We start from the raw sequence: 243,532 nt of genomic DNA on the forward strand, positions 1-243,532 counted from the left end.
TGCTGTGGCCTGATATGTAGGTTTCTTTCTAATTTCAGTCTCCAGGGGGAATGAAGTCGATATGGTTGTTCACCTGCTGAGTTAGGAGTTTGCCCTTATACACACACCATAATATTTTATTCTAGTTACACGGAGCATACAACATTTATACTTCCTTGGACTCCCACATGAAAACAGAAGAAGCTGCTGTGTGTCCTTCAGAATCCCTCATGCATTGCCTTTGCTGCCTGTGGGTGGGCAGGGATATACAGCCAAGCACACTAAAGAAAGAAGGTGCCGATGACTCTATCTTTTGAAGTTGACCTTCTCCCAAAAACCAAGACCTACGGAGAGGCAAACATTTATTCACTTGAAAAAAGGTGCATTTCACTTTCTTAAACATCTAAAAAGACATAACTGCATTTAGTATGCGGCAATGCTCCCTTCACCTCCCTATCAAAAAAAATAGTTGTGGGCATATATTAGTCACTCTTCTGATATTATGGAGGAATTTAATACAGGAAAATAGTGACAAAGGTTTTGAAAACACAGGTTAAGTGGAAGAAGACATTACCTAGAAATCGGCAACTGTATGATGCTGCTACTATTGTCCCATAGCTGTAGAAGCAAAGAGGTGAATGTGGAGTGATCCAGAGCCGGCAAGCACACGCTTGCTACCGCTGTTGGAACAGAGCTCTGCCATCATATTTGTTGTCTATTGCTATTGTGTAACAAATCATCTCAAAACTGGCTTAAAATAACACATGCTATCTCACAGTTTCTATGCATCAGAAATCTAGGTGTGAGCTAGCTGGGTCCTTCCTCTGCTTCAGGGCCTCTCATAGGCTTCAATTAAGGTGTCACTCAGTCTACACTCATCTGAAGGCTCAAATAGGGAAGGATACACTTTCAAGTTCACGTAGTTATTGGTAGGATTCAGTGCTTCGTAGGCTGTTGGACCTCGGTTTCTCACTGACTGTTGGGCAATCTGCCCTCAATTCGTTGCCATGTGGGTCTCACGAACATGGCAGTTTGCTTCCTCAGAGCACACAAACCAAAAGGCAAATAGAGAGAGTCTGCCAGCAAGACAGAAGTCACAATCATTTGCAACCTAGTCAGAGAGGTGGCATCTCTCAACATTGCCATATTCTATTGGTTGGCAGCAAGTTACTCAAGCAAAGGGGATTACACAAGGCCATGAATACCAAGAGGTGAGGAACAGAGGAGGCCCTCTCAGAAGCTACTGACCATAGCTGCTGAGCAGGAACCCAGGAGCCCAAGCTCCTACTGATGATGCTGGAGCCACCACCAATGCTGTTGGAGCCCCAGTCACCCACGGTACTGCCCATTGCTGCCACTGTCACAGCCAGATGAATGGCCTTCCCTTTCTACCACTTTCCAATCTCCCATGAGTGCTCACCCTCATTGGCAAATGCTAACTGAAGCCCAGTAACCAAGGGAGCTAGGAATGCACTTCTCATGTTTCCAGCAACTTGCAATTCAGAGGAGAGGAAATAAGGATGGGAAAAGGACTAATCATAGACAATAGCTGGCCCAACAGGAAAGGGATGTTTCTACTCATTTCCACATCTCTCTTTTAGACCCTTTCCATTCTGCTCATTTAAATCAACTGATGCACCAATGTTATCTGCTCCATGTGTAAGGCCCCACTCATCACCCCTTCACTGGAACACCCCCTCCACCCTGAGTTTGCTTTCTCAGACTGTCCTCCACGGTCCCATCTTTGTTGCCTCTTTTTCTTTTCACTTCCTTCAAAGCTTAGCTAGCCTATGTTTCCTGCCTTTGATTCCTCAGGGCTCTGATCTTTGCCAAGTGATGCTAGGTCTCAAACATAATGCTGGATGCTAGAGTGCAAAACTGGAAAAGAAGCAATTCCTGCCCTTGAAGAGGATGCAGTTATGCCAGGGACACAGATGTCTATAATACCAGTGATAAATGCTACAATTCAGGGTCATTCTGACAGATTGATTGACAAACCATACAGATTTGTCCTTAATTGGCTGCATGTTATCTGCACTTTTGGTTCTTGCTGGGGAAAAAAAATGCAACCTTGAACTCTCAGCTGTACAATCCTTATCAAACATACTTACAATAAATAATTTATGGAGGTTCTAAAAGATAAGCAGCCCATCCATTTCTTTAGATATTCTACAATTTATTCTTCATGTACACAGATGCAAAATTCAGTTTAAAAAATCTATAAAGAACTAAAACAACATGATCCACAGCCTTGTTTTTTACAGCCTTTAGTTTTCAAAGGAGCCGCTTTCACTCAGCTGTACTTTGGCACCTTATCATCTGTCTACAAGGAGTAACATTTAAAAACTACTGAGTGAAATTAGATCTAAACCCAATATAGGAATGTCAAGGGATTTCTCCCCTATATCACAGCCTGCTCAAATTCTAAGGATTCCATAGAGAAGTTCCTTTTAGAGCTCAGATTCAGAAAGAGTTTTCTCAAAACAGTTCATTTGTTTTTATTTTATGGATACACCAAAATTTTATATTAGTGGTGTTTCTATTTTTGCTTTATCTTCCAGAAACTTAGAACCAAATGTGCAGTCCTCTTCTAGCAACTGTATGAGAGTAGGTGGTAAGGATCTATTTTTTTGCCCTTGTTTTCCCTTGACTCCAAATCCTCTTTCATCCTTTTGTAGGTATATTGGTAGGATACTCAAATTCTCTGTAAAATGAGAAATTTTACATTAATTACAAATGGATTATACTAATATATATATGGTGTTATTTCTTTTTAGAAGAAAGGATCAAGAAAATCAGAGAAAGATGTGATATTTGATCTGAGCCTTGGAAAATGATATTTATCCAGTTTTAGAAGGTTTTTCCATAATATCAGCACTTAAAGGCATAAAACATTCACATTAGGTTATGTGACTAGATATAAGAGAAGCAGGATATAAGAACTTGTGTGTTAATTTTTCTGTCAATGCACTCTGCATCCCAGTTAGAAGAGTACTTAACCTGTTAAAATGCATCCCGATATTGATGGGCACTTAAAGAGTTGCTCTAATAATTGCAGTTTCCACCAGGAAAAAAAATCTTTTTTGATCAAGTAAACTTTTTTCTGTTTATTCACATTATGAAGACTTCCCAATCTGCCATAGGTTGGCCAACCTAGAAACTTAGCCACCAATTATGGCAATACCTGTCACTGTCCTCTTTCAGAGTGTGGACAGCCAGAATACAACCAGAGATCCTATCTCCCAAAGCCCAGTTTATAGTCTTCTGCTGCTACAAAACCATCTCCTGGCCGGACAAAGCCTGCAAAAAGAGGAATGAATGTGTGTAAGCAACAGTGCAAAATCTTGAGTATGGCAGGGGCAGATACTGACTATTATTTGGTACCCACAAGACATTAAGCAATTCACTTCCCCCTTCTTCGTCATCATTTTCCTCTTACAATTTGGATGTCTGCGAGCTGATGTCTTTAGTTGATCTCACTATTTTATAAACACACCAGCTACTTTGACAGTCTGTGATATTCATAGTCATTTATTTTTTTTTTTTTTTTTTTTGGAGTCTACAAAACATCTATATACATCACCATAAACTCTCAGTGGCTAGAGATGACTTTAAAAATGAATAATTTACCATACTTCAGGCAGGAAATTAAGTCTTATAATGTTGAGATATGAATAATTACTTTGATTTTTTTCTGGCCAATATTACAATTATTCAGGCAGCTCAAAACATCATGTGAAAATGTCAGTAAATACACTAACAAATCTAGCTCTTAAGTGAGTCCCCACCAAGGTGTTATGCAAACAGCAATTTGCTGGAATCACATGTGAAACATATTAGGCAATTTGAGGATTGGGGTGATTTCCAGTCTGCAAAGTGGCCTATTTGAGAAGAATGAACCATCTCCAGGAAAGAACCAATCAATGGTTTTTTTATTGTTAGTTAATTTCAAGGTTTTTCAGTGTTGCTTTTTATAAATACCAAAGGAGAAAATTTGGGTTAACTCCAATGGCCATTAGCTTTCATGGGGAGCTTTAGGCCGGGATGGAACCCAAAATGAAAGAAAATGCCGTGGGGGGCCCAAACAGAGCACTGGAAAGAAAATTTGCTTCTCATCCCTAAGATAGTCTGGTAGGGCCCAAGCAAGCATCCTCTGAGCACAAGAAAAGCACTGGCCTGGAAAGGCACCGGCATCACAGGGGATTCGCAAGACACCAAGTGCTCTATGTGCACGAGCAAGAAGCAGCAAGGCAGCATGGCTTTCCTTGAAAGAGAATGAAAATAAACCCTGTCATGGGCGTTCCAGCCCTCAGATGCCTAAATACACATCACTCTTACTGATCTCACCTAGGACTCAGCCCTGACTTCCTCACCCACCACACACATCACCCCTCCAACTCCAATCAACATTACCTGTACCCTGGCATTGCATTAAACATGCAATTATTTAGCTGCATATAAGGCTAAGACTTCGTCTTTCTTAATCGATTTGCATGTGCAGGTTAGGTCTTTCTAGACTATCCTCTGTGCCTGAGATTCATGGAACTTTCACTGAGTAAAGAGCCTTTGGCTAGGCCTTCCGCAATTGTGTTTGGCTGAGACTACGAGTAGTTAGAACATGATCCAGTCATTTATTTTTTTTTTAAATAAAAAACTTTCAAAAGTTGATCTAAAAAGTCTAAATTGGGCCGGGCATGGCGGCTCACACCTGTAATCCCAGCACTTTGGGAAGCCATGGTGGGTAGATCACCTGAGGTCATGAGTTCAAGACCAGCCTGGACAACATGGTGACACTCCATCTCTACAAAAATACAAAAATTAGCCAGGCACGATGATGGGTGCCTGCAATCCCAACTACTCAGGAGGCTGAGGCAGGAGAATTGCTTGAACCCGGGAGACAGGTTGCAGGGAGCCCAGATCGTACCAATGCATTCCAGCCTGGGCAACAGAGGGAGACTCTGTCTCAAAAACAAAAACAAAAACAAAAAGTCTAAATTGCTTAATATATAATGAGCTCTTCAGTCAATCAAAAAAAATGCCAACAATATTTAGAAATTGAAATCTATAAAGAAACATTTACTGAAAAAAAAAAAGTTTTGTTTTGTATCGTTTTGTTTTGAGACAGGGTCTCTCTCTGTTGTCCAGGCTGGAGTGAAGTGGTGCCATCATAGCTCGCTGCAGCCTCGACTTCCCAGGCTCAAGCAGTCCTCCCATCTTCAGCCTCCTGAGCAGCTAGCACCACAGGCACACACCACCACACCCAGTTAATGTTTTTATTTTTTCATAGAGACAAGGTCTCCCTTGTCTAGGTTGGTGGCCTAGGTTGGTCTCGAACTCCTGGGCTCAAGCAATCCTCTCACTTCCCAAAGTGCTGGAATTACAGGAGTGAGCCACCACACCTGGCCTACAAGTGTCTTTGAAACACATGGAGGGGTGTTCAAAGTCTCTCTTTTAATGAAAAAAAAATTAGAATAATAAAACATGTTCCTCCATATCAGATTGGGAAAGATTAGAAATATTATACAGTAAGGCAGAGTTCATGAATTACTGGTGGAAGTATAAATTGTTGTAATTCCATTGTAGGGCAATTGACTACTGAAATTTTAATTCATTTACATTTTGACCCTTCATTTTCACATGAAGGAATGTATTCTTCAAAAATACTCTACATGTAAGCAAAAATAGGTTGCTAGGATATTTATTGCAACATTATCATAATAACAAAAACAAGAATCACCATAAATGACAACCAATATTTGGAGACCCCTAAATGTCCAAGATTCTGCAGTTATTAAAAGGGATGAGATATATCTCTATGAAAACATGTCCAAGATAAGTGGCTAATTGAAGAAGAGGCTTGACCATGTCATGGGCAACACCTTGTTATTTGCTCCCATCACAAAGTAAGCACCTCTAGTGCCCAAAACTCTTCAAACAATCGAAGAAACCCACCTTCAGACAGCAGATCAAGGCCATATAGGTAATATCTGGATATTGGTAAGGATTAAAGGGAAAATAAAACTCCTCAGGCAAGCATCTGTCTCTCACTGTTCTCAAATTTTCATCTTATGGTGGTGAAAACATACCAAAGTATAATCTTGCTCAGAAAAAAAGGGGCTGCCTATGTTTGCCAGGCCCTAGAATAATGCCTTATATTTATAATAAAAAATAAAGTTCAGCTACAATTAATGAAATAAAAATAAAAGCCTTTCTTATTAATTGGTTGGTATAAACTCACAAAAACAAAACACTAATTACCAATAGCTCTACAATAAATTTAAGATACAATTTAAAACAACCAGTTCTCTTTCTACAAAACTCCAACTGTCTTCTCTCACTGCTTAATACAATCTTCCCCACACAACCCCACTCCCGCCCTGCTTTAAGAAAAAATTTAACTTTCCTTCACTAAAATTCAGGTATCAAATAGTTTGTCCACAGTTCCCTGGATGCTAGCTTAGGGCAGCAGCTATCAGAGTTCATTGATTTGCTGCTAGCAAACTGGAAGATTTAATGGTGTGACTTCCGCATGTTGCTAGTTGATCAGGTCTCACTGGGGTCTCTCCAAATGGGAAAAGAATTGCTTCCTGCTAATCTCAGGCAGCAGCACTGCGTCCACATCCATTTCCACACCGATCTTAAACAGAAAGAAGACAGAGAAAGATTATGTTTCATTCTCCCACTGCGTCTACATAAAACCCAATTGTCACCCCTTTCTGATCAGCAAGATGTTACCTTGGCAACTACTTTGTACAGCTCTTATTTGTCTCTCTTTTGAAGCTCATCATTTGTGTAAAAGTTATTTTGCCTCCTAATGAGTGAGAGGAGACATTAGCCAGCCTGACTGCTTCCCTGGTACTTCCAGACAAAGGTTGTAAAACTGGCAGCCCAGGGGCCAAATTAAACACTCAGGCATGTTTGACCCACACAAAATTTTTGGTTTGTTTATTGGATTTTTTTTAATGCGAGTTAACATTTACAACCCAGAAGATGTAAAATGAAAATGCAAATCTGCAGTTCTCTTTAATAATGTTTAGACCTGAAGTCACTGGGCCCACATTCTTAACAACAAGCTGTTGCTTCACATGGGTAGCTGCCCTCCACTCAGCCCACTCCCCTGGATTAGATTACCTGGGGGGCATCTGGGTTGTGACCCCTGTTCTAGGTAGGATATATGCCCTTTTATAAAAAGTGCTAATGTTTAGAACTGAACAAAAGTTGTTTTTAAGGTCTCTTAAGCTTTTAGGATGTTTCTTTTTCTCAAACTTCAGCAGAACTTCAAACTCACCAAATGTCTTCCCACACGCACAAGATTTTTCAACATTATCCTTAACTTTCAGCATCATTGCTAATGAAGCTCAGAAACTTAAGGCACTTTGAGATTTTAATCAAGAAAAGGCAAAGCTGAGGAGAGAAACAACGCATGTCTACTGATCAGTTAGAGCGGCGATGAAGTTGGTAGGGACGGCACAAGGCAGTGCTCCTCAAACTTGAGTGTGCATTAGGACCATCTGGAGGGCTTGTCAGATACACAGATCTCTGGATCTGAGATTCTGATTCAAGAGGTCAAGAGTGGGGCCTGAGAATCTGCATATCTAACAAGTCTCCAGTGAGGCTGATGTTCCTGGTCTGGAAACCACACTTTGAGAATCACTGAGATCTTTTTGTATCAAATATATCTGTAAATGCACACTGGCTGGTATTGTTTGGATATTTGTCCCTGCCCAAATCTCATGTTGAAATGTAATCCCCAGTGCTAGCGATGGGGCCTGGTGGGAGGTGTTTGGATCACGGGGGTGGATCCCTTGTGGCTTAGTGCTCTCTGCGCGATAGTGAGTTCTCAAGAGACCTGGTTGTTTAAAAGTGTGTGGCATCTTCCCCTGCCTCTCCCTCTTTCTGGCTTGCTCCTGCTTTCTCTATGTGAAGTGCCTACTCCTGCTTTGCCTTTTGCCACAAGTAAAAGCTTCCTGAGGCCTCCCCAGAAGCAGATGCCAGTGTTATGCTTCCTGTACAGCCTGCAGAACCTTGAGCCAATTAAATCTCTTTTCTTATAAATTACCCAGTCTCGGGTATTCCTTTATGGCAATGGAAGAATAGCCTAATACAGTGGCCAAACACAATAGAACTTTATTTCCCTTTCATGAAATAGTCCAGTCTGGGTGTGATGGCTCATGCCTGTAATCCTAGCACCTTTAGGAGGCCGAGGCAGAAGGATTACTTGAGCCCAGGAGTACGAGGCTGCAGTAAGCTATGGTCACCCCACTGCATTCCAACCTCGGTGACAGACAAAGACTCTGTCTCTTGAAAAAAAAAAAAATCAAAACAAGTTTTCTCTCATTTAGTGATTCAGGAAGCCAAGTTTCTTCGAGTTTATGCCCCTACTAACCGCTAGAAGGACGATGTAGGGATGAAAGGAGGAAATGTACCAGAAAAGTAGGCTACTTTTTAAAAGCCTTGGCATAGAAGTAACATACATCACTTCTACTCACATTTCACTGGTGAGAACAAGTCACATGACCACATCTAGATGCAAAGAGTGTTGAAAAATATAGTTCCTGGATGAACAGCCACTTCCCAACAGCAATTCTATAAAAAATGAAAGGGAGAATTCACTTTTATTTATTTATTTATTTATTTACTTATTGGACAACTAGCCATCTCCACCTCAGCAGTTATGAATGTGCCTTACTCTTGACTCCACTGATTTTCTTCCCCATTCCCAGAAGGCCCTTCTCTCTTCTCATTGCCCATCCACACCTCAACACCCTCCTGGTTATATTCCACCGCCACCAGAATTCCCAGTAAAAAATTTCCAGTCCTTCAACCACTGTGGAAGACTGTGTGGCGATTCCTCAAGGATCTAGAACATGTTCTCACTCATAGGTGGGAATTGAACAATGAGATCACTTGGACACAGGAAGGGGAAAGTCACACACCGGGGCCTGTTGTGGGGTGGGGAGAGGGGGGAGGAATAGCATTAGGAGATATATTTAATGTAAATGACGAGTTAATGGGTGCAGCACACCAATATGGCACATGTATACATATGTAACAAACCTACACGTTGTTCATATGTACCCTAGAACATAAAGTATAATAAAAAAAAAAAAAATTCCAGTCTTTTATGTTGGGATGTAACTAAAATAACTTTCCTCAAGAGTTTGTTGTTTCCTTGAGGATATTTATAATGATCGCTATGACTTTAAAGAACAAGAGTTGCTCTTCTCCAGTTAACCTAAAGGAAAAAATAAAGTGATTGCATTGTTAAAGCTTGATTAAAGACTTACTGTAGTCAAGTACCCCATCAGAATTGTTTAGCCAAAAATAACAAATAAATAGGCAAAATAAATAGGTAATGAAAGGTGCCTAAAATAATAACATTTCAACATTAAAACCTAAGTATCTTCCTGCTATTAATTAACACTTTCTAAAATCATCTCTAGCACTTGGGATCTAACGTGAATAATTGAGGTGATCTGTGGTGATCTAAAATCAATTAAAACTGACAATGTGAAAATAATATAAAGACTGATCTATTTACCATTGCAAGCAGTAGGAAACTGACCCAAACTAGCTTAAGCACAAAGGGAACTTACTGTTTCACTTAAGATGAAAAATCCAGGGGTAGAATAAGTTTAAGATGTGACTGAATCCTGAACTCAACCAATGGCATCAGGAGCATTTTTCTACGTCTCTTGGCTTCATATTGCAATGGGATGGCAGCAATGCCTCTAATCCCTACACCCTCCTTTAGGTCCAGCAGATAAAATTAAGAGTTCCTCAATGAGATAAACATCACTGTGATTCATTAGATCTGACTGGGCCCTATGTTCATCCTTAAACAAATCTTGTAGCCAAGGGGAACTAATTGTGGGTCTCGTGTGTGGAGACAGTTTCACTTAATTCAAACTTACTATGAGTTGGAGAAGGTGGTTCTCTAGAGGGAATTGAGATATGGGTACTGTTGGGGTTTGAGGAAGCTCAATGCCCGACCCTAGTTTGGAGCCAGTTGAGAGAAAGACCCAGGAGCCAAGTAGAAAAGTCTTAAAATGTCAGCCTTACTACATGGCTTTAGGTCTGTTAACCAAATGAGCTTGCTAATTCCTAAATTAAATGGGCCTGCCCCCATCACAGACATGCAGTCTCCCATGGGGGCCCGCTCCTGTCATGTATGGCATGGAGGAGCGTAGAAAGCTGTTTGCACATTTGTAGGTGACAAAGAGAAAATAGAAATGGGCTAAGAGTCACATGCTCAGCCACTGCACCCAAACTCACCCATCAGGTAGCTCACTCTTCCTCCCTTGAGGGGAAGGGAAGAGGGGGATAAGGGAACCAAGGAGCGAGCAGTGTTTTCTGAAAAAGTCCCTACACACAAAAATGGAAGACTAGGGAATGTATCCTCCCAGCACATAACAGAAGAGTAAATGATAACAACAGATGTCAACTACAAGTAGAAAATGAGACTTAACTTTTAAATACAGAGAGTAAAAAATATGCATCCAAATGGTTAGAATGCTCAACATTTTTAGTATAAAAAGATATTTCTCTTATCTGCCATGGAGACCCTATAATACCCTTGAGATGCTATAGTTCACAGTGGTTGCCATTATCTGATTTAGCATTTTCCTACAGATAAAAGATAAGTGTCTTAGTTCCAACTGCTATAACAAAGTAGTATAGACTGGGTGACTTATAAATAACAGATTTCCCATAATTCTAGAGGCTGAAAGTCAGAGATCAGGGTGCCAGCATGGTCAGGTGCTGGCGAGGACTCTCTTCCAAGTTGCAAACCACCAACTTCGTGTTGTATCCTCCCAAGGTGGCAAGCACATGAGCTAGCTCTCCTGCCTCTTTCTATAAGGCACTAATCCCATTCATGAGGGTTCTTTCCTCATGACCTAATTACCTCCCAAAGGCCTCACCTCCAAATACCATCACATTAGGGATTTGATTTCAACATATGAATTTGAGAGGGACAAAAACATTCAGTGCATAATACCAAGTATAAAAGTGGATTCATTTATGTTTCTGCCCTAGGATGAAGTGGGAATGAGTGACCAGAAGAATACAGTTGAAAGTTTAAGAAAGAGACTAAAACAAAATAAAGAGGAAATTCCTACTGATCTGGATCCGATTCTAGAATGTAAGCTCCATGAGAACAGGCTCCTTGTCTGCACCATTGTATTTTTCCCCAGTGCCTAGAATGGGGCCTCTGGCATGTAGTAGAGGTTCAGTAAAATTTGCAGGATGATTTAAGAGAAGTTTTGAAATCAGAAGACAAATAGCTTTTGGGGGGGTTAGTGGTCACAAAAGAAAAGTGTCACTTGGGATTTAAGGTTATAATTTGACCCTAACTAAAATGATCCTACTTCATGTTGGTGAAAGAGAATCTAGTGGACCTAGAAGAGCTCAAGAACTAGGGGAAGCTAGGCACAGTGACTCGGGCCTGTAATCCCAACACTTTGGGAGGCTGAGGTGGGAGGATCGCCTAAGCCCAGGAGTTTGAGACTAGCCTGGGCCACATAGGGAGGCCTCACCTCTACTAAAAATGAAAATTAAAAAATTAAAAATTTTAGAAAAACAATTAGGAAACTAAAAAATATCTGAAATGAGAAGAGTCTTCGAGGTAATTTAATGTAGTAATTCCCAACAAAAAACAGCTGTTCATTAGAAACACCTGGGAAGTTACTTTTTTAAAGAAAAAACTGGAGTGAATTTTAAAAGAAAAAACTGGAGTTAGGCCCAGGTCTAATCCACTTTGTCCCCTAGGGCGCCTAACACAGGCCAAGTTTTCTGACTAGAAGCAAGCAAAGAACAGAGAACAATGTTCCCTGTTCACAGGAGAAGCCACATCCTGGTCACTTGGGTGTCCCTCGAATCCCTCTTGGGAAAGGGAGTGGAGTGACACCTTCCCGTTAGACCCAACCTATTTTATCACCATGTTCTCGAAAAAGAATGTACCAGATAAGTGAGTCTGTCCGCCTCAAACTAGACTCCCTCAAAAATATTCTACAAACCATCACCCAACGAGGATGGTGAAAAATTTTGATTCTGAAATGTCTATCGGACCCAACAGGCCCCCATAGCGTGGTCTTCACGGCGATGCACTCAACTGCACCTTCCCTTGGCAGAGACCGAAACCTCTCCCACTCCGCGCCACGGCATGGTGGACAGATCCCGCCCAAGGAGCTTCTAACGGGACCTCCCAACGTCGCTGCAAGCAGAGTTGGGGCGGGGAGGCGGACGTCCAAGCAATCGGCCGCCCGGCCGACTCTCCTAGAACCGCTTGGCCCCACAAGGAGCCATCCAATTCTCAGCAGCTCACTCGCCCGGGTGTTACGGGGCCCCGTGAAAAGCCTCCGGAATGGGTCTTTCGCAACTCCCCTTAGGAGCGGACGGCGTGGACTAACACACCGCTGTCAGGAAGGCGTTGATGCGGCTGCGCGGCTTACATTTTCTTTTCCGCAGTGTCAGCTCGCGGTCCCCAATTACCTCCCCTTAGGCCGCCGGGCGTGCAGGATCACAGTCCAGCCTGCCTCAGCACCTCTCCGCCAGAGGTTCTTCTTCCAAACGGCCGCTTAAAAGACAGCCCCACGCCACCCGGCCTTCGTGGAACTGGAGCCACACAAGCGGGCCAGCTCCAACCCAGTGACGAGTCCCGGGAGCGGCCCGCTTCCCCACGACCCTCTCTCCGCCTAGCTTGGGCCTCCTACTGGCTGCGCCGAGGAGCTCCCGCAAGTCAAAGCACGCCACCAGTTCCTTCCCCCTTCTCTGCCTGCCTGGGCTTTGAAATACCGTACGTGTCCCTGCTGCGTTTGGGGCACTGCTGATGACAGCAGGGCTCTAGCTACCACGCCAAGGAGTGACGGCATTAATTATTCTCTCTTCCATGAGGAAAGGTGTGAGGGCTGAGCCCTGCAAAGCACATGGAATTGGAGTAGAGGCAGCTCTAACTCTCCAGGCTGAAAACCAGGGTGGGTAGGAAGGTTCTCATTCAATTCCCTCACTCCTCCTGTGCCTTTTAACTAACTTTGAAATTCCTCTGGTTGCTGCTGGTGCTGTTTCCAAGGGCTGGAGCCCCACACTGATTTATTTGGTAACCATCGCAGGAATTTCAGAAAATGAGAACTGGAGGAGGAAGCGAAGCCTGAAGTAATTAAGATGATTTGTTACACACGATTCAGGTAGGCACAAAGGGGTACCTGAACACAGAGAGAATATAAGATCAAAGAAACGGCAGTCCCGAAAGTGGGAGCTCTTCGCAAAAGGAAAACAGGCCAGCGGAAGGCGCCTAGATCACTGCCAAATTAAAACACCTCGTATTTTTATCTTCTCCCAGAGATAAAACAGAGGGAGATAAATTTTTTTCACATTTGCTTTCAGCAGTTAGCTTTAAGAATAAAAAAAAAAAATTCAAATGTGTCTGCCATTAGTACAAGTTCACGAGATCTCCCTACCCAAAATCATTTGTCAGTGGGAAACAGTGTGATATTTAAGCTTCAGGAATGCAGCTGCAAGAGTGAATATTCCTTAGAAAGTACCTGTTCTTTACAAGCTTGTTAGTGTCTCTTCAAATTCCTCTCTGTGGTGGGATCTCATCCCCACTGGCATCCCACCAGGTCATGGGATGTGGAGGGTGAGGTTGAAGAGGAGAGGGGCAGAGTGAATGTGCATCCCCGGTCAAGGTCCAAAAACACAACGTGGTCTTTTGCTATGCATTTCTCCTTCCCTGCAATGTTGATCCTCAAGAACCAACTGTCTTATTATTTTCCAACACTATTTATGCCTCAGACCTTCTGATATGTTGCCACAATACACTCATTCATCTGTCTTCCCCATTAACTAACTTTATGGCCCAAGTGACCTACAGCTGTCACGGTCCTACTCGTGGCTGATATTTCATCCAGAATTCCTCCTGGGCTCTGGAAGTTACGCTTGTTTAAGACTATGGTGATGCAAAACAGACCTGGAACTGCAATCCACGACTCTGGCAAAATGAAAACAAGCCTTTTTCATCTTCTTTCTCATCCCCTTTCCATAAGGTGACATCAAGATTCCTTACACTCCTGAAATATCATTCTTACCTCCTATAGAGAAGACTTTACGTATGGGTAAGACCATTACAGGGTGCTTTTTTTTTTTAAACAGAGTCTTGCTGTGTCACCCAGGCTGAAGTGTAATGGTGGCATGGCACAATCATGGCTTACTGCAGCCTTGAGCTCCTGGGCTCAAGTGATTCTCCCACTTTACCCTCCTGAGTAGCTGGGACTACAAGCATGCACCACCACACTCAGCTAACCTTTTTCTATTTTTTGCTGGGAGGGGGTCTCACTATGTTGCCTAGACTGGTCTCAAACTCCTGGGCTCAAGCAGTCCCCTTGCCTGGGCCTCCCAAAGTGTTGGCATTACAGGCATGAGCCATCATGCCCGGCCTAGAGTGGATATGAGGCTTAGCATTTACAACACACCCAGAGGATCAATACCTTCTGATAACCCATTTTAAAATGGAGAAGCTACTGGTTGGGGAAGGTAAGTAACTTGCCTTGGGTCACACAGCTAGCAAGTCAGGGACAGAGGAGTACTACTGCCTCACTGAATAAATATGAGATTTCCTCCCATGCCTGAGACTATTTATCTGTGACTTCAGAGTTGCTGTGGAGACTAAACTGACTAAGCAGTCAAGTACCCACTTGGTACTATTTTCATTGAAAGAACTTTTGACAGAATTGATTGACCTGAATGAATGTTGCATTGTCTGGGAGTCCCCTGCACTTTGATAGGGTTTTTTCTTCTAAGAGGCCTCCACCTGGGTGCTGATCTTGCTCCAGGCCTTCTAGAGGCCTACACTGCTGTAGGAAGATGGCAGATGGCAGAGGTACTGACCACAATTATAGAAATAAGCAAAGTAACTTGTGCAGTGCTCTCCAACCCATGATGCGGTATCATCGCTTTGCTCTGAGCAGAAGGTTCATTACATTCCTTCTCCCTTCAAAGATTCTCAGAAGTTCAAGCATCCCCAACAATTCTGCCATCCTCCAGAAAAACCCCACAGAGCCCATGTTAATTCCTCAGCTCCAAAGGACAGGGACATCACAGGGCTTTTCCTTGAACCAAGCTTTAATGCAGTTGTTTCTTGTGGTGGAGAGAGACAGTGCATACAAAAGGCTTTCTCTCTGCTCTATCACTATCTCCCAAGCTGCAGCATGCACACAAACTATCTTGGCAGCTTGTTAAAATGCAGATTCTGTTTCAGCAGGGCTGGGAGCCTGAGATTCTGCATTTCTATCAGGCCCCCAGGTGATACTTGTGCGGCTGGTCCTGACACCGTGAGCAGCCCGGGATTATGTACATGGGTCTCTTTTCCTTGTGAACCCTTTGATGTTGCATTTTGACAAAGAAGTCCTGTAGAGACTAGAGGCTGTGGCCTCACCCCGCTGCTATGGGTAGAAGTAGGGCTTTCCTGTGAGGGGGATAACTTCCCAAAGTCAATCACCAAGGAAAGAGACCTTGAGACCACCCAGGAAGAAAGTGCTTCACCCTCTGCTGAACCAGCACTTCCACAGATGAGGCTTAAGCGGTGTCTTGGCATCAGGAACTCTCCACCTGGCAACATTCCATGAGTCAGACAGGCCGACATATGGGGCCATAAATTGAAGAAAAGTAAACTTTGCCTTGTAACCCTACCTGTGTGCAGTTCCTTTTGTGGCCAACCCGGCTCAGCTGTGAATCCAAAGAATTCAAAGAAGGTTCAAGGGTCCCCCACCCTGCTCGCCTGCTTAGAACTGGAGAATTAATAATGAATCAGTGCCCTCTGAAGCCAGCTTTGTAGGACCTGCAGAAATTAGCTAGAGACCTCCAAGGGGAAGATAAATATTAAGGAATAAGAGTTGGATCTTTAAGGTCCAGCTGCTCTTCTTACATGGAGACTTCCCTTCCATTGACACAAATGAAGGATCTAAGTTGGATTATTAAGGAAGAGAGAAGTTTCTTGTTCATGATGAGAGCATGAAGCTTTAAAAAAGAGAGAGATTTAAGTTTCAGAAACTTGGTTCCTCAATGCTGCAAGTGGACCTGAAGTTGTCAATGTCATAGCTAAAGACTGGGAAAACACAACTCAAGAAAGGATGACTGTGGGCAAAGCCAAGCAGCCTGGTTTAGCACCCTCTAGCGGAAGATGGGGGCAACTTTATGGTCCCTGCTTCTGGTTAGCTAAGGAACTTAACCACTGGAGTTCCATGAAAGGTCATTTCTCTAAGCAGGAATTAACTCAAGCTCTGATCCTCCCTAATAGCATAACTATTTGGCACGCATCTTGCCAACAGTTAGTTAATGCTGCTTCCACAGAGAAAGAGGCCATGGTCAGACCAGCCTTTAATGAGCATTCCAGGGCCTGGCCAGACTTGGAGGGAAGGAGCATATTGAGATATTAGTCGAAGCTCAAAAACAATAGGTGCCTGTGCCCTCTAAGTAGCTCATGTGTTACAGATCTGACAAGTCTCATTGATTTAAATAGCTGGAGCACTGCTTGGATTTTAATCTCCTTCACCCTTATACCAAGGAGGTCGCTGTTTAAATGCTTTTACTTAATAATGTAAACACCTGTCACATGCCAGGGGCAAAGCTATTAGGGAGAAGGATTATTTAAAGCAACGCTCCTGAATACAACATTGCTCTTATTGTCTTATCCTCAATTGCCAGGGTCTGGGCAGCACTTGCTTTTTTAAGACCAGAGACAGCAGCCAAGTCACCTAGTGCTGTCCCCTAACACCCAGACAGAATAGGCATCTGCTCACGCGCTGTCATCTGAATGCCCTCAAATAACTGATCTGCCAAGAGTATTGCACTCAGCGCATGTGTTTATCAAAGTCCCTTGTTAAAACGGAAAGCTGTTTCCATAGGGGGTTGTCTATTAGGTCTAATATCCTGGTAGCTACAAGGCACAGGAACTAAACTCTTTACAATTATTATCTCTTTTATATCGGCAACAACTCTATGATTTAGTGCTATTGTTAACCCCATAATATGAAGAACAGAATAGGTAAGCAACTTTCTCAGGGACACACAGTATTTAGCAGAAAAAAGATTCCAACGTAGGATTGGCTTCAGAGTATATGCTTTTAGGCACTATGTCATATTGTGTCTCACTACACACACACACACACACACACACACCAAGGAGATATATATGGATATATAAATTTTTTTTCGAGACAGGGTCTCACTTTGTCACCCAGGTCACGAACATGGCTCACTACAGCCTGGACCTCCTGGACTCAAGCAATCCTCCTGCCTCAGACTCCCAAGTAGCTGGGACTACATGTGAGCACTGCCATGCCTGGCTAATTTTTGTACTTTTTTGTAGAGACAGGGTTCCACCATGTTGCCCAGGCTGGTCTCAAACTCCTGAGCTCAAATAATCCACCCGCCTCGGCCTCACAAAGTGCTGGGATTACAGGTGCGAGCCATCGCACGCAGCCGTATATAAAGGCGTGTGTGTGTGTGTGCATGCGTGCGTGTGTGTGCGTGTGTGCGTGTGTGTATGTGTGTGTGCATGTGTGTGGGGGGGGCAGTCATTGGGACTCATTAGTTTCCCACATAAGCCTGTCACATGGCAAGGTAAAAGCCTAGAGGAATGGCACAGAAGAGAGTAGAAGGGGGAAAACAAACAGAACCTGGAGGGTTAGTGGGTAAGAGAGCCTGAGGGTATGCCCTAAAGCCTGGACTAGGGTCTTTGGAACAGAATATGGGCATGAGGAGGCCTGGAGTTATTACCTGCCAATACCAGGGATGTGAGAGCACTGCCTATAACCTAGCTTGGAGGAAGGATTCTCCCTGCTTGCTCTCTCTCCCTTCCTTTACCCAAGCTGCTTCATCCAAGAGGCACACTTCAAGCCAAAGCACAAGCCTTTCCCCCACGCCACCTGCCATATATGTCTTCTGAATGCTCATCATAGCTACCAGTCTTGGCAAAACTCATGTCTGCTTGGGGCCTGCCAATAGCACCTAAAGCCCTGATGTCATCTAACCAACTGTTGGTTAATGACATTGACCCTAAGTAGGAAGGTGTGCTCATGGAAAGTGCAGGCCACAGCAGGCACTTGTCTTGATTCAAGTTACTGGTCAGATATTGGTGTGGTTTATTAAATTAAGACAACTCCTCTTCCACAAACATATCTTAGTGATGAAAGCCAATCTCTATAACTTGGTTCCAGCACCTGAGTTCAACAGTAACTTGTTAAGCAAACCCTTTGTTACAATACAGAACAAAAAAGTAGAAAATGGTTCATTCATTCATTCATCAAATAATCATTAAACTTCTTTTATATAAGGCATTGTTCTTAGTACTGTAGATGAATCAGAGAATAGGAGCATCACTATCTCTGCTCGTGTGGAACTTTCAGCTATAATGGGAGACAGAAAGCAAATCAGCAAAAGGGGGAAACAGAATGTTAGGTGTTGAAAGAAAACAGCAGTGTTTCTCCAAGAGTGATGCCCATCCTGGCAGCATCAGCATCACCTGAGAACTTGTTAAAACACAGACCCTCATGCTGCTTCTGAACTTACTGAATCAAAAACTCTGGCCATGGGCCCCAGCAACCTGTGTTTTAACAAGCCTGCCAGGTGATTCTGATCTGTGCTAAGGCTGAGGAATCACTAGAATAGAAAGTGAGAGTGGAGAAGGGAGCATCTTTAGATAAGATGATCAGGAGAGGCTTTTCTGACATTCAAACTGGGACCTGACGGATGAAAAGAAACATGCCTCGCAAGAGCCAAGAGGAAAAAATATTTGAGGCACGGGGAACAACAGGTGCAAAGTTCTTAAGGCAGGGAGAAACTTGTTATGGTTGAGGAACAGAAGGGAGAGAAGTATGACCAGAGCACAGTTATTGAAAGGGAAGCTGATGGGTGCAGGGGTCAGATCATGCAAGGACTTAGAAACCTCAGTAAGGAGCATGAATTATAAACTCACATAAATGCCCTAATGAAGGAAACATGGTCCTGTAAGAGCTTGTAGCACATGAACCCAACCTAGTTTGTGGGTCAGGGAGAGCTTTCCAGAGCTAATGATGTTTGAAGATATTTTTTTTTTTCTTAACTCTTGTAAGTTCTTAGAACAGGCCCCTGTAACAAACAAACAAAAGAAAAAAGGTTAACGAGAGAAAAACAAACAGATGTTTGTTTGATGTATGTATATTTCATACATAAATGGGAGAAACCCAGAGAATAAAAAACGTTCAAAGAGGTGGCTTTGAATACCAATTTATATAGTATCTTCAACAAGGAACAGTACGTTTTTAGATTTGTGACACAAAGGAAAAGAACTTTGAGTCTTTAGGGGCAGCAACTTGTGGAAAGGCAAATAATCGGCAGATAAAGGCTAGTTGGTGAAGCTTGTTAATGTAGGTTCCTCTGGTGCTTTCTCCAGGCACGTAAGGATCCAAAGTTGTCTTAAGTGGTTAACCTATGTTTGCCTGGGGAGCAAGAGGAGGTGGGATGTCTTTTGTCTTCATAAATGTATGTCCTGATGTTAGGCAAATAGGGAAAGAGCAGGGAGCTTTCCTGCATGTGTTTCTTCTCATTTGCCATCAGCTCAACAATCCTCATGCCAAAGAGGCATATTTTGGGGTGGCATATTCTGATCTCCCACAGTGAAGGGTAAGTACAAGACAACTAAAAAAGTGGGGGAACCATCAAGTGCAAAGGCCCAAGATAGGAGGGAGCATAATATTGTCAAACGTTTCCATTGTGAAAGGCTTTGAAATAGGCAAAAATGATTCCTGGATGTTCTAACACACCCTTCCTGGTTATTCTGTAGTGGTCATTGTCTTTGGCCTATTTTACAACTACTGCAAGTTGTAGAAACCTGAGAGTAATGCAAATGATTCTTGTCCATGGAAACACAAATTAATTTTGCCCGGTGGAATGCAATTGATTATTGCCCTGGGAATTTGGCTACTTTTGCAACTATTAACAAATTCAGTTCAGCCTTTCCTGATTGTGTGTGTGTGTGTGTGTGTGTGTGTGTTCTGAATTCTTCTAACCAGTTGTGACATCTTACTGATTCACTCATTAATCGGTGAACTAAAAAAATCTTTGACACATGTTCATTTTATATTCATACAAGAGTTATAATTTTACCCTTTCAAAAAAATTATTCTTTAACGATGTATACAAGGAATTACAAAGGGGCAGTATGGTACCAGATTGCCAGACAAAAATATAGGACACTCAGTTTGAATTCAAATAAATAATAATTTTTTCTATAAATATGTTCCAAAAATCACACATACTAAAAAAGTCTTCAGTGTTCATCAGAAATTCAAGCTTCCCTGGGCACCCTGTATTTCTTCTTGCTAAATCTGACAATGCTGCAGCATGGTCACCGTGGTGCTGTGCTCCTTCTGTGGACCCTATTGGCTTCTGGGTTTGGGAACAGAAAGAACCACCTTTTATTGGTCTTTGACTCCTTCTCAGAGGCTACATCAGTGTATCTCCTCCTCAAATTTCAAACCAAATTTCATTTTGTGTTTTAAAAATAAATTAACTTCAATAGTCTCCTTTATAAAGGGGCAGGTGCAGCCAGGTTTTTCCCAACAGTACTCCTTCTACCCTGTGCTACTCCATCACACAGAGCTTGAAAAGTTTCCACCAAGCCCACCGACATGGAAACTGGTAACTTAGTGCTGTAAATCAGGGGTCCACAGACCAGTATGGGTTAGGAACGGGGCCCCACAGCAGGAAGTAAGCAGCATTACCACCTGAGCTCCGCCTCCTCTTGGATCAGCAGCTGCATTAGATGCTCATAGGGGTGCAAACCCTATTGTGAACTGCGCATGCGAGGGATTTACATTGTGTGCTCCTTATGAGAATCTAATGTGCTAATAGCTGATGATCTGAGGTGGAACAGTTTCATCCCAAAACCATCCCCTGCCCCTCCTGTGGAAAAAAAAATGTCTTCCATGAAACCAGTCCCTGGTGCCAAAAAGTTCAGGGATGGCTGCTGTGAATCAACAGTTTTACTGTACTGCAGTACTCCATTGCTTCTACTGAACTGATCAGCTGAACTCGATGAACAAGAACAACCAAACTGACCATTTTTTAACTCAACAGACCAGTAGACTTGTTGCATTTCAGTACTCTTGGAAAAACTGCTGTCTTATTTCCTATCTGCCTATGCAAGACTTTCTTTCTGGCCCACAGGAGTGTGTGAGGTGCCATTTACTCTGAGGTCTGGGTACAAAGGAAAAAGAGAGAGAGAAAAGAAAGGCAAGTTCCATGGACGACTCACAGTAAGATGTGAGAATGTGTCTGACCTCACATACATTCCCCCTTGTCAGCCCCTCATCCCACACTCTAACCAAAATTGCCTGTTTTTCCCCAGTGAGGCTTTGCAAGTTTAGGATGAAGCTTTTCTATATTCAAGCCACCTATTAAAATGCAAATATCTTCCCATGAGAATACCCTGACATCAGCTAACATTTTAGTAGGAATTGACTGACAGGACATAATATACAAACCATGCATGTGAGGAGAGACAGAATAGGAGCACGGTAAGGGGTGTTGAGGGCAGGCAGGAATGAAACCCCAAGAGAGAAGGAGGACATTATAAGTATGTAAGAGACCTGAAGACGTGCTTTAGGCCTCAGACCAATCTTGTAAAACAAAGTCTGTAAAAATCTACGGAAAGATCATTTTAAATTTGGGGCCAAATGCTTTTGATATTTCCTCTGCCTTTCCCTATAATGTGATATAAGATACCCCAAAAGGAGATTTTCATGGTAACATATTGCTGACTGGGTAGGCTTCCCCGCAGACTGGCAGTAGACACATACCTGCAAAATGGAGACTTCCCTCCCCAAAGGCAGTCTGATTGCCAGCAGAAGTTTGATCACACTCTCCCAAGCCCAGTTGGCTCTCAGAGGAATTATCATCACTTTCCAAATACACAAGACGATGAATGTGCCCAGCTCTTCCTGGGATGTAGGAGTGGGAGCCTGGCAGACAAATTCTCTCCAGATTGAATAAATGCTAGGGGGCCCAGGGGAAGATCATTGTCCCCAGGAAGCATCCATCCCTCTTTAAGCAATGGCTGTGCACACCAACTTTGGCTCCCAACTTCTGTAATATTTCTCTGTTATAAATTGGCAGGCACAGCATGTGTTCAAGGAGCCATTACAAGCCCTCTCAAACAATATTTTTTTCCCAGAGACTTAATTTCTTAAAATGTGAGAGTGATTTTTCTGCGGAAAGTAGGACAGCGTCTTTTTGAGCCTGCCAGACAAAAACAAAACTAAACAAAACAAAAGGCAAAGTCTCTGAGAGGATAACAGGCGAGCAGGCTTCCTTGTGTGCACCTGGAGGCCCCTCCTTCGGCGCTGTGGCTGCCTTAATGAGAACAGATGGCACCGTCGGGAGACGGGCTCGATATTATACGCCTCCCGTGTCCTCCTTCTGAAACCAGCTTTGAGCATATATTTTTTCACTGTGAATTGGCGCCGGTTGTTTAAGAGGTGGCCTAGCCATGTGCCAGAAAGCAGGATGTTCATACAGAAAGCAGGATGCGAATACATTCATGGCTGCCTCTTGCAGAACTCAAAGCCCTTTATAAGGGAGCAAGTGAAGTCTTTGGAAGGTCTGCTTCAAGGATAGAGGAAGAGGCTGCCATGAGCAGCCCGCAGAAGGTGACTCACCTACCCACTGTCAGAGAAGAAACCCACCCCCCAATCCCTACCCTGTGATTCTAGCTGCCCAATGCCGCCTCGTGGCCACAGCCCGAGACCCTCCCCGTGCAGGGTCCAGAAGGTGGGAAGGAAAAGATTCCATCTGGAGGTTAGGAAGGTCTGAAGGGGGCTGAACCTGAACGTGGTAATCCTAGCCGACCACCCCCCATACCCCAAGAGGTAGAAATCACCACCTCTGTGCAGAAGCGGTTTCGCATGGCCTCATGCTTGGCCTCCTGTTCTGGGGCAGACTCAGACAAGCTCCCACAGCGGTATCCACAGAAGGGAAGCAGAGAGATCTCAACAGTAGGAAACTCTGGCATTTTAAACTCTGCATTTCAACAAAAGTTGTTTTGTTGTCATCATAATTACCAAATTTAAATTACCTCTATTTTCAGGTCTCAGGAAGCCATAAAGAGAGAAAGGAGAGATTTTCACGGTGAGAAATGAGAAATGATGAGTGGAAGGAGGCAACCTGTGGAGCCGAGACTTAACGAGGGAAAATGTTTCTGGAGTCAGCTGCAGCCGAGGTGTCTAAAAACAAAAGAGAAAGTGGCACTCGGTGAGTGAACAACGCAAATGGAAAAGGAGTGGAGTTTGGAAAACAATCTTCCAGTTCTAGCCAAGGGAAGGCCCACATGAAGTTATCCAGAGGAATTTTTATGTGGTGGTCAGGTGCAGGATTCTAAAATGAGCATAGAAACTGGAATCATGTTGTGGGGTTTTTTGTGTGGGTTTGTTTGTATTTTGAGATGGAGTCTTGCTCTTGTCGCGCAGGCCGGAGTGCAGTGGCATGATCTCAGCTCACTGCAACCTCTGCTTCCCAGGTTCAAGCGATTCTCTTGCCTCAGACTCTCAAGTAGCTGGGACTACAGGTGCCCACCACCATGCCCAGCCTATGTTGTTTTTTGTGCCTGAGAGCAGTGTTCACAAAGGATGGGGATAAACACTCAGAACTCAAGATTTCTTCTGCGTCTTTACAAAATAATAAAAGCCAAAACCAGGAGGCATAGGGGAAAAGATAACAATAACCAGTGTGCCCTTGCAAATCATTAATTGACTAACTCGATTATAATATATAACAGAACACCATAATCCATTGCATATCATGTAATACAGGAATATTCAAAGATTTGTGGAATGCTCCTAATGCAGTGTGAGTGACAAAGCAAGTCACGAAGCAGAATATGAAGTATGATTCCTAATTTTGCTTTTAAAATGTACCTACATATAAACATGATAAAGAAATAAATACACGTACATTCCACAATGGTTGCATCGGGATGAGAGAGTTATAGGTGATCTTTAATTTTCCTTTACATTTTTCTAAATTATATATCCTGCACCTTTTCTAAGCACAGAAAAAGAAATTAACATGTAATTTTACATTTCTAATATTTGTACAGGAAAGCCTCTCCAATGAGCATTTCTGTGTGAAGGGACCCCAATAATCCCATGTGTACCCATCCCCCAAGTCTCATTCAGGGTAGAGCTCAGGCCCCACCGGCAGTATTATATCTTCACACCCATTGTTCTTGAAAAATTAAGTCTCCTCAAGAGTTCTTAAAGCTTCTGTGGAGTTTTCAAAGGTTGAAACTACGCCTTAGTCCATAGTTTCATACCCCCAGCATCAATAACCGTGTCTGACACAAAATAACTGCTCAATAAATGTTCAAGGATTGAATAAACAACCAACCCCAAATTTCCCAAGTGAGATTATCACATTTATTGCTTAGCCCCTCCTGTGTTAATAAGATCAAGCGAAATGTCATAGTAGCAATTCACAGTGCTGCTTTATTTCACTTCCTGTTTTGGGGGAGGTGCACTCGATCCCTGCGTCGTGTGAATCATCACATCCACACCTACCCCATATCACTCAGCAAAGACATGATCGTCAAGTTAAAAAGTGCCATGTCATGGAGCCCCTAGTGAACCTGCACTGATTCAAGGGTGAAACCATGTTGATTCTCTTGACCACTTGTACCATCTCATCCTCAGCCTTACGCTGGGCATGTGGGTCTGATCAAGGTTCTTGGCCCCGGGCATCGCTCCACTGGGCACCATGCTTTATACAAAGTAGCAACTCAGAATCTCAATCAGGATCACCAGGAAGCCAAGCCATCCAGTCTAATGAACGCTGACGAAGGGCCAGGCCCTGGGAAGACAAAGAGGAATGCTTACTGCCACATAGCTCTGCCAACCACTGGCCATGTGATGGATAGGACCCTGGCAGGATGCCCAACAGCTGCTACTGGGTGAGCTGATATGAGTGAACCAAGAAAAGCATGGTCAAGCAGAGCCCACCAACTGATGTTACCACTGAAAATCCCCACACCCTCAGGCCCACTAATGCTATTCCAAGAAATTTATTCTACACAAACACTTCCACATGTGCACAAAGGGATATGTAAATGTATATTGATCACAACAGTGTTTGTTTTAGCCAAAAAAAAAAAGGAATCACAAACAACTTAGATGTCAAGTAATAGACTAGATATATTAGGAAATAGTATCCAGGTGTGAAAAGAATACCTAAACCTCATCTAGCACTCACATAGCATATGTTACAGGCTCTGTTCTAAACATGTTACATGCGTTAACTCATTTAGTCCTCCTAGCATCCTATGAGGTAGATTACCGATATTAACCCCACTTTACAGGTGAAGAAACTGAGGCACGGAGCCATTAAGTCAGTTTCCCAGTATCATGCAGCTAGTAAGTGATGGATCCAGGAATCAGGATGGAGGTTGAATGGGTCCAAAGTCATAAGATACCAAATTGAGCAGGATCTGAAGTCAGATTCGTGTCTAGTGCAACACATGTCCACCAGCAATAATGAGATCAGTTTTAATATACTGGTATAGAAAGATAAACACAAGGTATTGTGAAGTGGAAAAAGTGAATTGCAAAACAGCACACACATTCCCATTTTTATTTTTTTAAAATCTCGACAAAAATAAATGCATAGACAAGAAACATCTGAAGGTGCTCCCCAGACTGCTGAAAGTGGTCTCCTCTAGAAAGGGACAGGAAAGGAGTTGGAGAGGCTAGGGAAGCATCCTAACTGATCTCTGACTGTTCTATGTTATTTAAATTTTATGAGCATACATTCCTTCAGTAATTTTGAAAAGAGAAGAAAATTAACAAAGAAAAAAGCATAGCCCAGAGATGGTAGATCAAGCAGAATGTGTGGGTAAGGCCAACTTAGGGGATCCAACCTCTGATATAGGGGTTTCCTTCACACACAAAAAGAGACACAAAGTACACAACCTAAGTACCTGGGCCCCAGGTAGACGTGTTACGGGTCATCCGTGTGACTGGAGACATATCCCATTTTAGTTCCGGCTCACCCAGCAGTTACTTGGCATATAGAACAGTATGATTTTGTAGAAGGGCTTGCTTGGGGTTCACGGTCAGAAGGTGTAGGTTAGAATTCCAGCCCTACCTCTCACAAGCTATATAACTTTGGGGCACTCAGCTCTTTGGGCCTCAGTTTTGCCTTCTGTAAAATATACATAGTAACATCTACTTCACAATGTTGTTCTGAGATTAAATGAGAAGACATGTCAGTGTCAAGCTCAGCAGCTGTCACTTCACAGGCATGCAATTGATGTGAGCTAAACATGACTCCATTGGTCATGGAACAAGACCAGAACCCCAATCCAATGTTCTTGGGGTCTCCTTACCCCAATCCAATGTTCTTTCCATTAATCCACATTGTCCTGCTCTCTGCTCATTGTCTGTGCTTGGACTGGAAGAGGCAAAGATGGGTTAACCAGATCACATCCATGTTCAAAATGTCCTTGAATTTGTGCTCTTCAGACCTCTAACTCATGACTACCGGGAAGCTTTTTCTTGAAAGAAGCTACAAGCACTGGGAACTTCTGCTCCCAGGCTGAGAAATACGTTTTAGAAAACTCAGTGGTGGCCGGGCGTGGTGGCTCAAGCCTGTAATCCCAGCACTTTGGGAGGCCGAGGCGGGTGGATCACGAGGTCAGGAGATCGAGACCATCCTGGCTAACACAGTGAAACCCCGTCTCTACTAAAAAAATACAAAAAAAACTAGCCGGGCGAGGTGGTGGACGCCTGTAGTCCCAGCTACTCGGGAGGCTGAGGCAGGAGAATGGCGTAAACCCGGGAGGCGGAGTTTGCAGTGAGCTGAGATCTGGCCACTGCACTCCAGCCTGGGCGACAGAGCGAGACTCCTTCTCAAAAAAAAAAAAAGAAAACTCAGTGGTTAATACTGTGCCCGACCAGGGCACCTCCTGACCAAGTTTTTGCAGTTGTCCCACTATGCCATGTGGCTTCATTTTATGATATTGACAGAGTCCCTTCATCTTTCCACCTCAATTTTCTCATCTGCAAAAGCGAGGATGGTAAATAATCTGTGTCTGCTTTCTCACAAGGTTGTTGAGAGGATCAAACGATAGAGATAAACATCTATGACAGTTGACTAATTGTTCACCACTATCCATTCTCCCCTTCTTTCCGTTGGCAATAACACCCCAAACTCTAGCTAAAAACACCCTGCTCAAGTAGAGACTGCAGTTCACAGCCTTTACTGCAGCTACATGTGGCCAACCAACCAATTACCTGCCAGTGTGATGCAAAGAGAAGTGATAATCTTCCATTTTCAGGCCATGCCTTCATAAAGGTACTTTTGGTTCAACTTTCCCCTTCCACTTTCCTTCGAACTGGAAGTTGGACATGGTGGCAGAGAGTCATCTTTAACCCTAGATGGTAGTTGAACAAGATAGAAGGTATCCGGGTCCTGTACAAACTCACAAAGCAGAGCTCCCTACCACCTACCACCCTGGGACCACCTACCAGCTCAGACTTCTATGAGAGAAGAAATAATCCTCTTATTTTATTAAATTCACTATTACTTTGTTTTTTATTGTAATATCTAACCAATATCTCAACTATTGCAACATTCTATGACTATGTAAACTGCCATGCCAAGACTTTATACTGTGCTTATTGTTAATTACATCTGCCACCTTAATTTAACGAGCCGTGTTGTCACATAGCAGTCACCATCTTATTCAAAGGACCACAATTTCTGCTTCTGTAGGTCCCATAGGTTACAAAACTATTCATTCAGAGGTCTTACATTCATATGAGGCAAACTGTGAGGGTTTCTCCTAGCATCCCTCTGGCACAGTCCCTTCTGTTTCTATACTGAGAGTCCCTGGTAGCTTGCTTTCTTAGAAACTAAAACTTCTTCCGAACATTCGGAAGCTTGGCAAGGACCAGGTCACAGCCCCTGTGATAACTAGCCTCACATGTGATGTTTTCCCCAACCTGACCTGCAGCAAGCACTTTACCTTCTAATTAGTTTTCAGCCAAGCAAACTAAATATTTGAATTGAAACATTTGCTGAAGTTGTTTTTTAATGCAAACACACACACACACATATGTATACACAGATGTACCAGCCATAACTGCTTTGGGGAAGGAGTGCAGGGAAAAATAAGTAAGGGGCAATGTAATCAAGGAAGTTTACCTCTTCTATCTCATTTCTCACCATATCATCTTGCACTCTCTGAGCAGCCAATCTTGAAATATGTGTAGTTTCAGATCTACATGCTGTCCCACACCTTGGGACTTATACAGTTTGCCATCCTCACATTCACCTGTTAATTCTTATACGTTCTCTGGGTCTCAGTTTGAACATCCACCTTCCAACAAGGCTTTTCTAACCCTCCGATATTGGGTCAAGAAGAAAAGGACTGCGTTTCCCTTGTCATCACTCACTGCTCTGTGTCTTGATTTGTCTATGTCTCCACCTGGATTACAAGCACCTAAAAAGTAGGGACTGGTCCTTATCTCTCTCTGTATCTCTGATATCTAGTGTGGTGTCTGGCACAAAGTAGATACTCAATAATATTTGCTGGATGATTGAAGACATCATGCCCCTATAAAAGCCCTAGTAGTTCTTGCTCCAGAGAGCAGAGAGCAAGCAGGCCCTGATAAATAAGCTGACCCACTGATAGCCCCACCCTATGTCTTCTAGGATGGCCAAACACAGTGTGTTTCAGGTACCAGTGGAGGTCTGGCTCCAGATCTTGAAGTTTTGGGAACAAAAACTTGCCCTGCTAAATGTGATGCTCAGAATCAGAAAAAATCTGCCCAACTGGATTGCGTGATCCTGGATCCCCGTCTGTCTGTGAGCATATTGAGAAAGGAAGGTATCCCTTTAAAGCAAAGTGCATCCCACCTACTCCTCCAGGTGGTAGTGGCCCTGTTAGAGATTTACGCTGACATATTTAAGCACCATGGAATAGTTCTTCCTGATTGCACTGCAATTGGATGCCAGATGATCAGACTTTTCCAACAAGAATGGTCCCAGTGGGTAGTGGGTTTGCCAATGTGCTACTTTAATGACTATTCATATTAGCTGTACGCTCAGAGGTCCGAGATTATGTCTCTATCTACTCCAGTGTTTATTTAGGGCTCAGTGTTAACATGAGTAATAAGCCCCTTAGCTTTGTGACAGATTGTTCTTTAAACACGAGACCCATCAGTACTGTGCTCCTGAGCTCCTGCTAAGCAGAGAAGATTCCCAGGGAGTAACTCCTCAGCCCCATGGGAGTTTCTGAAATGTGAAATTGGAGGTCGGTGGCAGTGTAAACAAATCTAAAAATAGCTCTTGTGAAAAATCAGCTCTACAGTGTAGGACCCATTTCTGCTAGAGCTGATTGAGACCTTCCATGGGTCCTAGATCCCTCCTACTGAAGTTAGTGGGAGGTAGAAAGAGATGTGAATTTAGCACTTGCCTCTGACTCAAAAACACCAAATTTGGAAACAAGTAATTCTTCGATTTGGTTTTGTTTGGTTTTTAAATCCTAAGGTACTGCTTTCTCATGGCAGCATTAAAAATGTTTTTAATTAAAATAAATAACTAAATAAATCCTAGGGTATGTTTTCCTACCCCTCCAAAAGACAAAAAATAGATATACTCTTACCCTTGTATTAGTGGTGGAGAAAGTGAAGCATAGAGAAGTCGACAGCCTGAACTCTGTGGTAGGGGCTACCTGGTAAGTCAGGAACAGCAGTGAGGATTCTGGAGCCCAGAACAGGTCCTGACCACTTGCTGATGCACCTGACAAAGTGCCTGGCACCTAATAAATAGGCATACCATAAATGTTTATTGATGAATGAATGAATTTGTTAATGACAGAATGAAATTGACTAAACCAATGTCTCTCATATTTGAGTAATATAAGAACCTCTTTTGGAGAAACAATAGTCTTTCGGTACCAGAAATTGTCTGTAAAACCCCTGAATAATATGGTTATAAAAAAAGTAAATTCACCACCCTAGGCAACATGGAAGAACCCCGTCTCTACAAAAATTACAAAAACTAGCTGAGCATGGTGGTGTGCGCCTGTATTCCCAGCTACTGGGGAGGTTGAGGTGGGAGAATCGCTTGAGCCTGGGAAGTTGAGGTTGCAGTGAGCAGAGATCACGCCACTGCACTCCAGTCTGGGTGACAGAGCAAAACCCTGTCTCAAAAAAATTAAAATTAAAGTTATATAAATAAATAAATGCCTCTCCATAGCAAATTATTATTATAAAAAATAATTTCTGTATTTATAACTGATAAAATGTTTTATTATTATTGACAGATAAACACAATTTTTAAAGTTCTCACAGAATTCATAGACCTCAAGTAACACCAGCAAACCCGTTTGAGAAAGACCAGCCCAGATTGTAAGCCCTCAGCTGAAGGCAGGATGTAGTACTGGTCTTCATCCTCAGCACCTTGATTTGGCCGCCCTTTTCCGACTATTTGAGGTTGATGATAGTGATATGACCGTGGCCAGCCTCCCATCCTACACAGGAAAGGACAACCTGCAATGCCAGCCGGGGACTGGTAAGCACCACAGGAGTGCTCAGGCACTCAGGGTGATAGCACTGCTCGAGTCCAGCTGCGGGATGAGAAAAGCTTCCATAGTGGACGTGGAAGATAAGCTGGGTCCAGGAACATAAAAACAACTTTGTGGCACAAAGAGCAAAGAGGAGGGCTTTACCATTAAAAAAGGAAAGTATTTTCCTTTCCTGTTAATTTGCTGCCTCCTCTCAAATTGGATTTACCAACAAAGACAGGCCCTAAGGACATGCATCAGAAGTCCGTTCAAGCCTCAGAGGACTGGATGGGTTTTGAGTAATGCCCAACCAGGCAGGACACACTAGAAAGATAATTGAAAATCTAAAGAAACTCTCATCCACAACAAAAAAGCATCCCAGGGAGCTGAAAGAAAATTACTCTTTTCTACCACCTTCTGTCTCCTTTCTCTCCACTTCTGAGTATGAAAACTACTTTAGGCCACCCAGATCCTGCTCTCAAAATCTGAAGTTTGTCATTAATGATCTGAAACTCTCCTTTCTATGTTTTCTCAGGTCTTAACCCAAGCCCCTACACTCCTGCATAGAAGGTCCTTGAGGTCCACTACTGTGTCTTTTTCATGTTTTTTTCAATATTATACTGCCGATCACATCTATGCATTCAATAAATATTTGCTTTAAAATATATTGTTTGGTCAGGCACAGTGGCTCATGCCTGTAATCCCAGCACTGTGGGAGGCCAAGGTGGGCGGAACACTTGAGCCCAGGAGTTCAAGATCAGCCTAGGCAACTTAATGTAACTCGGTCTCTACAAAAAATTTTAAAATTAGCCTAGCACGGTGACATGCACCTGTAGTACCAGCCACTCAGGAGGCTGAGGCAGGGAGGATCGCTTGAGCCCAGGAGGTCAAGGCTGCAGTGAACCATGATCACACCACTGCACTCCAGCTTGGGTGACCCTGTCTCAAATATGTATATATATATAGTTTTATAGTTAAAGTTACAGTTATAGTTTAGCAAAAAAAAAAAAAAAAATTCAGAGTTATGTTGCCCAATCTCTTCTCAGTTGTCAAAAGTTACTTCTAAGAAGCTGACAAACTCAGCCACATTAAGACTTAACTAATACCACTTAGTATGTTGCCCTACTCAGTGGCATTTTAAATCCCATGTAAGTAGGATTTTAGGTATATTAGGAAACAGAATTGAGACACAGGTCAAGGCTAAGGAGGAGGTGTTCTTTGTTTCTAAGCAAATAGGTATAACTCACTAAGCTGATGTTGAGGATGGTTCTTATCAAAAAGATGAAGTGAGATTCTGGCATACTCAGAGAAGGGCCATAATGTTGGTCCTGTGATCACAGATAGGAGTGACAAAGGACAGCCTTTAAAAAAAATAAAAGGAAAAACTACAATCTATAGCCCAGGAACACTTATTAAGATGAGATTTAACCAAAGACTATAAAATCTTAAATGGTAGATAATAAGGTCAAGGCAAGTCACTATTTTCAGCTTGGAACAGATGACGAGACAGGAGGACATAAATGGAAATTAAAAGAAAAGGGATTCAGAACAGATCAGAAGGTTACCAAAAATAATCAATGGCTGAAATGACTTTCTGGACTCATTCACTTGTGCTGAAAATATTGGGTCATTGAAAAAGTAATGAGATGATATTCTTGGGAAATGGAATAGTTAAAATGAATGAGTCCAGATGGATCTGAAGACTTTAATCATTCTAAAGAGAAACGCTGGCTGGGACTCTCTTTCTTCCTAACCAAGTTAAAATTTCATTCTAGGGAGAAAGCTAGGTATAGGATAAGAGACCTTCGTTTTTTACATTCTGTGGGTGTTTGCAGCTCCTTGGAAGTTATAATGGTATTTAATATCAAGGGGTTTTTATGAGTGGTGTCTCCTACAGGATCTTAACAAGAAAAATGAGCAAGACGGCCACTACAGACAAAGGAGCCTTGGAGTTCATTCTCAGCCAGGCTCCCATCCAAAGCCAAAATCTTCCCACTAGTCTCACATCTTCTGATGCATAATTCCAGGAACAGGACAATTCAGAAGCAGCCTAATCTACTACTGGACAGCTCTAATTGTTAGATGGCTAGAATTGTTTCTGGCAGAATCTGGCCTCCTACTTTCCCCATTGAGTCTAATTATGTCCTTTGAAGCTATAACCCATGTGTCTATTTCCACTTCTACAGGGTGACCCAACAAATACTTAAAGGCAGTTCAATCTCAGCTTTCTCTTTTCCGAGCTAAACATTCCCATTTCCCTCATATGATATGTTTTTCAGATTCTCTGTCTTTCTGACCACCATCCTTGGAAGGATCTAAATTTTTAATCATGCATGCACACACACACACACACACACACACACACACACAGAGTGGACGGCCCCAAATTGAATGTTTCCCCAGATGAAGCTAAGAAGTGTATCATCTACCTTACTTGATCTAAAAACAGCTACTCTGTTGATACAGCCAAATAATATTAGCAATAACCATTATTTATTACAACCGACTACATGCTAGACACTGGACTAGCCACTTTGCATACATTATTTCCAATCCTAACCATGGCCCATTTTAATATTCCCATGATGCAGATGAAAATATTGAAACTTACAGAGAAAATAACTTGCTCAAGGTCACAGAGCTAGGAAATAGCTAAGCAGGGATTCAAATTCAGCTGCTTTTTTCAATATTATACTGCCAATCACATCTATGGATTCAATAAATATTTGCTTTAAAAGATACTGGACACCAAAGCTGTCACTCTTCCAGTAGATCATACTAATAGTTTCTTAATGACTACTTCCCTGTGTTTTTCATTTGTACTCATGGTCAACCAAAATCCCCAGACTTCTTTCACCTTTACAGGTATTAAGGATTTGTACCCAGCAGGGGAGAAAGGTACTTTGCAAGGTAGTGGCATTCATCCCAAGGTGTGCCAGTGTGTCCGGAATTGGTTCCTTCCAGTGGGTTTTTGGTCTCGCTGACTTGGAGAATGAAGCCGCGGACCCTCGCGGTGAGTGTTACAGCTCTTAAAGATGGTGTGTCCAGAGTTTGTTCCTTCAGATGTTCAGATGTGTCCGGAGTTTCTTCCTTCTGGTGGGTTTGTGGTCTCGCTGACTTCAGGAGTGAAGCTGCAGACCCTCCTGGTGAGTGTTACAGCTCATAAAGCTAATGAGGACTCAAAGAGTGAGCAGCAGCAAGATTTATTGTGAAGAGCAAACCAACAAAGCTTCCACAGCATGGAAGGGGACCTGAGCAGGTTGCCACTGGGGGCTCAGGTTGCCAATTTTTAGTCCCTTATTTGGCCCTGCCCACATCCTACTGATGGGTCCATTTTATAGCATGCTGATTGGTCCATTTTACAGAGTGCTGATTGGTCCGTTTTTACAGACTGCTGATTGGTGCGTTTACAATCCTTTAGCTAGACAGAAAAGTTCTCCAAGTCCCCACTCCACCCAGAAGCCCAGCTGGCTTCACCTCTCACCAGGAGAAAGGGGCTGGACCCAGGCCAGGTGGGGTACAGGTCTGTGACCCCAGGATAGGCCACCCATGCTCCAAACCCTAATCTGAGCAGCCATACAGCCAATGCTGCCCATCATCAAGGGGTCTCAGGAAGACCTCCTAGGGAGAGTGGAGCAGGAACACAGCCTCAGAAGTAGAAAATATTGACTATAAAAATGCCAAGCTAATCCAAGTTTCTACATAGATGTGTTAGTCCATTCTCATGGGTAATTCATCCAGAAAATAGGTTTAATTAACTCACAGTTCTGCATGGCTGGGGAGGTCTTGGGAAACTTACAATCATGGTGGAAGGAGAAGCAGGCACATCTTCCATGGGAGCGGGCGAAAGAGCAGTGTGCCTAGGAGGACCTGTCAAACACTTATGAAACCATCGAATCGCCTGAGAACTCACTCACTATCACGAGAACAGCATAGGGAAAACCACCCCCATGATCCAATCAGCTCCCACCAGGTCCCGCCCTTGACACGTGGGGATTATGGGGATTACAACCGGAGATGAGATTTGGATGAGGACAAACAGCCTAATGATATTAATGGAGTTCTGGCCTCCCGGCTCTACAAGTGTGTAAAGCCACGAGGAGAATAAAACCAGTCTTTGCTTACCTGGCTCAGACCCTATGATGTAGAAAAGGATGCAAAAGAGGAAAACTGTAAGTATGCAAAAGATATGGACAGGCCGGGCATGGTGCCTCACCACCTGTAATCCTAGCACATTAGGCGGCAGAAGCAGGCAGATCACTGAGGTCAGGAGTTCAAAACCAGCCTGGCCAACATGATGAAACCACATCTCTACTAAAAGTACAAAAATTAACTGGGTGTGGTGCCACGAGCCTGTCATCCCAGCTACTTGGGAGGCTGAGACACAAGAATCGCTTGAACCTGGGAAGGGGAGGTTGCAGTGAGCTGAGTTCACACGACTACACTCCAGCCTGAGTGACACAGCAAGACTATATCTCAAAAAAAAAAAAAAAGAAAGAAAGAAAAAGGAAAAGAAAAAAAAAAAGATACAGGCAGAAGGGAACAAGGCCTATGCTTGTAAGGCCTGACCTCTAGTGTGGAAAAGGATTAACTCAGGAGGCTTGGAGCACCCAAACCCTGCACATTCCAAAAAAATGAACTGGCCCTTGACTAGCTCCTGGGAGATAACCTTTCAGACTTTGGAATATCCTGCCTGGAAAAAAAAGAGTGTCTTTGTATATCTGGATTCCCTAAGCCACAACAGATAGTTTATGCTAACAAGGTGATGTGTGGCAAATCCCTGGTTTGAGTCACCTGACCATGCTCAATGAGTTTGACCTCTGGGAAAGCTGGAGCCTTAGCAGCTAAGGTCAGTCACATGAGTGTTTTTTATCTATGTGACTTACCCCTCATAGAAACCCTGAACATCAAGGCTCAAATTGGCAATACTTTATGCATGTTGCCACACATCAGTGCTGAGGGGATTAAGTGGTATCCATGTGGCCCCACTGGGTGACAACATCTGGAAGCTCCTGCCTAATTTCTCCTTGACTCTACTCTGTATACCTTTTTTCTTTGTTGAATTTAATCTGTATCTTTTGCTCTATCAACCATAACTGTGAGTATAACAGCTTTTCTGAGTTCTCTGAATTCTTCTAGTGAATCATCAAACCTGAGGGTGGACTTGGGGACCCTACACACACTTCCCAATGGCAGCCTTCAGGAAGGGGTGGCTGTGAATGGCAGCCTTGTTGAAGGACTTAGAACTCAGAGAGAGTTACAGCCCAAAATGGAGGTTAACTCCAAACCTCCTTCTGTGTGGCTATACAAAACTCTTGTATTACAGACCCACTGGCCCCTCACTGGTACCATGGGAGAGCCAGATCTGCCTGCGAGGGATGGGGTTGTCATTTGAAACAACTAGGATGGATCTAAGTAAACTTATTGGCAGGATCTATAGTTCTAATTGTGAAAGTAATTCATGTTTGTTGTCAGAAATCTGAACAACAAAACAAAATAAAAAAGAAAACAGTCCATTGGAATCCCACCACTCAAAGGTAAGCATGGCTAATATTGTGGTATAGTTCTTACTAGTCATTTTTTTTAATGAATATGTAGCAGTATCCCCAGTGAGACAGAATTTTAAAATTTTTTGTTAGCAAGAAAATCTGCAAGTTAAAAGTTGCCAGCCACTTCCACGTCTAACAAGTCATCCTGGGACACATTCTTTTTTGTTCTGGAAACAATCACCCAGGCAGTTTCTTTTAGCTTTGCAAATTTAAGGCAGAGGCGATCATCGACCAAAAGCAGGAATGTTAGGTAATGTTTCTTCTCAGCTCCCCATTTGTTCCCCAGGACACCGAGGCCAAATGTCACTGGAAAGTATTAAACAGTTGAGCCCACTTGAGAGGGGGCCTAGAAGCCTCCTAGGAGAAAACAAATCAAGACTCCCAACTACTTCTCCTTAGGTTCACTCATTTTCAAACATCTCTGATGAGCTCAGTGTGTCTCCTGCAGGAGCCTGGATTACTAAATTGCTGGTGTTAGTGGGGAGGTGTTTTAGGTATGTAGCACATTGCCAAGGCTGGAACCTTCTACCACAGCAGCCACTGCAGCCCCATGGGCAGAGTTTGAGAATCGTGTGTATGAGGACAAACTAAGAAGCTGAAACACTGAGAACGCAGAGCATTGCTGGCATGGGAGAGTGAGAACAGGTCTCTTCCCGGCACCATAGGAACTATCGCGGACCAGCTGTGACAGCACAGACAGTGATAGCTCAAGGCTGTGTGGACAGCTGCCTTCACCAGACGCTGGTGTTAGGGAACAGCAAATGCAGCCCGCGGTGGACCCGTCCTATTTTCCAGTGCTGTCTCTACAAGGGATTTGGGAGTATCACTGATCCTTTAGCCTGAATAAACTGGGACTATGGAACCTTAAATGTATCACAGAAAGGAGCCCACTGGGAAAGAGAGATGAGCACATTAATGCTGATAAATCTATGCATGCTACCATGGTGCAAACTGGTGAAAGCTGTTGGCTACTCAACCTTGGGCCATTCCTGTCTGCGCTGTCACAGCTGGTCAGGGGATGGTTCTCATGGTGCTGGGAAGAGGAGATCAATGACTCAGTTCAATGGAGACAGGTGAACATTTCTTTTTTTTCTTTTTTCTTTTTTTTTTTTTTTTTTTGAGACAGAGTCTCACTCTGTCAACAGGCTGGAGTGCAGTGGCGCAATCTCGGCTCACTGCAACCTCCACCTCCCGGGTTCAAGTGATTCTCCTGCCTCAGCCTCCTGAGTAGCTGGGACTACAGGCGCGTGCCACCATGCCCAGCTAATTTTTTGTGTTTTTAGTAAAGACAGAGTTTCACCATGTTGGCCAGAATGGCCTCGATCTCTTGACCTCATGATCCGCCTGCCTCAGCCTCCCAAAGTGCTGGGGTTACAGGCATGAGCCGCTGCACCCGGCCACATGTGACCGTTTCTTACACCCCAAGTTGAAGCAAAAGACATAAGCAACACAAAAATACAAATACACACAATTTGCAACAAAATGGGATTAAACTGCATAATGCTATATGGTTTTTCCCCACTTAATATTATCTACCAAGCATTTTCTAATGACATTAAACATATTTGCAAACATAATACTACTAGGTAATGACAATAGCTAAAACTGATGTAGTGGTTATTTAGTATCTACCATGTGAGGCAGTATTACTAACCCCATATGCTAGATAAGAAAACTGAGGCGCAAAGAGGTTATGTAACTTGTCCAATGACCCACGGCTGGTAAAAGAAGCTAGCATTTGAACCCAAGTAACCTTCAGTGCTAATGCTCTCATTTTTTTTAACACATAGCATATTTAATCATTTTCCTACAGTTGCATATTTCTTCTTTCCCATGTTTTCACTGCTATAAATATGCAGTGATAAACATCCTTATACACAAAGCTTTGCAAGTCAATTAAAACTTTTAACATAAATGTAGAACTTTACATTTGTTTAATTCCATCACTTTTAATTTAGACCTGCAAGATTGCCTTGAATCTTGATTCTGCAATTCAAATTTTCCTCTTTTCTTCTCAGCTTTGCATCATTCAGATTTAACTGACCTATTCTGCTCAACAAATAGTTTATCTAAAGCTTGACCTGGAAAGGAAAAGATCCAATGGCTTGGCTCCTGTCTCTCTCACTAGCTCATCTCAGTCTTTCTTTCGATGCCCCGTCACACAGTCTTCCAGTTCCTCAACCACACCATGCTCTTTCAGGCCACAGGGCCCTTTGCACATTCTGCTCCTTCTCCTGCAACCCCCTCCTCTCACCTGGTAAATTCCCAGTAGTACTCTGCATCTTAGCCAAAGCTGAGGCCGGGGGGAGTTCTTTGTTATACACTTTCACAGAACTATATTATTTTCCTTCCAAACGGGAAATTTATGCACTAGGTCATGAAATCGTCTGATTAATAGCTGTCTCTCTCTCCCTCAACAACAGACTCTATGACAGTAGGGGCCATGTCTACTTCCTGCCCATGTTACCCTCAGCACCAGAGCTGTACAGTTGTACAGTTGTACGGTTGCATCCATGGATTCAACCGGCTGCTGATAAAGACTCAGTGACACCAAGGGCCAGCTGTACGTACATATTTTTCATTCTTGGTTGGTGAATCTGCCAAATGGCCAACTGTACTATGCCATTTTATGTAAGGCACTTGAGCATTTGTGGATTTTGTACCCTGGGTATGGTGGAACGAATCCCTGAGGCTGAAGAGGGTGGAATGTACTGGGCCCTTAGAGACACTGAATGAATGTTTACTGAATGAATGAACGAAGGAAGGAAGCAACAAATGAATGCAGCACCCTGTGGCTCGGCAGTAGAACCATGACCCTCCATGCTGATGGTGAGCATGCACGGATTCATCAGCTCTCCTTGAGGACAGTGCTTCAATCAGTTAAAATGTACAGCCTGCCTGTTCTTCTCTTAGCCCCAGGATATTGCTAGAGAGTTTATCAGCTGCAGCTGAGTTCAGACGCTGTGACTGATCTCCTCTGCTCTCTCCTCTTTCCAGGCATCCTCTATTCAGTCTCCAGTTGTCCTTCCAAGGCAGCTAATATAAGACTCCCTGATTAAAAGCTTCTGTGACTTCACAATGTCCTCAGGATCAAGTCCAAGCTCCTAATCTTGACATTCAAGGTCCTTCACATTCTGGCCCTTGCCTCCTTTTTCCCTGTCATCTGCTGTCACTGACACCCCCAACCCCAACCCCATATGCATACAACAAAGATACTCCGCAGTACTAAAAGTCTTCCCATACACCATGCACTTGTATTCTTTTGACCCTTTGCTCTCTCTCCCTAGAACACAAATCTCTTTTCTCTGTCTGACAAACTCCTACTCATCCTTCAAGGTCCAGCTCAAAAGTCACCTCCCCTTTTGAAGATCTCCCTGCTCATTCCCACCTTCATCAAAGGCAGAATTAATTGTCCCTTCTCCTGTGTGCAGCATTTTGAACTTAATTCTATGTTAGTGCCTGTGCTATGTTCAAGTGCCTGCGTTCCCTGAGGACGGCGGGCTCCTTGAAGGTAGGCATCTTATCTTACTCATTTTTATTTCTCACCTCAGCCTTTCCCATAAAATAAGCATTTCATAAATACTTGACGGGGCTTGTGTTTTGGTATTATCCCATGCGATAAGTCTAGTGACACTTGCAAAAAGCATTTGACTTTTGGAGTCATGGCTGACCAACCTGCTAAGATCCAGCAATAGGTGGGATGTGGGGATTTTCAGGAAGGGGAGTGGTAAGTTCCACACGGGAATGTGGAATGTAACCTCTCTGCTTCCCCGACCACCACAACAGTCACTATCCTCCCAACTCTGTCAGCCCAGCAGAGCTGCCTGCTGAACTCTGCTGACCCCGTCAGCAGCCCATCTTCCCTTTCCTTCCTTTTCATGTCCTCCACTTCTTCATGAATTAGCTACAGTTCTGCACTGGCTCAAAATGAAGGGGCTATCGACAGAATATAGAACAACCTTCATAGGCCAAGCACAGTGGCTCACACCTGCAATCCCAGCGCTTTGGGAGGCCGAGGTGGGAGGATCACTTGAGGTCAGGAGTTCAAGATCAGCCTGGACAACACAGCAAGGCTGTCTCTACAAAATAATAATAATAATAATAATAATAATAATAATAATAATTTAAAACGTTTAAAAAGAAAAACCTTCCAAAACTAAGAACAGTGAGGACTGTTGAGTTTCTTGAGGAACGAAACAGAGCTTTCTGGGGTGCTCTGGCCCTCTCCACTACCTCTGTCTGCTCTGTCCTCCTCCCACCTCAGCCTGCTCCCTCAGGCAACTCACCTTTTACACACCCCTTTGTCTACAGATTCTTCGGTGGAGCTCTCCATATTTTCTTTTCAACGTTCCAGTCCCAAAGTCTCAAAAGACTCTGATTGGCCCATTGCCCACGCATTTTTGTCGCCTTAAGGTAGGTCTCCTGCCCAGGTCCAACCAGAGGGAGTTAGCAAAAGAGGTTTTGGTCCCGTGGCCTGGCGTGGTTTCCTCAGCAGAGGAGGAGAATGAGGGGAATGGTTAAGTTTGGTGACTGCATCTCCAGGTAAGCACTAAAGACTTTTTTTTTAAAAAACCACCTTGAAGAAGGCTTCAGAGAGAAACACCAGCTGGCTGGAAGCAAAGCACTTGTTATTCAAAGTATTTCTAGACAGAAGACAACCTTGCCTACCATCCTCAATGGAATAGCAGCTCTTAGACTGGCTACTTTCTAAGCATTATTTCCAAGCAGTCCCTATTGGCCTGGCAAAATGAAGAAATGGGTCTGTAGCTCAAAAGATAAACTTAGACTGGAGATTAAAATGTGGTTGTCGTCGAGACAAGGCAGTGAAGAGGGTGGCGGTGGGTTTGCAGTGTGTGCAGAGTGAGTCTTAGAAGAATAAACAATCCTGGGACCAGGGACGTTTAAAGGATTGGCAAAGGAAGAAAATTCCTGAAAAACAGAAAGGAACAGAAAGGAACAGACAGAAGTCTCAGAACCAGAACCTAGCCAAGGTGGTACAGAGTTTGAAGGGAGAGAGCGCCAGTTCTAGAAAGATCAAATAAGAAAAGGGTGAGCTTCAGGAAGTGAGGAACCAGGCGTGGAAGAGGCCATCGGGGGCACCGTGCAGTATCCTCCATAGTCGAGAAGAGGCAATGCCCCCGGCGCAGGCAGTTGCGGGTCCCAAGGTCACGCGTAGGACGTGGACCTGGAAGGACGGCCCGCCGCCTTCCCGCGCCGGCTCCTGCGCAGCGCGTGACGACGGTGCCCTCTGCCGGTGACAGTGGGCATCACACTGCACGCGAAGCCCCTCTGCTCTGGGAACCCGAGCATGAGTCGCGGGCAGGCGCGGGAGTCTCTAAAAATAAAGCTCACTGCACGAAAGGAGTCGGGAGAGAACACCACGGGTATGAGGACGTTTATCCTCCTCTGCACTTCTCCTTGGTCAAGGGAACTGGACCAATTTTATCCAAAGCAACGGTTATGCCTGGAGCCTTAAAAACTCCTGAGTCGGCCCCATGCTGTGGATTCAGACTTGAAGTGACCCTCCAGGTGCGGACCATCTGGAGATGGTACGGCATAGTAGGCATCAAGGCTGCGCCGGTACCTGAGCCTCACCGCTGAGCCCAGGAAAGGGGGAGACGGGAAAATGAGACGCAATCTGGGAGAGGACGCATCGGCTGCACAATGCTGCCATCTACCGGACGTGTCTGGGAATGCTCTGCCTGCCGCGCGCTTGCCGGGCTAGCCCCAGCCCTGGAATGCAGGGGCGCCGCGTGCAACTCAACAGCCCAAGGTGCTGTCATTAGCGGTGGGTTTTCAGGCACAGCCACACTGGGAATCACCGACTCACGCAGCAGCTCAGGAAAATAAGCAGTTGTTTTGTGTTTTGAGGTTCTGGAAATTGGTCATGAATTTTTTCATCTCAAAACAATGAAGAAGCTTCTAGAAAGAGAAACACTGCCATGGGCAAATGAAAGAAAGTCTCCAATAAGTGTGAAAATAAAAAGCAGACCAGTCTTTGGGGTCTGGAATGGTATGGGTGGCAGGCTTTGGGTCAAGGTCACTTTGGGTCTTAAATCTGTTGGCTCCTCTGGATTGTTTCCTCATCTGTAACATCACAGTAAAGTGGGCCTCACGGAATGCTTTGAGGATCATATATGATGATCCTTGAAAAGAGCTTGGAAAAGGATAAAAGTATATGTCATCACTGGATGTGATCAAATGCAAACTCTTGTTCCAAACTAGGCTTGATTAAGCAAGATCTCCCACATCTAGGAGTTTTTGGTGTTGAGAGGAGTATTAGTGTATCTCAATTCTATTTTCCCAGGTAGTGTTTTCAATAAAACCTGACTTTTTTTTAAGGCTTATCCCATACCACCCCCAGCGATGCTGTGAAGAAGAATTAAATCAGTTTCATTAAAAGCTCACCTCTGTGCTTGGAGAACAGCTACTAGAAAATGATCAGGGTATTTGTGTTTTGGAGTTGTATTTGTTGATAAGTTGAAATAAAATGTCAATCTTATTTTTAGAAGCTAAACAAAATATATGCTAGACATTTTTGCAGTGAATACAATTCTTCCAATATTGCTGTTAGCAAAAAAATTTTAGACAAATTAAATTGGGCAGCACTCAGAACCAGAAGAAGTTCAGAGGGCCCTGCCCAGCAGTGTGGGCAGAGAGATTTTAAAGGCTGAACAGGCAAGCAAAGCAGAGAAATCACCTGATTGGCTACAGGTAGGCATCTGCCTTATTTGGACATGGTGTGATGAGTTGGCTGCTGAGATTAGCTGAATCCTATTAATAGTTGCTTGTGATTGGCTGAAACGCAGCTGTTTGTTACACTAGGTATTTATTCCTGGGTGAGGCGATGACAATGTTCTAAAATTGCTTGCAATGAAGGTTGCACATCTCTGTGAATATATTAAAACCACTGAAATGTACACTTTAAATGAAAAAAATTACATGGTATACAAATTGTATCTCAATAAAGCTGTTATTTTTAATACACTATAATTTTGAATATAGCCAATATCTGAAACTTCTGGGTCTAATTCACTATTAACTTACAGTGTGACCTCAGGCAAATCCAACAATGTTGCTGAAACTTGTTATCTGAAGATACGTTGACATAAACAATGTGGTTGTTCCCTTTGAGAAGGGAACTGCACAGTGCACTGTTCCTTTTTTATATATATAATTGAGATGGGGGTCTCACTATGCTGCCCAGGCTGTTCTCAAACTCCTGGGCTCCACTGTTTCCTTTTGAGAAGCCCAACAAATAAGTCTAAAGGAGTCTAATGTAGGTTGTTCTTTGTAGCTGATACCATTTTTCAAAGATGGCCTTAATAATATCTTTCATCCTACATGCTCTTCTGCAACGTGGCCTTGCTGCTAGAATCTAGTTGCTCTCAGCTTGAATCTATGCTAACCTTAGTAACTCACCTGTCACAAGAGAAGCGGAATATGTGACACTGTGTGACTTCCAAGGCAAGATCAAAAAAACCTTGCAACCTCTGCCTTGTTTCTTTAGAATGTTCACTTTCAGACACCCCCTTTCAAGATTCCGCTTCTCACAGCTCAGTTGCATTGTTGTAAGATTCCCAAGCCATGTACAGGTACAGGTGCTTTGTTCAATGGTGCCAACTGATCCCAGCCTTTGAGTCATCCCAGCTAGATGTATGTGAAGAAGCCTCTAGATGATTCCAGGCCCCAACCATTCAAGCCTTCCTATTGAGGACCCAGACATGGTGGAGCACAGACAGTCACCCCTGCATGCACTGCCCAAATTTCTTACCCATAGGATATAAGTACATAATAATATGTTACACTCATAAGTTTGGAACTGTATGTTATGCAGTCATAAATAACCGAAACATTGTTCTAATTAAGTGGTCAAATTCCATTCCTCTGACAGTCTGACGAGCCTAGGGCCAAGGAATGAGGAAAAATACCAGTAGAGACCACTTACTGGGCATCTATTATATGCCAGAGTGGTGCTAGGTGCTTTCTGTGCTTTATCTCTAATTCTCCCAGAAACCCACTAGGTATGTGGTATGAGCCCCACTGGCTAAACAAGGAAGCTGTGGTGAGGTAACTTTGAATGACTTATCCACGGTTACATAGACAGTGGATGGACAGCTGGACTTGCACACTAATCTCATTATACTCTCACCACATCCAAACCATGTGCTTTCCCTTACAATGTAACACCCATCTCCAACCCCCAGAGTCCCCAACAGTAATGCAAGACTAGAACTGCAAGAATAGTATTGAAGTATGTGAAGAGTTATGACATTTTTAGTTTTACTGTCAAAACTACAGGAAATGTGTAGAATACCGAGGGATAAAGGTGTTAAAGGTGTTTGTTTTCATCAATTCACCTTATAAAAATAAATTTAAATAATAAGAAGGAAATGAAGGAAACTTTCAAAGTAGAGCAGATTTCATTTTTCTGACCTCCCTTACCTGAAGTCATGACTGATAAAGGCATAACGAGAGACTTTTCCATCCTAAGTCAGACTTAGGGTAGAGATCTGGCTGAGTCATTTATTGTCCTGAGGACCCAAGAAAATGGCCAAATTGTGGGAGATGACTGAGTGGACCAGGACTCTTTGAGGAAAGGCCAGAATCTAGGGTAATCCGGAAGGTGTTAGGCTAGATCAACCCCCAGACATTTCTACACTCCCTCACCACACACCACAACCACACCTCCAAGCAGTAGTTATATAATTATTCAGTATATAAATTGTTTACTTAATGTCTATGTTAGTCAGAGTTCTCAAAAGAAACAACTTATAGGAGATAGATGACAGATACATACGTACATAGATGAGAGGCAGGGAGAGGGAGAGAGATTTATTGTAAGGAGCTGGCTTACACAACTGTATTAGTCCATTCTCACACCACTATAAGGAAATACCTGAGACTGGGTAATTTATAAAGGAAACAGGTTTAATTGACTCACAATTCCACATGGCTGGGAGGCCTTAGGAAACTTACAATCACGATGGAAGGGGAAGCAAGGACCTTCTTTGCATGGCAGCAGGAGAGAGAAGTTCCAGCAGGGGAAATGCCAGACACTTGTAGAACCATCAGATCTCCTGAGAATTCACTCACTATCATAAGAACAGCATGGGGGAACTGCCCCCCTGTCTAATCACATCCCTCCCTTGACATGTAGGGATTACGATTTGAGATGAGATTTGGGTGGGGACACAGAGCCAAATCATATCAATAACTATAGAGGCTGAGAAATCTCAAGATTTGCAGTTGCCATGTTAAGACCTAGGAGAGCTGCTGGAGTGATTCCAGTCTGAACCCAGTCCAAGGGTAGAAGACTGATGTTGCAACTCAAGCAATCAGGCCAGTGAAATTCCCTCTTAGTCAGTGTTTTTGTTATCTTCAGGCCTTCAACCAACTTGTCAAGCACCACACACATTTAGGGAGGGGAATCTGCTTTGCTTAATCTATCAATTCAAATTTTAATCTCAACCAAAATCACCCTCACAGACACACCCAGAAAAATGTTTGACCAAATGCATGGGCACCCTGTAGCCAGTCAAGTGGACACACAAAATTAACCATCACAATGTCTACTGCCCCTGCCAGATTATAAGCTCCCCAATGCCTATGACTATTTCTTGTTCCCAGGCATAGTCCCAGAACCTGGCATAATCATCCATCATAAAGAAACTGTTACATAAATATTTGTTGAATGAATGAGGCATCACCCCTAGGAGGCTTCTTCATTGACACTAAACTGCCAAGTGCCCTATGAGCACCCAATTATGACCATGCTCACCTGAGTGTGAAATAGCAGTCATTCTGTGAACTGCCTCTTAAATTTCAAGGTCTAAAGCAGATGACCTACCCAGTCGCTACCAGTAACAGTGATGTAGAGTGAAGAAGCAGAAGCTAAAAATAGGGTAAAGACATTTAGGGATGCAGATAAAACTAGAGTAATCCAATAGAAATGTAATGCAAACCACATGGGTATTTTATATTTTCTAGGAGGCACGATTGTTAAAAGTAAGAAGGTAGGTAAAATAAATTTTTTCATATTTTTCATTTTTATAAATATGTTATAGTTTTTAAATATAAGTATTTCACCCAACATATCAAAAATATTATTTCAACATATAGTCAATACAAAATTATTAATGAGGTATCTACCTCCTTTTTTCTTTTCTTTTTTTTTTTTTAATGTAGAGACAGGGTCCTGCTATGTTGCCTACCTAGCCTGGTCTTAAATGTCTGGGCTCAAGCAATCCTCCCACCTTGGCTTCCTAAAGTGTTGGGATTACAGGCATGATCCACCGCACCCAGCCCTACCTTCTTTTTTGAAGCCTTTGAAGTTCACACACATGTCTCAGTTTAGACTGGCCACATTTCAAGGCCTCAGTAGCCAAGTGTGGCTAGTGGCCAATACAGTCTAGCGGGTAGCAGCATAATGCCTGACTACTTGCAAGCAAGGGCTAGTGGCATCCTCTGAAGCCCTGGTTACTTAGTGAGACTGACAAGAGTTTCCATGGGATTAAATGTCCTTGTCCCCTTGTCTTCTCTGATATGAGAAAAAACAGAACCAGGATAACCATGTACCAGAACCCTGTGGAGCCAGAAGAGGCCAGAACTCAGGACCTACCCTGCTCCTTACAATTAGCGAGACCTGGGGAAGTCACTCAATCTCTCCAAGTGCCATTGTCCTCACAAATGAAACAGCATTGTTGAGAGAATGGAATAAGACAGTAAAGCTCTGTGCAACTTTAGGATTTTAGGCTGAACTCCTCAGACATGGAACTAAATTGGGGTCTTGCTATTGGCCTCTTCTGCACAATGGCTGAGTCTTGAAGTGGAATATGGACTTCCTGGGCCCCCTGAAGGAAGTTAGTCCACAGTCCACAGGAAGCCACTGGATGGTGGATTTCATGGTTGCCACTCAAAGAGGGAGCTGGTAGTGTTTCCCAGTTCCTTGATGCAGGCTTCTAGGCCAGATATAAGAGATTTCACGTACAGCAAACAAACTGCCAGTACAGTGAATCAGTGGTGCCCTCTATGATGTGGTCAAATGATGCACATGCCCTCACTCTCTGCCGTTTTGAAATTATCCCAGGAGTTGAGAGAGCTGTGGATGGGGACACCTACCTGGCGTCTGTGTGGAATGATGCCAGGATTCATCATATGAGGAAGACATTTCCAAACTCATGTGAGGCCCTTACAGCTGCTTCGGACCCTCTGTCCACCGCCTGCTTGCCTTCAAATTTTCTTTAAGAGCAGCTTCTAAATGGTACTGGCATTTAGAAATCTGCCATGTTCTCCTATTCTGTAGATTGTACATTGGTTTCCATTAACCTCTTTCCAAATGCTATCAAATTCATGTCTCCATTCATGATCCATCAGCCTCTTCATCTCTCAGAAAGGCAACAGAGGAAAAAGAAACAAGCCCAAATGGCTTTTTTGGCTGCCCATAGCGTTCTTGGAACTCTGTTAGTGATGCAGCCAATGCCTCCTCTCCTATTGTTGGTCCCAGCTGGCAGGCATGGGCTGACAGTGCATTCACCAGCATCTGTGTTGTTTTATTCTGCAGAATAAAGCCTGGTTCTTTTCTTCCCTCTACCAGAGTAAAAGAGGAGTCATGGGTAACTTGTACATTATCTGCATAAGACAAAAATGTGTCAGATGCTTCCTCCTGCAGTGGGACTGGCAGAGAGAGTAGCAAAGGCACGCACCACTTCTAGGGCCCCTGCAGAGGAGCCACAAGCTCCCTGGACTGTGGAGAGGATGGATGGATGGAAGAAGCAGGTGCAAGAGAAGAGGACAGATGGAGAACAGAAAGAAGGTGGAGAAACGTTAAAAAAAAAAAAAAAGGATAGTTCTGGCGACTGGGAAGAGACATGTCTGTTGGATGCCTATGTGGTAGGCATGAAAATGAGCCACCCAGACCATCCTTCAGGAAGCACTTGCTGCGCAACTGCAGGAGGTGGCCAGAGCAGACAGCCTCTGATAGCAGCTCAGGGGCTGCCTCTGCAGCAGGAGCTGCCTCACCCAAGAACACCTCCTTCCCAGGGCAGCCAGGTCTGGTGATTGAGTGAGGCAAGGGTCTAGAGGCGGGCCATCTCAGCCCCTCATGGGACAATGCAGACGGACAATACTCACTGCAGGGCTCCTCGGGTTGCCCAAGGCTCTCCAGGGCCCACATTGCAGCTCAACCTGTCCCTCTGCCCAGATCTTGCTTCCTCCCCTTTCTAAGCACAAGAGCTGATCCCTAATAAATGTCTTGCACCCCAAACTCCATCTCAGCATCAGCTTCCAAAAACCCACACTGCGATGGCCTAGATTTTATTGTACCAGATACTTTACATGTTACCCCTCTTAATCTGTACTAATATATTTTATATGTATATGCATATATATGTGTGCATATGTGTGTGTACGTATATATAAATTAGTCTCCTTTTGCACCTAAGGAAACCAAAACTCTAAGAGGGTTCATAACTGGCCCTTGGGTCACACGGTGGCAGAACTGAGGTTGAACTGAGCCGATGCAACACCAGCGTGTGATACGCCCTTTCTACCACATCCTACCACCCGCTTGCACATCAGAAGACCATCCAAATAACTGCTGATGAACCTGGAGGCCACCAGAAAATCAGGGAAAGAGTGAGCCCCATTAAGAGAACAGCAAAGATGGGAGGACACTGCAGTCACCTTTTGATCAGATTTCAGGGTTTCTTGGACGGTCCCTTACACCAAAAATACTCCCCCCACCTGGCCAATTGCTGACTACAATTCCTTGCCTTCCAAAATTGAGGAGAAAAGCTAACATATAAATCCTGAGAAGTGTCTCACATGCACTTGCTGTACTCCTGTGGGTGGGTCACAAGCCCCGGGCATCCCTGTCTGTGCTTCTGTCATCCTCCACCTCACCTTCCTGCTCTCAGCCTGCTCTAGACCCCTCCTATCACCAAGGGAAGAAATCTGATGAACTAACTCCTTCAGAGTGACAGTGTGTGTTTACATTTTGCAAGATAATTCAGGGAGCAGCCAGGCTCCGGGTTGGGAGGGCATCTTGAGGCAGGAGCATTATGACACTAGCTGTCACTTCATAAATTTGAGTTTGCAAGTCCAGCATGCCCGAAGCCATTTATTTCTTCCTAGTTATGTTGCCTGTAATTGGGATAAGGTAGATAATAGTCCCTTACTAATTTTCTAGTGGTAAATATAACTATCCTTTACACAGGTATGGATAACACAGATATTTTCTAAAAGCCAAAATAGAGTTATTCATTAAGCAACATCACTAAATACTAAACTCTAAAATAAAATACACAATTAAGGTACTTTTTTTAATAAAAATCTTTTGAAATTTAATTTTACTAGTCTCTTAAATAAGTCCCTTTAATCTAAGCATAGGCTCCCCTGGGCTGGATGAGCATGGCCCTGACTCCCTCACCCTGTGACACTGGGATGCTGCTCTAGCATGCATCTACATTTCACCAGCCCTGATGTTGGCAAGTCTGTGAATCCTCCATCCAGTGAAGGGATCCAGAATATGCTGCTTCAAAACATGCCACTTTGGCATAAGGATTATTTTGAGCTGGAGACAATTGAGATTCAACAGATGCAGGAAGAGTTCTCTACCCTCCTCTTGTCTGCCTAAAAGCAGGGTATAAATTTCCCTTTGTGAAGGTGTCCCAGCCTTCACCCCAATACCAGGGAGCAAAAGCACACATCACCAGAGACAGAGGTGACACCAAGAGGAGTTTGCAAAAACAGACCCCACTAAAATAAGCTTTTATCTTCCATTAGTTCTTCCATGTATTTTCCAGTCACTTCCCTACCATGTGTCATCCCTTGAAGCTTAAACCCCCTTTCGTTTGTTAAAATAGGATATTAGCCCTGGAGCCTAACTAACCACTTTTTTGAGTTTCACTTCTTTTCTGTGAACTCCCATGCACATAAAATGTGAATAAAACTGTATGCTTTTCTTTTCCTCCTGTTAATCTGTCTTTCGTTAGTTTCATTTGTAGGCCCCCAGGTACTAAATATAAGAAAGCAGAAGAAATGCTTTTCCTCTCCCACAACAACTACAGGCATCTTTTTTTCCTCAAACCAGAGAGCCTCTTTATTACTGCTGACAGCCTCCCTCTGTCATGTGGCTCAGGGACATCCTCCCTAATAATGCGGGCTCTGTTTGTTCTCACCTTCAAAGAAAAACACTTTCAGAATGATCCAGCTACTGAGAGCGAAACTCCATAATCTCCTGGTGTCTTGCTTCTCCAGAAGCAGGAAACTTGAGACATGTGGGGTAAGCACCACCCTGGAAGTCACGAAGTTTGGGTTCTTTCCTGACTGCACTCTATAACCTTGACATTAACTAGACCAGGGCTCAGTTCCCTTATAGAAGGAAGGAAAGGGAAAGAGAGACAGGAGGGGAGGAAAATGGGGGAAAGAGGAGGAGGCAAGGGAAGGGGTGGGCAGGGAGAGGAAAGAGAAGAGGGGAGAAGGGGAGGGCAGGGAAGCAGCCAGGAAGGTGATTCTAGCCCCAGCACCTCTGCTTTCTCCCAGAATCACTGTGAGTGAGCCCCTCACCTCTTCGAGTTTCCATTTTCCCATCTATAGACTGAGAGGAGTGGAAGGTGCCTAGATGAGTGCTTCTCAATGTGTAGTTCCTCCACCAGTAGCATCAGCCACTGTTACCCAAACGCCAAGAGTCAGTCTAGGTCCTGCTGTTCACCACACAGAATGCCAATCACTGAGACAATGACTATTACCAAAGAAGAAGGCTTTCACCTGGCTCAGCAGCCAAGGAGAACAGGAGACAAAGCCTCAAATCTGGCTCCCTGACCAACTAAAATTGGGGGGTTTCTGTACTGGCAGAAGGAATGTAGCTACGGGCAGGAAGGAATTAGGGCAGGATAAGCAAGCAATCATGACAAATGAAGGGTCTGGCTGTCATTACCTGGTTGCAGTGATCTGGTGAGTTTTAATCTCTTGTTTAGTCTCTTCCCTGAGGGTCCATTTTCTGAGGAAGGAACTAAGATTAGGCAAAGTAAATTTCAAGTTTTAAGACCCCAGAGGGTCAACTTCCACGTTTGTTAAACACACACACACACATTCACACACACACACACACACATACCTGTAAATATCAGTTCTATGGGAAAATGTGGCCAGTTTCACTGCCACAATATTGGCATGAGGATGATTAGGGAATTTATCAGAAATGTAAATATTTGATCCTTTCCCAGACCAACTAAAGAAGAATCTCTAGGATGCACCCCAAAAATCTGTGTTTTAAGAAAATTTCCAGGTGATTCTCACTCAAATTTGAGAACCATAGGCCTAAACAATCTCACAGGTCTCTTCCAGATTAAAAAACCTCAAACTCTTTTTGCCCTAAAAACCTCAAACTCCTTTTGCCCCTAACCTTAAGAGTTTTGCCCCAACTTTAAGTCTTCTTCCTCTCCCTCCTCCTCCTCCTCTCTCTCTCAAAAAAAAAAAAAAAAAAAAAAAAAAATTCCTGTTGCAAACTTCTTCTCTCCTCTCAATAGATTGCTAACTTCAAGGGATTTAAAGTGAAATTTGCATTCAGTCATTTCCATAGCAACCTTAACAAAACCATTAAGATGCTTTTGTTCTTTAATACATCTGTTCCTTCTTTTAAAGGGACTGTGTTTCTTTTCCAGCTATAAATCCAATCTTATCTAAGGATAACCCTTAAACACACTTCAGCAGTACATAATTATTGTCCCAATTAGCAATGTAAGGAACGTCATCAAGTCATATCACCAAATTGATCCTCAGTGACAGCTTTCCCAAAGATCAACTCTCAAGATAAAACTGAATCTACACTCCTAAGTCACAGGAAAGAATCTGTCTCTACAGTACTCCATCCACCTTTATTGACTTCATACTCTACACGCTGACCCTGCTTCCAGAATAGCTAACAACTTTTATTGGTGAGCCATCCTGCCCCACTCTCAGCCCATGTAGTTCTGGTGCAGCTGACTCTACACCCAGCTCCAGGCTGAGTCAACAAAAGCCTTCATGGCCCTGAACACTCTAAGTGGTTCAGAGATGGACACTTGACCAATCAAAGCCAATGAGACACTGACTGGAGCTTCTGGGAAATAAACCTGTATTCACTGAGCTAAAACCTGAAATGATGAAGCCTAGAGTTCCACAGCTGTTTTATTGTTGCTTTCGGTTTGGTATGGGTTTTGGAGGTTTTGGGGGTTTTTGTTTTTTGTTTGTTTGTTTGTTTTTTGAGACAAGGTTCACTCTGTCTCCTGGGCTGGAATGCAGTGGCATAATCACGGCTCACTGCAGCCTTGAACTCCCAGGCTCAAGTGATCCTCTTGCCTCAACCTCCTGAGAAGCTGGGACTACAGGTAAACACCACCATGCCTGGCTAAATTTTTTTTAATTTTTTATAAAGATGGGGTCTGGCTATGTTGCCCAGGCTAGTCTCAAACTCCTAGGTACAGGCAATCCTCCTGCTTCAGCCTCCCAAAGTTCTGGGGTTAGAGACATGAGCCACAGTACCCAGCCAGAGATGTTTTAAGACTATGAGGGAAACTTGTCTGAGATGAAGCCACCAAAGAGGAAGAAGAGCTGAGAGGCCAGGAGAGAGAACCTGGAGCCAGGTGACATCATTTCTGAGCCTGTATCTAATCAAGCCTGATACCAGCTACACTCTGAACCTTTCAGTACAAGGTCCATTAAATTTCCTTTCTCCACAGTTGACTTTCTTGTCACTAATACCAAAAACATTTTAAAGTAGAAATTCACTCAGCATTTAATAGGCAACTTATCAGTGTCTATAAAAAGAGTTTCTTGTGCATAATTCTTACCCTAACAATTTTACTTCCAGAAATATATTCTTAAGAAATGCTCTCACAATTATCAAAAAATATATATATACAACCAAGAAATTCATTAAAGCATTTTGACAAACAATCCTTTGGGGAAAGATTGGAAACAACTAGTGTCACTCAATAGAAAAACTGATTCACAAATTATGTTGCATTATGCCATGAAACATTGTGAAACGAATCAGGTAGATCAATATAACTGAGATGAAAAAAGTCAGATTTTTGTTGATAAGTAAAAATAACCAGTTTCAAGCTCTGTTTTAAATACTATTTTTGAAGTGAGAGGAATGAATGCATGTGTTGAAAAGGTCTAAAAGGATCAAACGGTTTACAGTGGTAATTTCTGTGCAGTGGGATGAGGGACCATTCACTTTTAAATCATTTTTATATGGTTAATTTTTTTACCTCAAACATAAATTACTTTGGTGTAAGAATGACACAATGGACTGTGGGAACTCAGGGGAAAGGGTAGGAGGGGGTGAGGGATAAAAGACCACACATTGGGTACAGTGTACATTGCTTGGGTGATGGGTGCATCAGAATCTCAGAAATCACCACTAAAGAACTTATTCATGTAGCCAGACACCACCTATGCCCCCAAAATCTATTGAAATTTTAAAAAATTAAATATAAATTACTTTGGTAATTAACAACAAAAAAATGGACAAAAGAAAAAACAGTAAAAAGCAATATATTCGAGTAGTGTTTTGGATGAGCAAGCATGTAATCAGCGCCTACTGTATGCTAGACTGTATGCCAGGCACTGGGAATTGCAGATGAACCTCAATGTAAAGACAACACTGGGCAGCCTATCCACACACACCCTAGGATCACTGTGCCTCGCCTCCTATTGTGAAGACTTAGCCATAATAAACCACAAGATGAATTCACCTCTTAAGAGTGAACCCAGCCGAGTGCGGTGACTCATACCTGTAATCCAAGCACTTTGGGAGGCCGAGGTGGGCAGATCACCTGAGGTCAGGATTTCAAGACTATCCTGGCCAACATGATAAAACCCTGTCTCTACTAAAAATACAAAAATAAACCGGTGTGGTGTGGTAGCACGCGCCTGTAATCCAAGCTACTCAGGTGGCTGAGGCAGGAGAATCGCTTGAACCCTGGAGGCAGAGGTTGCAGTGAGCCGAGATCGTGCCATGGCACTCCAGCCTGGGCGACACATAGTGAACCCATGGATTTTAGCACAATGTGGGGTAAAGCTAGTGCCACCAAGTTACCATCCAGTGCTGTGAGGAAAAATTCTTGGATGCATTTTATACAACAAACTAGTCTTGCATGGGCTCCTGAAAAATCCAGAGCTGCATGGTTATGAAAGTGCTAAGAAAGCCAATTGCTTGGCACAGACTTGAAGCCCAACGGCACCATAAAGAGTATTTGCTTTCACTCTGTGAAACAGGAAAATGGGCTTTCACTCTGTGAAGCAGGAAAATGGGCTTTTGATTGGACGGGCATCTCAAACCAAAATCAGTGGGGCCTCGTGTGCTGGGCTGATGCAACCCCCGGAAATTGACTTGAGATGGCCAACTTACATCCCCAAACACCATTTGCAGAGGAGGAGTGGGCACTGTGTTCCTTCCAGCCATGGGAAGGTTCCAGTACCCCTGTTCTATCACCACTCCTGGACAACCCAGTTTCCATGAAGTCACGAAATTCTCACCACTCTCTAATTTATCCAATCATATGTTTAATTATGTTCTTGTTACTGCACTGTGAACTCCACAAGAGTAGGACATGTCTCCTGATCTCCTCATCTATAGCACAGGTCTTGACGCTTCATAGAGGCTCAATGAACACTGCTGGATTAATAAACCCATTCTTTGGACAAAACAAAACTTTTTTTACAAAAAAATGTAAACTAATGTAAAAAATGTAAACAATGTTTTCATCTCCCTTCTCGGCTGCACTACAAGACTGAGAATTACAGATTAAGGAAGAAGCAAATGAGACGGTGCATTTGGAATCTTCTGCACACTTTAAAGAACTGTACAAATGTTGGTGAATATCATTACCACGATCTGAAAAGTGCATGGGAAACTAGTTAACTTCCAAGTAATGGCTTCATCATATTCCCAACTTAATAGATGATTTTGAAAATAAAAATCAGCCAGCAGTTGGCACTTCAATAAGTGGATTAAGGCATATTTGTGTTTATATTATTTAGCAACCTCCCTCATTTTATGAACGTATGATGCTAATGAAGAGTAAAACACAACCCCAATCATAGGGTCAAAGCCTCTCAGAGCTGGAAGGGAACATAAGTCAAGTATTCTACATCTATCTTCTTACAGATGCAAAAACTGATGCCCAAAGAGGTAAAGCGACTTGGCTAGCTTCACACAACTAATTCTTCAAAGAACCAGGACAAGATCCTTTGTCTTCTGGCAGGCTTTCCTCCTCTACATCATGCTAGGTCTGAATTTCTGATTGTGTTGGTCATTGTCAGACAATGACTGGTGTCTGGCTTTTCAACGTAAAGTCAATAGCCCCAATGCAAAAGTTAAATCAACATTGCACTCAGTGTCAGTGATAACAAATTATGCTGCTTCAACCTAACAAAACTGGCCTTTACCTGCAGATGGCTTTTTCTTTCCTTCTTCTCCCTCTCTTTCCCTTCCCTTCAAAACCCACACTTGTCCTGGATACCCCAATGCAAATGCCAGTCCAGAAAACTTCAGCAGCTAAATGCCAGTCAGAGCAAAGCCCTATTCTCAGCCACAGTAATAAAGCAGTTGAAAATGCTGTGCGTTCAAGTCACAAAAGATAGGATCTCTGCCTGAGATTGTCCGATAACAGAAATGAATAATGGTTCTTTGCCTGAAAATACATATTGATTGTTGGCTGTGAATTTCACCGTGGATAATGCTGAAGTCACCATCCTTCAAAGGTGTGTGAATTGAAGTTGCTGTTACCTAATCCTTGCAGAATGATTTGTAGCAAGAGACAAGACAAGGTAGGAGAAATGTCTACATGTAGGTCAGGCTGGATCTTCTCCAACCAATTTTCCATCTTGGATTATTTGATCTTCACTTCTAAGGTCCCAGTTTATTACATGCAAAGGACAGATTGATTGCCTGCATTTGACTAAGATGAAGGCAGCTTCATACTCTTGAATCTTTTGCAGAACTTAATTCTTCAAAATCACCCCATATTCGCAGGTCCAGACACTATTGAACAACTTAAATATCTGCTGGCCTGACCTACCCCAGGCTGTATGTACTTTCCATTTGCCTGTGAATGGGAACCAAATGGAAACCAGCACATACTCCTGGCTGTCATTAATTCTCCTCAAGCCAAACCAAACTTCATTCTAGCTCCTCAAAGGCAGCAATAGTTCTTTGATACTTTTCACTTTCTGGTGCTTAAAAGCATTAAGGATTACTAGCTAATTTGGCTACTAGAATACTTTTAAATCCTGCAGAATGTGGTTGGTTGGTCATAGAAATTAACAGAGGAAGAGAACAGTGTCCGACTGTCAGCTTCATGTTACTCCAAACTCCGAGCAACTGGGACATCAGGGTCTGGTAAGCTCAGAAATTCTAAGTGTGTGAAGCTTCTCACAGGGTAGAATTCAAAGGGCTCCTAAAGTTTCCTTAATCCAGAACCCTCCTCCAGCAATCTATTATGATACCTAAAATTTTACCATTAAAGATTTTTTTCAGGCCAGGTACAGTGGATTGTGCCTATAATCCCAGCACTTGGGGAGGCTGAGGCAGGAGGAACACTTGAAGCCAGGAGTTTGAGACCAGGGTCAACATAGCAAGAACCTGTCTCTATAAAAATAAAAATGAAAGAATTAGCTGGACATGGTGATGCATACCTGTAGTTCCAGCCACTCAGGAGGATAAGGCAGGAGGATCATTAGAGCCCAGGAGTTTGAGATCATAGTGAGGTATGTTTGCGCCACTGTATTCCAGCCTAGCTGACAAAGTGAGACCCTGTCTCCAAAAAAAAAAAAAAGCATTGTTTCATTCGAGTTCAATCAAAGTGAGGTCTGAATGGCCCTTGTAAGAATCCCAGAAGCTCTGAGAGAGCTAGCTATTATCTCCACCTTAGCAGAGGTAACTTCTAAGTTGACGGGCACTCAGCACAAGCATTTATGAGAATATGAAACATCCAGATTGGAGAGAGACATGAAGAGTAGGAAATGAGTCACAGAAAAGAAGTGAAGAAGGCACTCAGGTACCACTTCCCAATTTAGTCCAGACTCTGCTCAAGGAAAACACCCATCCAATTTATAAGAGAAATCAGTCCCAGTGAAATGTCCAGAGAATAGAAGTGATAAAATTCCACATGACATTCTTGGAACCTTTTTTTCTAGAGACAGAGTCTCACTCTGTTGCCCAGGCTGGAGTGCAGTGGCTGAATCATAGCTCACTGCAGCTTTGAACTCCTGGGCTCAAGTTATCCTCCCAAATAGCTGGGACTACACGAGTGCACCACCACACAGGCTAATTTTTTTATTTCTTTTTTTTTTTTTTTTTTTTTTTTTTTTTTGAGACGGAGTCTTGCTCTGTTGCCCGTGCTGGAGTGCAGTGGCCGGATCTCAGCTCACTGCAAGCTCTGCCTTCCGGGTTTACGCCATTCTCCTGCCTCAGCCTCCAGAGTAGCTGGGACTACAGGCGCCCGCCACCTCGCCCGGCTAGTTTTTTGTATTTTTAGTAGAGACGGGGTTTCACAGTGTTAGCCAGGATGGTCTCGATCTCCTGACCTCGTGATCCACCCATCTCAGCCTCCCAAAGTGCTGGGATTACAGGCTTGAGCCACCGCGCCCGGCCAATTTTTTTATTTCTTATAGAGACAGAGTCTCACTATGTTGCCCAGGCTGGTTTCAAACTCCTGAGCTCAAGCAATCCTCCCACCTTGGCCTCCTAGAGTGCTGGGATTACAGGTGGGAGCCTCTATGCCTAGCCTCCTGGAACTTCAGTAAATCCTAAAGTAGGTTTTTATGCCTTTTCATTCCTGTAACTCACATCATTAGTTGTCACCAGGTGCCTAATCAGGGAAACTGGGACAAGTAGGTAGATACACTTAAGGCAAAGAGAAGTTAAAGAGGAGAAACGTACTGTTCAACATAATCGGGTGTCATTAAAAGATTTTTAAATGCTTTCTATAGTCAGCCAGACAAATCAGTTGACTTCACCTTCTTTTTTTAAAGTATAAAAAATTGCCGCTAGAGTGGGGAAAAAAATCTCCTTGGATGCATTAGTGCTTTATCATTGTCATCAGCTCTTGCTTTGTCTAACTAATGACTTAATCATCTCTCTCCCTCTGATCCAATCATCTTTCTTCTACCCCAGAGTTGGAGGAGAGTCGATTTCCTCAAACTCAGCCAGTATTTAGACCCTGGGCATAATCCTGGCCTCTTTATCATCTCTTTTCAGGGAGGCTACTAACTGAAATTCTTCTACTCTAAATGAAATCTGTAATGGCCCAGAGCCCATATGCACTAACTCTCCTTCCTAGCTTGTTTTACATAACTATTATAAAGGTAATACTGAACTGCTGGCATCCCACCTATTTAGTGTGTGTCTGTTTTACTCCTTCCCATTTCTACTACTAATAGAAACAGTTTGTCTCTTGTGTTTTATGGCACCAAAACCTTGAAATGATCTAATGTAACTTTCATCATTTGATCCACTGGCTTTAATTAAAAAAAAAAAAAAAAAAAAAAAAAAAAACCTGCTGGGGATAAATTCTCCAAATGCTCTTCTCTCCATCTTTGAAGGTACCTCATTACCCATTGCCCCTTCTTCAATCCTATCTCAGGGAAAATACTATACCCCTTTCTCTCTGAGACATAGTATTTTCACTTCCACTCTTCCTTGGCCTTGTCCGTTTTGCCTCCTGCTGTATCTTGAAATACAAACTTTCTAACCCTAAACCGCCACCCTATAAATGCTTCCTGTCCTCTGCGCTCTCACTCACAGCCTCTAAATATGCATCTGAGTCACCTAATTAAAACATCTCAACCCTCCCTCCATGTAAAAAGTGCAGACACTAATTCAATGACTACTTTGTATCCTTTAAACAATATATCCAGAGTGACAGGCACATAGCAGATGCTCACAATGTGGTCGTTCCTTTTCCCTAACTGTGGTGGATTTGCTTCTCAGCCTTCCAGCCATAGCTGAGGGAGTGCAGCACTGTGGAAGGGGGATAGGCAGATCTTTAGAGTCATGCAGACCAAGTTGTCCTCCCCATCTCCCCCACCTGCCGTCATGTCTGTATAATGGTGTGGGTTGTTGATATCTCAGTCGGATTCTGTATAGTGAATTAATGTGGGGTTTTCCTCTCTCCGACCTTCAAGGGCGGGGACCATGATCTCACTTATCTTTGTATTAATCTTCAGTTCCAAGAGACATGCCTGACAAAAAGGAGATATTCAGCACATGTTCGTGGAACCAACATGCAACAGTGATAACCGAAGATGATATTAAAGGTAATGTCAGACACCATGGGGATAAGAAGGGGATGAGGGAAACTAGGTTTTCAGAAGTGCCAAGAAATTCCTGGAAGTCAAGAGCAACTGTCCAGAAATGGACAAAAGAGAAAGGGTAAGGAAGGAGGTACAGTGATCACCAAAGCAAAAAGAGTAAGAAACTAAGGATTGCAAGACCAAGGGACTCTGATATTTGGTGGATTCTCTAGGCCTTTTTTAACAGGGATACTTCCATTAAAAATTGAAATGATTCTACAACATTTATATGAGCATTTTTAGTCATTAGATGCTTTTTATGTCCATTCTCTCTTATCAAAAAGCTGTAAGAATTTTCAACTTATTTCTGTTGGGTGCAGGGAGAAGAGGAGGAATAAATTGGAGGAAGGATTAATTACCTGAAGGAACATCTAGGAAACATATGCAGGCATGGGATTCCAGAAATGACAAGAATCTCACCTGAGGTCCAAACAAAAGAAAAGACACACACATATATCTTGGCCTGGCACAGTGGCTCATGCTTGTAATCCCAGCACTTTACAAGGGAGGCAGATGGATCACTTGAGCCCACCAGTTCGAGCCCAGCCTGGGCAACATGGTGAAACCTCATCTCTACAAAAAATACAAAAATTAGCCAGGTGCAGTGGCATGTGCTTGTAGTCCCAGCTACTCAGGAAGCTGAGGTGGGAGAATCACCTGAGTCCGGAGGTGGAGCTTGCGGTCAGCCGAGATTGCACCACTGCACTCCAGCCTGGGTAACAGAGCAAGACCCTATCTCAAAAAAATAAATAAACATATACATACATACTATCTTTACCATGTTTTAAACCCTAATACATTCTAAAGATGGAATTACGAATTTTTAATGTTTTCTTTTTTGTAACTCAAATAAAACTGGATATTTCACGATTGGTCACAATACAGTTTTGCATTCAAAAGAATCCAAAATCCAAAATAAAACATTAAAAAGCAACATACACTTTTATGGAATTCTTTTGAAGAGAGTGGGAAGAGTTATTAAATGGCATGACACTTGTGAAAACATCTTTACATTCATATATACATACATATATATATATTTCTTCTCAGTTTCACAGACCACAGCGAGGCAGACACATACAAAATTTTGTCCTTCTTTCCCTCCCTCCACACCCAGCTCTCTGCTTTGGTTGTCTGTTCTGTTCTTCCAATTGCTCTGGGCTCTTTTGACTAAAAATTATTTCAGTCTTTCTGTCCTTACAGTTCCACAACCTCACATTTTCTCAATTAACACAGCAAAACACTAGATCTTGTCTTCCTTCAAAAGCGAAGGGAATGGGAAAAGGTGTGATTACTTATACATTCTTACTTAATCAGACTCTGTGTTACAGACTCTATCATATCTGTACTTTCTAAATCTTTTTAATGAATATGTATAACATTATAATTAAAAACGCATATTTCCTTTTTTTTTCAATAAAACACAGAAGGTCTTTAAAATGTACCTTAAAAGACTGTACTTCCAAGGATCATTTCTGTAGTGAATTATTAGAGAATGTTCTCTGAAAGGGTAGAGCATCGAAGAAGGACAAAAACAATATGATCATGTCAATCGATGCAGAAAAAGCATTTGATAACATTTAAAATTTCTTCATGATAAAAACTCTCAACAAACTAGGCATGGAAAGAACATACCACAACATAATAAAGGCCAAAAATGACAAATCCACCACTAACATCATGCTGAATGGAGAAAAGCTGAAAGCCTTTCCTCTAGGAACTGCAACAAGACAAGGATGCCCACTGTATTAGTCTGTTCTCATGAAGACTAATATGGGGCTATATTAAATTACCCAAACTTGGGTAATTTACAAAGAAAAAGAGGTTTAATAGACTCACACTTCCTCATCGCTGGGGAGGCCTCACCACCATGATGGAGGTGAAGGAGAAGCAAAGGTGTGTTTTACATGGCAGCAGGCAAAAGAGTGTGTGCAGGGGAACTGTCCCTTATAAAACCATCAAATCTGAACTATAAAAACATCAACCATCACGAAACTTACTCACTATCACAAGAACAGAATGGGAAAACTCAATCCCATGGTTCAATTACCTCCCACCAGGTCCCGCCCACAACACATGTGAGGATTATGGGAGCTACAATTCAAGATGAGATTTAGGTGGGGGCACAGCCAAACCATATCACCCACTTTCACCATTCCTATTCACCACAGTACTGGAAGTCCTAGCCAGTGCAGTCCATCAAGAGAAATAAATTAAGGGCATTCAAATTTGAAAAGAGGAACTCAAATTATCCCTCTTTGCAGATGACATGATCAGATATCTAGAAAAACCTAGAGACTCCAACAAAAAAACTCTTAGATTTGATAAATAAATTCAGTAAAGTTTCGGGATGCAATATCAATATATAAAAGTTAGTAGCCTTTCTATACACCAATAATGATCTTGCTGAGAAGGAAATCAAAAATCTCATTTACATAGCTACCAAAAGAATACCTAGGAATAAATTTAACCAAGGAGGTGAAAGACCTTTACAAAGAAAACCACAAAACACTGGTGAGATAAATTGAAGAGGATACAAATAGAAAGACATCTGGTGCTCATGAATTTTAAAAGTTAATATTGTTAAAATAAGCATGCTCCCCAAAGCAATCTACAGATTCAATGCAATCTCTGTGAAAATACCAAAGTCATTTTTCACAGAAATAGAAAAAATAATCCTAAAATTTATGTGGAACTGAAAGAAATTTATATGGAGCCCAAATAACCAAAGCAATCCTGAGCAAAAAGAACATAGCTAGAGGCATTACACTACCTGACTTCAAAATATATCACAAGGATATAGAAACCAAAACAGCAAGATATTGGTATAAAAACAGACACATAGAACAATGGACCAAAATAGAGAACCTAGATATAAATCCATGTATTTACAACCAACTGATTCTTAACAAAGGCACCAAGAACATACGTTGGGAGAAGGACAGTATCTTCAATAAATGGTTCTGGGAAAATTGAATATCCATATGCAGAAAAATGGAACTAGACCTCTATCTCTCATCTTATCCAAAAATCATCTCAAGGCCAGGCACAGTGACTCACGCCTACAATCCCAGCACCTTGGGAGCCTGAGGCAGGAGGATTGCTTGAACCCAGGAGCTTGGGTCTAGCCTGGGCAGCATAGGAAGACCCTGTCTCTACCAAAATTTAAATTAAAAAAAATTTCAAATCAACTCAAGAGAGATTAAAGACTTAAATGTAAGACTCAAAACTACAAAACTACTTGAAGAAAACCAGAGGAAACGCTTCAGGACTTTGGTCAAGGCAAAGATTTTATGGCTAAAACATCAAAAGCACAGCAACAGAAACAAAATAGACAAATGGGGTTATATTAAACTAAAAAGCTTCTGTGCAGCAAAAGAAACAATCAACAGAGTAAAGGGACAACCTGTTGAATGGGAGAAAATATTTGCAAACTATTCATCTGACAGGAGATTAATATCCAGGATACACAGGAGCTCAAGAAACTCAACAGTAAAATAATAATAATAATCCCATTAAACAGTGGGCAAAGAACATGAATACACATTTTGCAAAAGAAGATATACAACTGGCCAATAGGTATATAGAAAATGCTCAACATCACTAATAATCAGAGAAATGTAAGTTGAAATCACAATGAGATGCCATCTCACATCAGTCAGAATGGTTGTTACTAAAAAGACATAGAATAACAGATGCTGGTGAGGCTGCAGAGAAAAGGGAACATTTGTAGATCGTTAGTGGGAATGTAAATTAGTCCCACCACTATGGAAAATAATATGAAGATTTCTCAAAAAACTGAAAATAGAACTACCATATGATCTAGCAATCCCACTATTGGGTATTTATCCAAAGGAAAAGAAATCATCTTATCAAGTGTATACCTGTGCCCGTATGTTTATTTCAGCACTGTTCTCAATAGCAAAGATATGGAATCAATCTAAGAGGATGAATGGATAAAGAAAATGTGGTATAGGCTGCTCTGCCTATGCGGTAGCCATTCTTTTATTAATTTACTTTCTTAATAAACTTGCTTTCATTTTACTCTGTGAACTCACCCAGAATTCTTTCTTGCATGATGTCCAAGAACCCTCTCTTGCAGTCTGGATTGGAACCCCTTTTCCGTAACGTCTTCCTGGAAAACCGTGAAGGGACTATAGTGAGAAGACCCCCAACTCAAAGGAAATGGACTGCAGCAACAATTGGCTGACTTTGGGTAAGAGGGCAGGTACATTTCACCAGGGTAAATGATGGGATTGGGTTAGAGACCCAATTTAGGAGGGTTAGAATCCCTCCTAAGACAAAGAGGGCTAAAGGCCCCTTTTAATAAACAGCAAGGACACTTGACCAAACTTGGTTTCAAGTCCCAGCTTAGGAAGGTTAGAGTCCTTCCTAAGATTTAGGGGGTTAAAGGCCCCGCTCAGTAAAATCTCTCAGTTAAAAATAGATTTGACATTATGGGATGTTAACCACTATTCTCTTTGGATTAATCTGCCTTACACTCTTTGCTGATGGCTATGGGTGACAGAATTAGGATCACAGGACATGTAGAGCTTTTCTCTCCCCTAGGGAAGAAACTTGAGAGCTTATGGGACTGCTGGAAAAGATACCTTTGTGACTGACAAGCAGCTGCCTGAACTTTTGATTCACTGTCACTGCAGTGGGCAACAGTGGGTCTTTCTCTGGCCTCCCTGAGCTCCTCACCTTCCTCACCACAGTGCAGGCAATGCTTTTCTCTATCTTTCTCTCCTTTCCTTTTCCTATCTTGTCTGTTACTCAAGGAGACCATCTGCTCTTCCATCTTGCCCAGAGGCTACATTTTGAAACTCCTGGTTAGAGGTCATTCCACCCCACTTTGAATGGATTAAAGATAGCAGGGCCCAACCAGGGGCAAGTTTGAGCCTCACCAGTTCAATATTGGGCACTAAACAGGGTGGCTAGTGTCTGTGTTTTGTCAAACGTATTTTGCTCTGCCCAGAACGGAAAATGTGAATTTGGTTAACCCATGCAACCCCTCGGATAGCATCTTGTAAACTTGATAGGCTTTTGCCTATGGTTCTATGAAACAGAAAAAGATGACTTTCCTTTGTGTTGTGGCTTGGCACCCAGGGTTATAATGTGGCAAAAAGAGTCACTACAGGTGCTGAGGAAAAGGGAACCCAGAAATCTAGCATGCCAGCAAAAGAGTAAGAATTTCTTTTTTTTTTTTTTTTTTTTTTTTTTTTTTTTTTTTTTTTTTTTGAGACGGAGTCTCGCTCTGTTGCCCAGGCTGGAGTGCAGTGGCTGGATCTAGCTCACTGCAAGCTCTGCCTCCCGGATTTATGCCATTCTCCTGCCTCAGCCTCCCGAGTAGCTGGGACTACAGGCGCCCGCCACCTCGCCTGGCTAGTTTTTTTTGTATTTTTTAGTAGAGACGGGGTTTCACTGTGTTAGCCAGGATGGTCTCGATCTCCTGACCTCGTGATCCGCCCGTCTCGGCCTCCCAAAGTGCTGGGATTACAGGCTTGAGCCACCGTGCCCGGCCAAGAGTAAGAATTTCTTACCAGTCAGGCTTCTGGCCTCTCTCTCAGTGCAAACTGGTTGGGTGAATGGTAAATAAATCACTGTTCATCTCCTCTGCAAGGTTTTGAATGATGGGAAAAAAATAATCTGTGAGGCTAGTGTTAGGCTGTAACAAATCCGATGGACTTTACGCTATGAATTTGTCTTTCTGTATCATTGTGTCATAAGGAGGGGTACCTTAGGATAGAACACAGGCCTAGGACCCCGTAAGTCCCCTGTCCAAGCCAGCCCAGCAAACTAGTCAGTTACCAACTTTTGCTTCCCTGAAACAAACAAACAAAAACTAGATATTTCCCTCTCATCTTGTTTTATGTCCTTGGGAACTTGTCCTTGTAACCATGTGGCAGTATTTGCTCTTGGTCTCTGCCAAAATTCAGAGACAGGAATTTTGGAACTCATGTCGTAGCTCTAAAAATTCTCTTGAGCAGTTAAAAGCCTTTGCAGGGTCAAAACTGGCTGCCTCTAGAGTCCTTCTGGGAAGGGCAGTGGCAACTGCCCAGTGCTGTAGCTTAAGAGCTAAGGCTTTGTCTTTCCACAATGGCAGCCCAGGTTCCATTTTCAGACTAGGGAATGAGTACTTTCTGGTTGATATTTGTGTGACCTTTGCCATTTGCTGATTCTCTTCCCCTCCATGTACAACTTCTGACTTCCCATCTTGGGTTTTCCTTTCTCTGAGCACCTGGGAGGTTACCTTTGGTAAAGTTCAAAAACCAGAAATACTTGCTGTTTATTCTGGATAGACTTTGGTAATAAGACATTTGGTTAAAAGTCAGCTAAATTAAAAGCAATATCCATGCTATACATATATTTTAAAGGCCCTTATGTTTTTTTCTCTTACTGGATCTTATTTTTCTGTATAAAAAAAATTTTCTCTTCTCAGCTGACTTGTTTTTCTCCATTTTGTCTTCTTGCCACTGTTGATGCACAAGTGAGAGAAATTATCCTAAGATAATTTCTAACAGCCTGGAACTCCTTGGGAAAAACAGAAAAGGCACCACAGACTCTGCCTGAGGGAAAAAAACACCATTTTCCTCATGAAACCCCAGGAATTGAAAGTGGATAGATCCCTCTCAAAATCTAAGGCTCTGTTCTGCTTTGCATTGCATTATCTGATGTTTTCAGCTTTGGAGCATATCAGAAATTACTTCATATTATGAGAGAGCTTTGGTGTGTAGGTAGGAAATATACTTTTGAGGATGGCTGATATTAGTAGCAGTTATGGGGGGATACTCAGCTCTTTGCACTTTTGGATCAGAGATACATGCTCTTGGCCACCTGGAAGGTATGGAAACATCACCCTTTCTCTCTTGAACAAAATTTTCATGTAATATTAAAAATAATAAAAAATTTGTTTGCCTTTTAAATAAACTGTAGGAAAAAGAAAGGAAAGAAAAGAGACAGATTGTTTGGAAATCTAAGTCTTTTCTCTAATAATAAGTCAAGGTTATTGCCTTTTTTAAATTGTTGAGTTATCATTTTGGCTAAATGAATGACTTATGGTGACCTGAAATTCTATTTTATAGTACCAAGTCTTCTAAACCTTTGATATTTGACAAACTTTCCAAAATCATATTGTAAATTATGTCTTTTTCTGACCAAATACATAATCTCCAAAATTATGGGAAACGCCTATAATTCTGATTTAGTGTACATTATTTACAATTATAATTCTTATGTAAAGTTGTTGTATGCCAAAGAAGTTATCAAAATTTCTAGTCAATTGTGGCTTTAATAGTGGCTGCCCTAAGACTTTGTCATCCACAGACAATTGTTGTCTTGTTTTGATCCTCTTTAAAGGGCAGTTTTATAATCAGCTATAGGACTCTGACAGGTGCTCTTGAATGCAGGTTTCTGATAACCTGGTAGATTGTGACATTAGAATACAGAAAAATATTTCAGGACTCTCATGGAAAGCTGAAATGTTCATGAATACCAAGCAGAACAGAGGTTAACTGCATGAACTTAACTAATAGAAGACCGAAATAATCCCTTTATGTTTTTTTGCTTAAAATGTTACTGATCCTTTGTTTTGTTTTTCAGAGTCAAGAAAACTTTTCTTTTGAGCTATTTATAGTTTTTAACAATTGAGTAAAGTATACTTCTACAAACAAAATTTGAAGTGTATTTGTTTCTCTCTACCTGATTTCTCCATAATCTGGAAACTATTTGTAAAGTATTCTTTTATTTATTTATTTTTTTTTTTTCTTGAGACAGAGTCTTGCTCTGTCGCCCAGGCTGGAGTGCAGTGGCATGATCTTGGCTCACTCAATCTCCACCTCCCAGGTGCAAGCCATTCTCCTGACTCAGCCTCCTGAGTAGCTGGAATTACAGGTGCCTGCCACCACATCAGGCTAATTTTTGCATTTTTAGAAGAGACAGGGTTTCACTATGTTAGCCAGGCTGGTCTTGAACTCCTGATCTCAAGTGATCTGCCTGCCTCAGCCTCCCAAAGTGCTGGGATTACAGGCATGAGCCACCATGCCTGGCTTATTTGTAAGTATTCTTAATTTATAACAATATCATTATTTGCATAGGTGTAAAACAGGACATGATTGGAAACCCTGGTTATTTTATTAAGGCTTTTATTGGAATGGCATGCTTTCAGGTACAGACAGACTTCTTTAAAGAATTAAAGTTTACTTATAGAGTCAATAAAAGCCCCTTGGGAAAACTGGTCTCATTCTTTGTCTATACAGTCCCTGTACAGATTTCCTGACCTGTGGTAAGTAAAGAATGTCACTTCCTGACAGGCCTAGAAGCCCCAAGTTGTCTTGAGACCTCAAGAGAGAGGAATGTATCCAACTCATATAGGTATTTAATGGCACAAAGCCATGGCTGGGCTCAAGGCTTTAAAAAAAAAAAAAAAAGTCTTATCTGAGATTCCTTATGGAATAGAGTTCCATCAAGGTCAACTTAAAAAGTCTATGTGAATTATTCTTCCTATACTTTATACAAATAATCAGGCCAAGTATAAACTAAAGCTTATTTTGCAAACAGTTCAGTCCTATCATGATTTGTTTTTAATCAAAATGAGAACTGGGGAGAGAAAGATTATGTTTCAAAAACCATGGTACACTTGTTATTAGATTCTAGCCTCATCCGTTATTTTTCAATTTTTTCCTGGAATTTAGACTAACCCTGATTATTCCTGTGAATCAACCAGTGATCTCTGGCTGCAGCTCAGAAGAAACAAAAGCGATGGGTAATATAAATATCTAGTTCGATATTCTAATTCTGGCACTTATTGGAAACAACTAGCAACTCCATATCAGCTTGGTTCCAACAATTGCCCAGTTCATGGAAAGCTATTTAGTTTACTTGAGATAATTTTACTTACTTTGCTTTGCTGTTGTGACATATATTGCTGTTGTACCCTTTGTAGGAATGTAGGATAAGCTTACTCAACATTTTCTTAAATTGTGCACTTATTAATCTTCCAGATATCACCTTTTGTTGGAACTCAGAGTCATGAATGACCCTCAGCATATTGACACTTTCTGACTGAACTCTTCTCTGTCCTACATACAAATACCCTAATAGTTAGGCAGGAATAGCATTGCCCCTATTTAGCCTGAAGAAGTTACAGAAGATGAATCTTCATCCCTCTACAACCCTTAGGATTGAGGGTTCCCTTGTAAAAGGTGGAGGTGGAAATATGTTGGAGGCAGTTGAACAAGAGTGACTCCATCTTGAATAGGGGCTGGGTAAAAAAAGGCTAAGATCTGCTCAGCTGCATTCCTACAAGGTTAGGCATTCTTAGTCACAGATGAGATAAGAGGTGGACAGGACTGGTATCACAGGATACAGCTTACAAAGCCCCTACTGATAAAATAGGATGTGGTAAAGAAGCCAGCTAAAACCCACCAAAACCAAGATGGCAATGAAAGTGACCTTTTAGCCATTTTCACTGCTCATTGTATGCTTTTTTTTTTTTTTTCAGACAGAGTCTCACTGTGTTGCCCAGGCTGGAGTGCAGTGGCATGATCTCAACTCACTGCAGCCTCCACCTCCTGGGTTCAAGCAATTCTCGTCCTCAGTCAAGTAGTTGGGAATTCAGGTGCACACCACATGCTTGGCTAATTCTTTGTATTTTTAATAGAGACAGGGTTTCTCCATGTTGGCCAGGCTGGTATCGAACTCCTGGCCTCAAGCAATCTACCTGCCTGGGGTTCCCAATGTGCTGGAATTACAGGTGTGAGCCACCACACCCAGCCATTATATGCTTATTATGAATGCATTAGCATGGTAAAAGACACTCCCTCCAGCATCATGACAGTTTACAAATGCAATAGCAACATCCAGAAGTTACCCTATATAGTCTTAAAAAAAAAAAAAAAAAAAGAAAGAAAAGGAGGAACCCTCTGTTCCAGGAAATCTCCACCCCTTTCCTTAAAAACTCTTGAATAATCCACCGCTTGTTTAGCATGTAATCAAGAGATAACTACAAGTATACTCAGTCGAGCAGCCCATGCTACAGCTCTGCGTATGGGGTAGCCATTCTTTTATTTCTTTACTTTCTTAACAAATTTGCTTTCATTTTTAAAATAAAGAAAGAAAATGTGGTATATACACAATGGAGTTCCATTCAGCCGTAAAAAGAATGAAATCATGTCATTTGCAGCAACATGATGGAACTGGAGGTCATTATGTTAAATGAAATAAGCCAGGCACAGAAAGACAAATATAATACATTCTCACTCATACCTAGGAACTAAAAAAGTTGATCTCATGGAAGTAGAGAGTAGAATAATACACACCAGAGACTGAGATGGTTATGTGGGGGTGGGGAAGGATAAAGAGAGTTTAGTTAATTGGTACAAACTTATAGTTCTATAGAAGTTACAAGTTCTAATATTTGATAGCAAAGTGGGGTGACTATAGTTAGCAACAAGGTGTATTTTTCAAAATAGCTGGAAGAGAGAACTTGAAATATTACCAACACATAGAAATGATAAATACCAGTCAGGAGCAATGGTTCATACGTATAGTCCCAGCACTTTGGGAGGCCAAGCTGGTCAGATCACTAGAAGCGAGGAGTTTAAGACCAGCCTGGCCAACAGGCGAAACCCCATCTCTACTAAAAATACAAAAATTAGCTGAGTATGGTGGCACACGCCTGTAATCCCAGCTACTTGGGAGGCTGAGGCACAAGAATCACTTGAACCCAGGAGGTGGAGGTTGCAGTGAGCTGAGATGGTACCACTGCACTCCAGCCTCCATCTCAAAAAAGAAAGAAAGAAAGAAAAGAAAGAGAGAAAGAAAGAAAGAAAGAAAGAAAGAAAGAAAGAAAGAAAGAAAGAAAGAAAGAAAGAAAGAAAGAAAGAAAGGAGAAATACTCAATGTGATGGATACACCAAATACCCAGACTTATCATTGCACATTCTATGCATGTAACAAAATATCACCCCATAAATATGTAAAATATTATGTATCCATTAAAATTTTTAAATGTACCTTAAAATAGTGGTGTCTAGATTTTAGAATTTAACCCAAAAAGTATGATTTCAATAAAAAAAAAAAATCTGGGGACTAACATAGGACTAGTAATTTTCTATTTTGCCCAAAAAAATGAATTTTTAAAAATCTGCTATTCTCATCATTTCATTAAAAAAGAACATTTTAACAACCAAAAAATAGAGCAGACATTATCTCATAACGAAAAACGTCTTAAATAGAACAATTTGGCTTTGCAAAAACTCACTAAATCGTGCCTTTCTTCTACCACTTTTCAGATAGTAGGATAGTAGTGTGAACTTCATCAGGCACCAGCGCTGCTCTGAGCACAGGCTTCGGGAAACACCAGCTTAGGGGTGGTGGAAAAGACAAAAATGGAGTGAGGTTAGACTGGTGAAGACAGAGAACGAAGTAAAGATTAGGAGTCATCAGACAATGATCCAGTGGAGCCATGGTTTGCAAGTTGCTTCACAGAAGATACTCAAAGGCAGCCGGCAAGGGGCGAAGCTGTGGGTTTCCAGCCTTCCACTTCAGCCAGAGAGGCCTTACTCTTATTTGACGTATATTGGGATGCCACCTAATCAGGCTCACTGAGGCACATGGGTTCTCTGGGCTGGCTAATGATTTGTGCCAATTCTTCAAATATTGATTCAACACATTTTCAGTGAGAGTAGGGAGAAACCAACGAACTTCACTTGAAAAAAACTATATACCTCCTTCTTTATGTTCAGAATAAGAGACAATTACATACACTTATCATTAACATAATATTTTGACTTATTTGCAATTGTCTTTCATTTCACTGATTTTCCATTATTCCTAGCTACAAAGCACTGTTGCGTTATACCAAGTCCCTCAGAGTCACTGGGAATAGAAGCAGCTTACATGGCTTTTTCAGGATGATTTTACTGTGTTTTGTTTTGCCTTTCTTGTTAACAAAACATTCTCTTTTCTGAAATATGTGTTATTATTTAGGATGTGTGAGATTTTCCAAACCAGATATATTTTGGGAGGCATTAAGGGATTACAGTGCATATGAGAGAGTAAATCATTTTTTCTCAGTAAGCGGGACTAAGTGATATGTTGCTGGGTTTCAGAATTTCAGCTGACTGCAACTGCCAACTTCAGGCCTCTGTCAGCTGTCTTGCCAGGACTTGTTGGGGCCAAATGAACTGCAGGCATGCTGGAGTCATCAAAACATTCAGACCAAATTGGCCACCACCATCAAAGAGTGTTTTGCTTTTGTTTTTATTTTCACATGAGGGGCTCTACTTCATTAGGACCGAAAACGATATACATTTTGATGCTTTTGAAAATAATAGCAGGTAGAAACCTGAGTTTTAAAAGTGCCATATTTCTGATTTATTCCAGCATCCTTTAGCTTCTTCCTAAGAAGAAGCTCAGTTGATCTGCTTCTTAATCCAGATCTGTAAAATTCACTTGAATAAAGTGTTCGACTTTTCAGTGAAGTTTTAAAACCACAGAAGAACAGGTATGCACATCAGGGTACACTAGAGGGTTACAATAGGCAGTTGTAAAATGAAAGTATTTTGAAAGTCTCATAGAGTTGTTAATTACCAACTTGATTTCTTGATGAGAATATTAACCAGACCAAACTGTTATCATCCAGTGCTTGGTATCAATGGTTTTCTGGAGGCGGTTCCAAGATGGCCAAATAGGAACAGCTCCAGGCTATAGCTCCCAGCGTGAGCAACACAGAAGATGGGTGATTTCTGCATTTCCAACTGAGGTACTGGGTTCATCATACTGGGGCATGTTGGGCAGTGGGTGCAGGACAGTGGGTGCAGCCCACTGAGCGAGAGCCGAAGCAGGGCAAGGCATCGCCTCACCAGGGAAGCACAAGGGGTAAGGGAATTCCCTTTCCTAGCCAAGGGACCCCACAGCACCTGGAAAATCAGATCACTCCCACCCCAATGCTGTGCCTTTCCAAGAGTCTTAGTGAACAGCACACCAGGATATTATATCCCACTCGAGGGTCCCAGGCCCACAGAGCCTCCCTCATAGCTAGCACACCTGTCTGAGATCTAACTGCAAGGCGGCAGCGAGGCTGAGGGAGGGGCGCCTGCCATTGCTGAGGCTTGAGTAGGTAAACAAAGAGCCGGGAAGCTCGAACTGGGTGGAGCCCACCATAGTTCAAGGAGGCCTGCCTGCCTCTGTAGACTCCACCTCTGGGGACAGGGCATAGCCAAACAAAAGGCAGCAGAAACCTCTGCAGATTTAAATGTCCCTGTCTGACAGCTTTGTAGAGAGTAGTGGTTCTCCCAGCATGGAGTTTGAGATCTGAGAACAGACAGACTGCCTGCTCAAGTGGGTCCCTGACCCCCGAGTAGCCATGGCAGGAGAACTATGTGACAAATGCACAAGCTTCAGTAACCTATTTGATCAACTGGAAGAAAGGGTATCAGTGATTGAAGATCAAATGAATGAAATGAAGCGAGAAGAGAAGTGTAGAGAAAAAAGAGTAAAAAGAAATGAACAAAGCCTCCAAGAAATATGGGACTATGTGAAAAGACCAAATCTACATCTGATTGGTGTACCTTAAAGTGACGGGGAGAATGGAACCAAGTTAGAAAACACTCTGCAGGATATTATCCAGGAGAACTTCCCCAATCTAGCAAGGCAGGCCAACATTCAAATTCAGGAAATACAGAGAATGCCACAAAGATACTCCTCAAGAAGAGCAACTCCAAGACACACAATTGTCAGATTCACCAAAGTTGAAATGAAGGAAAAATGTTAAGGGCAGCCAGAGAGAAAGGTCGGGTTACCCACAAAGGGAAGCCCATCAGACTAACAGCAGACCTCTCGGCAGAAACTCTACAAGCCAGAAGAGAGTAGGGGCCAATATTCAACATTCTTCAAGAAAAGAATTTTCAACCCAGAATTTCATATCCAGCCAAACTAAGTTTCATAAGTGAAGGAGACATAAAATCCTTTACAGACAGGCAAATGCTGAGAGATTTTGTCACCATCAGGCCTGCCCTACAAGAACTCCTGAAGGAAGCACTAAACATGGAAAGAAACAACTGGTACCAGCCACTGCAAAAACATGCCAAAATGTAAAGACCACTGATGCTAGGAAGAAACTGCATCAAACTAGCAAGCAAAATAACCAGCTAACATCATAATGACAGGATCAAATTCACACATAACAATACTAACCTTAAATGTAAATGGGCTAAATGCTCCAATTAAAAGACACAGACTGGTAAATTGGATAAAGAGTCAGAGTCAGGACTCATCAGTGTGCTGTATTCAGGAGACCCATCTCACATGCAGAGACACACATAGGCTCAAAATAAAGGGATGGAGGAAGATCTACCAAGTAAATGGAAAACAAAAAAAGGCAGGGGTTGCAATCCTAGTCTCTGATAAAACAGACTTTAAACCATCAAAGATCAAAAGAGACAAAGAAGGCCATTACATAATGGTAAAGAGATCAATTCAACAGGAAGAGCTAACTATTCTAAATAGGTATGCACCAAATACAGGAGCACCCAGATTTATAAAGCAAGTCCTTAGAGACTTAAAAAGAGACTTAGACTCCCATACAATAATAATGGGAGACTTTAACATCCCACTGTCAACATTAGACAGATCAATGAGACAGAAAGTTAACAAGGATATTCAGGAATTGAACTCAGCTCTGCACCAAGCGGAGCTAATAGACATCTACAGAACTCTCCACCCCAAATCAACAGAATATACATTCTTCTCAGCACCACATCACACCTATTCCAAAACTGACCACATAGTTGGAAGTAAAGCACCCCTCAGCAAATGTAAAAGAAAAGAAATTATAACATCAATGGTTTGCTTTGGACTCCTGCCAATATGGGGGGAAAAGGGGGGCAAATGAAGGGAAGGAAGACACTGACTGATGGCTACCAGTACATCCTTTCTCTATCCCAAGGCAAATGAGATAGATGAGGCTCGCTCACCCACCTTCACATTTTTCCCCTTTTAATGGTCCAAAATGCTCCCTATAGAAAATATGTGCAACAGCAGCAGTCTTCCTCTTCCCTGCACAAGTCTGCACCCATTTTTTGTGCTGATGCTGACAGTTCATTTGGTATACAGAAAGGACTCCACACAGGCAGAGAGAATCAAGCCCAACTTCCTCTCCAATAACCTGAGAAGCCCAGCCGCATTGGCCCACCAATGGCACATTCATACGGATGGGAGATCTGGTCCGGGAGGACTTGGCACTCCCTGGAGCTGCCCTCTGAAGCTCATCCAATAATCCATCCCATTGAATGCAGGAGGTGTGGAGATAATGACTATTTCCTGAATGTTGTGCTGTTTAAACAGCCCTGCTGTGGTGTTTGGAGAAATTCAGGATGTTTTTGCATCCCAGGTGCTGTTGGAGTGGCCTAGCTAAGCTAAACACCCCACACAGGCACTGGGAACAGGTGGTGTCTGGCCAGACTGCTGGCAGTCAGGATGATGGTTGTTTTTCCTGTTCCAGCAGTTGGCAGAGGAATGCAAGCTTCAGTACAATCAGTAGCTTTCCATCCTCAAAAAAGGAATGTGTTTTCCCTGACACCAGTGCATAAAGACACTCCCTAGTGCTCAAAAGCCCTTTCTGAGACAGAACTAAGTCCAAAACCACAGACTACCATTCGGAATCTTCCTCAATTTATCCCTGTTTTTAAGCACTCTGGCATGCAAGATGCAAGATCCACTTAAACTAGCTCAAGAGAGGGTGTGTGTGCGTGTGTGTGTGTGTGTAGAGATGTTATTAAAAGAATGCAAGAGAGGAAATGGCTCAAAGGAACCAAAAATTAACCAGGAATCACCTGTGGCTCCCTAAATCTCTGAGGGACCACATAGCTACCCCCATCTCTAGTTTTTCCATGGGACACACATGCTCTAGTCAACTCTTTTCCTAATTTTTGCCTTGGCCTCCATAACTATTAACCCCTGTCACCTTCTTTCAAGGGTCTTCTCTGATCTCCCCCCAAGCTCACCATTTGATGACATCTGTTTCTCCCGATTATACTCTGTCAGAAGACCCCGTTTCATCCATTGCATTTGTTATGACCTGACATTTTCTTATTTATTTACTTGTTCATTTTCCCATTTAAACCTAATGTCTGTGAAAGAAGGACTTTGCCTTGTACATCCCTATATCGATAGGCCCTAGAAAAGCATGAGGCAGATAATCAGCACTTATTAAATGCATGATGGTTCACATTCAGGACTCTCTACTATGAAATTTGTATATTTGTTGGTTCAAATGCTCATGTGAGATCATCTGATTGGTTCTCTTGCCAGCTAGATGATCTCCCCTGGGCATCTGAATCAACAAATATAGAAATTGAACCAAGGCTGAATGCTAAAACTAAAATCACTCTAGATACTTTTAGTTTTTCTAAATATAGAAATTGGGCCAAAGGTGGATGCTAGAACTAAAAGCACAGCTAGAACTAGTGTTTTTAGTTCTAGTATTCAGCCTCAGTCCAATCTGCCATGTTAAGGAAGAAGAGTCAGAAGCTACCCTTTCCAAAGGTTATGAGAGGTGGTGAGTCTCCAGGGATCTACAGGTGAAGAAGACACTAAGACATGCCTAAGAGAAGACTCACCAGCCTTTGCAGAGTTATCTCCCACAAGGGCATGTGCAACACATCACTACCCCATTCCTGTGGGCTACTCAAACCCCTAGCTCTGATAGGCACTCACATTTTTGTTAAGTCACTCTGTCTTCCCTGCTTCAGACCTTGTCTCAAACTGTTCCCTCCTTTCCGGAAAGTCTCATCCAAAACGGCCGAACCCCACTGTCATGCTACAGATATTATAGCCTTATTTCAGAATTCAACTCAGATTTCATCTCATTCCCAGAATCTGTCATTCTAAATTAACCATTCCTTTTCCCAAAGTCAGAAACACCTTGGTTCAACCTCTGCTAAGTACTTGCTCCAGGCTTCTTTGCAAGAGAATGGTAAGAATCAGATAATAAAATGCCACCCAAAGATCCTTAGCAGGGATAACCCAGAGATTTATTTACAATATGATGGGGCCAGAATCTGACACCCATTCCAGGTACAAGAGGTCACAATGAGCTGTGTGCCTAGCGAGGGCATATGACTTCCTGACGAAGGCCACTGGGCAGCACAGCAACATGAGGAAACACAGCAAGGGTGATGAAGATCAACTTTGCCCTCTCAGCAGCAAGGAGAAGCCCAGTCTTTACCTAAATGCTGGCTGTTTCTAAATTTTACCCCTGAGACCAGGGGTTCTCAAAATAGGCTGCATGTTAACATTCCCTGGGGTGCTTTTTAAAACTCTCCACATCCTGGGAGAAACCTTAAATGCATACTGCTAACTGAAAGAAGCCAACCTGTAAAGGTACATATGCTATGATTCCAACTCTGTAATATTCAGGAAAAGGAAAAACTATGGAGACAGCAAAACAGATTAGCAGTTGCCAAGGGTTAGTGGGGAAGGAAAGATAAATAAGCAGGCACAGGGCATTTTTAGAGCAGTGGAAAGAGTTTGTATGATACTATAATGGTGGATACATGTCATTATATATTTTCCTAAGCCCATAGAATGTAAAACACCAAGAGTGGACCCTAATGTAAACTATGGACTCTGAGTGATAATGATGTGTCGATGGAGGTTCATCAATTCTAACAAATGTACCACTTTGCCAGGGGATGAAAAATGTAATATATGCCTGGCCCACACTCATGTCATATTCCCATAGTCATAGTGCCTTTGCCACTCATAGCTTTCTACAGATGCGGGGGAGGCTAATGCCTGTGTGGGGAAGAGGGTATATAAGAACTCTCTGTACTTTCTGCTCAATCTTGCTGAGAACTTAAAACTGCTCTAAAAAATAAAATCTATAAATATATCTCCACATCCAGATCCTGCCCTAGACATTGTACATAAATTACTCCAGGATGGGGCCTGGGCTTTGAGAACAACTGGCCTTGAGCTGTATCAGAACATATAGCTGTCTGGGCTTGATGGCTCACACCTGTAATCCCAGCATTTTGGGAGTCAGAAGCAGGAAGATCACTTGAGGCTCAGAGTTTGAGACCAGCCTAGGCAACATAGCAAGATCCCATCAGGTGGGTGGCACATATCTGCAGTCCTAGCTACACAAGAGGCTGAAACAGAAGGATTGCTTGAGCCCAGGAATTCAAGGATACTGTGAGCTATGATTGCGCCACTGCACTCCAGCCTGGACAACAGAGCAAGACCCTATCTCCTGAAAAATAAAAAGTATCATAAGAGAAAGATAGATAAGAGCTTTGGTTCCAAAGAGGCCTAAGCAGGAATCCCAACTCCATCATTTACCACCTTTGCCATCATTTACCACCTAAGCCTTCCTTTCTGTGCAAGTAAAGTGCCAATAATTCCTACTGCATGTGATTATTGTAAAGATTAGAGAAAACATGTTCAAAATTCCAGGTACATAATAAACCCTCAATAAAATTATGTATACATATTATTAATTCCTCCCTACAACCTGTTTAAAACAATATGTTTTAAGCATGTAAGGCAATGTTACCTACACAACAAAATATTAGTGCTTTAAGACAAAGAGGTCTTTTTTTTTGTTTTTGTGTAAGCCACCTCAGCCTATTCATATGATGAAAGTTGTTTGGAGGCCAGGTGTACACTCCTCTGAAAATCAACATCTCCAGATTCCAACTTTTTATTGAGGCAATAGCCCCTTAAAAAGTGAATTCATGGCCGGGCGTCGTGGCTCAAGCCTGTAATCCCAGCACTTTGGGAGGCCGAGACAGGTAGATCACGAGGTCAGGAGATCGACACCATCCTGGCTAACACGGTGAAACCCCATCTCTACTAAAACATACGAAAAAACTAGCCGGGTGAGGTGGCGGGCGCCTGTAGTCCCAGCTACTCGGGAGGCTGAGGCAGGAGAATGGCGTAAACCCGGGAGGCGGAGCTTGCAGTGAGCTGAGATCTGGCCACTGCACTCCAGCCTGGGTGACAGAGCGAGACTCCGTCTCAAAAAAAAAAAAAAAAAAAAAAAGTGAATTCATGTCAGCCACTATAGACAAGGAGGCAGCTATTCTGCTACAAAGCAATTGATGTGGAAGTCAGTAACTGTTCCTGAATACAAATACTGCACCTATAGAAAACTATGGGTGGCAAAGTCACTATGGGAATATGACATGAATGTGGGACAGGCATATATTACATTTTGTATATGGAAAACCACCATCATGCACAAAAAAAAAAAAAAAAAAAAAAAACAGAGAAAAACGTCTTTCCTGCTTATTAGCAAAATCATAGTATCCAGTTTTCAAAGTCCATTAAAGAAATGCTTCTTGACTTTCTCACTGTATTTATTAGTCTGTTCTCATGCTGCTAATAAAGACATACCCAAGACTTGGTAATTTATAAAGGAAAGAGGTTTATTGGACTCACAGTTCAGCATGGCTGGGAAGGCCTCACGATCATGGCAGAAGACAAAGGAGAAGCAAAGGCACATTTTACGTGGTAGCAGGCAAGAGAGCTTGTGCAAGGGAACTCTCATTTATAAAACCATCAGATCTCATGAAACTTATTCACTACCATGAGAACAGTATAAGAGAAACTACCCCCATGATTCAATTATCTCCACCTGGACCGCCTCTTGACAATTCAAGGTAAGATTTTGGGGGGGACACAGAGGGACACAGAGCCAAACCATATCATTCTGCCCCTGGCCCCTCCAAAATCTCATGGCCTCACATTTCAAAACCAATCATGCCTTCCCAACAGTCCCCCAGAGTCTTAACTCATTTCAGCATTAACTCAGAAGTCCACAGTCCGAAGTCCCATCTGAGATAAGGCAAGTGCCTTCCACCTAGGAGCCTGTAAAATCAAAAGTAAGTAAGGTACTTCCTAGAAACAATTTGGGTACAGGCATTGGATAAATGCACCCATTCCAAATGGGAGAAATTTGCCAAAATTAAGGGGCTACAGGCCCCATGCAAGTCAGAAATCCAGCAGGACAGTTAAATATTAAAGCTCCAAAATGATCTCCTTTGACTCCATCTCTCACATCCAGGTCACACCAATGCAAAAGGTGGGTTCTCATGGTCTTGAGCAGCTTTTCCCCTGTGGCTTTGTGGGGTACAGCGCTGCTCCTGGCTGCTTTCACGGGCTGGCATTGAGTGTCTGTGGCTTTTTTAGGCACACAGTGCAAACTGTCAATGTATCTACCATTCTGGCATCTGGAGAATGGTGGCACTCTTCTTATAGCTCCACTAGGCAGTGCCCCAGTGGGGACTCTGTGTGGGAGCTTGCACCCCATATTTCCTTTCTGCACTGCCCTAGCAGGGGTTCTATATGAGGGCTCCGCCCTTGCAGCACACCTCTGCCTGGACATTCAGGTATTTCCATACATCCTCTGAAATTCAGGCAGAGGTTCTCAAACCTCAATTCTTGACTTCTGTGCACCCACAGGCCCAATACCACATGTAAGCCACCAAAGCTTGGGACTTGCACCTGCTAAAGCAGCAGACTGACCTTTACAGTGGTCCCTTTTAGCCATGGCTGGGACATAGGGCACCAAGTCCCAAGACTGCACAAAGCAGCAAGGCACTGGGCCCAGCCCAAGAAACCATTTTTACCTCCTTAGCCTCTGGGCTTGTGATGGGAGGGGCTGCCATGAATACCTCTGATGTCACCTGGAGACATTTTCCCCATTGTCTTAGTAATTAACATTTGGCTCTGCATTACTTATGCATACTTCTAGAGCCAGCTTGAATTTCTCCTCAGAAAATGAGTTTTTCTTTTCTACCACATCATTAGGCTGCAAATTTTCTGCTCTTCTTCCCTTTTAAACGTAAGTTCCAATTCCAAACCATATCTTTGTGAATACATAAAGCTGAATGCTTTTAACAGCACCCAAGTCACCTCTTGAACACTTTGCTGCTTAGAAATTTCATCTGCCAGATCCCCTAAATCGTCTCTTTCAAATTCAAAGTTCCACAAATCTCTAGGGTAGGGGCAAAATGTCACCAGTCTCTTGTTAAAACATGGCAAGAGTCACCTTTGTTCCAGTTCCCAACAAGTTTGTCATCTCCATCTGAGACCACCTCAACCTGGACTTCATTGTCCATATCACTATCAGCATTTTAGTCAAAACCATTCAATAGTCTCTAGGAAGTTTAAAACTTTCCCACATATTCCTATCCTCTTCTGAGCCCTCCAAATTGTTCCAACCTCTGCCTGTTACCCAGTTCCAAAGTCACTTCCACATTTTCAGGTATCTTTACAGCAGCACCCCACTCTACCAGTACCAATTACTGTATTAGTTTGTTCTCATGCTGCTAATAAAGACATACCTGAGACTGGGTAATTTATAAAGAAAAGAGATTTAGTGAAATCACAGTTCAGCGTGGCTGAGAAGTCCTCACAATCATGGCAGAAGATAAAGGAGAAGCAAAGGCGCATCTTAGATGGTGGCAGGCAAGAGGGCTTGTGCAGGGGAACTCCCATTTATAAAACCATCAGATCTCATGAGACTTATTCACTAACATGAGAACAATATAAGAGAAACCACACCCATGATTCCGTGATCTTCACCTGGCTCCACCCTTGACACGTGGGGATTATTACAATTCAAGGTGACATTTGGGTGGAGACACAGCCAAATCATATCACTGTACTTGACTCTCTTGCCTCCCAAAACCAAAATGATATCTAAAATATAATGGGGCCTGGCACTGTAGTTCATACCTGTAATCTTCACACTTTGGGAGGCCAAGGTCACTAGAGGCTAGGAGTTCAAGACCAGCCTGGGCAACATAGAGAGACCCCCATCTCTACAAAAAATTTTAAAATTAGCCAGGTATCATGGTGCATACCTGCAGTCACAGCTACTTGGAAGGCTGATGTGGGAGAATCACCTCAGCCCAGGAGTTCAAGGCTGCAGTGAGTGATGATGGCACCACTGCACTCCAGCCTGGGCAACAGAGTGAGACCCTGTCTCTCTCTATTAAAACAAAAATTTAGTGGTTTGTTATTCCATTTTCACACTGCTATAAAGAACTACCTGAGACTGGGTAATTTATAAAGAAAAGAGGTTTAATTGACTCACAATTCCTCGGGCTACACAGGAAGCATGACTGGGAGCCTCAGGAAACTTACAATCAAAGTGGAAGAGGAAGCAAACACCTTCACATGGTGGTAGGAGACAGCAAAAGGGTAAGTGCCACATACTTTTATACCATCAGCTCGTGAGAACTCATTATCACAAGAACAGCATGAGGGGAATCTGCTCCCATGATCCAATCACTTCCCACAAGACCCCTCCTCCAACACCAAGGATCACAACTTGAGATGAAATTTGGGTGGGGACACAGAGAAAAATCATATCAAATGGTATGAAGCCAAGAGCTTGTGAAGTCTGGCCTGACTTAAGCCAAGTTTGTGTAAGATAAACATGTTACAGTTGTTGCCTGAACCACTGCAGAAGAGAAGATAGCTAATTTTAATCATGGTAATTATTTGATGACTTAATTTAGACTTGTGGAAATGTTGATGAGTGTAGGTCCCTATTTTAAAATACAAGATTGCGGAGGAAATTCCCACATGGGAATCAACAGATTAAATTAAGACAAACTATTGCAAGACAAACAAAAACAAAATACCTATGATAACAAAAGTATATGCAGGACCCTAATTCATGAATTGACCTATTGATTTTTCTCAGCAGTGAACATTAGCTAGCACTTGGTCATTATCGTCGATAATAAGGGTCAACCTATTAAACCATAGCCCACAGGTCAAACCTGGCCCACCACCGGTTTTTGTAAATAAAGTTTTATGGAACACAGCTATACTCATTTGTTCACATATTGTCCATGGCTGCATTCATATTATAACAGCTGGGTTATGTAATTGTGAGATAATATGGCCCACACAAAGTTGAAAATATCTACTATCTGGCCCTTTACAAAAGTTCATCAATCCCTATTCTGTAGAAACATTGCATACTATCACTTCCCTACTATAAATACTTAGGCTAAACCTGATAGCCTGAGTAAAAACATATTAAAATCTGTGCTTGAAGATTTATGCTTGATATGGAGTACATGGAATAGTAATTACGTGTTTATCATTTGTTACATACCACTTGGGGAAAATTACTAAGTAAAATTAGCTTATACCACTAAATATCTATTTTTATATAGATAAGAGTTACACTAACAGTAAAGATTTCATTTCAGTCTTTATTAGTAATTATTAGATGGTTAGTTATTTTCACCTATCATGGCAACTTGGAAAAGAAATATAGTTCATATTATTTCTGCCTTAGTTTTGCCAGAGCTTAAATGTAAAGAGAAACGGAACTGGTGTGTTTAATTCAACTCAGCACTTTCTATCAGGGATGAAATAGTGTCAATTATATGCACTGCAGTTGTTTTAAAGCAAACTGAAATATAAAATATACTCAATTTAATTAAAGCATAAAAACAAAATGAGGTATCAATAGTAAAAGAGTGAGAACAGCAGTATTGGTATGGTAATCTTATTTATGTGTCTCGATTTACTGCATCCAAAATTGTGTGGGTTTTAAACAGTCATTAATGGGAATCCAGTTAAAATAGAGCAACAAAGGAGAGAAAGAAAACAATTTAAATGAATGACATTTTTCTTTTTTGCGTTTTGCCATCTTCTAAAGGAGGGACTATTAAAATTTTAAATCAGTTTTTAATCAAAGTTCAGTGGTGTAATATTTAATTGAAAACAACACCAGATGTTCTTTATCAAAACATCTTTCATAATGGCTAAATCAAGGCTTGGGAAGTTATTTAATGAGATAATTGTTGGTCTGTGAATACAGTGGCAATTCCATATGTACTTGTAACACTAAAAGACACAGGTTTCGAGGCTAGCCAGGGTTGTGTTTGCTGCTTTCTGCTTCTCATATCTCTCCTTGTGTGGTCCAAGCAAAAATGGTGCTTTGGTGCTTTGGTTAAATTAAAATAACTCCATTTTAAAATAACTATTTTGTAAAAATAATTAAATCATTACTGATCAATAGACTTTGAGTTAATCAAAAGGGAAACTATCCAAGTGAGCCTACTCTAATCACATGAACCCTTTGAAGCACAGTTTTCTCTGGGTAGTGGCAGAAGAGGACGTCAGAGAGATCTGAAGCACTAGAAAGACTCAATATGCCATTGTTGGCTTTGAAGATGGAGGGGCCAAGTGCAAGGAGGACACCAAACCTCAAAGTCCAAAACCAATAGATGAACCCCAGTAATAAGTGCCCTGGAGAATGGCATCCTGTTTGAGCCAGAGAATAAAATTTTATTGATAAGATATAGGCCCGGTGTGGTGGCTCACACCTGCAATCCCAGCACTATGGGAGGCTGAGGTGGGTGAATTCCTTGAGTTCAGGAGTTCAAGACCAGCCTGGGCAACATGGCAAAAACAGGTCTCCACAAAAAATTAGCTGGGCATGGTGGTGCACGCCTGTAGTCCCAGCTCCTTGGGAGGCTGAGGCAGGAGGATCACATGAGCCCAGGAGGTGAGCACTAGAATGAGCCAAGATCATGCCACTATACCCTAGCCTTGGTGACACAATGAGATTCTTTCTCAAAAAAAAAAAAAAAAGATATACAGCATAGATAACAAACTGTATGGTTCACAAGCAAACAAAAACAAGCAAGGGAAATCCTAGAGCTCAGTTTCAGCAAAGAGTTAATTTGAGAAAACAATATTTGACAACTGTGGTGGGCAGAACTCTAAACTGACTACCCAAGATTTCCTGCCTTAATCTTCAGGACTATGAATAGGATGTGATATCATGTCTGTGACTATGTTACATTACCTGGCAAAAGAGATTTTGCAAAAATAATCACATTATTACTGATGAATAGACTTTGAATTCACCAAAAGGGAAATGATCCAAGTAAGTCTACTCTAATCATATGAACCCTTTGAAAGCACAATTTTCTCTGGGTAGCAGCAGAAGAGGAAGTCAGAGAGATCTGAAGCACTAGAAAGACTGAATATGCCATTGCTGGCTTTAAAGATGGAGGGGCCATGTGCAAGGAGGACCAGAGAGCTGTCCAACAACATCCAGCAAGAAAGCAGGGAACTCAGTCCTACAATCACAAGGAACTGAATTCTGCTGAAAAATCTGAATGATCTCAGAAATGAATTCTTCCCCAAAGCCACCAAATAAAAGCCCAAACCAGGCCACACTTTCATTTCAACGTAAGCAGAGAACCCAGTCAAGCCTACAAGCTGCAAACTTTGTAGTGATTTGTTAAGCAAGAATAGAAAACTAATAAAACTGTCATTCCTTCCATTATTACGGCCAGAATGACAAGGAATTTCGAAAGCATCTGTTGGCTTTTCTTATCATGGTTCTGCTTGATCAAATTCCTACAACCTCCCTGACACTCACCATAAAACTAACAATACTTTATTTTCCTGGAAGAAAAATTAGTAAGAATCTATGAATATTAAGCAAGTTACATTGAAATCTGCAGACATTTTCTCCAAAAAGACAAATGCTGCAACAGGTAAAACATGAAGTGCTTGTGAGATTCCTAGGAGATACTCATCTCCCAAAAAATTGGGCCAGTCAGCTGTTTAATGTTCCTGTAGAGCAAAGGCAGACTTGCCATAAACCTGCTTCAAAAGGGGTGATTAAATGCAGACTGGATATTGATAACTGCTATCACTTCTGCTCCATGGAAGATAATAAAGATGGATAAAACAGCCCTATCCCAGCCCCTTGGAATCAGCCTCTGTTTGTGAGCAGAACCAAAGTGGACATAGGTCCACTTTGCCCTTTAAAGTGAAGGACCAGAACTACTTTTGAAAAACAAAAAAGTATATCTTACCATCAGAGGGCTTGGATTAGTCAGGGTTCCCCAAAGAAATAGAACCAATAAGAGAGATACAGTTGGAGACAAGAGAGAGAGAGAGATGGAGATAGAGATAGAGATAGAGAGGACAATTGGCTTATTAGGACAATTGGCTCATATGATTAAGGAGGCCAAGAAGTTCCATGATATGCTGTCTGCAAGCAAGAGACCCAGAAAAAATGGTGGCATAATGTAGTCAGAGTCCAAAGACCAGAGGACCAGGGGAGGGAGCTGATGGCAAAACTGAAGCAGAAGGTATGAGAACCTGGAGGAGGTTGGACAGCAGGTGGGAAGGGGGTGCAGTAATCAGTTTAAGTCCCAGAGTCCAAAGGTCCAAGAACTAGGCACTCCATTGTCCAAAGGCCAGATGGATATCCCAGCTCAAAGACAGAGAAAAAGAGAATTCACCTTTCCTCTGCCTCTTTGTTCTATTTTATCCCTCAGGGGATTGGATGATGCCCACCCATATTAGCAAGAAAGATCTTCTGTACTCAGTCTACTCATACAAATGCTAATCTCTTCCAGAAACAGCCTTATAGACACCCAGAAATAGTGCTTTACCAGCTATCTGGGCATCTCTTAGCTCAATCAAGTTGATACATAAAATTAACCATCACAGGGCTAAAACTAGTGTGGTTAGTATTCAAATATTATTTACTATTCTTTGAGATAGAGAATTTAAAAAGCAGTCAAGGCTGGGTGCAGTGGCTGACACCTGTAATCCCAGCACTTTGGGAGGCCAGGGTGGGTGGATCATGAGGTCAGGAGTTCAAGACCAGCGTAGCCAACATGATGAAACTCCGTTTCTACTAAAAATACAAAAATTAGCCAGATATGGTGGCACACACCTGTAAACAGCTACTCAGGAGGCTGAGGCAGGAGAAATCCCTTGAACCCCAGGAGGTGGAGGTTGCAGTGAGCTGAGATCGTGCCATTACACTCTAGCCTAGGTGACATAGCAAGACTCTGTCACATGAAAAAAAAAAAAGCAGTCAAAAAACCCTTTGACTTATTGCTTATTTTAAAAGAACAAGAAAGGAGAATTTCCAAATCTCAAGAAGTCCTGAAGCAGCAACCATGAAACTCTTCATGAAGAACCCCATGGGCACACAGGAGGCTGCACTCTTCAAGAGGTACTATCCTCCCACAGACTCCCCGTTAGCGGACGCACAGAGGTCCAGCTTGAAAGTCTTTGCAAGTTGGGCTGGAAGGACCAGCCCTACACAAACAAGTTTCCACTATGAAAGTTGATGGAATCAAAACTGAGTCACTTGTGTTAAAAACCATAACAAAAGAAGCCAGAGAAGGCCATGAAAAGAAGATTATCACACACAATCGCCTAATAACAGGAACTATCACAAAAGATTCTGCAAAAACCACAGCCTTGCACAAAGACCATCACAATCTCATAGGAAAACAATACTTCTGCAAGGACATCTGCCCAGCAGATTTGTCCAACCCTGAACTGGCACCACCCTTGTTATTGATCTTTATAACCCAGGATAATTATCTCAAAACAACTATGCAACCCTCTCATTTTCCTTTAAAAGCCATTGTCTTCTTTTACTTTCCTGAATACGCACATAGTTCACATGTATTCCTATTGGCATATGTGTTCCTATTGCAATGCCTGTTCCCAAATAAATATTATTTCTTTTAGATGGCATGTCTCTGTTATTTAAGTTGACACCACTTTTTCTCAGTCATCATTTTAACTTTATCAGTGTTCACATAGGGTTGTTTTTAAAAAGTTTGTTTTGACCTTATAAAGCTATTGAAAGATTTTCAAACTTAAGTCCGACATTAGGTATCTCTAATATTCCAAGTGTTGCCTGCAAAGTAATTTAGCCCTAGGAGGAACCAAGAGAACTACTCACTCTCTCCCCACCCAAAAGCCTGAGTCCCTCCAAAAATATGGGAGGGATCAAGTGGAGGAGCAAAGGAAAAGGAAAATAAAACTATATAATTCTCCTCAACTTAGCAAGAGAGCAAGGGAAGTTGCAAGGAGTAATTATTTTATTCTATTAGTCAATTTTAACAAAATCATTGGTTAATAATCCTGTAAAAACATTCAGGAAGGCACAGGAAATAATTTAATCATCATATTTATTGAGGGTTTATTATGTACCAAGCACTGCTCCATTCAATCTCCCCACAACCTCATGAGATGGGTAATACTATTACTCCATGTTACAGATAAAACTGAGGCACAAGGAGATTAAGTAACTTACCCAAGGTCATATAGCTAATAAGTGCTAGAAACTGGAATAAGAGAAGAAAGGAATAAAAAACAAAGTCTGAAGAATGAATGGTAACTGAGATGTCTTAGTCAACAGAGAGCTAATCAGTGGAAGATGTGCAGAGAAATCATTCATGCATTCATTGACTCATGCACCTATTGAGCTGAGTGCTGGAGATACAGCAATGGTAAATCAGTTTTTAAAGCTAGTCATTGTCCTTGAGATCTGGTGGTTATATACAGTGCAATAAAGCTAAAATGGAGAATGCACTAAGAGAGGGGATTGAGAGACCTCTGTGAGACCTGAGGGTTAGAAAGACTCTTCCAGCAGAGACCAGTGTCTGTTCTGAGATGTGGAGGATGAGGAAGGATGCCCCAGGGGTCAGAGTAGATGGCTTTAGCCCTTTGGAAAGGGTTTTTTCTTCCCATGGGCACTGGATCCTTCTTAAATAGACCCCAAAAGAAGAGAACATGACTCTGACAGTCAAATTCCAAGTGAATCCAGTCATAGAGTTTATTTTTCCTCCTACCCTAAAAGCCCTCAGGGAAAAACGAAAGGGCTTGGCAGAGGCAATGGGTGGCCAGATAGACTGGGAAAGGCCTGAAGCTAGGATGCGAGGGGCTCACTGGGAGGAATAAAGCTCTGTGGGACGAGCCCGCTACAGCAGTGGGAAAGAGAGCTCAGCCTGGCATGTTGACATGTTTGTGGAGAATACAACAGGGACAAGTGAAAACAGTCCAAGACAGCAACCAAACCCAGAGCAGCTCAGAGAGAGGGAGCTGCACTTCCTGGGCAGACACTGAGCAGACGTCTATGCAGAGAGGAGTGGCGTCAGACAAAATTGTAGACTTGGCTGGAACTCAATAGCAAGACAACTCCCAGGAGGGAAGTGGGCAGAGGAGACAAGACTGTAGTCCTAAAGAAAACAGAGGCTTGGGATGAGGTAAAGGCTCAGTCTTTCCAGGGAACTCCAGAAACAAGAAATCACATGTGAGACATCTAAAGAGGACAGCTTTTCTGGGAGACGGAAAGTCATTCAACTTGGCACATCAGGAGGTCAAAGACAGGGGTCAAGTGAGGCACACAGAGGGCAGGTTGGTAATGACTTTATGAAGAATCATAAGAAGTCTGGCATTCTTCTCATTAAACGGGGGGTGGTAGGTCAATGATATTTATCTGAGTCTAAACCCTCGATTGACCAGAGCTGCTGCAAGAGGCCCAGATTAAGAATTCTGTGTGTTCTAATTGGTTTGGTGCATTTATACCTAGGAATGCTTTTTTATTTTTTTGAGACAGAATCTCACTCTGTCTCCCAGGCTGGAGTGCAATGGTGTCATCTCGGCTCGCCGCAATCTCCACCTCCCAGGTTCAAGCAATTCTCCTGCCTCAGCCTCTCATGTAGCTGGGACTACAGGTGCGTGCCACCACACCCAGCTAATTTTCGTATTTTTAGTAGAGACAGGGTTTCACCATGTTGACAAAGCTGGTCTCGAACTCCTGACCTCAGGTGATCCACCTGCCTTGGCCTCCCAAAGTGCTGGGATTACAGGTGTGAGCCACTGCGCCCAGCCTTATGCCTGAGAATAACTTCTATTCAGTCCCCAATTATCCTCTTCTTGCAAACACAACTGGTATAGAATTACATTAAGAATGTGACCCGGAAAGATTTAGCAAGATGAGTTCCGAGAGGCACATAAAGCTAGAAAGTGTTGCTTTCTTGCATTAAGCCAATTTTCCTAGACTTCTGGATGTCCATCTTTTCATTTCAATGACTAAAGAGATAGGAGGTTTTCCTACACAGGCATCATTGCCACCACATAGCCCCTCCTAAACCTCTCAATGAAGATCTACCAGGATAACAGGACTTTCAGTTGGGTCTACTTCTGACCCTTTGAGGCCATGCAAGCCCCCACTACACTCCTCAGCTGTGTACTAACCTGCCCCATTCCTTCCTGAAACCAGGAACCACACACAGAATGCTAGAGATTATACTGCAGGCCAAAGACACTCATTCCTTCCTCTTGCAGTTATATCTTCTCTCCTGTCTCTTGAATATCTCATTCCCAAATCACTTGCCCTGCTGTAAGAAAGTCACAGGGAACCTGCCGTGCTACTGAAGACCTTGGCATTCAAGCCGATCACCATCTCTACTGTGTCACATGGTCTCCCAGGCCCCAATTTTATGTAACATGAGGACAAATATTTAACCTTTGAACCTTAGGGAAGACCTAAAAATGCTACTTCTCAATAAGGCATGGGAATATACTCAACAAGAATCAAAAAGAAGAGGGACTTAAAGTTTTCCAGGATTTCCTCTATTGTGACACATCCACATTTCTCTTTTAAAGCAAGCATTATTAATAAGCAGTGATGTTATGAGAAGACACTACAGAGGGAAGTGGGTTAGCATTAAGGAAGTTGGATCTGAAGCTTGACAGCTATAGACTTTGACAATATTGAAATTCACTTGTTATTCCCCTAAGAGGCTGACATCAGCCAGGTAGCTGCACTGCAAAGGCAGATAAAGCAACATCTATGTCATTCGTATGATCAGTGACTCTTTCTTAAAAAGGTGAAGCTTCAGCATCAGTGAAAGGAATGTTGTTACTCTAACATCTTAGCAAGCTAAAACAAAATTTAAAAACTAGCATCCGTGAAATAAACGTTGTTAACATCTTAACATCCCAGCTGATCATCTGTTCAAAAGGAAAGGAATCAATGCTTTCAGGATAAATATCCTCCTAAACATTCAAAAACATCCAAGAAACTCCTTCCTGGGCACAAAGTTTTATTCATAGTGAAGTCTGTGAAGGAACCACTGAAAATATTTTATTTCCCTGATTTGACTTTCTCCCAAGCTCCTTTCGACGATGAGGAGACATTTTTATTTTTTATTTGTCTATTTGCCAAGGTGAATTATGAAATTGGGCCACTGGGAGATTAATACGGGGCACTGCATCATTTGCCACCAAATGATCATATCATTTCCCCCATAACAAAAGAAGGATGAAGCCTAATTATGGAATAACCCAAAGACATTTTTTTCTACTTGTTGTCACAAAAAGAAATGCTCTCTAATTTATTTTACAGGGAAATGTAAATGTAAAAGTCTGTGTTAATGCAAAGTTAACATGTTAAGATAATGAATTTTAAGACAGGAAATGAGGCTCTGATGGGTTTAAAAGCCTCTCTTGATATATGCATTATAGTCAGGATCATAGTTTAAAATCTAAATTTTTTTTGCAACTGTGTATATTTGGAAGTTGGCTATTATTCCGTTACCTCAAATATTCCTGATGTGAAAGGCAGTTAAATAATAGAGCAGAACACAAGACTGACCACACAAAAAATCCTCCTTGATGATTTCTGGGGTTTCTTCAGATATTTCTGTGCCCCCGATGACTTAGGATCAGGGCTAATGGATCCAGAGTCACCTGGCTTTAAATGACCTCTAGCGAGTCCTTCAAGTTCTGTGTCTCTAATATTGAATTTTACAGGCTATTAATGCCTTTTCAATTATATCATTAGCTATTTTCCTGCATGGCAGTACCTCTTTTAAGAGATGAGATGCAGAATACTGATAAGAAATCAATTTCTGTCCTTTATTACACAGTGAGATGTTATCATTGAGAGACTTTACCTCAAGGGCTTACTCTCAGCCAAATGCCCTGCAATGTCTCCAATACAATGTGATATGATCACTAGGGAGCCCCCCACTCCTTCCTCTCCAGAACTGTCCGTAAAGGGCAGACTTGATTTGTAAAGAACGAGTCCAAAATCAAGCTCATCCTCTTCCCCCAACACAAACCTGCTGTGGCAGAGACTGGCACCTAGTCTCCCATGGGAGAAATGTCGGGGTTTCTCTTGACTTTCCTCCAGTGAGTTTCTTTATAAGACCTGTATATTCAACTTCTTTAAGATCTCTTGTCCATTTCTTCACCTCTATTTTGGGTAAAGATATGTCCCTATTGTCCAGGACAGTTTTGATTTATGCCCATTGTCCCAGCATAATCATGAACACTGCTCCCTTTCACTCACAAGAGTCCAAGTATAGACAACTGATACTGTCTCTATCTCAACTCCCATTGCCACAGCTGACTTCAGGCCCTTGCTAATTCCTACCTGGATAGTAGTAGTAGTTGGCAGTAGGAGCTGCCAACTGATTTTCCCTTTGGTCTACTTACTTTTAAAATTTTTTAATCGGCTGGGTGCGGTGGCTCCTGCTTGTAATCCCTGCAGGGAGGCTGAGGTGGGTGGATCACCCGAGGTCAGGAGTTCGAGACCAGCTTGGCCAACATGGTGAAATCTCATCTCTACTAAAAATACAAAAATTAGCCAGGCATGGTGGTGGGCACCTGTAATCCCAGCTATTCAGGGGGCTAAGGCAGGAGAATCGCTTGAACCCAGGAGGCAGAAGTTGCAGTGAGATGAGATCACACCACTGCACTCCAGCCTGGGTGACAAGAGCGCAACTCTGTCTCAAAAAAAAAAGAAAGAAAGAAAAAATTTTAATTGATTGCCAATTCTGTACCAGAGACACTATTAGCATGAGGCCATGCTCCCCTGTAGGGACATGCAGTTTGCACACTGCACACGGGCATCCAGCCCAGGGAGCAAGGAAGACTATAATTTAGTTCTCCACCTGCTGGGCCACACATCTTCATGTGGACTGGGTCTGCCTCATCGGAGGAAGGGACGCCTTTTTCCTCACACAAAGCAATCACCTGCTTGCCAAGTCTTGAACCCTCAGTGCTGCATCTGCCCAGTGGAGGTGGGTTTTTTTAATTCCCATAAAGGCACAGCATAGGCTGACAGTAGTAGCCCCTGCATTGTGGAAACTACATTCCTTCTTCAAGTCTGTCCCTATTATGATCCATTTCCCTCTTACTTCTGTAATGACCGTCCAACACCACAACCTGACCTTGCCTCTCCCCTGCACCCCTCAACAGCTCACAGTCATCTATAAGATGTAGTCCAAAGCTCTGGGCGTGGTGTGCAAAGCCCTTCATATCTCTCTTCTGCCTTCTCTCCAGACTCATTTCTCCCCACTTCTCCACATACTCACCTTGCTTCAGCTAAGCTGAACTTCATGTGGTAGCTGGAATGTGCCAAAGTGGTTTCCACTGGCTTAGCCCCTTTTCATGCACTGTTTATCTGAGTTTGGGTGTTCGGATACACCCTACCCCACCACCTGACAATCTCTGACTTATTAATGGTGATGATGATGAAGGAGAGAAAGGAGAAAAAAATGAAATAAAGATGATAGATAACTATTGTAACAGACTGTTGAATAGAACAACTCTTCCCTTGCCTAAAAATGGCACTAGGATATACAACCCAAAACTATAGGTGCTATGTGTCCCCACATTCTAAAGCAGAGCCACCAAGAATTGGATCAGCACCAGGTGTGGTGGCTCGTGCCTACAATCCCAGCACTTTGGGGGGCCAAGGCAGGAGAATCACTTGACACCAGGCGTTGGAGACCAGCCTGAGCAACATAATGAGACTCTGTCTCTACAAAAGCAAAGAAAAATTATTAATAGCCAGGTATGGTGGTGTGCACCTGTAATCTCAGTTATTTAGGAGGCTGAGGTAGGGGGATCACTTGGGCCCAGGAATTTGAGGCTGCAGTGAGCTATGATTATATCACCGCACTCTAGCCTAGGTGATAGAGCAAGACCCTGTCTCACAAAAAAAAAAAAAAAAAAAAAAAAAAAAAAAAAATTGAACCAGAATGCTCCTCAATGCTACATGTCCCTACCACAAGCACCACAAGCCCCACACACCATTCCCGCAGGCCCCCACGCACACACACATATAAACAGGCTTGGGGTGGCAGCCTACTGGAGACAGCAGAAGGTTTTTCCTCCCCTTAATCCCTACCCCCCAACTCCTAAGAAGACAAGGGTAATGGAGCCAAGAGATCTGTGATGTTTGCAAGAAAAAGAGACAAGCATTCCATTGTCCAATTAGATGTCTCCTGAATAGGCAGGTTGGCGTCTGGCCCTGTGCTGACTGGACACAGAGGGACGTCACAGGGGCAGGCTGCACAGCACCATGGGTTTCCCACAGATATCAAGAAGCTTGCCAGACTGAGTAGTCTTAGAGATACTCCACCAAGAAGGGTGCCCACCAGGTACAAGGACCCGTTGGCAAAGGGTTTGGGAGTGTCCTGTGGGCTGGGGGAATATTGAGCTGAAGTAGTGTAGAAGAGAGGGGGGCATATATCTCTTGCGCCCTTCAGCCAAAGATCACAGGAATGCACCTGTATTGAGTAAGTTGAGTTTACCACTCACTGTAGCAGGAGGACAGACACCATAGGGAACTATGGGGGTCTCAGTAAGGGGGTGTTAGAAAGATTCTGTTACAGGATTTGGACTTTGGTTGAGTAATTTAGGGGAAGGTCTAAGGAAGCAGGAGATTGCTACGGATTGGGTGCTGTCAGAAAGCAGGAATGATTCTTTTTAAACATAAAGACAATTTTAATTGACAAAACATTGTGTATATTTACAGTGTACATGATGTTTTGATATATGCATGTATTGTGGAATGACTAGATTAAGCTAATTAGCATATCCTTTACCTGACATACTTATCATTTTTGAGGCAAGAACTTTTAAAATCTACTCTCCGTCAAGCATAAAGGCTCACACCTGTAATCCCAGCACTCTGGGCGGATCACGACGAGGTCAAGAGTTCGAGACCAGCCTGACCAACATGGTGAAACCCAGTCTCTACTAAAAATATAAAAATTAGCTGGGCGTGGTGGCATGCGCCTGTAATCCTAGCTACTCAGGAGGCTGAGGCAGGAGAATCGCTTGAACCCGGGAGGTGGAGGTTGCAGTGAGCTGAGATCACACCACTGCACTCCAGCCTGGGCAACAGAGCGAGACTCCATCTCGAAAAAAAGAAAAGAAAAGAAAATTCAACACCACTTCATGATAAAAACAATAAGCAGAATAGAAAGGAATTTCCTCAACCTGGTAAGACTGTCTATGAAATGCCCACAGCTAACACCATACTTAATGGTGAAAAACTAGCAACTTTCCCTCTAAGTTGAGCACTGGGACAAGGGTGTCCACTCACCTCTTCTATTCAACATTATACTGGAGATTCTAACCAGGGCAATTATGCAAGAAAAAGAAACGAAAGGCACCAATTAAACAGGAAGAAGTAAAAGTATCTCCATCTCCACATCCAGCCTCTCCACCTCTCTAAAACTGAAGCTGGACAGATGACAATATCTGTTATTGGAAGGGTGGAGTTGTCAACTTGCTCTTTAAAGGCTCCATTCATCTGCCTTTTTTCTAACATCTCTTCTTGTTTTCAGGTCCTCCTTGACTGGCGCTGTCACAGAGCTCGGGTTCCCCTTTCAGTGACCAGAAACTTGCTTGTTTTCTTTGCTTGCTGGGCAGTGGAGGAGGTTCCTCAAAGGGACTCTGCTGTGGCACATGTTTGCATTCTCACTGTTGGCTCTGATGCAGGACTTTCACACACTGTGGGTGACAGCTCTTAGTGTACAGCAGCTGCCACTGCCCACCAGCATGCCCTACATACACACACACACACACACACACACACACACACACACACAGAGTTTGTAGAGCCTGAGGGCTTCTTCGGGCTGCAGAGATAAGCACATTTATTGGCTGTCTTCCCTTCCTGCTTGCTCACCTGCCTGCCCCAACCCTCAATCTGTGTGTCCTGATGTGACCTACTTGCACTGGAATCCTTGTCTCACAGTAAGCTTCTGGAGAATCCAGAACTATTACAGATCGTCATACTAGATCATGGAACCAATTTAGTGGCTCCTGACCAGTGAATTAAATGAAATCAGGGCCAGGGGTGGTGACTCACACCTGTAATCCCAACACTTTCGGAGGCCGAGGCAGGTGGATCACTTGAGGTCAGGAGTTCGAGACCAGCCTGGGCAACATGTTGAAACCCTGTCTCTAGTAAAAATACAAAAATTAGCCGGGCATGATGGTGCACGCCTGTAATCCCAGCTACTTGGAAGGCTGAGGCAGAAGGACTGTTTGAAGCTGGGAGGCAGAGGTTGCAGTGAGCCAAAATCTCACCACTGCACTCCAGACTAGGCGACACAGAGACTTCATCCAAAAAAAAAAAAAAAAAAAAAACAAAGAAAGAAGACAGAAAAGAAAGCAAGAAAAGAAGAGAAAGAAAGAAATTAAATACAACAGAAAATAGAGTACACTCTGCATGTGTTTCCTTTTCAGGAAAGCAAATGGGTCATGTAAACTGCATCTCTTAGGACGGAACAAAGACAAAAATATTTGGGAAAGCTCTGCTCTAAAGATTTTTCATTGTTTTTTAAACAACTGTCAGGTCAACATACGACCTTTGAGGGAAAAAAAATGCTCCACTTGTCTATAATACACTAAGGAGAGGCCAAAAAGCAGTGCTAGGTTTTTCTGGATTGGAGGAGGTTTCTCCACTCTCCACCCCCCGATTTTGTGGTCACTTAATTTTCAAAAAGTTTGCAATAATTATCCTTGTAAGAGTCTGTTGAGAATGAGTTCTTCACATTGCTGATAGGATTATGAACTGAACTGCTGGCTTTCAGTCAGCAACCCTGTAAATCCCTGGATTTATGCTAAGAAAAAAGAACACAAAAGAACCACAATGTGACATGCAGAATATTGCACGCTGCAGTGTTACACATTCAGTTAAAAAGTGAAAGCAACTTCCATGTCTGCATTGGAGAGGCCAATGTTCCTGGGAAGAGAGGCTTTCAAGTTGAGTTTGCAGAGCACTTAGCAGAAAGACTGAGGAAGAGTCCATCGTTTATATCAAAAACCTCCTGGAATGCTGGTGAAGACTGGGGACGCTTTAGGTGCCTCCGTGGCAGCTCCAACGAGGAAGGAGCTGGGACCCCTGCTCCTCTCAGCTGCTTTCTCTTCTCCCCAGAGGCTTGCTGGAGGGCGAGCAGTTCAGCAAGAACTCAAAGCACAGCTCTCACGGATTCCAGTACTCACTCACTGAAAAGGGCTAAGCACAAAAAAAAAAGCACAGCTTTGTTGAATGCCACTGGGAGGCGAAGCGGGAAGGGAGGTGCAGGCAGTTAGGAGGTTCCAGAAAGGGAAGTGGTGGGCAACGATTTGTCCTTTTAGTGCCTGACACCCAAGACCACAGCGGGCCTGTGGCCAACGGGGATAAAAAATCCACAGGTGGGGGTTTTTAACAGCTTGTTCTTAAGAGAGCTTCCCAAACCACAGCGTAATGAGCACTCAGGTGTCTCAGGCCCTCGGAGACTTTAATAGATGAAACCCTGGATCGTCTGGAAGCCGTGGTTGTTAAGAAGTTTAAATATATTGACCGGAAACGGGGAGAAACCAGAGAGTGGAGGAGCCGCTCGCACTGCGAGGCGATCCCTGAGGGCTCGGGGCAGAGGACTGAGGACCGAGCAGGAGCTGGCGGGGTGAGCTCTGTGAATCGGCCGTGAGACCGAGCGCCCATGGGCCGGTCACGCCGGGTGACCGCTCACCCCGCCACTCCAGCAGGAGCGCGCGCGCAGGCCCCGCGGGCCCGGGAGGGCGGCACGGGCGGGGCCCTCGCGCTCTCACCGCCCGGGGGTGTGGTTCCCGCTGCTGGGACGGGCCGGGCGGCGGGTTTAAGGCTCAGGCCGTCCCGACCCGGCTCACTAGCGCCCTTGCAGCTGCCACCGCACCCCGCCATGGAGCGGCCGTCGCTACATGCCCTGCTCCTCGGCGCCGCCGGGCTGCTGCTCCTGCTCCTGCCCCTCTCCTCTTCCTCCTCTTCGGACACCTGCGGCCCCTGCGAGCCGGCCGCCTGCCCGCCCCTGCCCCCGCTGGGCTGCCTGCTGGGCGAGACCCGCGACGCGTGCGGCTGCTGCCCGATGTGCGCCCGCGGCGAGGGCGAGCCGTGCGGGGGCGGCGGCGCCGGCAGGGGGTACTGCGCGCCGGGCATGGAGTGCGTGAAGAGCCGCAAGAGGCGGAAGGGTAAAGCCGGGGCAGCAGCCGGCGGCCCGGGGGTAAGCGGCGTGTGCGTGTGCAAGAGCCGCTACCCGGTGTGCGGCAGCGATGGCACCACCTACCCAAGCGGCTGCCAGCTGCGCGCCGCCAGCCAGAGGGCCGAGAGCCGCGGGGAGAAGGCCATCACCCAGGTCAGCAAGGGCACCTGCGAGCAAGGTGGGCACGAGCGCTTCCCTCTCCAACCCTGACCCGCTCGGCCCAGCGAAGGGCACATCCGACTGGGCGTCCGCGGCGGCCTCGCCCTGTGCTATTCACCTCAATTCCCCCGCGGGCATCAGAGGAGCCAGATGGGAGGGAAAGAGTTGGCAACTGCGGAATGCCAGGAGGGGTGGGCGACACCCCCCCTTCTCTTTTTTGGTGGTTTTGAGAGTTTGGTGCGTGCGTCAAGAAAGTGAGAACTCACAGGGCCGGGTGTATACGTAGAAAAGATTTTCCGAGACCTCAGACTTCCCCATCCCCAAAGCGCACCCAACGCGTGCTAACATCTGTCCATTTCTTGTCATTTTCTTTCTTGGCTTGGGGATGTAGAGAGAGGTGAAGTCAAGAGATGGGGGAAAGCAGTTTGACAATGAGATATGAAGTAAGGACTTCCAGACAGATTTTTTTTTTTTTTTTTTTTTTTTTAAGACAGGATCTTGCTCTGTCGCCCAGGGTAGAGTGCAGTGGCATGATCTAGGCCCACTGCAACCTCTGCCTCCTGGACTCAAGCGATCCTTCTGCCGCAGCCTCCCAAGTAGCTGGGACTACAAGCCTGTGCCACCACGCCTGGTTAATTGTATTTTTTTGTAGAGACGGAGTTTCACTATGTTGCCAAGGCTGGTCTCGAACTCCTGAGCTCAAGTAATCCCGGCCTGCTGGGATTACAGGCATAAACCACCGTGCTCAGCCCTGATTTCTTAGTATTGAAGAAAATAGTCCACTTTCTAAAAATTAAAGGTTCTCAGACAGTAATCTAGCTAATTATTTGTGGGCAAAAATAAAATACAAACTCTTTGAAGAATGTTTTTGTGATGCACTTTGTTGTCAACCTTCAGATCATTTTGTTTTCCCTTCCTGTTTCTTTGATTTGTATTGTTTTGCATAATTTGTCCCCAGGATGCACTGTTCAGAAATGTCTTTGAGATTATGTTTGATTGTTTATTTTATTCCAAGCAAGTCCAAGCTTGCTGTAAATGAAATAAGAAAATAGGCCGGGTGTGGTGACTGATGCCTGTAATCCCAGCACTTTGGGAGGCCAAGGTGGGCGGATCACGAGGTCAGGAGTTTGAGACCAACCTGACCAACATGGTAAAACCCCATCTGTACTAAAAAACAAAAATATAAAAATTAGCCAGGTGTGGTGGTGCACACCTGTAATCCCAGCTACTCAGGAGGCTGAGGCAGGAGAATGCTTGAATCTGGGAGGCGGAGGTTGCAGTGAGCCAAGATCATACCACAGTACTCCAGCCTGGGCAACAGAGAGAGACTCCATCTCAAAAATAAAAAAAGAAAGAAAGAAATAAGAAAATAAAGTCTGGACTTGTAAACACACACACAGAGACACACACACACACACACAGAAATTTTAACTCTAATGCCTGAAATAACATTTTCCATTGGCAGTATTTTCAAGGGAAAGTCAGACATTCAATTTTGGCAGCTCCTGATCTCAGTCAAGGTAGAAAAGGGAGAGGAGGCAATTCTGAGATTACAGAAGCTGTTGCTTCTTTAACACAGTTCAGACTTTCTCCAGAATATCCAAATTCTTTCTTTAGAGCTTTTCCCTGAAGTCCACAAACTAATAGATTGTATGTCATCAATTTCCAAGTTCATTATTGAAAGCCTTAAATTGTGTAACTCACTATTAAATATTTATAGTATCATCACCTTAAACTTAGAAAATTGCAATCCAAAATAATCTGCATATGTTTCCAATAGAAACAGTTATGTGTTACTTTGGATCTCATTTGTCAGTCACATCATGAAAAGATAAATGTGCATCATTTAAGAATTTATTCCAAATATTCAGATTTTCCTATAAACATTACAGTGGGGAACTTTCTCTATAGTTTTTTCAAAATGACAGATACTTGCTTTATCAGAGCAGAAGGTTAGCTTGGTGATTGTTCAAGTGTTGTCAATTTCTAGTTTATACTTAATATTCCTTTTTCTCATCTGCTACTTACATCTCCAAACACTCACACAGTCTGATTATAAAATATTGAGACCGTCATATAGAACCAGTTTCATAACCTCATTACCATGTCCACCCAGCTCAGTGCGTCTCCAGACTGCAAACCCTTTGAGGGTTCTGGCCCGGCTTTTCTTTATATTTGGGGAAATGTTCTAGAAAACAGCATCTAAAACTGGAAACCTTGACTTAAATTAGCCATTTATTCTCATCCTAAATTGAGAGAGATGAGGTCTAAATGGCAGAGACAATTTATAGGAGAATGCCAAAGAGAGCAGAAGAGAATGGGAAGCCTTTCCCACAGCAGAACTTTTCCACTGCAGAGACAATAGAGTGATCCCTGTCGCGTCCCCTAAATATTTCTTCTGACACCTGAATGAGTTTTGACAATCATAGAAAGCAAACTGGACAGAGTGCCATTTACTTCTGTGCCATTTCATACTGGGGCATTGCACAGAATAGGAAATGCATTGTCTAGGTTCCTCTAGACCTCTAGGTTCCTTTCTATTCTCAGAAGAAACTTGAGTTATGCTTGAGTATAACTTGAGGAGGGGCCAGGTAGGGGCAGCATTGTGGGATTCAGCCACAATGGTGTGATTCAATCTGCCTTCTGGTCTTTTGGTCCCATTGAACATGCATTTACTGAGCAGCTAACTTGAGTCAGCACTGTACTAGGTGCTATATACCAGGGATGTACAAAACAGATTTGATGTTGCTGATTAAGAAAGTATCTGTACAAGTTACAAACTCACCTCCCAGAGCACTTGCCCTGGAGCCCTGGAGCTTGCCCCAGTCTTCCTCCTTTTGTAAGATCACCACTTACCCACCTGGGAAGAGATCTTGGTCTGCTTGTTTTCCATACCTCTCTGGTAGAAGGCAAAGCGATCTGCTTGAAAATATGTCTGAAAGATAATCACCAAATAATTTCGAATCTTGGAACTGTCATTATGAATTTACTGCCATTAGATTGTATTGAGGTCCCTGAAGTCATAGGTAACCAGATGGGGGAATTTGAAGATTCCATTTAATTAAAAGAAGTTGATACAAAGAAGCTAAGTATATAATAAAATTTCATAGTTGGAAGAGAACATGATACTTCTCTATTCCAATTACTGGTTATACCTGTTGTTCATAGTCTTTTAAATCTGAGCTCTTTGGCAATCCCATTTCAGCCACTTCGGTCTCATTAGGTACCATCCTTTCTCCCTCAGAATTAATTTTCACTTCTGTAATCAGAATGTCACTCTTAAGGGTCTCCCTTCTTAGTACCTTTACGACCATGTTCAAACTACGTAGCAGGACATAACAGGCCCTTCACGATATATCTCCATTCTATTATTTTGACCTCTCTAACCTCCTTTATGCACTAGCCACAGTAAATATCTGCTATTCACACTTCAGCACATATGTCTCTATGCTTTCATGCCTCTGTAGATGTTGTGCCTTCTGCCTGGAACACCTCCCACCTCCACACAGACCACAATCGCACCCTCCTTCTCTTCCTTTCCATCCTTTGAACTCTTACCTGTGATCCTTTTGTAGTTCATAAGCATGATGATTGAGTGTTCATACACATGTGTGAGGTATGTCACCCCCCAAACCTTTTATGACATTGGCACATTACCTGTCTGACATGAAAGAAAAAAATAATGAAAATTTGAAAAATGAGCTCTTACCTAGCCTTCAAGGATCAGCTCTGTCACTTTCTCTGTGAAGTATTCTGACTTTCCCCCACCCCAAAATGATGTATCTGTTCTTCTAGGACTATGCATCCAGCCATTGTTTCAACTAATATTTATTCCACGTGTACTGTGTGTCATATATAAGAGGCAGTATAGCAGAGAAGTTAAGATGAGGAGCTCTCAAGCCAGACTCCTTTGGTGTGAATCTTGACCGCTTACTAACTATAGCCTTGAGCAAGTTATTTAACCTGTCTGCCCAAGGTCTTGCTCTCTTGTAAGACAGGGATTATAACCATTATCTGTCTCATAGGGTTGTCATGAAGATTAAATGTCATGAATATTATACATAGAAAGCATTCGATGAACGTTAATTGTTGTCATTATTCAACATGAAAGTAAGCTCCAGGTGGGAAGGGAGATTTTGCTCCCTCATATAGACAGACCCAAGGACCTAGATAAGTGCATGGTATGTAGCATGTGCTTTAAATACATGTCTAATGCATGAATCAATGAATGAATCAACCTGTGAATTGGCTAGGCACTCTCCTAATCTCAGGGTAAGTAACCTTGAAGAAGATACACAGAAACAAGGAAATATATTTTCACACAATGTGTATATGCTGTGAAGGGTGTACATCAGAGAACTAGGACAGAGACTCCAGATGAATGAGCAGTATTAAGTGAGATGAGTAGAGCCATGCTAAGAACCCTTGGGAGGATTTCAGCAAAGGGAACAGCAGGGCCTTGGGCCCTGAGTGGAGAACAAGTTAGCTAGTATAGACCTTCACCAACTGCCACAGAAGGACTCTTTGAATGTCTGTCTTCCCCACTAGACTGTAAGCATTGTAAAAGAGGGATTTCATCTTATAACTCCTTATAAACACAGTTTCTGGCTAATAGTTGGGCATATCATAAATATTTGTTGATTAACAAAGGAATTCTCTTAAGAAAGCACCTTCCTGTTTGGAAATGCAGGAAAGCCCCTCTCCTGCCTGTCTGCTCTCTTTCCTCCTGGCATCTTCTGGCTTCCCAAAGTCTAGGCCAGGAAATTCATCTGACATTGACTTGCCTTCCCTTCTGTCATCAGCAATCCTGAACCCTAACATTGGATGGTAACTTTTCCCCCCAAATCCCAACATTTCTACATCCCCTTGCTGAGTAGAATGAGGTCCAGAGCTATAGAAACTGTTCTATAAATGGAAAACACTTCAGTTTAGATTTTGATTTTTCAGGAACTCATTTTATTTGATGAGTTTTAAACCTCCATTCTTTGAGATGCTCATTTTAGATTCATTAGACTCATTTCTTATGTTGATAATATATCATTTAAATGCCCATGTTCTACTACTATCCTTCAGTAAATTTATGAACTTCTTTGAAAGTTGAAACAAAGGGGTTTCAAATTAAATGAAGTCATTAATTGTCTGGTTTATCTTGGAGGAGTACAAGTCAGTGTAATATCATTAAACTAACACAGCAGTACCATGAGGACTGTCAGAGAGCCAGAGGAGGGGACCCAGGTTCATGGAGGAAAAGCCAGGAATCACTTAGTGAAAGAATGATGTCCTGACTGAGACAGGGATAAGACGGAACTGGCTGGAGAAGAGCTAATATAGAGGTTGTGGTAGAGTTAGAAGGGAGATGAGAAGAAAACACTATATATATACAATAGAATACTAATTCAGCCTTTAAAAAGAAGGAAATTTTGTCATTTGCCACAACATGAAGGGACCTGGAAGACATTATATTAAGTGAAAAAAGCCAGGCACAGAAAGATAAATGCTATGTGATCTCACTTATATGTGGAATCTAAAAATAGTCAAACCCATAGAAGCAGAAAATAGAACAGCAGTTACCAGACATGGGGTTGGGAGGAGGGGACAGCATTGGCAAGATGTTGGTCAAAGGACACACAATTTTGGTTAGAGAGGAGACATAAGCTCAAGAGATCTATTGTCCCTCATGGTGATTATAATGAATAACAATATATTATATACCTGAAAATTGCCAGCCTGGGCAATATAGTGAGACCTCGTCTCTATAAAAAAAAAACAAAAAATTAGCTGGTTGTGGTGGTGCACACCTGTAGTCCCAAATACTTGGGAGGCTGAGGCGGGAGGATTACTTGAGCCCAAGAGGTCAAATCTGCAGTGAGCCATGATCATACCACCGTACTCCAGCCTGGGTAACAGAGCAAGACCCTGCCAAAAAAAAAAGAATTTCTAAGCTAGTAGACTTTGAATGTTGTTACCACACACACAAAAAAAGTATGTGAGGTAATGCATATGTTAAATAGCCTGATTTAGCCATTCCAAATTGTCTACATATATCAGAATATCGTGTTGTATACCATATATATACAATTTTCAGTTATCAGTTAAAACAATTTTTTAAGAGAAAGGAGATAACCAGAGCATAGCCAGCAGAAAGACTCACATGTGGTTTGGTGGGATTGCCTGGGGAGAAAGAGGCAGCTGGCCGTGTGAAAGAGCCCAGTGATAGGGGAGGGCCTGTGACCCCTTAAGGAGCTGAGACGCTGTCACAGAGCAGTGGGAGCCTCTGAGTGATGGAGCTGGATTTGTGCTTTTAGAAAAGCTTTATTGGGAGAGTGGATTGGAAGGGGGCGAGACTACAGTCAGAGACTCCCATAAGGAAGCTGTTACTGTAATCACAACAACAGATGCCTACACTCCTTCCCAAGACCTGTTTCCCTCTCAGATCTTAGAAGCGCTGTCAAATCCGGGTTCCCAGCCTGCCATGGCAAGCTGCTTGCTGCTTGGGAGTGAAAAGCCCTTGAGGAGCTTTTTCTTATTCAGTGACTGCTCATTAAGTGCCCTCACCTCACTTGCCTTATTAGCCAGTCCTGCCTCCAAATTACCACCACTTGCTCCTTTCGGGAGTCTCTTCCCCCTAAAGTCCCTATTACTCTTTCTCTCCGCTTTCAGAGCAGAAACAGAAAAAGTCACATTCCCTAAGAGCCTGCCCCAGTCCAATAGAAATGCTTTAAATTTTTTTCTGACCTCAGCTGCCCTTCTTGAGCACAGAAATTTCTAGAATATTGAGTGAATCCACTGGTTCTTTATTATCACTTTGTCCAGTTTCAATCTCTGCATTTTAGGAAAGATTTGAAAAACTGAAGGACAGAAAGTGGGGTCTTAGAGGACTTAGGATTCTTTCAGAGGAAAGTAAAGAACAAGTTAATGTGTCTTCATCATTTGGGAATTAGTTATTAAATCGAAGGTGCCTGACAAATTGCTCTCTTAATGCAGTTCTTCAGGAGGACGGCATTAAAAGGCCTGGAATTAAATAGCCACAAGGCACGTTTAGATGACACGATGGAAGAACTTTCCAGTAAAAACTGTTGAATAGGATACTGTGTTCAGGCAGAAGTCAGGAGACTCTCTTTAGGAGAGCTGAGAAATAACTTGAGGGGGAGGGGGCCACATCTGGGGGAGGATTTTATAATTTTTAAATCTCTTAAACTATACAGCTTTGACCTGGAATGATTAAAATGATTAAGCTGAGCAGGCATTTGTTAACATCCTGAAATATGATTTCCATCCTGTCCCTAGAGCCTGTCCTCGGGGTCCACTGTACACTGGACTTCTAGAAGAAACTGCCTTATAAGGCTCTCTTGGATAGTTCAGTGACAGAACACCCTTGGATGGAGTCCAAGGCCAGCTAGCCTTCACTGATTCAAAATTCCTCCCCACAGTGGATGAGATTATGATGCTTCCTTTACCTCAGGCCACCCATACCCCACAAACAATCTGACCTCATCTGTGTTTTTCATTGTTAGGCAAATAACATCTTGTTTTTAGCAGCTGGGGAACCCTGAATTATCATCAAAAGAATTTTTAAGCCAGGGAATATGAGTATAACCTTTTTTTGAAATGTAAGAGTGGCACAATTAGAAAGCTTTGAAATGGAAGGAGACTTAGGTATATATGAATTAATAAGCCCACTTATTTAAAGCAATTTCAAAGATTTCCCAGTGAGTCTTTTACTCTTATGTAGGGGTAGCGGTGGAGGACTAGAAATGTTCAAGGGAAGCTTCCCCCAGCTTGTCATATATGACTTTTCCAGGTCAATCAAGACCCTCTCCTCCACCAGGCCTCTGAGAGAAAATGAGATCAGAAGAAAAAAGCCAGGATGATAATGAGGGGGGAAAAAAGTGTATTTGTTTATTTTTTTTAAACTTAAAATTGATTGTGTTAAATAGTTGATCTCTGTTTTATCCCAAGTTGGATTAATGGCAAAATGATTTGGCCCTTTTGAAAAAGCTAATGTGTTGAATTGCCTTTACTGTTTTACAGAGGAGAGCAGGTCAAGGTTAATTAGAAACAGCTGGAGCTAACAATAAGCCTCACCCCCATCAATGTCCCTACCAGGAGAGGGTTACCAGGGAGAGGAGCAGTCCAGGGTATCCAGGGAGGACCTGCTGGTCCCAAAAGCAGGCCAGAGTTGCAGAGAAGTTTTGTGTCTGAAAAATAAGAAAGGTTCATTTCAGGTGAAACAGACCTAGGAACCCTGTGTTGACAAAGCCCCATTCATATGTTATGAAGTTCCCACAGTAAAGAGCACTGACAAGGCCAAGGCCAACCCAACAGGTTCAAAGTAGGCTTGGCCACTGTGAAAGAACAGCCCCTCAGAACTTCAGGAGAATGTATATAACAAATGGAGGTACAATTTCATACCTTCACAGGATTATTGAGAAGGTCAAATTACATAACACATATGAAAGTACTGTGTAAACTATGTGGACTGTGTGGCACCAAATAACTGTAAAGAATTATTAACTAGACTGTAAATGCCTTGGGGGCAAGGAATACATCTGCATCATGCCTCGTAGTGAGTGATCATGACAACAGGTATTTGTGAAGTACTCCACAGTTTGCTAAGGGCTTCTGTGGATTTTCCTCATTTGCTACTCATAACAACCCTGGAAGGTAAGGGGAATTACTGTCCCAAATTCCAAATAAAGACACTGCAGGTCAGACATCACACAGGTGGTACATAGCAATTCTGGTACTTACTTTAGGTATTCTACTATAGCCTTGCGATTCAAAGTGTGGTGCGTAGACAAGCAGCATCGACTCTCTGTGCTATCTTTCTTTTTTATAAACTCAGAATTATTTAAAAATAAGTTTCTAACAAAAGAGATTCAGAAGAGTCAAACCCTTGGGTGTGAAAAAGTTTTAGGAAGACTTTCCTGAATTTATTTTGCCTGTATTTTGTTTTTGATGAATGAGCAAGGGGGATATATGATATATTTGTGTCTAAATAGATCTAAAAGAGCTATTTCATTAGCATAAAATAAACATTCTGTATGATAACAAAGTTTATATCAGAGTTGAGATGGCTTTTTATGGTACATATGGTGTGCCTTCTAAAAAATGTCATATTCAGTGAAAGACGGTATTTCTTAAAATGAATGAATGTCTCTGAGGTAGCTACCATTAGTCCTTCTATGGCCAGATTAGAAGTCTTAGAGCCCGGTCAGGCACAGTAGCTCTTGTTTGTAATCCCAGTACTTTGGGAGACCAAGGTGAGAGGATCTCTTGAGCTCAGGAGTTCAAGACCAGCCTGGGCAACACAGTGAGATCTCATCTCTACTAAAAATAAAAATAAAATTGTTAATTAGCCAGGCATGGTGGGAAGCACCTGTAGTCACAGCTACTCAGGAGGTTAAAGTGAGAGGGTCACTCTAGCGCAGACATCAAGGCTGCAGGAAGCTATGATGGTGCCACTGCACTCCAGCCTAGATGACACGGTGAGACCCTGTCTCAAAAAAAAAAAACAAAAAAGAAATAAGAAATCTTAGAGCCTGGCAGGGCACCGTGGCTCATGCCTGTAATCCCATTGCTTTGGGAGGCTGATGCAGAGGATCCCTTGAGACCAGGAGTTCAAGACCAACCCTGGCAGCATAGCATGAGACCCTGTCTCTACCAAAAAAAGAATTAAAATATTAGCTGGGCTTGGTGGTGTGCCTGTTGTCCTAGCTACCTGGGAGGCTGAGGTGTGAGGATCACTTTCAGCCCAGGAGGTCAAGGCTGCAGTCAGCTATGATTGTGCCACTGCACTCCAGCCTGGACAACAGAAGGAGACCCTGTCTCATAAAATAGAAAAACCTTGGAGCCCAACCCTTCAGTTGCAATCCAGAGGCTCTTGAAGGATCAGCGAGTGTGCTAGGGCTGCTGGCACGAATATTAGTCCAAGAAAGACCTCTTGGAGCATAATGTTTGCATGTGCTGTTTGATCATTTTCCAGGCCTTTCTAGTAATTCTGAATAGGGTAGAGGAAAAGAATCACTAGGATAACTGTCAACATGCTCAAGTATTCACTTTCACCTAAGGTTTAACCCTGAATGTTGACCTTGACCTCTGACCCCAGCACTGTCCCACCATCAATTTTCCCAGTTTCAGTAATAATATTTAGTCCACATCTAAGCTGTGATCTAAGGAATTTGCATTTTTTTGAATTGAAGCATATTTTTGTCAGCTAGGTGACAGCTTGCAGAAGGAAAATTCATGCAGGGGTTTGAGAATTCAATTAGGCATAATCCATTTAGACTTTTTGAGGGAGAAGAAAAAAAGAAGGCTTTCATATTCTTACAGGCAGAAAGGCAGCTGACTCCAATCATCCTGTTCTTTCATGTTGTTTTTCTTGAAGGGAAGTCTCCAGCTTCTACAGAGGTTTGTCTTTTTCTCTGAGTGGGAAATGCTCAAAGGCATTTTCATTTACATCACCACAGATTAGTGGGCCAGTGGTCAAGTGGTTGAATTGGGAAAGCTTTAGATCTGACATCTGTTCTGCTGTCTTCTGGCCTGACCCCAAGCAAGGGAGAAAATTTATCAAGAAATAGATCTCCTGGAACATACAGAAGGTTTTGAAAGAGACCACACAGAAATGAGGCTTCAAGAATTTTTTAGGGTAGCCCAAGCCTGCAGGATTCAGAGCCTGCTCCTTCTCCATGGGAGCTTTCAGAACTTTCTGCTCCGGGAATAGAAATCCAAAAGTGAATTTCAATAGCAGATGCAGCAATTACACTGCACCCCTGGCTTCCAAAGGACCCCCCTCAGGAAGCCATAGAGCGTTTGATGGAGAATGAAAGGCTTGTGCAGCAGTGCTCTCTGAGTGAGAGAGGGGAGATGAGAGACCCATGCAGTGTGGCTGTTTAGTAGAAATGCTCAGCTCAGTGGGAAATGGCAGGCTGGGGCAGAGATCAAGATGCCACCAGATATTTAACAGGCCAGGGCTTCAGAGCCAGCGGTCCCTCTCTGCTCTGTTGTGTCTCAGATCAGAGCCTCAGGGCAGGACGAAAAAGTTGATCTGACTTGGCTCTTTCTGTCCTGCTGGGCCTTTGGTTCACTAGAAAATAACTGGAAGGGCAGGGCAGGCCTGTTCTGGACCCAGTTGCAATGTGGCAAAGTGAGCAGCTCGTGCCCCTTCCCCACCTCCCCATGACCTCTCATCTGAAGCCTCTTTCTTTTCACCCATTCGGCCTGGCCTGTTACTGCATGCTGCCCCTTTTTCTTGTCTGACTGAACTCAACCAAGTGGGATTTTCTTTTCTCCACCCACCAACCCTTTCTTAGTTACAGTTACAGAGCTTGGCCAGTAACTTTATAAATGGTGAGTCCTGCTCAGTCCACTCCTCCTAACTCCATCCCCAGACTTATAAGCCACTTGACATTCCCCCATGAGAGAGCAAATAAGCAAAAACTTGGCATGCCACCTCTGAAAGGCAGCCCGAGTCCATGTCATCCAGGAGAGATGGTCAGCCCTTTTTTTCTTGATGCTCCATTGGGATGAAGTTTTTCTCATGCCTTAGGATCATAATCCACCCCATATATCAGCCCCAAACCTATCTCCTTTTTTAGGACAAGCCCAAGGGGTAGGAGAGATAGCTATAACCCCATGGTGTGACTGTGGATTTGACAGGTCTCCAATGCTCACCCCAGGGCTGTCCCTACCAGTTACTTTCAACTCTTTGTGCCAGGTCACCCAGAAGCCAAGATTGGCTAGTATACACAAGGAAATATAGCAGAGTGGTTAAGGAGATGAACTTTGGAGTCAGACCACCTGGGTCAAATCCCCACTCTGCCACTTAACTATTTGTGTGACCCTAACCTTCATTCATGATTTTTTTTACCTGCAAGACAGGTATAATAACAATGTTATTATACTTAGAGTTTGGGGAAGTTAAGTGAGGCAATGCATGAAAACCATTGGTACCTGTTTCCTTTCCATTTTTATTGTTATTAGCATTATAGAACTGAGTATGAATTAATATATTAGTGGCTTGCTGATGTCCTGCTTTGACCAGTCCAAACACAATACTGCCTCATGTGTTCCCAGGTTAGATCTGAAACCTATGTTAAGGCCTGCGTAGACAAAATGACTGTATGGTGTTCTTAAAAAGAAAATTCCTGGGAACTTCCATCTTGCTCTGCAGAGATTCTAGAACAGAGAGTTCTGCCCATCTTTTGAGAGATCTCAGAGTCCAAATGTAGACAGTCTAATGGGAACCACCCAGGATGCTAGCCAGAGGACATGCTTTGCTTTGCAGCATAGAATATTTCCATCTTCAAGCTTGTTGTCACTCACATTATTTTTAATAGCACCTTTTAGATATAAAATAATTTTGGATTCAGATGTCACTCACATTTAGTAATCATTGGACTCTCTCCTCCCTGGATATTCTACCAGCATTTTATACATAGGAAATACTCAATAATTTTTGTTGGATGGTTCATGGGGGTAAAAAACGAAGTACTGGCTCCAAAGAGGAATGTGAACCAAAATCACAGAGTTTGGCAGAAAAAGAGCACAATTAGTGCCCGTTAGGTACACATTGAGTATTATCTTTGGCTTTGAGAGTCTTATTGGTGGAAATATAAAGTTCTTGCTGCAATTTATGTGTCTCTTCTTTGGCTTATACATGTAGCCTCAGCTTAGCAGGAACTCATTTGTTTAAAATCATTTAAAAATCAAAACATTCAACTATAAACAGATGTATTTAGACTCAGAAAGTGCCCACTTAGGTTGGTTCATTGCATCTGTCTGAGAGGTGATAATGTCCACCTTCCAGTGCGGGTTGACGAGTAAAGAAATGAAGGTATGGAGAAGAGGTTTAAGAAACTGGATAACTTTTCAGATCCACCAGCGCCAGCAATTTTGAGTGAAATTGGCAGAACATTGGGACTACTGACTCTCCATGTACTGTGCACTCTATCACCTTCTAAAGCAGTGGTTCTTCACCTTGGCTGTACATCAGAATCACCTGGGGAGCTTTACAGAATGCTGATGCCTGAGTTCCACTCCAAGATTCTGATTTAATTGGTTTGGATGTGACCTGGGCAGCAGGACTTTTTAAAACTTTCCAGATGACTTAATGTCCATCCCCAATTCAGAACTATTGTTCTAAAAAGACTTCAGGTCACTTTTTGGGATGCCTCATTCCCTTGGGATAATCATAATAATAATAGGCCAGTTTTCGCTCAGTTTATCCAGCATCTAGTGTTTCACAACAGGGGACTTTTGAGAAGATCTAGTATGCCATAGGAAGTGTAAGCCCTAGAAAACATGATCACCCAATATAATGCAGGCAGCATAAATGATTTGGCTACTTCTTATCTTTCTGGCTATTTCACAGCTCTTATTTGAATCAGACAGAATGGAAATATGTCAGTATTGTTGGTACTTAAAAAATAGTATCCCAATACATTCAGAAAAGTATTCACCTAAAGCCACATGATCCAATCTTTCTATTATTTCACTAGAATATACGCTCAATGAGCCCAGTGCTCTTTTTATCTATTTATTCACTATTGAATCTCCAATATCTAAACTATCCTTGGGATATGGTAGGCACTCAATAGATTCTTGTTGCGTAAATGAATGCATAATTAAGAGTAGATTTATTATGTGCCCTGTTGGAAAGGGAAACCTTCACACTGATGGAAGCCCACCTCTGTCATCTATCTGGAATCTCTGATAGGGAGAGGTGGCTCTGCTCATCTTATTGGTCCCTCAGCTTAGAGGAGTATCTCTTGTCACTTGGCTGAGGGCTTTCCGATTGGCATCTTCTCAAATTACCCTTTATACTTACTCTCTATTGTCACAAGATCTCTGAGACTGACAGCAGTATTCCGTTCCATTTTATCTCTCCTCAAATCATTTCCCAGGCAATGGGTATGGGGATTGTGCAGCCTTGGGAAATGTATTTAACCTCTCTGAGCATCAGTTTTCTCATCTGTAAAGTGAAGATACTACCGACCTCACAAGGTGGTTAGAAATGATTAGAGGAGAGGTAAAATGGAATGGAATACTGCTGTCAGTCTCAGAGATTTTGTGACAATAGAGAGTAGGTATAAGGGGTAATTTGAGAAGATGCCCATCGGAAAGGCCTCAGTCAAGTGACAAGAGATACTCTAAGCTGAGGGACCAATGACTTAATGTATTTTAAATGCTTAGCACAGTGTTTGACCCACAATTGGCCTTTAATAAAGGTTAATCTTAGTCTAACTTGCCCTTCAGTTAAACAGTAGCAGAGGAAGGCATAAGTACAATACATTCTCATTATTCACTGAAGTTTTGTTCTAGTAAGTCACCACAAGCGCTAAATTTGTAAATACTGAACCACTGCTCCGAGGAGCAATTCAGTTAGGTTCCTGCAAGCCTCCAATCACAACATTTTTATCAACTGATCAATACATAATTTTGTTTTATGTGTGATTCTATTTAAAGACACATTATTTAATATGCATTACGATTCATTAACGTTGAACTCATGGCCAACAGTAAGCACTGCAGCTCATGCCAGAATGAAGCTTATCTAACACGTATTTTCCATCAGGAACGACTAGACAACACTTCAGCACAAAGTTTGGGGCCATTTTAGACAGCTGAGTCACCATCAGAAGGCACAAAAATACAAAAAGAAGTGGCATTACACAGACTGTAAGAGGGGTGCTTGTTGATAGTGTGACAGCTGAAACTAGAAGCCAGAGTGCTGCCTTGTTCCACCTCAGTGGGGACCCTGCGCATCCAATGACTGAAATGTTTGCTGCTCTATGCATGTCTGCAAATGATTAGATTTGGGGGAGGTAATTACATTTTAGCAAGTAGGTGAATTTGCAAATATGGCATCCACAAATAATGAGAATTGACCGTATTTGGAAGTGGTCAAGGCTTCAACAACAAGCATTAGAGAACTACCAAGGATTTCGAGGGCAGAACCCAAGTGTGGGTGATGCTTCCTTTATATGCCTCAAAGCATATAATGTCATTTGAGGCGCAGAGCAGGTATTTAGGAAATCATTCTTGGATGACTCTTGATGCAATTTAACAAACGCATAAACTAGCCTTGTTTTGACTATCCCATGATGAGCCTGTTTTTGCCCTTCACCCATCTACAAGATGTTAGTGAGAAGTGTAGAGTTCATTAAGTTTTCATAGGAGTGGCAGGAAGGTTTTGTGGGGGGCTTCTCCTCCCATTTCTCTGCGCAGCCTTCCCACCAGCTACAGAGCATCCCACGTGGCTCTGACTTCACATGGAGCCACCCTCAAAGGCACCCTCTCGTCCACACCTTCCCCACAACCATGCCTGTCATCTCTCTCCCAGTTTCCACTTGGCAAGTAGGCTCTGTCCCTGGCTCTGCAGAGTGCACCCATCTTTTAGCTCAGGACACAAGGTTACTTGGATCCTCACTATCACTGGAAGTGGAAAATTATAATAATTCCCTGTCACTCACATCCAGTGCCTGCTTTTTGTAAATGATGTGCTGGGTGCCAGATGGAAATCTGCCCCATGAGAAAGACTGCCCCTGCTCTAAGGAGCTTAGAAACCATCCTGGTGGTTTGTAAAGTATGGGAAGAAAGAAGAGGCAGTTAGACTCAAAATAAGAGAGTCCCTGTGTAAGCCAAGCCAATAAAAATGCACAGGAACAAAGAATGCACACACACTCCCCTCGACCCTTCATTTTTAATTATTGGGAGCATATTTCTGGGCAATTTCTACTGGAAGGGGAAAAATGAACAAAGGTACATTTACATCTGTGGCCTGTGAATACATTATACTTTGACTGCAGACTCTATGAGCTTATACATAATGTAACTATGGCTAGAGGTGTAGTAGTACATAAATGAATTAGTTATTATTTTGCCCAAAGTGACATTCTAGAGTGGAGATGAGTGAATCTTATATTTGCTCAGAATTCAGCTAAGGAGAGAATATTGATCCAAAAGCATCTTAAAGATTGTATTTAAATAACTTAGTAAATGCTAAGGAAACAAATATGCAGTAGATTCACTTCACTCTACCTAGTTCCCTGGCAAATGTGTAAAAAAAAAAAAAATTTAATAGGTGCAATGACCTATTGAGATGATGAGAACACTGTTTGGCAGTTAGTCTCCAACAATTCATTGTCAGAAGTTTCACTTTTTGGACAAATTACAATGGATTTTAAGTTCTTTTTTTTTTTTTTTTTTTTTTGAGACAGAGTCTTGTTCTGTTGCCCAGGCTGGAGTGCAGAAGTGTGATCTCCGCTCACTGCAACCTGTACCTCCCGGGTTCAAGCGATTCTCCTGCCTCAGCCTCATGAGTAGCTGGGACTACGGTTGCCTACCACCATGCCCAGCTAATTTTGTATTTTTACTAGAGACGGGGTTTTACCATGTTGGCCAGGCTGATCTTAAACTCCTGACCTCAAGTGATCCGCCCGCCTCAGTCTCCCAAAGTGCTGGGATTACAGGCATGAGCCACCATGCCCAGCCTGGATTTTCAATTCTAGATTTACATATCCTTGTTAATTAAACTTTAGCTGCTGTGCAGCTTCAGTGTGTCCTGGGAATGTAAGCTAATTTCATTTTATTTTCACTAATGATCTTTTTTGTTATTAAAAACTAACAGTGGAAATTTGTAGAATTCACTGAAATCAAAGCCTGTCATTGTTATTATTTTTATTGTATTCCATTCTAGTTTTTTTCTAGGCTCATATGACATTATTTTGGTCATACTATGGTCCATATGGGTTACATCTTGTTTTTAATTTAGCAAGTAGGTGAATTTGCAAATATGGAGTCCATATATTTGCAAATTTTAAATTTATAACTAATATTTTCCATGTATTTAAAATATTTTATAAATTTTATTTATAAATCTATATTGTAATAATTTGAATGAACCATAATTTACTCTGGTTTTTTTTGTCATAAATAACCTTTTAATTCACATCTTTAGACATAAAGATCTTCCTTCTGCATTATTTCTTTATAATAGATCCCAAATTGGAATTACCAATTAAATGATATGGAGATTTATATATATGTATAAATTTATATATATTGACATTAGTGATTCCAGCTTAAAAATTAGCCTCTTCTAAACAATTCAGACACATTAACTCCTTAAAACTATAGGCTAAAAGCAAAACATTTCAATAATACAACAGAAATTACTTGTTAATTATCATTAGGTTTGTATTGTAACTGCGTATCTTCAATGGCATAAAGACCATTGAGAGTTGTACCTGCATCCTAGTTTCTATTTATAAAATTTGCAGTTACTAGCCATAAAACCAGGGACCCTGCCTGTTGTCTAGTTTGCATCTAATATTACCAGGAATCACGGTTTCTATCTCAGATCATGAAGAGTTATTCCAGCAAGAACAGAAAGAAAGGATATGTGTACTATAGTAGTTTCCTTTTGTTAAGTCCAATTTGGTCAGTCAAGTATTTCAAAATAACAGGGAGAAGAAAAGAATATTCCTTTGTACATAATTGAATTGAGGTTCACAAAAAGTATCCACATTCCTACTAGAACAACTTGAAAATGTTTGTTGTAAGGGCAGCCACCCATCTGAGATGTAAACAGGAAACACTTTGTGAAATTTGGAGGTTTTGTCTTTAAGATTTTTTTCACAGAAGGAAAGAAAATGGTCTTTACTATTCTATTTGACTACAATCAGTGGCATACCTCCAAGTTGAATCTCAGCATCTCTTTAAATGCAACTTCCCTGCATAATACTGAGAGCAGGCTTTGACGGCTTGTTTCACCTCAGTTTCTGCTATGTACTGTTATTCTCCACCTCTTAGGGAGAGCCTGTTTCCTGCTCCACTTAATAAAACTAGAAAAGAATTTACTTATAATATTTTTACCACACATATCCTTGGAGCTCTCCTTGGGTCCTTAAGGAGGCTGGCAAAGCCTTGTTTCCCTTTTTCTCAAGCCCTTTCATCTCCAGCACACTGAGCAACAATCGTCCTTTGTAAGGTGGGTATTCCTGTTAATACGGTGAACAGTGCTGAGAATACATTTACAAAACGGAGAAGCTGCGTGTGATTTTCAGGCAGAATTATTCCCGTATTTGACTGGGCGATAGGAATAATAACAGCACAGTGCATTTTCTAAGAATTTTCACATACGTTCATATGCATATCACCTTTTTAATCCTCACAATAACCCCGTAGTAAAGTATTATCCTCACGTTGTATTAATAAATTAGGCAACCAAGATTCAGTGTGTTTGAGTGCCCAAGCAGAGCCGCTGTTAATGGGAATTGAATGAAGCTGGAACAAGGGATCCAGGTGAGTTGGTGTGTACACGGACACACACACGTACCCACATTTCAATCCAAAGAAATCTAAAATTGAGTGTCAGAACCTGTTAAACATAAATATGCTTCACTCATTCATTCATTCACAGTTCTTTCATTCCTAATCTTGTATATCCTACATTACACTGCATTGCCACAATCTCCAGATACTCTGGTCATTACCAGTATGTGGAACTGCATATGCTTTTGCTTGTTTGGTTAAACCATGTATGTGTTTTTGAAGAAACACATCCAGAGACTCTAAGGCTGTTATTTTGGCAAATTAAAGCAACTTAAATTCCAGGTGTTGGCAATGGCAGTTGTCTAACATAGCATGATAAAATTATCCCCCAGGTTCCCGTCATCCGCGTGGTTAATTACAGGTGATCCAACTCCCAAAGAATACACGCTGCCTGGATCTTGTCAGCTCTGCTGCATTAAATAACCAATGTATCATTTCATTTTCTGTGAAAAATGTTAACTAGAAAAGGTAATCAAATAAACTGTTGCTCTCATAGTTTTGTTTTGTTTTTTTGAGATGGAGTCTTGCTCTGTCACCCAGACTGGAGTGTGCAGTGGCGCAATCTCAGCTCACTGCAACCTCTGCCACCCAGGTTCAAGCAATCCTCCCATCTCAGCCTCCCAAGTAGCTAGGATTACAGGCATGCACCACCACACCTGGGTGTGTGTGTGTGTGTGTGTTTTTAGTAGAGACAGGGTTTCACCACATAGTCCAGGCTGGTCTCAAACTCCTGACTTTGAGTGATCTGCCTGCCTCGGCCTCCAAAAGTGCTAGGATTACAAGCATAAGCCACCATGCCCAGCCTTCTCACATGTTTTCTAAAAATAAAGCCTCTATCACTGAAGAGTGTTAAGAACTTTGTGGGGAACAAATTAAATGTTCAATCAATTTGAATAAAATTGAGTGCTCTGGGGAGATTTTATTGTTGTGTGTGTGTGTATTTCAACACTACAGAATAAGAATGTGACTGTGACCCACTAAGTCCTTAAAAACAATAAGGTATATCATAAGAACTAGAAAGCCTAACTTCAGACACTGACAAGAAAGCAGGAAATAGTACGTTTCTCATGGTAGCACAACTCAGGAAATTCTTAAAGAGTGAAGGAACAGTTCACGGCAGTTTTCTGAATCAATTGTATAATTATGAAATTTTCATCCGTAAATACTTTTAGGTACCTAAGTCGGTACCTGATGTGAAGATCCTACTCTGTACCAGCTCCCTCAACATATAAGGAGATGGTAGGATTTGGGGAAGAGGAAGAGAAGAATGATGACCAAAAAGGAGAGTAGCTGGTCTATTGGTAAGGAATGTGTTCAGCTGTAAGTAATAGAAAACCGGGCTCTAGTGGCTTGACCAAAATGGGGTTTATTTGCTTGTAGAACAGGGAGTTTAGGTGTAGATGGTTGCTGGTGTGGATTTAACCACTCAGCAGTGCTGTCAAGGACCAGTGTTCTTTCGCTCTTTCTGCTCTATCATCCTTTGCATGTTGACTTTTGTCTTCATGCTTAATAATAGCAAGAAGGCTGCTGCACCTCAGATCATCGTCATCATTAAAGACATTTAGAAGGAATAGAGAAAAGGACAATGCCAGCCACATGTTCCATTATATCAGGTGAGCAAATGTTTCCCAGAAGCCCATACTCAGCAAATTTCTGCCTAATCTCATTGGCCAGAAATGATCACTGGGCCGCCCTAGTGTCAAAAGAGACAGAGAAGGGGGTGGTGGACACTGGGGCTGAGTCAGCCAGCTACAATGTCTGCCATAGCTGGGCAGTAATTCTTCTTTTCAGCTTTTCATTTCAGACACAGTTGCTGAAGGTAAATTCAAAGGGTGACTAGAAGTTTAGCGTTTTAGAGACCACAGACTCCATTCAGACTTCACTGAAATATGAAAACAGATGATAAAATAGGTTATAGCTTGGGGGGGGGCGGGAAGTGGAAAGCTTTGTGGCAAATATGTCATTCCCAAAGTTCAGTGGAAAGAAGTCCTATCTGAAAGATGTCAAAGATCCACATAGAGTCCATTTTGAAGGAAATGACATTTCACTCTTTCCTTCACAGAAATAATGGCTACCAGAATTGACGGTTCCTGCTTGATTTAATTTAATATGTGGAAGGGGCTAATTTTAAAATGAACTCAAAAGGAGGAAAAAGTTATTATAATTACATATGGATAGATACAGTAAAACTGCTTATACTTTCATTATTATAAATTGTATAAACTTCATCCTCAGATCTAAGTATGGTGAATTTCTAATTATTGTAGCGTTTTTATGCTTATTTAAGTCATACATGTAACAGAGATTAATGTTTTGGAGAGTGTGGGGTTCAGATCCCTACTCTCCCCCTTACTAAACATGTGATTATTAAATGGCAAGTTGCTTCTCTTTTTTTTTTGAGACAGAGTCTCACTCTGTTGCCCAGGCTGGAGTGCAGTGGTGTGATCTCCACTCACTGCCACCTCTGCCTCCTGGGTTCAAGCGATTCTCCTGCTTCAGCCTCCCAAGTAGCTAGGATTACAGGTGCCCACCACCATACCCAGCTAATTTTTGTATTTTTTTGGTAGAGATGGAGTTTCAGCATGTTGGCCAGGCTGGTCTCGAACTCCTGATCTCCGGGTGATACACCCGCCTTGACCTCCCAAACTGCTGGGATTACAGATGTGAGCCAGTGTGCCCAGCCAGCAAGCTGCTTCTCTTAACCTCAATTTTGTCATCTTTAAAGTGGGGACAATATTGCTTACCCAAAGTGTTGGTGAGAGTATTAACTTCATATGAGATTCTAAGCATACTACTTGCCACACAATAGGGTCTCAATCTGGCCATTGCTTTTATCATTAGTAGTAGTGGCTAATGCTTCAGAAACAGCCCTCAAATGTCATAGTATGGTACTTTTACCTTCATTCTTCCCTCTTTCTCTGGAGGGATACCTAGAGATGGGATGCAGGGTAGAGGCAGAAACTGAAAGTGGTCGGAATGATTGGATGGTATTACATGGAGAAAATGAGGGCTGTTCTTGCCCAGACTGGTCAGAACCTCAATATTTTTATATACTTACAATTTATAGCCTACATTCTTTTGACATTAGATTTGTGGCAGTTTACATCACCATGCTTTTCAGATACAACAGTAGTGCTATAAAAAGCACTAAACTATCTGGGCACGGTGGCTCACACCTCTAATCCCAACACTTTGGGAGGCTGAGGCAGGAAAATCACTTGAGACTAGGAGTTCAAGACCAGTCTTGGCAACATAGTGAGACCCTGTCTCCACAAAAAAATAAAAAATAAAAATAAAAAAATTAGCCAGGCGTGGTAGTGCATATCTGTAGTCTCAGCTACTCAGGAGGCTGAGGTAGGAGGATCACTTGGACCTAGGAATTTGAGGCTGCAGTGAGCCATGACTGCACCACTGCACTCCAGCCTGGGGGACAAAGCAAAGCCCTGTCTCAAAATAAACAAAAACACAGTACTAAGAAGAAAAGAGTCTGAATCCTCCTGCCTCAGCCTCCCAAAATGCTGTGATTAGAGGTATAAGCCACCACACCTGGCCAAGCATCTGAATCCTGACTATACATTGACTAACTGTGATCATGGGCACATTACTTAATCTCTTGGTCCCTCTGTTTTCTCACCTGTAAAATGGAGCAAGCAGGACCTGTATTAAAGGATTAGGGTTAGGGTTATGGAAATAAATGAAGTCACAGATTTGAAAGCCTTTGTAACTGTTAGGCCTTTATGACTCCAAGATTGTATTCCCTCTGACTTTACCGACTATTGTAGCAATAACTCTCAAATATGCCCAATCAGTTAACTGCTATAACCTTTTGTATAGCTGTGTCAGTTATTTACTTTTTTTACCTATATACCTCTGGTCCACCACTCCCCTTCAAATCACTATCAGCAAGTAGTACCCAGGGACTCCTGTGTTATAACGTTAGCATGAACCAAACAGTAAGGAATCTGCTACAACAAATTTATACAGAGCAAAATATAAAGTATTTTAAAATCGGCATCCTTTTAAGATAGTCTATTCCTCTCCTGTCCTTCATTAGTTGGGTACTCAAGAGTTGACAGTGTTCTCCCATCTAGAAACTCATGTTGCATATTTACCTGCAAAGGTATTAGTCCAGGTACCGATGGCAATTTTTATGTTATTCATCAATCACTTTAATGAGTACAAGAAAGCATCCTATCACCCTGCCAAAAGACAGAGGAATTAAGAAGGACTCATTTATCACTTAAATGTGTGAGTGTTTTTTGTGTGTCAGGTGCCATCCTGGTGCTGTGGGGCACAGAATACAGACTTCAGTTTCCAGGGGGTTACCGTTAAATGGGGCTGAGGCAGCAGCAGTGTGTTGGTCTCCCATATTCAATCCCCTCATAATAACTGAGCCACCAGGCCAGGAGCAGTGGCTCATGCCTGTGGTCCTAGCACTTTGGGAGGCCAAGTCAGGTGGATCACCTGAGGTCAGGAGTTCGAGACCAGCTTAGCCAAAATGGTGAAACCCCGTCTCTACTAAAAGTACAAAAGCCAGGCATGGTGGCGCGTGTCTGTAATCCCAGCTACTCGGAAGGCTGAGGCAGGAGAATCGCTTGAACCTGGGAGGTGGAGGTTGCAGTGAGCCAAGATCGTGCCACTACACTCCAGCCGGGGCAACAAGAGTGAAACTCCATCTCAAAAATGAAAATAAATAAAAGCTAAGATGGTAAAATTTGTATGTGTATTTACCATGATTTTTTTAAAATTAGAAAAAAACATAAATCCTCTAGATACCAAAACCTAAGCCCCATGGACAACATTTACCACAAAAATGTCACAAGCTATCCCACAAATGCCAAAATGTAAGTGGGTTGGAACAAACCACCTATGCCACCAAGCCTGCAGGCTGTCAGAAGCTAGGTGGAAGGAAGCAGAGGGCAGTAATGAGGTGATGGCAGATCCAATAATAGGTCAATCCAAACATAGCTAACAGGTTTTCACTGGAAAGTCCATTAGTGGGTGAGTGCAAGGGACCCAAGGGGTGGAAGGGGCTTGAGCAGCCTGGGTCCCATGAACTCTCAGAACCCCCAGCCAGGGCTCCTGATTGGTTTGACTGTGTTCCCACCCAAATCTTACGTTGAATTTAACTCCATAATCCCCACGTGTCATGGGAGGGACCTGGTGGAAGGTCACTGAATCATGGAGGCAGGTTTTTCCCATGCTGTTCTCATGATAGTAAATAAGTCTCACAAGATCTGATGGTTTTATAAAGGGCAGTTCTTCTGTGTATGCTCTCTTGCCTGACATCATGTAAGATGTACCTTTGCTCCTGCTTTGCCTTCCACCATGATTGTGAGGCTTCCCGAGCCATGGAGAACTGGGAGTCCATTAAACCTCTTTCCTTTATAAATTACCCAGCCTCGGGTATGTCTTCGTAGCCGTGTGAAAATGGACTAATACAGCTCCCTTCCAGGACAGGGCCCTTCACCAAAGAAAAACTACTAGGAATAGAATCAAAATTAAGCAGGACAGAAACAATAGAGATGAACAAAAGAAAAGGCCAAATAAAAGTAAAGGAGAAACCCCAGAAAATCACAGAAAGCAAGTTACTGTTTTTAACACTAAATGAAAACAACACAAAATGGAGATCTGAGGAGTTGCAAAAAGGTATTTTGGGCAATATCTCCATGAAAGGCTTTGGAAAACCAATTTTACATTTTAAAAAAGCACAGAGAAGGATTAAGGTCAAACCCCATACTAGAAAGAAATTTTATGTAAGAAAAGAGTGAGAGAGAGAAAGAGAGTAACATCCCTACAGTGAAAGCATGTCCACAAACAGGTGAAAACTGTAACCGACTATCTGAATAACATGAGCTAAAAGACATTTTTTAAATAATACAAATAAAGAGTAACAACTTAAGCCAAAATTAGAATAACTCGAAAATGTGGTGAAGACCTCAGTTGTTATTTCAGAAATGAAACCAAAACAAACACAATAGCAAATAAGAACAACAGAGAATCCCTTAAAAGACTAGAAGGTTAAAAGGAGGAAAATTATTAAATTGAAAAGAAAGGAAGAAGATCAAAAGAAGCAACCACTGAAGATGTGCAGAGCCGATCTAGCATATGGATAATAGGAGTCACTGAAGAAGGAAACCAAAGCAAGAAGGCAAGCCAACACTAAAAACTATGACTCCAAAAAACTTCACTGCAATACAAGAAAAATGTAGAACTACCTTTTGAAAGACCAGACAGCATATCTGAGAATATGGATCTAGAATGACAAATACCTATTGATATTCTAGTGAAAAAAAATTACTGCACTTTAAAGAAAAAGAAAAAAGAATCTAGGCCAGGTGCAGTGGCTCACATCTATAATCCCAGCACTTTGGGAATCCAAGGTGGGTGGATTGCTTGATCCCAGGAGTTTGAAACCAGCCTGAGCAACATAGTGAGACCCTGTATCCATTAAAAAAAAAAAAAAAAAATCCAGGCATGATGTTACACACCTGTAGTTCCAGCTACTTGGGATGCTGAGGTGGTAGGACAACCAGAGCCCAGGAGTCTGAGGCTGCAGGGAGCTGTGATCACACAACTGCAACCCAGCCTGAACAACACAGTGAAAAACTTTTTTTAAACATCTGAGTAAAAAGAGTAAATGACTTATAAGGGAAAAGATTACATTATCATCAAACTATTTGACAGCCCCTCATCTTGCCAGAGAAAATAGAGTAGCCATTGAATAATAGAGGCAATTCAGGTTTCCTTGCAAGCCATTTTGTGGGCAGTGCCTTATGAGTGGTGGAAACAAGAATTGCTGCACATGTCCAGAAGCAGCAGCCATGACTTCCAACTAGGAGGGCTTCATGGAGGAGGTGGAGTGATTGCATCTTAAAGAAATCTTGGAAAATGTTTAAACTGCTAACATCAGAATAATATAATGCATAAACATGTGACTTACCCTCAAAATGTTCAGCTCTGTATAATGTTGAATTCATTGCATACCATTTCATGTCCATGTTTTTTCTTCATGATTTTTAGAAAAGGCACATCATTTCTGGCTAAAGGAATTTTTTTAATACTGAAATTTGAGTAATTGATTCTGTTAATCCAGCATATGCTTCTATTAAATAAATTGTATACAATTCAGTGACTTCATTAGAGATGATAAGCCACATACTTAAATTTTGTGTTGATACTCCCTGATAATCTGCATTCATTGATAATTGAGACAAAAGTAATCATATATAATCAAACAAAAATGTGAACAAAATTTGCTGTCAGAAAAGCATTATCCAATCTTTATTTTTTAGTTAATTTTAGATATTTTAACAACACATGAGAGGTAGGGCCTATTTGCATTTTACTATATAGGACACCTTCAGATAAATTCTAAAAAGAATTTGCATTTCATGTAATGCTTTTCACACAAAGTAATCGCCAAACTTTAGGGTCAGTTTGTCCTGCTTCATACCACATGCAGAACAAATTTAAGATGAATTAGGACTCCAAATAGAAAAAAAATTCTTAATAAAAAACTATTCAAGATGGATTAAAGGATTAATTGCAAGAAAAGTAAAACTAATAAAATAGCACTATTCTGATAACCCAGAAACCATAAGAGAAAGAATTAACAGATTAGCTGCATTAAAATTTCAAGTTTATTACTTATTCGTTCACCCATTCATGAGATAATTGTTTTTATTGAGAACATACTATGTGCTAGGCACTATTCCTGCTGCTGAGGGCACAGCAACGTACTAAACAGCGAGCATCACTGCCCTCGTGGCATGCTGTATGGCAACCAAAACCATAAACAAAACAGGAAGACAGTGATAGCCTGGAGAAATTATTTGCAAAATATATGGTAAGCAAAGTAAATATCTGTATTAAACAAGAGCTCATGTAAGTTGATCAATAAAGCAATAGGAAAAAGAAAAAAGCAATAAATAGTGAATTGAAACAGGAACAACTGCAAGTGGCCAATAAACATGGGAAGAGTTGCTTAACTTCACAATGAGTCCTGAAACGCAATTAGAACAATAATAACCTACAATGTTTCCCTGTTCAACTTGGCCAAATTTTTGAAAATTTCTCACTCCCACTGCTGGGAAATGTGTGGGGAAATGGGGACCTTCCTGCACTATTGCCAAGACCAGAATTCCTAACAAGCTTTTCAAAAGTAATCTAGGAGTATTTATTAAAATTAAACATTCTCATACCCTTTGACCTAGCAATCTTATTTCTGGAAACCTCTCCTACAGAAACAAAAGTGCTAATGCATAGGGACATAAGTATTAAGAATATTTATTGTATTATAGTTTGTATATAGAAGAATTTGGAACATCTGGAATATTCTTAAAGAAGTATGCCCATGTTTGGGGACATTTTTCAGCTATTGGAAAAGTGAATTTGACTTATGTGTATTGACCTAATAAGGTTAATATATAATACATGGATTGTTCACTGAAAAAAGGCAGTGTAAGCCAGGCATGGTGGTGCACACCTGTAGACCCAGCTACTCAGGAAGCTTGAGGCCAGGAGTTCAAGATAAGGCTAGGCAACATAGAGAAACCCTGTCTCTTAAAATAAAACCTTAAAAAATTTTTAAAGCATCTTGAATGTTATTTTTAATGACATTTTCATTAAAAAATAAAACCACATGTATAAACAGTTTATATAGGTTGTTGGGGGGTTAGAATTATCATGAGGTAAAAGTAGACAATTTGCTGCTGCTTTATATACTTGTATGTTTGAATTGTTACAGTGAGCATGCACTTTTGCATTTTTTAAAATAGCAACAAAATATTTTAAAAGAATACTGAACCACTACATCATTGATATTCCACATAACCAAATTTTGAAGGTTATTTTCTTTCTTTCTTTCTTTTAATTACCAAAAACTTGATTCAAATTTAAAACTATATACTCATAGATCTAGAATGATTCTGGGGTGAGATTCCAGTTCACCATTAACCTTTCCCTACCCACTTCCCTGTATCATCTTAGTCTAAGAGATTTCAAACACGGCAACTCCAAAGATGCAGGTCCCAGAAGAGCTCTCTGAGACCACGATTTGGGTCCCACACTGGTCAAAAGAGGAAAATCACAGAGCATCCTTTGTAAACTCAGCCTTCTCTCAGGAAAGTCTTTCTTGTTATAACTGATATTCCTTGAGCTGTTATTCACACCTGTTCCTCCACTTCTCATGTAGAGACAAAGAGAAGATTCTTGACCCCAAAGGACCTCCTAGATCATTGCTTCAACCTTTCAATTTTCCAGATGAAAAAAAACTGAGGACTAAGTAAAATGTGGGGAGAACTGGTACCAAAACCCACTTCGCCTGCTTGCTAGTCACTGCATTTTCTGTTGCTCTAGTAGTACCTTTCTTTCTCACACACCAGCATCCCCTAGTCGGTTCTACAACAGTGCCTTTCACCAGTAAGCCGAAGACTGTTGGATGCAAACTGTTTACACAGAATCCCAAGTAGAAGCTAAGTTATCAACGTCAAAGGACCAGGAAGGCAGGGTGATTCAATTGCAAACCTAAAGCAGCAGCACTTCAGAGCCAGAATAGAACTCTGAATAGTCCTTTATTTTGTGCTGAGGACCTAGAACCTCCACTTGTCCTTCTCTGGAGCCAGACTTCATGCTGGGGCTTTGTTTTAAAATCAAGGCCCCACCGGACTCAGAACTAAGGAATTTTTTTTCACACATACTCAAAACGGAAGCCCTGCCACCGTGGAGAAGCTCAAGGTCCTTGCTCAACTTCTGCTTGTATTTGGGCTACATGAAAATCCCTGGGTGGTAGTTGATGTTTCCTGCACCAAATGATTTCTGCACAAGGCCCAGCATTCCCCCTGCCCTGATAGGAGGGTCACACCACACACCAAGAAGGATGTGACTAATAAAGAATGTGACTTCAGAGACTTTACAAGTCCAGACAACCTCTGATAAACATTTAAACAGAGGCCAGGAATGTTTTCCTTTCTGGAGGGAAAATATGTGGTCTATGGTATGAGTGGGAGGGGCTGGTGGGGGCAAATCTAAGCATTAGCTTCCTCCCTTCATAATTCTTAAGCGTTTTAACAGCAGTCATTTTTAATGCCCTAACAGGCTTTCATACTTAGAACCCGTAGCTGAGTATGGGCCAGAAAACTCTGTGGAAAAAAATGGACAATTCCAAAGTGATTACCAAGCAAGTTTAAAACTAACATTAGGATCATTAGAGGCACTTTCCCTGGGCCCCACCCTGAAGCTAAGAATGTTCCAGAAAGTATCACTCAAGGCCCATTTTAAGTACCCAGGTTGGGATCTTCACTTCCCCTGCTGACAAAAGGGGGAAGCTCCATAGAGGAATGGGTGTTGACTTCCAGGAAAGGAAAGGTGAGAAGGACCAGATGGCATCTGTCAGCATCCTCAGCCTACCGGAGAGATTTCTGGGAACATTGGCCAGGGACAAGGAGGAGGGATTGATGAGCGGAAGCCAACAGAGATATCCTCTTGGCAGTGGAAAGGAAAGCTGCAGGTCATTTTTGTGACCCAACACGCTTTCATTGGTAGTGCTGATCCAGCTAATGTCTTTTAGCATTTTCCTTTTCATTGGCTGTTTGGTTTGTCTCCTGAATCGGTGTGCACGGTAGGCATAGGGAGGGTGAGTAAGCCTAGTATTCTCTCTGGTCAGTTCTAAATAAAAAGTAAGAAAAGAAAATGTCAGCCCGGTGTGGTTGTGCACACCTGTAGTCTCAGCCACTTAGGAGGCTGGAGTGGGAGGATCACTTGAGCCTAGGAGTTAGAGGCTGCAGTGAGCCATGATCGTGCTACTGCACCCCACCCTGGGTGACAAAGTGAGACGCTGTCTCAAAAAATAAAATAAATTTCACTCAGAAATCTTCCTCTAAATGTGAAGATGGGGGCTCAGTATTGGAAGAAAGGTTCTGATAACAACTTTAATAAAACCCTTCATGTATTTGCAATCAATATTCTTTTGAATATGTCAGCTTCTGTTGTTTCAGCTGTAACCCCTGTAGGCTGCAGCACTCGGGCAATGTGAGTAGAATGCAGCAGTGTCAATTTCCCTCCTTTGAATCTTAGGCAGGTAGAGAAATTATCTCATTTTAAATTCCTAACTATTCCCATACTCAGTTTTAGACATTTCTTGCTTTTCTTACTGAGATAAAGTATGTTAGTTTGAAAACCTAGTCTTCAGAAATCACAATCACTTTTTCTTCGTTTCATTAATTCTTGTAGTCATTCATTCATTCAGGTACCCACCAAGCCCTGTGGGAGACCCTGTGTTGGGAGAAAGGGCCGTGTCAATGGGCCATCACTCAGAAACTGGGGGAATTGTGGTCAGGATGGAAGTTCTGGAGTCAAACCTACCCTGCATCCTGGCTCTGCTTCCCATGTGCTCTGTGATTCTGGGCAACTTATTTAAGCTCTCAAAGCCTCCAATTCCTCATCCGTACAATGGGGTAATAAGCATAGCCACTTCACTAGATTCCTATGAGGGTTGCCTGAGATAATATGTGGATGAGCCTGCACTGTGCCTGGCATACAGTAAACTCAGTAAATGGTAATAGAGGCAGTGGTAAGGATAGTAGTAAGTTTTTATTATTAACAATTATTAATGAAACAAATGGCATGAGAGTGATAGGAAAAGCTGTTAGATGTCAGTGGAGGGGAGATTGTTGGACAGAAGATAACTGGGAAGATTTCATGTAGAATTTGACTTACTAGACTTTTTTCACTTGAGGTTTAAAAAACAAAAATCTTAGTGGAGAAAGTGGGAAATTCCCTTCCCTTTGCATTTCATTTTCTATTACTTTCCTAAAGACTGAAACTTCGGTGTAGAATTTCGCTGAAGGCTACATCCTAGCATTTGCATTGGCCTCTCAGTGCCAGGGTAATTATTCTGTCAGTTATTTGACTTTTTAAAGTCTGTCTACCTTGAAGAACCTCTGCAAAGAAGGACCGTGTTAATGTGTAACACAGAGATAAGCAAGGCTCTGCTCTTTTTTTTTTCCTGTGGCTGTTCAACTGGAAAACTGAAATGGTTCTATTTGCATCTCATCCAGCAGTGTTGAAAGGTGGGGGATAAACAGCTTTTACTAATAAAGTACAGTGGGATGTGAATTTTAGCAACACAAAATGACATGTATCACCTGCAATTTGTTTTTTTTAAACACACACACACACACACACACACACACACGCCAAAAAAGGGAAATCACAAGACAATGTAAACCTCGCTTGAAGAAACGATGGTGTTTAACAAGAAGACAGCAAAGAGAAATACTCTGAGTTGAGCCAAGTAGATGTGTGCTGCTTTTGTAGACGGAATAAATGATCCTCACTTGCATAGACAGCAAGGTCATTTTTCTCACTCTAAATGGAAGGCATTAATCATCAGCTCTGAAAAACAACATTCAGGACAAGAAGAAACAAGCCACCGCAGCAGGAGGTATTGAATTGAGCCAGAGGATTGGGGGCCCTGTGGACGGGAGCCAGCTCAGCCCAGGTAGTAGCTCCCAGATCAGCAGGGGTGGGTGGTGGAGCTGGTCCTCTTGAGCCATAGCAGCTTTGTTGGGAACTTTCCATTGTTCAAGAAATCTCCTAGTTACCATCCAAGGGCATTTCTGAAATGCCTGACTGTGCTCAGGGCTCTGTAGGCTCTGGATTAGCTGGTTCTCCATCTGCAGTAAAAGCAAAGATCAAAGAAACATGGTAGAGCTCTTTTTAAAAACCATCCTAAACTCACAAGTGAATGGGAAATGCATATTTTTATCACTGGCCCATCAAGGGTAAGGGTGTTCTGTGAGAGGGGAGGAAGATAAATCGATAAGTAGGAATGAAACTCTTCAAATTCAGAGCTGGAAGAACTGCACTGAAAACTGTGAAGAGATTGAAGGCAAACACTGGATCTTTTACCACTTTTCTTTTTTTTTTTTTAGACAAATTTGAAATTGAGTTTTACCACTTTCCCATCAGCTACACCAAGTAGTTTACTTGTGCAGTGGCTAATTGATTTGTTGAGGCAGAATTTTAGGTTACCTATGAGGTAATATGGGATAGTGGTTAGGAGGTATCTAGTTTTTAATCCCAGCTCTGCCATTTATAAGCCTTGTAGCTCTGAGCAAGTTACTCAACCTTTCTGTGTCTCCGTTTCCTCCTCTGTAAAATAGGAGACAGTACCAGCCTCACAAGGCTGTCACAAGGGTTAAATTATTTACCCATATGAATGCCCATAGTGAGCAGTCAGTGAACAGGTGTTGCTGTTTACTTTGTTACTGTGGCCACAGTTGGGTGGGGTGGGTGGTGGGTGGCAGGAGTGAGTTGAGGGGGGAAAAGAATAACATGAAACAGGATAATAGAATGTGGTTGTTGACAGGAACCGTGAAAGTCATCCGGTCCAGCTCGCCCTTAACCAGGGAAACAAATCCGCTGGCATTTTAAAATAATTGTTTTGAAATTGTAAGTAACAGGGCCGATTTATTGATTGAGTGCTCTGTGTGCCAGACAGCATGGGAAGCTCTGAGCCTGCATCACAACATTCCACGAGGGCTGAGCGCTGTTATTACCCCATTCTGTAGATGAGAAAACTGAGGCTCAAACTGTTAAGTCATTTAGCCAACATCTCCTGGATCTGAATGCAGACCTGTGTGAATGCAGAGATTCTGTGAGTGACGCAGCAGTGACGCGGCAGTTCTGTTCCCTTTGCATGTCATTTCCTGTTACATTCCTGAAGACCGATGATACTCCAGTATAAGATTCACCTGAAGGCTGCATTCCAGTATTTGCATTGGCCTTGGAGTGCCAGAGTAAATTGTTCTGTCAATTATTTGACCTTTTAAAATATGCCTTTTTTTGGTCAGCTATTGGTGGCTCATGCCTGTAACCCTAGCACTTTGGGATGCTGAGGCAGGCAGATCACTTGAAGTCAGGAGTTTGAGACCAGCCTGACCAACATGGTCAAACCCCATTTCTACTAAAAATACAAAAATTAGCTGGGTGTGGTGGCATATGCCTGTAATCTCAGCTACTCAGGAGGCTGAGGCAGAGGAATCGCTTGAACCTGGGAGGTGGAGGTTGCAGTGAGCCGAGATCACATCACTACACCCCAGCCTGGGTGACAGACAGAGTGAGACTCTGTCTCAGCAAATAAATAAATATGCTTTTTTGAAGAACTGCTATAAAAGGAGGACTCTTTGGATGTGTTCTGTGGTCTCATAGAAGTGAACATATAACATCCATGAATGCATGCCTTATTCTGCTTTGTCTCTTTTGTATAAACCCAGAGCACCATATTTTGTTTTTGTTTTTCTATTTCCACACCATACTGACATACAGAGTACTGTATTTTGAAAAATACTTTAATACTATTAGTTTTGAAGAAATCGTTTCTCAGTACTCGTGAGGTTAGCTGTTTAAAATAATATTTATTCATAAAAAATTTCCCTTTGGAATCAAGCCATCATTTGATTGGATATGATTGAAATTGTGAGTAAGATGAAGGATACATCCCTGACAACTTTCAACTATTGCTCAGATACACATGACTGCGTTTTCAGGAAGTCTGTTTATTGTTGGATATCCTTAACTGCTGACAGATCTTTGTTACCTTGACCTTAAATAGGTAATGATTCTTTGATCTTAGTGCTTCCCACTGAAGTAACTAAAATCAAGGGTACTCATTCTCTGACATGGCTTCCCTTCAAATATAGAGGATATTTCACAGGTATGTCCCCACCCCAGGCTTCTCTTCCTTAAGCTAAACACCCACATCACCTTCCAAGCTGGTTTTCAGACCCCACATGATCCTTTAATCTGTGGGTTCTACTCTTCACCTCTTGGAAGGGACCCAGTGCTGCAAGACTGTCGGATCTGTACAGAACATGCTGGAGCCATATGCTTACATGAAAGTGACCAAAATGGCTGGCTTCTTAGCTTCCTGGCTTCATTGATGTCAGGGAGGTTGCATGGTTAAATAATGAAGGAAGAGTGACAAGCAAAAGCCAAGGGAGGGACATCCAAGGACTGTTTCCAAGTGATCCATGGTAGAGGCTTCATGGCATTCCTATTGTTTGTGCTTTGAGCAAGAATTCCTCGGTACGTTGGTTCTAGTAAAGAGATCAGCTATGGTCTGAATATTAGTGGTGTCCCCCCGAAAATTTCTCTGTGGAAGCTTTAACCCCCACTATGATGGTATTCACAGGCGGGGCCTTTGAGAGGTGAATGGGATTAGTGCACTATGAAAAGAGACAAAGAAAGATGATCTCTCTTTCCACCATGTGAGGCTACAGCAAGAAGGCAGCCATCTACAAGCCAAGAAGTGGGCCTCCCAGAACCCTACAATGCTCGCACCCTGATCTTGGACTTCCCATCCAATACACTTCAGATGCTTAAGCCACCAAGTCTATGGTATTTGTTATAGCAGCCCAGGCTGACTGAGACAAGAGCTTTGGTATTCAAGATTTTTATATCGTATTCCTAAATTCTCGAAAGTTCTGAAAATAAAGAGATGTTCATAGGGCCATATGTAGTTATGTATAACAGATCCATGTTCCAAGTGGACGAGGATGAGTGGAAAGGCAGGTACTTCAGTCATACACAGATATTCAGGTAACTCCTTAATGACCTATCTACCCACCACATTCCTCTGGTTTGTGTCCACCCTTTTTTTCAAATGCAAAAATTATCTGGACTTTATTTTTCTACTTGTCAAATTCTCTTTAGCTTTTTTTAGCTGTTGTGTTGACTTCTTCTATCTCTAAAAGGCATTTGGTTATTTTTTTTTTTATGTTTTTGCTTCACTGAAGCTTAGTGTGCTTTTTATGATTTTATGGTTACCTTGCAGAAATCTCATTAGAAAAGCACTTTAATATATTACTTGGCAATGAGACGTCTGACAATGTTCTAGCTCATTAGTTAGGAAACCTCCCCAAGCTTGGAGGAATAGACATTCCTCTGTGAATGGTAGAGCTTTGATCACTCCTGCAGGGGCCAGGATTTATTTTAATGCATTTTAGGGAAGAAGGAGAAGATATCCTAAGCCTGGCAAAATAAAAATAACACAGATTAAGGAAACAATGAAACGTTATTTAAGAAGAAATGCACTTCAGTTAATATTATTCTATGGTATCTCCTGAGTCCTTTGAAGGCAGAGCTTATCTTAGAAAATATGCCTCCTTTAGCGGGCAGGAGGTTAGTTAAGCAACCTCACACCAGATCACAGATTGTACTGAAATGATCCTAATAAGGATAGGCTTTCCAAAGCTATATTCATTTTAGCATGAATAAATGGATTCAAGTCTTATTTGTGGGATTTTAATTTCCAACTTTGAATTTGCAAACTATCAAATTCCTTCAAAGACATGGTGTACAGAGAAGGCTCTGAGTAATAGGATTGCTTATTTTTAAAGAAAGATGCCCTTTAGCAAAGCGCTAGGCTTTGAAATGTGATCAGTCAAGGGTCCATTCGGCACGGATTTCCCCACCTGGCACTGTTTCTTGTTGAGTTCCAACCAGATTTAATAACTCATATAAAATGCAATTCCACCCTGAGGGTGCCTAGTGCATTCAAAGCAGATAATGCTATATTGTTTTAACACAGAGTATGCCCAATGAAGTACAATTTAAATTCCTGAAGCATGACAGTCCTTGGGTGCTGGTGGCTGTGTTTTAGTTGGGAGCTGTATCTTTTCTTTCTTTCTTTCTTTCTTTCTTTTTCTTTCTTTCTTTCTTTCTTTCTTTCTTTCTTTCTTTCTTTCTTTCTTTCTTTCTTTCTTTCTTTCTTTTAATTGAAAGACTTAAAAGAAGCAAGCTGTCTGAAAAAGTGTTTAAAAGAGCTTGGTTTTCAACTGGTATAAATAGGACAGAGGCACAGGATGCTACGAAAAAAGGGCCTTCCTCCAACTTTAAGAGATAGAGGAAAGAAATGGGAGAGTCTGGGCAAAAGTGACGTAAGCCCCTGAAGTCAGGCTGGAGACTCTTGTGTCTCATGTGAGGCGAGAAATGGGTGAAGCCTATAGTACTTTCACATTCGTCTGAATGGGAAGTAGAGGCCAGATGCCAGTTGCAGTTTCTTTTTAACTTTTTAACACCTTCAGAGGCAGGAGACAATGGTGGGTGAGGGGAATGTTTTTATTTGGGATTAGAGGTAACTTTTCCAGGCCAGGCATGGTGGCTCACACCTGTAATCCCAGCACTTTGGGAGGCTGAGGCAGGCAGATCACTCGAGGCCAGGAGTTCAAGACAAGCCTGGCCAGCATGGCAAAACCCCGCCTCCACTAAAAATACCAAAATTAGCCAGGCGTGGTGGCACGCACCTGTAATCCCAGCAACTCGGGAGGCTGAGACAGGAGAATCACTTGAACCCAGGAGGCAGAGGTTGCAGTGAGCTGAGATTGCTCCACTGCACTCCAGCCTGGGCGACAGAGCGTGACTCTGTCTCAAAAGAAAAAAAGAGAGAGAGAAGAATCCATTTTCCAAAGAGGAAAGTACAATGGGCAGAGTTTAGAAGCTCACTTGCTTGTGCCAGGACCACAGCTGGGTGAGTTGCTGCCCTTGGGAAAGTCACTAGGTCCTCCCATCTTCCCTCTTCCCTTTTTCCTCACCTTTGTGCAATAGAGATTATGATCACTCCCAATCAACTCCACAGGACTGTGCTGAGAATCAGATAAAGAGAACATGCTTTAAGAAAGCTCACCATAAATGGGCTGTGGCCGTGGAGGTGGTGGTGGTGACAGTGGTACTGGCATCTGGGCTGGCTTGTAGCCTGACCAGTAACTGTAGTCATGGAAGCTTAGGGAGCTGTTTGAAGAGACCCATCCTAGTCTGACCTCATGAGCCAGAGACACTAGTAATCTTGGGCAGTTCTGGAGCATTTTGTTGTTATTTATTTATTTATTTATTTATTTTTATTTTTATTTTTATTTTTATTTTCTTTTGAGACAGGGTCATTCTGTCACCCATGCTGAGTGCAGTGGCAGGAATCTCAGCTCACTGCAACCTCAACTTCTCTGGCTTGAGCAATCCTCCCACCCCAGTCTCCCGAGTAGCTGGAACTACAGGCACACACCACCATGCCCAGCTAATTTTTGCATTTTTTGTAGAGACAAGGTTTTGCTATGTTGTCTGGGCTGGTCTTGAACTCCTGAACTCAAGCAATCCTCCCCTTTCAGCCTCCCAAAGAGCTGGGATTACAGAGATGCACCACCATGCCCAACCCAAAATGCATTTATTTAATATACATCACAAGCTCTCAACTGGAGGCTTAAAAGACAAATAATAATAATAATAATAATAGGCTGGGCGTGGTGGCTCAAGCCTGTAATCCCAGCACTTTGGGAGGCCGAGACGGGCGGATCACAAGGTCAGGAGATCGAGACCATCCGGGCTAACCTGGTGAAACCCCATCTCTACTAAAAAATACAAAAAACTAGCCAGGCGAGGTGGCGGGCGCCTGTAGTCCCAGCTACTCGGGAGGCTGAGGCAGGAGAATGGCGTGAACCCGAAAGGCAGAGCTTGCAGTGAGCTGAGATCCAGCCACTGCACTCCAGTTTGGGTGACAGAGCAAGACTCCATCTCAAAATAATAATAATAATAATAATAATAATAATAATAATACCACAGCTCAAGATACAGAGTGCTGTACAAAAATCACAGAAAGGACAGACCATCTGAGGAAAACTTTAAAAGGCACCACAAGGACAGGCTGGGCAGCCTGGGTCAGGGCTCCTGGCTGGTGACCTGCTTTAAGTAGGTTTCTTGCAGGTACTTCTTAAAAGCTGTGAGGGTTTTCCGGAGCTCGGCAGTATGCCTGTTCAAAGAGCTATCAATGCTGGATTCTCCTCGAAGGCTGTGGATGGAGAGCAGGATGGTCCTGACATCATACAGGGCAGACCACTTGTCCTTCAGGATGTCCAGGCAGATGTTACCCTGGGTGTCCATGTTGGGGTGGTAGCAGGGCATGAGGAACTTCACCATGGGCGCATTGTAAGGGTAGCCCCTGGGGAGCTCTAGGGAGAGCTTATACCTCAGGTCTTCATATGCTGTGCCAGCTGCTCCATGGATGGTCCCCACCCATTTGAAAAGGTTGCCTGATTCAGGGAAGGCAGAAATCCCTGTGTCACCAGGCATTGTGAAGGTCATCAACTCCTGCTGTAGCCTTTTGCCCACAGGGTCCCAGGCGGCACCCCTGCTGGGGGTGGCACCTTTATAGGCAGCAGCAATGCTGGTGGCGGCTGAGTCAAGGTTTTGAGAGGCCATCTAGGTGGCACTGGCAGAAAGATAAGAACTTGGAGAACACAACTGCAACTGCCTATTTAATTTTTTTGAGACAGGATCTCCCTCTGTTGCCCAGACTGGCGTGCAGTGGCGTGAACATAGCTGGTTGTATCATCAACCTCCCGGGCTCAAGCAATCCTTCTGCCATAGCCTCCCAAGTAGCTGGGACCACAGGGGCACCCCCCCCACACACACACACACAGCTAATTTGTTATTGTTTTGTAGAGATAGGATATCTGCAGCCATAAAAAAGAATGAGATCATGTGTTTTGTGGGAACATGAATGGAGCTGGAGGCCATTATCCTTAGCAAACTAACGCAGAAACAGAAAACCAAACACCATGTGTTCTCACTTATAAGTGGGAGCTAAATGATGAGAACTCATGAACCCAAAAAAGGAAACAACAGACACTGGGGTCTACCTGACAGCGGAGGGTGGGAGGAGGGAGAGGAGCAGGAAAGATAACTATTGAGTACTGAGCTTAATACCTGAGTGATGAAATAATCTGTACAACAGACCCCCGTGACACAAATTTACCTATGTAACAAACCTTCACATGTACCCCCAAACCTAAAATAAAAGTTTTTTTTAATTTAAATTTAAATTTTAAAAAAGAGATAGGGGTCTCACGATGTTGTCCAGGCTGGTCTCGAACTTCTGGCCTCAAGCAATCTTTCCATCTCAGCCTTCCAAAGTGCTGGGATTACAGGCATGAGCCACTGCACCAAGCCTAGGACATTTTTAATAATCACCTCCCTTACCCCAGCCAAGGTTCCCAATCCTCAGGAAAAAAAGCTATTCAAGACAAACCTTCCTAAGCAGACCCAAAGTTTTGAAAGCCCGCATGAAACCTGCCTTCCTGAGTACCCCGCTAGCCTCCATGACCAAATATGCCACATCAAGGCTGATGTGGCTCCCTTAGACCTATTCTGATATCAGCTGAGATCAGTCCCTTATTCTGGGAGGAGAACCTGATAGCCGTGTGTGTGCTGTTAGAGGACACTGCCCACACAGTGACCACCCGGGGAAAAAGAAAGACACAGTTTCCTTGTGTGTGTTGCAACATGGCCAGTGTCAGAGATCCAGGATTGCTTAATCTAACCCCAAGTGATTAAGAACCAGCTGTGACACCAGACTGAGTGCAAACTTAGTTGTCAGCACAGATGAAGGAAGAAAATAGGCACACCAGATGTAAAAGCCCCAAATAGGCCTCCTACTGACAGATCCTGCTCTGCTAACCCATGCAGACCTCTCCTGACTTGCTGAGACGTATGTATACTCAATGACAGCATGGAATTGAATGGTTGACTAGAAGTGGCTTTCCAGAGGCTGCAGCAGGAGGAACAGGCTGAAAGTCTAAGACAACACAAGCCAGCTAACAAACTGGCCGCAGGGGTAATGAGCACTGGATACAAGGGATGCTCAGTGTATTTTTCAATTTGATTAAAATCGATTAAACACCAAGTATTTTCTTCCCCCCAGTATATCAAAAACTGTCTTCAGTAGGACCTGGAGTACCGCATTGATGGGCATCACTTTTGACCAACATATGCTCCTGCCTTACCTTATATAGATTCACACACTTCTTCCAGATTTACCACTGCCTTATGCACATGCACCCTCAGGACTTCAGTAACTTGCAGGGCCAGGTGTATTCAGAGCAGAAGAAGTAGGAAGTAGTGTACAATGAATAGGTGCAGGGAGAACCCATCTTCAAATGAATTGGCCTTTTTAATTAGCAATTGTATGTCAATGAATTATTTAATACATTGAGATATGTGTGTTACAGTATTCAGCACTGATCCACAAGCTTGAACACATTTGTGTTTTAGAATTAATCAATCTTAATGAAATAGAAAAATACATTGAGCATCCCTGGTATCCAGTGCTTATTACCCCTGCGGCCAGTTTGTGAGCTGGTTTATGTTGTCTTAGACTTTCAGAAGAGAAAACAAAGGTTTTCTTATTGAACCTTTTGGTTGTACATTGCATGTTTGATTTGAGAACAATTATGGTTCAGGCTTGCAGTAAGAGATTGAGAGCCTTACATCATTATAAATGTGGCCTGGGGCGTCCACCTCATTTAACTAGAGGATAATGCAGAGGAGTGATTTGCAACTGACTTCTTCCTCCCACAAACTAATCTTTCTAAATGGTTTGCACTTTTTTCTGTCCTCAAAGGGATTTGTTAAATGTGATTTCAGCAGGAAATGTACTTTTTTAATTTGTTATCCTTAATGGAAATGCATAGATAACTGAATCCGTGTTAACATAATAAGACAATCAAATTTTTTGTTTAGTTGTGGGGGAAGGGACGGGATAGAGGAAATAGAAAAAGTTCCTTCAAACATAAGCTGAATATTTATTTGGTTTTTGTTTTTATTTAAATCATCCTCTTTAGAAAATTATTTTCTTAATAAGACGTTATACAATGAATTTTTCCAGTCATTTTGAGGGAAAAATATGGTACTCTGGGATAACTTCTAGAAGAAAGAGGAAAAGACTCACTTAAGATTCCCAGGACCTACAGAGGGCTGGTGCTGAATAGTTCCCACTGAGGACCTTCCATTTTGGTGTTTTTCGTCTTTTGTTTTTTTGAGACAGGAGCTCACTTTGTCACCCATGCTGGAGTGCAGTGGCACGATTCCGGCTCACTGCAACCTCTGCCTCCGGGGTTCAAGCAATTCTCCTGCCTCAGCCTCCCGAGTAGCTGGGATTACAGGCGTACACCACCATGCCCAGCTGTTTTGTATTTTTAGTAGAGACAGGGTTTTGTCATATTGGCCAGGCTGGTCTGAAACTGCTGACCTCAAGTGATTCACCTGCCTCGGCCTCCCAAAGTGCTGGGATTGCAGGAGTGAGCCACCGCTCCTGACCCCGTTTTGTTTTGTTGTGAGAGACCATAAACAGCCTAGAAAGACAGAAATCTCAATAATGAGAAGTTTCTGTAATGTGTGGCTCCTGTCCACCTTCTCTCTGCTTATTTGCTGTCTTTTTTTTTTTTTTTTTTAAGAGACAGTGCCTTCTCTGTCACCCAGGCCGGAGTGCAGTGGTGACATCATGTTTCACTGCAACCCCAAACTCCTGGGGTCAAGCAATGCTTCTACCTCTGCCTCCCGAGTAGCTGTGACTACAGGCAGGTGTCACCACAGAAGGACAGACTATCTAAGGAAAACTTAAAAAGACAGTACAAGGACAGGCTGGACAGCCACCACACCTGGCTAATTTTTTATTTCTTTTATTTTTTATTTTATTTTTTGTAGAGACCAGACCTCACTATGTTGCCCAGGCTGGTCTCGAACATCTGGCCCCAACAATTCTCTCACCTTGCCCTCCCAAAGCACCAGGATTATAGGTATGAGCCATCATCCCAGGCCTATTTGCTGTCTTGATTCTCTTTTCTGCTCCCTCCAGCCCCACAAATGGCCCAAGACCCCAAATGGGCAGTCAAGCTTCCCCACTAAGTTGAATTTCTTTACTAGGCAAGTCAAGATGTCTTGGTCAGATCCTGTCTTGAAACAATGCCAGGAAAGGACATGAGGTCTCCTTCCTCCTAAAAACACCCGTAGAAGGAGGCCTGGGAGGGGCAAGCCTGGTTGGTTCAAACTGGTGATTCAACCACCCACATTAGACCTCTAGGCCTGATGGCTGGGTGAGGGGCTCAGAGAATTTCTCCAATCTTGGCCAGAAAGGCTTCCTTGCAGCTTTCACATTTCTCTCGTGTCCTTCAGAAGGGGCCTGCATCCACCAGTGGCCATGGAAAGCTTCACAGAATTAGCTTTTATTGTAAAAAAGTAGCAAATGGAGGAATGACTGAAGAGAAAGCATGCTCCAGCTATCAGTCAACTTTGAGGGCATGAGCCCATGTTCTAAATTTAAACACAATCTGTCCCTTTCTTCTTGTATATCCAGTTTCCTTTCACTTCCCTCGGTGCCTTCGACCAATCCCATTCTTGGTTTACTGCTTGGCATTGGTAATTATATACGTGCGCTGTGACAGTTCAACCTTTCATGTGCCAGTTCCCATCTTCTGATATTTTCTTTTCTTTCTTCTGTGAAAAATGATATGACAAAATCCTACCATTTGTATGTTCTTCATTTTTGACTCCAGTCATGCACTACTGAATAGAAAGTATCTTAGCCTCCTTTATTTTTCTCTACCATTACTGATGTGTTGCTAGGCCCATCTTATCTGTGCATTAGCTCATTGCTTTTCATCATCACTTGTCACTGGCTGCCGTTTCCCCCCCACTCCCCACTCCCTTGGTTGTTGTGTCTACACGTCTTTGCTATAGGGGAAATTAGATAGTAAACTGGTGATGTCAGTCCTTTGACTGGAGGTTAGCATTTCAAATGCACACATATTTTTTGTTAAACTCACTTTTTTTTTTTTTTTTTTTTTTTTTTGAGACAGAGTCTCTGTCACCCAGGCTAGACTACAGTGGCATGATCTTGGCTCACTGCAACCTCCACCTCCCAGGCTCAAGCGATTCTCCCACCTCGGCCTCCCAATTATCTAGGACTATACACATGCACCTGCACACAGGGCTGTTGCCCAGTCTGGTCTTGAACTCCTGGGCTCAAGAGATCTGCCCACCTTGGCCTCCCAAAGTGCTGTGACTACGGCATGAGCCACCACTCCCAGCCTAAAGCCCACTTCTTTTGAAACCTCAACCGGTTTCCAGATCAGTGATTCCCAAATTTCTTGTAACCACAACCTCTTCTCCTTATGTTTGGTTTAAATATTTTATGATATCCATCTTTTTCCCTACCCTATAAATTATTCTCCAGGGAGAAGAGCACAATATTTTTTTGTTTTGTATGAAAAACAAGTAAAACTTTTTTTTTTTTTTTCAGTTTTGAGGAATTTTTGAGACCATGCAATAGTCTATTGGAGATGTACTGAAGTGTTGCAAAAAAGCAATCACTGCTTTGAATCTTGGAATAAGGTCATTTTAATCTCACTTTGTTTTTTCTTTATGTGTTTTGTGATAGAAAACACATAATATGAAATCTGCCCTCTTCACAAAGTTTTAAGTGTGCAGTACAGTGTTTCTTAATAAGACATTAACTATAAGCACATTGTTGTACAGCAGATCTCTAGAACTTTATACCCATTGAACAGCAACTCCTCATTTCTCCCTTACCCTAGCCCCTGGATACCACAATTCTGTTTCTGCTTCTATAAGTTTAAATACTTTAGATACCTCATACAAATGGAATCATGTCATATTTGCCCTCCTGGGACTGGCTTATTTCTTTCAGCATAATGTCCTACAGGTACATCTGTGTTATGGCATATGACAAGTTAATCTCACTTATTATTTCTTAAAGTATAAATACAAGAGTAACAAAAAAAAATATCCCTTGTGTCTTCCATGGACTGTTTAAGGTTACAGATGCTCACAGTTAAGGCTTATGTTTTGGGGTCCCTGGGAGGATATAAGTTCCAGTTCTTTTTTGTATAATGATGAAAGTAACATAAAAGATTCTAGGATGGCAGGTACAAAGAACATGTTAAGAACAGCCCTTGAAAATATATATTATCATTGCAGACATCTTCTTGGGGTCAAGTCATAATGTTCCCAAATAAATAACTGTCCATCCATGAGGACTTTGTTTATGTTATTGATACTTTGCTTTGGTTTTGGTTTTTTGCCCTAATTCTTGGAGAGAGGACTTTATGACTAAAAACAAACCAAAAAAAAAAAAAAAAACCTTCCAAAAAGAGATTATGATTATTAATTAAGAAAGAACTCTAGCTGATGATGGAGAAAGTTCAAAGATGTTGTATTATTCTTTTTTTCTTCTTCTTCTTTTAAAACAATTAAGGCCAAGCACGGTGGCTCACATCTGTAATCCCAGCATTTTGGGAGGCTGAGGCAGGTGAATCACCTGAGGTCAGGAGTTCGAAACCAGCCCTACCAACATGGTGAAACCCTGTCTCTACTAAAAATACAAAAATTCACTGGGTGTGGTGGCACATGCCTGTAATCCCAGCTACTCAGGAGGCTGAGGCAAGGGAATCACTTGAACCCAAGAGGCGGAGGTTGCAGTGAGCCGAGATCATACCGTTGCACTCCAGCCTGGGCAACAGAGCAAGACTCCATCTCAAAAAAAAAAAAAAAAAAAAAAAAAAAAAAAAAAAAAACACTTAAAACTAAAGGAAAATATTAGTTGTTTGCTGTTACATAGTAAATTAGTCCAAAACTTAGCAGCCTAAAACAATAATAAATATTTACTATCTCACGTAGTTTCTGCGGATCAAAAACTTGAGAGTAGCTTAGTTTTGTGGTTCTGGGCTGGAGTGTCCCATGAGGCTGCAGTCAGTGTGTCAGCAGGGACTTTGTTCTGGCTTTGGATTGACTCACTCACATGGCTGTTGTCAGGAGGACCCAGTTCCTCATCACATGGACCTCTCCTTTGTGCTCTTTGAGCATCCTAACAGCATGGCACTGGCTTCGCCCAGAGCAAGTGATCCCACAAAAAGCAAGAAAGAAGCTTCAGGCATGCACTGTCCCTCCCACTATATTTTATTCAAATGTGTCACCAGAGTAAGTCACTAAGTACAGACCACACTCAAGGGGAGCAGAATTAGCTCCACCTAAAAAGCAGAGGTGTGGATTTGATAAAGGGATGGGAGATCCATGCCACCAGAAGGGTGGACGGGACCTTAGCCAGATACTCTAGTGATGCTCAGGGACAAAGAAAGAGAGAGTGCACGGAGTCTGAGCACAAACTCACAGCTATGGTCCGTGCTGGGGCTGGAGATGGGGGGAGGGAGCAAATGAATACCTGGCCAGACCACCCTGAGAGTCCTCTGGGAGCCAGGACTGTGGAGCGGAGAGAGATAATAGAAACAAAGATGTGTTAGCGATTTCCTGAGGATGAGGCCAGGAGGCCACCAGAGAAGTGAATGCAGGTAAAGACAGTGGCTTTGACCAGGGAGCAAGGGTGGATGCCCCAGGCCAGCCCAGGAGCTTGGCGCCACTGGAGGAAGTGTGTTATACCAATCAGAGCTTCTTTTGCTGCTGCTGAAATGGAACAGTGCCATGGGGCCGCCTTCTCCACTGGAGATGCTCCTTCAGCTCAGCAGGACGCTAGCTTGGAACTCAGAGTGCACGTTTTTGTGGATTGGGAGGAGGGCTGACACCTTGGCAAGATAGCCTCTGGAGCTGCCTTTTGAGGATGTTTGCCTATTGGCATTTGCAGTACTCCACGCTTCAAGAGTGAGCCGCTTTCTCTTCTCGTCATAGAGTTAAATTCCCAGGATGTCATCTTCCTTTTCTTTAGAGCCCGTTTCCAAAACTCAACTTTAGTTTGCTTCCCAAATTGCCCTCCTAACCTCCATAGACTGAGTTTATTTGTCTTGATGGATGAATCAGAGTCTCAAACTCATCTCTTTTGCTCCAGCTCTCTTGGCAGAGAACACAGGAAGATGGGTTTTGCTTATGTGTGTGTTTGGGGAGGGCTTTTTTTCCTTTGTTTTTCTGTCTCAGCCATAGCTTGTGGGCGAGCCGGCACCTGGGACCTTGACTGCCTCCAAGCGTGGGCGGAGGCCACATGGGGAGTTCTACCCGGTACCGTTTGTGATGCTCCCTAATTCCAGGATGGGCTGCAGTTTTCCAAATCCAAGGCTCATAGGAACTGGGGAAATTACTTTCCTGGAGCCAGCCTTATCTTATTTGTCCATGTTTCATTCATGCAAATTGGAAATACTCCCACAGCTAAACTGCCTGCTGACCATCTGCCTAGGCAGTGGAGCTGTGGATGCTCAATGGCTTTCCTCAGCACCTTCCTAATCTCTTAGCTTCGCACTGTTTACGTGGTAGCCAACCGAATGAGAACAGATCATGTTTTTGCTGTGTTATTAATAAAGTACAAGAAGTTGAATTCTTGTAATTCTAGTTCCTTTTCTGCCGTTATCTAGGAAGGAGCTTAGGCAAATATTTAACCCCTGGGGCCTCTTATATAAGAGATTTGGTCAAGATGGATCTCAGGGCCCTTCTAAGTCTCAAGTTCATTGACTATACCATAATTTAGGAATATGAAAATATTAGCAGGAAAGGATTTATTTACCACAAGAGGAGAATCTCTATACTTTCTCTTGTCACCCAGCTCACTAGAAAGGATCTGTACCTTAACAAGAGATTTCCCTCTGCATTGTGGAATCGGCAGTTTCTTCATGTTGGGTAATAGAATCTAAGTTCATGTTTTTCTCTTAAAACCATACAAATGTTCTTAACATCTTTGTATACCTGAAGCTTATGCTTTGCTGATTGTTTCTTTTAAATCCATTTTCCCAATATAAAAATATTGCTTGTCAACACAGACTTGCACTTCTGCAGTTTTATTTGTTTGTTTGTTTTTCAGTCACTCAGGCTGGAGTGCAGTGGTGCAATGTCAGCTCACTGCAACCTCCTGAGGTGGGAAGATCACTGGGCTCAAGGGATCCTCCCACCTTTGCCCCCCAGGTAGCTGGGATCACAGGCACATGCCATCACACCCAGCAAAATTTTATTTTTTTGCTGTTTTTTGGGGAGGGTAGAGATGGGGTTTCACCATGTTGCCCAGGCTGCTCTGAAACTCCTAGGCTCAAGGGATCTGCCCATCTTGGCCTCCCAAAGTGCTGGGATTACAGGTGTGAGGCATCATGCCGGCCTGCAGTTTTCAATAGTTACTCTAAACGTCACTTGGGTTTCTCCCACTAAAAAATCTGACCACTTAACGTCCAATTTTTAAATTTTATAAATTGACTAATAAAGGAATATTTTGCTACAGCATTAATCTTTATCTTTTATCTCCTGGGTTTTATCTAAGTTTTTAAATGAAATTGCTACTGTTTTATAGATATTTAACTTATGATCTATGTTAACATAAGGGTAAAAATTGAGAATCAGCAATTCTGGTCATTTTATTGCTCTAGTTGAGTGGCTGAGTCAGAAACATAAAAAGGGCATACCCAAACATTGACCTATTTGTACCTACGAACAGCTGAGGACCGATTTTTAAATAGGTCACAGTTAATCAAAATCTCTGCACTTTAATCTTTTCCAAATGCTAAACCATGCCCTTCTACAAACTGTGGAATAAAAGCAGTCATAGCTAGCTATGTCTAGCATAGTCCAGAGTCCCCTGAAAATCTTTTCAGTGATCTACAACAACAAAAGCCAGTTTCTTGGAATGGTTCCTACACTCTTGTTATTTAAACCTTCATAGGAAAATACTAAACAGTGTGTATTTTGGTAGTGACATTGGTTCACTCAACTACTCAGCAGTTTGTTGATTACCTGCTCAACACCAGGTATTGGATCACAGGAAAGAACTAGAGAGAATAAATTGACTGGTCCTTAGCAGCACTGAGTCCACGATCTAATAGGGTATGCGGCAATTTCAATGCATGGTGAAAATGGGATGAGATCGCTTTATTCTAAGATGTGGGTAGGACTTCAGCCATTTGACCACGATGGGGTTATCATCCACTGATTCTCACCTATTTGGGGTTGCAAGTCTACGCTACTTATCCAGAACCACTCAGATAACACCTCAGAAACATTTCAGACCAGGTGCAAATAGGAAGCCATGACACCTGTTTATGATTCCAGCAATATGTGACCTTTTCTTCAAAATGTATTAATGCTTTTCCTTTCTTGTTTTTCTTTCTGTCTTGGTAGCTTGTAGACATAACTAATCTCCTTGGCTTGACACTGGAAACCTCTGTAATCTAGTCTGGCCTACAGTTCCTAAGATTCTGTTTTCTTCTCCGCAAACACCTCATTCTCCAACAAAGCAAAATGAGACAGAACACTCCAGCAATACAGATGATGTAAAGAGGCACCACGGTAGCATGGGGGAGGCTTTGGGTTTGGACTCAGAAAACCTAAATTCATGTCCTGCCCACTCCATTTCCAGTCTGTGTGACCTCCACAAGACACTTAGCCTCACTGAACCTCAATTTCTTTATCTGCAAAATGACTGGCTTCTCTCACAAGATGTCCAGGAAAATCAAAATGAAGTAATGGAGGTAAAAACTTGCTGTGAGGCCAGGTGCTGTGGCTCACAGCTGTAATCTCAGCACTTTGGGAGGCCGAGGCGGGAGGATCAGTTGAGCCCAGAAGTTTGAGACCAGCCTGGCAAAATAGCAAGACCCTATCTCATTATTTTTAAAAAAAGTAAAAATAAAAATAAAATTTCTCTGGGAGGTGTAAAGCCCATTATTAATGTAAAGTACAGCAGTCCACCCTCATTCATGGTTTTGCTTTCCAGTTTCAGTTATCTGTAGTCAGCCTTGGTCTGAAAATATTACACGGGAAATTCCAAAAACAAACACTTTCTGGTTTTAAATTCCACGCAGTCCTGAGTAGCGTGAAGAAATCTCACTCCATCCAGCTCTGTTCATGCGAATTTTTTCCTTTGTGTAGGGTGTCCACACTGTCGACGCCACCCACTCATTAGTCAGTCAGCAGCTGTCTCAGCTGTCAGATTGACTGTCATGGTATCACAGTGCTTGTGTTCCAAGAAACCCTTATTTTACTTAATAATGGCCCCAAAGCACAAAAATAATGAATGTGGTTTATTGTTATAGTTGTTCTATTTTATTATTAGTTGCTGTTGTTAATCTCTTACTGTGCCTAATGTACAAAATAGATTTTATCAGAGGTATGTATATATGGGAAAACACAGGGAAAAACATAATATTAATATATACTATTAATATATACTGTATAAAGTTCAGTACTATCCACAGTTTCAGGCATCCACTGGGGGTTGAGAAAGTATCCCCTGCAGGGATAAGGGTGGAGAACATACCCAAAAAGCAAGGATGAGGGAGGCGTAAACAGCAGCTCCAAGGCCAATTTCAGGAGTACTGAGAACATTTTCTTCCTTGTGCCTATAAATAATGAGTTTCCTATTTTTATGTATGGTTGCTCTGAAGAGGCGCCAAATCTGAAATCCCCTGTTTTATGAGGAAATTATTTTCACTTACATAAACAAAAGAATAAAGTCTCCAAGGCCAGAACTGATGGTTGCTCTAGAAGGAATGCCTTTGGAAGTTCTACAGTAAGCTCCAGGTTCACCTCACCCTTAGGATACTTTGCATCTAGTTTCTCCCAGTCCTTGTAAAGGCATTATGTCCTCACCTTTAAAATCCAGTCTACGGATGGGTGCACTGGCTCACACATGTAATCCCAACACTTTGGGAGGCCAGTGCAGGGGAATCACTTGAGCCCAGAAGTTCGAGACCAGCCTGGGCAACACAGGGAGACCCTGTCTCTATGGAAAAAAATTTTTAAACTTAACCAGGCATGGTGGTATGTGCCTGTAGTCCCAGCTACTTGGAAGGCTGAGTTGGGAGGATCTCTTGAGCCCTAAAGGACGAAGCTGCAGTGAGCCATGATGTCTGCCCTCCATCCTGGATAACAGAGTGTGAGAGCCTGTCTCAAAAAAAGAAGAAAAATCTACCTCAGAAACCATGAAAAACTCCTTTCTGTGTCTCCCTGCACTGTTAGGGAACTAATAATTCAAGTAAAATCAAAAACAAAACTCAAAAAAAGAAAGCACCATTAATTAAAGAAAAATAATGACTGCCTAAAATTAACCAAAGTGCCAGTGCAGAGATTTCTGATTTGAAAAATGCCAATAAGAGCAGAAAAGAGTATTTCCATGCCCCTGCGATCTCCTTCTGTGGGGTAACACGTCCCACATGCATTGGCATAGCTTTGCTTCACCTTGTTCCCATTTCTCACAGCTCACACCCAGCCGGATGGGCTCCTCTGTCCCCTAGCCGCATAAGAGCAAGTGTGACTTGCCTTGCTAAATGGTCAATTCCTTATGCAAAGCCTTCCAGTTCTCACCAGACAGGTCCTCCTCTCCTGTGATCAGAGAGGCATACCCATTTCCCTGATTTCAGAGCTGTGCTATTTGGCACTTCTGAGCCTCACTGAACAGTCTGGCTCTTCCTGGCCCAGATTGTTTACTGCACTCACATCTAGCACCTTCTCAGTTCCTCTCAGCACTCGGAAAAATTGTCTTGTAGCTGAACTGAAACACACAGTAATACATATCCTAAGTACCCAAGACACACACCAGAAGAACTAGCCCACACGGGGGTAAGAGAAGCATTCTGTTCCAGGTTCAGCCTTAGGGAGGACACTAGGGAAAATGGGAGAAGAAACACGAGGTCCTGCTAGGAAGCTGAGAGAAAATCTGAGAACACGGGGCCAGGCGCGGTGGCTCACGCCTGTAATCCCAGCACTTTGGGAGGCCGAGGCGGGCGGATCACGAGGTCAGGAGATCGAGAACATCCTGGCTAACACGGTGAAACCCGGTCTCTATCAAAAATACAAAAAATTAGCCGGGCGTGGTAGCGGGCGCCTGTAGTCCCAGCTACTCGGGAGGCTGAGGCAGGAGAATGGCGTGAACCCGGGAGGCGGAGCTTGCAGTGAGCCGAGATCGCGCCACCGCACTCCAGCCTGGGCGACAGAGCGAGACTCCGCCTCAAAAAAAAAAAAGAAAGAAAGAAACAAAGAAAGAAAGAAAATCTGAGAACACTCAGCAAGGAGTGCATGAGCAAAGGATGGGGTAGATAACAGAGAGCTTTTCAGTCTCCGGACATCACAAAAGGACTCAGAAAATGACCAGAGAGACCAAGCTGGAGAAGAGGAAAACACTGAGAAAGAGCAGGAGGAGCTCAGTTATGCGCGGCTGGCTAACGTCTGGTTGTCTGCCAGGGAGTCGCGGCGGCTGGGCTGTGACAATGGGAGTCCAGGGCCTGGAGGGTAAAAACATACACAAGTACAAACGCCAGATGCCCGCCAAGCAGCCATCACGCCCTGCGCTCTGCTCCACGGAATCCTGAAGGGGTCTATTTGCACACAGAGATCCCTTTATTCATCCTCCGCCTTGCCCTCTTAAACCAAATCGAATGTCTTTAACAGAGAGGCAATTGGATCAGCAATAAGCAAAAGGCGGCTCCCAAGTTCGAGGGATTTTAAATAAGACCCACGCACTCCAGACACAGAGCCCCATCTCCGCACAGCACAGTCAAGGGTAGGAATGAGGAAGGTAGAAGAGGGACAGGATGCAAATGGAAGACGACTGCCCTGTTTTATGAAAATGGAAAGCAGTCCAGAAGGACAACTGCAATGACCCTTTCAAAGGAAGGGAAGTTAGACACTGCCCTCTGTCCACCCCCGTGTGATCGAAGTGGTGGTGATGCTGGTGTTATCAGGTGTCTGTACCATGCAGAACCAGCCCACTGGATTTTCTCAATTCTCCATGAATACTGGCACCTCCCAAGTAGTACTTGGTCTCTCACTCCCCAAAAAGACCTAGGAACATAATTTCTTCTAATCTGTCCCCCTCTCCTCCTTTCTAACTTTCCACCTTCCTATTTTCCTAATCATCTGAGTATCTCCTGTTCTAAAACCATGTTTTAATTAAGTGCTTCTACCTAGGGAGTTTTTTTTTTTTTTTAGATAGCTGTGCCAGACTCCACGCCCAAACCAATGAGAAATTAGGAGTGCAGCCCAGGAATGGACATTTTTTTCGACACACCCAGATGAGTCCAGTGTGCAGCCAGTATTGGCAACCACTGGATAAGATCCTGAAGGACAGAATCCTTCCTAGAGGCCAGTACCCAGTGGCTGAGGCTCTGCGTGTCTGCTGCCTATTTCTGCAGATGCCCCGCTATGAAATCTTTTCCAACCTGCATAGCCTTCTGGAGACTGAACAAACCTCTGTTTGGTAGCTCCTGGTCTAAGAGGGTCACCCTATACTGCACTATCAGACCCCACAGGCACTTTCCAGTGCTATCAGCCTGGCCTGAAGGATTTGCTGGGATTTCTAAAGTGTGTATCTCTTCCTTGGGCAGAGTGGTGCTAAACACTTGTCTGGTTCTCAGGGAGCTGAAGAACTTTAGTCTTCTACTAAAGACCCAAGGTGTTAAGCTTCCTGGTCCTCCTTGGTTGTCAGAGTGTACAGGGAACAGCAGAATTGACCCCATTGTAGCGTCCTCCCAGGGAGTTCACGCCTCAGCCTTCAGCTTCACAAAATGTTCTCAGGAGGAGGTTTAGTAAGTCCAACTCTCCTAAAGTAGAAGATCACTTGGGAATCTCTTACATCCTCTTCCCCAGAGGCACATCTTCCCCAGAGGCACATCTATTTCATCTTGTTTATTTATTTATTTATTTATTTTTGAGACAGCCTTGCTCTGTCGCCAGGCTGGGGTGCTATGGTGTGATCTCAGTGCACTGCAACCTCCTCCCCCCAGGTTCAAGCAATTATTCTGCCTCAGCCTTCCAAGTAAGTGGGACTACAGGCATATACCACCAAAATTAGCCTGGCTAATTTTTTGTATTTTTAGTAGAGACAGGTTTTCACCGTGTTAGCCAGGATGGTCTCGATCTTCTGACTTTGTGATCTGCCCTCCTCCGCCTCCCAAAGTGCTGGGATTACTGGCATGACACACCCCGTGCCCAGCCAAGCACATCTATTTCTAAGCAGACTGTAATTCTCATTAGCACAGGGCCTATGGATAGAGACTAAGCTTTGAAGATGGGTGAGACTCCCCTTACAGGTAGTTCAAGAAACCCTTCCTGATGTCTGAGGATACCAGGCACTGGGTTAGTATGTAGGAGACTGAGAGTGGGCAGGGACTACAAGATGAAGTGTCCTAGCCAGGCTTGGTGGCTCTCACCTGTAGTCTCAGTCACTCAGGAGGCTGAGGCAGGAAGATGGCATGCGCTTCGACGTCTGGGAGTCCAAGACCAGCCTGGGCAACGTAACAAGATCCCATCCCGGCCAGGCGCAGTGGCTCAAGCCTGTAATCCCAGCACTTTGGGAGGCCAAGGCGGGCGGATCACGAGGTCAGGAGATCGAGACCATCCTGGCTAACACGGTGAAACCCCGTCTCTACTAAAAACTACAAAAAACTAGCTGGACGAGGTAGCGGCGCCTGTAGTCCCAGCTACCCGGGAGGCTGAGGCAGGAGAATGGCGTGAACCCGGGAGGCGGAGCTTGCAGTGAGCTGAGATCCGGCCACAGCACTCCAGCCCGGGTGACAGAGCGAGTCTCCGTCTCAAAAAAAAAAAAGATCCCATCCCAAAAAAAGAAGGAGAAATTTCCTAGGGAAACTCACTATCTAGGCTTCTAGGAATCCCAGAATCAGGTGTGACCATCCACATGGTTAGCAATAAGTTTCCTATGGAAACTTCTCAATCCAATTCAGTGCTTTCAGAATAGGAAATTGCTAGCAAAAACATTTAATACTTGTATTTAAGGTGAGTCATAGTCCAGACAGGACAGGCCCATGAGATGTGGAAAAAATGTGTTTCCAAGACTCTGTTAACATCACTAGGGAGTTTCCTCTCAGGAAGGCACTCTCTATAAAGTCAGTTCTTGCAGGTCCTCAAACCAATTCAAAACCTAGCCTGCTGATTCAACTTGTGTGGACCTCAGCCAGTCTGGTATTAGGATGATAGTGTAGGTATTCCAACTTCCTAGAGGAGCTCTGCTGAATAAGTTAGCTCATGCCTGGGCGATGTTGTTGACACAGCCCGTGTTACCTCATCCATCACATGGTTACCAGAGCAAGTTCACCATCTTGCACACCTGATCATGGTTTTAAGTCCTTCATGGATTTACTTCATGGCAGTAGCAGGTTCCCTTCAAGAATTACACCAGACCACATGTACCAGAACCACCATGGGCAAAAACCACACCCTGGAGTCAGACTCTTTGTCAGTACCCCCCTTTTTTTTAGTGCTAGACCCATACAAAGAAGGGGACGAGAATAAGAAAACATCATCAAGGGCCAAGCGTGGTAGCTCACGCCTGTAATCCCAGCACTCTGGGAGTCTGAAGCGGGCAGATCACCTGAGGTCAGGAGTTCGAGATCAGCCTGGCCAACGTGGTGAAATCCCATTGCTGCTAAAATTACAAAAATTAGCCAGGTGTGGTGGCGTGTGCCTGTAGTCTCAGCTACTCGGGAGGCTGACGCAGGAGAACTGCTTGAACCTGGGAGATAAAGGCTGCTGTGAGCTGAGATTGCACCACTGCACTCCAGCCCGGGCGACAGAGTAAGACTTCATTTCAAAAAAAAAGAAAACATCATTAAATAAGAGATTTGTTTGCAAGCAACCAGCACATTGCAAGAAGCAACTTTCTGTGCATGTTCCATGGTCAGTTCAAACTTACAGTGTTAATTGTGAGATATCACAAGATTGACAGTGATTGTAGTGAGACATCTGAGTACCGTGTCCACTTGAGAAAAATAGACTTAATGCTCCCTACGAAGATTCCCCAGTGTCAAAGATTGGAGCCAAAATGAGGTGTCTTATTAATCCAGAGGTAACTAGCAATCAGCCAGGAAACTCAGCTCACAAGATCCGGGCACGCGGTCACCAGAGCTGCACAGTATTGAATGGTCTGCTCTTAGACAGACTGGCCCTGCAAATGCATGCCTGGAAGCTAAGCAAGGCCTTGCTATTCACTTACCTGCTTTACCTGGGGTGGAGTGGGGACGGGCCAGGTAGTCAGCAGCAAGCTGATGGAACTGCCTCTGGAGAAACTAGTGAGAGGGAGTGCCAAATCTGTCTTCCTTTCACCCAAAGGACCACACATAGCCTTCCCAGGGCTAAAATGTCGGCTAGATAGTGCTTGCCCTGGTACTTCTGGTCTCCCCACTGTGGTTCAGTGCCTCCTCATAGCCCAGGTGATACCTGAAATTCAGCAAATTTAAACCCAAGTCCACCCCTTCCCCTTCCTCAATCCAGCACCTTCCTCAGACCGACACCCCTGCTTCTGTTCATGATGCAGCAGCCTCCTGTAATCTTTGAGGCTCACAGCCTTTAAGTCATGCCCCTCTTCCCCACATCCAGTCACTTATTGGGTAGTGTTAGTTCTTCCTGAATAATCCCCCAAGTCTTCCCCTTTTCTCTCTCTTATTGCTGCGATCTTGAGTTAGAGCCTTAATCCCCACCATGTCCCATCCTGCTGCAGAGACCTCCAAAATCATCTTGGGAAATGCCACTTGAATCATGACACTCCCACTTTCAGAGACACATTGGAGGGTAAGGCCACCTCATCTGCCTTCTGCTGTGCCCTTCACCACACACAAATCCTCTTCCCGAGCTGGCCTGCATGCTCACTGTTCCGAGGCAGGCCAGTGTTTTCCTGCCTCTCCTCAGGCAGGTCGCTGTCTTTCACCTTCCTTGATTAAAGTCTAATTTCTGAAATGAAAAGTAACAGCTCATACTTAGTGAATGTTTACCCCATGCCAGGTAAACCTTCCTTTTGATGTTCTAATGACTGAAATCCTACCATTCCATTTCACAGATGAATAAAGCAGGGGAAGTGAAATAACTTGTGCAATGTTGCATAACTCAGGAGTGGTAGAACAGAATTCCTGATTCCAAGTCCACGCTCCAAACTCACTGTAGTCTATTACCTCCCAGCATTTTGTTCTTACTCAAACTGCGCTAAGCCTCCCCAACACCTCCCCAGTAGATTATAGTTAGAGAGGAGGAAGCAGTTCTTACACACTTTTGCCCTAGACGTGTTTGGCAGGGTCCCATTATTATAAACTATGGGTTTGTCATTCACACTAAAGTGGAAATGACTAACGATAGCTTTCATAACCAGATGAATTTGCCTTAAACTAAAAGCCTGAGATTAAATCTGGCCTACGCTACTTAAAGTGTCGTACTTTCTTCTCCTCCCCTGCTGTCCTCAGCCAGTACTCCTGAGACCGTGTGCTAGATTCCCATACCAGGGTTCAGCTGCTACATCATCCCGCCTCTGGAAGTTCCCTAAATGACATGCCTTGGCAGATGGCTCTGCTCTTTAATTAGCCATACAGTTACTGCTTCCCCTTATTTAATATCCGGAAGCTTCCACTTGTTTCATCCCCTTCCCCCTCTTGGCCATAGTGCCTTCCTACTATTCTTTCCCATTTTGTGCTTTTGTGTGGTCCTGTTCCCTTCAATGTGTTATCAGAATCTCATCTCGATCTAGGGATTTTTGCCAAGTTGTCTGAACTCTCTATCTCCATATGTGGTATCTGAGATCCTTCTTAAACCCTGATTTTCCCCTTATTTGGTATTAATGCACACACTATTTTCAGGACCCAGCATAAAGAGTCAAGATGAGTGTTGTTTGCAAATCTATCATAACTTGGAGAAGTCCCCATACTCAAATGTCTTAGCCGTGTTAGTATGTACTCAGTAAGAGGCCAAGCACAGTGGCTTATGTCTGTAATCCCAGCACTTTGAGAGGCCAAGCAGGGAGGATCACTTGAAGCCAAGGGTTCGAGACCAGCCTGGGCAACAAAACAAGACCCCATCTCTACAAAAATATATATATATTTTTTTTTAAATAGCCGGGCATGGTTGCACTTGCCTGTAGTCCTAGCTCCTTGGGAGGCTGAGGCAGAAGGATCCGTGAGACTAGGAGTTTGGAGTCTGCAGTGAGCTGTGATCGTAGCACCACTGCACTCCTGCCTCAGGGACAGAGCAAGACTCTGTCTATAAAAACTTTTAAAAAGTCAGGCACGGTGGCTTATGCCTTTAATCCTAGCTCTTTGGGAGGCTGAGGCGGGTGGATCCAGGAGATCAAGACCACCCTGGCTAACATGGTGAAACCCTGTCTCTACTAAAAAAAAAAAAAAAAAAATTAGCCAGGCGTGGTGGTGGGTGCCTGTAGTCCCAGCTACTTGAGAGGCTGAGGCAGGGGAATGGCCTGAACCCAGGAGGCGGAGCTTGCAGTGAGCCAAGATCATGCCACTGCACTGCAGCCTGAGTGACAGAGCGAGACTCTATCAAAATATATATATATACACATATATATATAAATCAACCGGGTGTGGTGATGGGTGCCTATAATCCCAGCTACTCAGGAGGCTGAGGCAGGAGAACCCACGGGGCAGACGTTGCAGTGAGCCAAGATCACAGCACTTCACTCCAGCCTGGGCAAAAGGGCAAAACTCCATCTCAAAAAAATAAAACTTAAATAAATAATAATAAATAATAAAATAAATGCTCAGTGAGAACCATAATGTGAATAGTATAACCCAGCATGATTTGGTGTGAGGATGATTGATAATCCTTTTCTTCCAGCAGACCAACCCATCTCAGTGGGATTTGCTTCAAGTGATGTATATTCAAATTAATTTGCATCTCCTGGTCATATACTAATTGGTTGGTGAGTGGTTAGTAGCCAAGAAACACTGCTTGTGGCAAGAGAAAGTCAAGTGGAAGATTAAAGAAAATCATGATGAATAATCTGCCAACTGATAAATAAGATAGCTATAACACCACTTTGGTGAGGTGTACGCTTTTGGCCATGTGTACACTGGTGCATTTTCAAGACAGTGGCTATCTTTTCACTTCTGTTTGGCTAATCATGTTATGTTGTTCTGAAGTTACTGCTGCCCTATACCCACTTCATACAACCTGAGCTCTGTCTCCTTCCAATGAACATGAAGATTTGATTCCATGGTTCCTGGTTCAGTTCTGATTCCAACAGGATGCTGGCATCCTCAATTAGGCCAGCTGAGGAAAGCATTAGAGAACAGTGATGCACTATGCCCTGTGGAACTTACTGAACCCAACAGGATTTTAGAGAAGAAATAAGGGGGAGCCTGAAGCTGTGAGGCTTCAAAAAATGTGAAAGAGAAATGAAACTTCAGCCTTAGAATGTCAAATAAAGTGTGATAAGAAATAAGAGGAGGGAAGATATTCCAAGTAGGCAAGGGCATCAGCATAAGCAAAGGTGCTGAAAGGGTTAGTGAATATGTAATGGTAGGTAAGCAGGACTGCTGGGAGCAGAGAGAGACAGTTTGGGTAGAAATGACGTAGAAGAGTGAATTGGTAAAAATAGAAGAGATGATGGGGAAATGAGGAAAGCAAAGAAGCAACAAATATGTAGTTCAATATGATATTGGAGGACAGAAATTGATTATTGGGGGAAATTTGACTTTTGACTATTTCCCAGGCTTAATTCAAGTATATTTAGCTTTCAAACATGACTGCTCCTAACATCTTCTACACAGCTCTTTCAGATGAAAAAAATTGGCTAACTAGGTAAAGGGTGATACCTTTATAAGCTCAATTTTTTTAATCCCTGAGGAAGTGAACCATGTTATGAGTCACATACATTGTGTTTAGGGTAGATGAGAAAATGTGTTGAACTGATCTGCAGAGAATGAGAGCTCCAGACCCAGGCAGTGGGACTTCAGAACTTCATGGATGTCAACGATGCCATATGACCCAGCTCTAGGACACATTCATGATAGGTTCACTTACTTCCAAACCCAAAGAGAATATTCTTAGACACTTCCTAGTTTCTTCATCTTGTAAAAGTAGTTAAGTGGCTTTTCCAAGGTCTTTTGGCTATAAATCGTGGACAAGGATTCAGAGCCAAGTGTTCTGTCCCCAAGAATGCTTTTGCCTTTTTTTTTTTTTTTTTTTAAATAGTAACATCATGAGGACATCTCAGGTCATGGCTGGGGAGTGCTTTGTGCTCTGTAAGAGACTAGGAAATTGTTCACATACTTCTTTAATATTGTTCCTGCTGTGCTTTTTATAGGATAACACATTTTAACTCTGTCCTCACTACTAGGACTTTATATAAAATCAGCTGGAATGAATTGCTGGTCAAATTCAAAATTAATGTCATGTCAAAGTCTTTTCCTCATGATATTTGTGTGTTTTGTGAGAACTGCCCTTCTTAAACTCTTCTGAACAAACTCATAATACTCCAAATTTAAATCCATCCATCTATAAAACTACCTTTTCTAAATCAGTAGTACTTTTTCAGAACATACCTATTTCTAGATTATAATCAAATAGTCTTAAAATAATCTGGTAGTCTGTGAGTCTTTTGTCTAGAACTTAATTTAAAGTGGCAAAGGAGGTCAGATGCGTTGGCTCACACCTGCAATCCCAGCACTTTGGGAGGCCAAGGCGGGTGGATCACGAGGTCAGGAGACCGAGACCATCCTGGCTAACATGGTAACCCCGTCTCTACTAAAAATACAAAAAGTTAGCCGGACATGGTGGTGGGTGCCTGTAGTCCCAGCTACTTGGGAGGCTGAGGCAGGAGAATGGCGTAAACCCGAGAGGCAGAGCTTGCAGTGAGCCAAGATTGCACCACTGCACTCCAGCATGGGTGACAGAGCAAGACTCTGTCTCAAAAAAAAAAGGTGAGGGGACAAAGGAGAAGCCAGGCATGTTGGCTCACACCTGTAATCCCAGCACTTTGAGAGGTCGAGGCAGGCGGATTGCCTGAGATCAGAAGTTCAAGACCAGCCTGGCCAATATGGCAAGACCCCATATCTACAAAAAATACAAAAATTAGCCAGGTGTGGTGGTACACACCTGCAGTCCTAGCTACTTGGGAGGCTGAGGTTGGAGGATTGTTTGGGTCCAGGAGATTGAGGCTGCAGTGAGCCATGTCCGTGCCACTATGCTCCAGTCTGAATGAAAGAGAAGACCCTGTCTCTAAAAAGAAAAAATGTGGCAAAGGAGGAGTATGCAGACTTAGGTGGAGATTCTGCAGGAGACTTCTAAGTACTTTTAAGGTGATCTGATTCATTAAATTGAATTTTAGTTTACTTTATTTTTAATGTTTATTTTTTATTTGCATAAATTTATGGAGTACAAATGTAATTTTGTTCCAAGGATATATTTCATAGTAGTGAATTTTTGTTTTGTTCCAAACTTAGAACTTTCGTCTTCCTTGCTGTAACTTCCTTTAGGATCTGGCTATCTTTCTTCATTTTTTCTTTCTTCTCCTTCTCCTTCACCTCCTCTGTATTAGTCTGTTCTCATGCTGCTAATAAATACATACCCAAGACTGAGTAACTTATAAGAAAAAGAGGTTTAATGGACTCACAGCTCCACATGGCTGGGGAGGCCTCACAATCATGGTGGAAGGCAAAGGAGGAGCAAAGTCACATCTTACATGGCAGCAGGCAAGAGAGCATGTGCAGGGGAATTGCCCTTTATAAAACCATCAGATTTCATGAGACTTAGTCACTATTACGAGAACAGCACAGGAAAAACCTGTCCTCATGATTCAGTTACCTTCCACCAGGTCCCGTTCCCCACCCCCATGACACGTGGGAATTATGGGAGCTACACTTCAAGATTTGGGTGGGGACACAGTCAAACTATATCATCCTCCCTCCCTTCTTTCTTCTTCTTCTTTCCCTTCAAGGAATGATCAAAAAGAAGAGACCCTCTAAGGAATGATCAAAAAGAAGAGACGCTCTAAGGTTACTGAGCAAGAGTTATAAAAAATAGGCAAGGCAAGGAAATGAATTTAGAGGGTTGAGAAGGATCTAAAGAGATTGAATGAGAATTAATTGAGTGTGTAAGGTAAAAGGAAAATGGGGTAGCCTGGTTTGGGTACAGTCATCTGGATAGAAAAATGTGGGTAGTCCACCTTGGGTGGACATCTGTTTGCATCAGACAACACTGAAGACAGCTTGGTTGCTTTCTGGAGTTGCCGAGGGTGGGTACAGGGCAGAGGGAGACAGTGCACAGTCATTTATTCTATGAACAGGATGTTTGCTACACAGATCTTTGAGCAGCCTGAAGCTCTTAATGGAACAAGGGCAAGGATAAGTAAATAATTGGACTTATCCTGATGTTTGTCCCTATACATTTCAGCATTCTGTGACCTGTTTTAGATGGAATCCAAACACTGTGTATGAGTTAGATGATAATGTTGTTATTACCCTTGGCCTGGCCTTGAGGACTGATTTTGAGCTTTCTGTATGAGAAAATTAGCTCAGAGTGACCTGAAAATTTCTTTTTTCTTAAAAACATAAATAAATTCCGGATCTGCCTCGACCTTCTTGGAAGAAAGGCAGAGTGGAAAGAGTTAGAAGTTATTTGGTACAGAGTCATTGAGTAGAGTGCTCTCCTGAGGTAGAACAGAACTGTCAGGAATTGCAATTCAAGATGATTGTTGGCAGTGAAATTGCTTATCAATGGAATATGTGGGATGCTGGTTCTTGAGAGTTGGGGAGGAGAGTGCAGCATTGTTGGGGCTGGCATCATATCCACCGAAAACATTTTCAGCATCTCTTCTCTTCTATACAAGACTTGTCCTCTTGGTGTCCCTGTGGGTCACCGTTAAGTCGCTTGTTTATTCTTTCTCACTGTGTATCTTCATTTACGTTTCTCTAAAACTTCTGTAATTTGCTTTTATCAAGAGTTTTTCAGCCAGGTGCAGTGGCTCACACCTGTAATCCCAGCACTTTAGGAGACCGAGGTGGGCGGATCACCTGAGGTCAGGGGTTCAAGACCAGCCTGGCCAACATGGTGAAACCCCATCTCTACTAAAAATACAAAAATTAGCCAGGCGTGGTGTCGGGCACCTGTAATTCCCACTACTTGGGAGGCTGAGGCAGGAGGATCACTTGAACCCAGGAGGCGGAGGTTGTAGTGAGCCAAGATCACACCATTGCACCCTGGGCAACAAAAGCAAAACTCCATCTCAAAAAAAAAAGGAGTTTTTCCATTCCCTATGCATATTCTGGGGGAATGTCCAGACCAGGTAAGTGGTAAAGAACCAATCAGCGCTTAGTAAATAGGAATCCTACTGGGTATCAGCTCTGAACAAAGTACTGGGAAGAATGTTGAATCCCTACAGATTTTTGTAACACAGGAAGTCAGGTGGAGGCCAACCTGCCTCTAAGAGGTCTGTTGATCACTTGAATATTACACTAATAATTTATTGATGTGACTTTCTTTTGCAAGAGACTGCATCTCAAACCAAAAGGCGGTTCTTGTTAGCACTTTCCAGTTTACATATTGTTTGTTAAACTTTTCATTGTGTTAGTAAACCCTGCATTTGTTCAAGGATATTTGAAATAACCAAGGTTTTTTGTAAGTGTTGTGCAGCAAACTAGTCCTAACAGCCCCTCCTCGGCCCTTCCACTCCATCACCCCAACAGGAGTCAGTGAATATTACAGATTTTTGTAGTATGGAAGTCTTGTAGAATTCTAGGCATAGCCTGGTGGCAGGATTGACAAAATCATTTACATTCTTAGAATAATCCAAATGTTGACTCAGCCCATTTACCTAAGGTATTCCAAGCATTGGGAGAGGAGAAAGAGGAACCCGAGCTAAGATTTGTCCTAATATTGAATCCCCTGAAGATGGCTGTCATTCAAAGTATTCCTGGGTTCAGGTATTTTTAAAGAATTCATGGCTGGGCACTGTTGCTAACACCTGTAACCCCAGCACTTTGGGAGGCCAAAGTAAGAGGATTGCTTGAGCCCAGGAGTTTGAGACCAGCCTGGTCAACATAGCAAGACTCTGTCTCTACAAAAATAAAAATAAAAAAAAGAATCCTTGCTTGTCCTAGAGTGTTTTGCTTCTTGGAATAGTAAGAGGATTGGGGGAAAACAGATACATCATATCTGCCCTCTATTTAGTGCTTCAATTTTATACAAATAATTTCTAAATTATGCCATAGTTATTGGTGCAAAGATAGACACATAGACCAGTGGAAAAGAATAGAGTCCAGAAATAGACCCACACATATGCAGTGGGTCTTGTAGATTTCCACAAAGGCATTATTATGATTCATTGGCAAAAAGAAGGTCTTTTGGATGAAGTAATTGGATGTCCTTTTAGGGGAGGAAAAATGAACCTTGACCTCTGCCTCATAGCACACACAAAATTTAATTCAAGATGGAGCAAAAACTTAAATGTGCAAGGTAAAACCATAAAGCTTGTAGAAAAAGACAGGAGATCTTCATAGCCTTGGGCTAGGCAAAAATTTTCTTAAACAGGACACAAAAAGCACTAACCATAGAAAAGAAAACTTGATAAACTGGACTATACTAAAACTAAGAACATCTGTTTTTAAATCCCATGGGAAAAATCCATAGCCTGTCTTCAAGATCTCTGGCAGAAAATCAGTCTGGAACTTGTCCGTTAGCACTCCAGAATCTGCCCCCTGCCCATGATGACCCTGCTACCTGTACTGGCAATAGGGAGATGAACACAGTTCAAGTAAGTAGGTTTTGGCAGGGCTGAGGCCCTCAGATCCTCACAATAAAATTGTCTTGAATTCCTTGTGTGATTTGGATATGTGAGAAGCAGCTTTGTTCCCGAGCTCCCCCCAGATCTCTGAACACTGGTGTGTTCTTCTCAGGACAATCCTTTGAGATCCCCTGAGCTTTGAAGTTCTCCTGCCAAGTCTGTGTGTGCGAAGGAGAACAGAGCAGCGTGAGGGCCGGTCGAGAGGTGGGCGAAGGCAGTTCAAAGCACAGCCAGATCCGGCTCTGTGGTGTCCAAGCCCTTGGGGTCCCAGAGCCCTAGAGGAAGCCTGGGATAGGGTGAGGCCCAGCCCTTTGCAGGGTGCTGTATTGCTGCATCCAGACTAGGAAATGTCTGAGACAGAGCCAGAAACATAAATACTGCACCACTGTGCTCACCACATTCGTGTTTGCAGCAGAAGAGCCAAGCCCCCTGGCCAGGATATATGCTTCCTATTCAGACCTATGGTTTGGAGGGAAGGAAGCACGAAATGTATTTAGAGCTTTCCAAACTTTGATTGTTTGGCACATTCCTACAAAGGGAAAAAATAAAAATATCCCATGAGATTAAAAAAAAAAATCAGCTTCTAATGCTTTAGATGAGTGGGAAAATCTTGCACACTGGGGTCATTTCCTTTCTGTTTCAAGAAATTAATATTGTGCTGGAAATAGCCTGTTGCAAAAGGAGAGACTTCATGTCCTTTGAATGCTGATTATGCCAGAAAACTTTCCAGCCCGAAAGGGGAGGTTGTCCCTTTCCCAGGACTCTGATGCAAGATGGCCCTGCAGTTTGCTATTTTGCTAGGATAGGAAACCCAAATCAACAGAGATTTAAAATTCGGAAGGGGTCATTAATTTATTCATTCAAGAAACCATGCTGAGCATGGAATAGGGGCCACGTTAGGTTGTGGAGTCTCACACTGCCCCACATGAGGAACCCAGGCTGCCAGCTCCGTGACCGTCCTCTGCAGACAGTCCCAAGTCTTTCTGAAGGCCCCTGGTGGCTGAACCCTGGCATTTAGAATTAGCAGAAGTGATATACTAATTACCAGTAAATAAAAAGTAGGTGTGCGCCTCTGTCCAGCAGATGCCAGGAAACCAGGCCATCAGGGGACAGGCGCAGTCAGCAGCACCCGCTCTCTCGGTATCTGTTAGCTTCCACAGTGTGGTGTTTCAGAGCCGAGCCAGAAATCACCCAGGGGGGTTACTTGCATCAGCTCCGGAAAATGTGTAAAGGATTGAAGTCCTGAGGCTTTCCCATAATGTCTTATTTAGGCATCAGTCTCCCTCAGTTGATTAGAGCAGGAATCAGCAAATTTCTTAATAAAAGGCCAGTGACAGTGAATATTTTTAGGCCATGCAGTCTCAGCCACAACTGCTCTAGCAGCCAGAGACAGCAGGAAACAAATAAGTGTAGCTGTGTCCCAACAGAACTTTATTTTATGGACATTTCCTTACAATTTTCACACTTTGTGAAATATCCATCTTTTAATTTTTTTTTTTTTCAACCATTTAAAAATGCAGGCCAGGCACAGTGGCTCAGGCCTGTAATCCCAAAGCTTTGGGAGGCCGAGGCAGGAAGATCGCTTGAGCTCAGGGGTTCAAGACCAGCCTGGCCAACATGGCAAAACCCTGTTTCTACTGAAAATACAAAAATTAGCTGGGCATGCACGTGTAGTCCCAGCTACTTGGGAGGCTGAGGCATGGGAATCACTTGAGCTTGAACCCGGGAGGTGGAGGTTGCTGTGAGCCAAGATCATGCCACTGCACTCCAGCCTGAGCAACAGACTGAGATCCTGTCTCAAAAAAATAAAATGTTTCTTAATTTAAAAAAATAAAAATGCAAACACCATTCTTAGCTCACAGGCCATGCAAAAACAGATGGCAGGCCAGATTTGGCCCGCAGGCCATAGTTAGCTAACCCAGGACCGGAGAGTCATACCACTTTCACAGCAAAAAGGATGCACATGGTTTGTGTTGACTCTGAGTAGGGACCTTCTCCAAAGGGTGCCATGATACAGAAGGTGGTGGGTGTGTTCCCTAATTGTGGGAATGGAAAAGCATTACTCTGGCCTCTCTCAGGGGTCCCATACCTGCTGACTCTATTTAGGCAGTGGCTTGAGGGTGCCCCCCACTTGCCAATGCCTCCTGCTAGGGACCTGCACACTGAGAACCCTGGGAAAGGGCCCTCTCCTTGGGGACCCTGGTCACACCCAGTAGATCAGTCACTCTTCTTCCTTCTTACCAGCTGCCTCACCTGACCACACTGGGAGAAGGACCCTTGTACCACCTTCCTCGACACCCGGGCCTCTTCGGTTCAAAGGTGCCTTCCGGCAAGGCATGGTGGCTCACACCTATAATCCCAGCATTTGGGGAGGCTGAGGCAGGAGAATTACTTGAAGCCAGGAATTCAGGACCAGCCTGAGCAACATAGCAAGACCCTGTCTTTACAAAACAAAATTAAAAATTAACTGGCATGGTAGTGCATGCCTATAGTCCCAGCTACTCGGGAGGCTGAGGTGGGAGGATCGTTGGAGACCAGGAGTTTGAGGCTGCAGTGAACTGTGATCAAGCCACTGCACTCCAGCCTGGGTGGAAGAACGAGATTCTGTCGCAAAAAATAATAATAATAAAATTAAATTAAAAATAAAGATGTCCCTTACAATCCCCTAAGGCACACAGCACTCCACATGTTTCTTTCCTTCCCTGTCTCGTCACCCGTTTCAACCTTAGATCCTGAGCTTCTTGAGGCAGACTTCCATCTTGTCTGGGTGCTCAGCACATTTGCAAATATTCTCTTAGGTTTTTTTTCTCCATTACCCACGGAGCGGTTGCTTGTTGCCTTTCCAACCAAAATAGAAATAGCAGTAAACAAAAGAAGAAAAACACTGAACATTTTGGAACTAAAATTTTATTATTACTGGAAAAGTCCAAGATAATAAAAAACAGCTGGTAAATTAGCACTCATGTAAGCATGGTCTGGGGAAGAAGAAAATTTTAATAACAAATTTTTCTTCCTAATTGTTTTTGTTTGTTTAGATTTATGCATTCCCAAAGTGGACCTTAAAATCATGCTGGTGGCAGGAGGAAGCCAGTGTAGTCTTTGAAATTTGCTTCAGATAATCCACCAAGGGGATGGCTTCATAAACACAATTATTATTTTCTCCCTAAGATGCTGACTCATGTGAAGGGCTATTTAAAAGATGACTTTAGCTTTGTGCCCTTTCCTGCAGGTCCTTCCATAGTGACGCCCCCCAAGGACATCTGGAATGTCACTGGTGCCCAGGTGTACTTGAGCTGTGAGGTCATCGGAATCCCGACACCTGTCCTCATCTGGAACAAGGTCAGTGGCAGAGACTTCAAGAAGACGTCCTAGGCTGACAAGCTTCTCTTGCACTGCACAATGATGGTAAAACGTTAAAGCCTTAGCATGCTTTGTTGACTGCAGATGCTCCAAGGGGAAACCTTAGGGCAGTCATACAGGCACCTCCTCTGGATTCACGGGACAAAAACCAGTCCCTGCCATGCTATAATTATCAGCTTCCTAGAAACTGAGAAACTGGAAGAACAATAATGCTGAACACCTGAACCCACCTTCGGGGTGTGTGTGCACCTGTGGTGTGTGTATGTGTGTGCATATGTGGGTGTGAGTGAAGTGTGTGTGTCTGTGTGTGCACCCTCAGTGGAGACAATATAGCATAGGGGTTAAAAGTGTATGTTTCTCTCTTTCTGTCCCAAAATACCACCTCCAAGCCCTCACCAAGCTGTTGGTGATGTCATCAGTCTCCTCATTTAAGACTGAACATAAAAAAATAAAAATAAAATAAAAAATAAAAAAAAAAAGACTGAACATTTAGCTGATACTTTAGATCCTGTCTGCTTGGAGGCATTATTATTATTTTACTGGGAGGCTCGGCTAAGAAAGTAAAAGGACACAAAGCCCTGTAGCCTTCTCCTGTGAGCATGGATTATTTTTTTCAGATTCCCTAAGTGCTGGGAGATGGATGAGTACATTTTAAGAGCACTTGGAAGCAGGGTAGAAGGAGTGAGGTGGGATCTATTCTTCTAAGTACCAAGGTTGTAGAACCACAAGTTAGGGACAAAGAAGACCACTCCAGAACAGAGCATTACAAAGGAACAAGAGGAGGAATATCAAAGAAAAAAAATTCTCCTTTCTGAATTTTGCTAAATGCTGGCCCCAAGTGGAAAAAGCATGATATTCTTTTAATAAATCAGTTTTGAAATGACTTCCCAAATGGAAAAAAAGAAAAAAAAAAAAGTGTGAGGCTGGGTGCAGTAGCACATGCCTGTAATCCCAGCACTTTAGGAGGCTGAAGCAAGAGGATCACTCGAGTCCCAGAGTTTGAGACCAGCCTGACCAACACAGTGAGACTTCGTTCTTACAAATAATTTTTTTTAATTAGCTGGGCATGGTGAGGCATGCCTGTGGTCCCAGCTACTCAAGACACTTAGGTGGAAAAACCCCTTGAGCCAGGAGATCGAGGCTGCAGTGAGCTGTGATTGCCCCACTGCACTCTAGCCTGTCTCAAAAGAAACAAAAGAAAAGGAAAAGAGAAAGAAGAGTGTGAATTCCTTAGCCAAGTTGGCTGGGTTCTCTGCAAGCCAGGGTTTCTCAGCCTCAGCACTATTGACATTTGGGGCCGGATAATTCCCTGTTGTGAGGGCTGCCCGTGCTTTGGAAGATGTTTAGCAGCACCCCCACCTCTAACCACTATATAATGGTAGCATCCCCCATCCCCCTGTCATGAGAATTAAAAGCATCTTCAGACATTGCCACATGTCCCCTAAGGGTGTGGGGCTGGGGAATTGCCCTGGACTGAAAACCACTGCTGTTAGCCTCAGCTCCCTTCTCTACATTATTAAAGTAACATGTAATTATCATAAAGATTAAATAAAGTAATGCAGGCAAAAATCACTTGATACATAGTTAGCGCTCAGTAGACATTAGCTACTGTTCCTGGAAATTTTTCCCTTCGAGTGGCATTATCTTGTATAATTATCTTCATATTTGAAGGACAACATCTTCTCAGCATGTATAGTATGGAGGAGGAAAAAGAAAACTAATACTTCACAATTATACTATACACTTAGGTTTTTGTCTTTTTTTTTTTTTTTTTTTGAGATGGAGTTTCACTCTTGTTGCCTGGGCTGGAGTGCAATGGCATGATCTCGGCTCACTGCAACCTCCGTCTCCCAGGTTCAAGCGATTCTCCTGCCTCAGCCTCTCAAGTAGTTGGGATTACAGGAGCCCGCCACCACACCTAACTTTGTATAACTTTGTATTTTTAGTACAGACAGGGGTTCTCCATGTTGGTCAGGCTGGTCTCGAACTCCCGACCTCAGGTGATCCGCCTGCCTCGGCCTCCCAAAGTGCTGGGATTACAGGCGTGAGCTACCGCACCTAGTCGTTTTTGCCCTTTTTATACATTTTGAATTGCTTAGCCTCACAACTGTCCTACAAAGAATTAAAAAAGAATTATCAAACTCATGCTACCAAAAAAGAAACTTGGTTTAAGTAAAAGGGCATAACCAGACATCCCTTTTTAGCTACCCTACTTCTCCAGCAAGCTCTAAGGTGGATGATGGTCTCCTTTGACTATTTTGTTTGTTCATTGTGTGACCGGAGGAGCAACTTCTACAACTCCAGGAGGACTGTGGCTCCTGCAGTCGGAGCTCTTTCTGTTGCAAGTTCTACCAGCCCATCTTAAACTAACCTAGGCAAAACAAAAAACGGGAGCGAGGTCCAGCCTCAAGGGCCCCTGTATCCGGGTACACACGCCATGAGAACTCTAACTCTTGACTCTTTGCTCTCAATATACTAGTCTCATTTTCTTCTGCTTAAGAAAGCTTCCTGTGCAGTGGGAGATGTCAACTCCACTCACATTTTTATCACAGCTTAAAGACCCCAGAGGAAAGAAAGGGTTTCCCTTCTCCCTGCTGCGTTGTGAAAATCCCACTGAAGGGCTCAAGCCCAGGTCAGGTCACCTGCTAACCTCTGGCTCCCCCATGCGGCCAGAGGGATGCGGCCATTGACATTGGCACCAACGTGAATCCCCCTGGTTTGTGTAAAATCTGGCAACAGATACCAGAAAATGCCTGAGGTGGGGGTGATGGCAGAGTCAACACTACTATACCATCCTTTACAGTGAAGCTTCTCTTAAAGGAGCAATAAAATTTCACCCCAATCAATTATGTTTTTAAGAGGAAGGCGGAGCAAGAGCAATTAAGAGCAGAAATGCAGTCCGTGGATGATTTCCCCTCCATCCTTACTGCAAGAACTGCAGGCGTTCCTCACTGCTAATTTGGAGATTGCTGGTTTGCTCAGGGTGTGGGAAGGTGGAGAAATAATGTTCCAAGGAATACTCATGAAAAACTCCGTTGCAGTTCTCTACAGTTTCCTAGGGATACTTACACAATGAGAAGCGAGGGTCACCCAAGTGTCCTGGGGCATGTGACCTTATTGGCAAATCTTGGCAAAAAATAATTTCTTCAGTCCTTGCTCTACCCAATCCCAGCTAAAGTATTCACATACCAGAGGAATACGTCTGCCTTGGGAATCTTTTCCCTTTTAGGGCTGTACAGGGCAGATCCCAATAGGCCTCACTGAGGGCTTGTCCTCAGGGCTATTCAAAAACACCAAGGCAGTTGAGGCCCGTGTGGTGGCTCACACCTGTAGTCCCTAGCTACTTGGGAGGCTGAGGTGGGAAGATCGCTTGAGCCCAGTAGGTGGGGCTGCAGTGAGCTATGATGGCACCACTGCTCTCCAAGCTGGGTGACAGAGCAAGATCCCGTCTCTGAAAAAAACAAAACAAAACCCACTATGTCAGTCAATGAGATGGGTGCTGAAGTAAAGAAGTGAAGAGGAAGTAGGAGAGAAACAATTTTTTCTGCAGACTTTCCAGAACAAGCAAAACCCAACTATGACGCTCTGCCAGTTGTCCTCTACCTTCATAATGTAATTTGCCACATGCATGACCCAAAGCAATGTTTCTTACACTGCAGACTGTGACTCATCAACGAGTCCTGGAACTAACATAGCGATCACAACCAGCATGTTCTTATAAAAAATAAAAAATAGAACAGAATCTATGTTAAGGCATCACACTTACCACTTATAAAGGTGTCATTTCCTGAAACTTTTGTATATTCCAGATTACAAATGTAAAATGTATTTCTTAGTTTGGGCCATGTCAAAACTAAGGAAACTTGGGAAGTCACTGACCTAAATAATTACACAGGGTATTTGTTTTCTCATCGCTGTCCTTGTAACCAGACTGTTAAGAATACACACATATTTACTAGCACATGTGTTTCAAATCCAATTTAAGAGTAGAACACCTTTTTGGATAGAATATTAGAATCCATGCTTGTTAAACAAGAGAAACTGAGGCTTAAATAAAGACAGCATGTCTTTCTAGCTCAAGGATTCCTAGCAACAGCAGAATTAATGGCACAAGCCTTCTCTCCATGACACTTGAGACTGCAGTGGCAATTCTTACGGTTGGCACAGCCTGGTGTGTGGTCTTTACTTTCCTTACTGGCCGTTATTATCCTGCTGGCTTTAACAAGCCTTTCAGCAAACCCCTAGCCTAGAAAGATTCGAAGGGCAATATTTTGAAATGGGAACATGAACTGAAATAGCCATGTTTGACTTAACCCTTTGAAATCAGAGATGATGCTCACAGCGAAAGCAAAACACCTTCCCAATACTTGTCTCTGAGACCGAGAGACTCTCTGTTTAATTCTTTTCTTGCCTGAATATTTCTTCAGATTAGGGCTTCCATGAACTCTAAGAATATTTTTATCAAAAATAGTGACCTCTAAGGTAATGGTAATAAGCGGAAATTATCCAAAGACGTATAAAGAAAGAGAATCTACCCCCCCCCCCCCCCCCCGCCCACCTCCTCCTCCTGCCTGAGATAACCAATGTGAACTGCCCTGGTTTGTATCTTTCCACATTCTTTTTCATATCCAAGCATATTCAAACATATATCCCTATGGTGAAATGAGAATATAGTGTGCCAATAAGTTATTCTGAAACTCACTTTTCTCAACAAATACTTCAAGGACATCCGTCCAAGTCTGCTTCTCAACAGCTATGTAATATTCCAAGTATGAATACCATAATGTATTAAAGCAGTTCTGTATTTTTTCTGTTGTTTCCAAATTTTTGTCAACTTAAACAATCCTACTTTAAGCATCAAAGTACACATATCATACAGTGCTTTTATTGCTATAAGATAGATTCCCCAACAGTTACCTGAATAAGTCAAAATATTTGTTTTACTATTAATAGACATTGTCCGATTACTTTTTAAATAGATTGTAGTAATTCACACTCCCACCAGCAATGGAGAAGTGCCATTTCTCTGCATCTTTACAAGCACTGAATATTAACCTCTCTTTTTTAGTTTTAGTTCCTATTTTAACTAGAAAACCCATTTATCGGCCGGGCACAGTGGCTTATGCCTGTACTCCCAGCACTTTTGGAGGCCAAAGCGGGTGGATCACTTAAGGTCAGGAGTTTGAGACCACCCTGGCCAATATGGCAAAACCTTATCTATACTAAAACTACAAAAATTAGCCAGGCATGGTGGCACGTACCTGTAATCCCAGCTACTCAGGAGGCTGAGCTAGGAGAATCACTGGAATCCAGGAGGCAGAGGCAGAGGTGGCAGTGAGCCAAGATCGCACCACTGTACTCCAGCCTAGGTGACAGAGTGAGACTCTGTCTCAAAAAAAAAAAAAAAAAAAAAAAAAAAAAAAAACAGAAAACACATGCTTATCAACACTTAGAATCCCCTTACATGAGTAAGGGAGAGCTTGACATATAAAAATTTGTCATATGAAAATTCTCGGCAGTTTTTTCTATGTTTTCTACATGATGTATAACCTTTTATAATTATGTAACATTAATTAAAATACACCATGCCAACACCTGTGAAAAGGGAAAAATAAAGTATATATATATCATGATTTCTGTTAAATATTATATTTAACAAGATACATTTCCCTTTCCATTGTGGATCAAGTTAATTAACATAAAATGCTCTTTGCTAAGAGCTATGGGATTTGGGGCTCAGTTGCTGAGATTCAGTATTTCAGTGCTGCAGTGTTTCTTATTTTCTTGCTTTGATCACACATAAAACTCTTATATGATTCTGAAATTCAGTGAATAAAGGTCAGCGACATATTACTTTAGACACTGAATCAAATTAATACTTCTACCAAAATATTCTTAAAACCCATTTTTAAGTAACTATTGCAAAAGCTGTATCAGCATAAAACATTTCTTCCAGCTACTTGCGAAACTAAGGGGAAAGGTACCTATTGAGTATATGTTTGTCTTCACAGCATTAGTAGCAATGTGGGAAAATTCCAGAAAAAAAAATGCAAAAAGCCAGGCTTTCCAAATCAGTCATGCAAGGTATTTTTTCAAGAGCGGGAGTTGGCCCAGATCACATGCGGTTTGCTGAGTCCCGGTCCTGGCATCATAAAGCTGAGAAAATACAGTGTAGGTCTGAAGCCGAGACAACAGCAGAGTAACAAAAAACACATGGTAGGAGTGGGATCCACATGGGAAAAGCAACACAGAGATGGAAGTTAACAAAGTGTATATATAGATATACTTATATATATATTTATTATATTTACACATACAGTGTGTCTATATATACACACTATTATCTGGTCTTTAGTAAGATTTGCTTTATTATAGAAGAAAATGAAAAGGAAATTACCTGAGATTGTAAATCCTTTCTAATTACAAAGGCAGTATCAATAAATGTCAAGTATCAATAAATGTCAACCTCTTAAAGCAGGTCTGGGATGGAATGAACAAACAATTCGTATATCCTTTTTTTTTTTTAACTCACCATTATCACAAGGCTTAAAATATTTGTACTCTGTAACTCAGCTGCTAAATGTATATATATCGAGGAGCTACAAGTGAATTTCATTCTTTTGTATATTTTCCAGAGTTTATACAATAAACATTGTGCCTTTTCAAATGAGAGCAAAAAAGATACATTAGTATTGGCCTTGAATCAAAGAAATTGAGTTTCTTCTGAATCTCGACATGACATACACAGAAATAGTCAACAAGTTTTGTCATAAAAGAACAATGACAGCACATGTATTTGACAGCTGTTTTTTTTTTTTCTTTTTTTTCTTTTTTTTTTTTTTTGAGATGGAGTCTCACTCTGTTGCCCAGGCTGGAGTGCTATCTCGGCTCACTGCAACCTCCGCCTCCCAGGTTCAAGCAATTCTTCTACCTTAGCCTCCTGAGTAGCTGGGACTACAGGCACTCGCCAACACACTCGGCTGATTTTTGTGTTTTGTAGAGACAGGGTTTCGTCATGTTGGTCAGTCTGGTCTCGAACTCCTTTGATAGGTGTTTTTTATCTTAGGTGTTCAATAAATCATTTGATTCTTAGCCCTCAGAACAAAGTAATGGTATTGGCTTTGGTCTCAGCCTACTATTGTCCATTGATGAAGCTGTTGCAGGAAGAGCCCCAAGGTCCCAAGCATCAAACCTAGTACTGGGTGACAGTTCATCAGTCGAACATGGCATGACAGGGAAAAGGCCTGGCACCGAGAAGCAGAATTTCCAAGAGTATGAGTGAATGAATGATGGTGGCCAGTGGAAGGAAATTATGAACATGTGTATTCCCCAGGCATGCAGAAAAACACATTAGTTTAAAACATGTAAGCTTAGCAGAAAACTGGCAGGAAGAAATAAAAGGATCTATATTTTAAAAGTAGTAAAGGGAAATAGTTGAGTAAAATGCTGGGTTTTCTCTATTAGAAAGTCTGACATACACCATGTGAAATTGTAGGGATGTGGCCACTTCCAAGCAGATGATCTGGTGTATAAAACTCAGTATTACTCTCTCCTTTTGTTTTTGCAGGTAAAAAGGGGTCACTATGGAGTTCAAAGGACAGAACTCCTACCTGGTGACCGGGACAACCTGGCCATTCAGACCCGGGGTGGCCCAGAAAAGCATGAAGTAACTGGCTGGGTGCTGGTGAGTACCAGAACCAAGAGCTGGCAAGAGTTTCATTCTTAGCATTAGACATAAGCGGACCTGGCAAAGGTGCCTGATGTACTGCCAGCCTGAAGGTGCAGCAAGCACCTTCCACATCTCTTTGGAATAGCTTTACCATGGAGTCACTGCTTCTCTTTCAGAGAAACTAAAGGAAAAGTGCTTTATTGCATGTTTTGAAAAAAACCAATGAATTAACAAGAACTACTATTTTCCTAAGAGTTCAAAACAAAACCCTCACGCGGAGCTGCATGGCCCAAGCATCGTTTTAACTCATTATCGATTAATAAATACCTTATTTTACTTGACCCTTGATATTCATGGAGAATACTTTGATCATATACCCTTATCAAGGTTGCCCTCGAACCGATAATGTGTACCTATCCAGTTTTTAACCTATGCAGTATGATCAAAAGTTGTCCACTACATTTCCTGAGATGACTCCTCAGCAAACCAAATGTAGTAGCTATCGAAGTCTCCTAGCACAGGACTTGCACTACCTCTGGCAGCACCTTTGCTATGAATCCCCTGGTCATCTTAGGAAATTTATGAAATAATGACCTCATTGGAACCACTGACAGAAGACCACCACAGAGGAATACTAGATCCTTTTTCTTTCACAGGTATCTCCTCTAAGTAAGGAAGATGCTGGAGAATATGAGTGCCATGCATCCAATTCCCAAGGACAGGCTTCAGCATCGGCAAAAATTACAGTGGTTGATGCCTTACATGAAATACCAGTGAAAAAAGGTACACAATAAATCTCACAGTCATTTAAAAATGACTAGTACATTTGCTTAAAAAAGAACAGAACTAATTATGAAAGTATCAGACATAGCTATTAATGAAATTCTGTAGTTAGGAACCCATAAGGGCATTAAGTATGCCATTAAAATGTAGAGCATGAGACTCCCAAAGATTATCTGGATGGGTGACTGAACGTCGTTATTATGACTTAGATGCTTTTACCTTACCTAACATTTAAGAGTCAAAACTCAAACTTGCCTGGAATGGCTTCTATTTCCCATAGCTTTCTACCTATCTACTTGGCATTTTCCCTTTGTGTTGTGACTATTATACTAAATTCCCATTTAAAAGAAAACGATTGTGGGCAATTCTCACCCTTCACTTTTGCTTTTAAAAGAAAAAGCCAGAAAGAGAGTATACTGGCAAATGCCCACTTCTGTTCTGTCTCCCCTTCCTTCACTGCCAAAAAACTTCCTCTGAAGAACCCATCCTGAGTGTCATAGCAGTGCTACTTTACATTTATATAATTCTATGAAACTGATGTCTGAATCGGCTTTCCCTTAGACAAAAGAACAAAATTTACCATCAGCATGTCAAACCATTCCACTGTACAGATCACTCAGCTGTGATATGAAAATAAAGTACAGAAGTATGCGGTCAGATTCTCTTCAGCCATAATGTGTAATGCCAGGCAATGAAACAGAGCAGTAGCTAAGAGTCAAGTCATGCATGTGAGTCTCAGCTCTGCTACTAATTTTTCCTCCACTTTACCTTTTGAAGATCTGGACTACAAAGGAAAGGTCTTTAACCTCTCTGAATCTCATTTGTGAAATGTGCTCTTCCAGTTCTATAATAAGATGTACCTTTGATGCATCAACCAATACAGCAAAATTGCCTTTCATGGCTAAAATCATATAACTCGAGTTCCACAGAGCACTTCAGCATATTATTTATACAATTACTCATACATCCTTTATCCCCACATTTTAACATCTTCATTTATTTGGAAACACTCAACTACCTGACAGTTCAAAAGTCAACCACATCCCTATATGTAACTAATTTTTATCTTTTTTTTTTTTTTTTAAACAGGTGAAGGTGCTGAGCTATAAACCTCCAGAATATATTAGTCTGCATGGTTAAAAGTAGTCATGGATAACTACATTACCTGTTCTTGCCTAATAAGTTTCTTTTAATCCAATCCACTAACACTTTAGTTATATTCACTGGTTTTATACAGAGAAATACAAAATAAAGATCACACATCAAGACTATCTACAAAACTTTATTATATATTTACAGAAGAAAAGCATGCATATCATTAAACAAATAAACTACTTTTTTATCACAACACAGTACATTATTTGTCATTTTTTAAAAGCCACACAATTGAAACAAGACACCAAGATATTTTTATCTTGTTGAGTCTTGTAAAATAGCTAAACACTCATCATTCGTGGTGCAATACTCATAGACATAAGTTCCTGAAACAATAGTTTGCATGCATAAGGCATTCGCACCAAAGAAATCTGAAAAGAAAAAACAAATAGTAATTAGCAGAATCGTATTGAAGTGACTTCACTTCTCTACCCCAGAAAAAGGCAAAGATCTGGTACTGCAGATAATGAATAAATGAGTGGAGCTGAGAACACGCACTCTGCTACCTCGGCTTATGGTGGTTCTTTCTCCAAGCAGGCTTTGGTATTTTACCCTTTCTGCCAGACATAATTTATATTCACCCACCTCAACTAAAAGGTTTTTAAAAACTCATTGTTTAAAATCCCTTATACAAAGTCTTATTATTTCCAAAAGATGAATAGCTTAGAGAAATTACCACACTAAAACCTAAACTGGTTTTTAGAAAAATCAAATTATCTTTTTCATATTTACAACTAGGAATCTTACAGAAACATGCCATCAAAATTGTAAAAATGCCAATCTGTTCCACCACACTAAATCTGCCTGGATAATCAGACCAACTTTCCTCTAAACAAATATCAACTGCCAGTAAAGTCTATACACACCTGGGTTTTATTGCGGCAGCCCCTGCATTCATACGTATGGGTCCTGGTGTTGGCAATTGCCATTATTCCACAAAGATTGCAAACATGAACCTGATATGGATCTGATGCCTCAAACAATCTTTCCCTTAAAAACTGGGCTGCTCCATGGGCAATCTGACAATCTCGTTCCATTTCTCCAAAACGCAGGCCACCGTCACTGTTAAGAGAAAAAAATTATTACTTTGTACTTATTTTTTATTATAAATACTGCCTTGAATAATGGCAAAGGTGGAGAATAATATTTGCAAAGACGGAGAACTAGGCTAATTTTTATACCCTAGCATTCTCTCTACTGGTGGGGAGAAGAGAAGTCTACCAACTATTTGATGTGCATTAGAAAGTCCCCAAATGGGCTAAGCAAAGTGGCTCGCCCCTGTAATCCCAGCACTTTGGGAAGCGGACTGGGTGGATCTCTTGAGCTCAGGAGCCTGGGCAACATGGCAAGACCTCATCTCTATTTTTTAACAAATAAAAATAAAAAAAGAAGGTCCCCAAATGGAGTAGATACATTAGATTCTTAAGTATAGCATTTAATTTTCCTCATAAGATACAATAAAGCATAGAGTGGAGGTTCATCATGCTATCATTTAACTTTCTAGAATTCAACTCTAAACTAAAAAATGAATAATGAAAAAGACAATCTAAATAAGGCAGCTTGTCAATGGAATGACTGTCCCAGGCAATCAACCTTGAAATCATAAACACATGTTGGCTGAAGTAATGGAAAGAACAGGTAAATGATAATAGGTTTCCACAACATAAGAAGTGAAATGCATTATTCAGATGGCCAGGCAAATAGATGGTGATGGCTTCCTTAACATACTTAATATCCAAAATACACAAAATAAAACCAATGGGTTTATAATGATACTCCCCCAAAACAAAAAAAATCATTGGTCGACTTTGGACCACTGATCTGGATCATTAGAAAACCAACTCGCTATTTTGAAAACTGGTAAATAAAAGAAGAGAATCAAGCATTTATTCCTGCCCTTACTATAGGAACTACGTCACTAGGTAACCAAACAGTTGAGGAAACAAAGTTTTAGAAGTAGTCTGGCTAAAAAACTGAAGAAGAAATGAGAAAAAATAGAAAGGTATCAGTTTGAAATCTCTATTTAATTAAGGTCTTTAGGTAGTGATCATTAATAGTTGCTAAAAATCCTAAAAAGAAAGACAACCAGATACTGGAAGTATAGAATACCACCTATGAAGTATTACTGCCAAAAAACTCAAACCCTAAATCTCAAGCCTCAAGATCCAATTATTTACAAAACAAAACAAAATGAAAAAAGCAGGAATGCACAGCACTTGGGATGCAAGCAGCAAAATCCAGTCTCAAGCCCTGGACAAACAGTCCAGATTCTTCAACAAATAAATTGCAAGGGGAAAAAAAAGGTTGGAAGGCAACCAATAAATTCAAAAAAGGACTTATGAGTCACTATCAATCAATTGCAAAGCATGGACCTTATTTGTATACTGATTGAAACCAACAAACCTTTAAAACACTTATGCGATATTCAGGGAAATGTAAGCCTGGATATTTAATATTAAGGAGGTACTGTGGTTAGGTTTAACATCCTAATCTTCTAGAGCAGAGGTTCTCAGAGTATGGTTTATGGACCTCCTGAGAGTCAAAGTTATTTTTAATAGTAATACTAACAACATATATTTGCTTCTTTCACTGTGTTTACATTTGCACTGATGGTGGAAACATGAATGAAACTGCTGGCACCTTAGCAGAACTCAGGGTAGTAGAACCAAACATTACTAGCAGTCATATTCTCCATTCAAGTGAAGGAGAGAAAAACCAGTTTTACTGAAAAATGTCCTTAATGAAGCAGTGAAAATAAATAGTTTTATTAAACCTTGACCCTTGAGTACACATCTCTTTCATATCCTGTAACTTTTAAAAAATCAAAGTCCTCAAACAGGCACGATGGCTCACACCTATAATCCCAGCACTTTGGGAGGCCAAGGTGAGAGGCTGGATTGAGCCCAGGAGTTTGAGACCAGCCTGAGCAACATAGTAAGACCCAGTCTCTATATAAAAAATAAAGTAAAATAAAATGGAACATTTCATAAGCACTTCTACTGTATAGTGAAGACGACTGTCTTGAACAAAAGCACTTGCATGATTCTGAACTAGTCCCTTTTATCATGGAATATCTTTTTTACTCGAATAGCCAGCTGACACCAACTAGGTTAACTCATCAACATGTTAACACCCATTATGTTAATTCAGACTTAGAATTAAGTTGACGATATTGTAGATATTTGGCAGACAAAGAAATAAACAAGAAGAGATGAAAGCAAACAAAAAAAGTAAGTCTTTTACTCTGGGGAAAATAATTTTAAGTATTTGCTGAAAATGATTAAAATTGTGAGCTTCAAGCAAAAATCAGAATTTTAGGAAACTTCTATGCACCACTATGGGCTTGATAGCTCACTGATACATTTAAAGGCTTTTCTAATGACATCAGTAGTCATATTAACAAATGCAATTTTTTTATTATAATGAAATATGTCAACATTTGAAAATCTGCATAACTCAGCAAACCAATTATTTTCCAAATGACCAATTAGGATGCTACAAAATATGCATGTGTAAAAGATACATTTGAAGTACAAGACAAACCAATGAACTTTAAACATAAAAAATACAGAAGGTTCATTCATATGGTTTCAGCTTCTACATCAAAACCAATCTTTGAGAAACTACAACTTATCGTTTTGGTGTAGCATCAAAAAAATATCCATAGACCAGGCGCCTTGGCTCATGCCTATAATCTCAGCACTTTGGGAGGCCAAGGCAGACAAGTGGATCACTTGAGCTCCAGAGTCTGAGACCAGCTGGGAGACATGGCAAAATCCTGTCTCTACTAAAAAATATAAAAAATTAGCTGGGCATGGTGGCGCATGCCTGTAGTTCCAGCTACTTGAGGCTGAGGTGGGAGGATCACCTGAGCCTGGAAAGTAGAGGCTGCAGTGAGCTGTGATTGTGCCACCACACTCCAGACTAGGGAACAGGGGTGAACCTTGTCTCAAAAAAAAAAAAAGCGGGGCGGGGGCAGGGGCTGGGCCCAGTGGCTCTTGCCTGTAATCCCAGCAATTTGGGAGGCCAAGGCAGGTGGATCAATTGAGGCCAAGAGTTTGAGACCAGCCTGGGCAACATGGTGAAACCCTGGCTCTACAAAAAATATAAAAATTAGCTGGGCTAATCCCAGCGCACACCTGTAATCCCAGCTACTCGGGAGGCTGAGGTACGAGAATCGCTTGAACCCAGGAGGTGAAGGTTGCCATGAGCCAAGATGGCACCACTGCACTCCAGCCTGGGCGAGAGTGAGACTGTCTCAGAAAAAAAAAAAAAAAAAAAAAAAAATCAAAATATTCCTCTCTTTCCAACCACTTATCTGCATGAAATCAGAGTTTCCTCATATACTTAAATATAAAAAAAAAAAATACTACAATGGAATGAATGCAGAAGTAGATGTAAGAATCCAGCTGTTTCCGTCATTAGAGAGATTCACAAAAATGTAAACCAATGTTATTCTTGTTACTAAATTCATCTGGAAAATAGATATATTTTTCATTAAACATGGTTTTTTGTTTTGTTATCGAGACAGTCTCACTCTGTCGCCCAGGCTAGAGTGCAGTGGCGCGATCTTGGCTCACTGCAACCTCTACCTCCTGGGTTCAAGCAATTCTTCCCTCAGGCTCCTGAGTAGCTGGGATTACAGGTGTGAGCCCCACGCCCAGCCAAAACATGTTATTTATGTTAACATGTAATGAGCTTATTAGCATTTTTTAAATAATAAATTTAAAATCTCAGCTTTAACTTCTAGTATGATAAATATCAATAAATACAACTCACATAAAACAAAAGCATTGTGGGTTCCTGGGATCAAGAGATTTGAGAACCATTCTTTTAAAGATATACACTGAAACATTTATAGGAGAAATTATATGATGTCTGGACTTTGCTTAAAAATAATCAAGAGGGCTGGGCGCAGTGGTTCATGCCTGTAATTCCAATACTTTGGGAGGCTGAGGCCAGAGGATTGTGGCCATGAGTTCAAGTTCAGCCTGGGCAACATAGTGAGACCCCATTTCTACAAAATTTTTTTTTGTTTTTTGTTTTGAGACGAAGTCTTACTCTGTTACCCAGGCTGGAGTGCAGTAGTATGATCTCGGCTCACGGCAACCTCCGCCTCCCAGGTTCAAGCGATTCTTAGGCCTCAGCCTCCCGAGTAGCTGGGATTACAGGTGTGTGCCCAACTAATTTTTTGTATTTTTAGTAGAGACGGTGTTTTGCCAAGTTGACCAGGCTGGTCTTGGACTTCTGACCTCAGGTGATCTACCCGTCTTGGCCTCCCAAAGTGAGATTGTAGACATGAGTCTGAGATTGCAGACATGAGCCACTGTGCCTGGCCTCTACAAAAAAAATTTTTTTTAAAAAAAGGTGTAGTGGCATAGGCCTGTAGTAAAAAAAAAGGTTGGAAGGCAACCAATAAATTCAAAAAAGGACCTAAGAGACAGTATCAATTTAGTTACTTGGGAGGCTAAGGTAGGAGGATTGCTTGTGCCCAGTTCAAGGCTGCAGAGAGCCATGGTCATGCCACTGCATGCCAGCCTGGGTGACGGAGTGAGACTCTGCCTTTAAAACATAATGATAATATCAAAGGTTAGAAGGATAGAGATGAATGCAACAAGACTGGCCATCAGTCGATAATTGTTGAAATGGGGATAACAGGCACACAGGCATTCATTATACCACTATCTCCATTTTGGTGTGCTGACATTTTTCATAATGTAAGGTTAATTAATAATAACGATGATGATACAGTTCTTACCGAGATCTACCCTCCATGGGCTGTCTATTGAGGATCTGAATAGGTCCCCTAGCACGAGAGTGAATCTTATCATCCACCATATGCTTCAATCGCTGGTAATAAGTGGGGCCAATAAATATTTGGGAGGTAATTTTTCGACCAGTGAACCCATTGTACAGGACCTGCAACAAACACAGATTTTGAAGTGTAGACCTAAAAATTAAACAACGTCAAAGAAGATATGTGCATATATTGTGTAACTCCATTTATATAAAAAAGCACAGAACTAATCTAAAATGTTAGCAATTAAGAGAGTAGTTAGCTTGGGGTGGGAGTGGAAAGGTAGCGACTGAAAAAGGTTCAGTCGCTGCCTTCACATTTTTAGATCTTGGTACTAGTCATGAAGCTGTGCTTACTTTGTGAAAATTCATCAAGCTGTACATCTCTATATGTGCACATATTACACTTCAATAAAAGGTTATATTGTTTCAGAATAAAACTACACACATACAAAAAACACAAATGACAAATTACTACTATAAGAGTAAATATACCTCATTTCCTCTGAGATGATAGCCATAATCAGACAAAAGATTAGAAATCTTCTGCACGTTAACAGCATCATTAAATGGAGTGGCATCACCAATTTCACCCTTGTTAGCCGATACCTTTTTTTTTTGAAAAAAAAAAAGTACTCTTTAAAATGTTGCTTCACTCTGTCTCCACCTAAAAGTCGTATCAATAAAAATGCATTCAAAAAAATTTTAAATACTTTTAAAATTTGAAAGTATTTAGTTTAAGTATTTTAAAATTAAAAGACTTTGAACTCGAAATCTATGTTATGGAAAGCTGTGATATATTAAGGTTCATTTTATAATCTTACACAAAATATTTAGAACAAATGAACTTGCTTACAAAAGAAAAACTCAATTATAAGTATTCCAACAGAAGTCAATCCATGGGATCAAGTACAAAAAGACTGAGATTCGTAAGTACTTCAGATGGCTCAAGGAAATGACATTTTAATGCCCTAAAACCAAGCCATCCACATGTTAGACTATTGCCACTTTACCTTAAAAAGAATACTTAAAAATAGAAAACCTCCACCAAAAGATGCATGTAGAGCTGATAATAGAACTATAAAATTATTAAGTTCACATTGAACTCTCCATCAATAAATTAACTCTTCATCTATAGAAAAGAACCAGTCAAAAGGAAAACCACATACGTAAGTATTAGTTGAATGTAGTATATCTCCCAAAAATCCTGACTTGTGCATAACTGCAAATTGCCCCCCAAAAAAAAAAAATGGCAGAATCATAATCAATTTGAAAGCAGAAAAGTAAATCTCACACTAGCTTTTTACAAAATACTCTGGCTCAAATTTGAGAGCAATCACCTATCAGAGTTTTAGAAGAAGTATCAGCTTAGAATCTATATTTTTGAAGAACATCTCTTACCTTCCCTTGAAGGCATTCAATTAAGTGACCAATAGTCATACGAGAAGGGATGGCATGGGGATTGATGATGATATCAGGGGTGATACCTTCACAAGTGAAAGGCATATCCTATAAAGAAAAATTTTAAAAGGGACTTAAAGATACATATACTAAACTAGACCTGACACCCCCTCCCAAATGAATTTCTGTATGTCCCATATTCTGTTTCAACATGGTATGTTCATATACTTATTCAACAATAAAATCAAGAAGTTCAATCTGTATCATCTTCGAGCTCTTAAGTTAAAGCAAATTTTGATTAAAAAAAAAAAGTTTAATAAAACTGTGGTCTGGGCGTGAGGGAGATCAAAGATACCTACCTCTTGTCTATACTGAATACCACAAGTACCCTTTTGACCATGTCGACTAGCAAATTTGTCTCCAATCTGTGGAATCCTAACAGAGCGTACCTAAATTCATACAAAAATAAGTTAAGTGGATCTGGTTTACTTTAGAAGACTAGCTACATGAACAAAGTTGTACTCACCCTTATTTTACAAAATTTATATCCTTCCTGGTTGAGAGTTACCATAACCTGATCCACAATGCCTGTCTCGCTAGTTCTCAGAAAAGTGCTACAGTCTCTCTTGGTATAGCGTCTATTAGTGCTCTCCAATTCATCTTCATTTTCAGGCAAGGTGACTGTTTTGCCTATAATAACATCATCTCCTGATACACGAACCCCTGGAGCTATCAAACCATCATCATCCAGTTTGTCATAAATGGCATGCCTCATGCCTGTGAGGAAATAGACATGGAATGTCACATAATCCCCAACAAAGATTAAAAACCACATACATGAATCAGTTCCAAGTCAGAGAGAAGGCCACAGGAATTTCTATACCATGAATCATACCCTTATTCCAAATATTACAAACTATTCTGAATTCTGTAATACCCAGTCCACACAGGAAAAAAAGAAAAAAAAAAAAGTCTATGAAGAAAAAGAACATTGGAATCAGCATTGGGAAAGCAGATTCTTCCATGACAGACATTTATCAAGTGACTCTGGATATGTTTTTTGCCATCTTCTGATTTCTATATTATAAGAGAAAGAATATCTCTGCCATCAGTGGGTACAGGAGAAAAAATTTTTTAACTAAAAAGAGAATATCTATGGATTCTCTCTGCACACATCCTCCCACAGAAATTGTGGATTTCATCTTAACTCAATCTTAACTCCACTGGACATCAATTCACTACTACACAGAACCACCCAATGGAAGGTGAGTAACAGGAAGATGGCAAAGGAAACAAAATACATTTTACTTCATGCAATGCTATTCAGAGTCAAAACTGTAGCAGAAACGTTGCATTTTCCTGGAACATCCCATCCATCCCACTGCATAAGCAGTTTTTAAGTGTCTGTCAAAATAAATAACTAGAAAGTAAGTTTGAGTTTTCTACAAGAAACAACAAATGCTAGGTATCCTCTTTTCACTGGTTATTTTTTAAATGTTTACAAATAATGTGGCTGAACAAATATGATCACACCATAATTTCGAAAGGAAGGGGGACAGGCGTGAAGTGTGTCCCCAGAAATTACATGACCTCTCTGATTTCCTAAACTGCCTCCTCAATGCAGGACCTACCAGGAAGGAAGGTCTGTAGCAAGCTCACTCCTAGGTGCAAAGACTTTTATCAAACACACATATTTTCTTAGATGTGAACTCTAAGAATAACATGAAAACTTTCATTGCACAAAAAAAGGGGGAGGGGGATGGGGGCAGGCGCAGGCTGACACAACCCATCAAAATCACTTAGGAAAACCACAGTAAGTTAACTTTGGATTCCATCATTTAAATGTTAGCGTCACTTACCCTGGCATGTTTCACGTGTAGGCTTCTCAAAAACTTCTTCTTGATCAAATCCTTTTTTAGACTCCTGTTCTTTGTATGAGCGATAGAAAACAGACCTAAAAACACATGGTTCTAAAGGTAAAGTCTATTTTTTAACAAAAGGGCTGAGACTATACCAACAATTTCTCATTTACTTGAAATTTGGGAGACAATTTAAACTATGAATCTGGGACAAGAGTAACTGCATTAAGGGTTGGAGTTAAACTCTAAATGTTATCACAAGTTATACATATGTAGCATCTGACCCATAACCTTAACCACCTAGAATTATATGTCAAAATGGAAAAGACCCAGGGTCAATGAGTCCAACCTCCTACACAATTTAAGAATCCATTACATAATAACCCTGAAAGATGGTCACCTAGGTTCTACTCAAACACAGTGAGAAGTTTTTACAATGGCCGAGCATGGCGGCTCACGCCTGTAATCCTAGCACTTTGGGAGGCCAAGGTGGGTGGATCATCTGAAGTCAGGAGTTTGAGACCAGCCTGGCCAACATGGTCTCTGCTAAAAATACCAAAAAAAAAAAAAAAACAGCTGGGTGTGGTGGTGCAAGCCTGTAATCCCAGGTACCTGGGAAAATGAGGCAGGAGAATCTCTTGAAACCTGGGAGGTGGAGATTGCAGTGAGCCAAGATTGCACCACTGCATTCCAGCCTTGGCAACAGCGAGTTCTGCCTCAAAAAAAAAGAAGTTTTTACATTAAGCCATAATATGTATCCTCTGAGTTCTAGTGCTGTCCTTTGAAACTACACAGAAAAAGGAAAATCCATTCCCCTCTACTAAATTCCCAGTTTTTAAAACAATCTTTATATGCCTTGAATTTGAGGTCTGTTTGTCAATAGGACAATCAAGCTGAAGCATAATGGAAAAAAAGAGTGAAAAGAAAACACACCAGAATTTTAACAGTAGTTATCTATGGATTCTAAGTTATTTTTATTTCTTCTTTAGACATTTCTATATTATCTAAATGCAAATGTATATTTCCTTACCAAAAGAAAGGCTCAAAATACTAGCATTTGAAATTCCTGAGAGATATACGAAGTAGTATCTTCAGTTGTTTGTGACCATCAGCCAGGCCTTCTGCTTTCTGGAGTAGTGCATAGTTAAACTGTATTTTAAGAACTTTTTCTGAATAAAATATTAGTGTTTCCACTGTATCTGTGTTTTGACAAATTTACAAAATACAAACCTGAAGAAGCCACGGTCTACAGCTGAACGATTCATGATAACAGAGTCTTCCTGATTATATCCAGTGTATGATGCAATGGCCACAATTGAGTTGATGCCTGCAGTGAATTTAAAAGCACACATTTAGAAAAAAAAAAAGCATACATTAAAACATCACCTGGAAAACAGGAAAACTGCCCTTTCTTTAAATCAACTTTAATTAAATCATATTTGCCATAAATGCTTGGGTGTTTGTTGTCATGGTAACTGCCAAAGTCTATTCCTCCTAGAATAGCAATCTGTGAGGCAACTACTCTGATGGCTAAATATCTCATATAAGCAAATCCTAAGACTAGTCACTCCCAATGTATCCATTCTCATAGTAAGTGATTATACATGTGAGTCACCTCCTACTTAGAAAGTGCCTCCCCAAACCAAGTTACATGATCCTCACAGCAACTCTGTGCCATAAACAAAATAAGCATTATTATTCTCATGAATCAGAAGAGTGAATTAATAATCTACCCATGATCTCAAAATTAATAAGCAATAGGCTCAAGCCCCAGCTCCTTGTCTCCCGATTTCTGGTTTTAGGTTTGAAACTGGTACTACCCTATTTCCCTCTCCTTGTACCACCAAAAAATTATCATATCGTTCCCACCACAATGAAATTCTTAGTTGCTGCTGCCAAAACACTGTTTGAAGAGCCCATAAAATAACTGGATATTCAACTCTTGCCTGTAATCCCAGCACTTTGGGAGGCCGAGGCAGGTGGATCACAAGGTCAAGAGATCAAGACCATCCTGGCCAACATGGTGAAACCCCATCTCAACTAAAAATACAAAAATTAGCTGGGCGTGGTGGCATGTGCCTGTAGTCCCAGCTACTCGGGAGGCTCAGACAGAAGAATCCCTTAAACCCGGGAGGTGGAGGATGCAGTGAGCTGAGATCACACCACTGTACTCCAGCCTGGTAGCAGAGCGAGAATCTGTCTCAAACATAACATAACATAACATAACATAACATAACATAACATAACATAACATAACATAACATAACATAACTTGATAACCTGGATATCATCATGAGGAAACAATAGTCAAACCTAAATTGAGACACAATGCAAAATAACTTTCCTGAACTCTTCACAAATGTCAAGGTCATGAAAGACAAGGAAAGACTAAGAAACTGTTCTAGATTAAGGAAACTAAAGAAACATGTAATTAAATGCAATGCACAATGCTAGATTAGCTCCTAGACCCACTAAAGACATCGTTAGGTTTGAATACAATAAAAATTGCTTTCCTTAAAAAAAAAAAAAAAATCATTAGGACAACTGGCAAAATTTGAATTGAGGACTGCTGACTATATGGATAGCAATGTTATCCTGATTTGATGGCTACACTACAGAGAATGTCCTTGTTCTTAGGAAACACATACTGAAGAAGGAAACACATGCTTCACGCCTGCAACTTACTCTCATGTGGTTCAGGAGAAGAAATAAAAAGGGAGAGAATAATAGAGCAAATGTGGTAAAATGTTAAAAGTTTTTTTAAAGATGGTATGATGGATTGGCTGTAGTGGCTTACATCTGTAATCCTGGCACTTTGGGATGCTGAGGTGGGAAAATCACTTGAGCCCAGAAGTTTGAGACCAGCCTGGGCAACAAAGCAGACCCTATCTCTACAAAAAAAAAGAACTTCAAAATAAAGATGCCATGATGAAGTCAGGAATAACAGAATTGCAGTCCTGCCAGCCATGACTCTCCACTTACGCCAGTACCAAAGGAACATTTGCTTTCCAACCTAGTCCTTCAGTATATGTATTTTCTTCTCTAGCCATAAAGAAACTGTATTATCTAAATGTTGGAGAAAACACAGCACTGCAAGCACAGCCCAAAGATACGTGCATACTGTGTAGACAACCTAACAGATTTTGCTTTTCTAGACAAGAGGAACCCCTGGTGGTGGATTTTGAAAGTAATTTCAACCTATGAGAATTTGCTATCAAAATGTTAGAGCCCCATTACAGTACAATAAAGATGAACTTTACTAACAAATAACAAATGTTACTCACATTCAAAGCCAAAAGTCTGTTAATGCAAAAGATAACAGTGCCAAAGAACTCTACCATCTCCTTTAATAGTCAACACTCATACCCTTCAGATTTCTCTTCGCCATTTTACCTACCATCCAGTCTCCCTGAGATTCCCCTCCTTACCAGCTACTTCTCAAATCTTCTCTCCTGATTTCTCTTCCTAGTGTCTAAAATTGTCTGCCTCTGGCCTTTTTCTCATTCTAAATTCTCCTTAGGCAATTTCATAGTAATCTATAATTATCATTAATAAATAAAAAATTTTACATCTCTAGACCTGACTTTCTTTCAAATCATGTTTGCAACTCACTGTTGTTGGACGTTCACGTCTTAGTGTTCTGACACTAAGACACTAAATCAAAATCAACATATCCAAAACAGAATTACTGTCTTACCTCTAAAACCTCTTTCCCCTTCTAACATGTTCCCAATCTTATTTTCCCCCAACCTATTCATAGCACCTCTCTTTAATCACTCAAGCCAGAAACACCAACAGTATTTCCAATTCCTCTCTTCATTGTTCTACATTCAGCCATTCATCAAGCCCTATCAAGTGTATTTCTTTTTTTTTTTTTTTTTTTTTTTTTTTTTTTTTTTTTTTTTTGAGACGGAGTCTCGCTCTGTCGCCCGGGCTGGAGTGCAGTGGCCGGATCTCCGCTCACTGCAAGCTCCGCCTCCCGGGTTCACGCCATTCTCCTGCTTCAGCCTCCCGAGTAGCTGGGACTACAGGCGCCCGCCACCTCGCCCGGCTCGCTTTTTGTATTTTTTAGTAGAGACGGGGTTTCACCGTGTTAGCCAGGATGGTCTCGATCTCCTGACCTCGTGATCCGCCCGTCTCGGCCTCCCAAAGTGCTGGGATTACAGGCTTGAGCCACCGCGCCCGGCCTCAAGTGTATTTCAAAAGTTATCTTACCCATCATTCTTTTTCATTTCTTTAGGACCTTGCCATTTCACATTTAGACTACTGCAAAAACCCCTAAATTATCACCCTGCTAATACAGAACCTCACTGTAATCTACTCTTTATGCTGCTGTCAGAATGGTATTCCTAAAACAAATTTCTAATTGTATTACTTCCCTGATCCAAAAGGTTGGATGTGTCTCCATTTTCAAAATAAAATTCAACCTGTTCAGGCTCTCTCCACACTGAAACCAAGCTTTCACTCCCATATATTTACACTTCACCCACACTAAGCTGACATGACTCCTAACTGTACCCATTTTTCATGACTTCATCCATCTGTGCCCTTGCTTAAACCACCTCTCAAATGCAAACACCCCTTCATCAATTTTGCTCCAATCTAAAATGCCACCTTCTCCATGAAATTGAATCTAGACTTCCAACAGGAATTAATCGCTTCCATCAGTCTGTGCTTCCAAAGGACTTTGTACCTCCACCATAAGACTTTCCACATAACTACCTTTTTATTATGTTCACATTTCCCACCATATTATAAATTCCGTGAGAACAGACACTATGTCATATTTATTTTTTAATCCTCCCAAGCACCCAGAAAAGTGCCTTAAACATGGCAGGATCTTAACTAACGTAGAGCAAAACTGACCATACCTGCTGGCAGCTCTCTAAATCGTAGATATTCCATTGACCGTGTAGTCACAAGTGGCTTTTGAGGATAGTAGAGAACATGGGCCAATGTATCCATGCGAACATGGAAGTTGGTGATGTAAACTCCCATAGCCTGCTTACCCATAGCAGACTGGTAGGTGTTTCTAGGGGACTAAACGTAAAAATGAAAAGCAGAATCAACAAAAAGTTACTATTGCTAATGGAAAAGACTCTGACAATAAATCAGAAGAAATATGATTGGTAAAATTCCTGATTTTTTCCAAAAACAATAAGTAATAACCATTGGAAATAATCAATTACGGCTCTTAACCATGAAACACAACAGCAAGTATATCAAATGCTGATTCTGTAGGAGTTCAGAGCCTTTCATTTAAAGGCTTTTTCCCTCCAGATAAGATTACAGAGTTACTTCCAATTTTTATTACTTCTCCCAATTCCTCACACCAGAAGACGAAAAGTGATACCAACCTGGTTATGATCAGGAAAGGGAATAATAGATGCACAGACACCAAGGATCATTGAGGGATGAATCTCACAGTGGGTATATGTGGAACAATAAGCTACTTCTTTCTCCTGTAAATCATCTGGAGTCATTGCAAGCATCACTGTTTCTTCTTCCAGTGTATCAATATATTCCACTACCCCACTGGCCACAAGATCCTGCCAACTAAAAAAGAATTCACTCAATTTTCTATTTCCTGAAATATTTTAACTAACTATTCCTCCTACTTAAAAGTATTCCTATATTTATATTTAAATATAGTTTATTATATATTAAATAAACATATAATATATATTTATATATATAGTTTAATATTATATATAACTGACAAACATAGTTACATGATTGTTGACAGTGAAAAAGGTAAGCTGCTGGAGAATAAGGCCTGGTAGAATACACACCTAACTGTTACCAGCATTTACTTGTGAAGAAGAGTATAAATTGGAGGTCAATTTTTTAAATTTATTACACATATTATTTGAATGATTTTTACATTAGTAAACATAACTATACATTCATATTGCTAAAAATATTTAAAAATCTTTTCACTAAATTTCTTATATTATTCATATTACATATTATATGTAATATATTACATTTAGATTATATAGGTTATTTCTGCTTATTACTATTAGATTTTAACATATCACAAAAATTTTTTTTTGAGACAGAGTCTTGCTCTGTTGCCCAGGCTGGTACAATCAAAGCTCACTACTCCTGGACTCAAGTGATCCTCCTGCCTCAGGTCTCCTGAGTAGCTGGACTGCAGGTGCATTCCACCACACTTGACTAATTTTTTTTATTTTTTTGGAGAGATGGGAGTCTCCCTATATTGCCCAGACTGGTCTTGAACTCCTGATCTCAAGCAATCCTCCCACCTTGACCTCCCAAAGTGCTGAGATTACAGGCATGAGCCACTACACCTGGGCAATCAAAAGACTTTTAAGCTTAAACAAAATCCTATTAATTATCTTGCTTCATAATAAAAGTTAAGAAAAACAAATGTGACTCCTAACGGTACAGAGTTTTTTGGGGGCAATGAAAGTATTCTAAAACTAGATGATGGGTGCACAACCTTGCAAACATACTAAAAACCACTATTGTATACTTTTTAAAAATCATTAACTTGCCAGATGCGGTGGCTCATGCCTGTAATCCCAGCACTCTGGGAGGCTGAGGCAGGCAGATCACTTGAGACCAGGAGTTCAAGACCAGCCCAGCCAACATGACAAAACCCTGTCTCTACTAAAAATACAAAAATTAGCTGGGTGTGGTGGCACATGTCTGTAATCCCAGCTACTAGGGTGGTTGAGGCAGGAGAATTGCTTGAATCCAGGAGGCAGAGGTTACAGTCAGCCAAGATCGCATCACTGCACTCCAGCATGGGTGACAGAGTTGAGGTTGTGTCAACAACAACAAAAAAAAATTAAAATTAAATAAAATTAAATTAAAAAATGGTTAATTTTATGGTACGTAAATTCTATCTCAATTTTTAATACACACATTTTTCTCACTGCATGTTTTTACCTGTAGTTGTTATATTCTCTCTCTTTCAATTGGTCAATATGCCTCTTCTTCAGAAGTAGCTTTTGTTTTTCCACAATCAGAAGTGGTCTACAAATACGGCCTGCATCTGTATAGATCCGAATCTCCCTCTCTCGAATATCTCTGATCATAGAAACCTATATATAGGAAGAAAAAAGAGTTTCATGGATTTTTATTTTCTCTTTATTACTAGGCTTAGTTAAAAATACAATATAAATCCTACTAAATTTCTGGAGCAACCAATTTATCAAGTAAAATGTGCAAATCTTAGTTTACCATTGTTTAACATATTATAAACTTAGGTATCATTTAAAATTTTATGAATGAAAAAATCTAACCTTGGCAATTATAAAGCTGAACAATTATATCTGGTAATAATGTCACGCAAGTTAACGTAGGAAATATTTTTTCAATACCACAAACACTAGTACATGACAATTTCTTATTTTGGCTCTTTGCTGATGACATATATCTCACCCTATAACCTTTCAAAAACCAGCCCTATGTCACTATGCTTTGACCATACTTTCCCAGTCATTAGCCTGACTTTTCACACACACCTATCAGATGTAAGCCTGACTACTCACACCCACCATCAGACAAATGGCTTACAGTCTAGCTATTTAGCACAGTGGATAGCCACATGTGACTACTGAGCACTTGAAATGTGGCCATTCTGAACTGAGATGTGCTGTTAAGTATAAACCACATAATGGATTTGAAAGCCAGCACCAAAACAGAAAAAAAAAGAATGTAAAATGGTTTATTAATAATTTTTATATTAATAGAATGCTGATGTAATACTTTGGGATGTATCAAGTCAAATAAAATATGCTATTAAAGACCAGGCGCAATGGCTCATGCCTATAATCCCAACACTTTGGGAGGCCAATGTGGGCAGATCACCTGAGGTCAGGAGTTTGAGACCAGCCTGGCAAACTTGGTGAAATCCTGTCTCTACTAAAAATACAAAAATTATCTGGGTGTGGTGGCACGCGCCTGTAATCCCAGCTCCTCAGGAGGCTGAGGTAGAAGAACCACTTGAACCCGGGAGGCAGAGGTTGCAGTGAGCCGATATCATGCTACTGCACTCCAACCTGAGCAACAGAGGAAGACCCTGTCTCAAAAAACAAAACAAAACAACAAAACATCAAGTTTTTCTCCAAAATGAAAGAGTCAAAAGACAAGAAAGAGAAAAATGTTCCAAGTTCCTAGTCTACTGCCTGTCCTTAGAAAGTAATTTAAGGAGAAAACACTGTGAGCAAAAATATCATGAGTAGTATTCTAAAGTCCAAGAAAGATTCTGCTTTCAAATGCACTGCCTTAAGTTCTTAGAAAACTAACGTTCCTGACAGAATACAGCTCTATGGTCTTTTTTTTAAAAATATAAACAGAGTCTTGATACGTTGCCCCAGGCTGGTTGGTCCTAAATTCCTAGCTTTAAGCAATCCTCCGACCTCAGCCAGCCAAAGTTACGGGATTACAGGCATGAGCCACCACACCTGACCCCTCTACCTCACCCACCAGGTGTTTTTGTAAACACAGTTTCATTAGTTTATGTATTACCTACGGCTGGTTCTCACTACAACAGCAGAGCTAAATACATAACACATACTGTATGATGAACAAAACCTGGGTGTGGTGGCACACACCTTGTGGTCTCAGCCACTTAGGAGACTGAGGTGGGAGGATTGCTGGGGCCCAGAAGGTAGAGGCTGCAATGAACCATGATTGTGCTACTGCATTCCAGCCTGGGCGACAGAGGGAGATCCTCTCAAAAAAAAAAAATACAGCCAACCTACTGCATAGCTCCCAACACTTTGGGAAGCCAAGGCAGGAAGGACTGCATGAGTCCAGGAATTCAAGACCAGCCGGGCAACATAGTGAGACCCCACCTCTACTAAAAAATACAGAGATAGAGAGAGAGAGAAAGAGACATTTTTTTGAGCTTTCTCTTAGCCTTGCCTGCCCTCAAGTGAATCACTCTCTTCCTGCCTTCAAGCTGTAATAAGCCTGGGTCAAAATCTAGGGCCAGGCTGGGCTCAGTGGCTCACATCTGTTATCCCAGCACTTTGGGAGGCAGGCAGATGGCTTGAGCCCAGGAGTTCAAGACCAGCCTGGCCAACTATGGCAAAACCCCATCTCTACCAAAAATACAAAAATTGGCTGGGCATGGTGGCTCACGTCTGTAATCCAAGCACTTTGGGAGGCTGAGGCAGGCGGATCACCTGAGGTCAGGAGTTCAAGACCAGGCTGGCCAACATGGAGAAACCCAGCCTCTACTAAAAATACAAAATTAGCCAGGCATGGTGGCAGGCACCTGTAATCCTAGCTACTCAGGAGGCTGAGGCAGGAATTGCCTGAACCTGGGAGGCAGAGGCTGCAGTGAGCTGAGATCATGCCAGTGCACTCCAGCCTGAGCGAGAGAGCGAGACTCTCTCTCAAAAAAATAAAAATAGAAATACAAAAATTAGCCGGGCATGGTGGTACACGTCTGTAATCCCAGCTATTCAGGAGGCTGAGGCATAAGAATTTCTTGAACCTGGGAGACAGAGGTTGCAGTGAGCTAAGATCACAACACTGCACTCCAGCCTGGGCAACAGAGCCAGACTCTGTCCCCGCCCCCGCTCCCCGCCCCAAAAAAAACACTCAGGGCCTGCTGCTGGAAAAGGCCCAGAACAACCAAATTCTCTTCTCTGCTTTGTTAGGTACAAAGACCAGTTACTGGCTAAGTGTGTTCAGTTTCTCTCCAAAACCACTTTCACCCAAAGTATATAGATTTGGGAAAATTAAAAGCCTGAGCTACATTCCTCAAACAGTATACTAAAACCCTTATTTGGGAGAGTAGTAAAGTTCACAATATATTGTAATGATTTTTTTTTAATTATCATTTTATTTTTATTTTTGGAGACAAGAGTCTTGCTCTGTCGCCCCGGCTGGAGTACAATGGCGCAATCTCTGCTCATTGCAGCCTCTGCCTCCCAGGTTCAAGCAATTCTCATGCCTCAGCTTCCTGAGTAGCTGGGACTACAGGCGCATGCCACCATGCCTGGTTGATTTTTTTATTTTTAGCAGAGACAGGGTTTTGCCATGTTGGCCAGGTTGGTCTTGAACTCCTGACCTCAAGTAATCCGCCTGCCTCGGCCTCCCAAAGTGCTGGGATTACAGGCATGAGCCACTAGGCCCGGCCTTATTATAATGATTTTTTAAAAACCCATCCTAATGCCAAAGCACTTCAATATCCTCCAAAATCCTCCAAAATATAAAAGAATCTATTAGCGGTATATCACATTTTATTAATGAATCTCTGAATTCAAAGGATAAATCCCAGATGGTTATTCCCTTTTTAAAAGTATTCTCAGCTTTATAAAAAGATCCCCAAAAGAATTTTTACTTTAAAATATAATTTCAGTTCTAAAATATAATTTAATAATTTAAAATGTGTCAACATTTTTGGAAGCATGTATCCAAAGATTAAGGCAAGCAATAACGTTTTTTTTTTTGAGACAGAGTCTCGCTCTGTGGCCAGGCTGGAGTGCAGTGGCGTGACTTTGGCTCACTGCAACCTCCGCCTCCTGGGTTCAAGCAATTCTCCTGCTTCAGCTTCCTGAGTAGCTGGGACTACAGGCGCTGTAGAATGACCACGCCCAGCGAATTTTTGTATTTTCAGTAGAGACGGGGTTTCACCATGTTGGCCAGGATGGTCTCAATCTCTTGACCTTGTGATCCGCCCTCCTCAGCCTCCCAAAGTGCTGGGATTACAGGCGTAAGCCACCATGCCCAGGCTTTTTTTTATTTTTTGAGACAGAGTCCCACTCTGTCACCCAGGCTGGAGTGCAGTGGCGCGATCTCACCTCACTGCAACCCCCACCTCCTGGGTTCAAGTGATTCTCCTGTCTCAGCCTCCCCAGTAGCTACGATTACAGGCCTGTGCCACCATGCCTGGCTAATTGTTGTATTTTTAGTAGAGATGTGGTTTCACCATGTTGGCCAGGCTGTGCGTGAACTCCTGACCTCAGGTGATCTACCTGCCTCGGCCTCCCAAAGTGCTGGGATTACAGGCATGAGCCACTGTGCCCGGCCTAGCAATAACTTATAATTAAATTTACACTTTACAGTTCAAGGAAATAAAGTTCAAAGAAAAGATGCTAATGCAAAGATAACTTTCACTAGTCGTATGCCTTGTTTAAAAATCTCACAGACCACACCCTTTTAACTAAAGATTCTTACTTCAGACACAATGATGTCCATCTGACGTCGCAATTTCCTTAGGGTGTTCATAAGTTGTTCAGGATCTTTATGTATTCCAACCCAGCAGCCATTAACAAAAATCTTGGTTGCACTACAAAAGAAAAAGAAAAAGCATTTTACACTTAACAATTCTACACTAAGCAACAACTAAAGATTAACTAGTTTAAAAAGGTAATTCCATCTATACACACTCAGCAATAGCTGCAGGAGAAATTTCTTCTAAGTTTTCCATACTCCATTCTTCTAAAAATTCCAGAATTGGAGATGGTTGAGATCCAACTGAAATATAAGCCATCAAGGCTAAATTCTTCACAAGTCCTACAGCATGGCCCTAAAAAATAAACCAAGTATTAGTCATTCTGATTTTACATGCCTATCAGACTTCTTTTCCATAAACATTTTTCCTTCAATGTGATTTCAAGATTTATTCTTACTTTCTAAGAATACAATTATTAAAAAAATCTTACTTCTAAACCACTCTGCATAATTTTTTAAACATCTGCTTCTAAAAGCAATTATGCCCTACATAATTACTCACTGACTTTTTGTCCTGAATATAAATTCTAATGTATTACCTCTGGGGTCTCGGCAGGACACACCATCCCCCACAACGTATTATGCAACTGTCTTGGTTTTGCTAGCTTGCCATCTCTACCAATAGGAGAATTTAAACGACGCAGGTGAGAAAGAGTAGACGCAAAAGTCAGGCGGTTTAATACCTAGAAAAAAATAGCCAATCTTTAAAGTCTGGACATTTCTGTGATTCATACTATTACACTGAGGCAAAGTCAAGTTTTACACATAATCTACTGAGTATCAAACTGTTCCCCATTTCTCTATTCTTTCCCTGAATAATGTTGTTTGACACCTTAACTTACCTGCCACTTGCAGCAGGGATGGCAAATACATTCTAACATACCACATAAACATTCTGTGCATGGTCTCCAAACAAACACTAGGACATTAGTTTCATGAAGGCAGGGAATTTTTTAAAATTGTTTTATTCTCTGTTGTATCCCAGCACCTAAAACAGTACTTGGCATTCATTAGATATTCAATAAGTGTTAAGTTAAATTCTACTAACTCACACTCCTTTGATCATAGCAGACATCACTAATTCATCTCATTACTTTTTCCAGACTGAGGCCTCTGAATCTAATAGAAAAATGTAAACATCCATTACCAATACTTATAGGATACTAACCAAGATGTTATTTATAAATAAGATAATATTTAGGGCAACATAAAGCAGACAACTCAAGCTCTATATTATTAATTATTTATAAATCTCCATCTCTCCCTAGTCCTTAAACAACTCAAACCTCCTTCCTCTTTCCTAAGTCTTCTGTCATAGATAAGCAGCATCACCTTTCTCTCAATCTGGAAATCTCAAAATCATTTTTGTCTACAAGTTCCTCCTTCCACACATCTATAAATATACCCTGTCAATTCTATTTTCAAATTTTCTAAAACACCTAGCCCCTCCCTTCCCAATGTCACAGTAATAGACCAGCCCATTTCCCCTCATCTATACCACATCCATCAGCTCTGCCTGGTTCCCTCCAATCCCTGCCTGGTTCCCTCCAACCTACCTTCCTCACTTGCCAGAATTATTAAACACTTACCTACTTAAAAATTAAACAGATAGCCACTGGCTACTGAAGAGCACAACACTAAAGTCCTCCTCAGTGAAGCCCCAAAAACGACCTTCCCCTTAGTCTCCTTACACTCCTGTACTCAACTGACATCACCAAACACCCTCACCTCCATGCCTTTGACCATGCTATTACCACAGAATGAAATGCACTTCTCCACTCTGCTCTGCCTGATGAAATGATACCATCTCTACAAAGCCATCTGACCCACCTCCAGGAAGAACTATTCTCTTCTCTGTACTCACTGGAGTTTTCAACCATTCAACGAAATCAATCACAAAGTCTTATGAAACTTACTTCCTAAATATTTCTAAAATTTACTCTCCATCTCTATAAAACTGCTCTAGTCCAGTCCCTCATTATTTCTCACCCCAGGCTATTGCAACAATCTCCCTGCCACCAACCTTGCCCTTCTCAAGTCTTTTCTCCACACTGCCAATTACTGTGAATCTATCCGAAAGAACAAAAATGACCATGTCACTCCTCTTCATGAGCTGGTTCCCATCCTAAGCCTCCACTTTGATTTGAAAACCCAGAACTGCTCTAGCTCCCACGACAGACACACGTTCCTTCCTCCCTCCATCTCTTAACTCAGAATATTAAGAAGTTCTCTAAGATCGAATCACTTGAACCCGGGATGCAGAGGTTGTAGTGAGCCGAGATCGGGCCACTGCCCTCCAGCCTGGGCGACACAGCAAGACTTGGTTCTACCTACCTGGCAACTTGGGGCGTTTTCCAATTACTCTTCAAGATTCAGTTCAGGTGTTACCTCCCAAACAAGGACTTCTTTTCACCTTCTCAGGCTGTGCTAAGTACCTTTCTCCAGCATTCCCACAGAGCAGTAGTGCACATCTCTTATCAAAATAGTTACCATGCCAGTTGTAATTATCTGTTTACATCTATCTACAAGCATAGGCTGTGAACTACTGAAGATCAGGATCACTGCATCTCCAGCATGTGGCAGAGTGCCTGGCACATCACAGGTCCCCAATAACAATTCCTTGAACTGGGCTGGGCGCAGTGGCTCACGCCTGTAATCCCAACACTTTAGGAGGCCGAGGTGGGTGGATCACGAGGTCAGGAGATCGACACCATCCTGGCTAACATGGTGAAACCCCGTCTCTACTAAAAATACAAAAAATTAGCCAGGCGTGGTGGCACGCACCTGTAGTCCCAGCTACTCGGGAGGCTGAGGCAGGAGAATGGCATAAACCCGGGAGGTAGAGCTTGCAGTAAGCGGAGATCGCCACTGCACTCCAGCCTGGGTGAGAGAGCAAGACTCTGTCTCAAAAAAAAAAAAAAATTCCTTGCACTGAATTTGCAATGTGGCATTTGTCATAACACAGCACAGGGCATAGTGAGCTACATATGAATGAATCTGTTTCCTCTGCTAGATGCTGATGAGCTCCCTGAGGCTGAGATAGCATCTCATTCACGTATGTGAACTCAGTATCACAAATATCAAATATACCCAATAAATCCTTACTGAATTAAAAGGAATTTAAATATTAACTTTGCTATCAGCAGCCCCTCAAAATTTCTTAGAGCATCCAGATTTCTAGGAAAAAGGAGCTTGAAACTGGTGTCCGAATGCCAAATCAATCAGGTGATACTGGTATAGGCTAGTTTAAACAAGGAAAAGAAGGGGAGATACCCCTAAAAATGGCATAAAGTACATTACAGGTTTTCAATCATCTATGAAAAGCAAATACAAAAAATTAAAATGCCTAGTGAGACACTCTTTGAAAAGCTTTTCTCCATTACTCCATCTGAGAATAGCTACTGTAGTTACTATACATGCAACAGACCAACATATAGAAACCAGGGTCAGAAGTACTGTATTTTCCAACAAAGGAGGGCGATGACCATTTATTCTCTGGGTTAGCTTCTAATATGGAGCTTTTGAGACATAAAAATTTCACTAACATGGACGGTCTCACCCACTAAGTAGCTACTCTAATTTCTTAATTATTTTGAGTTCCTAAACTGCAGACCAAAAATCTTAGTAATGCTAATAGTTAATTTAAGAAAATTTCATGTTCATAATTCAAAAGTCTCCTTAAGTTTTTTGTTGTCTCACTCTTTTTGCCCAGGCTGGAGTGCAGTGGCACGATCTCGGCTCACTGCAAACTCCGCCTCCTGGGTACAAGTGATTCTCCTGTCTCAGCCTCTCAAGTAGAGTAGTTGGGATTACAGTCACCCACCACGACACCCAGCTAATTTTTGTATTTTTAGTAGAGACAGGGTCTCGCCATGTTGGCCAGGTTGGTCTCAAACTCCTGACCTCAGGTGATCCAGGCCACCTCGGCCTCCCAAAGTGCTGGAATTACAGGCGTGGGCCACCGCCCTCGGCACCCAATAGTTATACATTTGATCAAGTAAGAAAAGCAAAATAATTTACATTCAACAAACAAAAGAATCTACCAGTCCTATAAACATGTTTCCTATTGAACATGTAGTCATAGTTGGCACACTCACCTGAGATACTCCAGCTCTGGCTTGATGAGCTTTCTTTTGATCACCCCAGTTTCCAGTAGCTAAAGAGTATTTTAGGCCATCAGATATGATCCGTGTTTTAATTGCCAACTCCAAGTTAAAATCCTTTCCTCGATCAATGAATTTCTGTGCATAGATCCGCACTTCTTTAAGCAAATTCTTAAACATACTGCCAAATAAAATGGTATTATTTTAAACATGTAGAGGTCTACAACATATATTCTCAACAGGAGCAATATTGCAAAAAAAAAAAAAATACGCGAGTATTTTGCAATATTGCAAAAAAAAATGTGAGTAAAAAAATATGTGAGTAGAAAAAAAGTGTGGGGAAGGTGAGCAAAAATTATTTGGGCAGAGTGAAAGTTCTTGCTCTTTTATGTTGCTCTTTTATGTCTCAAGCACAGATATACGCATAGTACATGAACATACATGGCAGGGGAGCAATTACACAAAAATGTCAAAGAGGCGGGGCATGGTGGCTCACATCTGTAATCCCAGCACTTTGGGAAGCTGAGGCAGGTAGATCACCTGAGGTCAGGAGTTTGAGACCAGCCCGGCCAATATGGAGAAACACCGTCTCTACTGAAAATACAAAAATTAGCCGGGTTTGATGGCACATGCCTGTAGTCTCAGCTACTTGGGAGGCTGAGACAGGAGAATCGCTTGAACTTGGGAGGCAGAGGTTGCAGTGAGTACAGATCGTGCCACTGCACTCCAACCTAGACAACACAAGCGAAATTCCATCTCAAAAAACAGAAATGTTAAAAGAGGCTCCTTAGTGGAGTAATATCAAAAAAAGGTTGAAAAACACTAACCTATAACATACTAAATAACAAAACACGTGCAAAACACTACTAATGTTATCCTTTTTGTACTGTCTACATATTTCATTTTTAAAAATAACTTTTTTCCAATTATAGAAAATATGGGAAATATAAAAACATCAAGAAAAGAATTAAAAACTGCACGTAATATCAATACTGTGAGACAATCACTGATAGTATTTTTATATATTTCTCTCCAGCTTTTGTATATATGTGTACAAAGCAGGACAAAATCCAATATTAGCCCTTAGGGAAACCAAGGCAATCATTCAGCTTTCTCAAACATCTTACAAAGCTACCAGAGGAATAAAGAAAATATAAACATGTAACATATTGTCCTCATAAACCTGGCTTTCCTAGACATGAACCAAAACTAAACTGAGCAAGTAGCAATAAGAATGTAGCTAACTTCTTAAGTACCCAACGTGGGTGCCAACAGTTTAGCCCGGCCATGTGCAATGACTGACCTAAAGTGAAATAAATCTCCCTACTTTAACGACTTCATTCTGTCATTCTGTAATTCCTTACCCTCTAAATAAGAATGCCAGCAGCGGCCCAGCAAGATCCAATCTCTTGTTTCCATAGTGATCTCTGTCATCTAGTTCTCTTCTACCCAAAGCTGCCAGAAGTAACCTATGTACCATATATCTTAGAAAAAGAAAAAAAAGGAAACCAGTTTTAGGCTTTTCTTGATTTATATGTTAAAAACATCATTTTTTACTTTAAGAAAAACCTTTATCTCAACTATATCTTGATAAAGAACTTAAAACAACGAAACTTAACATACCCCAAGAAATAGGCTTTTTTGGTCTCACAAAAATCACTGACACCAACATGAGGGAGCATTTCTTTTTGTAAAACTTCCTTTGCATATTTAATTCTTTTCTCTTTAGTAACACCAGGCTTTGCCCCTCTTGAACCAATGAAATTTAGTGCAACATTCTGTTCTTGGATGACAAAAGCTTCATCAAGAGAAGGTTTAACCTATCAGACAATTTAAATAAAGGTTATTTTCAAATTCATGTTGTTACCTATTTTAAGGTAAACTGTCACTTAGTTTATAACATACCAAGTGTCCCTACGAACCTAATAAAATATGTGAATATTTTTAGAAAATCAAGGAATCACAAATTCTTAGCAGACCCCTCAGAGATCTAGATCTCTGACAAAATCCACTCATCAGCACAGGCATTACACTTTCTAGAAAAATACAAATAATTCCATTATAAAAAGAGGAGTGCATGGCCGGGAGCAGTGGCTCATGCCTGTAATCCCAGCACTTTAAGAGGCTGAGGTGGGCAGATAGCTTAAGTCCAGGAGTTTGCGACTAGTCTGGACAACATGGTGAAACCCCATCTCTGCTAAAAATACAAAAATCAGCCACTGCAGTGGCACAGGCCTGTAGTCCCAGCTACACAGGAGGCTAAAGTGAGAGAATCGCTTGAACCCTGGAGGCAGAGGTTGCAGTGAGCCGAGATGGTGCCACTGTACTCCAGCCTGGGTGACAGAGTAAGATGCTGTCTCAAAAGGAAAAAAAAGAGTGGTGCATTTTTTTTTACGTTTTACCAATGGCAAAATAAAGTTCCAGATATCTAAAACCAATTTACAGAAGTTTCATAGTCAAATTAAAGTTTACTGAACTACAAATGCTTAATGTGCCAGACTGATTTCAGTTTTGGTATTTAAAAATGTTTGGCCCGGGTCGGGTGGGGCTCACTCCTATAATCCTAGCACTTTGGAAGGCCAAAACAGGAGGATGGCGTGAGCCCAGGAGTTCGAGACCATCCTGGGAAAGAAAATGAGAACCTAAATCTACAAAAGAAAACTAAATTTTTATCCAGTATGTACTCTGGATGTAAAAAAAAAAAAAAAAAAATTTGCCGGGCGTGGAGGCTCATGCCTATAATCCCAGCACTTTGGGAGGCCGAGGCGGGCAAATCACAAGGTCACGTGTTCAAGACCAGCCTGGCCAACACAGTGAAACCCTGTCTCTACTAAAAATACAAAAATTAGCCAGGCATGGTGGCACGTGCCTGTAGTCCCAGCTACTTGGGAGGCTGAGGCAGGAGAATCGCTTGAACCTGGGAGGTGGAAGTTGCAGTGAGCCGAGATTGCACCACTGCACTCCAGCCTGGGCGACAAAGCAAGATCTTGTCTCCCCAAAAAAAAAAAAAAAAAAAAAAAGGCCAAGGAAGGATTATAAAAGACTAAAAAGACATACAATCAAAATGTGACGTATGATTCTGAATTGGACTCTGAACTATATAAGATATTGAACTTAAATTACTATATACTATTAATGTACAGATCTTATTACTTAATAGTTTTCCGTATTATCAGGACAACTGACAAAAATCTGAGTAAGATATGTACATTACCAGTATTGTTGTAATCCCATCACTTTGGGAGGCCAAGGTGGGCAGATCACCTGAGGTCAGGAGTTTGAGACCAGCCTGGCCAACACAGTGAAACCCCATCTCTACTAAAAATACAAAAATTAGCTGGGAGCGGTGGTGCATGCCTATAGTCCCAGTCACTTGGGAGGCTGAGGCAGGAGAATCGTTTGAACCCAGGAGGCGGAGGTTGTGGTGAGCCAAGATCACACCAGGCTGCACTCCAGGCTGGGCAACAGAGTGAGACTCCATCTCAAAAAAAAAACAAAACAAACAACAACAACAACAAAAAAAAAAAAGTACTGTATCTAAGTAAAATTTTCTCATTTAAATAATTACACTATGATTATGTAAGTGAATGTCTTATTAGGAAATATACACTGAAGTCTTTAGGAGTAAGAGGCTATTGCCTATAACTTACTCTCCAATGGTCCAGAAAAAAAAATGTGTTATATATAGAAAGAATGAACGATAAAGCAAATGTGACAAAAGTAACAACTGGTGAATTTGAGTGAAGAGCATATAAGAATTCTCTATATAATTCTTGCAACTTTTATTTTTTATTTTGAGACAAGGTCTTACCCTGTCGCCCAGGCTGGAGTGGGGAGGCATGATTAGGGCTCACTGCAGCCTCCACCTCCTGGGCTCAAGCAATCTTCCCACTTCAGCCTCCCCAGTAGCTGGGACTACAGGTATATGCCACCATGCCAGGTTAACCTTTTGTGTTTTTTGTAGAGACAGGTCTCCCTATGTTGCCCAGGCTGGTCTCGAACTCCTGGACTCAAATGAGCCTCCCACCTTGGCCTCCCAAAGGCTGCGATTATGGTTGGCCTTTTTGTAACTTTTCTGTAAGTCTGAAATTATTTCAAAATGAAAAGTTAAACAACAGATATCAACTACTCATTTTCCCCTTTTACTAAATTGCACCAAGCTGGTGTGCTTCTGCAAGCTTCCTTACCACTGTTTCTTCTGGCTGTTGTCATTAACTCCAGCTGCCTCTGGTTTTCATGTCTATTTTACACCAAACTGTCAGAAAAGAGGCCTAGGCAGGCCTGAAAGCTTTTACCACACAGTAAATGGCATGAGATCTGTGACAGCTAAATTTCTTCAGAATAGCTTTCTACTGTTTTAAGGTTAGCAACAATCAGTAACTCTAAATCTCTTATAAAGCTCTGTGAATACATTTTGCTTTCACATTACCATTTCCATCATCTCTGGATCTTCAAAATCATAAATAATATGTTCTAAAATATCTCTGTCAGACACAAAACCTAATGCTCTGAACACAATAATGATGGGAACTTCTTGCTTGATATATGGTAGAGTTGCCACAATGCGCTGACCAATAGCACTCTTTTTTGCACCCTAGAAAAATAAACTATCATTAGAACATGAATATACAAAAGCTCACAGCAATAGAAAAACATCAAGAGAACTATTTAATATATATATATGTATTCTTTGTGCATATTTCAAAAGAAGTATGCCTCCCAATACTGTGAGGAACCTGCTATGAATGCATTTCAAAACCACTGAAACAAGTGTACTAATTTTACACACAGGCTGGTCACAGACCTGAGAGAACTTCCATTCTCTCCTATCTGCCTGCCAGGATTCTCTCAGAATTACTCAATACTGTATTTGGAAATCACTTCTAGCTGCAAAAAAAATGAATACTGATTCCTCACCCTCCCCAACCTATCCCCCCTCCAAAAAAAATTAAACCTGTGAAAGAAAAAAATATATGAGGTAAAAAAAAAGAGATAATATGGATAGACAAATATGGAAAAAAGCTAAGCACACAATGAAAAATAAACATTAAATCAGAGCTGGTCTGTGAGGCATTTCCTTGTTTCAGTGTTTCAAAACTAATAGCCTTTTCATACAGCTTCTTTTTCCCGATTTCTCCCTCTTTAATTGTACACACATAAAAAAACAATTAAAAGTTACTAACCTATGACACACCTGATTTCTCAGTTTTAATCATATTTGTTTGCTTCAATATCAATTTCACTCTATCTTCCCTTGGCCTCACAACCCTACATTATTATAATCCCTCTAATAACTTCCGTCATCCTCCTCCTCCCACCACAGGCCTCCTTCAGAACTCCTCCCATGGGCGTGTTCAGTAACAGCTTTTCATAAATGACACCCAAATCTTCACCTTGATCTTTTTCCTGTACCCTCAGCCCCCGTATCTCCAATTGCCAATTCGTTGTTTCTATGTGGACATCAATTATTCCATTTAGTCTATTATTTGTTTCATCATGGATCTTATTTCAGAACAAGCAGAACATTAAAAAATAATATAGCTGGGCATAGTGGCTCATGCCTGTAATCCCAGCACTTTGGGAGGCCAAGTTGGGAGGACTGCCTGAGCCCAGCATTTCAAGACCAGCCTGGGCAACATAGTGGGACCTCATCTCTATAAATATTTTTAAAATTTTAGGCCAGGCACGATGGCTCACAGGCTGGGTGCAGTGGCTCACACCTGTAATCCCAGCACTTTGGAAGGCCAAGGCAGGCGGATCACCAGAGGCTGGGAGTTCGAGATCAGCCTGGCTAACATGGTGAAACCCCATCTCTACTAAACATAAAAAATTAGCTGGGCATGGTGGCACACACCTGTAATCCCAGCTACTCAGCAGGCTGAGGCAGGAGAATCGCTTGAACCTGGGAGGCGGAGGTTGCAGCGAGCTGGGATCGAGCCACTGCACTCCAGACTTGGGTCTCCAAAAAAAAAAAAAATTAAAAAAAAAAATCATAATGTCTACTCCCAAAAATCTTATCTAAATCTGAACTTATTACATTTTCTCCTAAATCAATTACTCGAAGTTCACCACCCTCCTGGAACCTCAGAATACAAACCATAGTATCTTAACTGACTCATCCTTTTATCTTATCAAACCCATCAAATCCAGATCATTTTCCGTTCTCTGCCTCCAATTAATTCACTTTGTTCAGAGTTGCCATGATAGTCTCCCTAATACACTGTTTATGTCTTGGCCCTCCATCATCCAGGCTGATGCCTCTCAACAAAGAATGCACATCACAATCACCTAGGGACCTCTTTCAAATACTTGTACCTGGGCCCCATTCCACCCCCATTACCACTACTGAACCTACTGAAGAGTCGTAGGTTATTGATGTGAACCTTTAGTTAAGATCCACTAATCCAGATCCACCCTAATCATCTACTTGTCATTCACTATTCAACATACTCCATCCAGCTCAATCAGAGTTATCTTCCAGTGATTCTCCAAACACTCATCCCCACTCTCCTCTAATAAGAAAGTCCTTCCAGTTTCTCTCTGCTTATATAACTCCACACCATCTTTCAAAGTGTAAGTCAAGTCCAATCTTCTCTATTAAGTTTCATGAACAGGACAGGGGCAGTGGCTCATGCCAGCACTTTGGACGGCCAAGGCAGGCACGTCACTTGAGCTCAGGAGCTCGAGACCAACCTCGGCAACATAGTGAAACCCTGTCTCTACTAAAAATACAAAAATTAGCCAGGTGTGGTGGGACACGCCTATAATCTAATTACTTGGGAGGCTGAGGCACGAGAATCACTTGAGCCAGGAGGTGGAGGTTGCACTGAGCCGAGATCGTGCCACTGCACTCCAGCCTAGGCAACCGAGTGAGACACTGTCTCAAAAAAACAAAAACAAAAACAAAAAAACTTCGCATGGACCACACCATACTAGTATCTCATTCTCCTCCCCTCCAAATTTCTATAAAACTAATATATGTAATAGGTGTCATTTGGCCTCTGCACTGTTACTATCATTTAATGTCTAAAGCTTGTATTCCCAATAAAACCATTACTTTCTGTTTTTTCTTTTTCTTTTTTTTTTTTTTATTGAGACAGGGTCTGGCTCTGTCACCCATGCTGGAGTGCAGTGGCGCCAATCTGGGCTCACTGCAACCTCAGCACTCAAGCTATCTTCCCACCTCAGCTTCTTGAATAACTGGGACTACAGGCGCCTGCCACCACATCCAGTTAATTTTGGGGGTTTTGTTGTTATTTTGCTAGAGAAAGTGTTTTGCCATGTTGCCCAAGCTGGTCTCACATCCTGGGCTCAAGCAATCCACCCACCTCAGCCTCCCAAAGTGCTGGGATTACAGGCATGAGCCACCACACCTGGCCACCTTCTCAATAAGGATTGTGTGTTTTAATGATCTCTTACAATACCCAACAATGTTGTGCACATGGGAAGAATGCTTATCTTACAAATTTTATTTTTTACAAATAAAATATTATTAAAAACATGCTAAGTACCCTAATTTCATTAAGTACCCTAGTATCATTATACATTGTATACATGTATCAAAACATCACACTGCATCCCACACATGCATAATTATTAAATTAAATTGAAAATAAAGCTTTTTTAAAAAATTACAAAAAACAAATGGAAACACCAGTTACCAAAAACCACTCACAAATAAAAACCATTTTAATTATTTAAAACTCCTGGCCAGGCACGGTAGCTCACACTTGTAATCCCAGGACTTTGGGAGGCCAAGGAGGGCAGATCACAAGGTCAGGAGATCCAGACCATCCTGAACCAACATGGTGAAATCCCATCTCTTCTAAAAAACACGAAAAATTAGCCGGGTGTGGTGGTGTGCGCCTGTAGTCATAGCTACTCAGGAGGCTGAGGCAGGGGAATGACTTGAACTTGGGAGGCGGAGGTTGCAGTGAGCTAAGCTCATGTCACTGCACTGCAGCCTGGCGACAGGGCAAGACTCTGTCTCAAAAAAAAAAAAAGAAAACAGATATATATATGTGTGTATATATATATATATATACACACACACACACACACACATGAACTGAAATAGAGGTTTTCCAAGATAGCTGTAAAGATTAAATCAAGCAATCTGAGTAACAGAATTGGCATACAGCAAATATTTAAGAACTGCTAGCTACTACTAGATTCCATTATTATAAGCAACCTATGCTTATAACTATACCAACGGTCTGCAACTTCTAAACTGGTACTCAGTGATTCCTGCCTCCTACTACTGCCCTTGTAATATCCTCCTCACAGTGTGAGCTGGACATACTGACTTGCAACTTAACAAAAAGAACATGGCAAAAATGACAGAATGTTGCTACCACTTTTAAGTTATAAAAGACTGATTTCTACCTTGCTCGTACTCTCTCTCTATAGCTCTTTTTGCTTACTCTCTCTGAAGAAGCAAGCTGCTCTGCTGCTGTCAGCTGCTATACGCAGAGGTCCACATGGCAAGGAACTAAGAAAGGCTTCCAGCCGACAGTGCACAAAGACCTGAGATTCAGTCCAATAGTCAATGAAGAACTAAATCCTGCAGACAACCATGTGAATGGCTCTTGAGATCACGGCAGCCCAGGGAAACACCTGATTGCAGCCTTGTGAAAGATGCTTGGCCAAAAGACTCAGCTAAGCAGCACCCAGATTCCTGACTCACAGAAGCCATGAGATGATAAATGTTGCTAGAAGAGTAATTTGTCACACAGTGATAGGTAAACAATACAATATATAACAACAATATGCTCCAGAAAAGCTTTTTTGGACCGAGAATGCAGTCTAGTGAATTTTAAAACAAGGCACAAAGGAATAAACCCAAATAACATCATATCCAGTCCATACCTGTCCTCCTCTTGCCAGCATGCTAACCCATATAGTACTGGTGGGTCGGGAAGAATTCTCCAGACATGATCTACACTCTCCTGTGTAGGCATATTTAGAGTCCTTTTTGGCAAACACATAAACTGTGTTTGTTGCCATTTTCTCTTGGGCAATCAGAACCTATTTGGACAGTAAGAAGGTTACAGCCATAAAATCCAAAAGGTCACTGAAGAGAAAAGAGAGTAAAATCTGCATCTTAATTTAATCTGATCACATAGGCTCACTGAAATATTTAATTCTTCAACTTTAAAAACTCCGTTTTGCAGAAACGCTTCATAGAAATACATAAGCTCCAAAACCGACTGAAACTGACCAAATTTTCAGTGCATATTATATACAACTAAATAAAGCTTTGCTTTATATAAGTTTAGCTGTCATACCCTAAAAAAGTCAACTGTCACTGCCAGGTTATCCTGCATGAAAATCTTTTTTTTTTTTTTTTTAATTTCAACTTTAAACTAAATTGTAACTACCATTTTGTCATTTTTTAAAATAATGTTACTATACCTTTTCTGATCCATTAATAATGAAATAGCCACCAGGATCCAAAGGGCATTCATTTAACTCACAAAGATCACGATCTGTCAAGCCATTCAAAAGGCAGTAAGTTGACCGCAACATAATTGGAATTTTTCCTATAAAAGTTTTCTGATGCTGAGTCTGAAGTTGCTCTTCACCTTCTTTAATGACTGTTTTTGTTATATCAACATAAAGCGGAGCAGAATACCTTTGAAGATAAAAGTAGATCACAGTTAAGCAACAGGGTATCTGTTAAAACAAACCCTCAGGTGGTTAAAATTACATTTTCAGAATTCTATTTCAGTATCTGCTGCTGACAAGGAAAACTTTTTTCTTACGTGAGATTTCTTAATCTAGCTTCATTGGGCATCATTGGTGAAGGAGCACCATCTCTTTCCCAGTGGGTAGGCTTGGAAAGATAAATTTGTTCAAACTTCAGCAAATATCTTGGCTGAAATTAAACAAAAAAACATGAAAAGAGTAAATAATTTTTTCCATAAAAGTTTTAATGATTCCATTTTAATTGACATTAACATTTTAAGTAGAAGCAGCTCTACAAACTGGCAAAATTAATCCATTTTACTGAAATGGGGACTTCCCAAAGTCAATATCCATAATGCGCAGACGTCAAGTTTTAAACCAAATCACTTTCTCTTTTTTTCCTCTTTTCTCAAAAATTTATTTTCACGTTAGACAGGTAATGTGCTAACAAAGTTTGTAACAAGGTTTAAGCAAGGCACATCTCACACCCAATCATCACACTTATCAACTACAAAAGGATCTGCTAATTGCTTTCTTAAGGCAGAAGACAAAAAAAGACTTAATATACTGAAAGTAAACAGACTGTACACATCATGTGCTGAGTTTATATCAGTTAAAATGGATTTACATTAATGATCTACATAGTTTCTTGTGCCCTCTCCTTGGTAAGCGTCATCAAAAATACAAAGTGACCAGAGAACAAAGATAGCAAATCCAGACAACTAGAACTGTGCTCTAATCTAATCAATAGAACATGTTTAAAAATAAACCTAACTCTTCAATTAAACATACAAATTAATCTGTCAAACGAGTAGAGTTAACAAAAGAAAAAAATTTTATTTTAAAAAACACAAAAAATATCCTAATCATTCTTTTTTTTTTTTTTTTTTTTTTTTTTTTTTTTTTTTGAGACGGAGTCTCGCTCTGTTGCCCGGGCTGGAGTGCAGTGGCCGGATCTCAGCTCACTGCAAGCTCCGCCTCCCGGGTTTACGCCATTCTCCTGCCTCAGCCTTATCCTAATCATTCTATATAAAGGGCTGAGAACTTCCAACCCTGGCTGGAATATAGTTTAGTCCATGGCAAAAAAAGAAATTTTTCAATTAAACATTCACTTGCAGCCTAATAAAACAAGATCCATGAGGACAACTTTCTGGAGATAAATGGATAGTGTACTTTTCTCTAAATCAAGTCTCAGAGAAGAAAATAGAACTGAGCAGATGTTTTACTAATGATTAATTATTGATACTCAAGTCTCCCAAGCTGGGGTAGACAAAAGGCAAAGAGAGCGGTGGTGATAATGAACCAAACGGAAGCCAACCCTCTACTCCTTATCTGTGCCATCGTCTAGTCTAGGTCATTATTATCTTAATCATAGGCTATTCTAAGATTTTTATCTCCTCCAGCCTTTTTTGTTTTGTTTTGTTTGAGATAGGGTCTCACTCTGTCACCCAGGCTGGAGTGCAGTGGTGTGATCTAGGGTCACTGCAACCTCCGCCTCCTGGGTTCAAGTGATTCCCCTGCCTCAGCCTCCCGAGTAGCTGGGACCACAGGCGGGCGCCACCAGACCCGGTTAATTTTTGTATTTTTTTGGTAGAGATGGGGTTTCACCATGCTGGCCAGGATGGTCTCGAACTCCTGGCCTCAAGAGATCTGCCTGCCTAGGCCTCCCAAAGTGCTGGGATTACAGGCGTGAGCCACTGCACCAGGCCTCCTCTAGCCTCTTTCTATTCCAAGTAAGCATCGCTTTCGAAAGTAACTTTTCTAAAATAATGCTTTATGTATATTCTTTGACAGTCTCTCAGTAATTCCTCATAACATCCAACGACATTCAAAGCTTTCAACAATCGGGTTCCATCTTATCTTCCTAATGCCTAGTAAAAATGGATAAGCCCTGTAATTCCAGCACTTTCGGAGGCGGAAGCAGGCAGAGCATGAGGTCGGGAGATCAAGACCATCCTGGCTAACACGGCGAAACCCTGTCTCTACTAAAAACACAAAAAAATTAGCCAGGCGTGGTGGCAGGCGCCTGTAGTCCCAGCTACTCAGAAAGTTGAGGCAGGAGAATGGCGTGAACCCGGAAGGCGGAGCTTGCAGTGAGCCAAGATCGCGCCACTGCACTCTAGCCTGGGCAATACGGCCAGACTCGGCCTCAAAAAAAAAAATAGATAAGCCAAAATCACATACTGATCATTGCGGTCCCCATCCCATCCCCAGCCTAAATATACCACGTATTTTCTTTTTTTCTTTTTTTTTTTTTTTGAGACAGCGTCTCGCCCTGTCACCTAGGCTGGAGTGCAGTGGCGCGATCTCAGCTCGCTGCAACCTCCGTCTCCCACGTTCAAGCAATTCTCCTGTCTCAGCCTCCCGAGTAGCTGGGACTACAGGCGCCGACCACCACGCCTGGCTAATTTTTGTACTTTATTAGTAGAAAGCGGGTTTCACTATATTGGCCAGGCTGGTCTCAAACTCCTGACCTCGGGTGATCTGCCCGCCTCGGCCTCCCAAAGAGCTGAAATTCTAGGTGTGAGCCACCACACCGGCGACACCAAATATTTCCTTGCTGAAATGACTAAGCACCTTTTCTCTTCTAAGAGAACTCCTATCTGTTATTCACAGTACATTTAAGTCTCTTCCATCTTTTCTACTGAGCTCTGATAACTAAGCCTCAGAGATCTCCTCCTCCTTTAGTACTTCCATTACTGGTACGTTGAATTTGCTATGTTCTATTGTTATCTCGCTTGTTATACAAAGATCATGAAGAAAAAATGACCCAACAAGCCAGGTGCAGTGGCTCATGCCTGTAATCCCAGCACTCTGGGAGGCTGAAGGGGGTGGATCACTTGAGGTCAGGAGTTGGAGATCAGCCTGGCCAACATGTGAAACCCCGTCTCTACTAAAAATACAAAAAAATTAGCCAAGCATGGTCGTGGGCGCCTGTCATCCCTGTAAAAAAGAAAATATGACCCAAGAATAAAAAAGAAACTTAATGTCCCCCTTTCCAGCAGAGCCCTAGAAGAGCCAATCGCTTTGGTTCTTAATAGCAAAATTCCGTACAGCATGTCCAACTGAAATGGAAATAACAGACCAGCCCTTAGGAGATCAGCTATATACACAGAAGAGAAACTGATCAGGCTAGAAACAATGAACTCTCCCTGTGTCTAACTCTTTTTGGGGCGCTTTCCCTACCTCACTTAGTTTTTCAGTTTTCCCTGTCTCTCAAAGCCCAATATGTTCCAATAGCTGCCTCTCAATTTCTCTAAAACTAGGACAGTCATTATTTTGGACTACATACTTATTTATAATCACTCATATAAAACCAAATTATAAAATTATACCCTTGGTATGATTTTAACAATGCTAAAAAACATGCATATATGTGAGCAAAAGCTATAAGAAGCTTAATAAAGATAGCTGATATGTTTGGGTGATTTACCTTTCTTATCTCATAGGGTTATAATAATGTACTTCATGCAATATATAAAATCAGACGAAAATTCCTTCAAACATTTTTTATCATTTTTATAATGTGAGAGAAAAAAGTGGGGTTATCTATCTAAAGCAACGTGACTATCTCTGGCTCACTTCTCTTATTTGTTTATATTTCAGAGTCCACTCTTTCCAACTATTCAATACCTACTATGTGAATAAGGATGGGATTACTTGAAAAAAAATACACCTCCTCATTAGAGAGAATAAATCAGAAAGTGACTGACAGTGCTGTAAGTACTTTAAAAGCTCCAACTGACTTTTTTTAACCTTTAAGTCAGTTAACAGAAGGGCTGAAATTTCAAACCAATACTCTTCTTGTACCGGTGTAACTATTAGAACTAACCATCTTACCGGTTCTTCAACTTCTCCACTAGCATGCTGAGCTTCAGCTTGCAGGTCTATAGGAGGAGCGTCTTCCACAATTCTTTGAACAGACATCTGAATAAACTCATCAAAAGAATCCAGCTGTTGTCTGACCAAGCCTTTCTCGTCAAAATAGGAACTGGGAAAATATTTGAGTTCAGTCAGTTGCAACTCAGTGATAATTTCTAGCATAATTCCCCATTTTCATTATAATCAATTCAACAGTCATTAAATACCAACCATTATATGTCAACCACTAAACAAGATACTGTGACCTATCTTAAAAAGGATGAAACCAGGCACATTTTCTTTGCAGAAGTTATTATTTGGGGAAAAGCAGCTTATATTTCTGGGTAAAATACTTAAAGTACAATATAAGAACTATAAGGATCCCAGCTCCTGGGAGGCCAAGGCAGGAGCATTGCTTGAGTTCAACCTGGGCAACGTAATGAGACCTCATTTCTACAAATAAAAAAATTAGCCAGGTATGGTGGCATGTGCCTACAGGCCCACATACTCAAGAGGCTGAGGTAGGGGGATCACGTGAGCCCAGAGTTTGAGGCTGCATTGAGTCATGATGGCATCATTGCACTCCAGCCTGGGAGACAGCAAGACCCCATCTCAAAGAAAAAAAAAACTGTATGTCCTCTATGGACAAATTTTATTCTACCTCTTTGAAATATTTCTTGAAAAATGAGTCAGGAGATAAAACTAAAGAAAAATCAATAGCCAAAGATAATAAGAACTTTGATTTGAATAGGAGGGAGGGTAGTGATATCAATGACTAAAATAATGCGTGAGAATACCAACTTTAGGTTACCAATAATTAGTTCTATTTTGAATTGTTAAAGGTGGGATAAGAGTAAGTCTTTACATAAAAATACTCCGCAAAAGACTGGTGATAAAAATGTAGCATGGCTGAGAGATCTATAATCTAAAGAGCAGACATTATTTTTATAAGGAACAGATACTTTTCAGGTGAGGGGTGTGGAAAGACATAAAGATACAAGTAGATACAAGTGCAAGAGGATCTCAACAGATCACTCCCTATTACCATCCAGGAATAATTGCAAAGCTGGGCTTCACAGAGGCTGGAGGATCTAGCACAACCCTCAAGATTATCCCATCACCCCTCAGCAGTAGGAAGTGCCCCACCACACCTCCACATCTCCACTCCTGTATCTTGTGACCTCTGTCATCTTGTATCTGTGAGACTTTCTTAGCTTCTGCTCCCCAACTACTGACTCCCCCATCTTCACATCAATTTTCTGAGACAATATGCAGAGTCCAACTAATCATCAGCCTCCCATTTTGGCTTCATCAGGTCACCTCACACATCAGTGACAGGCCAACAAATCGGCCCCACCCTGATCCAGTCAAGTATGGCCACCACTATTAGAAGTTAGGTTCTATGGTAGAAAACACAGCAGACCACCATACATGTGTAAGGTATGAACTAAATAATAGTTGAGGCAATTTATTTCAGTAGAGACTGTCACACATTAGGAAACAAATTTCTCATAACCATGTGGATAAGTCATTGATGTGTAAGAAAAACACGGCATTGCCTGTAATATAAATAGCAATGGTTTTTTATAGGCAATTTAAGATGAAATAGCTTCTAAACTATAGATAAGTTTCATTACCCCAGGAAGCTGAACTATACCTACTTTCCCCAAAATCATTAGAATGGTGCTTAAACACCTAAACTATATAAATATTTCATATTTATATCTACTCTAGTGCTTATTTTACCTGAAGTCATCGTATGCAGTTACTTGTGATATTAACTAATAACACATTCACATTGCTAGGTAAAGATCACTTGATATTGAAAAGTAAAAAAAAAAATCAAAATTCATTTCTCAATAACCAAAGTATCTACAGTCGATTTAAACTTAAAAATCAAATAACTTATTTTGTAACAAATGATAAATGCTATGACAGTTCACAATAGAGTACTTTATCCTTGAGCAATCTACCACATATGTTGAAAACAACTTCTTCTTCTAAGATAAAATATTTTTTCTACTAGAAGAATGTAGAATATAGGCACACTCCACAGAACATCTACCTGATTATTGTTTCCTAATAAAATACCTCTTGGTGTTTAACACCGAAACATCACAGAAGATGTAACTGTCTCAATAAAGTTTTGTCTTCTACAGCCAATTTGTTTTATTTTTTGTGTTTATAAAAGGCTCCAAGACAATGCTTCATTCTAGCTATAGGTGGCAAAAGATAGTACGGCAGAGAATACAGATGTTTAAATACAAATGGAATCAAAGGTTACCATCACCTCAGGCACAAAGAAAAGCTGACTTTTTGCCAGATTTCTTTTATTTCTTTAAAAAAAAAAGAGAGAGAGAGAGAGAGAGATAGGGTCTGGCTATGTTGCATAGGCTGGTCTCAAACTCCTGAGCTCAAGTGATCCACCCGCCTCAGCCTCCCAAAGTGTTGGGATTATGGGCAGGCGTGAGCCACCTCGTCAAGTCTTTTTGCCAAATGTCTTAATTCCACCTGTGGCCAGGGGCCCTTTCCCCACAGCCTTCAATTTTAAAGCTTTTTCTGCTCCTCTTTTTGCTTCTGCTTGAAAGCTGTGTCTTCCTCATCCATCTCCTTGGCCTGCTTCTTCGGCTGTTTCACGGGCTTCTTGCCATCTCTGCAACCAAACATGGCAACTGCTGCCCCTGCCCCTTCTCCAAACCCTGCCACCAGAAACAGAGCTCCCATTCTCACCCCACTCCTTATGGAAAAATATATACTTATATCCCAAAAACTCAATTTTTTTATTATTATTAATTTTTAGAGACAAGGTCTCACTATGTTACCCAGGCAACACTCAAACTCGTGAGCTCAAGTGATCCTTCTGCCTCAGCCTCCCAGGTAGCTGGAACTATACAGGCACACACCACAGCACCTGGCTTTCAATACTTTCTTTTGTAAGAAACACACTGAATCATATCTTTTTTATTTTTTGAGACGGAGTCTCGCTCTGCCACCCAGGCTGGAGTCCAGTGACGTCATCTCACCTAACTGCAAACTCTGCCTCCCAGGTTCAGGCAATTCTCCTGCCTCAGCCTCCCAAGTAACTGGGATTACAGGCATGCACCACTATACTCATCTAATTTTTGTATTTTTTAGTAAAGACAGAGCTTCACCATGTTGGCTAGGCTGGTTCCAACTCCTGACCTTAAGTGATCTGCCTGCCTCAGCACCCCAAAGTGCTGGGATTACAGGCAAAACAATATCTTTCTAACAAAACAACGTTCAAGAAAGGTATTCAGTTATACTCCAAATACAACCGGCAGAATGTCGGAAGCATGTGTTCTTTGAAAAGAGAGAATGTTGACCAAGAGGTCATGCACCTTGGAGCTGATGGGGCTCAGAGAGGCATCCATCGTCATGTTGTTGTATATAAAGCAGCTGTCCGGGGATGAGAGAAGAGTTATAAGCCTTTAACATCCTAACATAACAGGATGTTACTTTATCACTTATAAGTTACTTTTCTTACCTATACAAGGCTTCTCAGAATTTTATCACATTTAGTTACACTTAGAATTGGATGGGAATTTGCAGTGAAATACAACCAATTTTAACTTTGTCTATTTAAAATAATGAGAACACCAAGCAATCAAATTAACATTACTAGTAATGAAACAAACGTGCCTCCTGATATGATGCACTGAGACTATGTCACTTCTGCCAAAAGTAATCATCTGAATCTAATTATGAGAAATATCAGACAAACCTAACTGAAAGGCATCCTAAAAAGTAACTGGCATGTATTCTTCAAAAATGTCAAGGTACAAAAAAAAGAACAGACACACTGAGGAACTGTTCCAGATTAAAGGAAATAGAAGAATATGCCATGACAACTAAATCCAGTATGTGATCCTAGGCTGGATCCAGGATCAGAAAAATTTTTATTTTGCTATAAACATCAGTGGAACTGGCAAAATGTGGGTAGGGTCTACAGATTAAATAAGATCACCATAATTGTGATGATGTAAAAGAATGTCCTTAAGTCTGCAAGTTACTTTTTTTTTTTTTTTTTGGAAACAGGGTCTCACTCTGTCATCAAGGCTGGAGTACGGCGGTGCGATCTTGGCTCACTGTAGCCTCAACCTCCCAGGATCAAGTGATCTGCAAGTTACTCTCACGTTTCAGAAAAAAATATGTACCAAAAGAAGAAAAGACAAAGAAATGTAGTATGGGATAACATTTTCAGAATCTGGGTGAAGTGATTAAATGAATTCTTTCTGTTAATTTTTAGGTCTGAATTACTTAAAATGTTAAATATATAAATTAAATAACTACTGTCATGTAGCATATTTATATAGAACAGCTATTTATCAAGAAGAATAAGCAGGAAATCTACAGTGCCTTTTCAAGCTAATTCGGTTTGGTCCAAAGTTACCTAATTACAATCCAGCATGCTTCTTGCCACAAATCCGGGGTGATTTCATCATCATCCTCATCATATTGCATATCTGTAAAAACAAAATATTGTACTCATTTGCAATGAGATGCCACTTAGTTAACATCTTGCTCCTATAACTTTAAGTAGCAGAAACATATTTACTTTCTGCTGAATAAGTAATGCTTTCACCCCAGGTTCTCTAAAATTTCAATTACATTAATAAAATAATTTATGTCTATGTCACACAGGTATTCTTCCAATATACGAAGAGGTTTATTAGAGAGTTTCAATGTAAGTTGTATGAATTTTAAGTTTTCCATTTTATTGATCAGTAAGATTTTCAGAGACTAGAGTAAGAGAGAGAGTGAGGGGGCAGAGCCATGGAAGGATTCCAACACCTGGGCAATACCCTGAGGTGGGGCGATCTATTACAGCAACATTTCATACATGTACAGGTATGAAAGATTACATTTTCCAAAGATGGCCACTAGCCTATCTCCCATCCCACATGGCCTTCTATAATGTGATCTTGACACTCCCATCATAAGATATAGTGGTCAATGCACCCTCTCCTTGAATCAGGTAGATTCTGACTCTCCTGTAACTTAAGAGAATGCTGCTGAAGCAATGCTGCATGACTTCAGAAGCCAGGTCAGAAAAGGCAATGAAGTTTCTGTCATGTTTGCTAAAACACCTTCTGGAGCCTTAAGCTGTCATTAAAAAGTAGTGGTGGCTCAGGCCTATAACAATCCTAGCACTTTGGGAGGCCAAGGTGGGTGGATCACCTGAGGTCAGGAGTTCAAGACCAGCCAGGCCAATATGACAAACCCCGTTTCTACTAAAAAATACAAAAATTAGCCGGGCATGGTGGCACATGCCTGTAATCCCAGCTACTCAGGAGGCTGAGGCAAGAGAATTGCTTGAACCCAAGAGATAGAGGTTGCAGTGAGCTGAGACTGTACCACTGCACTCCAGCCTGGGCAACAGAGAGAGTCTCTGTCTCAAAAATTTAAATGAAAAAAAAAAAATTTTTTTTAAGTCATACAATATTCTGAGACTGCTACATTCTGAGAAAGCCCGAACCATAAGGAGAGGTCACTTACAGATGCTCCATTAGCAATTTTAGTCCTTGAGTCCTCCCAAGCTATGTCTCATGTCAGACATGAGAGTCAGCCCTACAGATCATCTCTCACCCAGCTGTCAACACTCGGCCTTAATGTCTTCCCAAATGAACCAGAGTCACGGTGGAAGGCAGGCAAGTCCTGTCCAAATTCCTGACCCACAGTATCCATGAACATAACAAAATAATTTTTTAAGTAGTTAAATTTTCGGGTAGTTATGCAACAGTAATTTAAATATGCATTCAAAAAAATCAGTATGCACTGGTCCTCTAATATTAATCCCATCGTCTTATGTGAAAGAATAAGTGTGCTGTATTTTTGGTTTTTATTCTTATGTACACATACATAGCCTGTAAAACTTTGGGTTCAAAATTTGATATATATACAAAATAAATTTTTAATAAACCCTTCTTAAATGGACTGGAATTATTAATCCCTACATCTGGGGGAAGGGTAAGAAAGACAAAGCTATCTATAATAGCTCAGAGATTTCCAGCTTTGATGAGAGATTAAAAGTTAATATCACTGCCATACCGGAGAAGCAAGTAAGATGGTGGAAAAAGGAGAGGTAATGAGATTGGCTTTAGAGATATCTATAGATCACATATCCCTTCAAATACTTCTAGTAGGCACATACATATGAATATAAACTCAAATGAAGAGTCTAAATTATAGACAACACAATACATACAACACAATAGATACACATTGGCATATAACACATATCTCTGTGTCAATAAAATAAACATTTTAAAATTTGAAAAAAAAAGTACAGAGTTGGAATCATTAACAAATGGGTGGGAGAAAAATATGAGATTGTACACAGAGAAGGAAGACTGAAGGCAGGATATCTGGGAACAACTTTAAGAGTCATATGAAGGAAAATGAACCCATGAAAGAGATTCATTTATTCATCCACTCATCAAATTTTTTTTGAGGCTGTGTGCACTGGCTCATGCCTATAATCCCAACACTGTGGGAGGCCAAGGCAGGCAGATCACTTGAGACCAGGAGTTCAAGACCAGCCTGGCTAACATGGAAAAAACCCATCTCTACTAAAAATACAAAAATTAGCCAGGCATGGTGGCACCCGCATATAGTCTCAGCTACTAGGGAAGCTGAGGCAGGAGAATCGCTTGAACCCAGGAGGTGGAGGTTGCAGTGAGCCAAGATCATGCCACTGCACTCCAGCCTGGGTGACAGAGTGTGACTCTGTCTCAAAAAAAAAAAAAAAAAAGTGCTATGAATATTCCTGACAAAGACCTGAAGAGGTTAGGGAAGACTTCCCAAAACCTGGGCAGAGGCCAGGTGCAGTAGCTCATGTCGGTAATCCCACCACTGGAAGGCCAAGGTGGCAGGAACACTTGAACCCAGGAGTTCGAGACCAGCCTGAGCCACAAAGCGAGACCCCCGTCTCTAAAACTGTCTTTAAAAAGCTGGTCAGGCACAGTGACTCACGCCTGTAATCCCAGCACTTTGGGAATCTGAGGCAGATGGATCACAAGGTCAAGAGTTTGAGACCGGCCTGGCCAGCACCGTGAAACCCCGTCTCTACTAAAAATACAAAAATTAGATGGGCATGGTGGAGCACGCCTGTAATTCCTGCTACTCAGGAGGCTGAAGCAAAGAATCACTTGAACCTGGGAGGCGGAGGTTGCAGTGAGCCAAGATCGCACCACTGCACTCCAGCCTGGGCCGACAAAGGGAAACTCCATCTCAAAAAAAAAAAAAAAGCTGAGCAGAGACCTCATGTTATAAACAGGAGTAATCAGGCAAAAGGAAGGGAAAAAGGTAGGAGGAGTCAAGAAAGAACTCTACCTAATAGAAAAAAACAAATGGTGCAAAAGACCCCATAATGCAAGATAGGATGGCATATTCAAAGAATGACAGAAGGTCAATGTAGCTGAAGCACAGAGTATGAAGTTGGAAGTGGAATAAGAAGAGTTTGGCCTTTATCAAGAGATTTGAGTTTAGCAGGGTTGTGGCTAGGTCACATTTTCGTTTCTGAAAGATCCCTATGGCCAGTGTGGAGAGTGGATTGGAAGTACACAAATCAGTTAGGAGTAATCTAGGCAAGGGATGGCAGCAACATGAACTAGAATGATGGTGAAAGGGATAGAGAAGTGATCAGATTTGACGTATTTAGGAGACAGAACCAACAGGGCTTAGTGACTGATTAGATATAAAGGTGAAAGAGAGGAGTCAAAAATGATGGCCAGGTTTTCGATTTCAACAAGAGGGTACAACAGTTGTATCTCAGTGTCCATTGGAGACTGGTTTCAGGACCTCCCATAGATACCAAAACACGGATGCTTAAGGTCCCTGACATGAAATGGCACTGTTATATACCCTAGGCACATCCTCCTGTATCCTTTAAATTATCTCTAGATTACTTATAATACCTAATACAATGTAAATGCTATGTAAAGAGTACTTATAATGTTTATGGAATAATGACAAGAAAAAAAGTCTCTACATTTTTACAAGGACACAATTTTTTTCTAATATTCTCTTTTTTGTTGAGACAGGGCCTTACTGTTACCCAGGCTGAAGTGCAGTGGTGTGATCACAGCTCACTGTAGCCTCAAACTCTTAGGGCTCAAGCAATCCTCCCACCTCAGTATCCCAAGTAGCTGGGATCACAGGTACACGCCACCATGCCCAGCTAATTTTTTAATTTTTTTGTAGAGATGAGGTCTCCCTATGTTGCCCAGGCTGGTCTCAAACTTCTGGCCTCAAGCTTTTTAATATTTTCAATCCAAGATTAATTGAATATACAGATGTGAAACCTACAGATACAGAGGGACAACAGTGCCCTTCACCGAGACAGAGAACACAGGAGGCAGTGACTTTGAGAGGGGAATAGCAAAAGAAAATAATTAGCTCAGTTTGGGCAGTGACAAGGTTAAGCAGCCTGGGAGATATCCTAGTTGGCTAGTGGCAGTTAGATACCAGGGCTTTTAAACTAGAAGTATACATTCAGAAGTCATCCACATACAAATGGCAACTAAACAATGGAAAATGGATGAGATCCCCAAGGAGAATGTGAACAGGAAAGAAAATGAGAACAAAAGTCAGATAAGAACAATCAAGTGGAAGTGATGTGGCTAGAAAGCTGAGTGAGTTTCCAGGAGGATGTCATCAACAGTTTTGAAGACCACAGGGTTTAGATAAGATTTTTTAAATATCCATCTCATTTATCAATTGAGAAGTCACTGTCAATCTTAGAGCTATCTTAATGCAGTAGCATGAGTAGAAACATACTGTAATCAGTTGAAAAGGACATGAAAGATGAAAATTAGAAACAAGGACAGCTTATTATTTTTATGTTTGGCTGTGAATGAAAGGAGAAAGGTAAAATACTAGAAGAAAAAGGAAAAAATGAAAAGTTTAACTTGTTTCCATGTGGATGACAGAAATCTGACATTTTCATATAGTGGCTGAAAACCAATGAGGACATTAGCTAATAAACATTTCAGAGGACATGGGCAAGAATAAAACGTAGGTTCACTGCTAAAGCAACTCTGATAAACTCTTTTTTCCACGGGATCATTATACATTGCAAAACTAGTACAAATCACCACTATGGTGGTCACTTGGCATCATCTAGCAAAATGTTAAAGGTGTGTATCATTTGACATGACAATTTTATGTGTAGAAATGCATCCCACAGACATACTTGGGCAAATTATATGTACAAGATTATTCATTTACAGCACTGTCTGAACCCGAAAATGACTAGAAATAAATCAAATATCCATCAAGAGACTACTTAAGTTATGGTACAGCCACACAAACTAAGTAACTGGGGGAGTGGGTGAAGGGGCGGGGGCGATGCTTTCTGTGTACTGATACGAAAATCTCCTAGATACATTAAGCAAAATCTAAAAGTGGAGAAAAGTGTGAATATTACTTTCTGTCTTTAAAAAAGGAGAAAATCCCATTTATATTTGCTTAAATATGCATAAAGAAACTGTGAAGGCTGGGCGCAGTAGCTCACACCTGTAGTCCCAGCACTTTGGGAGGCCGAGGCAGGTGAATCACCTGAGGTTAGGAGCTTGAGATCAGCCTGGCCAACGTGGAGAAACCCTGTCTCTACTAAAAATACTAATATTAGCTGGGCACGGTGGTGCACGCCTGTAATCCCGGCTACTAGGGAGGCTGAGGCAGGAGAACTGCTTGAACCTGGGAGACTGAGGTTACAGTGAGCCAAGATTGCACCACTGCACTCAAGCCTGGGCAACAGAGCAAGACTGTCCAAAAAAAAAAAAAAACTGTGGCGTGATTAAAATCTATTATAACAGTAGTTACCCACTGTGGAGAGTTCAAACTGGGTAGATGGTGGGTAAGAAGGAGACCTGACACTTTAACTTTTTTTTTTGAGACAGGGTCTCACTTTGTTCTTGGCTCACAGCAGTGTCAACTTCCCAGGCTCAAGTGATCCTCCTGCCTCAGCTCCCCAAGTACCTAGGACTACAGGTGAGCACCACCATACCCAGCTAATGTTTCTATTTCTTATAGAGAGGGGGTCTCCCTTGCTGCCCAGGCTGGTCTTGAACTCCTGAGCTCAAGCGATCCATCCGCCTCAAGCTCCCAAAATGCAGGGATAACAGGTGTGAGCCATTGCACCAGCCACCCCACTTCAACATTTTTTTTTTTTTTTTTTTTTTTTTTTGAGAAGGAGTCTCGCTCTGTCACCCAGGCTGGAGTGCAGTGGCCGGATCTCAGCTCACTGCAAGCTCCGCCTCCCGGGTTTACGCCATTCTCCTGCCTCAGCCTCCCGAGTAGCTGGGACTACAAGCGCCCGCCACCTCGCCCGGCTAGTTTTTTATATTTTTTAGTAGAGACGGGGTTTCACCGGGTTAGCCAGGATGGTCTCGATCTCCTGACCTTGTGATCCGCCCGTCTCGGCCTCCCAAAGTGCTGGGATTACAGGCTTGAGCCACCGCGCCCGGCAAAATTATGCTTTAAAAAATCTTTTTTTCGAATTTTTCTTCTACTGAGATAATAGTTAAAAAGAACAAGTAATAAAATGACGCTAATAAATTTCTAGAACACAAGATATAAATGAGACAGAAGTTTAAACAGCTTTAAAAGTTTAAGTTTTTGGCTGGGCACAGTGGCTCACGCCTGTAATCCCAGCACTTTGGGAAGCTGAGACAGGCAGATGGCTTGAGCTCAGGAATTTGAGAACAGCTTGGACAACATGGCCAGACCTCATCTCTCAAAAAAAATTTTTTTTTAAGTTTAAGCTTTTGCTTCAATTTTTTCCATCTCATTTATCAGAAGTAGCTGAGGGAATAAAGAGAGGAGATGTAAGGGGTGGCCAAGGAATTGAGAGCTAGAAGAAAATAAGATTTGAATTAGTTGATATGGAGAATGGAAAAGGCAGCTACGAAAATACACTAGATTCAACTAAGAATTCTTTTTTTTTTTTTTTTTCAAGACAGAGTCTTACTCTGTCATTCAGGCTGTGGTGCACAGGCGCAATCTCAGCTCACTGCAACCTCCGCCTCCTGGGCTCAAGTGATGTGGCCTCAGCCTCCCGAATAGCTGGGATTACAGGCGCGCGCCATCACACTCGGCTAATTTTCGTATTTTTAGTAGATGCGGGATTTCCCCCATGTTGGTCAGGCTGGCCTCAAACGATCTGCACGTCTCGGCCTCCCAAAGTGCTGGCGGGAGCCATCGCGCTCGGCCACTACTAAGAATTCTATATGCGCAAAGAAACAGATATTATACATTGGTCCAGTGTAGCAGAATACCTATCATCTGAGAACTATGACATTGTGAGAACTGTGACACTGTGAGAAGAGGAAATTTAAACGCCATCTTTTAAGACAATTTACTTTGACTTACAAACAGCGTGAAGAAATGTCAGACTAAACCGAGTCCCCCCACCGTCCCCCCGATATTCTCTGTCCCGGTATATTTCCAGGGCCTTCCACACAGGCTGACACTCAACACTTGAGCTATTCAGTAAGTCGACTGTGGCTCTAAGGAAAAATTTTAAAGGGTGCTCTTTGCTTCAAATTCAAAACCACGGAATTTATCTTACGGTTCTGCACGCTACTTCACTACAGGAAGCGAGGATCAGATCTAACGGAACAAGAAAGTGCAAAGAGCAGCAGTGAACCTAACCGGGAACATTAATGCTGTGTTCCCTGCACCCTCCGCCTCTCCCTACCCCAGTTTCATTCCCGGCCTGAAAGGTGTGGGAACAAGGCTAGGGACTGTGCGGCCGGCGCGAGGGAAGGCCCCAATCTTCAATCCAATCAGTTCCCCACACTTCTCTGCTGGACCGCCGTGGCATGTGTTTCACCTACCCTCATCCGCGTCGTACATATTGCCAAACGGTTCCCGAGCTCCTAACTCTTGAAATCAAAGACAAAAAGCGCGCAGTAACCACCAACTCCGGGAGCTAAAGACCAAGTAACTTCCGTCTCCGACGTTCCCAGAATACTGTGCGTCTCACACAAGAGGCCGCCCACAGGGACGCCAAAGTTAGGATCTGCGCCTGCGCAAATTGTAGGGCAAGCTTGGGCGGGAGTTAGGGTTGCACACGTGCAAATTGTGGGCCGCCGCTGCCGGTGGCTGATTGAGAGGACAGCTCCCGCAATCTGCAGTCGCATCCGTCCCGCTAATGTTTTATTTCTGCTTGTTTTTCAATGCTGTCGCACAAATAACGACACCTGAAAACAAAGCCAAGTATACTTATTAATAAAAAGTGCTCGTTCTGTGAATCCGCTACATTGGGATGCTCAACTGATTTGCCTTTATAAAGACCAAAACACGAAGCAATTTTTATTTTTATTTATTATTTTTTGAAATGGAGTCTCGTTCTGTTGCCCAGGCTGGGGTGCAGTGGAGCGATCTCGGCTCACTGCAACCTCCGTCTCCCGGGTTCAAGCGATTCTCCTGCCTCGGCCTCCCAAATAGTTGGGATTACAGGCGCGCGACACCACGCCCGGCTAATTTTTGTATTTTTACTAGAGACGGGGTTTCACCACTTTTGCCAGGCTGGTCTCGAACTGCTGATCTCAGGTGATCCGCCCGCCTCGGCCTCTCAAGGTGCTGGGATTAGAGGCGAGCTGCCCGCTCGCCTACCGTTCCAGCCACGCCCCCAGCCGGAAGCTCCGTTTTGTTTTGTTTTGTTGAGACGGAGTTTCGCTCTGTCGCCCAGGCTTGAGTGCAGTGGCGCGATCTCGGCTCACTGCAAGCTCCGCCTCCCGGGTTCACGCTCCTGCCTCAGCCTCCTGAGTACCTGGGACTACAGGGGCCCGCCACCACGCCTGGCTTATTTTTTATATTTTTAGTAGAGACAGGGTTTCACCGTCTTAGCCAGGATGGTTTCGATCTCCTGACCTCATGATCCGCCCGCCTCGGCCTCCCAAAGTGCTGGGATCACAGACGTGAGCCACCGCGCCCGGCCCGGAAGCTCCTTTTTAAATATGATTTATTACTGGCGGCTTGGGCTAGCAGTGAGGCTTTAAGCCTGAAAGTGAAAAAATCCAAAACGCTCACTGCTCTCTTCCGCCCATCTAGCTCAATCGTCCAGTGCCTCCAGTGCCTTTGCCATAGCTTTGAGTAGGTTCTCAGTCTCGGCGCTTAAATCGCGAGAACTCACGAGATTAGACGCAAAACTAACCAGGACAGCTCCCAAGTACCCTCTCGCTTTCGTCTCGGGTCTAACATGCGCGTCACCTCGGGCCCTACTACGCGTGCGCGCTGTGACTCTGCCCCTTTGCCTGGAGCTGCTTCCTCATGCTGCCCGCTCGCCTGCAGTTTAGGCTGCTGAGCCTTTTCTTTCGTGGATCCGCTTCCACGGCAGCGCGCCATGGCCTCCGGGAGCCGCTCTTGGGGAGGAGATGCGCTGCACCCTCCTCCTTCCAGCACTCATCGAGTCTGGGACGCGAGCTTCCTCATGACCCCGTGGACACAGAAGGCTTTGGAGAAGGTGCTGACATGCAGGAGCGTTTTCTGTTCCCGGAGTACATCCCGGAGCCGGAGCCGGAGCCCACCCGCGAAGAGCAGCTGCAGGAGCTCCAGCAACAGCAGGAGGAGGAGGAGCGACAGAGGCAGCAGCGGCGGAAGGAGCGGCGACAGCAAAACCTACGGACCAGGCCTCGGGAGCACCCGGTCGTGGGGCACCCGGACGCGGCAGTGCCGCCCAGCGGCGTGAACTGCTCGGGCTGCGGGGCAGAGCTGCACTGCCAGGACCCCGGCGTGCCCGGCTACCTGCCCTGGGACAAGTTCCTCCGCAGGGCAGAGGCAGACGGCGGGCTGGCGCGGACCGTGTGCCAACGATGCTGGCTGCTGGTGCACCACCAGCGCGCTCTACGCCTGCAGGTGAGCCGCGAGCAATACCTGGAGCTGGTGAGCGCCGCGTTGCGGCGGCCCGGGCCTTCCCTGGTGCTCTACATGGTGGACCTGCTCGACCTGCCCGACGCCCTGCTGCCCGACTTGCCCGCGCTGGTGGGCCCCAAGCAGCTGATCGTGCTGGGAAACAAAGTGGACCTCCTGCCCCAGGATGCTCCTGGCTACCGGCAGAGGCTGCGGGAGCGACTGTGGGACGACTGTGCCCGGGCCGGGCTCCAGCTGGCCCCTGGCCACCAAGGGCCACAGCTCCCCGTCAAGAACGAGCCACAGGACGGGGAGAATTCGAATCCGCCGAACTGGTCCCGCACGGTGGTCAGGGACGTGCGACTGATCAGCGCCAAGACCGGCTATGGAGTGGAAGAGTTGATCTCTGCCCTTCAGCGCTCCTGGCGCTACCGTGGGGACGTCTATTTAGTGGGCGCCACCAACGCCGGCAAATCCACTCTCTTTAACACGCTCCTGGAGTCCGATTACTGCACAGCCAAGGGCTCCGAGGCCATCGACAAAGCCACCATCTCCCCTTGGCCAGGTGAGTTTTAGGAGGCTCTCCCTCTTCGTTTTCTGACAAGGTGGACGTCTGGTCCTAGCCGAGGCACCGACTACATCCTCTCTTAATGTCCACTACGGGCTGCCTGTACCCTTCCCTTTACAAATTCTCTCCCCACTCTGGTCACACCTCTCTTCTGTGTCAGCTTACTGCTAGGGAAAATTTAGGATGTGTTGTAGTAATTTTCTAATTACAATGTTTATGCAGCACTTCTCTGTTCCCAGTCACTAGGCACTGGAGATAGACCAGGGAACAAAACAAAGTTCCTGTTGTGGAGATCTGCTTTTTAACTTCTTTGTATATTGTTTCAGAAAGTGTGCGTCCTTTTTACTGTCTGAACCTAATGAAATTTGTGTTTTTTGTTTGTTTGTTTTGTTTTGTTTTTGAGACAGAGCCTCACTCTCTCGCCTAGGCTGGAGTGCAGTGGCGTGAGATCTCAGCTCACTGCAACCTCCGCCTCCCGGGTTCAAGAGATTCTCCTCCCTCAGCCTCCTGAGTAACCGAGATTACAGGCGCACGCCACTATGCCCAGCTAATTTTTGTAATTTTAGTAGAGACGGGGTTTCACCATGTTGGTCAGGCTGGTCTCGAACTCCTGACCTCGTGATCCACCTGCCTCGGCATCCCACAGTCCTAGGATTACAGGCATGAGCCACCGCACTCGGCCTAATTTTTGTATTTTTAGTAGAGATGGGGTTTCACCATGCTGGTCAGGCTGGTCTCAAACTCCTGGCCCTCCGTGATCTGCCCACCTTGGCCTCCCAAAGCACTGAGATTACAGGCAAGCACCACCATGCCCAGTTAATTTTTGTATCTTTGGTAAAGACAGGGTTTCACCACGTTGGCCAGGCATGTCTCCAACTTCTGACCTCAAGTGATCTACCCACCTCATACTCCCAAAGTGCTGGGATTACAGGTGTGAGCCACCACTCCCCGTTCATTAGTGCAATTTGATGTGTGGCTTCACTGGGCTCAGTAGCTCACATCTGTAATTCTAGCTATTTTTTTTTTTTTTTTTTTGAGACAGAGTCTCACTCTGTCGCCCAGGTTGGAGTGCAGTGGTGTGATCTCACCTCACTGCAACCCTTGCCTCGCGGGTTCAAGCGATTCTCCTGCTTCAACCTCCCGAGTAGCTGGACTACAGGTGCACACCACCACACCCAGCTAATTTTTTGTATTTTTAGTAGAGAGGGGGGTTTCACCATGTTGGCAAGGCTGGTCTGGAACTCCTGACCTCAAGTGATCCACCCGCTTGGGCCTCCCGAAGTGCTGGGATTACAGATGTGAGCCACCACGCCCAGCCAGGTTTAAATTTAAGTTGACAAAAACTGACTGCCCTATTTGTTCCCTTGAAACCAGAGTTTCATTTAGTAAGCTGCTCTTCTCTGTCTTGCACTTTGAATTTTATACAAATATTACTTTTATACTGAATGGTAATGTGATGAAAATTGAAAGAAATCGGGCCTACAGATTTTGGATTCAAATTCTGGTTTCCCCTGTGAGCTAATCTCTTAACCTCTTTCCTCATTTGTAAAGTGTCAGTAATTTTATATTTTATTACAGTAATCAACACAGTGTAGATCCTCAAAAATGTTGATTTTCGGCTGGGCGCGGTGGCTTAAGCCTGTAATCCCAGCACTTTGGGAGGCCGAGACAGGCGGATCATGAGGTCAGGAGATCGAGACTATCCTGGCTAACCCGGTGAAACCCCGTATCTACTAAAAAATACAAAAAACTAGCTGGGCGAGGTGGCCGGCGCCTGTAGTCCCAGCTACTCGGGAGGCTGAGGCAGGAGAATGGCGTAAACCCAGGAGGCGGAGCTTGCAGTGAGCTGAGATCGGCCACTGCACTCCAGTCTGGGAGACAGCGAGACTCCATCTCAGGAAAAAAAAAAGTTTCAAATAATGTTCATTTTCTTCCCCCTTATTCCCTGTTCTAAAGATGTATTTATTCTGTGTATTTCAGGTACTACATTAAACCTTCTGAAGTTTCCCATTTGCAACCCAACTCCTTACAGAAGGTTTAAAAGACATCAAAGACTTAAAAAAGATTCAACTCAAGCTGAAGAAGATCTTAGTGAGCAAGAACAAAATCAGCTTAATGTCCTGAAAAAGCATGGTTATGTCGTAGGTAAGCATCCTCTATGGGAAAACCCTGGTTGGTATTATGCTAAAATTCTTTGTTGAGCAACCTGAAATACGGTTGTCCGAGGCTAGCCAGTTTTTGTGGGGAGAAACTGCCTTCCTCATTCTGCAACAAAGAGGCCTTTAAATAGCGCTAAGGCTACTATTTGGAAACCCAGAGCGGTACAGGTAGTAAAAGTTTTTACTCCATGCAGCAGCTTTAGATTAGATTGTCTGTCTTTCCTTGATATATCTTTTCAGGCTTTCTTTAAAACAGTTTGATTTCCACACACCGACACCCCTGCCACTCCATGTACACCGCCAGCCACACACTTGATTATTGCAAGAGTTTGACTCCCATTGCTTTTTGGAAGAAAAAAAAGTATCATTGTTGTCTCACTTCCCTACACTGTAATCTTAGTAACTTGTTTGAGGGAAACATAAAAATTATGTCTGGAGTCAAAAGTATTAAAGGAGTGACTAATAACCTTACTATAACTTGTTCTAGGAAGGGTTGGAAGGACATTCTTGTATTCAGAAGAACGGAAGGATACAGTTCCCTTTGAGTTTGATGCTGATTCACTTGCCTTTGACATGGAAAATGAACCTGTTATGGGTATGCACAAATCCACCAAACAAGTAGAATTGACTGCACAAGATGTGAAAGATGCCCACTGGTTTTATGACACCCCTGGAATTACAAAAGAAAACTGTGTATGTATTTGGTTTCCTTTAGAAACATTTACTTTCTTTTTCTTTTTTAATGGATTTATATTGCCTGCTGCTCATATATAGCCAATTTATCAAGATGGGAATTGCACTAGAGAAAGAGTGTAATGCATGCAGAGCCAGCTAAATGGGAAACTGGAGTTTTATTACTAGTCATTAAAACTGGAGTTTTAATGCTAGTCACTAGAGCCAGCTAAATGGGAAACTGGAGTTCTATTACTAGTTTCAGCCTCTGAAACATTTACTTTCAATTGTACAAGTACCGCTGTCTTAATTGGCAGAAAACAGGGAAAGAAGTATACTTCCATTTTAGATTCAGTTCTGATTCATTCATAAAAGCTGTTTAAGGGTGAATCTGTATGCCCTCAAGTTCTCTGTTCCATTTGATAGACTTCATTGCTGACAACCAACTTATTTTTTATCATTGTGATTGTTACCTTAGTTAGGGAAACATTTACAGAAGCCTAGGTTTTGAGATTGGAAAAAAGCATAAATACCACTGAAGTCCACCTCCCTAGTTCCTGCTTGAATTACCCCTACAACATATCCATCAAGGGGTCCTCCATCTTGAACTGAAAGGAGTGACTCGCCATTAACTGAAACTGTGCCACGTCACCTTCCAAGGTAACTCATTTGGGTCTTTGACCTTCTCTTTGTATTGAGTGTACTGAGCTGAACAGTCTCCCTGTAACATGCACCCATTGTTCCCTAAAGCCATATGGGACTAATGTAATACCTATTTCCCTTGCCAGACTTTGAAATATTTTAAAGTGTAACATCCCGTCTCTTCTTCACCTATCCCTTCCGTTTCTTCTCTTTCATTAGTTCATCCAGCAAACGTTGAGCATTTACTGTGCTGACAATCTGGATTATTTGTCTTCATTTCCTACAGCTGTGCTCACTGAGAAACAGGCTATTCATTGACCCAGGCCTCTTCAGAATGTTTTCTATGTTTGTTCTTAAAGTGTGACACTGAGAACGCAGTGCTCTCAGGTGAGCATGATTTAGAATAGCATTAACACCAGCCGGGCACAGTGGTTCACGCCTGTAATCCCAGCACTTTGGGAGGCCCAGGTGGGCAGATCACAAGGTCAGGAGATCAAGACCATCCTGGCTAACACAGTGAAACCCCCGTCTCTAATAAAAATACAAAAAAATTAGCCAGGCATGGTGGCAGGCGCCTGTAATCCCAGCTACCGGGGAGGCTGAGGCATGAGAATGGCGTGAACCCCGGAGGCGGAGCTTGCAGTGAGCTGAGATTGCGCCACTGCACTCCAGTCTGGGCGACATAAGGAGGCTCTGTCTCAAAAGAATAGCATTAACTCTACCTGTCTTGTCCCTATGCCTCTCTTTTAATCCAACTGCTCATGGACAACTTTGGGCCTCATAGGTAACTTTGACTTTGTCTTGTTAAATTCAGCCTATATCTTACTCTGTTAAATATTCATTAAATCTCATTACTTTTTTTTTTTTTTTTTTTTTTTTTTTTTGAGGCGGAGTCTCGCTCTGTCGCCCAGACTGGAGTGCAGTGGCTCAATCTCGGCTCACTGCAAGCTCCGCCTCCCGGGTTCACGCCATTCTCCTGCCTCAGCCTCCTGAGTAGCTGGGACTACAGGCGCCCGCCACCTCGCCCGGCTAGTTTTTTTTTTGTATTTTTAGTAGAGACGGGGTTTCACCATGTTAGCCAGGATGGTCTCGATCTCCTGACCTCGTGATCCGCCCGTCTCGGCCTTCCAAAGTGCTGGGATTACAGGCTTGAGCCACCGCGCCCGGCCTAAATCTCATTACTTTTTATATTTGCAGTTTGGATCTTCATTCAGATCATTGATGGACTCAAGTGTGCATCCAGGATACAGCCTCACAACAGATTCATTAATCACTTCCTTTGAATCTGGTTACTGACCAGTTTCTGATTATTCTAATTATCTCTGTGTCTCCCTACAAAACCACATTGGTTTCTTAGGTACTTTTCTTGGCCTTATCAGGAACACTTACAGTTACATTCTCAGAATTGTATTCTATTTGGTGTCCCCTGTCATTGAATCATACAGACCTTTTAACTTTTATTGCCCTCCTAGAATAATTGCTAATGCCATCTTTTCTTCCTTAGCAGTCCAAAAGTTCAGAACAGGTTTCTAATAATATTCTATCACTTTAGCTCAATGAACTAATTCTTCCTCCCTACAACTTTTTTTTTTGAGACGGAGTCTGACTCTCTCCCCCAGGCTAGAGTGCAGTGGCGCAATGATCTTTGCTGACTGCAACTTCTGCCTCCTGGGTTCAAGCGATTCTCCTGCCTCAGCCTCCCGAGTAGCTGGTTTTAGAGGCATGTGCCACCACACCCGGCTACTTTTTGTATTTTTACTAGAGACGGTTTCACCAGGCTGGTCTCGAACCCCTCACCTCAGGTAATCCACCCACCTCAGCCTCCCAAAGTGCTAGGATTACAGATGTGAGCCGCCACGCCCAGACTAATTCTTCCCTCTCAGATGCTGCTAGATCAGACATAGCAGTTACTTAAGTCATATACCCTCTATGAAAGAGTTGTGTCAGAAAGGCAAGAATTTGCAAAATATTCTAGACAGCAGAATGAGAACCCCAAATTTTTAGATATAAATGTCTGTCAGCACTGGTAGTTTTCTTCTCTGTTAGTTTACAGATAGACTTATTTGCTGTCTTAAACCAGGGTTTCCCAAACTGAACCAAGTATCTCTTGTGAAATGGAAGTATTCAGGCTACGCACTGTGCCTTAACGCCTGTAGTCCCAGCACTTTGGGAGGCGGAGGTGGGAGGATTGCTTGAGCCCAGGAGTTTGAGACCAGCCTGGGCAACATGCCAGAACTGTATCTCTACTAAAAATACAAAAAATTAGCTGGGCATGGTGGTGCATGGCTGTAATTCCAGCTACTCAGGAGGCTGAGGCACAAGAATCACTTGATACACTTATTGGGAGGCAGAGGTTGCAGTGAGCTGAGATCATGCCACTGCAGCCCAGCCTGGGCAACAGAGGGAAACCCTGTCTCAACAACAACAAAAAAAAAAAACAGAAAGGTTTCCCCTGTTGCACAGGCTGGAATGCAGTGGCATGATGAAGTAACTTCAAAGTCCTGGGCTCAACCAATCCTCCCACTTCAGCCTCTCAAGTAGCTAGGGCCACAAGTACACACCACCATGTCCAACTAATTGTTTAGTTTTTGTAGAGACAGGACCTTGCTATGTTGCCCAGTCTGGTCTAGGCTGGAGTGCAGTGGTGGAATCTTGGCCCACTGTAACTTCTGCCTTCCTGGCTCAAGCGATCCTCCACCTCAGCCTCTAGGGTAGCTAGAAACTACAGACACACACCACCCCGGCTAATTTTTGTATTTTTCATAGAGGTGGGGTTTTGCCATGTTACCCAGGCTGGTCTCAAACTCCTGAGCTCAGCTGGACATGATGGCACATACGTCTAATCACAGCACTTCAGGAGACCAAGGCAGGTGGATCACTTGAGGTCAGGAGTTCGAGACCAGCCTGGCCAACGTGACAAAACCCCATCTTTACTAAAAATACCAAAAAAAATTAGCCAAGCATGGTGGCACATGTTTGTAATCTCAGCTACTTGGGAGACTGAGAAAGGAGAATTGCTTGAACCTGGGAGGCAGAGGTTGCAGTGAGCCAAGATCGTGCCACTGCACTCCAGCCTGGGTAACACAGTGAGACTCCATCTCAAAAAAAGAAAAAAACTCCTGAGCTCAAGCGATCTGCCTGTTGCTGCCTCTGGAAGTCCTGGGATTACAGGCATGAGCCACCATTGACTGACCTGCAAATGGCTTTTAATGTGCCTTTTCAAACACAAATAATGTAGAAAACTATTTGTAGCTCCCTTATTATTTTCTTGTGATGTATCATTTCTATTTTTTATTTTCTTGGTATTCTTTTTTTTTCTTTGAGACAGAGTCTTGCTCTGTCGCCCAGGCTAGAGGGCAATGGCGCGATCTCGGCTCACCACAACCTCCGCCTCCCGGATTCAAGCAATTCTCCTGCCTCAGCCTCCCGAGTAGCTGGGATTACAGGTGTGCACCACCGTGCCCGGCTAATTTTGTATTTTTAGTAGAGACGGGCTTTCTCCATTTTGGTCAGGCTGGTCTTGAACTCCCGACCTTAGGTGGTCCGCCCGCCTCAGCCTCCCAGAGTGCTGGGATTACAGGCGTGAGCCACTGTGCCCAGCCTCTTGTTATTCTTAAAAAGGAAGTTTACAAGTTTTGTGTCCAATTTGTACCTTCTTTATTCTTTTTTAACCAGAATTTGATTCCTTAAATCTTTCCAGTATCTTGTACTTCTGTCTTTCCTTTTCTATTTTCCTCTAGTCTCTCTAGGAACTTGTCATCCTTAGAAGGGATTTATGATAAATCATAGGGATAAATTATAAATCCTCTATGTTATAAGCATAGGGGATTTATAACTTTTTCTCATTCTCTGCTGGATATTTGGCATAAATAAGGAAATTGAAGACCAGAATTTAGAAAGAGGTTCTTCAGCCACTTTACTTGCTCCTAGAATGGGGTGACCATTTTGCATTTAATGCATGCATACTTACCACTAGGACATGAGGTCACATATACCATTACTTTAAGCTGAAATTGCTACTCCCCACAAGCCTTGATAAGGAGAACATACATTTTCTATCTTGGTATTGAATCAACATGTTTTCAGGTTCACATTAATTTTGACATTTAGGGAATGCTGCTGACATAGGAAAGTCTCATACACCTATAAAGTTATTTTGCCATTACTGTAGATTAAGTTGTAAAACAAAGGTAGAGCCATCAGATTGAGATTAATTTAGACAGGAAGAATCTATATAAATTTGATGTGTAGCAAACTGACATAATTTGGTTTATTTTGAAGTCTGGCATATTTTTCATCACTTTTTATTTTATAGGTAAATCATAATATATTTTCAATAAAAGTATTTTTCTAAAAAATTCTGCCATTCGCTTCACAGATTTTAAATCTTCTAACAGAAAAAGAAGTAAATATTGTTTTGCCAACACAGTCCATTGTTCCAAGAACTTTTGTGCTTAAACCAGGAATGGTTCTGTTTTTGGGTGCTATAGGCCGCATAGATTTCCTGCAGGTAAGTAAAGTCTGTACCATTAAAAAATGATTTTAAAATATTGGGATTCACTTTAAGGAAGCAAATATATGAACAAAACTGACAAAATGTTGATAACTAGGCCATGATTGTATAGAGTTTAATTTGTTTTTATGTTTAAAAATTTCTGTAATAAAAACTTGGGGATGGCTGGGCACAGTGGCTCACGCCTGTAATTCCAGCACTGTGGGAGACTGAGGCAGGCTGATCACTTGAGGCCAAGAGATCAAGACCAGCTTGGTCAACGTGTTGAAAACCCATCTCTACTAAAAATACAAAAATCAGCTGGGCGTGGTGGCGCACTTGTAATCCCAGCTACTAGAGAGGCTGAGGCAGGAAGATCACTTGAACCTGAGAGGCGGAGGCTGCAGTGAACTGAAATCGCACCACTGCACTCTAGCCTGGGTGATGGGGTGAGACTCCATCTCAAAAAAAAAAAAAAAAACTTGGAGAAAATAAATGCCCTACTCCCTCATCCCCCCCCCAAAAAGTGCTAGGTCTTAAAAACTATGTTTTCAGTTGAGTACCCCACACGGCTTGGCATTTAAAACAAGATACTATCCCTATTCTGTGGGACAGAGTCAAATCTATGGGATAAAGTCAAACCTTTAGGTACAGGGTTACAGGCATTAAATTAATTTCACACTTTGTTTCCCATGATATGTGTGTTTTTATGCATATACTTTTTTGTTTGGTATTCATTTATTTAGCATCTAGAGATTTTGGAGTGTCTATAGAATTGTTCTCTCTTTTGCTAAAGTGAAGAGAAAAAAGGAAAATGAAACATGGATATGTCCAACAACACAATACAACTTACAGGCCATAACTATAGCACATTTCTTGGGTTTTGTGTTTGCTCATACTTTGTTAGAAATTTTGCTTTACACACTTAGAACCCTTATATATTTCGTTTTGGGAGGTTGTTGGTTTTTTGTTTTTGGGGGAGTTGGTTTTTTTTTTGTTTTGTTTTGTTTTGAAACAGGGTCTCTCTCTGTTGCCCAGACTGGAGTGCAGTGATAGTTATGGCTCCGTGCAGCCTCAACCTCCTGGGCTCCAGTGATCCTCCCACCCCAGCCCCGCAAGTAGCTGGGACTACAGGCACACATCACCACACCCAGCTAATTTTTGTATTTTTTATAGAGATGGGGTTTTGCCATGTTGCCCAGGCTGGTCTCAAACTTGAGCTCAAGGGATTCACCCACCTCGGTCTTCCAAAGTGCTGGGATTACAGGCATGAGCCACCACACCAGGCTTGTACCCTTATATATTTCCTTAGAGCACATAAAATGTTAATATTTTAAACCTAGCTTTACACAGAGACAATTAAAGCCGATAGTATTTCCTTTTAATTTTTAATAATAGACATTTTTTTCAAAAATAGTATTGAGTCTGTCAAAGAAGTCATTGTTTCACATGAATTGCTGAAATGCACTGCTTCAGTATTGTGCCCCTGTTCTTAGTATAATTTGATTTACAGCTACTGCCATACCAATACTTATAAAGGGAGTCTGATTGGGTTTTTGTTTTCTTGGTTTTTGGTTTTTTTTTGATAGTTGATTGTACCTTGAATATACAGATTTTCCAAGTTTTTCACCAGGTCAAATGACTTCTTCCTTTCTTAAGGGAAATCAGTCAGCTTGGTTTACAGTCGTGGCTTCCAACATCCTCCCTGTGCATATCACCTCCTTGGACAGGGCAGACACTCTGTATCAGAAGCATGCAGGTCATACATTACTCCAGGTAAGGCAACACGCCTTGATGATTCCATGGTTATGGCTAGTATACACTGGAATGGTCCCATAGCTCTGTTAGGAAGGCCTTTGTTGGACAGAACTGTTATACAATATCTTGAGCTAGCTTTCCCTCACCTCATTCTCTTTGAGAATTCTGGCTATAAAGCAAATTTGCGCTATATAGACTGATCCTAGAATAGGCACACAGCTGTTGTTTCTCTAGACTACACTGTCCAATTTGGTAGCCATTAGCCACATGTGGGTATCTAAATTTAAATATATTAGTGACAATTAAAATTTGCTCACATTGGGCCAGGCGCGGTGGCTCACCCCTGTAATCCCAGCACTTTGGGAGGCCAAGGCAGATGGATGACAAGGTCAGGAGTTCAAGACCAGCCTGGCCAAGATGGTGAAACCCCATCTCTACTAAAAATACAAAAATTAGCCAGGTGTGGTGGTGGGTGTGTATAATCCCAGCCACTCAGGAGGCTGAGGCAGGAGAATCGCTTGAACCGGGGCGGCAGAGGTTGCAGTGAGCCAAGATCACGCCACTACACTCCAGCCTGGGTGACAGAGAGAGACTCCATCTCAAAAAAAATTTTTGCTCAAGTTAGCCAGGTATGGTGGCATGCACCTGTAGTCCATGTAGCCCCAGCTCCTCGAGAGGTTGAGGCAGGAGCACCACTTGAGCCCAGGAGTATGAGGCTGTGGTGAGCCATGATTATGCCACTGCACTGTAGCCTGGGTGACAGGGTGAAACCCTGTCTGGAAAAAAAAAAAGAAAAGAAAATTTAAAATATGGCTGCTTAGTGTCACCAGCCACATTTTGAGTGCCCAGTAGTGACATTGTTGCAAAAAGTTGTATAAAGTGATAGCCTCATCACTAATACACACACATACACATACACACACACACACAGACACACACACACCATACTTTGGACAATGAAGCTACAAATCCCTGAACTCATCATCCTTTTTCCAGTTTTTATCTGTACCTATGCTGACCGAGAATATCTTTCCACTGAATAACTTTGACTCATTTCTCAAAATATTGCTCATAATTGCTTATTTGTTTTTGTTGTTGTTTGTTTTATATATATATTGCTTCTTTGCTAATGTTTTCCTTGACTGAACACATTCATTACTCTTTCCTTCACAACCATAGTACTTATGGATGCCTCACATTACATTTCTGACCTTGTATTTGCTTACATATTATTTACCCCTTTGATCTCCTTGGGGGCAGAAACCATACTGCAAAATCTATCTTTGTGTCCTTAGTGCTAAACACAGGAGAGATTTGCTAATGAATAGATGAGTAAAGTATCCAGTTACGGCCAGGCACAGTGGCCTACTCCTATAATCCCAGCACTTTGGGAGGCCGAGGCGGGCAGATCACCTGAGGTCAGGGGTTCAAGACCAGCCTGGCTAACATGGTGAAACCCTGTTTCTACTAAAAATACAAAAAATTAGCCTGGCATGGTGGCACACACCTGTAATCCCAGTTACTCGGGAGGCTGAGGCAAGAGAATCACTTGAGCCCTGGAGGCGGAGGTTGCAGTGAGCTGATATCGTGCCATTGCACTCCAGCTTGGGCAGCAAGAGTGAAACTCCATCTCAAAAAAAAAAACCCAATTACTTCTCATCATGGAAACACCTGTAAACATAAAAGCTAAATCTTATCCATTATATATGGACCCTTAACTCATAAAGACCAGGCATTAATCTTGATGGCCACACTCGTAAGAACTGAGGTACTTGGAAGGACCGTGCCTTAATTGCCGAACATTAATCTATGTGAAGCCCTGTGGAGGATTCTAAAAACAGTGTCAGTGAAGCACAATTCTCCTGTCCGGAGGCTGCTGCCAGGTGCTTGCCCAATGTGTGGCCCAGGGCCCTGAGATTTGTAGGCTTCATCCCATCACAGAGTTCCCTTGCTTTTCATTTGACCCCAGAAGTGATTGTACGTTCTTTTCAACAGTTGAATATTTGAAAGGATTTTATTCTTGATCCCTGTACAGAATTATCTTATCAGTGATTTACTTAATGTTAGAGTTCCAAGAAATTTAATTTGAACTTGTAAATATCTTTATTTCATTGGAAGGTTCCAATGGGTGGAAAAGAACGAATGGCAGGATTTCCTCCTCTTGTTGCTGAAGATATTATGTTAAAAGAAGGACGGGGGGGATCTGAAGCAGTGGCAGACATCAAGTTTTCCTCTGCAGGTAATTTTATGCCAAGCACTTTTTAAAAAGTGAATAAAAGGACGGGTGCAGTGGCTCACACCTGTAATCCCAGCACTTTGGGAGGCCAAGGCAGGCGGATCACCTGAGGTCGGGAGTTTGAGACCAGCCTGACCAACATGGAGAAACCCAGTCTCTACTAAAAATACAAAATTAGCTGGGTGTGGTGGCGCATGCCTGTAATCCCATCTACTCGGGAGACTGAGGCAGGAGAATCGCTTGAACCCGGCAGGTGGAGGTTGCGGTGAGCCGAGATCACGCCAGCCTGGACAACAGGAGCCAAACTCCATCTCAAAAAAAAAACAAAAAGTGAATAAAGCAGCCTTACTGACAATTTTTTTAATAGAAAAGTGCCTTAACTGATGAAAGCTGATTATTTTAAGGTATACATATTAGTTTATTCATAAAATACAGCCTATTCTGAAAATAAGTTTGTAATTTTCATAAACGCGTTGTATGCTTTTTTAAAAATAAGGTGTGCCCACCTGTTCCCCTGGCTTCTCAGGAGGCTGAATGAGAAGGAGGATCAATGGAGCCCAGGAACTTGAGTTCAGCCTGGGTAACATAGCAAGATAGTTTCTTTAAAAATAATAAAATAATAAGAGAGTAAAAGAGAGTGACAGCCTTCTCTGATATTCCATTTTCAGCTTTGGTTTGGTATTTTTAATAAGATGGCTGCTAACAGCCTTTTGTGTTGTGTCATGTGCCTGCATAGGTTGGGTTTCAGTAACACCTAATGTGAAGGACAGACTGCATCTCCGAGGCTATACACCTGAAGGAACAGTTTTGACCATCCGGCCCCCTCTCTTGCCATATATTGTTAACATCAAAGGACAGCGCATCAAGAAAAGTGTGGCCTATAAAACCAAGAAGCCTGTTTCCCTTGTATTCAACATGCGGAAGAAGAAAGGACAGATAGATGTATGAGACTGACCTTGTTCACTCCAGATATTAACTGTATTGAACACAAGAATATACATTGAAATTGTATTAAACATATTAAACATAAATAAAGCCCCCACTCTCACCCTTTTTTTTTTCTCATTTTTTTTCTTTTTTGAGACTGAGTCTCGCTCTGTTTCCCAGGCTGGAGTGCAGTGGCACGATCTCAGCTCACTGCAACCTCTGCTTCCCAGGTTCAAGCAGTCCTTCTGCCTCAGCCCCCCTAGTAGCTGGGATTACAGGCATGCACCACCGTGCCCAGCTAAGTTTTGTATTTTTAGTAGAGATGGGGTTTCACCATGTTGGCCAGGCTGGTCTCAAACTCCTGACGTCAGGTGATCCACCCGCCTCAGCTTCCCAAAGTGCTGGGAATACAGGCGTGAGCCACTGCAGCCAGCCTCACCCTTTTCAAAGCTCTTAACGGTTAACTTTTTTTTTTTTTTTTTTTTTTTGAGATGGAGTCTCACTCTGTCGCCCAGGCTGGAGTGCAGTGCCACGATCTCGGCTCACTGCAAGCTCCGCCTCCCAGGTTCACGCCATTCTCTTGCCTCAGCCTCCGCGAGTAGCTGGGACTACAGGCGCTGGCCACCATGCCTGGCTTATTTTTTGTATTTTTATTAGAGATGGGGTTTCACTGTGTTAAACAGGATGGTCTGGATCTGACCTCGTGATCTGCCCATCTTGGCCTCCCAAAGTGCTGGGATTACAGGTGTGAGCCACTGCGCCCAGCCACAGTTAACTATTTTAAACTGTTCAAGATTGTGCCTGTTCATAATGTATTCAGCTTATAAAAACAAGTTTATTTTTTTCTACAGTATGTATCTGTGACCCACATATATATAAAATTGGATGCCTGCTACATTCAAGTTTCTCCCACTACTGTTTCTCTTTTTTTGAGACAGGGTCTTGCTCTGTCACCCAGCCTGAAGTACAATGGTGAAATCTCGGCTCACTGCAACCTCCACCTCCTGGATTCAAGCGACTCTCATGCCTCAGCTTCCTGAGTAGCTGGGATAACAGGTATGTGTCACCACCCCTGGCTAATTTTTGTATTCTTAGTAGAGATAAGGTCTCACCATGTTGTCCATGCTGGTCTTTAACTCCTGGCCTGAAGTGATCCACCCACTGGCCTCCCAAAGTGCTGAGATTACAGGCACGAGCCACCATGCCCCACCTCATTACTGTTTTTTATGTTGAGACCAGATGTCATTTCTTTTATTTGGAGTTAGCAGCCAACATATAAAAAAAATGGCAGGAAAATTAATTTATCCAAAATACGTTGGCTTAAATAAGATAGAAATGAGTAGATGGCTCTGCTCCAAGGATCCAGCTGGTGGAACATTCCATGGCCATTTGTAGGTCTAAGGTGGCTGCCCAAGTTGTCATCCTTTCCCAGTAAGGGTGAAAAGGGAGAAAGCATGGAGAGCAAGCAGCTTCCCTATTTAAAAGAAGGGAGGAAAAGCTGGATGTTGCACACATCAGTTTACACAGTCCATAGGTCAAGTCACGTGGCCATACCCACCCATAAGGAAGCTGGGAAATGGAGGAGGAAATGCGAACCATTTGGGGTTTTTATTAAGGAAAAATGGGGAGAATGGATTCTAGAGAACAAGTAGAAATTTACCTTACACAATTTGACAATGTCTTAGATAAAAAAGGATTCAAGGCCGGATGTAGTGGCTCACACCTGTAATCCCAGCACTTTGGGAAGCCAAGGCAGGAGAATCGCTTGAGGCCAGGAGTTCAAGATCAGCCTGGGCAACATAGTGAGACCCCCATCTCTATTATTATTATTATTATTTTTAATAAAAATGAATTGTAGGCCAGGCGCAGTGGCTCACGCCTATAATCCCAGCACTCTGGGAGGCCAAGGCAAGTGGATCACCTGAGGTCAAGAGTTAGAGACTAGCCTGGACAACATGGTGAAACCTCGTCTCTACCAAAAACACAAAAATTAGCTGGGTGTGGTGGTGGGCGCCTGTAATCCCAGCTACTTGGGAGGCTGAGGCAGGAGAATTGCATGAACCCAGGAGGTGGAAGTTGTAGTGAGCTGAGGTCACACCACTGCACTCCAGCCTGGGCAACAAGAGCAAAACTTCATCCCAAAAAACTAAATAAGATTTTTTTTTTTTTTTTTGAGGCGGAGTCTCGCTCTGTCGCCCGGACTGGAGTGCAGTGGCCGGATCTCAGCTCACTGCAAACTCCGCCTCCCGGGTTTGCGCCATTCTCCCGCCTCAGCCTCCCGAGTAGCTGGGACTACAGGCGCCTGCCACCTCGCCCGGCTAGTTTTTGTATTTTTAGTAGAGACGGAGTTTCACTGTGTTAGCCAGGATGGTCTCGATCTCCTGACCTCGTGATCCGCCCATCTCGGCCTCCCAAAGTGCTGGGATTACAGGCTTGAGCCACCGCGCCCGGCAATAAGATTTTTTAAAAGCTATGTATTTCTAGCAACTGAGGTCTATTCTGCAACTGAGAGGATACTTTAACCATTTTATTTACATTTTGTCTTTATATGACTGAATAATATTACATCAGTCAAAAGTCTTTATTGGCCAGGCACAGTGGCTCATGCCTGTAATCCCAACATTTTGGGATGCCAAGGTGAGAAGATTGCTTGGGCTCACGAGTTCAAGACCAGCCTGGGCAACACAGCAAGACCTCATCTCTACTAAAACCCAGAAAAATTAGCCAGTCATGGTGCTGTGTGCCTGTAGTCTCAGCTACTGGGGAGGCTGAGTCAGGAGGATCACTTGAGCCTGGGAGATGGAGGCTGCAGTGAGCTATGGTCATATTACTACACTCCAGCCTGGGCAACAGAGTGAGACCTTGTCTAAAAAAAGGAAAAAAGAGAAAGTCTACACCTTTTATTATTCCTAGCTGAGTGAGTAGTACTACAGCTGTGTCATGAACAACTGCCAAGTCAAGTCCCAGATCCTAATGCTGAAATAAGTGCTGGTAAGATAAGCTAGGCTGAAACGCAGTTAGAGCCATGAAATTCCTGAGAGGGCCATGTTCTCTCTCAACATATGGGAGTCCCCATGTGTTTCACACTCTCCTGCCTTCTCCCCACTCTTCAGCCCTCTTCTAAGTCCTCTTAGACTAAATATAATGGAGAATTTTTTAAGATGCAACTTGTAATGTTGTAGACCTTTTATAGTGTTTCAAAGTGAGTACTATTGGTATCTTAGGCAAGGTGGTTCTTTATGTATAAAACTGCATTTCGGCCAGGTGTGGTGGCTCACGCCTGTAATCCCAGCACTTTGGAAGGCTGAGGCGGGCGGATCACGAGATCAGGAGATTTCAGACCATCCTGGCCAACATGGTGAAACCCCATCTCTACTAAAAATACAAAAATTAGCTGACTGCAGTGGCGTGTGCCTGTAGTCCCAGCTATTCGGGAAGCTGAGGCACGAGAATCGCTTAAACCTGGGAGTCAGGTTACAGTGAGCCGAGATGGCACCATCACACTCCAGCCTGGTGACAGAGAGACTCCGCCTCAAAAAAAAAAAAAAAAAAATCACCCGGATATGGTGGCAGGCACCTGTAATCCCAGCTACTCCAGAGACTGGGGCAGGAAAATCGCTTGAACCTGGGAGGCAGAAGCTGCAGTAAGCCAAGATCTCACCACTGCACTCCAGCCTGGACAACAGAGCAAGACTCCATCTCAAAAAAAAAAAAAAGAAAGAAAAGAAGGAAAGAAAGAGAGAAAGAAAGAAAGAGGGAGGGAGGGAAGGAAAAGAAAAGAAGAGACAGGAAAAGAAAAGAAAAAAGAAAAACTGCATTTCGGTATGTCTGGTATCTCTCATCTCAGACACTAAATACAGTAGCAACTCCCTCTGCCATCAGTCCTGGTGACAACTGGAGCCACCAACATCATATTACCTCTAGAGGGCGACAGCTTCCCAAATGGAGAAAATTGATTGGCAGTTGATTTCTAGTTTTTGTTTTGGAGGGAATGAAATACCATTTATTTGTAAGTTCAAGTTGTGGCTGGGCGCGGTGGCTCACTCCTGTAATCTCAACACTTTGGGAGGCCAAGGCGGGTGGATCACCTGAGGTCGGGAGTTCGAGACCAGCCTGACCAACATGGTGAAACCACGTGTCTACTAAAAAAATACAAAATTAGCCAGGTATGGTGGCACATGCCTATGATCCTAGCTACTTGGGAGGCTGAGGCAGGAGAATGGCGTGAACCCGGGAGGCAGAGGTTGCAGTGAGCTGAGATCGTGCCATTGCACTCCAGCCTGGGTAACAAGAGCGAAACTCCATCTCAAAAAAAAAAATTGTCATTATATTTCTACCTACAGTTGAAAACAGGAGTTCACAGTTCAGAACTTAGGCCAGGATATTTAGGTAGAATTAAAACAAAAAACAGGCAGGAAAAAAGTCAGCACAGGGTGAACTGGGCCTTTGTGAAGAAACAATCTAAAAACTGACTACTAATACCCTGACAACTTAGGAAAATGTACTTCAGAAAACAGGGCCAGGCACAGGGCTCACACCCATAATCGAAACACTTTGGGAGGCCAAGGCGGGAGGATCCCCTGAAGCCAGGCATTCAAGACCAGCCCTGGCAACATAGTTAAGACCCTGTCTCTACAAAAAAAAAAAAAAAATTTAATTTAGTTGGGCATGGTGACACACACCTGTAGTCTCAGCTATTCAGGGGGCTGAGGTGGGAAGATCCCTTGATTGAGCCTGGGAGGTTGAGGCTGCAGTAAGCCATGATTGCACCACTGCACTCCAGCCTGGGCGACACAGCAAGACTCCATCTCAAGGAAAAAAAAGCAGGAAAGAAAGCCAGCAAACGGTGAGAAAGATGCTCTATGCCTAGAATTAGTTGAG

The 243,532-nt window shown here is 42.3% G+C and overlaps 4 protein-coding genes, 1 long non-coding RNA gene, 1 other non-coding gene and 2 pseudogenes across 8 annotated transcripts; 4 read left to right on the plus strand and 4 right to left on the minus strand.

Moving 5' to 3' along the window:
• Positions 1 to 2,460: 2,460 nt before the first annotated feature.
• Positions 2,461 to 98,209, minus strand: LOC104682705. Its single transcript, XR_750724.2, has 5 exons — positions 97,680 to 98,209; positions 18,950 to 19,101; positions 5,932 to 6,616; positions 3,164 to 3,279; positions 2,461 to 2,683 (listed from the first exon to the last, which is right to left on the minus strand). It is a non-coding gene; the product is annotated as an uncharacterized LOC104682705 (long non-coding RNA).
• On the plus strand, positions 60,917 to 61,025 carry LOC115896315 (annotated as a pseudogene).
• On the plus strand, positions 96,966 to 173,586 carry IGFBP7 (insulin like growth factor binding protein 7). Its single transcript, XM_010389440.2, has 5 exons — positions 96,966 to 97,773; positions 163,652 to 163,761; positions 171,350 to 171,466; positions 172,108 to 172,234; positions 173,324 to 173,586. The coding sequence occupies exons 1-5, from the start codon at positions 97,080 to 97,082 to the stop codon at positions 173,341 to 173,343; spliced, it is 1,068 nt and encodes a 355-aa protein (XP_010387742.2). The 5' UTR covers positions 96,966 to 97,079; the 3' UTR covers positions 173,344 to 173,586.
• Positions 101,318 to 101,421, plus strand: LOC115896275. Its single transcript, XR_004056177.1, has one exon. It is a non-coding gene; the product is annotated as a small nucleolar RNA U13 (small nucleolar RNA).
• LOC104682706 (ubiquitin-conjugating enzyme E2 C-like) lies at positions 134,802 to 135,341 on the minus strand. 2 transcript variants are annotated; one of them, XM_010389439.1, is made up of 2 exons: positions 135,206 to 135,341; positions 134,802 to 135,124 (listed from the first exon to the last, which is right to left on the minus strand). In XM_010389439.1, exons 1-2 carry the CDS (start codon positions 135,339 to 135,341, stop codon positions 134,802 to 134,804), a joined length of 459 nt encoding a protein of 152 aa, XP_010387741.1. The 2 variants fall into 2 exon arrangements, with proteins under 2 accessions (XP_010387741.1, XP_010387740.1); XM_010389438.1 differs by having other exon boundaries at positions 134,802 to 135,341.
• Positions 173,497 to 223,339, minus strand: POLR2B (RNA polymerase II subunit B). The gene is made up of 25 exons (XM_010389441.2): positions 223,181 to 223,339; positions 215,731 to 215,803; positions 211,299 to 211,449; positions 207,536 to 207,648; positions 207,186 to 207,405; positions 206,640 to 206,798; positions 202,201 to 202,365; positions 199,395 to 199,591; positions 199,136 to 199,255; positions 197,766 to 197,952; positions 194,208 to 194,351; positions 193,824 to 193,963; positions 193,612 to 193,723; positions 189,364 to 189,518; positions 187,803 to 188,001; positions 187,317 to 187,485; positions 183,676 to 183,772; positions 182,446 to 182,540; positions 181,113 to 181,363; positions 180,946 to 181,035; positions 180,587 to 180,694; positions 179,681 to 179,794; positions 179,148 to 179,308; positions 174,256 to 174,451; positions 173,497 to 173,760 (listed from the first exon to the last, which is right to left on the minus strand). The coding sequence occupies exons 1-25, from the start codon at positions 223,197 to 223,199 to the stop codon at positions 173,671 to 173,673; spliced, it is 3,525 nt and encodes a 1,174-aa protein (XP_010387743.1). The 5' UTR covers positions 223,200 to 223,339; the 3' UTR covers positions 173,497 to 173,670.
• On the minus strand, positions 207,885 to 207,978 carry LOC115896291 (annotated as a pseudogene).
• A 21-nt stretch (positions 223,340 to 223,360) lies between the features above and the next one.
• On the plus strand, positions 223,361 to 238,779 carry NOA1 (nitric oxide associated 1). Of its 2 annotated transcripts, XM_010389434.2 has the most exons (7): positions 223,361 to 225,762; positions 227,746 to 227,910; positions 228,412 to 228,617; positions 233,617 to 233,748; positions 235,390 to 235,506; positions 237,607 to 237,727; positions 238,461 to 238,778. In XM_010389434.2, the coding sequence occupies exons 1-7, from the start codon at positions 224,619 to 224,621 to the stop codon at positions 238,670 to 238,672; spliced, it is 2,097 nt and encodes a 698-aa protein (XP_010387736.2). In that variant the 5' UTR covers positions 223,361 to 224,618; the 3' UTR covers positions 238,673 to 238,778. The 2 variants fall into 2 exon arrangements, with proteins under 2 accessions (XP_010387736.2, XP_010387737.2); XM_010389435.2 differs by lacking the exon at positions 235,390 to 235,506 and having other exon boundaries at positions 224,373 to 225,762; positions 238,461 to 238,779.
• The last annotated feature ends 4,753 nt before the right edge of the window (positions 238,780 to 243,532 follow it).

Source organism: Rhinopithecus roxellana, chromosome 2 (genome assembly GCF_007565055.1).
Source record: "Rhinopithecus roxellana isolate Shanxi Qingling chromosome 2, ASM756505v1, whole genome shotgun sequence".
Lineage (NCBI taxonomy): Eukaryota > Metazoa > Chordata > Mammalia > Primates > Cercopithecidae > Rhinopithecus > Rhinopithecus roxellana.

Coding starts and splice junctions, on each gene's coding strand:
- IGFBP7 (XM_010389440.2), top strand. CDS start 97,080: ATGGGCCGGTCACGCCGGGTGACCGCTCACCCCGCCACTCCAGCAGGA. Junction 171,467..172,107: donor AAGTAACTGGCTGGGTGCTG/GTGAGTACCAGA, acceptor TTTCTTTCACAG/GTATCTCCTCTAAGTAAGGA. Junction 172,235..173,323: donor TGAAATACCAGTGAAAAAAG/GTACACAATAAA, acceptor TTTTTTAAACAG/GTGAAGGTGCTGAGCTATAA.
- LOC104682706 (XM_010389438.1), bottom strand. CDS start 135,341: ATGGCCTCTCAAAACCTTGACTCAGCCGCCACCAGCATTGCTGCTGCC.
- POLR2B (XM_010389441.2), bottom strand. Junction 174,452..179,147: donor CCCATGGAGGGTAGATCTCG/GTAAGAACTGTA, acceptor TTCTCTTAACAG/TGACGGTGGCCTGCGTTTTG. Junction 173,761..174,255: donor GCTGCCGCAATAAAACCCAG/GTGTGTATAGAC, acceptor TTTTCTTTTCAG/ATTTCTTTGGTGCGAATGCC.
- NOA1 (XM_010389434.2), top strand. CDS start 224,619: ATGCTGCCCGCTCGCCTGCAGTTTAGGCTGCTGAGCCTTTTCTTTCGT. Junction 227,911..228,411: donor AAAGCATGGTTATGTCGTAG/GTAAGCATCCTC, acceptor AACTTGTTCTAG/GAAGGGTTGGAAGGACATTC. Junction 237,728..238,460: donor CATCAAGTTTTCCTCTGCAG/GTAATTTTATGC, acceptor GTGCCTGCATAG/GTTGGGTTTCAGTAACACCT.